At 42.5% G+C, this 255312-nt stretch overlaps 9 protein-coding genes and 1 long non-coding RNA gene across 15 annotated transcripts; 6 read left to right on the top strand and 4 right to left on the bottom strand.

The window, feature by feature from the left end:
- Nucleotides 1-29638: 29638 nt before the first annotated feature.
- On the top strand, nt 29639-135314 carry espn (espin). The gene is given in 16 exon segments (XM_042299917.1): nt 29639-30584; nt 41884-42077; nt 52586-52772; nt 55826-56008; nt 59935-60066; nt 62636-62885; nt 65459-65650; nt 65653-65738; nt 88160-88321; nt 90587-90818; nt 91797-91856; nt 101899-102044; nt 116164-116526; nt 131640-131719; nt 132089-132100; nt 132876-135314. Coding segments are annotated over 16 exon segments (2721 nt in total). The 5' UTR covers nt 29639-30290; the 3' UTR covers nt 133024-135314.
- Nucleotides 104409-106345, top strand: LOC112233045. The gene is made up of 3 exons (XR_002950720.2): nt 104409-104665; nt 104943-104990; nt 105311-106345. It is a non-coding gene; the product is annotated as an uncharacterized LOC112233045 (long non-coding RNA).
- On the top strand, nt 120394-124640 carry LOC121839620 (espin-like protein). Its single transcript, XM_042299351.1, has one exon. The coding sequence runs from the start codon at nt 121764-121766 to the stop codon at nt 123822-123824; it is 2061 nt and encodes a 686-aa protein (XP_042155285.1). The 5' UTR covers nt 120394-121763; the 3' UTR covers nt 123825-124640.
- An 893-nt stretch (nt 135315-136207) lies between the features above and the next one.
- On the top strand, nt 136208-172561 carry arhgef16 (Rho guanine nucleotide exchange factor (GEF) 16). The gene is made up of 15 exons (XM_024400413.2): nt 136208-136435; nt 142528-143195; nt 144056-144107; nt 145249-145406; nt 147609-147665; nt 151564-151724; nt 156065-156217; nt 156651-156780; nt 157453-157527; nt 160492-160584; nt 160748-160902; nt 163387-163572; nt 169713-169777; nt 171680-171781; nt 172186-172561. The coding sequence occupies exons 2-15, from the start codon at nt 142623-142625 to the stop codon at nt 172323-172325; spliced, it is 2100 nt and encodes a 699-aa protein (XP_024256181.1). The 5' UTR covers nt 136208-136435; nt 142528-142622; the 3' UTR covers nt 172326-172561.
- A 231-nt stretch (nt 172562-172792) lies between these two features.
- Nucleotides 172793-178970, bottom strand: ybx1 (Y box binding protein 1). 2 transcript variants are annotated; one of them, XM_024400414.2, is made up of 8 exons: nt 178676-178970; nt 176901-176964; nt 176604-176637; nt 176380-176469; nt 175654-175992; nt 174932-175017; nt 173625-173905; nt 172793-172989 (listed from the first exon to the last, which is right to left on the bottom strand). In XM_024400414.2, exons 1-7 carry the CDS (start codon nt 178953-178955, stop codon nt 173659-173661), a joined length of 1140 nt encoding a protein of 379 aa, XP_024256182.1. In that variant the 5' UTR covers nt 178956-178970; the 3' UTR covers nt 172793-172989; nt 173625-173658. The 2 variants fall into 2 exon arrangements, with proteins under 2 accessions (XP_024256182.1, XP_024256183.1); XM_024400415.2 differs by having other exon boundaries at nt 175717-175992.
- A 6758-nt stretch (nt 178971-185728) lies between these two features.
- Nucleotides 185729-221866, bottom strand: ppih (peptidylprolyl isomerase H (cyclophilin H)). Of its 2 annotated transcripts, none has more exons than XM_024375378.2 (9): nt 221688-221866; nt 197382-197446; nt 197104-197127; nt 191273-191317; nt 190884-190926; nt 190433-190525; nt 190168-190255; nt 190035-190075; nt 185729-186499 (listed from the first exon to the last, which is right to left on the bottom strand). In XM_024375378.2, exons 1-9 carry the CDS (start codon nt 221751-221753, stop codon nt 186431-186433), a joined length of 534 nt encoding a protein of 177 aa, XP_024231146.1. In that variant the 5' UTR covers nt 221754-221866; the 3' UTR covers nt 185729-186430. The 2 variants fall into 2 exon arrangements, with proteins under 2 accessions (XP_024231146.1, XP_024231147.1); XM_024375379.2 differs by lacking the exon at nt 221688-221866 and adding an exon at nt 198925-199070.
- si:dkeyp-100a1.6 (probable G-protein coupled receptor 160) lies at nt 199053-203440 on the top strand. Its single transcript, XM_024400418.2, has 2 exons — nt 199053-199190; nt 201934-203440. Exon 2 carries the CDS (start codon nt 202026-202028, stop codon nt 203097-203099), a length of 1074 nt encoding a protein of 357 aa, XP_024256186.1. The 5' UTR covers nt 199053-199190; nt 201934-202025; the 3' UTR covers nt 203100-203440.
- Nucleotides 221867-222028: 162 nt separating the features above from the next.
- Nucleotides 222029-223659, bottom strand: taf10 (TAF10 RNA polymerase II, TATA box binding protein (TBP)-associated factor). 2 transcript variants are annotated; one of them, XM_024400423.2, is made up of 5 exons: nt 223526-223659; nt 223039-223196; nt 222729-222793; nt 222490-222604; nt 222029-222327 (listed from the first exon to the last, which is right to left on the bottom strand). In XM_024400423.2, the coding sequence occupies exons 1-5, from the start codon at nt 223656-223658 to the stop codon at nt 222235-222237; spliced, it is 564 nt and encodes a 187-aa protein (XP_024256191.1). In that variant the 5' UTR covers nt 223659; the 3' UTR covers nt 222029-222234. The 2 variants fall into 2 exon arrangements, with proteins under 2 accessions (XP_024256191.1, XP_024256192.1); XM_024400424.2 differs by having other exon boundaries at nt 222029-222324.
- Nucleotides 223660-223871: 212 nt separating this feature from the next.
- Nucleotides 223872-235759, top strand: zgc:154075 (uncharacterized protein LOC556929 homolog). 3 transcript variants are annotated; one of them, XM_024375372.2, is made up of 14 exons: nt 223872-223999; nt 225663-225774; nt 226026-226110; nt 226375-226448; nt 226643-226702; nt 226923-227030; nt 227269-227325; nt 227715-227845; nt 227951-228005; nt 230343-230435; nt 230582-230716; nt 231151-231252; nt 231653-231814; nt 234976-235759. In XM_024375372.2, the coding sequence occupies exons 1-14, from the start codon at nt 223893-223895 to the stop codon at nt 235099-235101; spliced, it is 1407 nt and encodes a 468-aa protein (XP_024231140.1). In that variant the 5' UTR covers nt 223872-223892; the 3' UTR covers nt 235102-235759. The 3 variants fall into 3 exon arrangements, with proteins under 3 accessions (XP_024231140.1, XP_042155284.1, XP_024231141.1); XM_042299350.1 differs by lacking the exon at nt 223872-223999 and adding an exon at nt 224014-224711; XM_024375373.2 differs by lacking the exon at nt 223872-223999 and adding an exon at nt 224015-224543.
- LOC112233014 (coiled-coil domain-containing protein 63-like) lies at nt 235754-253737 on the bottom strand. The gene is made up of 18 exons (XM_042299916.1): nt 253356-253737; nt 249416-249495; nt 248927-249069; nt 248653-248790; nt 243728-243807; nt 243480-243579; nt 242293-242482; nt 241470-241592; nt 241259-241372; nt 241090-241157; nt 240756-240943; nt 240290-240439; nt 238776-238858; nt 237853-238021; nt 237352-237515; nt 236988-237091; nt 236447-236534; nt 235754-236223 (listed from the first exon to the last, which is right to left on the bottom strand). The coding sequence occupies exons 1-18, from the start codon at nt 253735-253737 to the stop codon at nt 236134-236136; spliced, it is 2454 nt and encodes an 817-aa protein (XP_042155850.1). The 3' UTR covers nt 235754-236133.
- Nucleotides 253738-255312: the final 1575 nt, after the last annotated feature.

Here is a 255312-nt window from a genome sequence, read left to right as displayed (position 1 = left end):
AGTGCACCAGTCCCTCCTGCAGCAAAGCACCCCCACAACATGATGCTGCCACTTTTTCCTCCAAACATAATGATGGTCATTATGGCCAAACCGTTCTATTTTTGTTTCATCAGACCAGAGGACATTTCTCCAAAAAGTACAATCTTTGTCCCCATGTGCAGTTGCAAACCGTAATCTGGCATTTCTATGGTGGTTTTGGAGCAGTGGCTTCTTCCTTGCTGAGCGGCCTTTCAGGTTATGTCGATATAGGACTCGTTTCACTGATAAATACTTTTGTACCTGTTTCCTCCAGCATCTTCACAAAGTCCTTTGCTGTTGTTCTGGGATTGATTTGCACTTTTTGCACCAAAGTACGTTCATCTCTAGGAGACAGAACGCGTCTCCTTCCTGAGCAGTATGACTGCTGCGTGGTGTTTATACTTGCGTACTATTGTTTGTACAGATGAACGTGGTACCTTCAGGGGTTTGGAAATTGCTCCCAAGGATGAACCAGACTTGTGGAGGTCTACATTTTTTTGGCTGATTTCTTTTGATTTTCCCATGATGTCAAGCAAAAAGATACTGAGTTTGAAGGTAGGCCTTGAAATACATCCACAGGTACACCTCCAATTGACTCAAATTATGTCAATTAGCCTATCAGAAGCTTCTAAAGCCATGACATAATTTTCTGGATTTCTTCAAGCTGTTTAAAGGCACAGTCAACTTAGTGTATGTAAACTTCTGAGCCACTGGAATTGGGATACAGTGAATTATAAGTGATATAATATGTCTGCAAACAATTGTTGGAAAAATAACTTGTGTCATGCACAAAGTAGATGTCCTAACCGACTCGCCAAAACTATAGTTTCTTAACAATAAATTTTAACTTCCGACTTCAACTGTATATGCAAATGCAAGTGCATGTTACAGAGCTGTAATGTAACAAAATGGGGAAAGTGTCTGAATATTTTCCGAAAGTACATGAGAGTTATCCCGACATGTACATATCATGCATTAGGTGATCACACCAGATACCGACTGGTTTACTGATCCACGCCCTAATCTTGTTTTTAAAGTGTCAGTGACCAACAGATGCATATCTGTATTTCCTGTTTTGTGAAATCCGTAGAATAGGGCCTAAAGAATTTATTTAAATTAACTGATTTGCTTATATGAACTGTAACTCAGTCAAATCTTAGAAATTGTTGCATGTTGCGTTTTAGATTTTTTTTCAGCCACCCTTTGGTGATGAAACGTATTGCAATTTATAAGTCGAATATGAACGGAGAGCCATATGCAGGATGCTGTGGAGATAGAGAACTCCACCCTACTCCCAATAATTATGATTGCGGTGTCCTTTTGCATGATGCAGGCCAAACTATTTGTTTCTGGTCGATGTCAACAATTAAAGGAAAAATCCACCCTAAACCACTAATTCCTATAATTTACAGTGTTAAATAACACTAATATTTGAGAACATTCTTTTTTGTGAACAAATGGTTAATTTAGTCATTATAGTAAGGTTGGTAGCAACATGTGAAAATTGGTGTGGAAATCTGTTGCAGCTCAAGTCGAATACAAAACCCACAACGCAACACTAGGTAGCATAGCTAGCATATGGTTAAGTGTGCCTTGAATTCTAAATAAATCACTGATTGTCACCAGCAAAGCACCACCACACGATCACACCTCCTCCATTCATGGTGGGAACCACACATGCAGAGATCATCCGTTCACCTACTCTGCGTCTCACAAAGACAGGATGGTTGGAACCAAAAATCTCATCTTGGACTCATCAGACCAAAGGACAGATTTCCACCGGTCTAATGTCCATTGCTCATGTTTTTTGGACCAAGCAAGTCTCTTCTTATTATTGGTGCCCTTTAGTAGTGGTTTCTTTGCAGCAATTCAACCATGAAGGCCTGATTCACGCTGTCTCCCCTGAACACTCGATGTTGAGATGTGTCTGTTACTTGAACTATGTGAAGCATTTATTTGGGCTGCAATTTCTGAGGCTGGTAACTCTAATGAACTGGGAGCCAGTTTCATCATAGCGCTTGATGGTTTTTGCGACTTGAAGCGCTTGAAGAAACTTTCAAAGTTCTGGAAATTATTGACTGACCTTCATGTCTTAAAGTAATAATGGACTGTCATTTATCTTTGCTTATTTGAGCTATTCTTGCCATAATATGGACTTGGTCTTTTACCAAATAGGGTTATCTTCTGTATACCACCCCTACCTTTTCACATCACAACTGATTGGCTCAAACTCATTAAGAAGGAAGGAAATTCCACAAATTAACTTTTAACAGGGCACACCTGTTAATTGAAATGCATTCCAGGTGACTATCTCATGAAGCTGGTTGAGAGAATGCCAAGAGTGTGCAAAGCTGTCATTGAGGCAAATGGTTTTGATTTCTTTAACACGTTTTTGGTTACTACATGATTCAATATGTGTTATTTCATAGTTTTGATGTCTTCACTATTATTGTACAATGTGGAAAATAGTTCAAATAAAGAAAGAAAATAAGAAAAACCCTTGAATGAGTAGGTGTGTCCAAATCCTTTGACTGGTACTGTATGTATAAAAAACAGATATGTATCTATAAAAAATGGTTGGCATTATCATTTTCTATTTAAAAAAGAAAAAATTCAAAAGCTAAAATTGTTGGACATAAAAGATGTAAAAAAACACCAGGAAATCAGCTCCCAAGTGATTTAGATTTTTGAAATCTGATGATATAGCTCTTTTCTACCAACTGACGTACTCAAAGCGCTTTACATAGTAGGGGGAAACTCACCTCATCCACCATCAATGTGTAGTACTGACCATTTATGTGCCAGAACGCTCACCACACATCAGCTATCAGGTGGAGAGGTGAGGAGTGATATATGTCAATTGGGAATGATGGGACGATTAGGTGGCCATGATTGAATGTGGCCAGTTTGGGAATTTAGCCATGACACTGGGGTGAACACCCCTGCTCTTACAATAAGCGCCATGGGATTTAGAATGACCACAGAGTCAGGACACCCATTTTAACGTCCCATCCGAAAGACGGAACCCTACGCAATGTCCCCAAACGTAATCAAGGTTTGAAATGATTAGGTTTTAGTCAAATATTATATATGTTTAGGCATATTGAAGTGAATTTGCAATCTACAAATATTTGTTTTATGTTCGAGCCCCCTGACTATCTGCTCAAGACAAATTTGGCCCGCGGCTGAATCTATTTGATGAACCCTGCCCCAAATATAGCATAATCCTTGTAAAATGATTTGTGAAACATATGGTGAATACCTTTGGAAAGTGGACAGGAATTTCCTGGCTTCTTTGCCTTCCTTGAGTTTGTGATCAACTATATGTATTTTATCTGATTCTTCAGAACGGTCTCTGTTTCAGAATTGTGCAACAATGCCCAAATTTGGGAAAACAAAAATCTTTATCCTGGGAAAGGAAATTCCATTGAGAGGCAAAAAGAAAAAGAGGCACATTGTCCCTCAGTGCTGCACCTCCAGCTCGGAACGTCCTCAGTCCCAAAGGGAGGACCATCATCCATCTACAGGTAATACCCAGTCTACCAATGCTCAGAGGAGAAAATGGGAAACAGTGACTGCACGGAGAGAAATAAGGGAGCAACTGCACGGACCCCCCAGTAAAAATCCATCTGCTCCGTGTGTGGGATCGAGCCAGAGATAATATGGCGGTGCACTGACTGTGGGGCTGAGACAATATTTAGCTCTAACTGCAGGTAATTATCAATGACAATGTTTCATCATGTGCCCAATTGACAAACAAACTAATTTCTCAAACATTGGTTAAGTGAAATGGTCAGTGTCTGAGGCCTTCACAGAGGTCTCAGACACTCTCTGTTTCTCTCGCTCTATCTGATACATATTTCCACCCACAACTTACTTATTTTCACCAGGTCATACTTTTTAGTCATGGCTAAATCATTGAAACCAAGCCCAAGCTCTTAACCAATACTCTTCCTCTTAAGGATGGTCAATTCAAAAGGACCCTTCCGTTTGCTTTTGAATGGCACTGGAGGCAGAGAGGTGGCCATAAGTGCTCACTCAACCACAGTAGACCTGAGGGTATTTGATGACGTTGAGAAGTAATAAATGCATTTGTTAGTAATATCTTACAGTAAATAAAAATCTTTCAACGTCATCTCTATATAACCTTTTTATTACGTAACAAGTTCAAGGCAATTTAGTTTGCATTTTCAAATGAAATACATTGAGTGTACAAAACATTAGGAACACCTGCTCTTTCCATGACACAGACTGACCAGGTGAATTCAGGGGGAAGCTATGATCCCTTATTGATGTCACTTGTTAAATCCACTTCAACCAGTGTAGGTGAAGGGGAGGAGACTGGTTAAAGAAAGATTTTAGAGCCTTGATACCATTGAGACATGGTTTGTGTGTGTGCCATTCAGAGGGTGAATGGGCAAGACAAAAAATGAACGGGGTATGGTAGTAGGTTCCAGGCGCACCGGTTCGTGTCACGAACTGCAATGCTGCTGGGTTTTTACACTCAACAGTTTCCCGTGTGTATCAAGAATGGTCCACCACCCAAGGGACATCCAGTCAACTTGACACAAGTGTGGGAAGCATTGGAGCCAACATGGGCCAGCATCCCTGTGGAACGCTTTCAACACCTTGTAGAGTCCATGCCCCGACGAATTGAGGTTGTTCTGAGGGCAAAAATGGGGGGGCACACAACTCAATATTTGGAAGGTGTTCCTAATGTTTGGTTTACTCAGTCTATTCCCCTTGATTATGACTTATGCCTTAACTGTAGTAGCGTAACTGTGTTACGAGATCATAACTAGAACAATAAGAAACTATTACTGTATATAGTCATGGGAGTCTTTTAAAACTAATGATTTGGCTGGCCACCCCTTTACGACTCAAAATACATGGTTTTGCGGATGTTAAATGTGAACATGACAGTTTCAGTAAAGCAATTGCCCTCAAATCATTGAAGGAGAAAACCTAAAACCTCAGTTGTCAGTTACAGCAGCAGACAATATGCAGGGGATGATGTTTATTTAAAGCAGAATGCACCCACCAACTCAGTGGCCTTGGGGTTAGTGTCGGCCCTGAGATTGGAAGGTCGGGTTTGATCCCCAGTTCAGTCATACCAAAGACTCTAAAAAGCGGGACCTAATGCATCTCTGCGTGGCACTCCGCACTAAGCGGATGGATTCGGGGTAAGGCATTGCGATAGACTAGCACCCTGTCCAAGGGGTATATCCTGTCCAAGGGGTATATCCTGTCCAAGGGGTTTACTTGTATATCAAGTTACCTCACACTACTGAAACAGGAGATAGTCTTCTGCCATATGGGCTGTCATGGCTGGGACAGGGCTAATTATAATGCACCCAGTGGTAACGTTATTTCCCATACATTTTTCACCAAACCTCAACTTTTTCAACTTGTTGGCTATGTTTACTATGCGAAATGCAAAGTTTTCTACATTGTTGACCCCGATAGATGGTGAAACTGAATTCCTGACTGTGGATTGTCCAGTTACGCATCACAGATATGTCAAAGAAAACCTTGAAAGAAATGACGCCGTCCCATTGTATTGCCCTCCTGACGGATGCACCTCTCCACCATGGGAAAAAGATACGCCAGAGGCAATGTTAGTACACTTGGAATTGTTCTTCATCTACTTGATGCTGCTTGACTCTAGTGATGTTCCTAACATGTCCTGTTTTTTGTTTTGTATTAGTGGACTCTCAGCCACAGAGGCTTTACCGAGCAAGAGAAGTTGCAACATAGGCAGGAAGGGAAATGGCAGAAATTTGCATAGTCTCTTCCATGTAATTATTGTATCAATAATGTCACGTCCTGACCTTAGTTCCTTTTTTATGTTTCTATTTTAGTTTGGTCAGGGCATGAGTTGGGGTGGGCATTCTATATTTTTTTGTTTTGTTCTGTGTGTTATATTTCTATGTGTTTGATCTGGTATGATTCCCAATCAGAGGCCAGCTGTCTATCGTTGTCTCTGATTGAGAACCATACTTAGGCAGCCTGTTTTCCTACTATGGGTTGTGGGTAGTTGTTTTCTGTTTTGTGTGTATTGCACCTTGCAGAACTGTTCGTTTGTCGTGTTTTGTTTTTTCAAGTATTCGTATTCATTAAAAGTATTATGAACACTTAACACGCTGCACCTTGGTCCTCTTCTCCTTCTCCCGACGACAATCTTTACAAATAATCTAATCATTGAATTTCAGTATTGATTAGAAATGTTGTCACATCTGTCACTGGTGTTATGTTTTAAGTACAACTCTGGACAACATTTGGGATTGGGGCAGGAATGTCAGTGTCACCATTGAGAGGAAAAACCTGCTCTGTGCTGGGTGGAGCAATATGTTGCAATGCTCCAGCAACATACCATTGTATGTAATTCATTTCAAATGACGAAACAAAGTTGCTATATTTTGTTATGCATTATTGTATGCCCTCTCTAATAAATGTTTGATTTTCACAGCACAGCAGGAAAGTGGAGGTGGAATATCTGTTTATCAGCTCTGTGCAGATCGAGAGGTACTTCCTCAGTGTGTTTTGAAACAGTACAATTGTTAGATCAATGAATATAATTGATCTCCCTGGTAAAAGTATTTAGAACATTTCTGATTACGGAAAACTCAAGACGTTAGAGAGAAAGAACAGTATCCTCTATCGATGGTCCCCCACCAGCAGTCGCTTCCAAACTGCGCTCCACAGACAGCAGAGTAACAGATTGAGCACCAATCTGGAGGGAACCTTCAGTCTGCTGCTAGAACAGAGGTTCCTCTGTGGCCTGATGAGAAAATATACAGGTTATATATATACAGTGCCTTCGGAAAGTATTCAGACCTCTTGACTTTTTCCAAACATTTTTATGTTACAGCCTTGTTCTAAAATGGATTCATTGTTTTTTAATCCCCAGAAATCTACACACAATACCCCATAATGACAAAGCAATAACATTGCTTTAGACATTTTTGCAAATGTATGAACAATTTAAAACATGAATACCTTATTTACATAATTATTCAGACACTTTGCTATGAGACTCCAAATTGAGCTCAGGTGCATCCTGTTTCCATTGATCATCCTTCAGATGTTTCTACAACTTGATTGGAGTCCACATGTGGTAAATTCAATGGGTTGGACATGATTTGGAAAGGCATACGCTTGTCTATATAAGGTCCCACAGTTGACAGTACATGTCAGAGCAAAAACCAAGCCATGAGGTCGAAGGAATTGTCCATAGAGCTCTGAGACAGGATTGTGTCGAGGCACAGATCTGGGGAAGGGAACCAAAATATTCCTGCAGCATTGAAAGTCCGCAAGAACACAGTGGCCTCCATCATTTTTAAATGGAAGAAGTTTAGAACCACCAAGACTCTTCCGAGAGCTGGCCGCCTAGCCAAACTGAGCAATTGGGGGAGAAGTGCCTTGGTCTGGGAGGTGCAAAGATGAACGGAGCAAAGTACAGAGATCCTTGATGAAAACCTGCTCAAGCGCACTCAGGACCTCAGACTGGGGCGAAGGTTCACCTTCCAACAGGACAACAACCCTAAGCACACAGCCAAGACAATGCAGGATTGGCTTCGGGACAATTTCGGTTTAATTGTTAGATGCGATACAGGCAATTTTTGAATGTAATTGACCATTTATGTCAGGGTGAGGGGAACCTGACATGATCCTGGTATACCCCAACCTCAGTCTAATGGAATAGACCGGTTTGCTTCCTCCAAGGTATTGTCTTTTCATTGACCTGTTAGTTGTAGAGTTTGTAAATATACATTTTGATTATTTTGTAAATATTGTCATTTGAACATCTAGATCACCATTACCATCTTTAAATAAAATCATAAATTCTGCATCTGATCCTGCCTGCAACATTTAACTGTCCAAAAATGGTTTTAGCAATTAAACTTTCTAGCTTTAGCCTATAGAGAAACAAATGTAGAGATTAAGCCTTATAGACTCAACATTTCTGATAAATTGACTTAAGGAAGAGGAGACTGGAGGCCATGGTGTGAGGGGAGTTCTGTATAACAATCTGAACTCTGACTCTCCTATCTGCTGCAGATGAAACAGGCTTAAAGGGCTCTATTCCATCCGCGTCACTGAAGTTCAGTTTTACAGCGTGATTTACATTCAGAGGAAATGTTCCCGCTTTCGCGGAGACTGCATTCGCGGTAACTGCTGCACATGTCAGCTCAATCTGTTATTACCTTTACATTTGTATGGCCTATGTCTCAGGTGTGATTCTTTCGAATTTTCTGTTAATCAATTCTTGTTGCTCCATTGTTCTTTCGTTTGAATCACAACTACATATCCATATATAACGTTGTATTATTTAAAATAATGTATGTAACAAATAGGCTAACAACTGGCATTGTTACAGAAACCAGAAGAGGTGTGAACTACAAATATGCCGCCATTTTGTAGTTTTCTTCCTAACCCTAACCCTAGCTCGGTTGATCTTCTTTATCAATATCTTCACCACTATAATTCCAATTCACTTGTAACATGACATGTACCTTCATTAATACCTAAATAAAGCTGTACTACATCAGCTGTTCTACATCATAAGTGGTACACTTTTTTAAATGTGTTTTTCGGTCATTAAAATTCAAGCTTGAAATGTGGGGTTGACATTATTTAATAAGTGTATCTTCACGAACCTTCACGTTATATGTCAATATTTTCATGATTTACAAATCATAAGTAAGTGTGGTTAAAATGTACCTCTGGGTGGCGCCACTGAGCCCCCCCATGTGCACCAGTGTTATGGGGTTGAAAAATGATCTCAGAATCATCCCAAAGATGCATTTGTGCCAAACCTCAAGTCTCAAGTCAAGTCAATTTTTTTGCATACATGACCAGATTTTGCTAGATAAACACATAGGGTTTTAGGGCATCAAAAGCTGAATAATCGGTCAAACAAGTATGTAAATGTGTATATATAAAACCTAAATTATATCGACATTAGAGCCTCAACAAACAAATACACAATTTAGTCTTTATATCATATGTGTGGCCATTAAACTCCCTTTAGCCTATACAGGCACATTATCATAGGTCCTGTGTCTATTCAGGGTATTGCTTGACAATAATGTACTGAATTCATTATCATGCAGATGACAGTGCCATGATTTTGTGGTTTTAACTTTTGATGTTAGCCAAGGAAAATTAGGGCTCAAGCAGATGGATACATTCTCCACCAGCATAAATTGCCTATATGCTACAGCGTCATATGATACATACCACCATACACGTTAGAACATAAACGTATTTGCATGGTTTTAATATAGGCTATGTTGACATATAGACATAGGTCAATGTTGTGCAGCTGCATGTTGCTTACTGTCTGTCTGTCTGTCTGTCTGTCTGTCTGTCTGTGCAAATTCATCAGGAGAAAGTAGGCCCATGGGAGGCTCCCGGCTGTAGCCTAGACCTAAATGGTGCAACATTCAGCCCCTCCAAAACGCCCTAATTCATCTGACACACCCCTCACGCAGGCCCACTGATGTTGTGATCACTATTTCAATTTGCCTACAGATTCAATAGTATTTTTGTATCTCAAAATGCAACATTCTCATACATTTGGATGATTATTTTCTCTCATTACAGTTTTTCTCAGTCTCTTTGGTGCATTTTTCACATCATCCCTAATATGTGCAAAATAATAAGTGCATTTCTCAGAACAATTTGTACAAACTGCAATATTACAATAGATATGTTTCTAAAGCTAGTCAGTCACTAAAAATCCTTAGTACATCTCTCAAAAGTAAATATTCATGCCAATGATCATGTCAGTGTCATCAGAATGATAAGTCATTGAGTCATTGTTCACGAACAAGGTCGTCAAAATGTTTAGGCATGTTGTCAATGTAACTGTGTACTTTGACAGTATTACCTGATGTAAACTTAGGCTACAGTTTGGATGACAGTTACTGTATTGAAAATGCACAAGGCTGCACTTCTATGGCATATATCAATTTCAACAGTACTATTTACATATTACTGTATGCGGGTTATTGATTGAAAGAGACTGGACAACCCAAGGGGCACAAAGGAAAAAAAACAAAATTAGAAAGAAACACAGGAAACCACCCCTAAGGCACAACTTTGCCCGCAACACTGTTGTGCTGTCTCTACACATCCTGACGTTCCTGTCTGTCGGCCCACATATTCTCATCCACATCACACCGGATATTTTCCCTTCCAATGCAACGTGGAAAGAATCTTTTGGAATGCCTTATCCATCCTCTGCAGGCGTCTACTGTGATGTCCTCACATGCTGCATCCATTGCAGCCAGCAGGGTCATCTGTGTGTGTGGCTGACGATCGTACACCTTCCACCTCCATGCTGAAAAGAACTCCTCAATTGGGTTAAGGAATGGTGAATAAGGAGGGAGGAATTCTATGAGCATCCTCGGGTGGGTCACAAACCATTGCCTTATGATGTTTGATCGATGGAAACTCACATTATCACAAATTACCACATACTTTGGCAAATCCTCTCTAAAAAGACCCCTCTCATCATCAAGGATGAGAGCCCTGTAGAGAGTCTCTAAAAGGTTGAGTAGATGCTGGGTGTTGTATGGCCCTATAAGGAGGATATGGGTTAGGTACCATGTTCCGAAATAGCAGCACACATGGTGATATTTCCTCCCCGTTGGCCTGGCAAATCCACAGTAGCTCTGTGACCGATGATATTCCGACCCCACCTTCTGCATTTGGTCAGGCTGAAGCCAGCCTCATCCACGTATACAAAGTTGTGAGAGGGTTCACTTGATTCCAACTCCATTATACACTATATCCCAGAACACACAGTTGAATTTGTTTTGGTAAGGAAGAGTGACATAACATGTACATATATTGCATGTTCCTTCCACAGCAATGGAAATGTGTGCAGTTTATGCTTACTGTACTATGTATCACTATAAAATGTTGCTGTAAAGTAGTTACATAGATATATGTTTTACCTGTGCATACTGGTACCGTAGCTCTTTAACTCTGTCCTCATTCCTTTGGAATGGTACACGGTACAGCTGTTTCATACTCATCTGGTTTCTATGCAGCACCCTGTCGATGGTTGAGATGCTAACCGTATGGATGTTTTCAAAGATATCGTTGTCCTCTATAATGGTCCTTTGTATTTCCCTGAGTCTCGTGGCATTGTTTGCTCGGACCATGGTGCAAATAGCCTCCTCCTGTTGAGGTGTGAAAAGGCATCCTCTGCCACCGGTTTGAGGTAATCTTGCAGTCCTATGTGGAAAAAACATTTGAACTATTGAGGACACGGTTGATCTCCCAATATTCGGCTGCACCCTTCGACCCGCCTCAGCCATTGTAAGGCCATGATGACAACATGGTCTACAATAGTGGCCCTTATGTCATCAGATATGCGCCTATGTCCTCTTCTGCCTCTTCCTCTGTTTTGCCTTCCACCACACATCCTTGCTCCTCTTCTTCCTCCTCTTGGCTGTTGACCCTGTTCATTTCCTGGTCCATCCATTATTGGAAAATTGCAACTCTGTGTTGTGGTCTGTCTATATATACATGCCAATTGATTCTTCATGAGATGCACCTTTGAGCAATTTAGACAACTGGTTGATTGTTGGTTGAACTAACACTTTACATTCCTTCATGAGTGAGGGTCAATTTCACCTGCACGATTAATCAATTCACGTTTTTGTACAAAAGGTCTAATAGAAATGTGTAAAACTATGCTTTACAGTTTATGACAAATAGTTCAACAATTTTGCATTTAATGGCTTATGCAAGGAACTAATGCCTAGATGTTTGAGGGGTAAGACTATTCAACAGAGAACCATCTACTATATTTTGATCAACATGACATGAGCAATTGATAATGTGGAAAAAAGCTGACACTGGTACATTATCAATTGCAATTTGTTCAAAGAAATAAGAAATTGCTTTAATGATGTGCACAAGTGACTAGATGATTTGGAATTAGTAGTATCAAGAATTGCACTTTTGATCTAAGAAATGCACCAAAGCAACTGAGAAAAACCGTAAGAGACATTCACTAAGAGACTCTAAGTTGTTCAGACCAATGTGCTGCTCTAACATATTCACGTCATACCACATGACTATACAGTAGCCTACATTTATAGTTTACTGTAAAATCATATGCTGCTTTAGGCTTAATACTATGGTTTTCTGTGTACTTCAATAGGACAAATGGAAAGAGTACCTACTGTATGTCCCACCATTCGAAATTGTGGTGTAGTGTACATACAATGCACTGCTTAAATGTATATGTTGGGTAACATTCCTCTCAATAGGTGTGAAATGGTTGGATAGGCCTTATTAGTGTTGAATTTGGAAAGTAACGTTTTAGAAATGTGTTATTGTAGTGTTGCAATGGGGCAGAAATTCTTTACACAGCAAAATAATTCCCACACACTTGCTTATGTGGATGATGTCTCTATAGTCGAGGACCGGAAGGAAAGTTGACTGAATGATCTGCTTCTGCTACTTAGTGAGAAGCATTTTTCCTGCTGCTCCCTATGAGCAGCTTTCGCTCGCACAAGCCAAGGCTCCTGCAAGGCTTCTTCTCACTCACCTGCATGGAGGCGTTGGAACCCAGAAGCACACTCCACCACACCCGTTGCTTTATCTGGTGAGATGTGAGATATAGTAGATCATCATTAACATCCTAAAACATCATTTGAGAAACATGCAGTTTAAAGTCATTTGCAATGGATTGGGAAAGGAAGATGCTGCGTCCGTCTGGTTTTTGCATCCCTAAATATATTGTGACATTTTCATTGTTTTCACCACCCTTTAAGTAATGACAATAAGGAAGGTGACCTGAGTAAAAGCAGTATGCATGTGTGCTATGCCTACGGAATTTATAAGATAACGTTTACAGTCAATTCCATTCTATCTGGACCATGGATGACAGGGCTGACAGTTTTAAACATATGGCTCAGTTGGTATGATCAATGTGAATACTTATATGCCAAACAAAAAAAACAAAGAAGGGGCAGATTGTTTAACAATAGTATTATCTTTATGAACAACATTATGAATAGGATGTATACATACCGTACATGCAACCAACTGATTGCAGCATTACTGCAAAAAAAAAAAAGGAGGCAAGTGAAAAGGGGAGAAATTAGAGAACTTGTCTGTATTCCCTTTATTAATGACCAAAATTCCAAAAATACAAATGGGAAGATTTGTTCTATTTGAAATGTTCCTAAAGTAGGGAGATGTCCAATGTCACCAGGGTGTCTGGGGTTATCTGTAACACAAATGTATGTATTAGGACTCATTATAACCAACTCATTATAACCTACTGCATATTTCATGTATAGTTATGAAATGGACTAAAATACTAACACTTACTGCCACGCAGTTAAATACTATCACATGCATTTTTTTATTTAAAAAATAAATAAATAATTTCACCTTTATTTAACCAGGTAGGCAAGTTGAGAACAAGTTCTCATTTACAATTGCGACCTGGCCAAGATAAAGCAAAGCAGTTCGACACATACAACAACACAGAGTTACACATGGAAAAAAACAAAAAAACATACAGTCAATAATACAGTAGAAAAATAAGTCTATATACAATGTGAGCAAGTGAGGTGAGATAAGGGAGGTAAAGGCAAAAAAAAAGGCCATGGTGGCAAAGTAAATACAATATAGCAAGTAAAACACTGGAATTGTTGATTTGCAGTGGAAGAATGTGCAAAGAAGAGAAATAATGCATAACACTTAAATAACACTTAAACAAAACACACCTTTCATCTTTCTGTCTCACATATATGGACACTTAATTTCTACATATTTTTGTGACTCAATCCCCACCATTTTTAGGACTCACATCTGACACCAGCATGGCGTGGGCAAGAGTGTCAGTTATGGGTCCCACTGACCCAGCAACTGCAGGACCTGGGGGCCCGGGCGTCCAGGCAAGACAGGCAGACCCTACCCCACAAAAAAAGACAAGAGAAGACATCCTGATTTGAATACCCTTCATTTTGACCCCTCACCTTCCCATGCATGCAAATGCTCCCCAGTTTGTTGCTGTATTACAGTTTGTGTTTTCAGTCAACTTGCTTGTTAAAATAAGGTCAATAAAGAAATATAAATCGAGGGAGATTATCAGTGGTCTTGTACGTCTTCCATTTCCTAATAATTGCTCCCACAGTTGATTTCTTCAAATCACTAATCCACAGCTCTCCACCCTTGTCAGTAAAGCTCTCCACACTTGTCAGGGGGAGGCTAGCAAGCCGAAGAACACCACCCCAACCATGTGATTGCCTCTCATTTACACAGGACATTCATAAGCCCCTGGCACATATCCAACCTTAATTGACTCCACCGTATACAGTTGAAGTGGGAAGTTTACATACACTTAGGTTGGAGTCATTAAAACTAATTTTTCAACCACTCCACAAATGTCTTGTAAACAAACTATAGTTTTGGCAAGTCGGTTAGGACGTCTACTTTGTGCATGACACAAGTCATTTTTCCAACAATTGTTTACAGACAGATTATTTCACTTATAATTCACTGTATCACAATTCCAGTGGGTCAGAAGTTTACATACACTAAGTTGACTATGCCTTTAAACAGCTTGGAAAATGACTTTAGAAACTTCTGATAGGCTAATTGACATCATTTCAGTCAATTGGAGGTGTACCTGTAGATGTATTTCAAGGCCTACCTTCAAACTCAGTGCCTCTTTGCTTGACATCACATGAAAATCAAAAGAAGTCAGCCAAGACCTCAGAAAAAACTGTAGACCTCCACAAGTCCGCCTGAAGGTACCACGTTCATCTGTACAAGCAATATTACGCAAGTATAAACACCATGGGACCATGCAGCCGTCATACCGCTCAGGAAAGAGACGCGTTCTGTCTCCTAGAGATGAACGTACTTTGGTGCGAAAAGTGCAAATCGATCCCAGAACAACAGCAAAGGACCTTGTGAAGATGCTGGAGGAAACAGGTACAAAAGTATCTATATCCACAGTAAAACGAGTCCTATATCAACATAACCTGAAAGGCCGCTCAGCAAGGAAGATGCCACTGCTCCAAACCGCCATTGAAATGACAGACTACGGTTTGCAACTGCACATGGGGACAAAGATCGTACTTTTTGGAGAAATGTTCTCTGCTCTGATGAAATAAAAATGGAACTGTTTGGCCATAATGACCATCATTATGTTTGGAGGAAAAAGGGGGAGGCTTGCAAGCCGAAGAACACCACCCCAAACATGAAGCACGGGGGTGGCAGCATCATGTTGTGGTGGTGCTTTGCTGCAGGAGGGACAAAATAGATGGCATCATGAGGTAGGAAACTGTGGATATATTGAAGCAACATCAAGATATCAGTCGGGAAGTTAAAGCTTGGTCGCAAATGGGTCTTCCAAATGGACAATGACCCCAAACATACTTCCAAAGTTATGTCAACATGGCTTAAAGACAACAAAGTCAAGGTATTGGAGTGGCCATCACAAAGTCCTAACCTCAATCTATAGAAAATGTGTGGGCAGAACTGAAAAAGCGTGTGCGAGCAAGGAGGCCTACAAGCCTGACTCAGTTACACCAGCTCTGTCAGGAGGAATGGGCCAAAATTCACCCAACTTATTGTGGGAAGCTTGTGGAAGGCTACCCGAAATGTTTGACCAAAGTTAAACAATTTAAAGGCAATGCTACCAAATACTAATTGAGTGTATGTAAACTTCTGACCCACTGGGAATGTGATGAAAGAAATAAAAGCTGAAAGAAATAATTCTCTCTACTATTATTCTGACATTTCACATTCTTAAAATAAAAGTTGTGATCCTAACTGATGTGACGACCCTCCCACTCTGTCTGCCGTATTCTCTCTTTGTTGTTTCCTTATTAGGATGTCAGTGGGCGGAGTTGGGAGGGTCGTCAGCTACATGGGAAACACCTGGGCCTGGTGTCTCCCAGGATAAATACACCACTTCCCCATTCATGGAGGGGACTCTCTCCATGCAGACACCTTTATGGATTTTGTTTTGTTTCTTGGTGGTTTTTGAATTGTTTGCTTTAGCATCTTTTCAACACCCTGCATTATCACGTTCATGCATGCAAAACACTCACTTACACTACTGATTACTGATTACACACACCATTGTATATTTTCCTTAGTTGCTTTAGTTAATAAATATATATATTGTTACGCCTTATCTCCACGTTGTCTCCCTTTTGTTACGGGCTTTGAGCCGGTTCGTGACAAGTGGGGGCTCATCCTGGTTCTTTGAACTATTGGTTTGGGAGACCGTGGAGGTACGTGTCTGGTTTGCATATTTTGTTTGAGTTTGATAGGCCCAGTATTGGTTGCCTTTGTTGTTTGGGTTGTGTGCTGCATTGGAGAGTATAATGTTTAGTTTCCAGGCCCTGCCTAGCCTGGAAACGTTTGTTCTACTTTCTGTTGGGACGTCAGTCTGAGGTGAGTAATCGGCTGTGTACCTCGGCGGGAGATTTGGGTAAGGTAGTGGAACTTGCTACCCGGAGCTATAGCTTTTTTCCCCTGATATGCTTAGCGACATGTTTCATTTTTTGGAATATGTTGGGCATGGTTAATGTTATTTTTGTGTGGTGTCTGTGGACTCAGCAGTTGTCTCGGGGGCACATCCGTGGCTTGGTGGAATTTGCCAGCATGCTGGGGAGTTCTATTTCCTTGCCAGCGGGCTACAGTGCATAAATTCCCACCGCAAATCCGCACGAAGACTAGGGTTGAGTTATTGTAGGTTTTGGGGAAGCTCCGTATCTCATCTCTCTTCTGTGGTGCTCAGGGTGATTGTCAATTCTCGGGTTGTGGTCTGGTGTGCGAGTGAGAATTTTTTTTTGTGACTATGGCGTCTTATGTAGATGAGTTCATTCGCTTTCCATCAGAGGAATTGTTAGATTTAGGTACTAAAGAACAGCTGTTGAAGATCGCTGAACACTACAAGGTTGAAATTAGTGATAAACGTTTAAAGAATTCAATTAGGTTGATATTGAAGGCCAATTTGATGGAGAGTGGTATTCTTGAAGTTACCACTGGGCCAGCCTCTGCTGAGGACTTGTCGTCTCCCCATAACGTTACAATGGCCATTCCATCGGTTAGTCCTAGTAGCCTTCTTTTTGAACAGCAGAAAGAACTGCTTCTGTTACAGCTAGAGCATGATCGGCAGCATGAACGTGAGAAAAGAGAGCATGATCGGCAGCATGAACGTGAGAAAAGAGAGCATGATCGGCAGCATGAACGTGAGAAAAGAGAGCATGATCGGCAGCATGAACGTAAGAAAAGAGAGCATGATCGGCAGCATGAACGTAAGAAAAGAGAGCATGATCGGCAGCATGAACGTAAGAAAAGAGAGCATGATCGGCAGCATGAACGTAAGAAAAGAGAGCATGATCGGCAGCATGAACGTAAGAAAAGAGAGCATGATCGGCAGCATGAACGTAAGAAAAGAGAGCATGATCGGCAGCATGAACGTAAGAAAAGAGAGCATGATCGGCAGCATGATCGTGTAAAGTTTGAAAAGGAATTGGCATTTAAACAAGATATGGAGCGTGCTAAAATCAAGTTGCAACAAGAACGTATAGAGTTGGTTAGGGAAGGAAAGATCTCAGTGGAGAGTTTGTTCTGGGAAGGTGACCCAGATTTACCTAGGGGTAGTTCCTCTTTTGGTCGTGCCCCAGAGACATTTGATATTGTTGGGAACTTACGGTTATTGCCTCAGTTTAATGAAAAGGACCCTGAGACATTCTTTTCGTTGTTTGAGCCTGTTGTTGACGCTAGGAGTTGGCCTGATTCTGACCGCACTTTAATGTTGCAGTGTGTGCTGACTGGTAAAGCGCAGGAAGCATATTCAGCTCTTAGTGTACACGACAGTGCCAGTTATGATAAAGTTAAAACAGCTGTGTTACAGATTTATGAATTGGTCCCTGAGGCTTACCGCCAACGATTTAGAACTTTAAAAAGGGATGATAAGCAGACTCATGTTGAGTTTGCGCGACAATTATCTTTACAGTTTAATCGCTGGTGTTCCGCCTCTGCAGTTGTGACTTTCCAAGGGCTTTGTGATCTGATTATGTTAGAGCAATTTAAGGACACAATTCCTGATCGTATTGCCATGTATATTAACGAACAGAAAGTAAAGAATGTCGCTGAAGCTGCGGTTTTGGCGGACGAGTATGTGTTGACTCACAAAAGTGTCTTTGCAGAGCCCCGTTTTCGGAAAGAGTGGGGGCGTTTGGATAGATTTGGGCTACGCTCACCGAGATACTTTGGTTCACGGGGAGAGTTCTATTCCACTAGGGTTGAGCCTGACTCCCATGGTGAAGCTGACTTTGGGCAGGAGTGTCACTACTGTCAAGGTTCAGGTCATTGGAAAAACGAATGTCCATTTCTCAGGTCAAAGGGTGCTTACGATAAATCTAAGCCTACCGCGTTAGCTGCACCTGTTCCACATCAGTTCACTCATGACTCATTTCCTCAGGCCCAGGAGAATGTGAAAGTCCATATTGATCCAGACTATTTACCTTTCATTACGGAAGGTTTTGTGTCTATGTTAGGAAGTAAAGACCTAGTGCCAGTGAAGATCCTGCGAGACACAGGTGCCTCTGAATCATTTGTGTTGGAGTCTGTGTTACCCTTTTCTGCTGAGACTGATTCGGGGAATAGTGTTCTAATTAGGGGAATAGGTTTGAACACTCTGTCAGTTCCATTGCATAAACTGATGTTGGATTGTGGATTGGTGAAGGGTAAAGTTGTTGTGGGGGTGCGTCCTTCGTTGCCTATTGAGGGTATCGACGTTATCCTTGGAAACACGACTGGCCATACATGCTCACCAGCCAAGTTATTCCCATCTCTAGTGGTTTCCACTAAGTCGTCATTTGTTGGGATTCCTGATGAGTGTACAGAGTTTCCCAGAGGTGTTCTCTGCGTGTGCAGTGACACGTTCTATGGGCCGTGGCGAACTGGTCACTGCGCCGACTAATGATAATAATACAAAGAAGTATGTCACTGTTTTCCCTGTTATCCCGTTATCTGTAACCCGCTCAGATCTAATCAATGCGCAACGGGATGACCCCACGTTGGAAGAGTTGCATGACCAAATTGTGCCTGTAGAACAGTTGGGAGATGTCGCCCATGGCTATTTTCTCCAAGAGGATGTCCTGATGAGAAAGTGGGTGTCTCATGATAGTTGTTTTTTGGGGGAGGCAATTAGTCAGGTTGTTGTACCAGTTAAGCTTCGTGAGTTGGTGTTAACTTCTCACAGCGACGTTGCTGGACATATGGGGGTGAGGAAAACCTACAATCGCATATTAAGACATTTCTTTTGGCCTAGATTAAAGAGGGATGTTTCTGATTTTATCAAAACTTGTCACACCTGTCAATTAACTGGTAAGCCTAATCAAGCTATTAAGCCGGTACCCTTGTTTCCTATTCCTGTACTCAGCCAACCTTTTGAGTATATGATTATTGACTGTGTGGGTCCTCTGCCTCGTTCTAAAAAAGGTAGCAGTTACCAGTTCACTGTGATGTGTCATACCACTAGGTTTCCTGCTGCCTATCCTCTCCGATCTATCACGACTAAGTCTGTGTTAAAAGCTTTGACTCTCTCTTGTTTCTCTCTTGTTTGGAATCCCTAAGGTCATTCAGAGTGATCAAGGATCTAATTTCACCTCTAATCTGTTTAGTCAGGTTCTGCAACAGCTCCATATTAAACACAATTTGTCTAGCGCCTATCACGCGCAAAGTCAAGGAGCACTGGAACGTTTCCATCAAACACTTAAGTCTTTGTGGAGAGCTTATTGTACTGAGATGGATAAGGATTGGGAGGAGGGATTGCCTTGGTTACTGTTAGCCGCTAGGGAGGTTTCACAGGAGAGCATGGGTTTCAGTCCAAATGACCTTGTGTTTGGACATAGGGTGCGTGGACTTTTATCTGTTCTCCAGGATGACTGGAAGTCTCCCGAGCCTCCTCAGTCCCTGTTATCGTATGTGTGTGATTTCCGGCGGGTGAAATGGCTAAGGAGAAGTTATCATCTTCACAGGAGAGGATGAAGGACATATTTGATCGCCGAACTGAGCCTCGTCACTTTAGTCTGGGTGACCAGGTTCTTGCTCTGCTGCCAATTGTTGGTTCTCCTTTTCAAGCCAAGTTTCAAGGTCCATATACAGTGGTGCGCCAGTACACTGAGCAAAATTATCTAGTTGCCACTCCAGAATGGAGGAAAGCACACCAGCTGTGCCATGTAAATCTGTTAAAACCTTATTATGCACATTCCTCTGAGACTGAACAGTGGAAGTCCACAGAGGACGGTAAACCTGTTCTTTTGACTGATACCGTTGTTTCCTTGGGTTCTTGTCGTGCTAGATCTGTGCATGAGGAGGAAGATGTTCCTGGTCCTGACGATTGTATATTGCAGGGTAGATTGAAAAATTCAGAAACACTGGATATTTTAGACAGTCTTCTCACTTACCTACCACCTATACATACTGTATATATCAAACATTAAATGTTACATAGTACATTACAGGTAACACTAAACAACAAAATTGATGTGACTAAATGTATCTGCAATCTATTGATGTGACTAAATGTATCTGCAATCTATTGATGTGACTAAATGTACCTGTCATCTATTGATGTGACTAAATGTACCTGTCATCTATTGATGTGACTAAATGTACCTGTCATCTATTGATGTGACTAAATGTATCTGCTGTTTGCTATTGTGAGAAAGTAAATCACTTTAAACATACTAAATTTAGTTTTGAAGATATCTTTAACTGCCTGAACTAGATCTGCTGGGCTCCTCTCACCCTCCTGTGATCCAGTTGTGTTTACACCTATTAACAATTAAAATAACATGGTGCAGAATGACACTTGACATAATATAGGTCTAGTATAAACAGCCACATAATTATTATAGGCATTTATGGAAAATATGTTTAGGAAAGCAAGAAACACAGCAACCACATTGTCTGGCTTTTAATCTGTTTTACAATAGTACTTTGCTTGCAAAGTAAAGGCCAAATTCTCTGACAACTCAAGTTGGCATGAAAACATGTGCTCCATTAGTGGCCAGGTTCTGCACCTCCTTTTGTTCCCCATGTTTCTTCAAGATGAGGACAGATTCCAGCCCTTCCAACATAATAAGAATAACATTTATTAAACTACATAAGGAGTAACCAAACATTACATTTATTTTATAAGAACTAGTAAATTGCCGTTGAATGAAGAGGACCAAGGTGCAGCGTGGTGAGCGTACATATTCTTTATTTATATGACGCCGACAAAAACAATAAATAATCCAAAAACAACCGTGAAGCTAAAGGCTATAGTGCCAACAAACAAAGACAACTACCCACTAAGATAGGTGGGGAAAAAGAGCTCCTTAAGTATGGTTCCCAATCAGAGACAACGATAGACATCTGTCCCTGATTGAGAACCATACCCGGCCAAAACAAAGAAATGCAAAACATAGAAAAATGAACATAGGATGCCCACCTAAATCACACCCTGGCCAAACCAAAATAAAGACATAAAAAGCTCTCTAAGGTCAGGGCGTGATAGTCTAAGTAATCTCTGAACCTATATTAACCTCTTCTCTTCTTTCATACTTCTTATCTTACCCTATGTGAGGTTCTGAAACAGTAACTCTTTATTTAAGCCCACACTTATCAGGGACTAATTAGCAGCTTTTAAGTAAGAGCCAATAGCTGCAAGGTCACTGGTCCAAACGACTGGAGGGTTGCTGAAATCTAATTTAAGTAATACCTCTTAAGGCTCCAATAAACTACCTATGAAACATTTATAAACTACAAATTAGTGGCTAAAAAGTGTGGGCTAAAATGTAGTGTTAGGCTGCCATCCTAATGACTGTTACTCTGACCTGGGCATTAAATGACTTTGTGGTCAACAATTCTGGACAGTTTTATCTCAATCTCTTCATTCAAAAACTCAATCATGACTCAATCATTCATACTGACAGTTGTGGCTGCTTGTGGCTGCTTTGCGTGATGTATTGTTGTCTCAACATTCTTGCCCTTTGTGCTGTTGTCTGTGTCCAATGATGTTTGTACCATGTTTGTGCTGTTACCATGTTGTGATGCTACCATGTTGTTGTCATGTTACCATGTTGTGTTGCTACCATGTTGTTGTCATGTTGTGTTGCTACCCTGCTGTGTTGTCATGTGTTGCTGCCTTGCCATGTTGTTGTCATAGGACTCTCTTTATGTAGTGTTGTGTTTTCTCTCTTGTCGTGATGTCTGTTTTGTCCTATATTTATATACATTTTTATTTTTAATCCTAGCCCCCGTAGGAGGCCTTTTTGCCTTTTGGTAGGCCGTCATTGTAAATAATAATTTGTTCTTAACTGACTTGCCTAGTTAAATAAAGGTTAAATAAAACAATTTAAAAAAAAAACACTCTTCTTGCCCTAAAGTCTTCAGTCATCTGTCCTTTGTCTCTTGACTCCCTGAGTTCCTCAGCCATCTTCTAGAATTTCCTCCTTTCCATCTCACCTAAACTCCTCCACATGCCACTGAGGGTTGTCAGGTCACCTGAGATGAACATATTGTATATTGATGTCAACTATAACAGAGGTGTTACGTCCGTCGTTAGAAGGAGACCAAGGTGCAGCGTTGTAGGTGTACATTTTACTTTATTTTCAAATGACACCAAAAAACAACAAAATACGTACAAACGAACGCAAAGTTCTGCAGGCTCCACAGCAACTATACAAAAACAAGATCCCACAAACTAAGGTGGAAAACAGGCTGCCTAAGTACGATTCCCAATCAGAGACAACGATAGACAGCTGCCTCTGATTTGGAACCATACCCGGCCAACAAAGAAATAGAAAACTAGAATACCCACCCAAATCACACCCTGACCTAACCAAATAGAGAAATAAAAAGGCTCTCTAAGCTCAGGGCATCTAGCCTCGGTGGCGGCTCCGGTTTGGGGCGTAGGCTTCGTGCCATGGATCATCACTGGAGGCTTTGTGCCATAGATCATCACTGGAGGCTTCGTGCCATGGATCATCACTGCAGGCTTCGTACCATGGATCATCACTGGAGGCTGCGGGTCATGGATCATCACTGGAGGCTTCGGGCCATGGATCATCACTGGAGGCTTCGTGCCATGGATCATCACTGGAGACTTCGGGCCATGGATCATCACTGAAGGCTTCATGCCATGGATTATCACTGGAGGCTTCAGGCCATGGATCTCCACTGGAGGCTTCAGGCCATGGATCATCACTGGAGGCTTCAGACCATGGATCACCACTGGAGGCTTCGGGCCATGGATCATCACTGCAGGCTTCGTGCCATGGATCATCACTGGAGGCTTCGGGGCCTGGATCATCACTGGAGGCCGGGTGCGTAGAGCTGGCACAGGACGCACCGGGCTGGAGAGATGCACTGGAGGCCAGGTGCGTGGAGATGCACAGGAGGTCTGGAGCGCAGAGCTGGCACAACCCGTCCTGGCTGGATGCCCACTCTAGCACGGCAAATGCGGGGAGCTGGCATAGAGCGCACCGGGCTGTGGATGTGTGCCGGCGACACAGTACGTGTAACCGCAAAGCATGGTGCCTGAAGGGTCACACGCTCCTTAAAGCGAGTGCGGGGATTTGGCTCTGGTCTGCAACCTGGCTCCGCCAACCACCCCGTGTGCCCCCGCCAACCACCCCATGTGCCCCCCCAAACAAAGTGTCGTGAGCTATTGGCTTACTTGAACAATATAGGATCACCTTCAAACTGCTCATGCTCACCAAAAAAGCACTCAATGGACTGGCGCCCTCATACCTTATTGACCTTCTGCACCACTACATTCCCATCTGCTCACAGCACCCCTCTAACAATTGTCAAAGACTCCAGTCACCCAAGTCATAAATTGTTCTCCATGTTCGCTTACGGCAAGCGGTACCGGAGCCCCAAGTCTATGTTCAAAAAGCTCCTTAACAACTTCTACCCCCAAGCCATAAGACTGCTGAACAATTAATCAAATGGCCACCCGGACTACTTACATTGACACCCCCCCCCCTCATTTGTTTTAACAGCTACTCGCTGTTTATTATCTATACATAGTCACTTTACACCTACCGACATGTAGAAATGACCTTGACTAACCTGTACCCCCAAACACTGGCTCGGTACCACTGGCTCGGTACCACTGACTCGGTACCACTGACTCGGTACCACTGGCTCGTTACCACTGGCTCGGTACCCCCTGTATAGCCTCATTATTGTTATTTTATTGTGTTACTTTTACATTTATTTTACTGTAGTTTATTTAGTAAATATTTTCTTAACTCTATTTCTTGAACTGCATTGTTGGTTAAGGGCTTGTAAGTAAGCATTTCACGGTAAGGTCTACACCTGTTGTATTCGGGGCGTTTGACAAATACATTTGGATTTGATTTGATCGTTCCTTGCACCAGGAGACGATGCTTATAGCAGTGGAGCCCTTCAAAATAGCATAACCTTATAAAAACTGGCCCGAATCTCCAGGTTTATTGTACAGATGCGGTGGTACAAGACAATGGGTGCCCTTGCTCCAGCGCCAAGAGACACAGTTCTACTGTGTCAGAGTTAAGGCAAGCACACCATGTTGTTTCACTATTTAACCAGATATTCAACTAACAGGCCAGATACAGTAGGTTATTAACACACAATAACACACGTGACCCATGACTGTATCAATAATATAAAGATATTATGGTCCACATATAATATTATCTAATAATATATGATAATATAAGCCATTAAGGAGACATTTTTAAGCGACTTAGTCATGCAACTTAGTCATGCGCAGCTTAACCTCTTTCTAATTATGTTGGCAAACAAATTGCTTTATGTAATGAAGAGTACATGTGTAATAAAACAATGAACTTTTGAAATAGTTCTCTAATTAAACATTACGGAATACCCAAGTCGACTGTTTTATTGGTGTGACATGCGTCACCTAACTGTTATTGCGCCCAGGTGCATCTCGTTATTGGTGGGTGGGGTTTTCTCTATACATTTCCAGTGTTTCCCGGTGCCCAGAAGATTTCCATTATTTGTAAAGGTTGGAGTGCATTGAGAGGACAAGAGAAGTAAAGGTGACTTAGACCAAATTTCCAGGAATGGCAGCCTGGAAAAGTATGACCTCCAGCCAGGTTCAGTTCTCCTTCTCCCTGGGCACGTTTCCCTAAACCTATGACCTTTGAATGTATTGCTATTTCAATTGAAAGTGAAAGCTAATAAGTATATATTGGTGATAGGATCACCATATGAGCGTTAGCGCTGAAGATTGTGTGATATTATTGCGGAGTGCTCCAATGGTGATTATAGAGATGCTGAAAGATATTGGTGCTTCAGAAAATAAATCTGCTGTCTATTTGAAATCTATCTCAGGCACATCAGATACAACTCATTGCATTAGGCTGTATGAAGGGCTTTGTGATTCGTTGGCCAGTCAATTCAGGTGTGATAGTGCCGGGGTGGATAAAAATACTTTCTTACTATTCACTTGGAAACAAATTAGGAAACAGGTTTATTCCTGCTACCCCTGGGCGAGATCATGCAACATCACAAAGTTCACTTCCACTGCTATGCTGATGACACCCAGCTCTACCTCTCCACTAAACCCACCACTCCCCTCCCTCATCAGCCGTATTCACGACATCCAGAGCTGGATGAGCATGAAGCTCCTCAAACTCAACAGCAACGAGACAGAGGTCATGCTCATCGGCTCCAAATCCACTCTCTCCAAGCATCACCACAGATGGTTTCCCCGTCCCTCTGAAAACACTAGTCAAAAGCCTTGGTGTCTCACTGAATGGTTCCCTCTCTTTTGAACCCCACATAAAAACCTGCACCCCGACAGCATTCTTCCACCTCCGCAATATCTCCAGGCTCCGCCTCTCACTGTCACACTCCAGCACAGAAAACCCTCATCCATGCCGTGGTTACTTCCTGACTAGACTGCTGTAACACTCTCCTCACCAGTGTATGTACGTAAGTGCTTCCTTGTCTTGGAATAAGAGCCTTCAGGCCTCTAACTGACAGGGGATTAGCCTTTGCCAGCTGGCGCAAAAGCCGTTGGTCAGGGTAGTAGGAGCCAACCTTTGCATTATACTTCACTCACAAAGACAGCCTACTCAGGTTACAATATGAAGCAAATGAAAAGCACTTAAAGCGGCAATCTGCAGGAGAAAAAATGAAGCGTCTTCCATGTCCCTGTTTCAGTAAAAAGCTACGGGACGGGGCTGGAGAAACGTTACCACTCTCAAATTCTTAGACAGAGCTATGGATGCAAGGACTGACCATCCATGATATAGCTTGAGGCTACACAGTGTTTGTTGGCATTTACTTTGTTTACAAACATTGGAGTAAAACAATCTTATATTTGGGGTCATGGTGGGGTAGGACAGTTGAACTAAGCTGATAAGGCATTTATAAGTTATTTTATTAAAGAATCAATGGGAAGGAACATATAATTAATTTACAAGTCCAAAGATGTACGTAGATAAACATTGAAGGGAATTGTTGAACACACCTTGAGTGATGGGAGAAGTCATCCTTGAGTGGGAACAGACTTGACTGGGAACAGAAAAATGTAATGTAGCTACAACGTGATTAGGATAGCTGGATAATGTTTTCATAGCTAGCTACTGTAACTAACATTCTTTAGGCAATTGTTACTAGCTAATTTAGCTACTAGCTCATTTAGAAAATCAGGGTCTAAACAGCTCACCAAGTTACAATTCAAGCAGGCTTTTATAAGAAGCATGCTAAATTTAAATATGATAGCCTATACTTGCCAATGGCATAATTCAGTTGTAGAGGAACTTTCCTTACCTGTAAATATTACACGGTCCACTCCCGATCAAAAGCTCAAAGACAATTTCCTGTGAAACCCAGGAATTTGACAGGAAAAACTCCAGGGAAAAGTTTGGGGTTTGGTTTCTTTGGTGAACTTGTATAGCACACATATGGCGTGTGGTGTACCACATTCACCATATGAATGGTGTGATTGGTATGATGGAGCCTCAGTTATGGTGGTGGAGAGGACACTGCTTGCCGCAAGGCAGGGGGATGTACAAACTCTGAAAGTGCAATTAGCGGAGAAAGTACTGAACAGCGATGTAAAGGACCTTCTCGGAGCCTCACCTGTCCACCATGCCGCCCGTGCTGGAAAACTGACTTGCCTACGTTTCCTCGTAGAAGAAACGGGTTTACCGGGCAACAGTTTGGCGAATAATGGCGCCAGCCCCGCACACGACGCTGCTGCCACTGGAAACCTGCGCCTGCTTAAAGTGGCTATTAACTCAAGGTGGATGTCGTACGGTGGTGAGTGGCGTTATTTTCTTGCTACATAGCCTACAGTAGGCCTACATTGCTTTTTAAAAAGGCTAATAGTTCCATAACACAGCCAACATCATTCATCACACAGACCTCTTGTTATCATTTTAAGACCGGTCAGCGCTCAGAGGTCTAGAGGACAACTTCTAGAGCAGCAAGGTCGAGGCCTGCAGTTACTTGAATTTCCAATCCATTAGTCCTGTAGCCTAGACCTGAAAAACACAAATTAGGTCTATTGTCCAAAAAAAATAATGACTTTTTAAAACTATTTGAATACAGATCTCAGAAAGTAATTACTTTCTAAAGCTATTTTAATACCGATTTGAGAGAGCAACTACTCTTTTTTATACATAACTCAGGAAGTGACTACTTTTCTGAAACTACTGGGTTGGCTGCCTTCAACTAATGGCAGGGCTGTATCTGGAACTGCATGTTGGAGATTGTATGTACTCTATTCATTCTATCTCCTATACCATTCCACTCTATCTGACAGTCATATTTGATCTACACAATACATTTCTATCTGAACATTCTGTATATGTCCATTCTCCTGAATGTCCATTTCCCCAGGTGTACATAATCAAGTCAAACCAATAAACCAATTATATTTTGTACAGATAAGTGTAAATAAGTTGTAACATTCAACTACTGTATGACTCTTTCAACATGCCGCTGAAAAGCTTGAAACATGCAATTCATTTTGTGATACCTGAAAATACTGCATACTAATTCAAAGCCATTTGAAAACATTGCAAACAGCAATTTGGATGCTTAGAAAAAACTTTTTTGTACTTCTTTGTCCATCTGAGGGTAAGTGTTCTTGTTTCAAACACATACTACACTATATTTAAAGGGATAGTTTACTCAGAATACAACCTAACATGAATTTCCACCTATCTTGGCTGTAGTTGATTCAAGAAGGCAGTTTTGGAATATTTTGTTTCCTTTCGATACTTAATAGCCATATTTTGTTACCGTTAGCATTCTCAGTAACACTTAACATTAAACTGTTCTTGTGCCTGTGTAATAAAACTGCAATTAATAATTAGAGGATAATTTTATTAGCATGTTGTTACATAATAATTAATTGCATTTTAATTTCATAGCAATGAGCTGAGTGTTTTTGTAACTGCTGTACACAATAGGAATGGTGACTGTTCTTTATTCCACTTATGTAGGGTGTGTTCGTCAATTCAATCTGGAGTGCCAGAGTGCGCTCAGAGTGCCCCCTGGGTCTTCGTAAATTCAGAGCTTGTTAGATTGTCCAGTCATATATTCAGAGCGTTTTTCTCTCAGAGCGGTCAGAGCGCACACGGGACGCTCTGGCTGAGGAGTAGGGTTGATCGAGCGTTCTGGCCTCACAACTGCAGTCAAGCATCCAAGCTAACTGGCTACCGTTGGCTCGCTTGCTAGCTACTTCCAGACACAAATTAGAGAACACCTCACTCTGACCATTTTACTCGCCCTAGCAGAGCTGATAGGCTCTTTTTATGTTATCTAGAGCGTAGGTGACTGTAACTGCAGCTGGCAATAATTTAATTACGTTGTTTTGCCAACGTTTGCTGACACCGGCCATATTCAACGGGTGTTGAGCGTTCGTAAATCCCTCAGTTATTCTGCGCTCTGGCAGTCAAGACGGGTGCTCTGAAAATGGAGTAGATAGTCAGAGGGAATTTACGGACGCACGCGTAATAACTAAATCATTATGCAATTCTAAAGCAATTTCCAAAGTACTATCTAACAACAATGTTGTTATTGTAATAATTGCAAAGTTACTACACATATATAAGAACTTCATGTCAAGTGCTCCTATATTACCTTATGTCTCACTCATGAATATATGTTTTTTTTTTGTCATGTTGAAGATGTAAAAGTGGTGTACTCTAATGTTGAAATGATTCCATTTCCCTCGTGTATTTAATTGGGCTATAGGACATATTAAGATTTATGTTTTCTGAGATCTGAATTTGAATATCAAAGAAAATAGTTGCATTTTAGTTGAAACTCTATATAAACTATATTCGGCTACCTCAAGTATTTGAAATGTTGGTATGGTCAGCTCTCCTCCTGGAGAGCAGCTGCAAGTTTTTGCTCCAAACCTTCTCTAACACACCTGATTCTGCTCATCAAGGTGCTGATCTCATTAGTAGCAAAAGCCTGCACCACCATCAGTAGGGTTGTGGAGGGTTGGCCACCACTGACGTAGGCTACTGTCCCTTTAACTACTGAGACGATTTCAAGCGACCAACATACTACTGGAGAGATCCTCCCCCCGATGGATTATTTATCAAGCGGTGAGTCCCATGTCGCGATTTGCGGCAATTGTGGATACGGGATCCAAGACAGCCGCCCGGAATTATATTCTTAATGTCCTACAACTCCGATAACGTTATCATAACAGAGAAATTATGAAGAAAGAAGTCAATATGAAGACCAAAGAATATCTCTGTAACAGGTGTTTGAGCTATGCGTGTTGAGGCAGAGGAGAACAAGCCATCAGGTGAACTTTATCGTCGTGCGCAATTATAGGTTACCAGTATGCATTAATTATGTTTATGTTTACTTTATTAATTCAATTACTAAAATGACTCAGAATTTGATAATTCTGTTGATATTATGTAAAACAACATTTGTTTTTAAAAAGTAAAATGACCAAATACATGCTCATTGAAAGACATCGCCTACCTGTCCAAAGAAATAGGCTTTTTTTCTCTCACTTAGATGATGTATGCAGATCTCTGTCAATTCAACGAGATATGCTTCTAAATAGTGGACATACATTTGTTATCTTACTGTAATGATCACAGGACTGGAATTATATTGTTATCTACGAAGAAAATTGTTCAGGAGTTAAATAGAGGTTAAACCTCATCTAGATGCTGCGTTTATAAATACGGAGGAGTTGTCTAGCAGCAGTTATGGTGGTGGAGAGGACACTGCTTGCCGCAAGGCAGGGGGATGTACAAACTCTGAAAGTGCAATTAGCGGAGAAAGTACTGAACAGCGACGTAAAGGACCTTCTCGGAGCCTCACCTGTCCACCATGCCGCCCGTGCTGGAAAACTGACTTGCCTACGTTTCCTCGTGGAAGAAGCGGGTTTACCGGGCAACAGTTTGGCGAATAATGGCGCCAGCCCCGCACACGACGCTGCTGCCACTGGTAACCTGGCCTGCTTACAGTGGCTATTAACTCAAGGTGGATGTCGTACGGTGGTGAGTGGCGTTATTTTCTTGCTACATAGCCTACAGCAGGCCTACATTGCTTTTTAAAAAGGCTTAGTTCCATAATACAGCCAACATCATTCATCACACAGACCTCTTGTTATCATTCTAAGACCAGTCAGAGCTCAGAGGTCTATAGGACAACTTCTAGAGCAGCAAGGTCGAGGCCTGCAGTTGCTTTAATTTCCAATCCATCAGTCCTGTAGCCTAGACCTGAAAAACACAAATTAGTTCTATTGTTTCCCAAGATTAGTCATGTTGGACTAGGCCCGAGCCTACCCATCTCTCTTAGGTCAGTATTTTTCTTGACTGTCAAATTGAGCATTTTGCCACATTTCCAGCCTGGAAATTACATTCATCACTTCTTCACACCACTTCAGCATAACACAATTAGTCACTCAGCCAGTTCTTTGACCTCTATTGTAAGGCCTAAGAGGATAACCCTTGTCCCTAGTACCCCCAATGATTTATGTATAGGCCTACACTAGATGACTGATAGGAGGCGCTGTGTTGAAGCCATCTGCCTAAGAGGATAACCCTTGTCTCTAGTACCCCCAATGATTTATGTAAAGGCCTACACTAGATGACTGATAGGAGGCGCTGTGTTGAAGCCATCTGCCTAAGAGGATAACCCTCATCTCTAGTACCCCCAATGATTTATGTATAGGCCTACACTAGATGACTGATAGGAGGCGCTGTGTTGAAGCCATCTGCCTAAGAGGATAACCCTCGTCTCTAGTACCCCCAATGATTTATGTATAGGCCTACACTAGATGACTGATAGGGGGCGCTGTGTTGAAGCCATCTGCCTAAGAGGATAACCCTTGTCTCTAGTACCCCCCAATGATTTATGTATAGTCCTACACTAGATGACTGATAGGAGGCGCTGTGTTGAAGCCATCTGCCTAAGAGGATGTCCCTTGTCTCTAGTACCCCCCAATGATTTATGTATAGGCCTACACTGGATGACTGATAGGGGGCGCTGTGTTGAAGCCATCGTGCATCATCTTGGCACTCCCCCACCATTGTAAAACATATTTAGCATTTTATTCATATCTACATTCGTTTTTTTGCCACATGTATTCTATCACAGACAACTTAATGCATATTTTTACATTATATTATGCAAGCTAAACATACAAATAAAACATACCAAAAATATAAAACATTTTCATTAAAGTATCATTTTTTAGAGATTACTAATAAAATAATTATATACATGCAAATTTGTCCTTGAATCATTTAATGGAAATAGTGTAGAATTCCATTCATTCCATTGGAGGAATGCTTCTACTGGGGAGTGCCAATATGACCGACAAGTGGCTTCGAAGCCTCTCGATGGTCAATACATAGCATCAGCAATCCAGGGTTTAAATACTGTACATCAGTGACTGCACCACCCACTTTTCTTTAGGCTTGTGCAGGTTTTTGTCTCAATGAACAACACATGATCAGGATAATTGTGCTACTGTATATAACCTGTTGCCATTGAGAATACCTGAGACTTCTATTAGTTATTACTCTGTAATTATCATCAATACCCATTCTAAGGGAAGTGTCACCACAGCAGGCAGTCCGTCCAGTGTACTAAGGTCTATACAACAATGTCACCTATGCTGGACTAATTTGATATGATTTTTACAACAGCTTGAGAAAAAAATGCACCTAGATCCCAGATCCTCATGCTGAATGTGTAGCGACTGGACCATTTGACAAAACGCGGGGGAAAAGTCATTTTGGTAAAAGCGCATTGATTTGTGCTTTTACACCTGCATTGCTTGCTGTTTGGGGTTTTAGGCTGGGTTTCTGTACAGCACTTTGAGATATCAGCTGATGTACGAAGGGCTATATAAATACATTTGATTTGATTTGATTTCCATACATAAACTTAACTCTGTCTACCTAATGGCACAGGTTACATAAATGTTTGGATTCACTTTCAGCATCCTGGGAAATATGAATGTAATATTATTGTGTAAAACTGATTGTTATAGGGTGAAAAAGACATTCACTTTCCACCCTCTATATTAATAAGAAGAAGTCTGACTTGTCCACATAAAACAGCGTTTCCACCCTCTATGTTAATAACAAGAAGTCTGACTCCACATAAAGCAGCATTTGAGCCCAATGATACATATTCGTCATTTCACACTTGAGTCGGTAGAGACATTGGTTACATGATTTGACAAAATCCTTTTCGGTCAAAGAGTCACAAGGAATTATTCAGCTGTAATCTTCATATCTATTCGCCATAGAGTAGTGGTGCGCACCAATATCGATAATTCGATACTAATCATACCTCACTTTCCCTGAATATTCATTTACAACACATACTATAATGTCACACACCCACACTATGGATCAAACTTCAGGATTCATTGAAATATTTGAGGACATGACATTTGACTTATGAATTACTGAATGGTATTGAGTACACCATTAGTCCAATGTCATCTAAACACATGTCTGAAAGTAAACTATATAATGTACCTAATCAGAGGAGGTTGGTGGCACCTTAATTGGGGAGGATGGGCTCGTGGTAATTGCTGGAGCGTTAAATAGTGGAATGGTATCAAATACATCAAACACGTGGTTTCCATTTATTTGATGCCATTCCATCTGCTCCGTTCCAGACATTATTATGAGCCGTCCTCCCGTAAGCAGCCTCCACTGCTTCTTGTTTTGAAACTCAAGTAATAGTTTGTTTTGGCTCTGTCTAGAAACATCTGGTAGCTGTGTTATTTCATTTGGGTACTTGAAGAGTGTTAAATCTGTACAAGGGATGAAACCCTATATAGAGCACATTCAAATGGGATTAGAAGTTTGGAAAGCGGTATGCCCTGATGACATTGTCCGCACAATTAATTAGGTTAATGACTTATCTTTCGATAACTCTATTCGCCATGTGCCAATCACTTAGTCTGGGCTAGGACTGAAAGATACTGGCATTCACACTGCTTTGTTCACTGACCAATTCAGCAAAAATGAGGTCGTAACAATGGGGAATCGATCGGTAGATAAAGGTGCTCTAAATTTACCCTTTTGCATACCCCACCATACCAGGAGACATCCATTTCTTCATCATTGGAAAAGATAAATGGTTGAGTTTGATATAATTTAAAAGCTTACAAACAGTGTCGTCAAACTATTTTATTACTTGGATTTAAAAAAAATAAAAATGGTCCTTTTGAAACCTTTAACGTGCAAACTAAATTGTTTATTCATAAGCATATGTTGTAGCTTAGACTCTATTAAACATCATCTGAGGTTTTTGTGTTGTGCATTCCATGGCTTGAGACACCACATTATCTTGACTATAAGGTGGGTGTCATTTCAATCATAGAAATCGAATTCATAGAATGGACCTATCCCTTCAGAACCCTGCAATGTGTTGGTACACGATTGAAATGTAAATTAAAATGAAATTGAAACTTCTAAATACTACCACAAAAATGACCGCTGATACACTCACGTCGAATGTCAACTTAAATCGTCATGTCTATTCTAATAAACACAGCAAAAAAAAGAAACGTCCCTTTTTCAGGACCCTGTCTTTCAAAGATAATTCGTAAAAATCCAAATAACTTCACAGATCTTCATTGTAAAGGGTTTAAACACTGTTTCCCATGCTTGTTCAATGAACCATAAACAATTCATGAACATGCACCTGTGAAACGGTCGTTAAGACACTAACAGCTTACCGACGGTAGGTAATTAAGGTCACAGTTATGAAAACTTAGGACACTAAAGAGGCCTTTCTACTGACTGAAAAACACCAAAAGAAAGATGCCCAGGGTCCCTGCTCATCTGCGTGAATGTGTCTTAGGCATGCTGCAAGGAGGCATGAGGACTGCAGATGTGGCCAGGGCAATAAATTGCAATGTCCGTACTGTGAGACGCCTAAGACAGCACTACAGGGAGACAGGATGGACAGCTGATCGTCCTCGCAGTGGCAGACCATGTGCAACAACACCAGCACAGGATCGGTACATCTGAACAGCACACCTGCGGGACAGGTACAGTATTGCAACAACAACTGCCCGAGGTACACCAACAACGCACAATCCCTCCATCAGTGCTCAGACTGTCTGCAGTAGGCTGAGAGAGGCTGGACTGAGGGCTTGTAGGCCTGTTGTAAGGCAGGTCCTCACCAGACATCACCGATAACAACGTCACCTATGGGCACAAACCCACCGTCGCTGGACCAGACAGGACTGGCAAAAGTGCTCTTCACTGACGAGTCGTGGTGTTGTCTCACCAGGGGTGATGGTTGGATTTGCGTTTATCGTCGAAGGAATGAGCGTTACACTGAGGCCTGTACTCTCGAGCGGTGTTTGACAGCATCATCGTACTGAGCTTGTTGTCATTGCAGGCAATCTCAATGCTTTGCGTTACAGGGAAGACATCCTCCTCCCTCATGTGGTACCCTTCCTGCAGGCTCATCCTGACATGACCCTCCAGCATGACAATGCCACCAGCCATACTGCTCGTTCTGTGTGTGATTTCCTGCAAGACAAGAATGTCAGTGTTCTGCCATGGCCAGCGCAGAGCCCGGATCTCAATCCCATTGAGCACATCCGGGACCTGTTGGATCGGAGGGTGAGGGTTAGGGCCATTCCCCCCAGAAATGTCCGGGAACTTGCAGGTGCCTTGGTGGAAGAGTGGGGTAACATCTCACAGCAAGAACTGGCAAATCTGGTGCAGTCCATGAGGAGGAGATGCACTGCAGTACTTAATGCAGCTGGTGGCCACACCAGATATTGACTGTTACTTTTGATTTTGACCCCCCGCCCTTCGTTCAGGGACACATTATTCAATATCTGTTAGTCACATGTCTGTGGAACTTGTGCAGTTTATGTTTCAGTTGTGGAATCTTATGTTCATACAAATATTTACTCATGTTAAGTTTGCTGAAAATCAACACAGTTGACAGTGAGAGGACGTTTCTTTTTTTGCTGAGTTGATCTATCTTTCTATGATTTCAATAGGTTTCCTATGGAGGATTGACAGTATACTTTAAAACAATGGATATCCCCATTCTGGTCAACATTCTCTAATGTGTGGACCTCCAACCATTTCAATTGTATTCCCATTTTAGTACATTTATCAGCCAAAACGTGACACCCACCTTTTATTCAAGAGCTGAAAGTCACTTTCTAAGTACTTCTGAAATGGGCAAATATGTATGGAAGGTTTCGCTCAAATCAAAAGGAGTCCTGTCAAAAAGTGATTGAATTCAAATGGATTTACCCAGGAGTGAATTTATATCCCTCTTTCCTCTGGCTGTTCTCCATACATGTCCCAGGCTTTAGAGAGAGGGTACATGGAAGGGAGGGATGACAGACTTGTTATAGGGCAATTCCATGGTAGTGCGGAGATGCCGATTTTTCACTTTACATGTAAGCCAAACAAAAACCATTGATTTCAAAGTTTAACACACCACACAATTCAATGCACAAATACTACTTTTAACAATTTTCACTGAACATTTTACAGAAACACTCACTGGAAGGACTGTGCAGATGCAAAACACCCTTGGGGGGATGGAGTGAGAGTCAGGAGTTGGAAGAGACAGGGGCTGAGAGAGAGGGGATGAAAGAGGCTGGGAGAGAAAAAGAGAGGGAAAGAGAATGGGTGAGAGCACGAGAGAAAGAGGCTGGGAGAGAGTGAGAGGGAAAGCGAGAGTGGCTGGGAGAGCACGAGAGGGAAAGCGAGAGTGGCTGGGAGAGCACGAGAGAAAGAGGCTGGGAGAGCACGAGAGAAAGAGGCTGGGAGACGCACGAGAGAAAGAGAGGCTGGGAGAGCACTGGGAGACACGAGAGAAAGAGGCTGGGAGAGCACGAGACACGAGAGAAAGAGGCTGGGAGAGCACGAGAGAAAGAGGCTGGGAGAGCACGAGACATGAGAGAAAGAGGCTGGGAGAGCACGAGAGAAAGAGGCTGGGAGAGCACGAGAGAAAGAGGCTGGGAGAGCACGAGAGAAAGAGGCTGAGAGAGCACAAGAGAAAGAGGCTGGGAGGGCACGAGAGAAAGAGGCTGAGAGTGCACGAGAGAAAGAGACTGAGAGTGCACGAGAGAAAGAGGCTGAGAGTGCACGAGAGAAAGAGGCTGAGAGAGCACGAGAGAAAGAGGCTGGGAGGGCACGAGAGAAAGAGGCTGAGAGTGCACGAGAGAAAGAGGCTGGGAGAGCACGAGAGAAAGAGGCTGAGAGAGAACAAGAGAAAGAGGCTGGGAGAGCACGAGAGAAAGAGGCTGGGAGAGCACGAGAGAAAGAGGCTGGGAGAGAGTGAGAGGGAAAGCGAGAGTGGCTGGGAGAGCACGAGAGAAAGAGGCTGGGAGAGCACGAGAGAAAGAGGCTGGGAGAGCACGAGACACGAGAGAAAGAGGCTGGGAGAGCACGAGACACGAGAGAAAGAGGCTGGGAGAGCACGAGAGAAAGAGGCTGGGAGAGCACGAGACACGAGAGAAAGAGGCTGGGAGAGCACGAGAGAAAGAGGCTGGGAGAGCACGAGAGAAAGAGGCTGGGAGAGCACGAGAGAAAGAGGCTGAGAGAGCAAGTGAGAAAGAGGCTGGGAGAGCACGAGAAAAGAGGCTGGGAGAGCACGAGAAAAGAGGCTGAGAGAGCACAAGAGAAAGAGGCTGGGAGGGCACGAGAGAAAGAGGCTGAGAGTGCACGAGAGAAAGAGGCTGAGAGTGCACGAGAGAAAGAGGCTGAGAGTGCACGAGAGAAAGAGGCTGAGAGAGCACGAGAGAAAGAGGCTGGGAGGGCACGAGAGAAAGAGGCTGAGAGTGCACGAGAGAAAGAGGCTGGGAGAGCACGAGAGAAAGAGGCTGAGAGAGAACAAGAGAAAGAGGCTGGGAGAGCACGAGAGAAAGAGGCTGGGAGAGCACGAGAGAAAGAGGCTGAGAGAGCATGAGAGAAAGAGGCTGGGAGAGCGCGAGAGGCTGGGAGTAGGGGAGAAGGAGGGAAAGAGAGATGCTGAGTGAGAGGGAAAGAGAGAGAGGCTGGGAGAGGCTGAGGGAGGGGGAGAGAGAGAGAGAGGTGGGGGGGCTTCATAGTTGGCATGCAATGATTTAAAACATGTGACACCTTTTTATTACAACACATACTGGCCACTGGCATTTCCTCCGAATTAAGATTCAATAATGTCTGCAGAAAGAATGGGGTGTCAGCTATGACATGACACATTGACTTTGAAAAAATCTGTTTTGGTTATTGAACTATACTAAGTGAAGTGGATTTATAGCCAGTAACGGAATTTCATTATGCGTCCCTGATCTGTACTACACAGAAATTCATATCCATAATTATGCATACCATTCTCTTCATGGTGATGTATCCTAAAAAGGTACACAAAGGTATAAATAGGCAATATCCTCCTTTGCATATTTGGGTATTATTCTTCACACTGGCTATTATTTTAATGAGCTCTGCCTCCAAACAAGTTGGTTGGTCCAGACCAGACCAAATCTGAACCAATCATAGATGTCAATGTTTCACAAGTTTGGACATGAAAGTACAGCTCAGTAGAGTAGAGTTTAGTATAGTACATTAGTGTACTGTACTATACTGAACTCTACTTTCCTTTGCTGTACTGTACAGTACTCTACTTTTCTTTACTCTACTCTACTCTACTGTGCTGTGCTGCCCAAACTTGTGAACCCACTTGTGGTGTGTGACTGCTATAATTTCCCATTGTAGCAAATTCCATTACAGATTTTTTTCTGGAAATTGGATTCAACTAATATCAACATGTGAAAATATCTTAAAAGTTATGTGGGTTTTTGCTAACGGAATTAAGTCACAAACAATGTTTCTTCAATTTACAGAAGGCAGTAACATTTCTCAAACTAAATAGAAGTGTTGATATTAGTTGGCAGGGGTCTTGACTTCAACATTACTGTATTTTGATGTATTTCTAAAACCCTTTAAGACTTTTTGTGGTAGATATAGATTCCTTTTCCATCTGTTTGACCAGAAAACCTTTGCTTATTCCTAATTTGTAGGATGTTAAATGGTAAAAAAAAAAAAAAGTTTTTTATATGCCTTAATAAAAAATCTAAATACTCTTAGCTTTCATTTGACACCCAATTTGACACGCTCCTATTAAACTTCACATGTTGGTGCTCATGGGTCCTTTAACATTGAAATGACCTTTATGCCATCAGTCTTACTAATGCTATGCAAATCACCTCTTGAATAAGCTCAGCTAAACCCTCATGACTAGAGGTCGACCGATTATGATTTTTTTCAACGCATATACCGATTATTGGAGGACCAAAAAAAGCCGATACTGATTAATCGGCTTTTAATTTATTTATTTGTAATAATGACAATTACAACAATACTGAATGAACACTTATTTTAACTTAATATAATGCATCAATAAAAATCCATTTAGACTCAAATAAATAATGAAACGTGTTCAATTTGGATTAAATAATGCAAAAACAAAGTGTTGGAGAAGTAAAAGTGCAATATGTGCCATGAAAAGAAGCTAATGTTTGAGTTTCTTGCACATACAAGCCTTTGGTCATTAATATGGTCGAATCCGGAAACTATCATTTCGAAAACAAAACGTTTATCATTTCAGTGAAATACGGAACCGTTCGGTATTTTATCTAACGGGTGGCATCCCTAAGTCTAAATATTCTTGTTACATTGTACAACCTTCAATGTTCTGTCATAATTACGTAAAATTCTGGCAAATTAGTTCGCAATGAGCCAGGCTGCCCAAACTGTTGCTTATACCCTGACTCTGCGTGCAATGAACGCAAGAGAAGTGACACAATTTCACCTGGTTAAGATTGCTTGCTGACCTGAATTTCTTTAAGCTAAATATTCAGATTTAAAAATATATACTTCTGTGTATTGATTTTAAGAAAGGCATTGGTGTTTATGGTTAGGTACAGTCGTGCAACGATTGTGCTTTTTTCACAAATGCGCTTTTGTTAAATCATCCCCCAACGTTGCATCAATTATATGCAACGCAGGACACGCTAGATAAACTAGTAATATCATCAACCATGTGTAGTTAACTAGTGATTATGATTGATTGATTGTTTTTTATAAGATAAGTTTAATGCTAGCTAGCAGCTTACCTTGGCTTCTTACTGCATTCGCGTAACAGGCAGGCTCCTCGTGGAGTGCAATGGGAGGCAGGTGGTTAGAGCGTTGGACTAGTTAACCGTAAGGTTGCAAGATTGAATCCCAGAGCTGACAAGGTGAAAATCTGTCGTTCTGCCCCTGAACAAGGCAGTTAACCCACCGTTCCTAGGCCGTCGTTGAAAATAAGAATGTGTTCTTAACTGACTTGCCTAGTTAAATAAAGGTGTACTTAAAAAAAAAATTAGATCGGCGTCCAAAAATACCGATTTCCGATTGTTATGAAAACATGAAATCGGCCCTAATTAATCGGCCATTCCGATTAATCGGTCGACCTCTACTCATGACAGACAGTTCAACAACATATTAGGGGGTTAAATGAGCGGTTACTCCCCCCAAACCAATGGAATGTCTACTACTACTAGTACTAGTACTACTTTGTCCTTTCAATATTTTTCTGTTCAATAAATTAGTGCTAGTCAAAGAAGTAGACTAATAAGTGTTCCCTTCATTACCGCCACATACACTGAGTGTACAAAGCATTAGGAACACCTGCTCTTTCCATGACATACACTGACCAGGTGAAAGCTATGATCCCTTATTGATGTCACTTGTTAAATGAGCTCCCGAGTGGGGCAGCGGTCTAAGGCACCTCATCTCAGTGCTAAAGGCATGGTTTGATTCCAAGCTGTATCACAACCGGCCGTGATTGGGAGTCCCATAGGGCAGCGCACAATTGGCCCAGCGTCGTCCGGGCTAGGGTTTTGGCCGTGGTAGGCCGTCATCGTAAATAAGAATTTGTTCTTAACTGACTTGCCTAGTTACAGTGGGGCAAAAAAGTATTTAGTCAGCCACCAATTGTGCAAGTTCTCCCACTTAAAAAGATGAGAGAGGCCTGTCTGTCATAGTTGAAGTGTACCTATGATGAAAATTACAGACCTCTCATCTTTTTAAGCGGGAGAACTTGCACAATTGGTGGCTGACTAAATACTTTTTTGCCCCACTGTAAATAAAGGTAAAATATTTTTTTTTCATTAAATCCACTTCAATCAGTGTAGATGCAGGGGAGGAGACAGGTCAAAGAAGGCTTCTTTTTTTCTGTTCTGAAGGAAAAGGGGGGTGCAACTCAATATTAGGAACGTGTTCCTAATGTTTTGTACACTCAGTGTATGTTCACCATTCACTGCTAGGCTTGAGTGGCTGTCTGACCATACAACCACCACAAAGAGTGTCAGTGATTGGCTGACATTTGTATATGGTCTCTCTTCCCGTTAGTAATGTAATCTAGATGAAGTTTGACACAGTGGGTACTCCTTGTTGGTTTCCACACAATGTCAATGGGTCACTGACATCGCTTCAGAGCATCCTTGACACACACCGCTTGTTTTGTGAAAGTGGTTTCTAGTGCAAACACTTGATACCTGAATCAGATAATAGCTTAACGTCTATTAAAGTATTCATCAGGGTTACCCTACACTGAGTGTACAAAACAATAGGGACACCTTCCTAATATTGTGTTGCACCCCCTTTTGCCCTCAGAACAGCCTCAATTCGTCAGGGCATGGACTCTACAAGGTGTCGAAAGCGTTCCACAGGTATACTGGCCCACATTGACTCCAATGCTTCCCACAGTTGTGTCAAGTTGGATGGATGTCTTTTTTGTGTTGGACCATTCTTGATACACACAGAAAATTGTTGAGTGTGAAAAACCCAGCAACGTTGCAGTTCTTGACACACTCAAACTGGTGCGCCTGGCACCTACGACCATACCGTGCAAAGGCACTTAAATCACCCTCTGAATGGCACACATACATAATCCACGTCTCAGTTGTCTCAAGGCTTAAACATCCTTCATCCTTCTTTAACCAGTCTCCCCTTCATCTACACTGATTTGAAGTGGAGTTAAAAAGTGACAATAAGGGATCATAGTTTTAACCTGGATTCACCTGGTCAGTTGGTCATGGAAAGAGCAGGTACACTCAGTGTATATGTCTTCAACGAAAGTTTCATATTCATTTTTCAATCACTTGAGTCAACTCCTTAAAGATATCTTGAATCTAGAGCATACTGATGATCAATGTCATCTTTGTGATTCAAGACCACGCAGGATGTTACCATTTAAATGAATCAGCATTAAGTCTTGAAACCTGACTTTGATATTTCCTGTGTCTTTCCTCTTTCGTAGGACCGGGATAGTTCTGGAGCCACCGTTCTCCACCTCGCCTCCCGGTTCAGCCATCACGAGATCACAGATTGGCTGCTGAAGAGCGGGGAAGCAGACACCGGGGCGTCCACAGACACTGGGGCCCTGCCTGTCCACTATGCTGCTGCCAAGGGAGACCTGCCCTCCCTCCGTCTCCTGTTGGGACACAGCCCAAAGTAAGAGCGCCAATGCTAACGCTAAGCTAACCCACTTACTAGCCATTATCCATATACTATCCACACTAGGTCTGTGACAAGTTGACAGTTTTGCTTAATGTTTAAACTGCCAATTTTTAAAAATCGTTTTGCCGTTAAAACGATAAGAAAAAAATCATACAATTCCAGACAGTAGAATTCCAGACAGTATAATTACAGTAGAATTCCAGACAGTAGAATTCCAGACAGTAGAATTCCAGACAGTAGAATTACAGTAGAATTCCAGACAGTAGAATTCCAGACAGTAGAATTACAGTAGAATGACAGTAGACAAACAAACATGCAGTAGTGGAGGATGCTTTCAAAGGGCCACATTCCATTATGTCTTAAAAACGTAATCAATACAGGCTACGGGTGGCCATTTGTAATTTCATATGAGGCAAAAATGAAGACTAGGCTACACGCAAGACTGGCCTGATGACATCGGTGCTATGAATAGCCTAGGGTTTTCTACATGCAACAGACCAAAGACTGAACACACGCTTGCATCATTAGCAAAGACACAGAGCAGGCAGGCCAGCATGAGGGAGTGAGCGGCATGTTTTGGTCATTTGCATCTCGCAATGTCTTGTCTTGCATGCCTTGCAAATTCACCAAGTAGCCTAAAGTTCACCTCTTCCTCTGGTTTTATTTGAATTACACAACTTCCCCAGGCCTTTATAGCCTGTCGGCTGTAACACGGAAAATCATTTGTTTTGTGATAACTGAACTGTGATTTTAATTAAGGTGGGGGGGGGACAAAAAACATTGTTTTTCGGGTTTGGTATTTTTCTTAACGTAAAGGATCCCAACTTCATTTAAATGTTTTAACGTTTAAACGTTCACACCACTAATCCACACACAGGGTTTATGTAGCTAACCCTGACAGGATTTTGGGATGTTTGAGTGTTATTTTTATTTTTTTTACTGTGATTTGATCTTTACTAACATTTAAAGTGAACCCAAATAGGAGTCCCAACCTCAATGACCCTAACCACTGTACCGAGCATTACTTCACAACCCAATATTTGTCCTTGTGTTAACACTTTCCCTGCTCCTAACTCTCACCTCTACTATGAACTTTTCCCTAAGGCTCAACTTAACACTAACAACTAACACTACCTAGACAATAAGGGCCCGTTCAGATTCACTAGACTTGTTACCAGCGGCAGTCTCATAATTGTAATTTTTTTTGTGTGTTGACATTAGCTACAGCCAACGCTACTAAAGACACTGATAACTGCAAGCTACGTAGTACACAATATTTTCAAGTCATTTTGGGCCGTGCTATATGATGGCGGTAGTTTTCAGCACGTATACAGGTGCACATAGCGTCAAACGCGCCGAGCACTTGCGTTCCATAGAAATCCTGGTTGAGAATGAAATGACTGAACAAATGAACAATGAAACAGCACAGCAACTAAGTGAAAGAAATTGTTTTTGATTATGTTTTACTGGTAATGGGGACATACGTAAATGCCAACAAAATTACTTTTTGGTCAGTGTGGTGTGTGTGTATCTGTGTAAACTTTATTTAACTAGGCAAGTCAGTTAAGAACAAATTCTTATTTACAATTTCGGCCCGGTCGGCGCTGGGCCAATTGTGCACCTCACTATGGGACTCCCAATCACGGCCGGATGTGATACAGCCTGGATTCGAACCAGGGACTGTGGTGAAGCCTCTAGCACTGAGATGCAGTGCCTTACACCGCTACGTCCATGTGTGTGTGTTAACTATTTAACTGTACTAGAATGCTTAAAAGGCAGCTAAAATTGTAAATGTCGATATCAGAGTTTTTTTTGCAAGGAAAATATTGGATATCGGAATCGGCCAAAAATGTAATATAGGTGCATCACTAGTTCCCACCAAGTCTAGTTACAGTATATAAAAAACATTTCTACAGCTCTCAAATACAGAAGAGCATAAACATTATCATACAGTATCATATGTATTATACAGAGCTCGGTAGCAAGCTAAACAAATAATGTAGGCTATTCATCACATAATTGATTAATGTTGCTAGCTAGCTAAACCAGCCATCTCAATTATATTACAATTTAAGATAATTACCTTCAAAACACACCAGGCTTCGTTTTATCCTATAGTTCAAATCATTCGTGTTAGAATCAGTAAATAGGATATAGCTAAGCAACTTGCGCCTGAAAACATCACCTATTAGCTAATTCAAAGTCTAAGGAGTTGTCTCACTCATTGGGCTATAATGTTGTCACTCGGATGCCAGGGTTTTTTTGGATCAAAAGGGGGCTGGTGGGCGTGGCAGGGGGCGTGGCAATGGGCGCTATCGGTAGGGCAGAATTTTGAATTTCAGGGCCAATTTTCCTGCATTTCTAAGAATTGTTCATTGGATCTGAGATAACTGCAAAAATTTAAGTTCATTTTCTGCAATTCTACACATTTTTCCATGGAGTTGAGAGAACATCTAGCAGTTTTAAAAAACATTTCCTGCACTTCTATGCATTTTGCAATGCCCAATGCTGTTTTTTTGCTCAAACAAAAATCAATACTGTTAAATTAATTGTTTTTGGAATTTGCAATACCCCTGACTGTTTAGCTTTTATTTAGGTGATTGTTAGTTCCCAAAGATTATATAATGAAAAATATATAGGTCCATTATCTTTTCTAGACATTTAGGTTTACACTGAAAACATTTTTCCATCCCAAAAAGTAATAATAATAAATAAATAAAAGAGTATATAATATTGAAATGTTAAATTGTTTTTACAGTTTAGACAGACTTAGGTGTCCTGAAAAAGTGCTTACCCAAGGGTTTCTATGACAGAAAACTCCCTGGATGCACTTTTGCCAGCTGTTTTGTTAAGGTCCACACAAACAGGGAATTACTGCATTTGAAGGTAAAAGCCAAATAAAACACAAAAAATATAAATAAAATGTCTAGACATTTCAGCCGTTAAAAACAACATTGCTCCGCTATTAAGATTTTTACTGGAAGAGCATTTGGCTACACGAGACAATTCTGTTTACATTCGACGGCTCGGAGGGAGCTAACTCTCAAAAAAGGCTTGCCAGCGACCTCCGGAGTTTTTGCAAGATTACTGTAAAAGGTAGAGCCGAGTGTATTTTCTCAAACTTGTTAGAATCTCTTGCCGTGAGAATATACTTTAAGTGCACACTAAGACATGGCAGCCATCTTTTTCTCTTAATTGGTAGCCTACTGTGGGCCTTCGATATTTCCTAAGTCAACAGGACTGCCACAGAATACTACGTTTTCACAGTTATGGGACATGTTGAGCATTTTTGTGGCATTGCATGCAGATAATCATCTGTCTTAACTCATAGTTTTCCGTAATAATAACATGGTTAACGCTTAAGATGAATTAAGGCAAATAAGCCAATAACCCTAACCCATTTATAAGCATTTTTAATGACTTATTAATGAAAGCTACTGTAAAGTGGTATTTAAAAAAATGACAGAGACTCAGGCTCTGATGCATGTTTTGATTCAGTGATTTGTCTTTTGTCAACACTGCGGGCTAACAAGGGATTTTCAAGAGATCACAGATGTTGCCAGGGAATCTGACACTTGCTTTTTTTGGCAACTGTTGAGTAAACTAGTCACCTTCAGTTCAAATCACATGATGGAATACTTCCTAAAGGAATGCACTCAACCATGGCCAAATATGACATTTGCTGCCTTTTTTGCAGAATTGTCCTCAGGGGCAAATGATTGATTGTCCTGGATTAATAATAATGTTGTCACATATAGGACGTCCCCTGGTCATCGCTTGATTTGTCATGATAATCGTGCATTGGTTTTGTCGTGTAGAATCTAATTTGTGTGTGTGTGGACATGTGTGTGGTGTTTGTTGTTAGAGAAATGTGCGTGTGTGTGTGTAATGTTATTGAATGTCGGTGCTAATCACTGTTGCACTACAGGAGCCGTGCCGCAGAGAGAACATGGAGCCATATGGCCTTACGATTGTCATGGACACATGCCAAGGCATTAGCAACACTGAGTGCCCATGCAGGGTGGATATTAAATCAAAGAACTGCTGTCTGTCAACATCAGTTCAATTGTGGTTAGGGTTGAGGAGAGGGTGGGAGATAGGGTTGAGGCAATAGGGGGGGAGATGGCATAAACATCATTTTGTCAAAGTGGAAACAGGTTTTTAGAAATTGTTGCAAATTTATTTTAAAAAATATATATAAACAGAAATACCTTATTTACATAAGTATTCAGACCTTTTGCTATGAGACTCGAAATTGAGCTCCGGTGCATCCTATTTCCATTGATAATCCTTCAGACGTTTCTAAAACGTCTTGATTGGAGTCCACCTGTGGTCAATTCAATTTATTGGGCAGGATTTGTAAAGGCACACACCTGTCTATATAAGGTCCCACAGTTGACAGTGCATGTCAGAGCATAAGCCAAGCCATAGAAGGAATTGTCTGTAGAGCTCTGAGACAGGATTGTGTCGAGTCACAGATCTGGGGAAGGGTACCAAAAAATGTCTGCAGCATTGAAGGTCCCCAAGAACACAGTGGCCTCCATTATTCTTAAATGGAAGAGGTTTGGAACCACCAAGACTCTTCATAGAGCTGGCCACCCGTCAAAAACAGAGAAATTGGGGGAGAAGGGCCTTAGTCAGGGATGTGAACCCAATTGAACATCTCTGGAGAGACCTGAAAATAGCTGTGCAGCAACGCTCCGCATCCAACCTGACAGAGCTTGAGAGGATCTGTATAGAAGAATGGGAGAAACTACCGAAATACAGGTGTGCCAAGCTTATAACGTCATACCCAAGAAGACTCGAAGCTGTAATTGCTGCCAAAGGTGCTTCAACAAAGTACTGAGTTAAGGGTCTGAATACTTATGTAAACGTGATATTGCAGTTTTCATAGTTAGTACATGTGCAGAAATTTCGGAAAAACTATTTTTGCTTTGTCATTATGGGGTATCGTGTGTAGATTGATGAGGGGGAAAAACGATTTAATGCATTTTAGAATAAGGCTGTAACGTAACAAAATGTAGACGAGGTCAAGGGGCCTGAATACCTTCCGGATGCACTGTATATGAAGAGCATGCTTGCAGAACATAGAGAGACAACAGTGTAATGTTTAAGCCTATAGCCTAACCAATAGATAAGCAATGGGAACCTCCTGTTGGTTGTAAAGGAATAAAATATGATAGGGACCAGATAGCCAGCTGCCACCTAAGGCCTCATCAAGGCTGTCCAATGGGACTGTTCTGTTCACTTCAACATGCGGCACAGATCACTCACCTCTGCCATAAACCTATAGGAATAAGCTGAAGAGGTGGAGTCTGAGACCTATAGGCTAGTGTTCTGGCCTTGGTGTTGGAGTTTGGGGCCTACCTACCAGGGACTCCAGTGTTGTCTAGGTGCAACCCAGACAGGTGCGTAGCTCTTGAATCTTTAATTGGCCCCAGAGACGTGGCTGTGCCTGATAGCATTGCTCCATTCACTCCTGCCTCTTCCCTTCCCCCAACCCTCATGCTATTTACCACTGCAGCCATGGTGACACACAGTAGCGAACCGGCGATAAGCTAATGAGGGAAAACAATACAGGCATGAAGAAGGGGACCGCTTTCTAGTCGTCTCTGGCATTGTTTAGCCGAGGCCTTTTGCTGTGGGGAGATAGCATTGTGATGTCACGGTTTATTATACGGCGTAGAACAGAATGTTATCTTATGGGTTTCAAAGGGTAATTGGCCTGTTTGACAGCTGTTACCTTAGCTCTCAGAAATCACAAGGGAGGCAACCGCTCACAAGGGAAGCATTTCTCCTTTATCATACGACACTGTTCCTTCATTTATTTTTATTGAGCACTAGTTAGCGGAATGTAAAAAGCTACATTCATCATCATTGTTTAGCCCCCCATATAGTTTCCCTTTCCTGTTGGTAGTAATCCGACTTAGCTAGCTGCACAGAATGTGGTAAGGATTGGATTTGTCTGGAGCACGTTATTACAGATGGATGGTTTCAAGGCCTTGGAAACCCATATGCTAAACATTTGTTCAATTTACAGTGCATAAAAAAAAACATCAAAGGCCCTAGAATCCATTCCACAGATCACCTCTAAAGTCCTCCGATAATTAACTCCAAGGCAGGCCATTCATGTGCAATAGTTCTCACATTTGTACTTTTTGTTTTTAATTTTTACAAAGTTGAGTTAGGCTGACCATTCTAAAACTGTACGGTGAAATCGTCAATCTACATCACAGTTCTGACATCACAACATACCGTGGGAAGTGTTCCATTGTTTAGCCTAATATTGTACTGTATTTGCACAAAACGGATGACTAAAGTTATACAACTGTTTAGTTACGGTAACTTAGTTAGCTGAGAACTGTTTGTCTGGACAAGAGGTCAGTTCAGTTCAGTTCATTCTGCTGCAGCTATGAAATGAAGCCAATTTTATTTGACCTTTATTTAACTAGGCAAGTCAGTTAAGAACAAAGGGGGCAGAACTACAGACATTTACCTTGTCGCTCGGGGATTTGATCTAGCGAGCTTTTGGTTACTGGCCCAATGCTCTAAACACTAGGCTACCTGCCGCCCCAGCAGGTAGCCTAGTGTGAGGTGTGTGAGCCTAGTGTAATGTGAGGTGTGATCCATAGTCAACATGCCAAGTACTCAGCTGTCAGCAGTGTGCTGCTCATTAGGCTATGTCTGTCTGTCTTTTGTGGTAGAAAATGGGGATAGGGATGCAGGACTGATGCAGATTAAGTTCCTAGACAATGGCCACCAAATGTATGGGCCTGGGCTCAAAGGTTTGAATCTGTGAATTGTACTTCCCTGTCATCCTGTGTCTCCACAAAGCTAACAGGATGACATGCTGTGTCTCCACAAAGCTAACATGATGACGTGCTGTGTCTCCACAAAGCTAACAGGATGACGTGCTGTGTCTCCACAACGCTAACAGGATGACGTGCTGTGTCTCCGCTGATAGTGCTGCTGGAACATAAAAGACAGGCGACGAACTGGCAATAAACCTCAGCGAGATGGTTGCACAGACTCACAGAGAAAGCGAGAGAGAAGGAACATGTTATGCAATCAATTAGAGCAGATTAAGAGCTTTGCCAGGGCTTAATTGCAGCATGGGGTCAAAAGGGGTGGGGCGACTGCTGCCGACTGAGGGCCATAAAATCTACTTTTGAGACATTCTAGATGCCCAAGTGTCATGGTGGGTGAACTTTCAGCAGCATCTCTCTCTCTGGCTCTAAAGTAGGGGTAGGCAACCCTGTTCCTGGAGTGCTGCAGGTACTGCAGGATTTTGTTCCAACTAGGCACCACATCAGACCAATTTAGCTAATTGTTCAGTTCAATGATTGCCTAAATTCAACACACCTGGTTTTCCAGGTCGGTTAATTGAAAAACATGAAATGCCCGCGGCACTCCAGGACCAGGGTTGCCTACCCCTGCTTTAGACCCAGAGAGCGAGATGCTGCTGAAAGTTCACCCACCGTGGCACTCGGGCATCTAGAACGTCTCAAGTATATTTAGAGTGTAGGATTTGGATTAGCCTAATGCACTCCCACTTTTCCCACGTCCCTTTTCCATGCTATATTTTCTGCCTAGCCAAGTATAGTAGATGGATATTTAGCACAACTATGTTAGGGTCAGTGTTAGGGTCAAAGGATGCATAAGTTGAAGGTTAAAAGCTATTTTGGGGGGGGATTAGAATCTTTAACTTTCTAAGAATATATCTTGTTGAGTCTAGCAATGTGTTGTTGTGTCTGGATTCATCCAAGTCTGTGAACCGCTATTGGTGTTGTTTATCAAAAAACTAATATATACAGTCCCATTCAAAATTATTGCCGTCCTTCATAAGGATTAGCAAAAAAGACTATATAATAAATAATACAAATACTGAGCTATATTGTATGCTCAACAAATGGAAAATTATTTTATGCTTTTACAATTACTCAGAAAAAGAGATTATGTTTAACAAGTAATAAAATAAAATCTCAAAGATAGGTGTCAAAATTATTGCCACCCCTGTTTTCAATACTCTGGCACCCTCCCCGTTCGAGGATAACTGCACTGAGCCTTCAAAAAAACGAGATTGGTGAACACATTGGGATGGATATAGACCATTACTCCATACAGAATTTTTCCATATCCTTTATCCTTTGGTCTGCGCTTATGGATGGCCCTCTTCAATTCAAACTAGAGGTTTTTGATGGGGTTCAAGTCCGAACACTGAGATGGCCATAGCAAAATTGTGATTTTTTTTATGGCCAATTAACATTTCCTTGTGGATTTTGATTTGTGCTTGGGGTTATTGTCTTGCTGTAAGATCCACTTGCGCCCAAGTTTCAGTCTCCTGGCAGAGGCAACCAAGTTTTTGTCTAAAATGTCCTGGGAATTATTTTGTTACTAGCAACCTCATGCTAATCACATTAGCCTATGTTAGCTCAACCGTCCCGCGTGGGGACACTGATCCTGTAGACGTTTTAAACTGAGATGAATTTTAAAAAGTAGAATGTTAATGCGGATGTAATTTTGTTTGATTTTATTTCTAAGAATCTTCAGGTGTGCCAATACTATTGACACATCTTTTTGAGAAAAAAAGTAATAATATAGTTTTCCAATTTTTTTGGAGCATTCGATATAGCTCAGTATACATTTTTTCGTCAGCTTTATCAAGGGTGCCAATAATTTTCTATGTGATTTTATCTGTTGAGACTGTATGAGGGTGCAGGTAATAATTGTTGAGAATGTAAGTCATTTTAAAAATTTTGGTGGGGGGGGTGTATGCTGGTTAAAGTATGTAATTTCTTCAGTCCTCTGTAACAGTATGGAGGAAAACTTTTCTCGTCATGGGTCACTTAATTATTTAAACAAGAAAAGCCACTGAGAACACAATAAGCTTTTATCAGGCAAGAAGCCTATTAGTGTGACAACATCTATTACTTTGCTAATAATGAAGATAAGATTGCCCTTTGTTACATACACTGAACGTGGAGGAAGGGAGAATGGTGTGTATTGTATCCAGTAATAGTGGAGGCAATTTCAAGTTGACAAGTTACAGACGAACAAAATGGCTTGTGTGCATGTTTTTGTTGAGGGTGTGTGGGACGGGGTATCATCTATTGTCACACTTTGTATTTCTACCCTCACACAAAGACAAGCCTCTTTGTTAAGCCCTTTTGAAATCTACACCTGTACTCCTAAAGCAATTCCTTTAGTGGAGTACCTGAGTCTGTGTAGGCTAAAACTCAGTAGTCACCCTTGTCATGAGGCATCTCATAAGAGCACATAGACACCTTGATGCAGTGTCTATCCAGTGTTAAGGTGTATTTGAGGGGGTTTGTGTGTTGCGTCAATATTCACACGTCAGTGTCAGCCCCTTTCCATAAACATACCGTACGTTGCGCACCCTCTCCAGACCCCGGGATGCAGGAGAGCTCCGGCCCACTTCAGTTACACTCATGAATAATGCAGCCATCTGCCTACTTCCTGATGATAGAACTGCAGATTAGGTCCCCTTCCTGTGGCATTTAAATATTTAAAGGGCACTTGATTTTACCTGAAACCTCGCCCCAAATGCACCCCAAGGATGCCCCGTTGGTCACGCCTAAGATTTGGGGCTTTGTCATATTTTCAAGGAACAAAGGAAAGGAAAGGAGGTGTTACTTAAGGTGTTACGTTTTGGATCCAGGAAACGTATACATCGCCCAAATATAGCTTCAGTAACAACCTTGACTTAGTCGAGTAAGTTGTTGGCTTGGGTTCTAACTGCTGTCTCTATTCTGTGAGGGGAAACTGGGTGCAATTGTGTTTGGTTTGAGGGGAGACACCCCTCCTTCTTTACCCCTCCCCCTCTTTACATCTCTTTTCCTCCCTCCCTCTGGCCTGTCACCACTTACTGCCACCTGGTTAACCCTGAGGTAGTGAGGAACAGAACCAGCAGGGTAGTAAAGCCTCTTACTGGACTCATTGCCCGCTTGTCAGTCAGTGTCCAAATAAAGCAAGGCTGTATGGGATTTAGAAGGGAAGCACTTCACTTCACTCCTTCAACTCCCTCTGTGACTAGGAGATCTGGGGCAAGCAGAGGCATTGTCATTGGATAGGGCAAATAATTCTCCACTGCCAAGTTGGCCTTTGGGGAACGGGGAGAACAGGGAGGGCGGAGTTTGGCTCCAGGGGGTGGAGTTGGCTCGATGTGCTAATCAGAATACCTCCCCCAGTCATGGCTACTTGGACTGGAGCCTCATGGAAAGGATCCTTAGGGTGGCAACTCGGACCGAGCTTATTCCAAGGGCTGTTATGAAGTTATGTTGACCTGTCAGTGATTAGATTAGTTTGGGTACAAAGAAAACCTCATAGAATAACATTACTGCCCAATGTTAGCAACCGTATACATGTTTATACACTCTTCTTGGTTAACCCAAAGTAGGTATGTTGTTCAAGAATCACAATGTAATAATATGGTAATTCATTAAATAAAGCTGAATACAGGTCTATTTTTTATGCTCCTTTAGTGTTGTCAATTCCCAAACAAAGAATGGTGCCACACCCCTATACCTGGCCTGCCAGGAAGGTCACCTGGAGGTTGTCCAATACCTGGTGAAAGACTGTGTGGCGGAGCCAGGCATCAGAGCCAATGACGGGATGACACCTCTGCACGCCGCTGCCCAAATGGGCCATAACACTGTCATCGTCTGGCTGGTAGGTCAATGGTCCCCACTTCATGCTGTCTTTGGATATTTCTTCTACTGTATTTGTTGTACTATTTTATAGTATATTTTATAGTATATTTTGGTCCTAGACAAGCTCCAAATAAATCCAATGTGGGTGTACATTAATATCCAGAGACCACAAAGAGCCTAATTCATGGCAATAAAATGCTATTGATATGAAATGTTATGAGCAACATCAGACAACTGCAAAATGCAAATGAAATACTAATATGCTTAAAGCAAAGCAATGCATTATGGTGGAAAACAAGCTACAGCTAAAGGTTAAAACTAATGTTCTAGAAGGCTAGAAGGAATGTCCTACTGGAATACACCAGCGTCACCAATAGGGGCTCACTTGCAGGCTAACATGTGGTAGCGTAGCACACAAACAGTGGGGCAAAAAAGTATTTAGTCAGCCACCAATTGTGCAAGTTATCCCACTTAAAAAGATGAGAGAGGCCTGTAATTTTCATCATAGATACACTTCAACTATGACAGACAAAATTAGAAAAAAAAATCCAGGAAAATACCAGAAAATCACAGGATTTTTAATGAATTTATTTGCAAATTATGGTGGAAAATAAGTATTTGGTCAATAACAAAAGTTTATCTCAATACTTTGTTATATACCCTTTATTGGCAATGACAGAGGTCAAATGTTTCTCTTGGAAAAGCCAAACCTTGACCCTGGAAGCCTACGTTTCAGACATAAGGAAGTGGATGGCGGCTTTTATGTTTACTTTTAAGCTCATACAAAACAGAGATGCTAGTTCTAGGTCCCAAGAAACAAAGAGATCTGCTGTCAGATCTGAAAATGAATCTCGATGGCTGTACAAGTCGTCTCAAATAAAACTATGAAGGACCTTGGCGTTACTCTGGACCCTGCTCTCCTTTAACAAACATATGCAAAATATTTAAAGAGCAGCCTATTTATCATCATCTTAATTTATTTGCAAATTATGGTGGAAAATAAGTATTTGGTCACCTACAAACAAGCAAGATTTCTGGCTCTCACAGACCTGTAACTTCTTCTTTAAGAGGCTCCTCTGTCCTCCACTCGTTACCTGTATTAATAGCACCTGTTTGAACTTGTTATCAGTATAAAAGACACCTGTCCACAACCTCAAACAGTCACACTACAAACTCCACTATGGCCAAGACCAAAGAGCTGTCAAAGGACACCAGAAACAAAATTGTAGACCTGCACCAGGCTGGGAAGACTGAATCTGCAATAGGTAAGCAGCTTGGTTTGAAGAAATCAACTGTGGGAGCAATTATTAGGAAATGGAAGACATACAAGACCACTGATAATCTCCCTCGATCTGGGGCTCCACGCAAGATCTCACCCTGTGGGGTCAAAATGATCACAAGAACCCAGTGAATGACCTGCAGGGAGCTGGGACCAAAGTAACAAAGCCTACCATCAGTAACACACAATGCCGACAGGGACTCAAATCCTGCAGTGCCAGACGTGTCCCCCTGCAGTGCCAGTACATGTCCAGGCCCGTCTGAAATTTGCTAGAGAGCATTTGGATGATCCAGAAGAAGATTAGGAGAATGTCATATGGTCAGATGAAACCAAAATAGAACTTTTTGGGAAAAACTCAACTCGTCGTGTTTGGAGGACAAAGAATGCTGAGTTGCATCCTGAGAACACCATACCTACTGTGAAGCATGGGGGTGGAAACATCATGCTTTGGGGCTGTTTTTCTGCAAAGGGACCAGGATGACTGATCCGTGTAAAGGAAAGAATGAATGGGGCCATGTATCGTGAGATTTTGAGTGAAAACCTCCTTCCGTCAGCAAGGGCATTGAAGATGAAACGTGACTGGGTCTTTCAGCATGACAATGATCCCAAACACACCGCCCGGGCAACGAAGGAGTGGCTTCGTAAGAAGCATTTCAAGGTCCTGGAGTGGCCTAGCCAGTCTCCAGATCTCAACCCCATAGAAAATCTTTGGAGGGAGTTGAAAGTCCATGTTGCCCAGCCACAGCCCCAAAACATCACTGATCTAGAGGAGATCTGCATGGAGGAATGGGCCAAAATACCAGCAACAGTGTGTGAAAACCTTGTGAAGACTTACAGAAAACATTTGACCAGTGTCAGTGCCAACAAAGGGTATACAACAAAGTATTGAAATAAACTTTTGTTATTGACCAAATACTTATTTTCCACCATAATTTGCAAATAAATTCATTAAAAATCCTACAATGTGATTTTCTGGATTTTTTTCCTCATTTTGTCTGTCATAGTTGAAGTGTAGCTATGATGAAAATTACAGGCCTCTCTCATCTTTTTAAGTGGGAGAACTTGCACAATTGGTGGCTGACTAAATACTTTTTTGCCCCACTGTATGTGGCAAGCAACAAAAAGATAATAATGCTGGCAAGCAAGATTTATTGTATATTTATTGTATAACAGAAATTGAAACTGCTTAGTCCAATGATTGTGCTTGAAATGTGCTCTTCAGTACATAGGCATAAATAACCAATATAGTTTTATAGTTCTTGCATTTGTAATACAACTAGAGTATGGGTAATGAATATTACAAAGGGGAAAAAGCAGCTCCAGCTAGGAAACTTAGCTAACGCCAATTAGCAAACTTAGGTAACGGCAGCATGCTAACAAAATGTTGCCATTCAAACTCATATTTCCTGGAACAATAGTTCAAAAGTTATTAACTTACTTCTTTTCATGAACACGTTGGACTGGTTTCTTTGGTTGAGTTTGAGAACATTTAGGTGAGCTGTCTGAAGGTGTTTCCAGGAAAGACACGGAAGAATGACTCAGGGAATTAAGAACAGTGGGCCTATTACTGCATAATTTCAAAAACGGATCGTTTTTTCCCCCCTGCAATAGCGGACATCGGAGGTTACTGACGTAACAGCTGTTCTAATGAACTAAGCTCCGAATTCAGTTGACACATTTTTTGTTTAATTTTCTAAATCCGCTTCTACACTAATTGGCTGGTGGGCTGGATCTGGCCCGCGGGCCGTAGATTTCCCCTGTCTGGTTTAACCTCTACTGTTGTCCCATTGCAGGTGAGTTTCACAGAGATCAGCCTGTCCGACCGGGATGGTGATGGTGCCACAGCTATGCACTTTGCCGCCAGCCGTGGCCACGCCAAGGTGCTCAGTTGGCTGCTGCTGCACGGCGGCGAGATCATCACCGACAGCTGGGGCGGAACGCCGCTACACGACGCCGCTGAGAACGGGGAGCTGGAGGTGTGTGTGTTTGTGTGTTGGTTGCCAGTTTTTAATGCGCTACCATATAGATGGCGCCGGGGGGGTGGCTGTTTTATTGGCTCTTAACCAACTGTTTTTTCGCATGGTTTTTAACTGATTTTGTACATCTCATGACCGAAAAGAGCTTCTGGGAAGGATATACTCCAAACACCCGAACAGGCACTCATCCCCATCATTCGCTGGAGAAATAAACTGTGGAAAGAGTGGCTAATCTGCCTTTGCCATCTGTACTGTTAGCTAACGTTCAATCACTGGGAAATAAATGGGATGAACTGAAAGGAAACGCTCATCCAGAGGTGGCGCTCCTATTGGCCGGGAACTTTGATGCAGGGAAACTTAAAACAGTTTTACCTAATTTCTATCAGCATGTTAAATGTGCAACCAGAGGGAAAAAAACTCTAGACCACCTTTACTCCACACACAGAGACGCATACAAAGCTCTCCCTCGCCCTCCATTTGGAAAATCTGACCATAATTATATTCTCCTGATTCCTGTTTACAAGAACAAATTAAAGCAGGAAGCACCAGTGAATCGGCCTTTTAAAAAAGTGGTCAGATGAGTACAGGACTGTTTTGCTAGCACAGACTGGAATATGTTCCAGGATTCTGCCGATGGCATTGAGGAGTACACCACATCAGTCACTGGCTTCATCAATAAGTGCATCGATGACATCATCACAAAAGTGACTGTATGTACATACGCCAACCAGAAGCCATGGATTACAGGCAACATTCGCACTGAGCTAAAGGGTAGAGCTGCCGCTTTCAAGGAGCGGGCCTCAGAAGCTTATAAGAAATCCCGCTATGCCCTCCAACGAACCCTCAAACAGGCAAAGTGTAAATACAGGACTAAGATCGAATCGTACTACACTGGCTCTGACACTCGTCGGATGTGGCAGGGCTTGCAAACTATTACAGACTACAAAGCGAAGCACAGCCGAGAGCTGCCCAGTCACACGAGCCTACCAGACGAGCTAAATAACTTCTAAGCTCGCTTTGAGGCAAGTAACACTGAAACATGCATGAGAACATCAGCTGTTCCGGACGACTGCGTGATCACGCTCTCCGGCAGCCGATGTGAGTAAGACCTTTAAACATATCAACATTCACAGGGCCGCAGGGCCAGACGGATTACGTAGACTTGTACCCCGAGCATGCGCTGACCAACTGGCAAGTGTCTTCACTGACATTGTCAACCTGAGTCTGTAATACCAACATGTTTCAAGCAGACCACCATAGTCCCTGTGCCCAAGAACACTAAGGTAACCTGCTTAATGACTACTGACCCGTAGCACTCACGTCTGTAGCCATGAAATGCTTTGAAAGGCTGGTCATGGCTCACATCAACACCATTATACCAGAAACCCTCGACCCACTCCAATTTGCATACCGCCCCAACAGATCCACAGATGATGCAAGCTCTAATGCACTCCACACTGCCCTTTCCCACCTGGACAAAAGGAACACATATGTGAGAATGCATTGACTACAGCTCAGCGTTCAACACCATAGTGCCCTCAAAGCTCATCACTAAGCTAAGGACCCTTGGACTAAACACCTCCCTCTGCAACTAGGTCCTGGACTTTCTGACGGGCCGCCCCCAGGTGGTAAGGGTAGGTAACAACACATCCGCCACTCTGATCCTCAACACTGGGGCCCTTCAGGGGTGTGCACTCAGTCCCCTCCTGTACTCCCTGTTCACTCATGACTGCATGGCCAGGCACGACTCCAACACCATCATTAAGTTTGCCGATGACACAACAGTGGTAGGCCTGATCATCGACAACAATGAGACAGCCTATAGGGAGGAGGTCAGAGACCTGACCGTGTGGTGCAAGGACAACAACCTGTCCCTCAACGTGATCAAGACAAAGGAGATGATTGTGAACTACAGGAAAAGGAGGATCGAGCACCTCCCCATTCTCATCGACAGGGCTGTAGTGGAGCAGGTTGAGAGCTTCAAGTTCCTTGGTGTCCACATCACCAACAAACTAACATGGTCCAAGCACACCAAGACAGTCGCGAAGACGGCACGATATAACCTATTTCCCCTCAGGAGACTGAAAAGATTTGGCATGGGTCCTCAGATCCTCAAAAGGTTTTACAGCTGCACCATCAAGAGCATTCTGGTTGCGTCACTGCCTGGTATGGCAGCTACTCGGCCTCCAAACACAAGGCACGACAGAGGGTAGTGTGTACGGCATAGTCACTTTAATAACTCTACCTAAATGTACATATTACCTCATTTACCTCGCACATTGACTCTGTACCGGTACTTCCCGTATATAGCCCCGCTATTGTTATTTACTGCTGCTCTTTAATTATTTGTTATTCTTATCTCATATATGTTTATTATTTTTAACTGCATTGTTGGTTAAGGGCTTGTAAAGTAAGCATTTTCCTGTAAGGTCTACACCTGTTGTATTCTGCGCAAGTGACAAATAAAATGTTATATGTATATAGGGAGTTGGTAGGTAGTGGATGACATTTGCCCACAGAACAGTCTGGGATACTGGGGCCGGTTGCACCAATTGGTCGTAAAAAAAAGTTGGTCTTAAATGCGTAGCTACGTCCGACTTTGTGATCCGAATTTACACCTGTTGCACTAACCAAAAATAAGGACTATTCGTAGCTGTCCAGCATAAACAATGCACATTCATGAGATTTGATATCTTCATTATGATGGTTTCTAGGCAGCGTCCATTACTAGGCTGTTACCAGCCTAGCCTAGTTAAGTTGAGGTGGGTGCTTATGATCATCTTGTGTAGTTTGCACATCTCAACAAGTAGATTTTTTTTCATCTTTTCTTGCATGGTAGCCTACTCAACCAAAAGCCCATAACTTGCCGAATCAATTAATTGATCTCTGACTGGGCAAATAAGTGGAGGTGATAGCTCATCTATTGGTTGGCGCATCTATCACTGATCAGAAACAAATATTTAGCATGCTAATGTAGCCTAAATCAAGTGTAGGCTATTATTTACAATCGGCTCACATATATGCAACTCCAACAGCCCGCAGAGTTTGTGAAATATGAACCCGAGACTCGCATGCTTTTGAAAATATAGATTGCTATAGATTTTTATGCATTTCATGATGATCGGCCCAATTTCACACCCTACGCCTGGTTCCTACTAGGCGTTGAATATACGCTTAGGTGGTGCAACAGGTATATTAACGGAAGTATCGTTACGACCCGCTTACTGGTGCAACCGGCACCTAAAGTCTATGAGGCTGCTGATGTCACACTTGTAGCAGAGGTCAGTGACTGGCAGGATCTGTCGGATGGGACAAGACAATGGGTCAAGAGACACCATATAGGGCTGTGAAGCATGCGTGCGCTTACACAGTACACTCCCATTAGAGATCGCAATCTGCAGCGGTTGACATTAGCTGGTTGACTTGTACGTGTTGTGGTGTTTGTTTGGCCGATGAGAGTAATGCCCATATCAGCTTACAGCCATTAGCAGGCCCAGGAAGATCTGCTGTATGTCTTTTTTTAAAGGTATTTTTGAAGAGTTCAAGTATTTGAAAGATGGTGAAGATAGGGGGAGGGTGAGTCAAAGGGCACTGGGCCATACTGTATGTGACGAGAGGGGGTAGGAAGGGAGAGAGGCTAGTCAAGACACCAAGGGGGATGGGAATAACGAACAGGTAACTTCATACAAGTCCAGAAACTAGCCAAGTGTGAGCGGCAAGTTGAGATTGTCTCCCTTCCTTAGGTTAGACGCCTCACAGCTGTTGTGTGAACTCTCTCTTTACAAAATCCCAGACAGTTATTTTTTTGACGAGCTGACCTCTCTGTCTTTGTCTCTCTTATTGTCTCTTTCTTCCTCTGTTTCTTTTTTCGTCTTTCTATCTCACTTTCCTTCTCCCTACTCTCGCTCTCTCTTTCTCTCTCTCAGTGTTGTCAGATCCTGGTGGTGAACGGCGTGGACCTGGGCATACGGGATCAGGACGGCTTCTCCGCGGCCGACCTGGCAGAGTACAACGGGCACGCCCAGTGTGCCAAGTACCTGCGCAATGTGGAGAACATGGTGAGAGACACGGGATGTATTCATTAGGACACACAGTGGCAAAAGGAGAAGGAGCGGGAGAGAGATGGAAATGGGGGCGGGGGAGGGGTGAGATGTGTTTCCCACAAACCTTGGGGAGTCTCAGTAGTGTTTATTTTTTCTCATGCCACCCACAAGGGCCATGCCAGGCAGAGAAGGTAAATTGCAGTAATTGTCATTAGCGGAGACACCGGTGTCAGTCGGGGGACATGCTGGCTCCTGTGGCTACAGTGCCCACATTCACAATGTGTTGTGTCATCACAGGCTCCATGTGAAAGGAGTTCACATGGTTTGTTATGGGAAAGCAATAAGAGGGTATGAGCCCTAGTTTAGAAGAGGGGAGAGTACGATCACCACTACAAGGCTAGTTGGGTTCTCGCCACTGTCCGTGGGATGTTGACATTTGTAGGCCGTTTTCATTTGTTCCAAGATTTTATTATGAACACCGGCTCTTTCCATGGCATAGACCGTACAGGTGACGCCAGCTGAATGCTACGATCCCTTATTAACATCATATGTTTGATCCACTTCAGTCAGTGTACACTGCATTCGGAATGTATTCAGACCCCTTCACTTTGTTACGGTACAGCCTTATTCTAAAATGTATTTAAATTGTGTGTGTGTCCCCCACCATCATTCTACAGATTTGTTTGCAAATTTATTTAAAAAATACATTCACATAAGTATTCAGACCCTTTATTCAGTACTTTGTTGAAGCACCATTGGCAGTGATTACAGCCTCGACTCCTCTTGGGTATGATGCTACAAGCCTGGCACACCTGTATTTGGGGAGTTCCTCCCATTCTTCTCTGCAGATCCTCTCAAGCTCTGTCAGGTTGAATGGGGAGCGTCTCTACACCGCTATTTTCCGGTCTCTCCAGCGATGTTTGATCGGTGGAGTCTGGGCCACTCAAGGACATTCAGAGACTTGTCCCGAAGCCTCTGCTGTGTTGTTTTTGCTGTGTGGTTAGGGTCATTGTCCTGTTGGAAGTTGAACCTTCGCCCCAGTCTGAGGTCCTGAGCAGGTTTTTATCAAGGATCTCTGTACTTTGCTCCGTCATATTTCCCTCGATCCTGACTAGTCTCCCAGTCCCTGCCGCTGAAAAACATCTCCACTGCATTATGCTGCCACAGCCATGCTTCACTGTAGGGATGGTATTGGCCAGGTGATGAGCAGGCCCTGGTTTCCTCCAGACATGACGCTTGGCATTCAGGTCAGAGAGTTCAATCTTGGTTTCATCAGACCAGAGAATCTTGTTTCTCATTGTCTGAGAGTCCTTTAGGTGCCTTTTGGCAAACTCCAAGCGGGCATCATGTGCCTTTTTACTGAGGAATGGCTTCCATCTGGCAACTCTACCATAAAGGCCTGATTGGTGGAGTGCTGCAGAGATGGTTGTCCTTCTGGAAGTTTCTCCCATCTCCACAGAGGAAGAGATTGAGCTCGATCATAGTTACCATCAGATTCTTAGTCACCTCCCTCATCAAGGCCCTTCTCCCACGATTGCTCAGTTTGCGGACAGCTTTAGGAAGAGTCTTGATGGTTCCAAACGCCTTACATTTAAGAATGATGGAGGCCATTGGGTTCTTGGAGATCTTCAATGCTGCAGACATTTTTTGGTACCCTTCCCCAGATCTGTGCCTTGACACAATCTTGTCTCGGCACTCTACAGACAATTCCTTCGACCTCATGGTTTGGTTTTTGCTCTGACATGCACTGTCAACTGTGGGACCCTATACAGACAGGTGTGTGCCTTTCCAATCATGTCCAATCAATTGAATTTACCACAGATGGACTCCAATCAAGTTGTAGAAACATCTCAAGTGTGATCAAACAGGATGCACCTGAGCTCAATTTTGAGACACATGGAATCATGTAAAAAAAAGTGTTAAACAAATCTAAATATGTTTTATATTTGAGATTCTTCAAAGTAGCCACCCTTTGCCTTGATGACAGCTTTGCACACTCTTGGCATTCTCTCAACCAGCTTCATGAGGTAGTCATCTGGAATGCATTTGAATTAACAGTTGTGCCTTGTTAAAAGTTCATTTGTGGAATTTCTTTCCTCGTTAATTCATTTGAGCCAATCATTTGTAGGGTTGGTGTACAGAATATTGTCCTATTTGGTAAAAGACCAAGTCCATTTTATGGCACGAACAGCTCAAATAAGCAAAGAGAAACGACAGTCCATCATTGCTTTAAGACATGAAGGTCAGTGAATGCGGAACATTTCAAGAACTTTGAAAATTTCCCCAAGTGCAGTCGCAAAAACCATCAAGCACTAAGATGAAACTGGCTCTCAAGAGGACCACTACAGGAAAGGAAGACCCAGAGTTACCTCTGCTGCAGTGGATAAGTTCATTAGAGTTAACTGTACCTCAGGTTGCAGCCCAAATAAATGCTCCATAGAGTTCAAGTAACAGACACATCTCAACATCAACTGTTCAGAGGAGAATGCGTGAAATTATTATTATTATTATTATTGTCACCTTTATTTAACCAGGTAAGAAATGTAGTAAGTGTTAACCCCTCATTGTGGTTGTCTTTTTACAGAGTGTGGAGCACCGCGTGCTTTCCAGAGACCCATCGGCTGACCTGGAGTACAACAAGCAGCCTGACTCAGGTTTGTCGTCCCCCAACAACACCATGCCCCCGGCAGGGTCGGGGCAGGCACAGCAACCCGCCCACTTCGACATGGGCTCGCCCTCCAGCACTCTGTCCAATTACGACTCGGCCAACTCCAGTCAGTCCAGCACAGGAGGGAAAAGGAGCGGCTCGCCCCCATCGTCGCGAGCCCCGGCTGGTCAGTCACAAACACACGCTTTGTCACACATGGAGGCACTTAAACATGCCAAAACACATGCGTGCACACACACACACACGCATGCACGTGCACACACAAACACTTACACTATTTAAATGAGCTTCCTGAAGTTGAACCCTGATGAAGATAATAGTTCAGATTTCACAGGAAGAAAAAGCCTGTCATGCTATGGCAAGGCAGTTGTGCCGAATACACTATTGAATACAATCTTTGTATGATTTTATGTGCTTTAGCCAACTTTAGAGTGCGTGTCCCCCCCCAAACATGACATGACATATTTGCTTGGGTAATGCACCCTGCACGCTATTATCATAACAATGGTGGGAACTTCAACCGCTCATCTGACTGGAACAAATTCCATGTAACAGTTTGCATTCTTTTGTGTGGTGCCACGGCAGCACTTTATACAAGTAGTACCCTCTAGTGGCAGATAGGATAAATAATCTGTCTGTGAATCAACCAAATTCCAAAACCCTGCACACTCTCCAGAACAAGGGTCTGCAAATGCAATCCCGGAGAGCTATTGGGTGTGCAGGCTTTTGTTCTACCCCTGCACACCAGTTGTTAAATAATGACGGTTCAGACTGAAGACTGATTAGTTGAGTGTTTTAAAAACGGGTGTCATAACATAATAATAGAATGGATTATTTAGCGCTTTTCCAGGTGCTTAAAGCACTTGACATATTATGTAGATGAAATTTGCATCATCCACTAGCTATATTGTGTAATACCCCGCCTGGGTTTTGCTACAGTGCCTTGAAAAAGTATTCATCCCCATTGGCATTTTTCCTATTTTGTTGCATTACAACCTGTAATTTAAATGGATTTTCATTTGGATTTCATGTAATGGACATACACAAAATAGTCCAAATTGGTGCAGTGAAATGAAAAAAATTACTTGTTTCAAAATATTCTAAAAAATAAAAAACGGAAAAGTGGTGCGTGCATATGTATTCACCCCCTTTGCTATGAAGCCCCTAAATCAAATCTGGTGCAACCAATTACCTTCAGAAGTCACATAATTAGTTAGATTGAACACAGGTGGACTTTATTTAAGTGTCACATGATCTGTCACATGATCTCAGTATATATACACTTGTTCTGAAAGGCCCTAGAGTCTGCAACACCATAATGCAAGAGGCACCACCAAGCAAGTGGCACCATGAAGACCAAGGAGCTCTCCAAACAGGTCAGGAACAAAGTTGTGGAGAAGTACAGATCAGGGTTGGGTTATAAAAAAATATCTGAGACTTTGAAAATCCCACGGAGCACCATTTAAATCCATTATTAAAAAATAGGAAGAGTATGGCACCACAACAGACCTGCCAAGAGAGGGCCGCCCACCAAAACTCACGGACCAGGCAAGGAGGGAATTAATCAGAGAGGCAACAAGAGACCAAAGATAACCGTGAAGGAGCAGCAAAGCTCCACAGCAGAGATTGGAGTATCTGTCCATAGGACCACTTTAAGCCGTGCACTCCACAGAGCTGGGCTTTACGGAAGAGTGGCAAGAAAAAAGCCATTGCTTAAAGAAAAAACTAAGCAAACACGTTTGGTGTTCACCAAAAGGCATGTGGGAGACTCCCCAAACATATGGAAGTAGGTACTCTGGTCATATGAGACTAAAATTGAACATTTTGGACGTCAAGGAAAACGCTATGTCTGGCGCAAACTCAACACCTCTCATCACCCCGAGAACACCATCCAACCATCCAACCATGGGGGTGGCAGCATCATGCTGTGGGGATATTTTTCATCAGCAGGGACGGGGAAACTGGTCAGAATTGAAGGAAGGATGACGCTAAATACAGGGAAATTCTTGAGGGAAACCTGTTTCAGTCTTCCAGAGATTTGAGACTGGGACAGAGGTTCACCTTCCAGCAGGACAATGACCCTAAGCATACTGCTAAAGCAACACTTGAGTGGTTTAAGGGGAAACATTTAAATGTCTTGGAATGGCCTAGTCAAAGCCCAGACCTCAATCCAATTGAGAATCTGTGGTATGACTTAAAGATTGCTGTACACCAGCGAAACCCATTCAACTTGAAGGAGCTAGAGCAGTTTTGCCTTGAAGAATGGACAAAAATCACAGTGGCTAGATGTGCCAAGCTTATAGAGACATACCCCAAGAGACTTGCAGCTGTAATTATTCTAAAAGGTGGCTCTACAAAGTATTGAGATATGCACGCTCAAGTTTTCTGTTTTTTTTGGTCTCATTTCTTAATATTAAAAAAATATTAAAATATTTTGCATCTTCAAAGTGGTAGGCATGTTCTGTAAATCAAATGATACAACCCCCAAAAAAAAAAAAAAATATTTTAATTCCAGGTTGTAAGGCAGCAAAATAGGAAAAATGCCAAGGGGGTGAATACTTTCGCAAGCCACTGTATGTCCATTGAAATATAATTCCTAGATCGGGCTGTCGGTCATCCCATCGTCCACCCATCGACTTGAATGGGGGATGTCCGTACAATGAATTCTATTTTTCCATGGCCACATCAGCCATTTTGTGGCAGAAATCTCACCACTGACCCACGGTGTCCTTGTCACAGGTGGAGGCCCAATGGAGTCGACCATCAATGACATGCAGACCTACATGGACATGCTGAACCCAGACGTAGGGGGTGGAGTTCCCAACAGCAAGGACCCCGCCACCAACGCTGCCACTCAGCAGCCTCCCCCACCCCCGCCAGCCTTTCCACCACCCCCTCCCCCTGACTGCCCCTCCCAACTACCCCCACCCCCGGCTACCCGCCACCCCAGCCCCCCGAGGACTCAGACGCCGAGATCTACTTGAAGGTGAAGAGCAACCTGAGGCATGTGGAGAATGAGGTGAGCTTCTCTCTTCTTTTACTGAAAAGCAGAAGGTCACGACTCTGGTTTCTCAAGGGCCACAGTCCTGTTGTTTCTTTGTTAACGAATCCCTGGAGTAGAGATATATATGCGCGCGCGCACACACACACTATCAAGTCACTTGTACATGCAGTCCTTCACATTAATTAATGAGCCTTTTTGAAGACTACGTCTTCTGTGTCCATTGAGAGAATGCAGTATCCAGGAATTAAGGAGATCGATTTCCTCTCAACCTAACCATTTGATGCCATTGAGCCCCCAGTCTAAAAATGGTTGCCCCATTTGTTCTCTCTGGATGCTGGTGACAGATGGCCAAGTCCTCACAGAGGGTGGCCTATCAATGCCAGGCTTTCCAGCTTGTCATTATCCTGATGACCAGTCCAGTGATCAGTGAAATCCTCTAAAAGCCTTGTGGCTAATATTCTAGCGTGAAATAGCATAGGACAGCAATATCCAAGACTCATTATGCCACAAGATGGCTGGACAGGGAGCCAATGGAGAGCCCTAGCCTAGTGGACTCAGTTAGTGTGATTGCATGATTGAGCCCTCCTCAGCAGTCTTATCTCAATTAACGAGCAGCAAGCTTATCAAACAGACCCCACTATTAGCCCCCCATAAGAGCAAACTCAGATACAGTTCAGATAAAATATAGGACCAGCTTACCCTCCCCTATATCATAACCTTAATCATTAGGAGAGGGAACGCACAGAGACTTCTATTGACAAAGGCAATTGTGTATGCAGGATTTAATGGCTGTACAGATCTGTTTATTACTGTCCATCTCCTGTATCTGCTTGTTTACAGGTCTTAAACTGGTGGCCTGTGGGCCAGATCCAGCCAACAAGCTGATTTTATAATGGAGCCCGCAGTCTTAGCTTGAAGTTGCTCTCTAGAATAGGGGTGGACAGGCCCTTAAAAAGCAGCAGGTTGTGAGTGTTAGTGGTTGCATTCTCAGTTTATGAAATCAGTAGCTACAACATAGAAACAATGTCCCCCTGGGGATACTGCTTGCTCCACTGAGACGTTTCAAAATGGGGACTGAAAAGACGTTTCTGGATAGTGAAACGGCTAGCAGAGTGAGGTGTTTAGGTGCAGGGAGTCGAGGCGCCATTTTCCCTGTCGCGCCGACCACTAATCACTTGGCCAGTCAGTGTAACAACGTCCCCTGTTCCCAGCGCGAAGGCAGACAAGAAGAGGGATTCTCCAGTCCACACTATTGTTATTGTACTAACGAGCATCCTCATTACGAGCCGGCCCTCCCCATTGGCACCTCTTGATGAGCAGAGTGATGGGCCCAACGTTAATTCCACTAATTACTCTGGCCACATTGTGAGTGGGCTCCATAGATCAAAACAACTTCCCTCCTACTACTAAGCTTTTTTCATGGCCGATTTAAATAAAACAACAACAATTTAAATCTATTCTTTTCCTTTTTTATGGGAATGTAGAGGAGAGACCGATACAGAGGGAAACCAAGAGGAAGGGCTGAGATGGGATTCGTACCCACGTTGCCAGGAGTATAGGTCCAGAGTCTTGGGGGATAACCACAATGCCAGACTCTGACACATGGGAGTTTTTTTGGTCCACAGATGTCAGTGGAGGCTCCTCAGAGGAGGAAGGGGAGGACCGTCTACCTCAGTAATTTCATAAAAATAGTGAAACATTAAAGTTACGCTAAATACAGTACCAGTCAAATTTTTGGACACACCTACTCATTCCAGGGTTTTTCTTTATTTTTACTATTTTCATTGTAGAATAATAGTGAAGACCTCAAAACTATGAAATAACACATATGGAATACATGTAGTAACCAAAAGTGTTAAACAAGCCACCCTTTGCTTTGATGACAGCTTTGCAGACTCTTGGCATTCTCTCAACCAGCTTCATGAGGTAGTCACCTGGAATGCATTTCAATTAACAGGTGTGCCTTGTTAAAAGTTTATTTGTGGAATTTCTTTCCTTCTTAACCTTTCTAGCGCAGGGGTTTCGCTAGTGTAACACCTCGACAACATTCCGCTGAAAAGGCAGCGCAAGTCCAATACAGCAAATGAAAGATAAACATCTTGTTAATCTACCCATTGTGTCTGATTTCAAAAATGCTTTACAGCTAAAGCACAACATATGATTATGTTAGATCACCGCCAAGTCGGAAAAACACAGCCATTTTTCCAGCCGAAGATAGGAGTCACAAAAAGCAGAAATATAGATAAAATTAATCACTAACCTTTGATGATATTCATCAGATGACACTCATAGGACATCATGTTACACAATACATGTATGTTTTGTTCGTGCATATTTATATCCAAAAATCTCAGTTTACATTGGTGCTTTACATGCAGTAATGTTTTGATTCCAAAACATCCAGTGATTTTGCAGAAATACTAATAATAAACATTGATAAAAGATACCAGTGTTATTCACAGAATTAAAGATAGACTTCTTGTTAATGCAACCGCTGTGTCAGATTTCAAAAAAACTTTACGGAAAAAGCATAATCTGAGAACAGCGTTCAGAACCCAAAACAGCCAGAGGAATAACCGCCATTTTGGAATCAGCAAAGTTAGAAACAACACCATAAATATTCAGTTACCTTTGATGATCTTCATCAGAAGGCACTCCCAGGAATCCCAGTTTGTCAATAAATGACTGATTTGTTCCATAAAGTTCCATAATTTACATTCAAATAGCCACTTGTTGTTAGCGTGTTCAGCCCAGTAATCCATCTTCATGAGGCGCGAGCATTTCATCCAGACTAAAACTTGAAAAGATCCGTTACAGTCCTTTAGAAACATGTCAAACGATGTATGGTATCAATCGTTTGGATGTTTTTAACATAAAACATCAATAATGTTCCAACCGTCTTCAGAAAGGCACTGGAACGAGAGGTAACACTGTCGGGAGCGCACATCATGTGACTGAGGCACTATGCCAGACCACTGACTCAAACAGGTCTCTGGGAGCCCCTCCTTTATAGTAGAATCCTCATTCAAGTTTCAAAAGACGGTTGACATCTAGTGGAAGCCCTAGGAAGTGCAACCTCATCCATATCTCAATGTATCTCAATGTGTTCAAAGCCAAGCTTTGAAAAACTACAAACCTCAGATGTCCCACTTCCTGGCTGGATTTTTCTCAGGTTTTCGCCTGCCATACGAGTTATGTTATACTCACAGACATCATTCAAGCAGTTTTAGAAACTTCAGAGTGTTTTATATCCAATACTACTAATAATATGCATATGTTAGCATCTGGGACAGAGTAGGAGGCAGTTCATTCTGGGCACGTCATTCATCCAAAAGTGAAAATGCTGCCCCCTATCCCAAAAAGGTTAATGCGTTTGAGCCAATCAGTTGTGTCGTGACAAGGTAGGGGTAGGCAAGTCAGTTAAGAACAAATTCGTATTTACAAAAGGCAAAAGGCCTCCTGTGGGAGGAGGAAAATATAGGACAAAACACACATCACGACAAGAGAGACAACACTACATAAAGAGACCTGACATTCTGACCAAACCGGACGCACGCGTGCACCTGTGTGTGCCATCGCGCGCATGTTGATTTTGTACCCCCACACCAGACACGATCAGGACACGCAGGTTAAACTATCAAAAGAAACTCTGAACCAATTATATTAATTTGGCGATAGGTCGAAAAGCATTAAACATTTATGACAATTTAGCTAGCTAGCTTGCTGTTGGGATATAAACATTGGGTTGTTATTTTACCTGAAATGCACAAGGTCCTCTACTCTGACAATTAATCCACAGATAAAACGGTAAACCGAAAACACATGTTTTTTTCTTTGTATTATATTTTACCAGATCTAATGTGTTATATTCTCCTACATTCATTTCACATTTCCACAGACTTCAAAGTGTTTCCTTTCAAATGGTATCAAGAATATGCATATCCTTGCTTCAGGTCCTGGGCTACAGGCATTTAGATTTGGGTATGTCATTTTAAGTGAAAATTGTTTTTTGGGGGTCAAGTTTAAGGAGTTCCTTTGGCACCTAGGACTCAGTGACCGCCTGCACGGAGAAACTGTGTAGCGGGGTGGGGGGAAAAGAGGGAGGAGCATCGTGGCTAGTCACCTTAGAAGGGGTGGTAGATGACGAAATGTTGGATGGGTAAGGAGGCATGGCTGAGTTAAAAAGGAATCCTGTCTTAATGAAGTGGTAATTAAAGAGCTCAGCCATGTGCGTCTTGTCAGTAACAACCACATCATCAACATTAAGGGACATGGGCAGCTGTGAGGAGGAGGGTTTAATCTCCTGGTCTTTAACCGTTTTCCAGAACTTCTTGGTTAGACGCACAGAGAGAGAACTGCTCCTTAAAGGAACTAACTGGCCTTTCGGATAGCCTGAGTGTGCTTATTTCTCATATGCCTGAACGAGAGCCAGTCAACCTGAGTATGCGTGTGCCGAGCCTTTCGCCAAATGCCATTTTTGAGGTGGAGTAACTGCAAGATCACGGTTGAACCAGGGGGTGTACCTGTTTTTAATTCTCTTTTTCTTTATGGGGGAGTGTTTGTTAACAATACCACTGAAAATATAAAAAAAGAAGGTCCAAGCGTCATCAGAGGGGATCAAGCTGATTCTATACCATTTTACAGAGGCCAGTTCATGAAGGAATGCCTGCTCATTCAATTTTTTAGCAAGTTTCTATGACAAATCAGGACAGGTCGTTTCACTGAGCAGCCATTACAAACACAGGCTGTAAAAGCAGTGATCACTAAGGTCATTACAGAAAACACCAGACTGATTATTGATTATTTGTGAGGATAACATCGAGGAGAGTAGCCTTGTTTGTGTGTTTGGAGTCATACCTTGTGGGATTGGTAATAATCTGAGAAAGATTTAGGGAGTCCATTTCTTTAGGACTTGGTCAGGTGCTTTAAGCATGTTCCAGTTTAGGTCACCTAGCTGGACAAATTCAGACTTAGTGTAAGGGGCCAGGAGTAAGCTTAGGGCAGGTAGGGTACAGGTCGGTGCTGATGGAGGACGATAGCACCGAGCAACAGTCAACAAAGAACATTTAACGCTTAAAACCAGCAAATAAAATTGTTTGGGGACAGACCTGGTGGAGACAACCGAGCACTGAAGTTGATCGTTGGTAAACGATTGCCACTCCCCCACCTTTGGAATATCTGTCTTGCCGAAAAATGTTATAACCAGAAAGGTTAACATCAGTAGTCAAAACACTCTTCCTTAACCACATCTCAGTAATGACCAACACATCTGGATTGGAGCTGTGAACCCACACTTTCAATTGATCCATTTTAGGTAATAAGCTTCTAGTGTTAACGTGTAGAAAACCCAGGCTTTTACGAGAGCAGAAATCAGTGAAGCAGATATCAGAGACATGCACATTTCCAGATAACATCAGCAGTAATACAATCAAGGCACGGCAGAGGACATGGAGAGGTCTGCAGTGTTGATTAATGATAATTGAATGTGCATTAGATGGCAACAAGATCATATTGTACAGCAATTTCATCAGGTAACATGAATACAAAGCCGGCGAGAGGTGGTTAGAATAGGATGGGAGGCCAAAAGTCTGTGTAGCCAGTAGAGTCAGAGTCCCGAGTGTGGGACAAAACGGTCTGTCCCACGGTTGGGTAAACAAGAAATTTCATATAGGAAATAGCAAAATGCATGAAAAAAAACTAAATATATATAACGACTTGGGGCTAGCCATTGTAAGTTCAGAGTCACTCACCCCAACAGTATGTGTGTGCTGGAGGCGAGCCAAAGCTTGGGAGAGAGGGGGGAGTGTGGTGGGGGTACCTGTACCAGACAGGGGGAGACAGGCCAGGGCAGATGGGAAACAGATTGCCAGGTAGAGTCCAAGCAGCAGTGCAGTAGGCAACGGGAGTAGATATCACACCCACTTGGGAGAAGCTTTTATTTCTGGAGTTAGATTTCTTGTAGAAAATGCCAATGGATGGTCTCTGAACAGCGGGATGGGGCTTCAAATGCCTCTGGGTTTTGGTTGGGTAGGCTGTGAGAGACTCCTGCCACTTGTTGGGCTCAAAGGCTTTGACACCTCTCACTTCAACCCTCAGTTGTAATTGAAGTTGTATCTGGTCTGTCCTAGCAAGCTTGGTAGCCCTAACTTAGCATTCAGTCCCCATAAACTAAAATATATCATTGTAATGTACTTTATTTTTTATTACCTCTGATGCAGATTATGAATTCATTAGTGTTAACTGCACCTCAGATTGCAGCCCAAGTAAAGGCTTCACAGAGTTCAAGTAACAGACACATCTCAACATCAACTGTTCAGAGGAGACTGCGTGAATCAGGCCTTCATGGTCGAATTGCTGCAAAGAAACCACTACCAAAGGACACCAATAAGAAGAAGAGACTTGCTTGGGCCAAGAAACACGGGCAATGGACATTAGACTGGTGTAAATCTGTCCAATGTTCTGATGAGTCCAAATTTGTGATTTTTGGTTCCAACCGCCGTGTCTTTATGAGACACAGATTAGGTGAACGGATGATCTCCGTATGTGTGGTTCCCACCATGAAGCATGAAGGAGGAGGTGTGGTGGTGCTTTGCTGGTGACACGGTCTGTGATTTATTTAGAATTCAAGGCACACTTAACCAGCATGGCTACCACAGCATTTTGCAGCGATATGCCATCCCATCCCATCTGGTTTGCGCTTAGTGGGACTATCATTTGTTTTTCAACAGGACAATGACCCAACACACCTTCAGGCTGTGAATGGCTATTTGACCAAGAAGGAGAGTGATGGAGTGCTGCATCAGATGACCTGGCCTCCACAATCACCCGACCTCAACCCAATTGAGATGGTCTGGGATGAGTTGGACCGCAGAGTGAAGAAAAAGCAGCCAACAAGTGCTCAGCATATGTGGGAACTCCATCAAGACAGTTGGAAAATCATTCCTCATGAAGCTGGTTGAGAGAATGCCAAGAGTGTGCAAGCTGTCATCAAGGCAAAGGGTGGCTACTTTGAAGAATCTAAAATGTATAATATATTTGGATTTTTACAACACTTTTTTTGGTTACTGCATGATTCCATATGTGTTATTTCATAGTTTTGAACTATTATTCTACAGTGTAGAAAATAGTACAAATAAAAGAAAACCCTTGAATGAGTAGGTGTCCAAAAGTTTGACTCGTACTGTATATTCACGTGTCACCAAAGGTCTACAGTAGCCTCAACAGCACACTTTATAGTGGTACCATGGTGTAGGATCAGATAATTAATCTAGTACTGAAAGCATAAGATATAGCTAGCTAGCACTGCAGTGCATAAAATGTGGTGTAGTTGACACAACGAGAGTGAAAGACAATAGTTGAACAGTTTGAACCAATAGATTTCTATAAAAATTAAGGAGAAGCAGGAGAGAGAGAGGGGGAGAGAGCTAGCTATATGTTATATTTATTTTATTTAGCTACTGAATAAAATTAGCTAGTTTAGCCTACACAAACACTCGGTTCAAACAGAGGGGGATGCAATGTTAGCTAGCTGGCTATGTCTATCCAACACTGAAACTCTTCCAAGTCAAGGTAATATTTATTTTGGTTTTATTAATTTATTGCCATCAGGGCCCGCCAGTTGAACTGCTAAACTGCTTGCTGTCTAGCTAATAGAATTATGTTGACTATGACGTTAGCTAATATGGTGACAACGATGTAGGCTGTGTGTAGTGGTTAGCGGTAATGATATGAAGATTGGGCTTGGAAAGGTTTTTTTCTTGGTCATAGACATCAGATGTGAGAAGGAATTATCCAATGACCAAAGGGCTCATGCTGTTTGTATGTGGCTGCTATGAAAGTGAACTGTGTTTGCGTGTGATTCATTCCGCCGATTCTGTTGGAAAACGTTTCTTGAACGAAACAGGGATAAACATATCTGAATTTGTCCGGTAGAAACTCTCGTTTGCAACTGTTGGACTATTACACCCTAGATCAGCTAGATGCAGGCAAGAGTGTGCAAGGTGGTAGGTATTGAATATGTCACTGTCTGTCACCTTGATTACTCAAATTTGTCTCAACCTGTGCACCTTTTTGCAAGCTTTCATTCATAGGCTTGGTTGTAGCAACCTAATGTTGTTATAGGGAAATGTTGAGTATCATGTAGTAGCCTAAACCTGTTGATGTTACATTGAGCTGGATGGATGGAATATGAATGACGGTTATCCAATATGCAGTAATGGAAATAAGACCATGCTCATAATATGTATTACTCTCCCTCATCTTAAACTGCACCGACTGGCACTGACAGATGTTCAATTTTCCATAAAACACAAACTATTTTAAAGGTGACCGTTATAGGTTACCAAGTCACATCTCTGTAATAAGTGTCCCCTGAATGATAAAGAATGAAACATGGTTTAGGCTTACAGGTGTTTGATGACTGAGTTACTGGTAAATAACCCAGTCCAATTTACATACTGTAACAACATAACAATCCTGTTGCCATGGCACGTCTCCATGGTGTGGTCAGTTGCCATGGTCTGAGTGTGTGCTGTTCGGCCCAGGAGGGAGGGTCTTCTTAATGAGCTCCCCTCCCCCTTTCACGGTACCCAGGTGACGAGCCCTGTGCGCGCGCGCCTTCATTAACAATTAAACACACACACACACACACAGGAGAGAGGAGAGAGAGAGACCATAGACACAGTGAAAACAATCTGCTCGGCATGCCATAGAAACGGCAAAGCAGGGTAACACTATCCTGGTCAATTGTTTATCTACCTATCAGCACCCATGGACTTATCTTCACTTCACAGAAGTTACGTTAAAGCAGCAGTCTTTTGTTGAAACACCCGCTTCTTGGTTAAAAGCTGAGGGATTGGGCTGGAGAAATGTAACCACTCTCAAATTCATATACATAGCTACGGATGCAAGAACTTACTATCCAGTATATAAAAATGATAGATTCAAGCATGTTTTGAGGCTTTACATTGTTTGTTTATGTTTACAAACAATGGAGTTAAAACAAGCTAATATTTTGTGTTCTGATGGGGTTTGACACTTTAAGCTCATGAGGCATTTATCAAAAACTACAGTTGAAGTCGGAAGTTTACATACACCTTAGCCAAATACATTTAAACTCAGTTTTTCACAATTCCTGACATTTAATCCAGGTAAAAATTCCCTGTCTTAGGTCAAATAGGATCACCACTTTTATTTTAAGAATGTGAAATGTTTGAAAAATAGAGACAATTATTTATTTCAGCTTTTATTTCTTTCATCACATTCCCAGTGGGTCAGAAGTTTACATACACTCAATTAGGATTTGGTAACATTGCCTTTAAATTGTTTAATTTGGGTCAAAGGTTTCAGGTAGCCTTCCACCAGATTCCCACAATAAGTTGGGTGAATTTTGGCCCATTCCTCCTGACAGATCTGGTGTAACGGAGTCAGTTTTGTAGGCCTCCTTGCTCGCACACGCTTTTTAATTTCTGCCCACGCATTTTCTATAGGATTGAGGTCAGGGCTTTGTGATGGCCACTCCAATACCTTGACTTTGTTGTCCTTAAGCCATTTTGCCACAACTTTGGAAGTATGCTTGGTGTCATTTTCTATTTGCAACCAAACTTTGACTTCCTGACTGATGTCTTGAGATGTTGCTTCAGTATATCCACGTAATTTTCCTCCTCATCATGCCATCTATTTTGTGAAGTGCACCAGTCCCTCCTGCAGCAAAGCACCCCCACAACATGATGCTGCCACCCCCGTGCTTCACGTTTGGGATGGTGTTCTTCGGCTTGCAAGCCTCCCCCTTTTTCCTCCAAACATAAAGATGGTCATTATGGCCAAACAGTTCTATTTTTGTTTCATCAGAGCAGAGGACATTTCTCCAAAAAGTATGATTTTTTTGTCCCCATGTGCAGTTGCAAACCGTAGTCTGGCTTTTTTAATTGCGGTTTTGGAGCATCTTCCTTGCTGAGCGGCTTTTCAGGTTATGTTGACATATGTCGTTTTACTGTGGAAATAGATAATTTTGTACCTGTTTTCTCCAACATCTTCACAAGGTCCTTTGCTGTTGTTCTGCGTTCATCTCTAGGAGACAGAATGTGTCTCCTTCCTGGGCGGTATGACGGCTGAGTGGTCCCATGGTGTTTATACTTGCGTACTATTGTTTGTACAGATGAACGTGGTATCTTCAGGCGTTTGGAAATTGCTCCCAAGGATGAATCAGACTTGTGGAGGTCTCCAATTCTTTTTTCTGAGGTCTTGGCTGATTTCTTTTGATTTTCCCATGATGTCAAGCAAAGAGGCACTGAGTTTGAAGGTAGGCCTTGAAATACATCCACAGGTACATCTCCAATTGACTCAAATGATGTCAATTAGCCTATCAGAAGCTTCTAAAGCCATGACATAATTTTCTGGAATTTTCCAAGCTGTTTAAAGGCACAGTCAACGTAGTGTATGTAAACGTCTGACCCACTGGATATGTGATACAGTGAATTATGAGTGAAATAATCTGTCTGTAAACAATTGTTGGAAACATTACTTGTGTCATGCACAAAGTAGATGTCCTAACCAACTTGCCAAAACTATAGTTTGTTAACAATACATTTTAATCACTCCAACCTAAGTGTATGTAAACTTCCGACTTCAACTGTACATTCTATAAGAATCAATTGGTATACAGTACCAGTCAAAAGTTTGGAAAGACCTAGTCATTCAAGGTTTTTTCTTTGTTTTGTCTGTTTTCCACATTGTAGAACAATTGTGAAGACATCAAAATGATGAAATAACACATATGGAATCATGTAGTAACCAAGAAAGTGTTAAACAAATCAACATTCAATTTATTTTCGATTCTTCAAAGTAGCCACCCTTTGACTTGATGACAGCTTTGCACACTCTTGACATTCTTTCAACTAGCTTAACCTGAAATGCTTTTCCAGCAGTCTTGAAGGAGTTCCCACATATGTTGAGCACTTGTTGGCTGCTTTTTCCTTCACTCTGCGATCCAACTCATCCCAAACCATCTCAATGGGTTGAGGTTGGGTGATTGTGGCCAGGTCATCTGATGCAGCACTCCATCCCTCTCCTTCACGGTCAAATAGCCCTTACACAGCCTGAAAGTGTGTTGGGTCATTGTCCTGTTGAAAAACAAATGATAGTCCCACTAAGCGCAAACCATATGGGATGGTGTATTGCTGCAGAATGCTGTGGTAGCAATGCTGGTTAAGTGTGCCTTGAATTTTAAATAAATCACAGACCGTGTCACCAGCAAAGCACCCCCAAACATCACACCTCCTCCTCCATGCTTCACGGTGGGATCCACAAATGCGGAGATCATCCAATCACCTACTCCTCATCTCACAAAGACACATCTCACAAAGACGCTGCAAATCTCAAATTTGTACTCATCAGACCAAAGGACAGATTTCCAATGGTCTAATATCCATTGCTCGTGTGTTTAGCCCAAGCCAGTCTCTTCTTCTTATTGATGTCCTGTAGTAGTGGCTTCTTTGCAGCAATTTGACCATAAAGTTCTGATTCACGCAGTCTCCTCTGAACAGTTGATGTTGAGATGTGTCTGTTACTTGAACTCTGAAGCATTTATTTCGACTGCATACTGAGGTGCAGTTAACACTTCACGTATTCTCTGCAGCAGAGGTAACTCTGGGTCTTCCTTTCCTGTGGTGGTCCTCATGAGAGCCAGTTTCATCATAGCGCTTGAATGTTTTTGTGATTGCACTTGAAGAAACTTTCAAAGTTCTTGAAATGTTTCTGATTGACTGACCTTCATGTCTTAAAGTAATGATGGACTGTCGTTTCGCTTTGCTTATTTGAGCTATTCTTGCCATAATATGGACTTAGTCTTTTACCAAATAGGGCTATCTTCTATATACCACCCCTACCTTGTCACAACACAACTGATTGGTTCAAACGCATTAAGAAGGAAAGTAATTCCACAAATTAACTTTTAAAAAGGCACACCTGTTAATTTAAATGCATTCCAGGTGACTACCTCATGAAGCTGGTTGAGAGAATGCCAAGTGTGCAAAGCTGTCATCAAGGCAAAGGGTGGCTACTTTGAAGAATCTCAAATATAACATATGTTTTGATTTGTTTAACACTTTCTTGGTTACTACATGATTCCATATGTGTTATTTCATAGTTTTGATGTCTTCACTATTATTCTACAATGTAGAAAATAGTAAAAATAAAGAAAAACCCTTAAAAAGAGTTGGTGTGTCCAAACTTCTGACTCGTAGCCTCCCGGGTGGTGCAGTGGTTAAGGGCGTTGTACTGCAGCGCCAGCTGTGCCACCAGAGACTCTGAGTTCGCGCCCAGGCTCTGTTGTAACCGGCTGTGACCGGGAGGTCTGTGGGGCGACGCACAATCGGCCCAGCGTCGTCTGGGTTAGGGAGGGTTTGGCCGGTAGGGATGTCCTTGTCTCATCGTGCATCGTGCGACTCCTGTGGTGGACCATGTGCAGTGCACACTAACCAAGGTTGCCAGGTGCACGGTGTTTCCTCTGACACATTGGTGCGGCTGGCTTCCGGGTTGGATGCGTGCTGTGTTAAGAAGCAGTGCAGCGTGGTTGGGTTGTGACTTTCAACCTTTGTCTCTCCCGAGCTCGTACGGGACTTGTAGCGATGAGACAAGATAGTAGCTACTAAACAATTGGATACCATGAAATTGGGGAGAAAAAAGGGGTAAAATAAAAAAAAATGACAAACTTTTGACTCGTACTGTATATCATTAATTTATCCAAAAAAGTCCAAAAAATGTATGTAGCAACTGCAGTTTCCCACTCTAAGTACAATCAAATAAAACTCAGAGGGGCCATTTTGTGCTTTGCAGGTGCTATGTAGTTTTTTCTTCTTCTACAGTACAGGTTTTCACAGTGTAGGTTTGCTTGAATTCAACCCCCATTCAGTATTTTTGTTTTGTGACAGGTGAAGTTTTTGTACATTGGCCACTTAGACTGAGACTTATTACGACTGACGGTCTTTATAGGATCTGCTCGCTCTACAATTATAGCAGTAGCAAAGATAGTGTTTGTCTGGCCTTTCATAGCTAATCAAAATGGAGCCGGCAGGAATTCTTCTAATCCATAAACCCTGGGAGATTTGAGTGTGGGCAGCCGAGAGGGTTGTACCCGCCCTGCCTCAGCCCTTTACTGCTCTGTACTTTGCATAAGAGCTCAACCGGGCGTTGTGCCGCGCTGTGGTTGGTTGGTCGGCGGCCTGAAGCGCTGATGTCACGGGTCGCTGTAGGTGTGCCTTATTGATGAGGGCCTGTGGGTAAAGTGAGAGGGCCAGGTAGAGTGACACAGTAGAGCGCAGGGGGACGAGGAGATCTGGAAATGTGGTGACTGCTGCTCTCAGTGCACCTCTGAGCTTCTGGGTCGGATCTGTCAAGACCAAGAGTACTACTGAGGGGAAAGATCTTAAACTACGGTAAGCCTAGAAGTGACCACAGCTTTTTATGTGAGTGACTTGGCTGTCATTAAGGGGAACTGTTGCATTTGAAGTGTTAATGCGAGCAATCTCTTGGTTTATACCGACCTGCGCGGGTATTAGGGGTTGCTTTGTTAGGGAGGGAGGATGTGTTCTTTGTATGAATGGTTGTGTTGTATGGCATCTTTGCATATGGGGAACATACAGTACTAGTGTTCCCCCAGGGCCACTGCTGGTAAATCGTTGCCGCTACTCCCATCATTTTCAGGATGGTAAAACGTTTTCAATGGAAAGAAATCACAAGCGAAACACTGATTACTCTGCATAGGTTCTGAGGGGAAAAGGAAGCTAACAAGCCAGACATATGACTTTGCAAAAACATGTCACTTTATCCAATCAAGTTAGAGGTTGTTTTAAGGACCAGTCTTATGTTGCACAATGTCTCTTTTTTTTCATTTGTGAAGGCTTTTTCCTGCAATGATCCCCTCACTGAAACATACTTCATATGTATGATGTACTTGCTCATATCTTTCATATGAGCTACTGAATTATTGACAAAGTATGAACGGACACTTGAACGCTCATTGCTTCTCCATTTTAGTAGTGGTCCATGCAAATGAGATGTATGTTTCTGATGTTAGTAGTGGTCCATGCAAATGAGATGTATGTTTCTGATGTTAGTAGTGGTCCATGCAAATGAGATGTATGTTTCTGATGTTAGTAGTGGTCCATGCAAATGAGATGTATGTTTCTGATGTTAGTAGTGGTCCATGCAAATGATATGTATGTTTCTGATGTTAGTAAAATCAAATCAAATCAAATCAAATCAAATTTTATTTGTCACATACACATGGTTAGCAGATGTTAATGCGAGTGTAGCGAAATGCTTGTGCTTCTAGTTCCGACAATGCAGTAATAACGAACAAGTAATCTAACTAACAATTCCAAAAAAACTACTGTCTTATACACAGTGTAAGGGGATAAGGAATATGTACATAAGGATATATGAATGAGCGATGGTACAGAGCAGCATAGGCAAGATACAGTAGATGATATCGAGTACAGTATATACATATGAGATGAGTATGTAAACCAAGTGGCATAGTTAAAGGGGCTAGTGATACATGTATTACATAAGGATGCAGTCGATGATATAGAGTACAGTATCTACGTATGCATATGAGATGAATAATGTAGGGTAAGTAACATTATATAAGGTAGCATTGTTTAAAGTGGCTAGTGATATATTTACATCATTTCCCATCAATTCCCATTATTAAAGTGGCTGGAGTAGAGTCAGTGTCATTGACAGTGTGTTGGCAGTAGCCACTCAATGTTAGTGGTGGCTGTTTAACAGTCTGATGGCCTTGAGATAGAAGCTGTTTTTCAGTCTCTCGGTCCCAGCTTTGATGCACCTGTACTGACCTCGCCTTCTGGATGACAGCGGGGTGAACAGGCAGTGGCTCGGGTGGTTGATGTCCTTGATGATCTTTATGGCCTTCCTGTAGCATCGGGTGGTGTAGGTGTCCTGGAGGGCAGGTAGTTTGCCCCCAGTGATGCGTTGTGCAGACCTCACTACCCTCTGGAGAGCCTTACGGTTGAGGGCGGTGCAGTTGCCATACCAGGCGGTGATACAGCCCGCCAGGATGCTCTCGATTGTGCATCTGTAGAAGTTTGTGAGTGCTTTTGGTGACAAGCCGAATTTCTTCAGCCTCCTGAGGTTGAAGAGGCGCTGCTGCGCCTTCCTCACGATGCTGTCTGTGTGAGTGGACCAATTCAGTTTGTCTGTGATGTGTATGCCGAGGAACTTAAAACTTGCTACCCTCTCCACTACTGTTCCATCGATGTGGATGGGGGTGTTCCCTCTGCTGTTTCCTGAAGTCCACAATCATCTCCTTAGTTTTGTTGACGTTGAGTGTGAGGTTATTTTCCTGACACCACACTCCGAGGGCCCTCACCTCCTCCCTGTAGGCCGTCTCGTCGTTGTTGGTAATCAAGCCTACCACTGTTGTGTCGTCCGCAAACTTGATGATTGAGTTGGAGCGTGCATGGCCACGCAGTCGTGGGTGAACAGGGAGTACAGGAGAGGGCTCAGAACGCACCCTTGTGGGGCCCCAGTGTTGAGGATCAGCGGGGAGGAGATGTTGTTGCCTACCCTCACCACCTGGGGGCGGCCCGTCAGGAAGTCCAGAACCCAGTTGCACAGGGCGGGGTCGAGACCCAGGGTCTCGAGCTTGATGACGAGCTTGGAGGGTACTATGGTGTTGAATGCCGAGCTGTAGTCGATGAACAGCATTCTCACATAGGTATTCCTCTTGTCCAGATGGGTTAGGGCAGTGTGCAGTGTGGTTGAGATTGCATCGTCTGTGGACCTATTTGGGCGGTAAGCAAATTGGAGTGGGTCAAGGGTGTCAGGTAGGGTGGAGGTGATATGGTCCTTGACTAGTCTCTCAAAGCACTTCATGATGACGGATGTGAGTGCTACGGGGCGGTAGTCGTTTAGCTCAGTTACCTTAGCTTTCTTGGGAACAGGAACAATGGTGGCCCTCTTGAAGCATGTGGGAACAGCAGACTGGTATAGGGATTGATTGAATATGTCCGTAAACACACCGGCCAGCTGGTCTGCGCATGCTCTGAGGGCGCGGCTGGGGATGCCGTCTGGGCCTGCAGCCTTGCGAGGGTTAACACGTTTAAATGTCTTACTCACTTCGGCTGCAGTGAAGGAGAGACCGCATGTTTTCGTTGCAGGCCGTGTCAGTGGCACTGTATTGTCCTCAAAGCGGGCAAAAAAGTTATTTAGTCTGCCTGGGAGCAAGACATCCTGGTCCGTGACTGGGCTGGGTTTCTTCCTGTAGTCCGTGATTGACTGTAGACCCTGCCACATGCCTCTTGTGTCTGAGCCGTTGAATTGAGATTCTACTTTGTCTCTGTACTGGCGCTTAGCTTGTTTGATAGCCTTGCGGAGGGAATAGCTGCACTGTTTGTATTCAGTCATGTTACCAGACACCTTGCCCTGATTAAAAGCAGTGGTTTGTGCCTTCAGTTTCACACGAATGCTGCCATCAATCCAAGGTTTCTGGTTAGGGAATGTTTTAATCATTGCTATGGGAACGACATCTTCAACGCACGTTCTAATGAACTCGCACACCGAATCAGCGTATTCGTCAATGTTGTTGTCTGACGCAATACGAAACATCTCCCAGTCCACGTGATGGAAGCAGTCTTGGAGTGTGGAGTCAGCTTGGTCGGACCAGCGTTGGACAGACCTCAGCGTGGGAGCTTCTTGTTTTAGTTTCTGTCTGTAGGCAGGGATCAACAAAATGGAGTCGTGGTCAGCCTTTCCGAAAGGGGGGCGGGGCAGGGCCTTATATGCGTCGCGGAAGTTAGAGTAACAATGATCCAGGGTCTTTCCACCCCTGGTTGCGAAATCGATATGCTGATAAAATTTAGGGAGTCTTGTTTTCAGATTAGCCGTGTTAAAATCCCCAGCTACAATGAATGCAGCCTCCGGATAAATCGTTTCCAGTTTGCAGAGAGTTAAATAAAGTTTGTTCAGAGCCATCGATGTGTCTGCTTGGGGGGGGATATATACGGCTGTGATTATAATCGAAGAGAATTCTCTTGGTAGATAATGCGGTCTACATTTGATTGTGAGGAATTCTAAATCAGGTGAACAGAAGGATTTGAGTTCCTGTATGTTTCTGTCATCACACCATGTCACGTTAGTCATAAGGCATACGCCCCCCCCCTCTTCTTACCAGAAAGATGTTAGTTTCTGTCCGCGCGATGCGTGGAGAAACCCGCTGGCTGCACCGCTTCGGATAGCGTCTCTCCGGTTAGCCATGTTTCCGTGAAGCAGAGAACGTTGCAGTCTCTGATGTCCCTCTGGAATGCTACCCTTGCTCGGATTTCATCAACCTTGTTGTCAAGAGACTGGACATTGGCGAGAAGAATGCTAGGGAGTGGTGCACGATGTGCCCGTCTCCGGAGTCTGACCAGAAGACCGCTTCGTTTCCCTCTTTTTCTGAGTCGTTTTTTTGGGTCGCTGCATATAATCCACTCCGTTACACTGGTTGTAAGGCAGAACACAGGATCCGCATCGCGAAAATGCATGGAAATAGTAGTGGTCCATGCAAATGAGATGTATGTTTCTGATGTTAGTAGTGGTCCATGCAAATGAGATGTATGTTTCTGATGTTAGTAGTGGTCCATGCAAATGAGATGTATGTTTCTGATGTTAGTAGTGGTCCATGCAAATGAGATGTATGTTTCTGATGTTAGTAGTGGTCCATGCAAATGATGTTTCTGATGTTAGTAGTGGTCCATGAAATGAGATGTATGTTTCTGATGTTAGTAGTGGTCCATGCAAATGAGGTGTAATGTTAGTAGTGGTCCATGCAAATGAGATGTATGTTTCTGATGTTAGTAGTGGTCCATGCAAATGAGATGTATGTTTCTGATGTTAGTAGTGGTCCATGCAAATGAGATGTATGTTTCTGATGTTAGTAGTGGTCCATGCAAATGAGATGTATGTTTCTGATGTTAGTAGTGGTCCATGCAAATGATATGTATGCCACAGCGCGACCACATTGACCCGTTCAACAGTAAAGTAAGAAGAAAATACAGAAACCCGCTAAATGAACATAGATCGCGGCGTCTATCCAGCAGCCAGACATCAGTGTGATGGGAGGTGATGGGGTTAAGGGTGGTTACGGTGGAGTAGGGGTGGTGGTCTTGAGACTTTGTACACGGGTCTGCTACCTATTATGATGTCCCTCAATCCCTCAGAGGATGACCATTAAACCACCTGTGGATTTCCCTACTCACATTACACACACGTACACACTTCGCTAAGTGCTGCTCTGGGACCTTGTCTCTGACAGCAGATGTAAGTCAACAATGTAAATGCACCCATAAAGCCACATAGGACAAGAAAATATAAAATAAACAACAGGACAATATAAAGGGAAAAGAGGGACGTCACAGCCTTTGGGGATCACTGCCAATTATTTCTGCCTGTGTGTACATTGTCTAGGATTTTAGACATCTGTTGGATGTCTCTAGGTTGTCTCTAGGAGGTACCTCTCGAAAACGAAATGAATGCGATTTAAAATGTAAATGTCGACATTTGCCGGTTGTGATGCTCTTGTTTTTGTGCGATTTGACAGGCAAAATGAGTGTCTGAAATGAGGACGTTGACCCGATAGCTTCGAATGTAATCAACCGCATTCTCACTTTATTCACATACTATGAATAATAGTATAATCCTGTATCTGATTGATTCGTTATACTCTGTGGCCTATAAACAATGTACTTGTCTATCTATAGTGATAAGTACAGAGCCCAAAATAAGAAATCGTTTACCCCTCGATCTACTGCTTGGTTGCTGGGTGGTATTTCGTAGAGTACAACTATTTCATGTGTTTTTGTGAGCAGGACTTCTTTAAAAAAGCACACACTCGGGCTGTTCTATCTCACAGAGTAAGCCTGGCCATACTTAACTGAGGTGAGGAGATAGAAAGGAAAGAAAAGGCCCACACATCCCAGCTTTTCTTAGTCAAGCAATGCTTTCAATGCAAATATTCGTACTGCAATACTTTGCATTAGGTAAATACGTAAGACGTAGGTGGAAAAGCACTCCATTGGTGTTTAGTACACAAGATTAAAACATATTGAAGAAGAGGTTTGGGATCAACTCATATTTACTTACTGAATTGAAATAAAATCCCACTGGGTACAGACGTCAGTTCAATGTCTGGTTTTGATTCTCATTTGGTTGATTTATCAACTAACCGTGAAATCAACAACAAATGTCACCGTGTCATATGATTTTGGTTAAAGGTTGGGTGAAAAAAAGACTAAATGTCTTTAGGTTGATGACTTTTTGCAAATCCATTCAGTTTTCCATGTTGATTCAATGTTGTCACGTTGTTGTTTTTTAAAAAGTTGAAATGACGTGGAAACAAAGTTGATTCAACCAGTTTTTGCCCACTGGGATTGTCCCCAACCTTGGACTACAGCAGTATCTTCAATGGTCCTAGCTATCTTTGAAACATGGGTCTATTGTGTCAGGTGTCCAATGAACTTTCTCCTCAACAAGTGGCCTAGAGAGCTCGGAATGGGAAAGTGAGAAACCCGGAGATGAAGGAGCCATCCCACTGGGCACACCATGTCATTTCAACTGTGAAATTTGGGTAATATTTGGTTGATGTTGATCAGTGAAATTTCAACCTTTATTTACCCACTCAAAAAGACAGCTATAAGTTTGTTGAATTCCCAATGTGTGATAAGTATGCTTTCAACCATTTAAAAGAACAGCCAAATTCCAATAGAAAACTGTATTTTTGGTTTAGTTGTCATCTAAATGTGTTATCTGCGCTTTCAACTAGGGCCGGGACGTTACCAGTATCGTGATACTCGTTAGTATCGTGGCAAGGCAACAAAACAAGAAGCGGATTTAAGTTCTTTAGGAATACAGCCCTAATGTTGAAAACAAACATCATTATGTTGTCATTCAGAGTCACATGTATTTATCTTCCAAGCTATAGCACACCCTATTTTACATACTGCATATTTTTAAAGGACCAAAGAGTTTGGTCTGCTTTGTGTTTTCATTTTTGCCATGTAAAAAATATTTAGATACTGGTATTGTCCTGGCCCTACTTTCAACCATTTAAAAGCACAACGAAGGTCAAATGGGAATACAATGTCAGATATTTTGTATCTAATAGCACAACCAAATGACCTGGATGCCAGTTGAGATTACACTAAACGTACATGGTGCAAGTGATCAATGCTGTTCAAGATTCAGCACAGATTACAGCAATTGTGAAGATCTCCAAGGACCTGCGACCTTTGCGTGCTATCGTGAACATGCATGCTTTCTATGATTACATAAGAAGACATTTATAGTTACAGTAGGCTTACCTCAGTGGCCATGGATGTGTTACTCATTTTAAGGTTGAACAAATATAGTTACATTAGTTTGCAAGATAGCCTTAACGTTAGGATACTGTATTAGAAAAAGATGATTGAATTGTTTGGTTGACAACACATCATAGTTTCATCTGAGCCGTGGCTCAATCAAATCAAACTTTAAATGCACTTTAAATAAGTTTGATTTATTCCTATTCTTTAACTTGCATTTTTTGGTTTAGTTGGAGACATGAATCCAACATATAATTTGTTAACTTGTCGATAGGCTATTTACTGTATTACAAAATTGATATTGAATTGTGTGTGGTTGTCAACAAATTCCAGTTTGTCTACAAGTTAATAATGAATATGTTGGATTTACGTCTCTATCTCAACCAAGAATCAAAGTTGAAGAGTTGGACTATCTCAACTAAAAATGCAAGTTTAAGAATAAGAGTTCATCTAACCTAACTTTAAATACATTTAATTTAACTTAAGTTTGATTTGATTTAGTCGTTTTCTTTAAGTTAGATTTTTGGTTGAGATAGACGTGGATCCAACATATTAATGATTAACTTGGAAGTTACATTTCAAATCGACAAAAGCTTGAATTCCTAGGCCTATATGTATTGTATATTTTTAGTTGAACCCTGGGTTAAATGTAAACAATAACAGTTGATGACTTTGCAAATGCTATAAAGGCCTAAATAGCATCATTGATGATATACTGTGTGACTTATAAAGTATGGTTACATTTCATTTGCTCTGTTAAAACTATCCTTTGGATGACTTTGAAAGCAACAGTGAATATATTTGGTAAGAGGTCTATCAATAATCATTATCATGTAACAATTTCAAAGATTTGACTGAGTTTCATTAGGCCCTGTTCTATGGATTTCACATGACTGGTAATACAGATATGCATCTGTTGGTCAAGTAGAGTAGAGGCGTAGATCAGAAAACCAGTCAGTATCCGGTGTGAACTCCATTTGCCTCATGCATTGCAACACATCTCCTTCGCACAGAGTTGATCGGGCTGTTGATTGTGGCCTGTGGAATGTTGTCCCACTCCTCTTCAATGGCTGTGGGAAGTTGCTGGATATTGGCGGAAACTGGAACACACTGTCGTACACGTCAATCCAGAGCATCCCAAACGTGCTCAATGGTGCCATGTCTGAGTATGCAGGCCATGGAAGAACTGGGACAGTTTCAGCTTCCAGGAATTGTGTACAGATCCTTGCGACATGGGGCTGTGCATTATCATGCTGAAACCTGAGGTGATGGCGGCAAATTAATGGCACGACAATGGGCCTCAGGATCTCGTCACGGTATCTGTGTGCATTCAAATGGCCATCTATAAAACGCACTTTTGTTTGTTATCCGTAGCTTATTCCTGCCCATTCCATAACCCTACCACCACCTGGGGGCACTCTGTTCACAACATTGACATCAGCAAACCACTCGCCCACACAACGCAATAAAAGGCCACTCTAAAATGGGCAGTTTTGTCACACAACACAATGCCACAGATGTCTCCAGTTTTGAGGGAGCGTTCATGTAGCATGCTGACTCCAGAGCTGTTGCCAGAGAATTGAATGTTAATTTCTCTACCAAAAGCCGCCTCCAGCATCGTTTTAGAGATTTTGACAGTACGTCCAACCGGCCTCACAACTGCAGACCACATGCAACCACGCAAGCCCAGGACCTCCATATCTGGCTTCTTCACCTGTGAGATCGTCTGAAACCAGCCACCCGGACAGCTGATGAAACTGTGGGTTTGCACAACCAAAGAATTTATGTACAAACATTCAGAAACCATCTCAGGGAGACTCATCTGCATGCTCGTCGTCCTCACCAGAGTCTAGACCTGACTGCAGTTCATCATCGTAACCGACTTCAGTAGGCAAATGCTCACCTTCGATGGCCACTGGCACGCTGGAGAAGTGAGCTCTTCATGAATAAATCCCGGTTTCAACTGAACCGGGCAGCAGACATAGGACCAACACTTTACATGTTGCATTTATATTTTTGTTCAGTATGTTATATATTTACTCACTGCTCATTGGCTCCTTTCTTGTTTCTATCCAGCAACTGACTCCAGGAGATCACCACGATAGGCTGCGTCGGGTGGACTCCAACAGAAAGTCTCGAAACTTCAACAAGCAGCCCAGCACCGGGGAGTACTACAAAGCCCTGGGTAGCGACACGGTCGACAACCGTGGGACCAGAGCCATGGCACCTAACGAGGAGGTAAGCAGGACCAGACAACAGGGGTTGTTCTCCAACTCCATTCCTGGAGAGCAAACTGGGTGTGCAAGCTTGGGTTCCAGCCCAGCACTATATACCTGATTCAACTTATCATGGTCCAGTTGATTGCCTGCAACTGGTGTGATAGTACTGGGTTGGAACACAAGCTTGCTCACCCAGTATCTCACCCAGTATCTCTCCGTAGTATATTCACTGTAGAAGAGGGAGACGTTTGTTTGGGGGGATTTGACAAACACAAGATCAGTTCTGTAATAGTCAAGTCAGCCGCATAGCGTTTTCAAGCTGTTGATAATCAAAATGGCTGCCATACCATGCCCCGTTAGAGTCAACTAGCTGGCACCAACAGGATCGGCTCCTGTAGCGGTCGGTCAGACCAGTGCATCCCCCAGTGACTGCCCTCTAATCTAGCAGAACTCTGTTCCTCCCAGGCCCCAATCCTTACCTCAACCCAGGTCTTGCTGCCTCACCTGACAAGCCAGCATAGTGCAGCACAACTCTGTTGCGGGACAGAGAAAGAAACTGCTGTCCTAAACGGCCACAGACGGCAGTGTGTCTCTGTGTTACATAACATAACATCCGATACCAACCGATACCAAAGGATACCAGCCTGATCTCCGCCCTGTTGTGAAAACTCACTTGCAAAACACAGGCACAAACAAACCGATTACTGTTACATTATCCTCAAAGTGAAGCTAACCAGGACTGCACTGTACTACCAGGGAAATTACATTTGAATGAAAACTTGGCTTTATAATAAATCTGTGCTTAACCTTTCAAAGGTTGTGCTAAGGTATGCGATTTGGCTTCTCTTTGCTTCTTAATATTGCTGCTGCTGTAACATTGCTGCCACCCACTATGCGCTTTCTGTTTGTTTTCTGCTAGTCCACCACCACCCCAACTGTTTGGTTCTTCTTCTTGTTCCCGTTAGGGGGATTGGTATATCTCGCTCACTGCCTGTAGTTGATTAATAATGATAATAATTGAACCATTGCTCTGGCAGTAAGCTCCCCTGAACGAGCAGAGCCGAATGCCAAAACCACATGTATTGCAATCTATTGTCAAATAAATGGTTTAATGAATACGTGGGTTTCCTGTCTGAACAAAAAAATAGTCTATATAAACTAAAATGGTGTTTTAGATGTTGTGTGCTGAAAAAAGCGTGCAGATACATATTTCCACAGACACGCATCATGAGGTCCTGCACGCACAGTCAACGGCCCCATAATGTCATAGGTATCGACAGTTTGGTGTCGAAGGCCACTATTGGGTGTAATCTACATTGAGCCAATTCGGACCTTGTGAGTCTACATGTAAAATTGGTGTGCACTCGGTGCACAAATTATGTTCAGAGGTGCTAAGTACTCTCGGCCAGCAAACACTATTCTGAGCCCTTAGTATCACTCAGTGGTGTAAAATGAAGTATATTTTAGCAATTACATTTACTTTTGATACTCCTCAGTATTTTTAAAACCAAATAATTTAAAACTTTTACTCAAGTAGTATTTTACTGGGTGACTTTTACCTTAATAGAAAATGACTCAAGTATCTTTACTTTTACTCAAGTATGACAATTGGGTACTTTTTCCACCACTGGTGTCCCTGTCCCAGAAAGACCCTAGATTATGCCATATTCACTGCATTATTATGGGCGCGCATTATTATTCCCACGGGGTGTTATAGACAGCAAGTGTCTAATTAGGCCATCATTATAGAGTCAACTACTGTACATCTGTCACAGTATCATTCTCCCTCTCCTCCCACATACAATAATGTTATGGGCCGAGCCAAGCACTGCTAGACTGTCTATTGGCATGTCTTTCTGTGCAGTCAGGGGTGATACGGTTCATTGGTTCCTACCATTATTTCAACTTCCTTTCCAACTGTCAAGGAATGAGATGATAGAAAGATCACCATGGGGGCTTTTTTTTTTTGACGGTGCAAAAATTGGGAGATGTTTACCAAAAATAATAAATAATTAGCTCCATTTCTTCTTTTCCGATGTCCATGGCAAAGGGAGCGATTTTATGGATGGGTTATAAGCTAACAGTAGTGCGTGTGCGATTCAATGACAAAAATTGCTTTTGACCAACTGTCCGAGTATTTAAAATGATCTTTTTGTAACATCTCTACATTTTAGCTCTGTCAAAATGAGACCCTTCATATTTAAGATGGACAGGTATCGGTTATGTTTTGACTGGTGGAATACGAACTAACCATTTTCTATTTTATTTTTTATGATCCAATCAGGGATCTGTGCTATTGGAGGAGCCAGCCGACAGCCCCGCCCCCAGCCCGGAGAACGGCACCACGGAGGAGTTGTCCCTCCCTCCTCCTCTTCCTCCTCTCCCGCCTCCCCTCCCCATCAGCAACCCCACCCCGGCACCCCCTCCTCCCCCACCACTGCCCTCGGAAATGCCCACCTACCAGTACAGCCCTTCCTCAAACACCAACCAGCGACGCCCGTCCTCCTCTTCAGGAAGTGAGTGCCCACTGCCGCTACCTGTAGCTTTCGCGCTTTGTCTTTATTTTGCTTTCCCCGCTTTCCCTTTCTCTCTGTTTTCACTCGCCCTTTCTTTCTGACATTGTACTACAGTTTCATTCTGAATAAAAAAATGTCATGTTATATTTGCTACTGTATTTTAAATGGTTTATTATGTCTTTTTTTGCCTGGCCATTGCATTTCACAGATGGCAAAACCTGTGCGAAGTGTCAATAGACTCCTCCGCTCCCCCTGATAGTGCAGTTATTCCTGGAAACTGAGTTGGGGCAGGCGCAAAAACAATGTTATCTCACTCTGTAGAGACAGAGAGATGAGTCTGGCCTTACCGTCCCAGATAACTGATTACAAATGTATGCCCTTGCTCAGGGCTACCGTTACCTTGAGAACCGGTTTAGTGTTCAGCCATTTCCTTAATTGCCCCCATCTCTCTCTGCCTGGACTGACTGACACTACCTGACATGGCTGCTCTTCGCCACGGTTGCTCGTCGCCCCTGTCTGTTCCCTCTGTTCTAGTTACAAAGATGCTGGTTATTTTCTATGCTTCGTGGGGAATTTGAATTTGGGGAAATGTTCAATTGAGTAGTTATGCTCTGCCCCAAAGCTTGCTTCATCAGGTAGATGTCAAAGAACGTTTTGACCACAGAATGCAGATGTTGCTTGTTTAGAACTGTCCTCAGGTAAGAGGCTGGCAAATTGTTCCATTCCAGAGCTTTGGGGATCGATGACATCAGCCTCGAAAGTTTTTATCTCTATGGTTTTGACTTTCTCATATATGATTTGTCCTCTTGAACGTGAAACTCATCTGTCTTCTACTAATGAGCTCTCTTATTCCTCCTCCTTCAATTGTGTTCATGGTCCCATCCCTCTCCTCCCCTCTGGAACACCTTCTATCTGACTGCATGTGCCTGCCCCTTCTCGCTCTCCTCTTATCTCTCTCTCCACTGCCGCCTCTCCAAGGCGGGGCGTTTCTGTCCCCCTCTCCTCAGTCAGAAGGCGGCCCACTCAAGGTGATGAAGAGTAAGTACTGGGAGCTCCAATTCAATATGACTTTATTTATCCCCTCATGGGCAATTAAGGCGAGTCTCAAATCAACATCCTCGTCCTCCCTCTGGACAGATGTCCTGTCTTTTAACAGTTCACACCGTTTCCTTCCTCCCCCCTCCTTTCTTTTACATCCACCTGCCATGACGCTTGTCTCACTGTCTGCCCGCTTGAGACTGTTTGTCATTGTCGACGCAGTCTCTTGGGCAGAAAACGACAACACAAAAGGGGTCAGCGGCTGTATCCTGGTTAGTTGGCTGGTTATAAAGGGTTAATAAGAGTCACATCAAAGTAATAATAGGTGGGTGGATGTGGAACAAAGGGCTTATTTAAATGAGGTGTATGGACATACACAGTATAGAGCGGACATGATTCCCCTGTTCAATAACATGGCTAAGAAGCATCGAGCATACCCGTTCTACGGTATTTAGATATATGTATCTGAAACCTCCCGAAATAAGTAGCCCCAATAGGACCAGCAACACGTGTTTCCTCCTGATGAGAGAGGGTTAATGGTGGGGTTAAAGAGGGGTAAAGGGACTTCAGATGCTTCCATGGCCCTTAGATGTGGCCTGCAGCAGTATAACCATTAGAAATTAACCATAAACCTGGTGCCATTGCATTCCCATTGCTGTGCTATTGCGGTCCCATTGCTGTGCTATTGCGGTCCCATTGCTGTGCTATTGCGCTTTGGGTTGGGTTCCGTTGTGTTCCCATTAGCATCACACACAAACACACTCACACTCTCTCTCACACACCAGTCCACACCCGTCATCCTTGCCTCTAGAGAAAATATCACACCACACAAAACTGAGCTTTCTGCATTTGTAGACTCTGAATCGCTAAAGTTGAGCTTGTGCTCCGCAATGAAGAGTTGCCAGGACCAAAAAGACGAAGGTAGCCCCATCGGCGGGTAATACCATCAGTTGTCAGGGGCCGCTATTTTATGGATATTTTTGTGTATGGTCTGTGTGGATTTATATCTACATATATATATATATATGAAACATACATGGCTAATCTGTCAAATGAATGAGGTGAATGTGGCCTGTAGCTTTTTGTTTTAGAATAGATGATGGGCCGTAATGGTGTTTTGGAGCTGAAAGGGTCTGCTTCCTGATCTCGCTTTATGTCAATGGTCAGGCTGGCTGGCTGTGTGTGATCAGGCTTCTCATTGGACTAGGCTGCTCATTAGCTTGCCTGACTGAGATCTCTCCCTCCTTCTAATCTACCGGCAGTGCTAATGCGAGCAGGGGTGTGGAAGGGGTGGGGCTGGAGGAGGCAGGGTGAGGCAAACGGGGGAAGTGGGGTAAGGCTGGATCTCAAATCCAGGCCCAGTTTGGCAAGCCGCTCGCTGTCGGCGCCAATTACCACTGATTCCTTTGGATTTCTCCCCAACTACGACGGGTCCTTTATAGACAGCTGCTCTCTTTTCTCTGGGCCGGAGAGGGAGATGGGGAGAGCGCAGGAGGGAGAGGGGGGGAGGAGGGGGAGTAAGAAGGGGTGGGTGACTGCATGAAGCTTTGCCCCGGTTTCTCGGTCAGCTTGTTGCCGTTGCTTCGCAGCAAGTCGGGTTTTTGCCTCCCCGGCAGGCAGGAATTAATGAATGATCCATAGTGTACTGGATCGTCAAGTTGAGAGGAGTTTTATAACTTAAACTCAGGTGATGTATCTATCCTACTGTTTTATTTGTTTTGGGTGAGCTTTATGCCTTGTCTGTCATTGGGATGTTAAAGATATGACCTTAGGTGTCTTAGAAAAGGTATGATTGTTATTTGTTATTCAGTTGTGTTAATTCTATTATTGTATAGTGTAGTGTTGGACCTGTTGATTGAGTTGTCAGTCTGATTTGGTTTCAAGGTTTCAGGTAGCCCTAGTTGATTTTACCTTTAATTGTTAATGTTATTTGAATACGTTTGTGTTATCTACACTGAGTTAGTTGGTTTGCTCGTATTTGTCAGTAAAAAATATTGAGTTGCACCCCATTTTGCCATCAGAACAGCCTCAATTCGTCAGGGCATGAACCCTACAAGGTGTCGAAAGCGTTCCACAGGGATGCTGGCCATGTTGACTCCAATGCTTCCCACAGTTGCCAAGTTGGCTGGATGTCCTTTGGGTGGTGGAGCATTCTTAATACACACGGGAGACTGTTGTGTGTGAAAAACTCAGCAGCGTTGCAGTTCTTGACACACTCAAACCGGTGCGCCTGGCACCTACTAATATACCCTGTTTAAAGGCACTTAAATATTTTGTCTTGCCCATTCGCCCTCTGAATGGTACACGTACACAATCCATGTCTCAATTGTAAAAAAAAAAATATAAACTTCTTTAACTTGTCTCCTCGCTTTCATCTATACTGATTGAAGTGGATTTAACAAGTGACATCAATAATGGATCATAGCTTTCACCTGGATTCACTTGATCAGTCTGTCATGGAAAGAGGAGGTGTTCCTAAGGTTTTGAACACTCAGTGTATATACACAGTACACCCATTAGTCACTTAACTAAGTGCCTTTGCCATATTAAAAAAAACACTTTACTTGTTCAATATGACAGGCATTGCATAAATACATTTCTCAGGTAACTCAACCATTGTTCAATAACTGTTGTGTTAATAGACAGTCACCATTGTCACTCGATGCATTCTTCAGACAAATCACCTGTTGGCATTACAGGATGTGTTCATTTCTTTACCAGATAGAAAACCTCTGTTTCTCCAATGTCCTTTACACGAGTACAATGTCCAAACAAAGTGCTTTTGTTTTCTAGATTTAACAATTAATAGCAGACCCAATTTTTAGGGCACTATTCTGTCGTAAAGAGATTGGGGCTTGTGGCAGCGAAACAGGATTTTTTTGTTTTACACAATGAGCTGTTACGGTCGCTGTGCTGGGGCATTCCTAATCTGTGCATCTTGATTGTCTGTTTCGGTTTGGTCGCGTGAAATAATTTGCTGCAGCATTTTCTCAGTTGCAGCATATTGGCAGACTGTGTCAATCTATCTCTACATTAGCTCTAGAGTGGTGCAAAGTCTTGTTCTTTCCCTTGGAGTTGCACTCTGAGATTATTTGCAGATTTGCCTAAATATATCATCCGGTGCATGTGACCCTTCTGGCCAAAATAGTTTTTCGCTTAGTTTCCAAACCATATGATCATTGGAGATGTATTGAGTAGAACCCGAAAGCGGAGGCTCCATTATGGTCCTGCCACAAGGGGTGTCATTTTACTCCAAGTGGAGCCAAGCAGGCACTCAAAAAAATGATACAATAAAAACAGCATCAAGGCTCCTCTGCACTCATCTCCTCTTTTGCGTTTCATACAAGCCATAGGTCAGTATTGTGTCTGCCACTGACCGATGGGCAGATGAAATATTCAACAGCCAGCTGTCTACCAGTGCCCAGTGTCAATCGCCACCAAGTCTCACTCTCTCCCATCTCTCTCTCCTCTTTCTCTTTCTTTCCTCTTCTCTCTCCCTCTCCCTGACCGATTGGCAGATGAAATATTCAACATCCAGGTGTCTGTCAGTGTTACTCGCCACTAGGGCTGTGGCAGCCACAAAATTTTGTCAGCTGGTGATTGTCAAGCAAATAATTGCCGGTCTCACGGTAATTGACACCGTTAATTAACATAAACACATTTAGCATCTCCTGGCTTCTACACATAGCCTACAAGCCACTGATGTAGACCTTTGGAACATATACATTTTTAAAAGTCTGATAAATTCATGTAATATAGCCTACACCTTCACAATAAATCTATTCTTTATTTTAGACAGGTCTAAAGAAACATGATATGAAGAAAATGTAGTCTGTTTCAGAAGAACAAAATAGCATACTCTGAGTTGTCATGATCTGGCAATGCCATATGGCTGTGGGCTACACTCATGTAGCAGACAAGATTTGCTTAGAACTACGTGGCATTATTTTGTAGTATTGTATAGTATGAAGAGTACAATTGAACAAAGCTGAATAAAATAGGATATTTTCTCCAAATGATTTGAGGGAGTGCGGACATGCGGCTATTCTGTGTTGAGCGGTTAAGAAACAGCTTTGTCTATATGCTTAATTTAGAGTTATTTATGTAACTTTAGTTGTAATGCAAAACAGTGTAAAAACAAAATGTATGTAAAAACAAAAATGATACATTCTAAGGCTGCAAAATGCTACTAATGATGATTTGAAAAAAGTTGCATGAAGGACATGAGCTCTGCTTTGTTTTTTTTGTGTAGGCTGTACACATTTCATCAGTCTCTCATTCACAATTTGACAAGCATGTGATAATGCCTCAAATTTCCCAGGAGGAATCCCCTTTGTGTGGCTGTAATGCCCTCTAAAAGAATCCATGCCTTTTGCGACCAGTGGCCGTTTTTTCCTTGGGCTGAATATAATCATTTGCATTCCCTTCTCCATGCGTGCTGTGTGCTCACGCACATGGCTCTCCGTCACGTGATCGGTCTTTCTCACAGGCTACAGGTGAAGAGGGACACATCGGGGACGTACTTATCCATTTCCGAGGCGCATATTGAAGATATTGGAAGAACTGTCCACATTTCCTTTTCGGCCAAGAAGTAGGCCTAATGAACGGCAAAAGTACTAGCCTATGTCAATCTACTATCCCCCATAGTACAAAAGTTTACCTATTATTTCCTGTGTGAGAAATAAATATTCCAAACATAGTCTGGGACAGGTGTGGGATGTGATAGATCCCAAATTAATACAACCTCTAGCATCCCCCCAAAAATGTACCCAATGTGGCTGGCGCAACAGATCAGAATGTTTATCTTAAAATGTTGATCAACTATTGGGCTATTTCTTCGCATTATAAGCGCAGCAATGCGCACACGGCAGTAGGCTATAAGCTCGAATGTTCCATTAGCGGGAAAACGCCCTTATCAAAAGTGACCGCAAATGCCATCATGCATGTAATGCTTTTATTATGAAGGTGCATTTCTATGGTGAAAATGATCCCCACAAACTTGAAACCCACGCGCTGCGTATGTATGCCAGTTAGGGTCTACACCCTTTGTAAAGCGGATTAATGTGCTTCATTTTAAGAAGTTATTTGGTCACTTTTAGTTGTGATACAAACCTTTTCAAAACATATAGGCCTATGGACTAGGCTACATGAGGTGTGCGACTATGATTCTAAAAAGTCGCATAATAAAGGTATGCATCGTTTCTTGCTTTACGCTGGGCATCATTCACAAGTGATAATATACAATTGATGGGCTAATATTGTCACCCATCCCACTATTCTTGATTTAATCTTGTCTTTACATATAGTAAATAATATGTGTGAAATTAGTTTTGATTTAGAAGGGACCATTATCACGCACCTGTCTCGAAGCAGAGGCATGGGAAAAAAATCCATGTAATCCATGAATTTAAATAGCAAATGGAGGACGCTTTTCCCATGGTTATACTCCTATACTCCTGTTGTAAAGACAATCAATGTGCGCAACAACGTGCGCAACATGAAGTGTTTGATTAGATTTTTGGTTACAATTGCATTCTTGTCAGAGTTATTAGAGGGACAATAGAGTGCTGAGTTCCAGGCAGTTAAGTTAGCAAGTATGGTAGGTTACTAAGGACCATTAGCAGCATTACAGCTTGGCGGTCACGTGGAATTTGACTGCCTTCATGACTCGTGACTGCCGGTGTGGCGGTAATACGGTCACTGTTACAGCCCTACTCGCCACCAAGTCTCTCTCTCTCCCCTCTCTCCTAGCTCTCTCTCCTCAATCAATCAATCAGTCAAATGTATTTATACAGCCATTTTTTACAACAGCAGTTGTCACAAAGTGCTTATACAGAAACCGAGACTAAAACCCCAGAGAGCAAGCAATGCAGATGTAGAGGAACAGTGGCTAGGAAAAACTCCCTAGAAAGGCAGGAACCTAGGAAGAAACCTAGAGATGAACCAGGCTCTAAAGGGTGGCCAGTCCACTTCTGACTGTGCCGAGTTGAGATTATACTGTAAGAGTACAAGGTCGGGTATAGCCCGCGATGATCTCCCCACCGCATGAGCCCAAGGACAAGAAGGATGGAGATGTGCACGCAAGATAGTGATTCAGCCCCCGTAATAGGGTCGGAGGCAGAGAATCCTAGTGGAGATAGGGGAGCCGGCCAGGCAGAGACAGTAAGGGAGGTTCGTCACTCCAGTGCCTTGACGTTTGCCTTCACACCCCTGGGCCAGACTACACTCAATTATAGGATCTACTGAAGAGATGAGTCTTCAGTTAAGACTTAATGTTTGAGACCGAGTCTGCGTCTCTAACATGGACTGTCAGACCATTCCATGAAAATTGAGCTCTATAGGAGAAAGCCCAGCATCCAGCTGTTTGCTTAGAAATTCTAGGAACAATAAGGAGGACTGTGTCTTGTGACCATTGCCTACATGTAGGTACAGTGGGGCAAAAAAGTATTTAGTCAGCAACCAATTGTGCATTTCTCCCACTTAAAAAGATGAGAGAGGCCTGTAATTTTCATCATAGGTACACTTCAACTATGACAGACAAAATGAGGGGGAAAAAATCCAGAAAATCACATTGTAGGATTTTGAATGAATTTATTTGCAAATTATGGTGGAAAATAAGTATTTGGTCAATAACAAAAGTTTATTTCAATACTTTGTTATATACCCTTTGTTGGCACTGACACTGGTCAAATGTTTTCTGTAAGTCTTCACAAGGTTTTCACACACTGTTGCTGGTATTTTGGCCCATTCCTCCATGCAGATCTCCTCTAGATCAGTGATGTTTTGGGGCTGTGGCTGGGCAACATGGACTTTCAACTCCCTCCAAAGATTTTCTATGGGGTTGAGATCTGGAGACTGGCTAGGCCACTCCAGGACCTTGAAATGCTTCTTACGAAGCCACTCCTTCGTTGCCCGGGCGGTGTGTTTGGGATCATTGTCATGCTGAAAGACCCAGTCACGTTTCATCTTCAATGCCCTTGCTGACGGAAGGAGGTTTTCACTCAAAATCTCACGATACATGGCCCCATTCATTCTTTCCTTTACACGGATCAGTCATCCTGGTCCCTTTGCAGAAAAACAGCCCCAAAGCATGATGTTTCCACCCCCATGCTTCACAGTAGGTATGGTGTTCTCAGGATGCAACTCAGCATTCTTTGTCCTCCAAACACGATGAGTTGAGTTTTTACCAAAAAGTTCTATTTTGGTTTCATCTGACCATATGACATTCTCCTAATCTTCTTCTGGATCATCCAAATGCTCTCTAGCAAATTTCAGACGGGCCTGGACATGTACTGGCACTGCAGGGGGACACGTCTGGCACTGCAGGATTTGAGTCCCTGTCGGCATTGTGTGTTACTGATGGTAGGCTTTGTTACTTTGGTCCCAGCTCCCTGCAGGTCATTCACTGGGTTCTTGTGATCATTTTGACCCCACGGGGTGAGATCTTGCGTGGAGCCCCAGATCGAGGGAGATTATCAGTGGTCTTGTATATCTTCCATTTCCTAATAATTGCTCCCACAGTTGATTTCTTCAAACCAAGCTGCTTACCTATTGCAGATTCAGTCTTCCCAGCCTGGTGCAGGTCTACAATTTTGTTTCTGGTGTCCTTTGACAGCTCTTTGGTCTTGGCCATAGTGGAGTTTGTAGTGTGACTGTTTGAGGTTGTGGACAGGTGTCTTTTATACTGATAACAAGTTCAAACAGGTGCTATTAATACAGGTAACGAGTGGAGGACAGAGGAGCCTCTTAAAGAAGAAGTTACAGGTCTGTGAGAGCCAGATATCTTGCTTGTTTGTAGGTGACCAAATACTTATTTTCCACCATAATTTGCAAATAAATTAAGATGATGATAAAAAGGCTGCTCTTTAAATATTTTGCATATGTTTGTTAAAGGAGAGCAGGGTCCAGAGTAACGCCAAGGTCCTTCATAGTTTTATTTGAGACGACTTGTACAGCCATCGAGATTCATTTTCAGATCTGACAGCAGATCTCTTTGTTTCTTGGGACCTAGAACTAGCATCTCTGTTTTGTATGAGCTTAAAAGTAAACATTTGCCGCCATCCACTTCCTTATGTCTGAAACGTAGGCTTCCAGGGTCAAGGTTTGGCTTTTCCAAGAGAGGGACACCATGCAAATAGTCCAAGTAGCCTTTGATTACCTGTTCAGGAGTCTTATGGCTTGGGGATAAAAGCTGTTGAGAAGCCTTTTGGTCCTAGACTTGGCGCTCCGGGTAACGCTTGCCATGCGGTAGCAGAGAGAACATTATGTGATTGGGGTGGCTGGGGTCTTTGACCATTTTTAGGTTCTTCCTCTGACACAGTCTGGTGTACAGGTCCTGGATGGCAGGCATCTTTGTCCCAGTGATGTATTGGACGTACTCACTACCCTCTGTAGTGCCTTGCGGTCGGAGGCCAAGCAGTTGCCATACCAGGCAGTGATACAATCAGTCAGGATGCTCTCAATGGTGCAGCTGTATAAATCCTTTTGAGGATCTGAGGACCCATGACAAATCTTTTCAGTCTCCTGAGGGGGGGATGGGTTTTGTTGTGTCCTCTTCACGACTGTCTTGGTGTGTTTGGACCATGTTAGTTTGTTGGTGATGTGCACACCAAGGAACTTGAAGCTCTCAACCTGCTCCACTACAGCCCGTCGATGAGAATGAGGCGGGCTCGGTCCTCCTTTTCCTGTAGTCCACAATCATCTCCTTTGTCTTGATTACGTTGAGGGATAGGTTGTTAAGCTGGCACCACCCAGCCAAGTCTCTTATAGGCTGTCTCATTGTTGTCGGTGATCAGACCTACCACTGTTGTGTCGTCTGCAAACTTAATGATGGTGTTGGAGTCGTGCCTGGCCATGCAGTTGTGGGTGAACAGGGAGTACAGGAGGGGACTGAGCACGCACCCCTGAGGGGCTCCAGTGTTGAGGATCAGCGTGGCAGAGATGTTGCTACCTACCCTCACCACCTGGGGGTGTCCTGTCAGGAAGTCCAAGATCCAGTTGCAGAGGGAGGTGTTTAGTCCCAGGATCCTTAGCTTAGTGATGAGCTTTGAGGGCACTATGGTGTTGAACGCTGACATATAGTCATTGAATAGCATTCTCAAGTAGGTGTTCCTTTTGTCTAGGTGGTGAGGTGCTGCCAGTTCTGTGCAGACTCAGGAGAACTGTTTTTGAGAAATATCCATATTCAAGGAAGCGTCCGTAATTTGTTTTCAAATGATCATGATCTTTTCATCTAAGAAGTTCATGAATTCATCACTGCTGAAGTGAAGGCCAACCTCACTCGGGAAATACTGCTTTTTTGTTAACTTTGCGACAATTTTTGATTGTTTGTTTTTATTCTCCTCAATCAAGTTAGAGAAATAGGGCAGCAGTGAGGGCTTTTTGTTATTGCATGGTACCGTCTTTCCAAGCTAGTCAGAAGACTTACAATTTGCGCCATTTCCGTTCCAGTTTTCTGGAAGCTTGCTTCAGGGCTCTGTATTTTCTGTATACCAGGGAGCTAGTTTCTTGTGACACATTTCTTTTAGCGGTGCGACTGCATATAGGGTATTATGCAAGGTTAAGTTTACATTCTCGGTTAGGTGGTTAACTGATTTTTGTACCACAACGTCCTTTGGTAGGTGGAGGGAGTCTGGAAGGGCCTCAAGGAATCTTTGGGTCGATAATCCTTGGTTGGGGTCTAAGCAAATTTTTTGTTACCATTAAACGTAATAAGATGTGGACTTCTCCATGAGAATATTGAAGTAGCCAAAAATGTGCATGTTATCTGCCATGACTACAAGTTCCGATAGGAATTCAGGGATCTCAGCGAGGAACACTGTATACGGCCCAGGAGGCCTGTCAACAGTACCTATAAAAAGGGATTGGGTAGGCTGCCTAGATTTCTCCCCCCTCTCTCTTTCCTCTCTCCCCTCACTCTTTCTTCTCTCTTTCTTCCCCCCTTGCTCTCCTCTCTTGTTTGCTCCCCTCTCTCTCTTCCTCTCTCTCTTGCTCTCTCTCTCCCCCTGCCTCACTTTTCCATTCATTTTTTTGTCCTCCCCAGGCAACAAATCTTTCAACATGATGTCCCCCACCGGAGACAACTCTGAGCTGCTGGCCGAAATAAAAGCGGGGAAGAACCTGAAGCCCACTCCACACAGTAAAGGCTACACCACTGTCTTCTCCAACAGCGGCCCGCCGGGCAACGACGTAGGTGGCATAATATCTACAGGAAAGGGAAAGGGGGATACCTAGTCAACTGAAATGTGTCTTCCGCATTTAACCCAACTCCTCTGAATCAGAGAGGTGCGGGGGGGCTGCCTTAATCGACATCCACGTCATCGGCGCCTGGGGAACAGTGGATTAACTGCCTTGCTAGGGGGCAGAACGACAGATTTTTGCCATGTCATATGATATGTTCATTATAGCAGACACTTTATCCACACTCAACAAAGACTAATGATTCACATATTCTGTATGGGTCAAATCCAAACTTCAATTTAAGTCAAATTTTCACTTGCTTAAGTGTTAAGTGTCAATGTGAGACTAGTGAAAGACTAGTGAAAATTTGACTTAAGTAGAAGTTAGGATTCGCCCCAAGTACGTATTCAAGGGAAAATATGGTGCTGTTACAAACTCCAACATGCTCCAACGAACTGAGCCATCAGATTGGATAGTGTAGTATTAGCAAAGCAGTTTGACTCATTCTGGAAAATTAGGTTCAGTAATCTGTGTTGGAGGTAATATGGGATCGCTAGTCACTTAGTCCTTCTTTAAAAGCGACATTCAAACAGCATTCTATCATGTGGTCTGTTGTCGTTGACAATAAGAAATGTTCAAACAAACTGTGCCATCATATCTACTTGCCAACGCAGGAGTTAACGGTTATAGCCAGAGTAGGACAGCGAGACTCATCCCCTTTGATGTTGTCCAAAAGTGCTCGTCTTACTACTGACCGTTGGAAGAGCAAAGCCAAAACACAGAAATATTAATACCAAAGATATACTTGTGAGGGAATCGTGACTTTTTAGCTCAGACAGTAGTAGAAGTAGTCAGAACTGAGTATTAGGAGAGACTGTAACTTTGTGTACTGCCAACATAGAATCATTGTTTGCAGTAAGCCAAGGGAAACGGTTATGTCATTATAACCAGGTTGTACAGCTAAGACTGGAAGTCATTCTAGGCAATATCCACAATGCTACCGCATCTGAAACTGTGTTCAATTGTAAAGGTTTCTGCTGCATAGGCAAATATTTGGATTTGCCCAAAATACTAATTTACTATATAATACTACAGTACTTACTATAGAATTCTGTAGTATACTGTAGAATACCACATTGTAGTATCCCTCGCGTGTTTAGTACTTACCAGGAATGTTGTAGTATACTGTAGACTAGTATAGTAAATACTACAGTATTATCTGCAAAAGGACATTGTAGTAAATACTACAGTAATGTCTGCAAAAACACTACAGTAAATACTAAAGTATATTACAATCTGCAAAAACACTACATTAATTACTATAGTATATACTACCGTTTCCTTTTACTATAGTATTTATACTATAGTCAACTCTAAATACTACAGCATACTACAGTAAATACTGTAGTATAGGATCCCAGATTGAGTGCACACTGTCATGAAACCTCATTGAAGTGACTAGACACACTCTGCAACATGAGACCCGCTCGCATTTCACATGATCAACATACACTGTGTGTGTACTGTACAGTGTAACCATTGTCCCTTTGAGACTAACCAGACAGTGACCTCAGCCATTTGCACATATCACAATATGATAATTTAACACATGGTCAAATGATGACTCACTGATGGCTGAACAAACATGTCACTGAATGGTGGCTTTTAATGCTGCTGACTGCACTCTGCTACTGTGGAGAAGAATTGAGGAAGTCTAAAACTCTGTGACCTGACTCGAGCCATTGTTCTCCTCCTGGTAGCAGAGCTGGCCTGGCCTCCACCCCCATGCTTGGTTGCATAACACGGAGTCAGCCCAAAGCGTCCACTCAGCGAACACAATAAGCAATCCAATACTAGTGGCACTCTGTGTGGGCATTGTCTTGTCTTCTTAATTGCCGTGTGACACATCAAAACAATGTGTTAGGTTCTCCAGTTATTCTATAAGCACTCTGGCTCATTTCAAATGCACTCCCCTACGTATTTATTTGGACAGTGAAGCTAAAATGTTTTATTTGGCTCTATATTCCAGCATTTTGGATTTGAGATCAAATATTTTTTTGAGTAGACAGTACAGAATGTCACCTTTTTATTTGAGGGTATTTTCATACATACAGTACCAGCCAAATATATTGGCACCCTTTCACTTTTCTTAAATAATTATCTGTTTCTTCTCAAATAAATCTAAAATGTAAAAACACTTTAGTTCTCCACACCTTGTTATTCGATTTTCAACAATATTTTTTTAAACTTAAAGGGAAATGTCACTGCTGCTCTATTTCACCATATGTCCATTTCATATGTTATTAACATACCATGTGTGTCATAAAAATTGCAACACGCAAATTGGAGCGTTTCAGCATCTCACTGGTTTTTAACAGGCCGTCGACATGTTCTGGTTGTTAGCAAACCACAATATCCAGAATTCATAGCGATTTCAGGAAGTGCAGAAATATCAAAATGTCTGTGTTTGTAGCCAGTACTTCCCGCCAGAGGATTTCGAAACTGATGGGGTTTCCAGGTGGTCGGACGTTAAAGTGATGCTATTCCATTGATTTGCCCTTTCACTTCAAAGAGGAAGGCTTGCGATCAGCCAACATCAATCAGTGCAGCAGAAAAGAAGTCAAGCTGAGGTAAAGGGAGCTAACGTTACCTAGCTAACTAGCTAGCGAACTACATGTGTTTATCTAAACCAAAATCTAGCTAGCTAGCTTTCATAATACACTGGCTAAACATTCCAAAGGAAATCAATGTAAATAGCCAGCTGTTATCTGGCGACGTGATTTGAAACGTTGCATTGTGAGCTTCATTAGGTTAATTTAGCTAGCTACAGCCTACTGGACTGTATCTAACCATTAACTAGCTAGCGATCTAACTACCACAGAGGCTAACGTGATTATGTGTTTATAGAGTCCGAGCCCATCTGCAGCAGCATCAAGCTCAGCACCAGGAACTATTGTAAGTCACCTTTGCTAAATCTTTCCATGACTCCATGATGAGCAAATACATATACTGGAGCTAGGCATAAACATGTTCTGTGTCTTGTTGTTATATAAGCTACAACTTCTACTGTAGTTTTCTCTATATTATGGCGGCTTAGCTGATTGTTCATGTTTGAAAATGGAAAAAGGAGATATTAGGTGTTTGTGACTGACTGGTGTCTGTTGGGGGGGGTGTGAAGGTTAATATGCATGATCTATTGACATAAGGGGTGTGGGTATTGATGGGGACAAAGTAGTAAAATGTTGACTAATCACGGACTACTATGTGTCCTACAGACTAATAACCCTGCTACTGATGACGATGAACTTAACACCAGCTTTAGTAGTACAGAGCCCGTAGACCCATTGGATGAAAGCTTTCAGCCGGGAACAAGCTCAACATCATCTGACTCGGAAACAAGCCAGGACGGCCAAAGGCATTTATGAAAGCACAAATACCCTCTTGAGAAAACAACATCACCAATACACTAAACTGTCTACAAGCCAAGTGCTCCTCAAACTTGTCACACCCTTGTAGTCAGTTCTTTGTGAGGCGTTGTTAGTCTATACTCTTCTAGCCTATTCACTCCATTGTTGGCAGTGATTGTCTACTCAACAGCACAACTGTGGGTGCTCATACACAACAATACACAACTAGACTGTCTACATGTCAAGCCCCCCTCAAACATTTCACATCTGTTAGCATCCCATCTCAAAGCCCCATTATTGACTCTTGAGTGTAACAAAACACATACCAGTCTACTGTTCCATGTTTGGTTTACAGATTAACATGGTTAATTTTATGATTATACATCCTAATGATCAGACGTCATGTCTTTCCAGGATACTTACAGTACAAACAATTATTCTGCAAGAGGTCAAAGAAGTGGGTGGTGAAGAAAGTGCAGAAGCCCAGAACCCACCACTTCAGGGAGACGCTTATCCACCTAGTTGTAGAGTGCAGAAAATAACAGACTGTTGTCTACAAGAAGCCAGACTCACAGCTCTCCAAACCCTGCCAACATTGCCACAGCGCCAAAGCCTGCTAAAACCAGCTGACATTACCCAACAGTAGAAGAGGTGCACCAGCTGAAGAACATTCTGGAACCTGCCTGGAACATTCAACCAGCACCCATATTCAGTTAGATGGATGTTTTAGTATAATATAGAATACCTAGTATGTTCAACTGCCTTGTGGTATAGATATTGCTGCCTCTCAAAAGTTTGTACACACCTACACATTTTCGACATTGTAGAATAATTGTGAAGACATAAAATATGTAATAACACATGGAATTATGTAGTAACCAAAAAAGCGTTAAAAAAAAAATCCAAATATATTTTATATTTGAGATTCTTCAAAGTAGCCACCCTTTGCCTTGATGACAGCTTTGCACACTCTTGGCATTCTCTCAACCAGCATCATGAGGAATGCTTTTCCAACTGTCTTGATGGAGTTCCCACATATGCTGAGCACTTGTTGGCTGCATTTTCTTCACTCTGCGGTCCAACTCATCCCAGTTTGAGGTCGGGTGATTGTGGAGGCCAGGTCATCTGATGCAGCACTCCATCACTCTCCTTGGTCAAATAGCCCTACACAGCCTGACGGTGTGTTGGGTCATTGTCCTGTTGAAAAACAAATGATAGTCCCACTAAGCGAAAATCAGATGGGATGGCATATCGCTGCAAAATGCTGTGGTAGCCATGCTGGTTAAGTGTGCCTTGAATTCTAAATCAATCACAGATCGTGTCACCAGCAAAGCACCCCCACACCTCCTCCTTCATGCTTCACGGTGGGAACCACACATACTACTACATGAGGTAGTCACCTGGAATGCATTTCAATTAACAGGTGTGCCTTGTTAAAAGTTAATTTATGGAATTTCTTAATGTGTTTGATACAATCAGTTGTGTTGTGACAAGGTAGGGGTGGTATACAGAAGATAGCCCTATTTGGTAAAAGACCAAGTCCATATGGCAACGAACAGCTGAAATAAGCAAAGAGAAACAACAGTCCATCATTACTTTAAGACATGAAGGTCAGTCAATCTGGAAAACTGCAAGAACTTTGAATGTTTCTTCAAGTGTAGTTGCAAAAACCTTCAAGCACTGTGATGAAATTGGCTCTCGTGAGGAAAGGAATGGAAGACCCAGAGTTACCTCTGCTGCAGTGGATAAGTTCATTAGAGTTACCAGCCTCAGAAATTGCAGCCCAAATAAATCCTTCCCAGAGTTCCTGTAACAGACACATCTCAACATCAACTGTTCAGAGGAGACTGTGTGAATCAGGACTTCATGGTCAAATTGCTGCAAAGAAACCAGTACTAAAGGACACCAATAAGTAGAAGATGAAAGATAAGCTAAGAAACACAAGCAATGGACATTAGACCAATGGAGATCTGTCCTTTTGGTCTGATGAGTCCAGATTTGAGATTGTTCCAACCTCTGTGTCTTTGTGAGATGAAGAGTAGGTGAATGGATCATCTCTGCATGTGTGGTTCCCTTAACTTGAAGCATGGAGGAGGTGTGGTGGTGCTTTCTGGTGACACGGTATGTAATTTATTTAGAATTCAAGGCACACTTAACCAGCATAGCTACCACAGCATTTTGCAACAATATGTCATTCCATCTGGTTTGCTCTTAGTGGGACTATCATTTGTTTTTCAACAGGACAATGACCCAACACACCTTCAGGCTGTGTAAGGGCTATTTGACCAAGAAGGAGAGCTGCATCAGATGACCTGGCCTCCACAATCACCCGACCTCAACCCAATTGAGATGGTTTGGGATGAGTTGGACCGCAGAGTGAAAGAAAAGCAGCCAACAAGTGCTCAGCATATGTGGGAACTCCTTCAAGACTGTTGGAAAAGCATTCCTCATGAAGCTGGTTGAGAGAAGGCTAAAGAGTGTGCAAAGCTGTCGTCAAGGCAAAGGGTGGCTAATTTGAAGACTCTAAAATATATTTTGATTTGTCAAACACTTTTTTGGTTACATGATTCCATATGTTTCTTTTTTCATTCAAGAAAAACTTGAGTGAGTAGGTGTGTCCAAACTTTTGACTGGTACTGTGTATAATGATGTTTTATATAATATTCTTTACAAGTGTACTGACAAGTGACTAAATGATTCCCGCTGCATCAGAAACCAATAGTGTTGACTTCAACTTCTGGATCAATGCATTGTGATGTTCATGAAATGTATTTGGAGAAACTAGTGTTGTGATGTCGCTATCATTTGTCACGCTGGTATAAAGGATTTGGAGACAGGCACAGGAATACACAATAGCAGTTTTTAATACACCCAAAACAAACACGTATACAAAAACACTGGGCTGTACGTAATACACACTATATATAGCACGCAGCATAACAGCTGCACCAACGCATAGGTACTCACACAACCAATTGACATGGGAACAATAACCAACAAAAGACAGAGGGAACAGAGGGCACATATATAACATACTAATCGGGGGAAATGGGAAGCAGGTGTGTGTAATCAGACAAGACAGTCCTGTGTTGATGATAGTGAAGCCTAGAAAGCCGGTGAGGTAGACCTCCGGAACTGGTGAACAGAATGAGGAGCAGTGCCGGAGGGATCCGTGACATCATTAATGTGTTTGACAGTTATTTTATCAAATCAATTAACTACGTTTAATTATTAAGATGATTCAATTCATCATGTAACAATTTGTGATCTTTGGGCACCATGGGAAAAGTTATTTAACGAGTTCCTATCTCCCGACTAAACTCTAAAGATATAAATATCTCTTACATCAGTCACATTCATTCATTCTTATTTACCTCATCAGTCTCATTCTGAACGTCGAATAATCCGTTAAATCTGCACAAACCCTATTCTCCATGATGAATCAGCTTACACAAATTGGCTTAATTATTTATTTACTAACTAATGAAATAATCACACAGAAATACATAAACATGGCCTCCCGAGTGGCGCGGTGGTCTAAGGCACTGCATTGCAATGCTAGCTGTTCCATTAGAGATTCTGGGTTCGAGTCCAGGCTCTGTTGCAGCCGATCGCGACCGGGAGACCCATGGAGCGGCACACAATTGGTCCAGCATCGTCCGGGTTAGGGGAGGGTTTGGCCGGCAGGGATGTCCTTGTCCCACTGCGCACTAGCGACTCCTGTGGCGGTCCAGGGGCAGTGCATGCTGACATGGTCGCCAGGTGCACGGTGTTTCCTCGGACACATTGGTGTGGCTGGCTTCTGGGTTAAGTGGGCATTGTGTCAAGAAGCAGTGCGGCTTGGTTGGGTTGTGTTTCAGAGGACGCATGGCTCTCGCCCTTCGCCTCTCCCGAGTCCATATGGGAGTTGCAGCGATGAGACAAGACTGCAACTACCAATTGGGGAGAAAATGGGGGGGAAAACAATAAATAAATAAACAATAGAAGGATAGATTATACAGTGATTATTAACATGACGCATTGAAAAATCCCTATTGGTCTAACCCGATATGACGGTTTGTTACACAAAGAAAGTGCGGGAGGAGGAGAGACGCTCATCGTAAAGTATGGATATTTAGCACCCCAACAACTGCTCATTCGGATTTAAAAATGCAAGGTACATATTTACGCTTGTATGTCTTTGTCGTCTCGCCCTGTGTCACGGTTTTCTAGTGGTGATGAAGAGTCGGACCAAAATGCGGCGTGGTAAGTGTCCATGGTAAATCTTTAATAAAGAAAATACTGACACTGTATACAAAACAATAAACAAATGACAACCGTGAAGCTACAACATAGACAATCACCCACAAACAAACAGTGCAACCCAGGCTACCTAAGTATGATTCTCAATCAGAGACAACTAATGACACCTGCCTCTGATTGAGAACCATACTAGGCCGAAACATAGAAATGCCCCAAAACATAGAAAAACAAACATAGACTGCCCACCCAACTCACGCCCTGACCAACTAAATAAATACAAAAACAAAGGAAATAAAGGTCAGAACGTGACAGTACCCCCCAAAGGTGCGGACTCCGGCCGCAAAACCTTGACCTATAGGGGAGGGTCTGGGTGGGCGTCTGTCCGCGGTGGCGGCTCTGGCGCAGGACGCGGACCCCACTTCACCATTGTCTTAGTCCGCCTTATTGTCCGCCTCCGTGGCTTTCTCACCATGGCCACCCCTCTCAATGACCCCACTGGACAGAGGGGCAGCTCTGGACAGAGGGGCAGAAGCTCTGGACAGAGGGGCAGAAGCTCTGGACAGAGGGGCAGAAGCTCTGGACAGAGGGGCAGAAGCTCTGGACAGAGGGGCAGAAGCTCTGGACAGAGGGGCAGAAGCTCTGGACAGAGGGGCAGAAGCTCTGGCGCCTCTGGGCTGACGGGCTCTGGCGCCTCAGACTCCGGCAGCGGCGCCGGACAGGCGGGAGGCTCCGGCAGCAGCGCCGGACAGGCGGGAGGCTCCGGACAGGCGGGAGGCTCCGGCAGCGGCGCCGGACAGGCGGGAGGCTCCGGCAGCGGCGCCGGACAGGCGGGAGGCTCCGGCAGCGGCGCCGGACAGGCGGGAGGCTCCGGCAGCGGCGCCGGACAGGCGGGAGGCTCCGGACAGGCGGGAGGCTCCGGACAGGCGGGAGGCTCCGGCAGCGGCGCCGGACAGGCGGGAGACTCCGGCAGCGCCGGACAGGCGGGAGACTCCGGCAGCGGCGCCGGACAGGCGGGAGACTCCGGCAGCGGCGCCGGACAGGCGGGAGACTCCGGCAGCGGCGCCGGACAGGCGGGAGGCTCCGGCAGCGGCGCCGGACAGGCGGGGGAGGCTCCGGCAGCGGCGCCGGACAGGCGGGAGGCCCGGACAGGCGGGAGGCTCCGGCAGCGGCGCCGGACAGGCGGGAGGCTCCGGCAGCGGCGCCGGACAGGCGGGAGGCTCCGGCAGCGGCGCCGGACAGGCGGGAGACTCCGGCAGCAGCGCCGGACAGGCGGGAGACTCCGGCAGCTGCGCCGGACAGGCGGGAGACTCCGGCAGCGGCGCCGGACAGACAGGACCACCTGCAGGGAGGAGACGGAGAGACAGCCTGGTGCGTGGGGCTGCCACAGGAACCACCAGGCTGGGGAGACCTTCAGGAGGCTTGGTGTTAAAAGGAGGCAACTGAAGGACCGGGCTGTGGGGAGCACTGGAGCTCTGGTGCGCAACCTTGGCACCACTTCCCCAGGCTGGACAACTACTCTAGCCCGGACCCTCCAGAGTGCAGGCACAGGTTGAACCGGGCTGTGGGTAAGCACGGGAGATCTAGTGCTTACTACACGCACCTCTCCCTTAGGCTCCACTCCCACATTCGCCCGGCACGAGCGGAGCGCAGGCAGAGGACGCACTGCACCCTCCCAGCGCCCGGAGACACAGCACGCAGAGCCGGCGCAGGATAACCTGGACCCAACCTGCGTACCGGCGACCAGACCCGCTGAGCAGGCACCATACGCCCTGGCTCGATGCCCACACTCTCACGGCACTTTCGGGGCTGCCCTATAGCGCACCGGGCTATGGGCGCGCACTGGCGACACCGTGCGCTTAACCGCATAACACGGTGCCTGACCAGTAATGCGCTGCTTATAATAAGCACGAGGAGTGAGCTCAGGTCTGCTACCTGGCTCACTACCACACCTCGTCTGCCCCCAAAAATTTTTGGGGCTGCCTCTCGTACCTGTCGCACTGCCGTGCTGCCTCCTCATATCGCCGGCTCCTCTCTCCGGCTGCCTCTGTTCTCCTAGCTGCCTCCACCTGTTCCCATGGAAGGTGATCCTTTCCCGCCAGGATCTCCTCCCAGGTGTAGCAACCCTTGCCGTCCAATACATCCTCCCATGTCCAGGAGTCCTGTGATGCTGGCCGCTGTTGTTGCCGCTGCTGCTGCTGTCGTCGCTGCTGTTTACCACGCCGCTTGGTCCGTTGGTGGTGGGTGATTCTGTCACGGTTTTCTAGTGGTGATGAAGAGTCGGACCAAAATGCGGCGTGGTAAGTGTCCATGGTAAATCTTTAATAAAGAAAATACTGACACTGTATACAAAACAATAAACAAATGACAACCGTGAAGCTACAACATAGACAATCACCCACAAACAAACAGTGCAACCCAGGCTACCTAAGTATGATTCTCAATCAGAGACAACTAATGACACCTGCCTCTGATTGAGAACCATACTAGGCCGAAACATAGAAATGCCCCAAAACATAGAAAAACAAACATAGACTGCCCACCCAACTCACGCCCTGACCAACTAAATAAATACAAAAACAAAGGAAATAAAGGTCAGAACGTGACACCCTGTTGAAAGCGCCCGATCAGTCTGTGGAGTCAGTCGATAGAAAGTCTCTGTGTAAGTCTCTGGTTGTCCACCAGAGATCACCATGTCTTTTGTAGTTGTAGCCTCTTGGAATCGGAGTGTCTGTTATAACGGATCTTTCAGAGGTGTACCACGTGGTGTTCAGCAGTCCTTGTCCTTCGCTCTGTTTGCTTAGAATAGATAACCACCTATAGTGGTGAGAGGAAATTGTTCTTTGTCTCTCGTCTTTGGTCGAGTTTCCTAGGCTAACCGTGCATAAACAGCTGCAGACTATATGTCCCTGTGTAGTCTTCTTCTTCGAGAGAGAGAGTTTCAGAGGGTCTTGCCATTTTCTGGTGTTGTAGTCTTTAAACCATTTCGTAACGTGTTCAGCTCGCGCTGCACATATACAAGTCTTTAGCTTTAAACCATTTGTGACGTCCGGCTTACCATCCGTATACTGGTCTAATTGGTTGATTATTCAGGGTACAGCTAAGGCCACTGTCCACACCGGCAGCGAACCAGCATGTTTTGGTCTTGAGATTCCAATTCCCACCATTTCAAACGAGTGCATGATCCTCACGTTCTCTGGTCTAATGTAAATTTCGTTAGGAGTCCTTTTGTAAACACTTGGAGAAAAAAGGCGTTCCCTCCTTTTGTCATAATGTCTGTGCTCACATGGGCGTGTTTACTGACTGGGTAAAACTTTACATGAAAGACAAGTCTCATTTAGAAGGCTAAAATCACATTTCATCGTCTCACAAATAGTTTCATATTTAATCATATAAGTTCCACAGCATTTAGATGTAAATCTGATAACTGGGACAAATACATTTGTAGAGTTACCATTATTTGGTTATACAGTTCTTAATTATATCACAAAACAACTGATTTGACATGATTATTGTTTAGAGCCCCACCAACCATTTCCCACATTATTTACATTAGAAATATTGTTTCAATTACCAACCTTTTGATGTTTACAGACAGACATGAAAAACTACAGGTAATCTAGTAAAAGAAACATAGAATTCACATGAGTATAACAAAAACAGCAAAATAAAAACATTGACAGGTCAGGGAATCAGCCTCAAAATCCTTCATCAATGATTTAAAATCACCAATCAGGACAAGTTCTTGAAGTTTAAAAGTATTTTGTAAGGCGTCCCAAGCCGATGGCGCATAGGACGTAAAAGACCTTTTACCAAATTCAGTTCAGACATTTGTAACAGTTAGCAGGATAAAGTCCTGCGAACGAAGAGAGTACCCACATTTCTGAACAATAAAAATGGCCAAATAAAATGGTAGAGTCCCCAAAATGTCTTTCTAAATAAAAGTATACCAGTGACTGAGCCTACGATTGACAAGAGAAGGCCAGTCAACCCTGGTATATAAAGTGTGGTGATGTGTGAGGGTAAATTTCTAACACAACCAAAACAAAATGCAAATGCATCCAACAAGTTTGTAGAGTTACAAGCAAGCTTGATGTGGTCATTGCGTACTAGGAATATGAAACTTTTGAATACTTTAATACACTAAGTTAATTTTCCCAAATATTTATGATACCTTCAAATGGGGGGACTAGATACATAAAAGTGCTTTCATTTCTAAATGGTAAAACATATGTATGAAAATACCCTCAAATAAAAAGTGACATTCTGTACGGTCACCTCATATAAAACATTTAATCTCAAATCCAAAATACTGGCGTATAGAGACAAATTTAATGTTTTAGCTTCACTGTCCAAATAAATACAGTGCCTTTGGAAAGTATTCAGACCCCTTGATTTTCCCCCAAATTTTGTTACGTTACAGCCTTATTCCAAAATGTAATTTAATTTTTTTTTTTTACCTCATCAGTCTACACACAATACCGCATAATGACAAAGCAAAAACAGGTTTTTAGAAATGTTTGGTAATATATATATATATATATATCACATTTACATAAGTATTCAGACCCTTTACTCAGTACTTTGTTGAAGCACCTTTGGCAACAATTACAGCATTGAGTCTTCTTGGGTATGACGCTACAAGCTTGGCACACCTGTATTTGGGGAGTTTCTCCCATTCTTCTCTGCAGATCCTCTCAAGCTCTGTCAGGTTGGATGGGGAGCATTGCTGCACAGCTATTTTCAGGTCTCTCCAGAGTTATTCGATTGGGTTCAATTCCGTGCTTTGGCTGGGACACTCAAGGACATTCAGAGACTTGTCCCGAAGCCACTCCTGCGTTGTCTTGGCTGTGTGCTTAGGGTTGTTGTCCTGTTGGAAGGTGAACCTTCAGCCCAGTCTGAGGTCCTGAACACTCTGGAGCAGGTTTTCATCAAGGATCTCTCTGTACTTTGCTCAGTTCATCTTTGCCTCAATCCTGACTAGTCTCCCAGTCCCTGCCACTGAAAAACATCCCCACAGCATGATGCTGCCACCACCATGCTTCACCGTAGGGATGGTCCCAGGTTCTCCAGATGTGACGCTTGGCATTCAGGCCAAAGATTTAAATCATGTTTTCATCAGACCAGAGAATCTTGTTCCTCGTGGTCTGGGAGTGCTTAGGTTGTCTTTTGGCAAACTCCAAGCGGGCTGTCATGTGCCTTTACTGAGGAGTGGCTTCCGTCTGGCCACTCTACCATAAAGGCCTGATTGGTGGAGTGCTGCAGAGATGTTTGTCCTTCTGGAAGATTCTCCCATCTCCACAGAGGAACTCTAGAGCTCTGTCAGTGACCATCGGGTTCTTGGTCACCTCCCTGACCAAGGCCCTTCTCCCCCGATTGCTCAGTTTGGTCGGGCGGCCAGCTCTAGGAAGAGTATTGGTGGTTCCAAACTTCTTCCATTTAAGAATGATAGAAGCCACTGTGTTTTTGGGGAACTTCAATGCTGCAGAATTTTTTTGGTACCCTTCGCCAGATCTGTGCATTTGACATAATCCTGTCTCTGAGCTCTACGGACAATTCCTTCAACCTCATGGCTTGGTTTTTGCTCTGACATGCACTGTCAGCTGTGGGACCTTATATAGGCAGGTGTGTGCCTTTTCAAATCATGTCCAATCAATTGAATTTACCAGATGGACCCCAATCAATTTGTATAAACATCTGAAGGATGATCAATGGAAACCTGAGCTCAATTTCAAGTCTCATAGCAAAGGGTCTGATTATTTTTTTAATGTATTTTTGTAGATTGTTGAGGAAAAAGTTATATTTTTTACATTTTTTAATTTGACCCCTTTTCTCCCCAATTTCGTGGTATCCAATTGTTTAGTAGCTACTATCTTGTCTCATCGCTACAACTCCCGTACGGGCTCGGGAGAGACGAAGGTTCAAAGTCATGCGTCCTCCGATACCCAACCCAACCAAGCCGCACTGCTTCTTAACACAGCGCGCATCCAACCCGGAAGCCAGCCGCACCAATGTGTCGGAGGAAACACTGTGCAACCTTGGTTAGCGTGCACTGTGCCCGGCCCACCACAAGAGTCGCTGGTGTAAGATGAGACAAGGATTTCCCTACCGGCCAGACCCTGCCTAACCCGGAAGACGCTAGGCCAATTGTGCGTCGCCCCATGGACCTCCCGGTCGCGGCCGGTTAAGACAGAGCCTGGGCGCGAACCCAGACTCTCTGGTGGCACAGCAGTACAGCGCCCTTAACCACTGCGCCACCCGGGAGGCCTGGAATTTTTTTTAAAAATCCATTTTAGAATTAGGCTGTAACCTAACAAAATGTGGAAAACGTCAAGGGGTCTGAATACGTTCCAAAGGCGATGTACATAGGGGAGTGTCAATGTTGTAGATTCTATGAAGTGTATGGATATTGCAATTGAGCCCATGTAGTTTAAGCCATGGACAAATTCCAGTTTGACTTTTATACCCCTTCCATCCTCCAGGGAGAGAGCCCTACGTCCCCGCCCCCGACCCGCACGGTCAGCCCGCCATCAGCCAAGCCCATGTCCCCGCCCCCTGCTGCCAGCGCCACTTCGCCACCCACCACCCCCAGCCCGGTTGGCACTGGCACGCCCCGGACCCTCTCCACCTCTCAGAGCAGCGAGCAGCTACTCAATGGGAATGGCAGCGGAGCAGCGTCGGCATCTAGCCTGATGGGTCAGACCAGGAAGGGTAGCCTGGCGGACGTGGAGGCCCTCGTGCCCACACACGATGAGCAGGGCCGGGCCATCCCCGAGTGGAAGAGGCAGGTCATGGTACGCAAGCTCCAGGTCAAGATGCAGGAGGAGGAAGAACACAAACGCAAGGTAGGCATGAATGGGAGGGGGTGTGAGAGAAAGATAGAAGTCCAAGTGTGATGAGAAAGATTCACAGTTTCAGCTCTCCTTTTTGTGCTGCTGTCACATAACTGGTGCTCGGGGGAATAACACGGTCAAACGTGGTTAAAAGGGATTGAAAGCACAAGGAGGATGGCTGAAATGTGGGTTCGTGTGCGATTTTGGTGGGTTGGTTTTGTTTGAACGCATGCTCAAGCCTTTGCTGTGTCTTTTGAAAGAGCTTGATATGGCCACCACTGCATGTCAGAATATGGTATATGGATTATATTCCTTAAAGGGAGCCAAGTTTGGTTTGAGTAAGAACATTATAGTTGTAGTGCTTCTGATGTTTTATAGGTGTTGCAGTATTTGATGGCTGTGTTTATAATCTGAATTGATTGTTCATTTTGTAATCTGTTTAGAAGTAGGCAGGTTGTAGTCAGATGGTTTGAGGACTTCTACACGAGCAGTCTACTTTCAGTCATTACTTTTACGTTTTAATATACAGTGCCTTCGGAAAGTATTCAAACTCCTTGACATTTTTCATATTTTGTTCTCTTAAAGCCTTATTCTATTTTTTTATTACCTCTCATCAATCTACACACAATACCCCATAATGACAAAGCAAAAACAGGTGTTTAAAAATGTTTGCAAATGTGTTACAAATAAAAAACGGAACTATTACATATACATAAGTATTCAGACCCTTTACTCAGTTCTTTGTTGAAGTGATTACAGCCTCGAGTCTTCTTGGGTATGACGCTACAAGCTTGACACACCTGTATTTGGGGATTTTCTCCCATTCTTCTCTGCAGATCCTCTCAAGCTCTGTCAGGTTGGATGCGGAGCGTTGCTGCACAGCTATTTTCAGGTCTCTCCAGAGATGTTCGATCGGGTTCAAGTCAGGGCTCTGGCTGGGCCACTCAAGTACATTCAGAGAGTTGTCCCCAAGCCACTCCTGCGTTGTTTTGGCTGTGTGCTTAGGGTTGTTGTCCTGTTGAAAGGTGAACCTTTGCCCCAGTCTGAGGTCCTGAGTGCTCTGGGGCAGGTTTTCATCAAGGATATCGCTGTACTTTGCTCCGTTCATATTTTCCTCAATCCTGACTAGTCTCCCTGTCCCTTCTGCTGAAAAACATCGCCATAGCATGATGCTGCCACCACCATGCTTCACTGTTGTGACGTTCCCAGGTTTTCTCCAGATGTGAAGCTTGGCATTCAGACCAAAGAGTTAAATCTTGGTTTCATCATACTAATATTGACTCTCATGGTCGGTGAGTCTTTAGGTGCCTTTTGGCAAACTCCAAGCGGGCTGTCATGTGCCTTTACTGAGGAGTGGCTTCCGTCTGGCCACTCTACCATAAAGGCCTGATTTGGTGGAGTGCTGCAGAGATGGTTGTCCTTCTGCAAGGTTCTCCCATCTCCACAGAGGAACTCTAGAGCTCTGTCAGAGTGACCATCGGGTTCTTGGTCACCTCACTGACCAAGGCCCTTCTCCCCCAATTGCTCAGTTTGGCCGGGCGGCCAGCTCTAGGAGAAGTCTTGGTGATTATAAACTTCTTCCATTTAAGAATTATGGGGGCCACTGTGTTCTTGGGGACCTTCAATGCTGCAGACATTTTTGGTACCCTTCGCCAGATCTGTGCTGCGACACAATCCTGTCTCTGAGCTCTACGGACAATTCCTTCAACCTCATGGCTTGGTTTTTGCTCTAACATGCACTGGCAACTATGGGACCTTATATAGACAGGTGTGTGCCTTTCCACATCATGTCCAATCAATTGAATTGACCAAAGATGGACTTCAGTCAAGTTGTAGAAACATCTCAAGGATGATCAATGGAAACAGGATACACATGAGCTCAATTTCGAGTCTCATGCTTATGTAAATAAGTATTTCTGTTTATTTTTTTTAAAGTCTAAAAACTTGTTTTCGCTTTGTCAATATGGGGTATTGTGTGTAGATTGCTGAGGATTTCTTGTTATTTAATCCATGTTAGAATAAGGCTGTAACTTTAAAAAATCAAGGGGTCTGAATTCTTTCCGAAGGCACTGTACATGTTATGTTATTAGATGAACAATAATCCTTTTCAGAGGTTATGTTTTAAGTCTTGTTATGTGTCAATAAGTTAGTATGTGTTGTCGAAGTCTCTGGTCTGCCTGGCTGCTTGGTACTAGTACCTGTGCCCTTAGTATCGGCTACTATTACCTGTGGGAGTTTGAACATAAATGATTCTTCACAATGGCAGCAGTTTTATCATAATACAATTAAAAACATGAATAATTGATTGACATGTTAGAACTGTGCATGTATTCCCCATGGCGAATGTCTTTAAAGCAGTTTGAGAAATTGAACTACTATTAAACTGAACTACTAAACTATTGATAATAGGAAACTTGCAACAGACAATACCAGTCAAAAGTTTGGGCACACCTACTCATTCTAGTTTTTCTTTATTTTTACTATTTTCTACATTGTAGAATAATAGTGAAAACATCACTATGAAATAACACATGGAATCATGTAGTAACCAAAAAATCCAAATATATTTAAAAAATGTGCGATTCTTCAAAGAAGCCACCCTTTGCCTTGATGACAGCTTTGCACACTCTTGGAATTTTCTTCAACCATCTTCATGAGGTAGTCACCTGGAATTAACAGGTGTGCCTTGTTAAAAGATAATTTGTGGAATTTCTTTCCTTCTTAATGCGTTTGAGCCAGAAGATAGCCCAATTTGGTAAAAGAGCAAGTCCATATTATGGCAAGAATAGCTCAAATAAGCAAAGAAAAACAACAGCCCATCAAGACATGAAGGTCAGTCAATCTGGGAAATTTCAAGAACTTTTAACGTTTCTTCAAGTGCAGTTGCAAAAACCTTCAAGTGCTGTGATGAAACTGTCTCTCATGAGGACTGCTACAGGAAAGGAAGACACAGAGTTACATTTGCTGCAGAGGATAAGTTAATTAGAGTTACCAGCCTCAGAAATTGCAGCCCATATAAATGCTTCCCAGAGTTCAAGTAACAGACACATCTCAACATCAACTGTTCAGACGAGACAGCGTGAATCAGGCCTTCATGGTCGAATTGCTGCAAAGAAACCAGTACTAAAGGACACCAATAAGAAGAAAAGACTTGATTGGACCAAAAAAAACACTAGAAATGGACATTAAACCGGTGGAAATCTGTCCTTTTGGTCTGTCGTGTCTTGTGAGATGCAGAGTAGGTGAACGGATGATCTCTGCATGTGTGGTTCCCACCATGAATGGAGGAGGTGTGATGGTGCTTTACTGGTGACACTGTCTGTGATTTATTTAGAATTCAAGCCACACTTAACCAGCAAGGCTACCACATCATTCTGCAGTGATACGCCATCCCATCTGGTTTGCTCTTAGTGGGACTAGCATTTGTTTTTCAACAGGACTATGACCCAAAAACACCTCAAGGCTATGTAAGGGCTATTTGGCCAAGAAGGAGAGTGATGGAGTGCTGCATCAGATGACCTGGCCTCCACAATCACCCGACCTCAACCCAATTGAGATGGTTTGGGATGAGTTGGACCACAGAGTGAAGTCAAGACTGTTGGAAAAGCATTCCTTATGAAGCTGGTTGAGAGAATGCCAAGAGTGTGCAAAGCTGTCATCAAGGCAAAGGGTGGCTACTTTGAAGAATCTAAAAATATATTTTGATTTGTTGAACACTTTTTTGGTTGCTACATGATTCCATATGTGTTATTTCATAGTCTTGATGTCTTCACTATTATTCTACAATGTAGAACATAGTCAAAATAAAGAAACACATTGTAATGAGTAGGTGTCTCCAAACTTTTGACTGGTACTGTAGGTGTTTGTTAATTTATATAATCTATATTTTATTTAAACATATCACTATCAGATTGCTTTGTTTTGACTGGAACGTTAAATATGATTTCATATACTTAAGTCAGTACCTGTTCCATCCAAGATGGTGGGCATTGACTACTGTACTAATATAGTGACAGATGCCTTCATTATTTTTAAGTCGATGAAGAACCTATACATTGTATGCTGATGTAACCATTTCCTGAATTTGCAAGTACAATCTAAATGATGCTGAATCGGATTGTTTGTCGCCCTTCCATCAGGCCATGCAGATACTGTATATCCTGCTTTGATATATTGAGTTCAGGGGTCACAACAAATGCATGCATCTTTTTTTATTTTACTTGACTTTTGTGCTGAACCCAGGCCCTGCAGAGTGTGGTGAAATGGATACTTACAGGCTACGGTGCCCATTCCAGTTCTAGCCCGTTTAAAAGCCTGATATGCAGTAGGATCTGGCTGATGGCTTCACAGTGTGGCTAGTAATTGGAGATGGAGCAGTGCAGCTCTAAGTCATTACATGCTGATTCAGTGGTGTGATGCAAGGCCTATTCACACGAGCTCCATGTCCATCTATACACTCCACGTTATCTACTTCTTTGAGGATGCTTCTCTGGGTTTCTTTTTTTGCTATGGATAAGCCTGTTAAAACTCCCTATCAAACCAATAGGGATTTATAAAACAAACCTGTTCACACACAATTATAATGAAATACTAACTAGGAAGAGTATAATTAATTTGCCCCAATAATCAAAACAGAAAGGGAACTTTTTTCATCATGACATAAAACTTGAACATTCTATTTCAAGGTCTGCTTGTAAACTGCTTATCACCATTAATGACATATTTTGTTAACCATATACATGCATAAGCCTGATCCTCTCCATCATAATTTATTTATACATATACAAATGACATTGAATGATTTACAAACCGTTATAATAGTTAAACTATTAAATAATGAATTCTAAGCAGTTTAAATGCAGACCTCCAAATAAAGTGAACCCATACACCCAACCATATTCAGCCAGCAGTTGTGCGCTGAAGATTTTTCCACCCTGATTTCATAAAGGAGTAGCCTGTGCCCTGACTCTCAGCTAATCTAGGAGTTATGAAGCTTGTACTGAGGCAGTGCCATTGCACCACTAAATCCATGTAAATCCTGTGTGACGAGGAAGTATGAACATGCGCCGTGTGTTAATAGTACACCAGGAAGTGCAAGCTGAAGGAACTTCCCCCTTCCCCCCTCTTTTCTGTTGTTCTTTGCTGTCCCTTGAACTCTAATCTAGTTTGCGGCCAGTGGACACTACCAGCCTCAAGAGTGGCACTACTCTCATGTCCACAATGCCATCCTGGGCCCCTTTGGAGAGCTGATGATGGAGGACGACCTCATCCGCATTGAGAAGCAAATCGAGAACCTGCAGGTCATGCACAAGGTGACGGAGGTGGAAAAGGAACTGGAAGAGTTGGAGCGAGAGCTTCAACAACTTCTTCCCGTGTCTGCCGCCCTCAACCAGGAGCACTTCTACATCAACCCCAAGCAAGTTCATGGGCAAGCGGAAGATCTGCCAGCCTGGTGCAGCAAAATCTCAACGCTGCTCAAGAGCATGGCTATTCTCCTGGCCACCCTGGGAGGCAAGACGATAGACATCTTGGATTTGATATCTCCCGGATATGCTCAGGAGGAAGGGAGTAACAATAGGATGGGCCAGATGACCCCAGCAGGATCCATTGCCACTGGGGTCATCGGACGATCCCAGTCGTTCTCCACTAGGGAGGAGGTGGAGAAGGAGATCAAGCAGTGTGGCGTCTCTGTGAAGAACCTGAAGGCCAACTATGAGATTCAGAACCAGTTCCAGTTTGCTGATGACAAAACGAACCGGGTGTACAAGCGCAAGAGGTCCCTCCCTGCGGTGAGCGAGTCCAGTTATCTCCCCGAGCCGATTCAGGAAGATGAGGTCCCGTGTTCCCCTGCAGAGGTCCTCCAGTCCCCTAACAATGGAGACTTTTCTCCAGTCCAGGAATCTCTGCCTCTGGTGGAGGAACCTGTAATCATGCCATCTCATGCTCCTCTTACATACCAGTCTTCTGATGTGATCCCTCAGTCTGATCAGTTCAACCAGGTTCTGTCTACAGACCCTATACTGAACCACGAGCAGCTGACTCGGAGCCTGGAGGTGCAGACGGACATGAGCTACGTCCAAGAGTGCATTGAGATGAGGAAGGAGCGGATCGTCTTCTTGTTCCTGGAACACTGGCGAAAGTACACCCTCTCAGAGTCCTACAGGCCAAAGTACACAGCCAAACGGGGAAGTCTAAGGGTGGGTCTGGACGACTATAACCGGTTCACTGCTGATCTGGAAGGAGACACACCGAGTGAGGATGACAAAACACTCCTATTCATGAAGTCCAGGCAAGTGGTAGGGAACCTGATTGGCCACTGGAGGACCATCATGAGCCAGGTGCCCACTCGCCAGATCCGCCGGCTCAGTCGGGCCCAGATGATCTACTGGCCGGAGCATTTCCTGCCACACGTTAATGGAGCACCGGTCAGCTACGAGACCCTAACCCTAGACCTCTTTATGCTGGGCTACTTCCAACTCCTAGAGATGAGCATGTCACGCAGCGAGCGCAAGTTCCGCCACCTACTGTGCTACGAGATGTTCGACCGCCTCGGAAGCTACAGCTGGGAGCTGATTCGCCAGTTCCACCGTGAGGTCATGGAGGAGATTGAGCAAGGGAAGCGGGACTGGGCGGACAGCTTTGAAGACATAAAGCAAAAGTACTTTGGTGATTCTGCGGATGGGGGAGGAATGATGACCGCCTCGCTACTTTCAATTGCTCCTGAGGCGTCGGTTGTGCCATTCCAGGTGCCGTTGCCTGCCCCAGAACCAAACATGTATTTGCCTTCGATTGCTGTACAGGATAGTGTCCAGCTTACTGCTCAGGACTGCATTAACCATGCAGAGCAGAGTGCAGTGAAGGACACTGTGGAGGACACTGTTCAGGCAGATGTGAACACTTCTGAGCCGAGTCCAACGAAGGGGCCTATTCAGGATGCTGTGAAGACTGAAAGTGTAGCACAAGAGAGTGTTCCAAAAGACAGAGTTCAGACTTCTGTGCAGGATTCAGCGCAGAAAACTGGGCAGGATACTGTTCTGGAGGCTTTGCAAGACTCAGTAGGCCAGGTTGTGACAACTGAGACCACAGTACAGAGTGTAGGGAAGTGTGTGACGCAGGACATTGCACCTGCTCCACTTCAAGTCACCATAGTCACACCCGTATATGAACCTCCGCACAGAGAAGAGCCCAATGAAGACTCAATCAAACTGATCTACGAACTGAAAGAGTTCAGCAATGAGGAGATCAGCAGGTACATTGAGCGCAGCTTTGCCTTCTGGAAGGAAAAGGAAGCTGAACTGTTTGATATCTGACCATCAGCGATAAGCAGAAGATATGTGGAATACTCTTTACACAAAAGTGTTAGGCTAAACATGCTTGGACAAAGCAGGCAACAAAGCCACGAGGGAAAGTGTCAAGGAAACTATCCTCCTATGTGGAACATGCTAGGGAGAGAGCTAATCTGTGTTTTAGCCTTGAGGCCTCAGATAACACAAGGAACTGTTACATGGTTTCAGTAAGGAAAGGAGCATCCAGCCTGTGATTGGATGTCCGGCAGTCAAATCACTTTGTCTTGTCAACCACTGATATGCAAAAAATGATCAGATGTAATGATACAGTGGAAGAGGGAGTGCTCTAAATGCACTACCAGCAATGACTCCCTGAATTCTAATTAGTCTTTGGAACAAATATTTTTTATTCCAAGTTTCTTATCTATTATTGGTTTGCTACAGTAGTTTTTTGATATCCAAAGACAGGCCCTAATGTAGTGTGTGAGGTGGTTTTTCATCCAAATGTAATATTTATTTTTACCTTTATTTAACTAGGCAAGTCAGTTAAGAACAAATTCTTATTTACAATGACGGCCTAGGACATGTTATACATAAGGACATGTTATACATAAGCAAGTCCGTTTGGACATAATGCAACCTACTGTATGTAACATAATTTGATCAAACAGGAATAATGCAGATTTTTTTTAATGTGATAATGAAGAGTTGGGCGAGGTGCCCCCTGACACCCCCCCAAGAAACTGCACCCGTGGCATGCTCGAGTGTCATTCTAATGATATTTATTAGAGGTCGACTGATTAATCGGAATGGCCGATTAATTAGGGCCGATTTCAAGTTTTCATAACAATCGGAAATTGGTATTTTTGGGTGCCGATTTGACGATTTAAAAAAATATATAAAAAAAAAAATCCTTTATTTAACTAGGCAAGTCAGTTAATAAGAACACATTCTTATTTTCAATGACGGCCCAGGAACGGTGGGTTAACTGTCTCGTTAAGGGGCAGAACAACAGATTTTCCCCTTTGTCAGCTCAGGGGATCCAATCTTGCAACCTTACAGTTAACTAGTCCAATGCAATAATGACCTGCCTCTCTCTCGTTGCACTCCACAAGGAGACTGCCTGTTACGCGAATGCAGTAAGCCAAGGTAAGTTGCTAGCTTGCATTAAACTTATCTTATAAAAAACAATCAATCATAATCACTAGTTAACTACACATGGTTGATGATATTACTAGATATTATCTAGCGGGTCCTGCGTTGCATATAATGTGACTGAGCAGACAAGCATACAAGTATCTAAGTATCTGACTGAGCTGTGGTAGGTAGAAGCGGGTGCGTAAACATTAATTCAAACAGCACTTTCGTGCGTTTTGCCAGCAGCTCTTCGTTGTGCGTCAAGCATTGTGCTGTTTATGACTTCAAGCCTATCAACTCCTGAGATGAGGCTGGTGTAACCGAAGTGAAATGGCTAGCTAGTTAGCACGTGCTAATAGCATTTCAAACATCATTTGCTCTGAGCCTTCTAGTAGTTGTTCCCCTTGCTCTGCATGGGTAACGCTGCTTCAATGGTGTCTGTTGTCGTTGTGTTGCTGGTTCAAGCCCAGGGTGGAGCGAGGAGAAGGACGGAAGCTATACTGTTACACTGGCAATACTAAAGTGCCTATAAGAACATCCAATAGTCAAAGGTTAATGAAATACAAATGGTATAGAGGGAAATAGTCCTATAATTCCTATAATAACTACAACCTAAAAATATATTAGGTTAAAACTTCTTACCTGGGAATATTGAAGACTCATGTTAAAAGGAACCACCAGCTTTCATATGTTCTCATGTTCTGAGCAAGGAACTGAAATGTTAGCTTTCTTACATAGCACATATTGCACTTTTACTTTCTTCTCCAACACTATTATGCATTATTTAAACCAAATTGAACATGTTTCATTATTTACTTGAGGCTAAATTGATTTTATTGATGTATTATACACTGCTCAAAAAAATAAAGGGAACACTAAAATAACACATCCTAGATCTGAATGAATTAAATATTCTCATTAAATACTTTTTTCTTTACATAGTTGAATGTGCTGACAACAAAATCACACAAAAATGATCAATGGAAATCAAATTTATCACCCCATGGAGGTCTGGATTTGGAGTCACACTCAAAATTAAAGTGGAAAACCACACTACAGGCTGATCCAACTTTGATGTAATGTCCTTAAAACAAGTCAAAATGAGGCTCAGTAGTGTGTGTGGCCTCCACGTGCCTGATGAGGTGGCGGATGGTCTCCTGAGGGATCTCCTCCCAGACCTGGACTAAAGCATCCGCCAACTCCTGGACAGTCTGTGTGGCAACGTGGCGTTGGTGGATGGAGCGAGACATGATGTCCCAGATGTGCTCAATTGGAATCAGGTCTGGGGAACGGGCGGGGTAGTCCATAGCATCAATGCCTTCCTCTTGCAGGAACTGCTGACACACTGCAGCCACATGAGGTCTAGCATTGTCTTGCATTAGGAGGAACCCAGGGCCAACCGCACCAGCATATGGTCTAACAAGGGGTCTGAGGATCTCATCTCGGTACCTAATGGCATTCAGGCTACCTCTGGCGAGCACATGGAGGGCTTGTTCGGCCCCCCAAAGACATGCCACCCCACACCATGACTGACCCACCGCCAAACCGGTCATGCTGGAGGATGTTGCAGGCAGCAGAACGTTCTCCACGGCATCTCCAGACTGTCACGTCTGTCACATGTGCTCAGTGTGAACCTGCTTTTATCTGTGAAGAGCACAGGGCGCCAGTGGCGAATTTGCCAATCTTGGTGTTCTCTGGCAAATGCCAAACGTCCTGCACGGTGTTGGGCTGTAAGCGCAACCCCCACCTGTGGACGTCGGGCCCTCATACCACCCTCATGGAGTCTGTTTCTGACCGTTTGAGCAGACACATGCACATTTGTGGCCTGCTGGAGGTCATTTTGCAGGGCTCTGGCAGTGCTCCTCCTGCTCCTCCTTGCACAAAGGCGGAGGTAGTGGTCCTGCTGCTGGGTTGTTGCCCTCCTACGGCCTCCTCCACGTCTCCTGATGTACTGGCCTGTCTCCTGGTAGCGCCTCCATGCTCTGGACACTACGCTGACAGACACAGCAAATCTTCTTGCCACAGCTCGCATTGATGTTCCATCCTGGATGAGCTTCACTACCTGAGCCACTTGTGTGGGTTGTAGACTCCGTCTCATGCTACCACTAGAGTGAAAGCACCGCCAGCATTCAAAAGTGACCAAAACATCAGCCAGGAAGCATAGGAACTGAGAAGTGGTCTGTGGTCACCACCTGCAGAACCACTCATTTATTGGGGTTGTCTTGCTAATTGCCTATAATTTCCACCTGTTGTCTATTTCATTTGCACAACAGCATGCGAAATTTATTGTCAATCAGTGCTGCTTCCTAAGTGGACAGTTTGATTTCACAGAAGTGTGATTGACTTGGAGTTACATTGTGTTGTTTAAGTGTTCCCTTTATTTTTTTGAGCAGTGTATTAAGTTAAAATAAGTGTTCATTCAGTATTGTTGTAATTGTCATTATTACAAATATATATATTTTTTTAAATCGGCCAATTAATCGGTATCTGATTTTTGGGGCCCACAATAATCGGTATCGGCGTTGAAAAATCATAATCGGTCGACCTCTAATATTTATCCTAGTGCATTTTTAGGGTGTATGCTGTTTAGCCTTTATTAGTTAAACCTCTACACGAGATACACTATGCTATCATTAAGCAGACACACATACAGTAGGTTGTCCTCATTATATAGATTTGACAAATATTCCCTTAAAACTCTACAGTTACAATTGACTATCACTCTTTACTCTTGCATATACAGTTATTGATTATGAATAATAGCTTCATATTCAAGAATTATGATCACTTTTACTTCTACAAATTGATAACCAGATCAGGGCCATGTATTCCTTGTCCTCAGTTTCACACATAATGCTTGATGCACTAGTTGTTGCATGAGCTCAAAGGCAAGGAAAGTACAGGTTCAAGTGTTACTCAATGGCTCACATGCTGTCTTTTTACCCCAGCCTGTGACCTTATCGGGATGTACACATTGCACACATTTTCAGTGAGGAGCCTGTTGATGATAGCAGGGTTTGTATTCAATGGGAATGAATTATGCTTTTGTTACAGTATTGTTTTGCATCAACACTTTCACATGCTGATATACCAGCAAACGATTTGGTCAGCCGATTTAATTTTCATTCTTAAATCCTTCAGATTGCTGAAGACGCATGGGGTAGAGTACGAATATATCCAGTATATCGTCACACTTATGTAGATATTGCAGTTTATACTTTTTGAGGATTTATTATTCAAACTGTTTTGCATTTAGATGTGTGTTTTCTGCATTTTTTTTCTCCATTTGTTACATAATTTGTTCCTATCAATAAAGTTTGAGTAAGTAACGTTTTGTTTGATTTGTTTGACATTTGTATGCTTTGTTTAGGAGCAGGTCAAAGTCAAATTCATGAGGTGACAAGAAGCTGACCACTTCAGGGTATTAATCAGTGGGGTGCAATATTCCAAACGTTCCAAATAAAAATGTAATGTGCAGAGCGGCTATAATTCCGTTTTTTTTTTTTTACATGACAGAGGACCTTGTATTTTCTACACAAAACATATCTATCTGATCGATGTGTAGCACCTACATGTAGCACCCTCCTTAATTACCCACAGACATTTACGTTCTTTTGTCATTAACGATCAACGGTCTAATCTTTCTGCCTGAAACATAAAACGTACTTTTCAAGAATCCCCTGTAGAGCCTGTTCATGATTGGTTCTCTACTGCCTTTTCAAAGGTCATGCAAAGCTCCCCGTTCCCAATTAGCCTAGTATAATTTGATCTGTGCAATGAGCCTAAACTGAGTAAGAGTATAGTGCGCTTAAAAAAACAAATTGTGCTTCCTTTCGCCCTACTGGAGTACTACACCGGTATGCACAACAAGGGGAGCCAGTCGATGTGGGTATTTCTACATTTGTCAACCAACGTTTATTCCTCTACTGCGACAGACAGCCAAGGCAGCAAAGACACATTTTGTCATAGTGTTTTCTCGTCGTCCAGATTAAATTCCGCCCCCCTGGGCTAGTAACCCTCTTACTGTCACCTGCTGTCATGCTAGTGAGAGGTGGTTTATACTGAAGCCACAAGGAGGTTACTCCTTACAGTGGACAACTTCTGATCTACTTTAAGCCAATCAATCCGAGGTGGGAGGCATCCTCGTCTCGTGGTAACCATAGCGATAGGTCTATACATAGATTTGAGTACAGGATGGAGTCAAGATTGTAGACTGGGGACATGGTTGAGATTGAGGGTACTGTCTAGATGTCCGGAAACCCAACAGACTATTATCTAAGGCAATTTATAAACGCAAACACCGGCCCCCCAGCCAAATATTGATTATTAATTTGGACAGAATGATTGTCAATTTACACAGAACAAAAATCTAAACGCAACATGAGGTGATGGCAGCGGATTAATGGCATGACAATGGGCCTTAGGATCTTGTAACGGTATCTCTGTGCATTCAAATTGCCATCGATAAAATGCAATTGTATTCGTAGTCCGTAGCTTATGCCTGCCCATACCATAACCCCACCATGGGGCACTCTGTTCACAACGTTGACATCCGCAAACTTATCACCCACGCGACGCTTTACATGCTGTCTGCCATCTGCCCGGGAGAGTTGAAACCGGGATTCATCCATGAAGAGCACACTTCTCCAGCATGCCAGTGGCTATCGAAGGTAAGCATTGGCCCACTGAAGTCTGTTACGACGCCGAACTGCAGTCAGGCCAAGACCCTGGTGAGGAAGACGAGCACGCAGATGAGCGTCCCTGAGACTGTTTCTGATCGTTTGTGCAGAAATTCTTTGGTTGTGCAAACTCAGTTTCATCAGCTGTCCGGGTCGCTGGTCTCAGACGATCCCGCGGGTGAATAATCCGGATGTGGAGGTCCTGGGCTGGCATGGTTACACGTTGTCTGCGGTTGTGAGGCCGTTTGGACGTACTGCCAAATTCTATAAAATAACAATGGAGTTTATAGTCGAGAAATTAACATACAATTCTCTGGCAACAGCTCTGGTGGACATTTCTACAGTCACCATGCCAATTACACACTCCCTCAAAACTTGAGACATCTGTGGCATTGTGTTGTGTGACAAAACTACACATTTTATAGTGTTCTTTTATTGTCCCCAGCACTGTGTAATGAGCATGTTGTTTAATCAGCTTCATGATATGCCACACCTGTCAGGTGGATGGATTATCTTGGCAAAGGAGAAATGCTCACTAACAGGGATGTAAACAAATTTGTGCACAAACTTGGAGCGAAATAAGCTATTTGTGCGTATGGAACGTTTCTGGGATCTTTTACTTCAGCTCATGAAGCAGGGGACCAACACGTTACATGTTGAGTTTATATTGTGCCTGTCGTTTTTCCCTGCTAACGTTACGAGTAACTTCATCCATTTGCCAACTGTTGCATTTATTATAATTATTTTAAAAACAGTTTAACAATGTTGATGACCGTTGCAGGTTAAATATGACAATATTTTTGTTTAACGTAATTAGAGGAATTTCCTTGCATCCACTAAACAGCAATAGTTATTGTTACTCCTCCAGGTATGCATGTTTGAATGGATGCAAGCCGATATTGCGCGCTGAACGCCTATTCTGATGTGAGGCCATTTGTATCCAACCATGTCAATCTTGAATGGATGCTCTCCTGTTGTATTGGTAACATGAAACTGGCTTTGTCTCACTTTCCTTGCCTGTCTATCAAATGACCCCCCCCCCCTCCACAAATGTTATAATTCCCTGGGGAATCATTAAACATGCAATGTGTAGAGATAAGCTTACCAGGATACTGTTGGATGGGGCCAGTGACATGCTATGTGGGGGTGTGGTGTAATAGATCTGTAGCTATGTGAATATTAGAAATCCAAGATGGCTCCTCTCAGCCCCGCCTCCAATTACGACCTGAAAGAGGGGAGTCGGTCAAGTTTCAGGTGGTGTGTGCACACGCCTCTGTGTGCGTGCACGGTCCACAACCTGTCTGCAATGAGCTGGGTTTAAGTCAATTAAAAATGTGTCTCTCTATGCCGCAGTCTGGCTGATAGTCTTTATACTAGACCTGGGATCAAATACTATTTGAAAATGCTTTATCCTGTCTGGAGTGCCAGATGGGCAGGGTTTGCAGTTTTGCAATTACTCTATTGGTTACCTTGCACCAGGCAAGCTCAATCAAGCCCAGATAATACATTTGAAATGATTTCAAATAGTATTCGAAGCCTGGTCTGCTCTATACAATATTAATTTCCAGCACCACCTCAACATCAATGTATGTGAAAATGGCACGTTTCTATGTTTTGTAGTAAAAAAGATAGGGGAAAATAAGTGTTTCCAATGACATCATCAACCAATTAATTAGTAGGCAATGCCTATTCATAATTGGTTAAAATACCGACATCATTGGAAATACTAATCTTCCTGTATCTTGTTTTACTACAAGACATAGAAAGGTGCTGTTTTCCCATATGTTGATGTTGGGGTGGTGCTGGAGATGAAGTTGATGCTGAATCTAATTTATGCTTAATCCCATCAGGTGTGTCACCTTTGTGAGCTCCATCATAGAAACAAGAAAGGATGGGAAAGTCTCAGTTCCTGGGAGGCTAAAGGGATGACTATAGTAGTGGAGTTGGAGACGGGCAGGGACAGTGTTACCGGTGGGGCCCCATTATGACAGATGTTGGCTCCTGTGTGTTTGGTCCTCTGCAGGTGGACGAGGAGGCGGCGCGCCTGGCATCCATGCCAGCGTGGCGGAGGGACATCATGAAGAAAAAGCTTGATGAAGAGAAGTGAGTGAGAGACGGCGCCACTCCGTCCCATTCCTCCAATCAGGAGCCCTCGGGGTCTCTCTACTGTCACTCTGCTCTCTGATTTGTCCTCACTTCTGTCAATTTCTCTGGTTGTTTATGTCTGTCTGGTTAATGCTTTATTTCTTTTTTTCTGTCTTTTCCCCACCTCAAGTTCAGTTGGGTGGGTTGATTCTAAAATTTGCAAGTCATGTAGATCCTGAAATGTTTAGAGTATATAGCTAGCTACCTACTGTAACCGCTATGCATTCTTTCCTGTAGTCATTAAGTAATGTAACATTTTGAATGCCATGGATTAATACTGTAATTACTTAAATTCCCCATTGTGCTTATCTTCTCCGGGACGGGCAGGGAGCAAAAAAGGTAAGAAATAAATATTTGTTATTATCATTGATGCCATATGGCATTTTTGGTTTCACATCATTGCGGATTGTTGATCAGAGTTAGTTCACTAACTCATCAATCCTGCTCCATGAAATACCATACATGCATTAAAGATATGGTTAAAACAGCCATAAGTCTATTTACCTGGTATGTATTTATACATTACACCGTAACGTTGGTTTACCAGGTAGTTACCAGAAGTACCAAAAGTATCCATTGTTACCAGACCTCAAATACTTGAGCTGTGCTTGATTTGGTACAATGGAATAGTCCCAAAATCCCAGCTAATTCAAGAACACCTCAAATACTTCAATGTAACTTCTTGTTTTTGACCTAGGTCTGATTGTGATCTGGCCTGAAATTCAGAACCTGTTTTGTGCTTACATGTTACTCCTTGTACTCTGTGTCATTCCAAACATGGCAAGGAGTGTATTGATAGCTAAACAGACTGCTAAATGTGACCTTGTTATTCATACAACAGGGCCAAACCGAGCGAGCTGTACTGGGCTGGCCTGGTTACACATCTACCATAGTCTCTGGAACTGAGCTGGGAAGGACAATGTAAAAAATAAAATATCAGAGCAATCACAGTACGGTTCGTTTTGGTTCTATAGTGTGACTCAGGCAATTGTTTCTTAATACCAGCTGAAACAGGACTGTGAAAGGAAGTGTTACCAGTGACAGTCACTTGTTATGGTACACAAGCATTGAATCATACTGACACCTTGTATTCTCCTCTCATTGGTGCACTCAGAAAAGAAGAGGAGCGAGCAAAGAAGGAGAAGGAGAGCGAGGAGAAGACGGAGCAGGAGCGACTACGGACCCTGGGTTACGACGAGAGCAAACTGGCGCCATGGCAACGGCAGATCATCCTAAAGAAAGGAGACATAGCGAAACCGTAGACAGCCCTTCTCCATGGCACCCCCAGGTCCTTGCCCACATCAACCTCCCTGTCTAACCCTCTGCACCTTCATTGTAAACCCCCCCAACCCAACTACCATGAAGACCCTAAGTCTTGAATCATATACACTAGCTTACTTTACGTCAAGTTGTTTAACATGACACTTTGTAGAAAGTTCCCACACATTACCGTACACTACCACAACCTTGCTCAATGTTGGGCTCTCTTGTGGGGCATTGTGGGAAAAGTAGTTTTTTACTGTGGTGATTACATCTGTCATGGCTAAATGTCCAGCCATTTTTCCTAAATGTCATCTGTTTTCCTTGCATCTGCCACACCCACTACTTACATTGATAACTGAGCTCTTAAACTCAACTGTTGTAGGCTACTGTATGTTTGCTTTTAGTATGGAAAGTGTCATGGTCAACGTAATAAGCAACAGCTTGTTAAACATAACCTCCACTAAAGTGTAATTCAGAGTGCAATGACGCAGCGATGCAATAGTCCGGCATCCCATTGTGACATAGCTACGAGGCTCTGAGGCCACCGTCCGCGGGGGACGTACAGCCCAAATGCACACCTCCCCCATAATTCCCAACCAACGTGGCTCGTCGTACACGTCCTCTATTCATTTGAATGTGTTGATAGTTGGAGAAATTGCTTGAGCTGTGCTGAGAATTTGAAACGGAGGAAAGCCAACGGTCCAATATTCTAGAACGCTGCTGTGCGTACACATACACGTTTTGGACTCCGATAGATGCTTAAGACTTAAATATTTGTTTTCCTATGACAGCAGGCATTTCTATACTGCGTATATCCTAATCTGCATTTAATGCACAAAGACATGGAATCAGGCCATTCTACGTAAGGATGCTATTTCTCACCGAGCCCATCTGAACTGCAGAGATATTATTGAAACAGATGGGAAATTGATAGAGTTCCCTCCTTTACATGTTGTAATTTTTTTCAGTGGACATGAATATCATGGTTTTTAACTGCAACCATAAACATTTTAAAAATGGGTTTAATTTAGCTAGTTCTGGAAAGCGTAATTTAAATAACGTATCATCTTAAATTAATAATTAATACATTGAGCATATAACGCTTTTTTATTTTTTTCAATGAATGTCGCTAAATGTTAAGTTATTGTGATCATGGTGAATTGTTTGTGTCTTGCATATTGTGTCTTATGGATGTCATCATTGTCTGAACACCCCAGACCACATTTCACAACCACGCCAAGAAATATCCATGCAACTTTGAAAAAAGACTATTTAGCAAATCTCATGAGTTCAACAAGCAAACGTGTTTTTTTTAAGTGATCTGGAAAATATTAGGGGCACAATCGTAACAGAAGTCTGACCAGCAAACTGAATGTTGCAAAAGTCCCCAAAATACATCAGTGACTCCTGTCCTGTGACCTATATCTGGTTTGCCCAGTAAACCTTGGAAGTTAATATTTTATGAGCAGATCCCTTTACTAGAGGAGAATGTTCTCTCCCCCCTCTCTCTCCTCTGTCTGTGTGTCTGAGAAACACAAGTCCTCGTGGATGCCCTTATTCTTTGTGTGTTCTCCGGCTAAAATTAAACACTCCTTCAATTATGTTGCTGTGTATAATACCATTATGTGGATCACAGGAAAATGTTGGCTTTCTATTCTTTCTCATTGTTTTCCTATTCACCTACATTATTATTTTCAATCCACCTACAGGTTTTAATTTAGGCAAATTGTTTTTTCTTTTTGTTGCCAGGGGACCAAACTAAAGGTAACTCGGGCATCATCTTTCTCAGAAATGACCATAGACGCATTGTAGGTTTTATAGGTTGGTAGACTGTGCACTGTAGTTGTTGTGGCTAGAGTTGTTGGACCTCAGAAATGTGCCAGATGTGTCTTTCTGAATGTGTATATAACAAATATATGGGAACCCCTCAATGTCAGAAAATGTGCTGTAGGTTTACTTTGTATATTTTGGGTGTATCAAACATATACATTACATACATAATATATTAGGAAGTGCATGGTCCTTTGTTGAGAAATCATTTGGAAATATTCAATTCATTGGATGCCATATTGATGTTGAAATTTAAAACTATGTAAACGTCATTGCCATTAGAAGATTTTCTATACATAAATACTGTATATAGTAACCCTCAATACTTGTTTCGTTGTTCCAAAATTGCATGATATTACAATTCTCAGCCTTGCTTACATAGATTATTGCTTCATTAATGTAAAACTATATTTTCAGACTGTCAAATGGAATTAAATAAATAAATGACAATTTACTGCAATCTTTGATCTTTTTCAGTTGATTCTCTACCACTGCCGTGCACATGTAATATAGCTATAAACACACTAGATGGCACCCCAGTCATATAGCAAACTCTTCACCAGAACAGGGGAGACCTTTATCCTGGAGTTGGCCCCTAGAGTGGGAGGACCATAGGGGTTATATAAGGGTCTGTAGGCTTACTAGTCAGTCAAAACATACATCTGTGCGATTTTCAGTCGTTCATTGGCCATTTCATCTAATGAAAATATTAATTTACGTTATAAGAATGTGATTTACAGTATTATAATACTTCCCCATCATAATACCAAAAATGAGAATCTACTCCATTGTTTTGGTTGCCATAAGAGATTTGTAAACACATTATGGATAGCTTCAAAACAGGTGGTAAATAATGTTGTCATGCAATATAACTTTTAGCACAGAGACTGCTATTTCAAGTGGAATTTGAGTTTGAAAATGTAATGAAATGCACCTTGTAGGGCAGGCTAAACCCTATTGCTCTTTTGTTTATGTAGGTTTATTGGTGGGTCATATTTTATGGGTAGACTAAACAAGCTAATTTGTACCTTCAAATTATGTTGTAATTGTTTTTCTCTCAATTTAATCCACTGACAAATGAAATTCAATTTCAAAGGGATAATCTATCAATTCAGTTACATTGCAATGGCTTCATATTTAACAAATGCTTCTCTGGAAAATATTCTCGCTGTTTTGACAGCAGATTTAAGGTCGCGTTCACCTGCTCAGACGTTGCAAGCGTCAACCAACGTTTGCGTGTTACGTTATAGACTGTGTCATCCATTGACCGATTGCTCTAACATATATGGTTTGCTGACACTTAAAATACCTATCCAGGCATTGTAAGATCTGCTATGCTTCAGCAACGTCTGGGTAGAGGAACGCGCCCTCACACACCTGTAGTGACGTTGCATGCACAGATTGATGGGCTCTGTTATATATGCAAACTGAGGAGGAAGAGAAGGAAAAGCAGTCTACACGAAAGGGAGTCAATTTAGCCTACTTTTTTTTTTTTTTAATTCCGCGACTGTTTCGCTGAACACATGCAAGATATATAACACGTAGTTGTTTGGAAGATGACCATTTTTTGTAGTTGGACAGGTACAGTAGTACTACATTTTATAAATCGTTTTTAATTGCTTTTAGTTTAGAGCTGTCGTGGACCGTGTGAGTGCGCGACGCTCACATTCCTTTCTAATCAATTTATAAACGGAGAAGTTTTCAGGAGGTGCACCCACCATGCGTAGGCTATTTTATTGAAATTATGAACATAAAACACGAATATGTGATAAATGGGTTTGTTACAAATACTGCATCTTATTCGTATTTTTGTCCCTACAACGTTGTCTTTGCAAATTATAGGCTAGCTACCATATTGAGATCCCATAGCCTACAGCAAACTACGCGTATTTACCATACTTTCATTCTAACTTTAAAAAAAAAAGTGTACAGTCATTGTGTAACTGTAGGTTTATAAATCATAATCTACCTGTGTGATAGGTTTGGGTGATGCTTGGCTGCAGTGAAAGTCGTTTTTCCCTCAAGGCTATATATGCGTCTGTAAAGTAGCCTACTCGGTTTATTACAAACGGTTATAAATGCAGTTCAGTCAGTTCACAGATTTGTGTTGGGGGTATGTAGAGGGTATGCGTGAGCGGTGAGTCATGTGTTGATTGCTATGTTATTCCGTTGGGAACGGGCACAGTTAAAGTTGCAATATGTAACTTTTTGGGCGACACGACCAAATTCACAGAATTGTTAGTTATAGATCTACCATTCTACTTGAAAGCAAGTCTAAGAAGCGGTAGATCTATTCTGTCCTATTTCTATGCTTACCATTCTTACGTTTTTGTTTTTGCATCTTTTTTACTTTCGGTTTCAAACAGCTGAAAATATAATTCACAGCGGTTTAGATGGTACAATAATTCCCTACACTAGTTTATTTTGTCACAAACTGAAATTAGGCGAACTATTGGCGTTTTAGCAACCAGGAAATGGCGGAGCGATAGAACAATAACACAGATATTTCACCTGATATATAAATGTGAAGCATCTGCTTGGCGTTTCCACTCACTACCAAATATGGTAGTGTGAGAAACCCAGTCGCCGGTAGTGGGAGAAGATGGAAGGAGATTCATTTTGGCCGACATTCTGCGAAAAATGAAACATTTGATCTCTGTACAAATCTGCTTTGAACAGAGTGGACTACTTTTTGTAGACTTTACCCGTTGCCAAAGTTCTACAAAATCGCAATGTTTAGAAGGAATCCAAAGGCGAATTGAGTTATTACACACATGCACTTTACACAGTTGGCGTTCCCGAACGGAAATATGCAGATGCATGTTAGGACGGGCCAATAGGATCTCAAATTCAATATTTTTCTTGATCAAATAACATAGTTTTTCTATTTTTGCGCACTATTAATTTACCATCCTCACAAACCACTTAATGTAAATTACTATACTGTATAGGTTTGTACCTGTAAATCAAATCAAATTTGATTTGTCACATACACATGGTTAGCAGATGTTAATGCGAGTGTAGCGAAATGCTTGTGCTTCTAGTTCCGACAATGCAGTAATAACCAACAAGTAATCTAGCTAACAATTCCAAAACTACTACCTTATAGACACAAGTGTAAGGGGATAAAGAATATGTACATAAAGATATATGAATGAGTGATGGTACAGAGCGGCATAGGCAAGATACAGTAGGTGGTATTGAGTGCAGTATATACATATGAGATGAGTATGTAAACAAAGTGGCTAGTGAAACATGTATTACATAAAGATGCAGTAGATGATATAGAGTACAGTATATACCCTACATTATTCATCTCATATGTATGTAAACATTATATTAGGTAGCATTGTTTAAAGTGGCTAGTGATATATTTTACATTTCGCATCAATTCCCATTATTAAAGTGGCTGGAGTTGAGTCGGTGTGTTGGCAGCAGCCACTCAATGTTAGTGGTGGCTGTTTAACAGTCTGATGGCTGTTAAACAGAGATAGAAGCTGTTTTTCAGTCTCTCGGTCCCAGCTTTGATGCACCTGTACTGACCTCGCCTTCTGGATGATAGCGGGGTGAACAGGCAGTGGCTCGGGTGGTTGTTGTCCTTGATGATCTTAATGGCCTTCCTGTGACATCGGGTGGTGTAGGTGTCCTGGAGGGCAGGTAGTTTGCCCCCGGTGATGTGTTGTGCAGACCTCACTACCCTCTGGAGAGCCTTGCGGTTCTGGGCGGAGCAGTTGCCGTACCAGGCGGTGATACAGCCCGACAGGATGCTCTCGATTGTGCATCTGTAGAAGTTTGTGAGTGCTTTTGGTGACAAGCCGAATTTCTTCAGCCTCCTGAGGTTGAAGAGGCGCTGCTGCGCCTTCTTCACGATGCTGTCTGTGTGGGTGGACCAATTCAGTTTGTCTGTGATGTGTACGCCGGAACTGTAGATTCTGCCATGAAGAAAAACAATGCACAATACAGTAATTGAGATCATTTAAACATCAAATGGTATGTAATGGATGATGCAGCTCAGTTGGTAGAGCATGGTGCTTGCAGTGCTAGGGTTGTGGGTTCGATTCCCATGGGGGACCAGTATGAAAATGTATGCACTCACTACTGTAAATTACTCAGGATAAGAGTGCCTACTAACATGGAAAAGGAATGAATAGGCCATTTCAGTTTTCACGTAAGTTGGATTTGCGAACTGGAAAATGTATAGTATTTTTATATTCCACAAGTATTATCAGATTAACTGTTTTGTAGAGATAGACTCAAGTTAAAAATGCTGGAAACACTCATACATTTATTTATTTTTTTGCACAAAAGTACTGCACTGGGCCTTTTACTAGTCCTGTATTAATGGACCGATATAGACGTCTTCAATGCAGGCAATTTTCAGCATCCCCTCGCCCCAAATCACTGCACCCCCATTCCCAAACTGGAATGGGGGTGCCATCATTGGTCGTTCCAAAAAAACGGGTGTTGTAGAAAACTAATGAATCTACATCCAATCAGAGTATCAAGCCAATGACACATTTTCCAAACGCTGCTGTAACCACGTGTGTTCTTGCTCTGACCCAACCTATTGGTTTCTGGGACCAAACAGAACTGTTAGAATGTGTTTGTTCTAGAACTTGTTGGGGTGGTACTCAGATGGGTAGTGCTATCTGGGATCCTTGGGACATGCCTACCCTAAACCCTACCCAAACTTTAACCCTTACCTAACCCCAACGTTATCCCTTAGGTAACCATTTTACACTGAACAAAAAAAATATATATATATATTGGGGCATTTTCATTTTTTATATATATATTCTATACCTTCAAAAGCTTATTTCTCTCAAATTTTGTGCACAAATTTGTTTACATCTGTTAGTGAGCGTTTGTCCTTTCCCAAGATAATCCATCCACCTGATAGGTGTGGCATATCAAGAAGCTGATTAAACAGCATGATCATTACACAGGTGCAGCTTGTGCTGGGGACAATAAAAGGCCAATAAAATGTGCAGTTTTGTCACAACACAATACCACAGATGTCTCAAGTCCAACCGCAAACCACATGTAACTACACCAGCCCAGGACCTTCACATCCGGCTTCTTCACCTGCGGGATCATCTGAGGGTTTGTACAACTGAGCATTTTCTGCTCAAACTGTCTAAGGGAAGCTCATCTGCGTGCTTTTCGTCCTCATCAGTCTTGACCTGACTGCAGTTCGGTGTCTTAACTGACTTCAGTGGGCAAATGCTCACCATCGATTGCCACTGGCACACTGGAGAAGTGTGCTCTTCATGGATGAACCCCGGATTCAACTGTACCGGGCAAATGGCATGTATGGGTGAGCGGTTTGCTGATGTCAACAGAATGCCCCATGGTAGAATTATGGTATGGGCAGCCAAAAGCTACAGACAACGAACACAATTGCATTTTATATATGGAAATTTGAAAGCGCAGAGATACCGCTACGAGATCCTGAGTCCCATTGTCGTGCCATTCATCCGCCACCATCACCTCATGCACGGCCCCATGACGCAAGGATCTGTAGGCAATTCCTGAAAGCTGAAAATGTCCCAATTCCTCCATGGCCTGCATACTCACCAGACATGTTACCCATTTGAGCATGTTTGTGATGCTCTGGATTGATGTGTAAGATAACATGCTCTAGTTCCCGCCAATATCCAGAAACTTCACACAGCCATTGAAGAGTGGGACAACATTCCCACAGGCCACAATCAACAGCCTGATCAACTCTATGTGAAGGAGATGTTTCGCACTGCATGAGTAAAATGGAGGTCACACCAGATACTGACTTATTTTCTGATCCACGGCCCTACCTTAAGGTACAGTGCATTCGGAAGTATTCAGACCCCTTCATCTTTTCCACATTTAGTTAAGTTATAGCCTTATTCTGAAATTGATTAAATTATTATTTTCCCCTTCCTCAATACACCATAATGACAAAGTGAAAACAGGTTTTAGATTTTTTGCACATTTAAACGAACACCTTATTTATGTAACCATTCAGATTTTTTTTTGCTATGAGACTTGAAAATGAGCTCGGGTCTATCCTGTTTCCACAACTTGATTGGAGTCCACCTGTGGTAAATTCAATTGATTGGACAGGATTTTTAAAGGCACACACCTGTCTTTATAAAGATCCCACAGTTGACAGTGCATGTCAGAGAAAAACCAAGACATGAGGTCGAAGGAATTGTCTGTAGAGCTCAGAGACAGGATTGTGCCAAGGCCCAGATCTGGGCAAGGTACCAAAACATTTCTGCAGCATTGAAGAATAGTGGCCTCCATCATTCTTAAATGGAAGAGGTGGTTCCAAACTGACTCTTCCTAGAGCTGAGCAATCAGGGGATAAATGCCTTGGTCAGGGAGGTGACCAAGAACCTGATGGTCACAGAGGAACTCTGTCATAGTGGAGATGGGAGAACCTTCCAGAAGGACAACCATCTCTGTAGCACTCTACTGATCAGCCTTTTATGGTAGAGTGGCCAGACGGAAGCCACTCCTCAGTAAAAGGTACATGACAGCCCACTTGGAGTTTGCCAAAAGGCACCTAAAGAACTGACCATGAGAAGCACGATTCTCTGGTCTGATAAAACTAAGATTGAAGTCTTTGGCCTGAATGCCAAATGTCACGTCTGGAGGAAACCTGGCACCATCCCTACGGTGAAGCATGGTGGTGGCAGCATCATGCTGTGGGGATGTTTTTCAGTTGCAGGGACTAGGAGGCTATTTGGGATCAAGGCAAAGCTGAACAGAGCAAAAGTACAGAGAGATCCTTGATGAAAACTTGCTCCAGAGCGCTCAGGACCTCAGACTGGGGTGAAGGTTCACCTTCCGACAGGACAATGGCCCTAAGCACACAGCCAAGACGGCAAGGAAGTGGCTTTGGTACAAGTTTCTGAATGTCATTGAGTGGCCCAGCCAGAGCCCAGACTTGAACCCGATCGAACATCTCTGGAGAGACCTGAAAATGGCCGTGCAGCGACGCTCCCCATCTAACCTGACCGAGCTTGAGTGTATCTGCAAAAAATAATGGGAGAAACTCCCCAAATACAGGTGTGCCAAGCTTGTAGCGTCATACCCAAGAAGTCTCGAGGCTGTAATTGCTGCCGAAGATGCTTCTACAAAGTACTGAGTAAAGGGTCTGAATTTGTAAACATTTCTAAACCTGTTTTTGCTTTGTCATTATGGGGTATTGTGTGTAAATTGAGGGGAATTCAAAATATATTTTTTTTAGAATAAGGCTAATGTAAAAATGTGGAAGAAGTCACTGTCTGAATACTTGCCGAATGCACTGTACAAACTCAGTAAATCTTTGCAATTGTTTTTATATTGCTTTTTATATTTTTGTTCAGTGTACACTTTTAAACTTTCTTCTCCTCATTGCGGAGAAGGAACTAATGTCCATGGTAGTGGCGTAGCGTTTGGCCGGTGCAAAGAGTTTGGGTAGCCAGGGAACATCGGTTGGCTAGTTGTCTGGCATTTGTGCTGGAAATTCAAAGCAGGACATTCACATTCAAAGCAGTATATATTTCCACCCATAATTACCACATTCCACAGAGTTTGTAATCTTTGAGACATAGTGAAACAAATTTTTATTTTTATAGTTTCATTCAATTGCAAAACGTAAATCCCCTACCTGGCTCCAGTTGACATTCCTGTATTTGTCCCAACAGTCTCTATGTTGCTATGGTAGCCTTTTGCTGATGCTGCAGAGAGAACCAAGCTCTCAGGCAGGCAGACGTTGAACCACCGGGACCACGGACGAGGAATGTCCAACAGACAATCAGACGGGTCCATGGGCGACCAGACCTCCCTCCTGCTGGAGCAACGCTTCTCTTCCGACCTGCAGCTGGACTGTAACTCATTGGACAACCACCATGGCCAACCGCAGGGCTCGCCCACGTCCCAGGCCGAGCCCCCATTGGCCGAAGGCTCTATGGGGCGGAAGCCGGTGGTCCTGAGCACTCAGAGTGCGGCGGCGCGGAAGCTGGGCACCCAGCAGCTAATCCCCAAGAGTCTGGCGGTGACCAGTCGGTCCAGTAAGCCCCGCCACCACACCACCGTGGTCACCTTCCCCTTGGGTCTGGAGGCCGACTCCACCACCTCCTCCAGGAGCCGACACTCTGCCATGGAGCCTGATGCATCCTGGGAGGACTACGACAGTGACGGGAATGGCTTCGCATCGAGGAGGAACCGCAGGAACCAGTCGTACCGGGTGGCGGTGACCAGCCCTGACATGGAAGCCATTGCTGTGAACAACGGGGGCGCGAACACGCTCATGCCTGTAAAGGAGGACAGCAGAGCCTCCAGCCCAGGGCCGGCACACCTTCCCGGACGCAAGGCAAGTGTGAGCATGTCGCTGGCTGAATTTCACCTCTAGCCCCCTGCTATCCCCTAGCGGTAGGCAACCCTGGTCCTGGTGCTCCTCAGGCACTTTGTTTAAGATTGCATATGTTTGAATTAGACCTGGGAGACCAGGTCTGTTGGCTATTGTCAATCACTGAAACTGTGGTAGGAAACTTCTGTGGTTCTGTAAGGGATAGTTTTATTGGACACCTCACTCCTCAGTGTGTCTATTCAACAACCTAGCTGTCTTTAGTCATCAGTGCCAAAGTGCTGGTGATAATTCCCTAAGTTAGAAGCCATCTTTTTAGCTAGCGAGGTCAAATTTCCAGGACCGCTTCCCGTTCATAAACTGTTAGTGCAGGACTTCCTCGACTGACAACCCTATGATTTTAACATGGAGCAAAACATACTGACCAAATTGAGAGGGCTCCATGTCCTTCTGTGATGGCCCCCTCCCGCATTCATTCCTCTGTGACAATGTTCCCCAACTGGTGGCGCGTGGGCCAAATTGTTCCCGGGGCGGGTTATTTAAAAAAAAAAAAAATTGGGGGGGGGCAAGACTGTAAGAACACCAGCAAATCAGCTCCAAATGATTATCTTTTGAAATATGTTTCAAAGTATTCCCACACATAATCGTGAGATATACTGTATGTGATTGTATACCAACGTAAGCGAGGTTTGAAATGATGTCTTAGCCAAGTATTATATGTTTGGGCTTTATGCAGTCTGCAAATGATTTGTAATTATGTTCCCGGCCCCCTGATCATCCGCTCAAGAAGAAATCATCCTGTGGCTGAATCGAGTTGATGATGCCTGTTCTATGATTAACTCATGTTTCCACCATCTCCTTTCTAGAGAACCTTGGGGAGAAAGAGGAACCAGAGGCACGGGGGCTCATTCAAAGACGGTACTTATGTGTCACTCCTCCCGGCTGACGGGGCTTTGACCCTAGAGATACAGATGACTAGTCATGCCAGTGTATTTCTGCATAAGTGTTTCTGCTCTTTTGCGAAGACTGGCACCTAGGCTAGCAGATGACCGGAAAATATCAAATGACAAATGTTAGCCTCTTGGTTATTCAATACATTTTTTAAATATGGGAAAGTCGGGATTAATCAAAATCCAGTTCATGAATCTATAATTGCACAATATTTCTTTTGAGTGAATTTTCCACATGTAGAAGTGGGAGATACTCGTGTGCCTGTGTTCTAGAATGGACAATGGCATCCCACAGGCAGAAAATGGGGAAACCCTGGATGAAAACATTTTTTTTTTAAACGCTTATTTTATAGCTAAGAAAATATTCAACCCGACAAATCGTAACTATTGCTCCTAGAGATACTGGATATTTCTCATTAAGTACGTTAACATGCACACTAATAATTCAATATTAAACTGATTATGGCAGAAGGCGGAGTATGGTATTAGTCATGTAAGCGCCTTGATCTGCTTATCTTAATCATGTTAAGGTCATAAAGTAAACATGCCGATTTTTAAAGCACCTAGTTTTCTGAGCAATCTTTTGAATTATTAGGACATGGTACTGGACCGCTTAATCAGCTGTATATTTGATCTATGCACATGCCAGCACCGGTAGCGCAATCCTCGCTCTTGTGCGCAATTTAAAGTGAGTGCGGGAAAAACGTATATGCATCTTAAAATTTGTATGTGAGAACTATGTCCCAACTCCAAATCAAATAGTCTTCGCAAAAATAACATGGTCATTGTGGTAGAAAGCTAATGTTTTGCATGTATCAGAAGGCACATCAGTAGCCTGATTTCAGATGTGCTATATACAGGCTTGTTAGGGAAATCGTTCTTGCAAAGCATGTAACGTATATTAATCAGACTCCACAATAATCGTATTATTGTGTGCATGTAACCATGCTGAATGTGTCAAATGAAGTGTTCTTAATGACAGTGAAGTGAGGACTTGAAGTTCTAGAAACATTTCAACATTTTCCATGTCAGTATTACAAGACTACAAAAGCCATTTCAACATTGCATGGAACAATAAAGTTATTCCAATTCGTTTCTCTTGCCCGTAGATCCTCGGCTGTACCAGGAGATCACGGAGCGGGGGCTGCAGCCCACCACTATTGCGGATGATGATGACTTTGTCCACGTGGAGCCACCTGGGGAGGACCAGGCCATCGTGGTAAAGAGCTACAGGCCAGCGCAGGTCACCTGGAGCTCGCTTCAGCAGGTAAGCAGGGAGGAGCAGAGGGGTCTTCAAGGGCCAGCGGGGACTGGTAGGGGCACAGATGTGGGGTCCGAACCATGACAGCAGATATCTGTGACTGTGCATCAACACTGAACTTCGGCGTGGATCATACGCTTTAAAGAAGGCAGTAAAAGGGATGGGTTTCTGAAATTTGAACCCAATCTTAATTGTTTTGTGGCTGTCTTAGAATTTGAATTCAAGCGCTACAGAAAGCCTTGTGAAGTAAACATGCATTGATTGCGTTTATGAAAATGTGGCCTAAACATCCTAAAATAACTTGCACTCTTCGATTCAACTTAGTCACAATATATCACTCAGACTTAAAATTAAAGATTTTAGGAACAGAACTATTATCATTTTCCATTTAACTTTGTATGCTTGCCTAGTTCCATAAAGAGAAATATACCGTTTTAGAATTGAACACCACCTTTTAATTTATTTGAACCATTATTTATGAATGAATTCAAAACAAACTCGTCTGACAGTATTGGCCATTTCATTAATAGAGCCTCAATACCATCATAAGTCTGCATTTTACAAAATTTTCAGTGCAATTACATTCCCATATGGATACAATTATCTGACTACGTGCTCTGTCATACTGCTTAAGCAACCTATTACAGTTAGGTCCATAAGTATTAGGACAGTGACAATTTGCATGATTTTGGCTCTGTACATGAACGCAATGGATTTGAAGGGAAACAATCAAGATGTGCTTTAAGTGTAGACTTTCATCTTTGTCAATTATTGTCTGAACCGTGTAGGAATTACAACCATTTTTGTACATAGCCCCCCAATTTCAGGGGCTCAAAAGTAATTGGACTAACTAACATCTCAGAAGTCTGGAACCCATAGCATCACCAGTTGCTGGGTTTCTTCCCTGGTGATCCTCTGCCAGGCCTTTTAGTGCAGCTGTCTTCAATTCATGCTTGTTCTTGGGGCATTTTGCCTTCAAGTGAAATGCATGCTCAATTGGATTCAGGTCAGGTGATTGACTTAACCATTGCAGAACATTCCACTTCTTTGCCTTAAAGTATTGGGTTGTTTTCGCAGTACGCTTCGGGTCATTGTCCATCTGCACTGTAAAGTGCCGTCCAATGAGTTTTGTAGCATTAGCAGAATCTGAGCAGTTAAAATGGCCCTAAACACTTCACAATTCATCCTGCTGCTTTTGTTAGCATTATCTATAAATAAATAAATACAAGGGAACCAGTTCCATTAGCAGCCACACAATTCCACGCCATAACACCCCCTCCACCATGCTTCACAGATGAGGTGGTATGCTTTGGATTATGAGCAGTTCCTTTCCTTCATACTCTTCCCATCATTCTGGTACAAGTTAATCTTTGTCTCGTCTGTTCATGGGATGTTGTTCCGGAACTGTACAGGCTTTAAAAAAAAGTTTTTTTGGCAAACTAATCTGATCTTCCTGTTTTTGAGGCTTCCCAATGGTTTGCATCTTGTGGTAAACCCTATTTATTTACTCTGGTGAAGTCTTCTCTTGAATGTTGACTTCGACACAGATAGTCCTGCCTCCTGGAGGATGTTCCTGATCTGGCCAACTGTTGTGAAAGGAGTTTTCACCAGGGAAAGAATTATTCTGTCATCCACCACAGTTGCTTTCCGTGGTCTTTTTGGTGTTCCTGAGTTCACCAGTGCGTTTGTTCTTTTAAGAATGTACCAAATAGTTGATTTGGCCACATCTAATGTTTTTGCTATCTCGTTGACGTGTGTTAGATTTTTCAGTCTAATGAGGGCTTGCTTCACTGGCAGTGACAGCTCTTTTGGATTTCGTAGTGAGGGTTAACAGCAACAGATTCCAAATGCCACACTTGACTCTTAACCTTTTTGTCTGCTTACTTGTAAGTGAATAAATGAGGGAATAAAACACACTCAGTAACAACTGAGTAGCCAATTATCCAATTACTTTTGGTCCCTTAAAAGAGGGGGGGGGGACCACATATAAAGAGTGCTCTAATTCCTATACCATTCACCCGATTTGGATGTAAAAGTCTGCACCTTCAGCTCATATTCATTATTTAATTTCATCTCTAATATGCTGTGGTGGACAGTTAAAACAATAACTTGGTCAATGTTCAAATATATATGGACCTGACTGTATGATGTAATGACAGCCAGTTTATGTACTAATCATTTTGCTGTAAACATCTTCCTCTGTCTCAGGTGAAGGATAATGACATTCTTCAGATGATCTCTGCTGAGGAGCGGAAGCGACAGGAGGTAAGGGACTCTTTGAGTTTACAGCAGGGTCTTTGAGAGTGCCTGCTTTGGGACTCTTCTATTGGTAGTCAGAACACACTATTGTCTAAATATCAAAGTCCACCCGGCCTGCTCTCTGTGTGCTAAATGCAGCCACTCCCTCCATTTGTTGGCTGCCTTAGTCCCTCCACTCCTGCTGGCTAACCCTGTAATGTCAATAGTACGATCACCTTTCTCAAAAGTCTTAGAAGCAGCTAGCTGAGCTCCAAACTAGATTTATCAGTGATACATCTTCTGTAAGGCAAATGCGTATATTTTAGTGCATTAGTGTCCTTTGGAAGCAACAACCATTGTAATGTACAGGCATGGCTCTCTATTGTGTATGAATTGGACATGGTCCATTCAAAATGGTAAAAGATGTGTAACATTTTGTTCCAATACAAGTTGGGAACACATAGTAGACGTCATTAAAATAAAGTTTTCTTAAAATAGTTTCACCTTTCAGTGACCTTTTTGGTTTCCAAACAAGTGGCCTTTGCATCCCATTCACAATATTATTATCCCATTTAATCCTTTACACATCTTGTAAGGTTATTTCACTATAATAGTTAACTCTAGGGACGTGTCTGTGAATGAAAAAAACGAAATGGCGATGCTACGTTCTCTACCATTGCTGCTGTTTGCTAATTATTGTCGTTAGCAGTATGTGTCCAGTTGTATCTTTGAATGCTGAGCTGCTCAGACCTTTGTATATGTATACCACTATATTTGTAAAGACACTAAACAAAAATATAAATGCAACATGTAAAGTGTTGGTTTCATGAGCTGAAATATAAAAATCCCAGAAATTTTCCATATACACAAATGCTTATTTCTCTCATTTTGTGCACAGATTTGTTTACATCCCTGTTAGTGAGCATTTTCTCCTTTGTCAAGATAATCCATGTGGCAAATCAAGCTGATTAAACGGCATGATCATTACACAGGTGCACCTTGTGCTGGGGACAAAAGGCCACACTAAAATGTGCAGTTTTGTCACACAACACAATGCCACAGATGCCTCAAGTTGAGGGAGCATGCAATTGGCATGCTGACTGCAGGAATGTCCACCAGAGCTGTTGCCAGAGAATTTAATTTCTCTACCATAAGCTGCCTCCAACGTCCTTTTGGAGACTTTGGCAGTACATCCAACCGGCCTCACAACCGCAGACCATGTGTAATCACGCCAGCCCAGGACTTCTACATCCAGCTTCTTCACCTGCGAGATTGTCTGAGACCAGCTACCCAGACAGCTAATGAAACTGGGGGTTTGCACAACCGAAGAAGTTCTGCACAAACTCAGAAACCGTCTCAGGGAAGCTCATCTGTGTGCTCGTCGTCCTCGCCAAGGTCTTGACCTGCCTGCAGTTTGGAGTCGTAACTGACTTCAGTGGGCAAATGCTCACCTTCGATGGCCACTGACACGCTGGAGAAGTGTGCTCTTCTCGGATGAATCCCGGTTTCAACTGTACTGGTCAGATTGCAGACGGCATATATGGCGTCGTGTTGGAGAGCGGTTTGTCAATGTTGTGAACAGAGTACCCCATGGTGGGGTTATGATATCGGCAGGTGTAAGCTGTAGACGACTAGACAACACTTGCATTTTACCGATGGCAATTTGAATGCATAGACATTCCATGACGAGATCCTAAGGCCCATTTTCATGCCATTCATCTGCCGCGGTCACCTAATGTTTCAGCATGATAATGGACGGCCCCATGTCCCAAGGCTCTTTACACAATTCCAATCCCAGTTCTTCCATGGCCTGTATACTCCCCAGACATGTCACTCATTGAGCATGTTTGGGATGCTCTGGGTCGACGTGTATGACTGCGTGTTCCAGTTACACCCCCCCCCCCAATATCCAGCAACTTCGCACAGCCATTGTGGCATGTTGTCTCACTCTTCAATCAACCGCCTGATCAACTCTATGCAAAGGAGATGTTGAGCTGCATGAGGCCATGGTGGTCATGCCAGATACTGACTGGTTTTTTGATCCACACCGCTACCTTTTTAAAAAAAAATTTATATATATATATTTTTTTATATCTGTGACCCAACAGATGAATATCTGTATCCAGTCATATGAGATCCATATATTGGGGCTTAATTAATTTATTTCAATTGACTTATTTTCCGTTTATATGAACTGTAACCAGAGCTGTAGCGGTGACCATATTACCGCCACACTGGCAGTAATGAGTCATGACCGCAGTAAAATTCCATGTGACTGTTGAATCATGCAATCTCATTTTATGCACTTTGGACATGCTTTGGTTGTACCCAACTTGTCATTAGGACCTGGTGGTCATTAGCCTGGTACTCAGGGCTCTATTGTCCCTCTAAACTCTCTGACATCAATGTAAATGCATTTGAAAATCACATTAAACACTAATCAAAACAGCAGGCCTATAGTACTTTTTCAACTCCCTCACTGTGATGATCAATTTGAAGAAAAATCTTCAACAGCAGGTTGAAACCATGTAAAACATGTTTTTTGTTTTTGTGGATGTTTCAAAGCCTAACACAATGAAATAGACAGCGCTTTCTAAGGTGATTAATTCAAAACCTCCAAATGATAGGCTTATGAGCCCAAGCCCCAAAATATACTCCTCCAAAAACTAACATTCAAGTAATCACATTGAGTGTGGACTGTAGTAGTATTATTATTATGCATACTGGATTGACTGGTTACCTTATGCTACACTCAAATGTCTACACGGGTCTGGGAAAGAACGTATAGCCCTAGGTTTGTTTTTGCAGGGTTTGCCTACAATTAGTGAATTTGATTTTGAATAGTCTAGTAATAGGGATTGTAAAAAAATATATTTTCATAATGAATTGGGACATTACCATAAGCTATACAGAATATCTCACCACCATCCATCTCCTCTCCTTTATTCCTTGAGTGCACAGACGGGCTGTCAAACAGTTTAGTGAAATGTTTCATTGCGAAAACATGTAACTGCACGACAGGAATATCAGTGGTTGATGCATGTTATTATTTCTCAGCTGCTCATATTAAGCACATGCTCCGCTATAAAACAGACTTGCGGAAAAGCCATTCTAAATTACTAATATGTAAAATGATTTTGAAAGAAAAGATTACGTTGAAAATAGACGGTCAAAATATGATTTTTTTTTTTTTTTTTTTTGCTTTTTTTTTTGCTCAAATCAATGGCTCATAATCGCATCATGCAGCCCAAAGAATATCTTAGATCAAAACAACATAAAAGGTTTATCATTTGCAACGGAGTTATTCGGCAACTTTAATTTAGCATATAGGACCTGTTTCAAATTATCACTTTTATGCTCAACATGGCCACTTCGTACGTGCACTCGCTCTGTAATGGGAAAAATACCCTTTCAATTTCATTCAGTTAGGTTGAATTCCATTCTTCTTACAATAAAATTGTCATGGGACTTATAAGTATATCTTGTCATCTTATGGCACATAGCCAGATAATGTAGGCCAACTCCTATTCTGTTCTTCTTAAATACATAATGTTTCTTTAGACCTGACTAAAATGATGGATTTATTGTGATGTGTATATTAAATTGATTTGTTTTACTTTTTAAAATGTAGATGGCATGTAGCAGCTGCTTGTATGTGTGGAGGCTTGTAGATGCTAAACCTGTTTTTGTTAATTAACGGTCAATTTACAGAAACTGGCAGTCTCTTGCATGACAATAACCAGCTCGCCACAGCCCTAACTCAGTAAAGACAGCCCTAACTCAGTAAAGTCTTTGAAATTGTTGGGTTTTTGAAATATTTTTGTTCACTAGTGTTCATTGCACAATACAGGTCTTCTTTTTGGGATTCACCCTGCTATATAAGGGCCCCCCCCCCCACTGACATTCTCTCATGTGGTTTTGGCAGGCCATATTTGAGATCATCACCTCAGAGTTCTCGTACCTTCACAGCCTTGGCATCCTGGTGAGGCACTTCAAAGGGAGCGAGGCACTGCGGAAGACCATAACTGCCACCGAGCACCACCATCTCTTCTCCAACATCGCTGTCATCGAAGGTGTCAGCAAAAGGTACTACATTTCTCCGGACTCCAGTTGGAGACTGCTGGGTTAGGATGGTCTCAGTATGAAGGTCACAACATTTCTATCTGGCCTGCAATTGGAATAGTGAGGTCATTTAATGGCAAACGGAGCCGTAGCCTATATACAGTACCAGTCAAAAGTTTGGACCCACTGACTCATTCAAAGGTTTTTCTTTATTTTTTACTATTTTCTACATTGTAAGAAAATGGTGAAGATACAGCAGGTACAGCCAACTAGCACAATTTTATATTGTCAAAGTGATAAATAATGTCCCGATATGTAACTATCGATTTATTTGTATCACTAATGCATAATAGTCAGAGCTGCGCAGTCGGCTGAAGCACAACCATATCTGGACTAGGCTAGCACTAGGAGATCTCACCATAAGCATCAAATTCCACAAACCGAGCAGCTGGAGGCATTCAGAAGTGCAGGCTGAGGCTGAAACAACATATTCCTTGACCCTCAGCTTTAGGTTGTTGTTAGTCAGTCAAGTCCTTCATTACTTATGTGACTTTGATGGTGGAAATAATTATTTCATTTATCTTGCTCGATCTCCGAGAAACTACAGGCCATCTAAAGAGTGAATTTGCATCTTATCTGAGGTTCAATGAAGTCTAGCAGACCTGGCTCTTCTAGCTAGGACTAGTAACACAGACATACCTAGAGCAAAATGATTGTTATCAATGTTTTGGAAATGCTTGTATGGACAAACATCGACACATTGCAACATCTGTGAATAAAAATTAAAAATCTGTCAGTAATTAAATACTGTACTGTTATTCCCATTTTAGATTTGGTTGTTTGCCCAGCTTAAAGGTTCACAATGGGTTCATTTAGGCTGCCTTTACACAGCTGGACCAATTCTGATATTTCTTTCACTAATTGGTCTTTTGTCCAATCGGATCAGCTCTGAACAAGATCTGATGTGATTGGTCAAAAGACCGATTGGTGGGATATAAGATCAGAATGGGCTGCCTGTGTAAACGCAGCCTCCGATGGAATTTGAACAGGAGCAAGTCTCCTGGAAGGACTCACGGAGCGTGTTTAGACACGCTGGCTCAACCGGTTCTACTGCCTAGTAGGTCAGGTGGTATTCAGCAGAGCTTAATAATGATGTTGCGTTCAAGACTACAATGTTATTGTTTGTTACTGCTGCTTTTTGAATGAAAATGGATCTAGTCTCTGTCAATGGCAATTGCACAAATCGTTATGCGGCTGCCCACAGTTAAAATTGAATGGAAAGTGCGCAGTTCGAATGAAACTGATGGATGGAACTTGTCTTGACAGGGTTTGCTCGACTATTGTGTGGTAGTGTGTGTGTGACATTGCTGCTTCAGTTGAGCTGTTGTTTTGGGTGTCAGTTTACTCAAGGTTTGTCAGCAAAAAATGAGTCCCTGTAATGGGTGGGGCTGGAAGTAACAACTGTAGCTTTATTATCTACTGGCACATTGGAAATTGTACTATTAGAAGCTAGGGCTGGGTGATATGGCCAAAATATATCACGGTATTTAAAAAGTTTAGTTTTTGAATAATAAGTTCTACATTTGCTTTGAGTAGTGAGTGATCCTAGGGTGGCAGAACACTCATTCAAAGTGATTTCAATGAGTCTTTCTGCATTCTGTTTTATACTGTTTAATTCAACCAAAACAAATTTCAGCACTTAATTGCAGTGGTGGAAAAAGTACCCAATTGTCCTACTTGAGTAAAAGTAAAGATGCCTTAATAGAAAATGACTCAAGTGAAAGTCACCAAGTAAAATACTACTTGAGTAGAAGTATGGGTTTTAAATATACTCAAGTATCAAAAGTAAGTGTAAATAATTTCAAATTCCTTATATTAAGCAAACTAGATGGCACCATTTTATTTGTTTTAATTTTCAGATAGCCAGGTGCACATTCAGACATAATTTACAAACAAAGCATTTGTGTTTAGTGAGTCCTCCAGATCAGAGGCAGTAGATAACCAGAGATTTTCTCTTAACAAGTGTGTGTGAGTGAATTGGACCATTTTCCTGGTCTGCTAAGCATTCAAAATGTAAATACTTTTAGGTGTCAGGGAAAATGTATGGAGTTAAAAGTACAGTATTTTCTTTGGGAATGTTGTGACGTAAAAGTGGTCATAGTCAAGTACAGATACCAAAAAACCTGACTTAAATAGTACTTGAAAGTATTTTTACATTTGTACTTTACGCCACTGCTCAATTGATAATTTCCACAGTGCCACGTAGGACTGCACGATATGGGCAAATAATCTAGGACTTATTTTTAACCAAATGTTGCGATTTGACTTGTGAATTAGAGCAAAACTGTTGGAATTATAGAACTAGAATCACTATTCTATAATATAGCCAGCAGCATATACCACCCTGCATACCACTGCTGGCTTGCTTCTGAAGCTAAGCATCCTGGTCAGTTCCTAGATGGGAGACCAGATGCTGCTGGAAGTGGTGTTGGAGGGCCAGTAGGAGGCACTCTTTCCTCTGGTCTAAAAAAAAAATATCCCAATGCCCCAGGGCGGTGATCGGGGACACTGCCCTGTGTAGGGTGCTGTCTTTCGGATGGGAAGTTAAACGGGTGTCCTGACTCTGAGGTCATTAAAGATCCCATGGCACTTATCGTAAGAGTAGGGGTGTTAACCCCGGTGTCCTAGCTAAATTCCCAGTCTGGCCCTCAAACCATCATGGTCACCTAATAATCCCCAGTTTACAATTGGCTCATTCATCCCCCCCCTCTCCCCTGTTCTCATTTGCAGCAATGACCTGGGGAATAGTTACGTGTTCTCAGTCAATTTACCTGGTAAAATAACGGATAAATACATTTTTTTTTTTTAAATACAGTTTGCGATGACAACGAATTAAAATGCCAGGGAGGAGTTATTGCGACAGGGTAGGATCTAGTGTTGATATTTGGAGCCTATAAGCTTTGGCTACATTGCATGTTTTCTCTTAGCTACTTCATGTAGCTAACATGTTCTTGCTTTGCATATTCCTCTTTGTTTTAGAAGATACTGTTGCACAAACGACATGCTGATTTAGGTCTACACCATCAGACTGTATTAGCTTGCTATGTTTGCTCTTACTCAGTACATTTATTAGCTAGCTATTAGCATTAGCGGCTCACAAGATTTAGGGCAACTTGGAAAAGACAAACTAGCAGTGTCATTATAGAACGCTAGTGGATTTATATTAAGAAGTAAAGTGAAAACCGCATTGTGCTGCATTGACCATGCAGACTGAACGCAAGTGTCGTGGTTGAGGAACATCAAATGCATTCCTTGAGTGACAGGGGACGTAGCTAGATCTGTGTGCAAAGCGGCGCGGCGAGAGATGACTCAAGTTTATTTAACTAGGCAAGTCAGTTAAACATTCTTATTTACAATGATGGCCTAGGAACAGTGGGTTAACTGCCTTGTTCAGAAGCAGAACGACTTATTTTTTTACCTAGTCAAGGATTCGATCTAGAAACCTTTCGGTTACTGGCCCAACTCTCTAACCGCTAGGCTACCTGCCGCCCCAAGTAGCGAAGTAAAGTACACATGGCGTATCACATTTTAACAAACCAAACATTCAAATACCGGTATAGAAGGTAAAGTAAAAATCCAAACCATCAATTTCTGGTGTATCATAAAATACAGTATACCGCCCAGCCCTGAAGTAATACATCATTGGCCTTACTAGCTTAGCTAATTTTGTTTTGATTTATTTGAATGCTTTCCTGGCTCACATTTAGTGTAGTCAACTGTGGTATTTTCATTAATGTGCACTCTGAGATAGTGGAACACACACGTTATTACCACCTTATGCCTTTTTTTGAAAGTGAGAAAATGATGTAAAAACAGTTTGTCATCTCCAATATCGGTTCACGACCAAATAAAATCAATGCCCTCCACCCACCCAAGTCTTTTAGATCTGTTCATTATGACATGGTTTTTCGAACTGGGTCCTGGTCCCCCCCCACTTATTATTTTTCTCTAGCACTGATTTTCAAATAACCAACCCATCAACAAGCTTTGATTATTTGAATCCGCTGTGTTGTGCTAGGTCAAAACCCAAAATGTGCACCTTGGGAGGCCCAAGGATGGAGTTTGGGGAAACCCTGTATTATGACATGTTTATCAGTCTCAGCAATCAAAAGATCACAAGCTCCATTTTCAGGGCAGCACTAAGAGGTCAATTACAACCTTTGCACAATGCTGCTGCTGGCTGCGCTTGGAATATTCTCCATGTAACTGCTTTTGCGGTTCTTATTAAACAGCTGCTCCGGTACAGTAGCTCTTATGGTTAGAGAGGGAAGGGAACAGTTATTCATGTGTTCTGTTCTCGACAGGTTTTTCGACGACCTTGAAAGGCGTCACCATGACAACGTGGTGATCCGGGACATCAGCGACATAGTGCAGAACCACGCCGCCCACCACTTTGAGCCCTACATCGTGTACTGCTCCAACGAGACCTTCCAGCAGAGGACGCTGCAGAAGCTGCTGTGAGTAGGGGACAAATTAAGGGCCTTTTCGAATACTTCAGAAATGCATCCTTCATGTACAGATCTATAAGAGATTGAGAGTACACCCATCCATTCAAACTAATTCAGCTCTGTGATTACATCAAGTAAGGTTGAAAATAAGTATGCATTTCTGATGTAATCGAACTGGGCCAATAACAGAAACCCTGATTTTTAAAATAATTTTAACATGCATCCCTTTGTCCTCCTTTCCGTAATCAAATCACCAAATCTAAATGGAAATCAAGTTTTCCACTACGTAGGTTATACCAATCCAGTCATGTCCGATTAGTGATTGGGCTAAATATTAAAGGATAATGCAATGTTGATATGATTCAAACATTGCTTATATTGGCTTCCTTCATCTTCTCTCCGTGTGTGTGTGTGTGTGTGTGTGTGTGTGTGTCTCTCTCAGAACGAGCAACACTGCTTTTAAGGAGGTGCTGAAACGGATTGAGGGGAGTGGCGAGTCCCAAGGCCTGCCCATGATCTCCTTCCTCATCCTTCCAATGCAGAGAGTCACCCGGCTGCCGCTGCTATTAGATGTAAGTCCCTCACGATTCCTCTGATGGGAGTCAACAGGTGAATCCCAAAAGTCTGTCTTGATTCCTCACATCCTCCTTTTCAAAACGTCAAGGGTAAGCGAGGAGAAAATTAGGTATTTTCCTCTGATCTTGTAATGTCCCTTAAGGAGAGTGCTCCGTGAGATTCAAACATTGCTGAATTGCTATGACACACTGCAGAGAGGCCTTGGGCGCACCCTAATGGAGAGATTTGACCCCAGACCAATAATAGTCGAAGCCCTGCCACTGGTATAGGAAAGGGTTCTCCAACTCCAGACCTGGAGAGTGCTGCTGGGTCTGCAGGCTTTTGCGCAACACCAACACTCATTATTCAACTAGTTGATTATTTGAAACCGATGCGTTAGTGTTGGGCTGGAATGAATTCCTGTACATCCACAGGGCCAGCATTAGAAACCCCTGTTGTAGATGGATTGGGGATCCGTACGGAGAGGAGTCTCTCGTCGACGTGACCCGACTAGGCTATTACTATAGGTCCTAGAGGTATTCATTGTTCTATAAGCAGATTCCCAGGGTAAACCAGTTGCGATGTCTGGTATCCAGGGATTGAAATCCAGACGGGCAATTGTAGGTGGTTCTGTAGTATTTGGGAGCACCTCCCTTCCCCAACATCATCCATCTCTCTCTCCCACCCAGACGATCTGTCAGAAAACTCCAGACACAACGGCGGAGCACTTTGCTGCAGTGTGGGCCCTGAAGGCCATCAGTAAGGTAGGCTGCTCCACAAACCCTGCATATTCATGCGTCCGTCCTCCAACATTTCTAAATGTCGACCTTTTTGAACACTTCACAGGGCCGGAAACGGGCATCCATTTTGATTTATACATCGAACTTAATCGCGCATGGTGTATTGTTGGTATGTTGCAGTACTGCTACAGCTGTACCCTGGTGCTGTAGCAACTTACAATGCATTCGGAAAGTATTCAGACCCCTTGACTTTTTCCACATTTTGTTACGTTACAGCCTTATTCTAAAATTGATTGAATTGTTTTTGTTCTCCTCAATGTACACAAATGGGTATTTAGACATTTTTGCAATTCATTACAAATAAACTGAAATTACATTTACATAAGTATTCAGACTCTTTACTCAGTAATTTGTTGAAGCACCTTTGGCAGCGACTTCAACCTCAAGTATTCTTGGGTATGACTCTACAAGCTTGGCACACCTGTATTTGGGGAATTTCTTCCATTCTTCTCTGCAGATCCTCTCAAGCTCTCAGGTTGGATGGGGAGCATCGCTGCACAGCTATTTGCAGGTCTCTCCAGAGATGTTGAAGTCCGGGCTCTGGCTGGGCCGCTCAATGATTTTCAGAAACTTGTCCTGAAGCCACTGTGTGCTTAGTGTTGTTGTCCTGTTGGAAGGTGAACCTTTGCCCCAGTGAGGTCCTGAGCACTCTGGAGCAAGTTCTCTGTACTTTGCTCTGTTCCTCTTTCCCTCGTTCCTGACTAGTCTCCCAGTCCCTGCCGCTGAAAAACATCCCCACAGCATGATGCTGCCACCACCATGCTTCACCGTAGGGATGGTGCCAGGTTTCCTCCAGATGTGACGCTTGACATTCAGGCCAAAGAGTTCAATCTTAGTTTCGTCAGACCAGAGAATCTTGTTTTCATGATAAGTTCTTTAGGTGCCTTTTTGGCAATCTCTAAGCGGGCTGTCATTTACTGAGTGGCTTCCATCTGGCTACTCTACCATAAAGGCCTGATTGGTGGAGTGCTGCAGAGATGGGAGAACCTTCCAGAAGGACTACCATCTCCACAGAGGAGCTCTGTCAGTGACCATCAGGTTCTTGGTCACCTCCCTGACCAAGGCTCTTCTCCTCCGATTGCTCAGTTTGGTCGGGCGGCCAGCTCTAGGAAGAGTCTTGGTGGTTCCAAACTTCTTCCATTTAAGAATGATGGAGGCCGTTATTTTCTTGGACCTTCAATGCTGCATACATTTTTTTGGTACCTTTCTCCAGATCTGTGCCTTGACACAATCCTTTCTCTGAGCTCTATAGACAATTCCTTCAACCTCATGACCTGATTTTTGCTCTGACATTGCACTGTGGGACCTTTTTATATAGACAGGTGTGTTTGTGTGCCTTTCCAAATCATGTCTAATCAATTGAATTTACCACAGATGGACTCAAAGTTCTGGAAACATCTCAAAGATGATCAATGGAAACCGGATGCACATTAGCTCCATTTTAAGTCTCATAGTAAAGGGTCTGAATACTTATGTAAATCTATTTCTGTTAATAAAGTGGCAAAAAAAATCTAAACCTGTTTTTGTGTTGTCATTATGAGATATTGTGTGTAGATTGAGCTTTTATTTAATCAACTCAGCAAATAAAGAAACGACCCTGCCTTTCAAAGATAATTTGTAAAAATCCCAAACTTCAGATCTTCATTGTAAAGGGTTTAAACACTGTTCCCCATGCTTGTTCAATTAACCATAAACAATTAATGAACATGCACCTATGGAATGGTCGTTAGTGTCTTAACGACTTACAGACGGTAGGCAATTAGGTCACAGTTATGAAAACTTAGGACACTAAATAGGCCTTTCTGCTGACTCTGAAAATCACAAAAAAAGATGCCCAGGCTGCAAGGAGGCATGAGGACGACAGATGTAGCCAGGGCAATAAATTGCAATGTCTGTACTGTGAGACGCCTAAGACAGCGCTACAAGATGGCCAGCCGATCATCCTCGCAGTGGCAGACCACGTGTAACAGATGCACAGGATGGGTACGTCCGAACATCACACCTGCGGGACAGATACAGGATGGCAACAACTGCCCGAGTTACACCAGGAACGCACAATCCCTCCATCAGTGCTCAGACTGTCCGCAATAGGCTGGACTGAGGGCTTGTAGGCCTGTTCTAAGGCAGGTCCTCACCGGCAACGACGTTGCCAATGGCCTCAAGCCCGCCATCGCTGTACCAGGCAGGACTGGCAAAAAGTGCTTTCCACTGACAAGTTGCGGTTTTGCCTCACCGGAGGTGATGGTCGGATTCACGTTTATTGTCGACGGAATGAGCGTTACACTGAGGCCTGTACTCTGGAGCAGGATCGATGTAGAGGGTCCGTCATGGTCCGGACATTTAAAAAATATATTTTTTTTTTAACCTTTTTTTTTTATTTAACTAGGCAAGTCAGTTAAGAACAAATGCTTTTCAATAACGGCCTAGGAACAGCCTTGTTCAGGGGCAGAACAATGTCCAGGAACTTGCAGGTGCCTTGTTACCCCGCTCTTCCACCATCTCACAGCAAGAACTGGCTAATATGGTGCAGTCCATGAGATGCACTGCAGTACTTAATGCAGCTGGTGGCCACACCAGATACTGTTACTTTTGATTTTGACCCCACCCCCTTTGTTCAGGGACACATTATTCCATTTGTTAGTCACATCTGTGGAACTTGTTCAGTTTGTCTCAGTTGTTGAGTCTTGTTATGGTCATAAATATTTACACAGTAAGTTTGCTGAAAATTAACACCGTTGACATTGAAGACATGACTTTTATTTGCTGAGTTTACATTTCAGAATAAGGCTGTAATGTAACAGTGGAAAAAGTCAAGGTCTGAATTCGCATTACATTTCCTTTGCTGTGTGTTGGATTACTGAGCATTGTGCAACCAAAATAGATCTGTAAATAAAATAACTTTTGTTATATGTGTTCTCATCCCATCAGTTGGTGAATAGCTGCAACAACGGAGCAAGGCGAATGGAGAGGACGGAACAGATGTACACTATTCAGAAGCAGATGGAGTTTGGCAAGATCAAGGTACAGCCAAGCAGACCTTCACTCACAGCACTACATTTCAAGATAATTTTTTGTTGTCTTTTTTACAAATTTATTTCTACTTATTATTTGATCCATTTTATTTTAAATGTTTTATGACCGAGTGTACTTTTTATTTAAAAAATAATCCTGAATCTGTCCTCAGCCTTTCCCACTGGTGTCGTCATCACGGTGGCTGCAGAAGCGCGGGGAGCTCGCCGTCTGCACTGAGGAGCTCAGTATCTTCTGGAAGGCCTTCAGCCACAGGAGCTACTACCTGTTCCTCTTCAACGACGTGCTCATCGTCACCAAAAAGAAGAGGTGAGAGAGCGAGCCTCAGCCTCTGACAATACCATTCTTTATGGGCTGAGATCAAACTGCACTCAACTTTTAATGTCAGCGCAATGTGGTTCGATTTTAATTCTGGCCTCCGTCCATAACACATTTGTCCCAAGGCGTATTTTAGCAACATGGTTACGTACAACAGACAAATTACATTTTGATGTAGCAGAATAAGCTCTTATGCTTGTTTCGCACTCACATCCAACTCATTCATTTGAAGAGGAGTCATTAATCTGCTGTCCTTCAATTTAAGCCAGTGGAGACTGAGGTCATGATCTCTGGGGGGGTTGAGTAGGGCCAGCTGCGACCTGTCATGGAAGGTAAGAGAGTATGGACGAAGGGAAAATGTTGCTGCGCATTCCTGGGATTCCTAGAACCCCAATACACCATGTCTGTTCAGCAGACTCCAGTCAGCGTGTGTGTCCATGTGCCTGAGTTAGGAGGCTATATCCATGTCAATGGTGAGAGGAAGCGATATGCCAGTGTGTTGGTGTCATGTTCAAAACTGTAAGATGGCCTCAAGACACAATCTTCTTCAGGTCACAATGACTGTCTAGAGAAGCCTGGTCCCAGATCTGTTTGTGCTTTTGCCTACTTTGTAGTCATGCCAACTGTTGGATCTTACAGCAAGACAATAACCCCAAGCACAAATCAAAATCCACAAATTGTTATTTGACCACAAAATCAAAATTTTGTAATGGCAATCTGTCTCTGGACTTGTACCCCAATTGAAAACCTAAGGTTTTAATTGAAGAGGGCAGTTTCATAAGAGCAGAGGAAGGATGTCAAGGATCTGGAAATATTCTGTATGGCGGAATGTTCTAATTTCAACAATATCTTCTCTAATCTCTCAACCTTTTAGCAAAAGTCTGTTTTTATCCTCGTGAGGGGAGGGTGCTAGAGTATTGAAAAGGGGTGGCCCCCCTTTTTTTGTTTGACTTATGAAATTGTATTAGTATAAGAAAATAAATTGCATACAATATAGCTCAGTATTTTTATTTTTTTTGCCCCATCTTTATCAAGGGTGCCAATAATTATAGACCTGACTGTATACAGTACCAGTCAAGTTTGGACACCTACTCATTCAAGATGTTTTAAAAAAAAAAAAAAAAAAACGTTTTGTAGAATAATAGTGAAGACAAACTATGAAATAACACATGGACTCATGTCGTAACCAAAAAATTGTTTAACAAATCAAAATATATTTTATATTTGAGTAGCCACCCTTTCCCTTTGACAGCTTTGCACACTGTTGGCCTTCTCTCAACCAGCTTCATTAGGTAGTCCTTAATGAATTTGAGCCAATCAGTTGTAGGTTTGGAATACAGAAGATAGCCCTATTTGGTAAAATACCAAGTCCATATTATGGCAAGAACAGCGCAAATAAGCAAAGAAACGACAGTCCATTACTTTAAGACATGAAGATCAGTCAATATTTCAAAACTTTGAAAGTTTCTTCAAGTGCAGTCGCAAAAACCATCAAGCACTATGATGAAACTGGCTCTCATGAGGCCAGCCACAAGAAATGAGGACCCAGTGTTACCTCTGCTGCAGAGGATGTTCATTAGTTAACTGCACCTCAGATTGCAGCCCAAATAAATGCTTCAGAGTTCAAGTAACAGACACATCTCAACATCAACTGTTGATAGGAGACTATGTGAATCACAGCCTACACAGCCTTCATGGTGGAATTGCTGCAAAGAAACCAGTACTAAAGGACACCAATAAGAAGAGACTTGCTTGGGCCAAGAAACACGAGCAATGGACATTAGACCAATGGAGATCTGTGCTTTGGTTTTGAGTCCTAATTTGAGATTTTTGGTTCCAACCGTCATCTTTGTGAGACGCAGAGTAGGTGAACGGATGATCTACACATGTGGTGCGATGGTGTCGGGGTGCTTTGCTGGTGACACTCAGTGATTTATTTAGAATTCAAGGCACACTCAACCAGCATGGCTACCACATCATTCTGCAGCGATACACCATCCCATCTGGGCTTTGCACTGTGGACAATGACCCAAAAAGGTTTATTTGACCAAGCAGAGTGATGGGGTGCTGCAACCTGGCCTCCACAATCACCTGACCTCAACCCAATTGGGATGAGTTTGACCGCAGAGTAAAGGAAAAGCAGCCAACAAGTGCTCAGCATCTGTGGGAACTCCTTCAAGAATGTTGGAAAAGCATTCCAGGTGACTACCTCATGAAGCTGGTTGAGAGAATGCCAATAGGGTGGAGACTTTGAAGAATCAAATATATATTGATTCACCACTTTTTTGACCATGATTCCATGTGATATTTCAGAGTTTTGTCTCAGCCTGTTAGTCTACAATGCAGAAAATTGTTAAAAATTATGAAACCCTTGAATGAGTTGGTGTCCCAACTTTTGACTGGTACTGTATGTGGTGATATTATACATGTACAGGAAATGTTTCAAACGCGAACATGTAATTGGTGTGTGTCCAGTGAAGAGAGCTATGTGGTGATGGACTATGCCACGCTGGTGAATGTGGAGGTGGAATCGGCGGAGGAGCTGGAGGGACGGACATCACCACCTGCCAAGGGAGGCGCCGCCCACCTGTCTCTGCGGCTGCTGATGTCAAGAAACAGCGAGGGGAGACCAGAGGAGATTGCTCTGGTCGCTGAGTCCAGGTATCACTAGCTCTTTGACTCTCATTCAGTCCAATACGTGTCAACAACTTTACAATTTACAGGCATGTATGGGTCATTTAAAAAAAAAAAGCCTTAAGGCTTATGTTATCAAAATTGTATTTAGTCAGGATCATCATAAGGCGGTTGCTCATAAGTCTTAAAGCATATACAGTGTATTCGGAAAGTACTCAGACCCCTTTTTCCACATTTTGTTACATTTACAGCCTTATTCTAAGATGGATTTAATAAATAATTTCCTCATCAATCTACACACACACTACCCCATAATGACAAAGCAAAAACAGTTTTTTAGGAAAGGGGGGTACCTAGTCAGTTGTCCAACTGAAATGGTTCTTCCGCATTTAACCCAACCCCCCTCTGAATCAGAGGTGTGGGGGGCTTTTTTAGAAATGTTTGCAAATGTATTCCAACAAAACAAACACCTTACTTACATAAGTATTCAGATCCTTTGCTATGAGACTTGCAATTGAGCTCCGGTGCATCCTGTTTCCATTGATCATCCTTGATGTTTCTACAACTTGATTGGAGTCCACCTGTTGTAAATGGAACTGACTGGACATGATTTGGAAAGGCACACCCCTGTCTACATAAAGTCCAACAGCTGACAGTGCATGTCAGAGCAAAAACCAAGCCATGAGGTTGAAGGAATTGTCTGTTGGGCTCAGTGACAGGATTGTGTCAAGGCACAGATCTGGAGAAAGGTACCAAAAAATGTATGCAGCATTGAAGGTCCCCAAGAACACAATGGCCTCCATTCTTAAATGAAAAAGTTTGGAACCACCAAGACTCTTCATAGAGCTGGCCGCCCAGCCAAACTGAGCAATTGGGGGAGAAGGGCCTTGGACAGGGAGGTGGCCAAGAACCTGATGGTCACTCTGACAGCGCTCCAGAGTTCCTCTGTGGAGATGGTTGGTCTCCTGGAAGGTTCTCCCATCTCTGCAGCATTCCACCAATCTGACTTTTATGGTAGTGGCCAGACGGAAGCCACTCTTCAGTAAAAAGCACATGACAGCCCGCTTGAAGTTTGCCAAAAGGCATCTTAAGGACTCTGACCATGAGAAACAAGATTCTCTGTTTTGATGAAACCAAGATTGAACTCTTTGGCCTGAATACCAAGCGTCACATCTGGAAACCTGGCACCATCCCTACAGTGAAGCATGGTGGCAGCATGCTGTGGGGATGTTTTTCAGCAGCAGGGACTGGGAGACTAGTCAGGATTGAGGGATAGCTTAACGGAGCAAAGTACAGAAGGATCCTTGAGGAAAACTTGCTCCGGACCGCTGACTGGGGTGAAGGTTCACATTCCAACATGACAACGACCCTAAGCACACAGCCAAGACAACACAGGAGAGGCTTGGGGACAAGTCTCTGAATGTCCTTGAGTGGCCCAGCCAGAGCACGGACTTGAAACCGATCGAACATCTCTGGAGACACCTGAAAATGGCTGCGCAGCGATGCTCCCCATCCAGCTATGTAGACTTGAATTTCATCACTTCCCGTTGTGCGTGGAAGCGCTCTGTTTTGTTTGTTTAAAAGTATATTGGAAAGTTCTTGGTAGCTACCTAGCTTCTATTGGTTCTCTTGATGCAGTTGGCATCAGTTTTCCAGTGATCCTGCTGACTAAGGACGGGTCTGAGGAGCTATTTGGCATCGCTGCTAGCTAGCTGGACGTCAAGCTAGTGTGGTGGTCTTGAACATAGCCCACGACGCGGTTAGCCATTGTGGCTGGGACCACAGATTGTCCTGGTTTTTGTGACTGTAGATCCCTGATGTTTTCAATTTTCCCTGTGACCTGCCCTGTCTGGAACTGCGAGGAGTAACAGCCTAACATACGTTGCTAGCTACCATGACACAGAACAAAGCTGGCGGGAGTACCGTTGAGGACAGTGCCAGTGGTGTCTCTCCGACACGTGAAGGATCTTTTTAAATGAACAAAGAGACCTATAAGCAGTTGTTACAAGAAAATAGTTTCAAGTGTTTTGTTCAAATACTCGTGGATTCTACTAATAAAAGAATGGACGACCTGACTAGAGGTCCAGGACCTGAAGAGCAGTTTGCAGTTCTCCCAAGGTCAGCACCACGAGTTGAAATAGGAGAACGGCAAGATGACAGCAATCTGTAAGTCATTTTAGAGAGGACAAGATAATATAAATCATAAGACGGTTATGTATATTCTTCTGTATATCAAATTATATATACATGAACTTAAAGACTCAGACATTAGTTAGAATCTAAATCTCGAGGGACAATGAAGGCGAAACAACATGGTTGTGGACGGAATTGCAGAATCTTCACATGAGACCTGGATGGAGTCTGAGGACAAAGTGAGGGAAATGATCTCTGAGAAATTGAAGATGGACCACAGGAAGATTGAGGTGGAGCATGCCCACAGGATTGGAAAACCCACCACCGGCCCAGGTGATAGACCCAGGGCGATAGTGGTCAAATTCCTGAGGTTCAAGAACAAGGTAGCTGTTCTGGAAAGAGCCAAGAACTTGAGAGGAATGTATATCTTCCTCAACAAGGACTGTCCTGAAGCTGTGCGCCAGAGGAAAGCACTGATCCCAGCCATGAAAGCTGCCAGAGCGTGTGGGGACATTGCTTACATCTGCGACAACCGGCTCATTGTCCATCCCTCCCTCCCAGAAGCCTGGAAGAGTTGAGAGCCAAGCCTATGGGTTCGTAACCTCAACCCCGCAGCCCACACACAAATTGATTGCTAAATGTGTGGGTTTTCTTTTTATCTTGCTTTGTCTCTGTTAAGCTATTCAGGAAAGGGCTGAAATAGCCCATATCAATATATGTAGCCTTAGCAAGTTATTGATTTCATGAACCTTGTTTCTAACATCAGAACATTCACATTAGCCATTTCTGAGACTCACTTAGATAATTAATTTGATACATCAGTAGCAATACAAGGATATAATATTTATAGAAGAGACAGAAATGCTAATGGGGGAGGAGTTGCTGTATATTTTCAGAGCCATATCCCTGTAATGCTTAGATTTTATGTTTATTGAAGTATTGTGGTTGCAGGTTCACTTGGCACATCTAAACCCTTTTTCTTTTGGGGTGTTGCTATAGGCCACCAAGTGCCAACAGTCAGTATCTAAATAATGTGTCAAATGCTTGATAGTGTATGATGTAAACAGGTCTACTTTCATGGACCTGAATAGTGACTGGTTTTCATCTAGCTGTCTGCTCAAGAGGAAGTTTCTTACTGTAACCAGTGCCTGTAATCTGGCTCAGGTTATTAATCAACCTACCAGGGTGTTTACAAACAATACAGGAACAAGATCATCCACATGTATCGATCACATCTTTACTAATGCTGCAGAACTTTGTTCTAAATCTATATCTGTACCCATTGGATGTGGTGATCACAATATAGTGACTATATCCAGGAAAGCCAAAGTTCCAACAGCTGGGCCTAAAATAGTATATAAGAGAGCATACAAAATATTTTACTGTGACTCTTATGTGGATATTAAAAATATTTGTGGGTCTGATGTGATTGAGGGGCATCCAGACACTGCACTTGATGAATTTATGAAATTGCTTCTTCCAATTATTGATTGTTAGAACTGTTAATGCATTGAGGAATTGAAAAACTATGGTTAACATCTGACTGGCTTACTTACTGCAAATTGAGATTGTGACTTAACTCAACAAAAAGAAAAGAACTGTATTATGAAGCCAAGATCAATGATATAAAGAATGATGGGAAAAAAACTTGTACTTGAAATTATGGGCAGAAAGACATTCAACTCCATATTTCATTGATGGCTTATTCATCACACAACCATTTGTTGCCAATTATTTTAATGATTATTTCCTTGGCAAACTTGGGCAGGAAATGCCCACGACAAACAGTGAGCAATTATATTCATGCATAAAAATTGTACAAAATAATGAAAGAAAAGTAGTGCAAGTTTGAATTTTGTAAAGTTAGTATAGGAGAGGTGGAAGAATCATTGACAACTTAGGCTTGGCTATAGTCGGCCACCATCCTCCGTAGCGTTCTGTCATATTTTGAATCGGAGCCTAGAGGAAAATCTTTGTCCTCAGGCCTGGAGGGAAGCCAAAGTAATTCCGCTACCCAAGAGTGGTAAAGCGGCCTTTACTGGTTCTAACAGCAGACCTATAAGCTTGCTGCCAGCTCTTAGCAAACTGCTGGAAAAATGTTTGACCAAATACAATGTTATTTCTCTGTAAACAAATTAACAGACTTTCAGCATGCTTATAGAGAAGGGCACTCGGCATGTACTGCACTGACACAAATGACTGATGATTGGTTGAAAGAAATTGATATTATTGACCATAACCTGTTGTTGAGAACTCAAGTACTATGGGTTTTCAACCTCCGGAATATAGTTGATTCAGAGCTATCTATCAAAAATAACTCAAAGGGTTTTCTTTTAATGGAAGTGTCTCTAACGTCAAACATGTGAAGTGTGGTGTACTGCAGGGTAGCTCTCTAGGCCCTCTACTCGTTTCTATTTTTACCAATGACCTGCCACTGGCACATGTCCATGTATGCTGATGATTCAACCATATACGTATCAGCAACCACAGCTAATGAAGTCACTGAAACCCTTAACAAATAGTTGCAGTCTGTTTTGGAATGGGTGGCCAGTAATAAACTAGTCCTGAACACCTCTAAAACTAAGAGCATTGTATTTGATACAAATCAGTCCTTAAGTGCTAGACCTCAGCTGAATCTGGTAATGAATGGTGTGGCGATTGAACAAGTTGGAGACTAAATTACTTGGCATTGCCTTAGATTGTAAACAGTCATGGTCAAAACATATAGATTCATGGTTGCAAAGATGGGAAGCTCTTTTTTTTGACATCACACTTCAAAAGCAAGTTCTGCAGGCTCTAGTTTAGTCTTATCTTGATTGTGTGGTCCAGTGCTGTAAGGAAAGACCTAGTTAAGCTGCAGCTGGTCCAGAACAGTGGCACATTTTGCTCTTAATTGTAATCAGAGGGCTGATATAAATACTATGCATGCCAGTCTCTCTTGGCTAAGAGTTGAGGACTGATTGCATCACTACTTTTTATAAGAAACAATGTGTTAAATCCTAAATTGTTTGCATGGTCAACTTACACACATACACACACTTATGCCACCAGGGGTCTTTTCATAGTCTCCAGAACAAATTCAAGAAAATGTACAGTATTATATAGAGCCCTTGTTGCATGGAACTTCCCCATCTCGTATTGCTCAAATAAACAGCAAACCTGGTTTTAAAAAACTGATAAAGCAACACCTCGTGGCACAGCGCCTCTGCCCTATTTGACCTACAGTTTGTATGCATTGATATGTAGGCTACGTGTGCTATAAAAAAAAATTTTTTTTAAATGTATGTAGTTTTTTGTCCTTGAGCGGTTTTTGTCTAATGATGATCTGTATTGTTTTGTGTGGACCCCAGGAAGAGTAGCTGCTACTTATATAACAGCTAATGGGGATCTTAATAAAATACCAACCTGACGGAGCTTGAGGATCTGCAGAAAAGAATGGGAGAAACTCCCCAAATACAGTTGTGCCAAGCTTGTAGCATTCCCAAGAAGACTCGAGGCTGTAATCGTCAAAGGTGCTTCAACGAAGTACTGAGTCAAGGTTCCGAATATTTATGTAAATGTGATATTTCAGTTGGTTTTTAATATATTTGCAAACATTTCTAAAAACCTGTTTAGGAGTGGAAGGGGTCTGAATACTTTCCGAATGCACTGTACCACATGTTTATAGGGATAGTTTTAGCTTAAAATTCATTAACTAGTAGTTCAGCAACATCCAGAATATTATGGCTAGCATTTTTGGAAACAAAGTGAGGTCTCACCTTATTTGGATTGTCCATCTGTAGATGTTCTACAGATGGTCATATCTGTTAAGCAACTGCTTGCTAGGGTTACGGTTAGGTTTCAAATGAGGGTCAGAGTTAAGTTCAGGGTTAGGATAGTCTGTAAAGCATCTTCACTGAAAGTGAAACTGATTATCATTCTCCTCACCCACTTTCCCCATGCTTTGGAATGCACCACTGATTCAATCAGTTTCTACGAACAATGGCGTGTTCTTTTAAATAATTTGAGTGTCTGATCTTTGTCTTAATTTCAAGGGACGACCGCGCTCGTTGGGTAAGTGCTCTCCGGGAGCACAAGCAGAACAGGACCAGTGCAGACGGTAGGATTATTAGATACAATTTACCTTGATTGATGCTGAATGGTGATGTCAGTGTTGGGGGAAACTACTCTGAAAATATAATTGACCAACTACTTCACACTGGAAGACGTTAAGCTACACTAAACCTGCCCTTAATAAAAATATAGTTCTAACTGATGTTACTTTTGGATCTAGTGATCTACTTTGTGAAAAATCAAATGTAAATCTGAAATCTCTTGATTAAATGGCAAGAGATTAATCTGGGGTCATATCTTATGTGTAATTTGGCCTTTTCAACACAAACATGTTTCAAATTTGAATTAGGCAGGTCTGATGCTGAGACATGGGTGAAGGGCAATAATACCCTATTTTATTTTTGTCAAAAAAGTAGTGGTTTATCTTGACCTCCTACATGGGAAATCAGTAAATATCTACTGAAAACACTACCAATATTTGGAATTTAATGAAACTACCACCAAGCTACTGCAAAATGTAGTTAAACTAGTAATTGAACTACATGTAGTTCACTAGTCCACCACTGGATATTGGCCATCTTTTGGCTATTTACCGTAGATAACATAAGCAGTATATCGGTTTCCAACCGTTTCTGAACTGCAGCACAACTTGATGGAATAAACTTTCCTGAGGCACACCAGTTTTCCCTTATCAAATTACTTGCAACTTTTGGCTCAAATTGAAGACCCTGATGGCATATACAATCACCCTTGATAAAGATGAGCAAAAAAGACCATGCTATAAAAATTATTGCACACTATATACAGTAGGCTCCCAGTAATTTGTGTAAACCAATGTTTTGGGATCAGTGCCTTCTGCAGGGTAATATCATGAATGCTTGACTATTTACATTAAATGGTTTTACCACGTTCTTGGTAGTTAGTCTTCTCCCATCGCTGAAACTCGTGTACGGACTTGGTAGGTGACGGTCGAGAGCCATGAGTCCTCCGAAACACGACCCTGCCAAGTCGCATTGCTTTGACACTTAACCCGGAAGCTAGCCGCACCAATGTGTCGGAGGAAACACCGTACGCGCTCTGCCCGCCACAAGGAGTCGCTAGAGCGTGATGGGTGAAGAACAGCCCGGATGGCCAAACCCTTCCCGGACGACGCTGGTCCAATTGCGCTTCGTCTCATGGGTCTCCCTGTCACGGCCAGCTGCACATAGCCTGGGATTGAACCTGGGTCTGTGGTGATGCCTTAGACCACTGCGCCACTCGGGAGGTCCTATTTTTAAATCTGACAGTTTACTCGCCATTAGTCAGGGGTGTGCGCCAGCTCATGGATTTCCACACAAAACGCTTTCAATTATTCAAATACTGAGCTACATTGTATTGGGAAGTGTTATTTTATACTAATACAATTAAAATTCAAACATGGATGTAAATTGCAACCTGTTTTTCAATACCCTCCTCTTGAAAAGGATAACATCACTTAGTACATATTGGGATCTTAGACCACAATCTTTCCAGGGCCGTACTTCGGTCTGAGCCTGTGGCCATTGTCTCCCAAAGAAAAGGCCAAAGTATTTTAGTCATCTACCAAACTTAATTGTTCCCCTAGTGGTAAATTTGTTTGCAATTTTCGTACCCATTGCCTGTTTATTTTATGAAGGTCAACCATCACCATGGAAAACAGCAGAAGGGATTTTACATGCATGGTATCCATTTCTATACCTCAGTGAAACAGGAAGCCACAATAGTTCCTTAAAGAATGTTAATGCAGATTAAATGTTTGAATTTATCTATGAATCATTACTTGTTAAACAATTTTGAGCATACAATAACATGTTTCTCTCGGGTGCCAACAATTTCAGATGTGACTAACTACATGTATCTGCTTTCCTACATTCTTTCCACTGCAATGACATTGGTTAACTTAGTGGGCCTTTTTATGGTGGTGTTTCAGGCCTGCCGCAGTACGAGGCCACCAAAGCCTACATGCCCAAGGAGCCAGATGAGCTAGGCCTGCAGCAAGCAGAGGTAGTCATCCTCCTGCAGAAAGAAGAGGGTAAGTCCTGGATAGAAACAAGTGGTCCTGGTCAAAACAAGTAACCTAGTGCTAACACTTAAGGGGCAACCTGCATCAATTTTTGGACTTGTAAATTAGTATGTACCCATTGATTTTAAAGAAATGCCTCCTGAGCTCAGCTGTCGTACCCCAAATAAGCTCGTTTTACTCAATGTTCACACTTAAATTGGTTTGAATTGAAAGTATAGCTTCACCCATGTCAGTCCTTGCATCCATAGCTCTGGCTGAATTTGTGGTTACTTCTCAAACCCCATCCCTTAGCTTTTTAGTGAAACCATGAAGTGCAGTTTGCTGCTTTAAGGCAAATAATGCATTGACTTGTCATAAGTGTCAGGATCATCTTAAATCATATTGCTAGCAAAATATCTTCCTTCCTGTTGTAGACTGGTGCCAGGGGGAGAGGATGAGGGATGGAGAGAGAGGCTGGTTTCCTGCCAGTTGTGCCACGGAGATCACCAACCGCATTGCCATGGAGAACAATGTACAGCGTATGAAGCGTCTGCGCAAGGAGACCAACGTTTAGCCAACCAACATCCCTGCCTCCATATCAGCAACAGACCTCACTTGCTTGGGCAGGAAGTAGCTGCCATGGTAGTGTTGTATGAATTTAATGTCAGTTATTCTGTAAATGTATTTCTATTTTACATTTGAAACATGCCATGGTGGTGGGACAGTGTCAGTAATGCCTTCCATCAATGTTAATTGTGATGCCTGCAAGTGCCAAATAAATATTAAAACTTGTATACATTCTTAACTACAGTATATACCCAACCAAGTCTTTGATTAATTGAAAGTGGTTGTCATGTATTTGGACAGCGCAGACCATTGGTGCAAAACAAACAGTTGAGTCCACAGTTCTCCTTTGACTTTTTATTTGAGCTTGCGTTGTTAAAATTCATGTTTGAATACATAAAAAGTTATTTAAAAATGTCAACTGACCAGATATCAAATTACTTTTAAAAACCATTTGGTGTAAAAACTTAGGACCGATTTTTAGAAAAACATCTGCCGTTTCCCAAACTTTTTTTTTTTTATAGCTGTCACAAAAATAATGGAACAAAACAGGTCTGCATAGATTCTGCAGGCAATCGGTGGTAATCTGGTCAAATTCATGGTGCAAGCTTAAGACGATCGTCAAGTCAAATCTGTTTCTTATTGCTCAGATCTTTGTTTCTTCTTGATGACAACTGTAGAGAAAAGAGGGATTGTTAAAGAAAATACATTACTGGTCCCTTTACTGCACCAGTCAACTTAAATGAATGTGCAACAGGGGCAGAGGTTGACGCCAGCATCAGACATGGCACAATGGCAGGACTAATCAGGCAGCCAGTTTGCTTTATCAAACCCATGGCATTACCTCATTCTGCCCCTGCATTGGGCGATGGAGCAGTGTCAATAGAAAGTGCAGACTGAGGCTGGCTTTAGAACGAGTGAACTGGCCCAATGGCCATCTGATGGACTTTTCCACTGAATCAGGGGTCAGACTGCCCGCAAGCAGATTTAATGCAGCCTGTGGTCCTAAAATGTGGGTTATTTATTTGATGCAACAAGAATGCATGTACTTACTCAAACATCCCTAAATTGAAATGGATCTTTAAGGAATAAGGACCCGTTTCTCCAACCTATACAATATCAATGCCAGCGTGCTTGTGGAAAAAAGTTGTGCATTTATTTGTACGTTTTACCATGAATAATCTTGCAGTCCCATATTGAATAAACTAAGCTTGACTGCATTGAAAGCTAATCCAGCATGCTTGCTGCATATTTTTAAATTCCCCCAGAAATCCGGTATGCCGAGTAGCAATGTGTGTTGGGGACTCACCCGGACGATGGTAGAGATGGTATGCCGGCAGTTTCTACTCAGCCCCGCCCTGCTCGGCCGCGGGAGCGGGCGTTTTCTCTGTAGATGGTTCGCCGTCAGTCTTGGCCTCCTTGCCATCCTGGGGCTTGCCGCCAGTCTGTGGGCGTCTGCGGCGATAGTTGAAGTTTCGGCGGTAGCGGCGTTGGCGGGGCTCCTGGTTCTCACCATCACCATCCTGGTTCTCCTTGTTTTCCCCATCGCCGTCCCGCACCGGTCTGGGACGGGGTGGACCGCCACCCCTGCTGTAGGAGTCGAGGGACACACTTTAACATCTGCCTCAAGATGGCCCGGGAATTTGAAATGTAATCACCACTAATTACATTTTTACCAGATGGAACCATTTCCTCAAGTGTGGTTACATTTCAAAGCAGAATTATATTCCAATTGTTCCTCAACTGCAATGTATGATCTTTTGCTAAATAAGACTGAACTGAGACAGGTATGCGGACACTTGAAATTAAATTCAGTCATCTTTTTTTTTACAAACATTGGCAGTAGAATGGCCTTATTGAAAAGCTCAGTGACTTTGAACATGGCACTGTCATAGCATGCAACCACCAAGTCAGCTGGTCAAATTTTTGCCCTGCTAGAGCGGCCACGGGCAACTAAGTGCTGTTATTGTGAAGTGGAAATATCTATGACCAACATCTCAGCTAGTGGTAGGCCACAAGCTTATAGAACGGGACCACAGAGTGCTGGAGTGTGTAAAAATCATCTGTCCTTGGTTGAAACGAGTAAAGAATTGTCCACAGGCTAGCAGTGCAGCATGCATTTGAGCTTAAAACAAGTGTTGGCATTCAATCATTTCTGATTAAGTTCAAATTAAATACCATGCCCACATACAGGTTCATCATTGAGGCATACTGGCAGAGCAAAAGGCCTCATTACATGGACCACAGGTGTGACAAAATAATGACACTCAAAATGGAAACAAATATTTCTCAAATTAAACAGGGTTGTTGAGGGGCACGTAAATGTGAACATGCTGAGATCAGAGGTGTTTATGCTCTCTCCATTAATTATGTCAGAGAAGAGACATGAGAAAATCATCATTTCAACAGCATTGATATTTACAAAGACTGTTTGGTTCTGGAATCATTTAACATAGTTTGGTCAATTCACCAGGGTCATGCCTTTCATAATACTTATAGGAATCATCTTGGTAAACTGTTGTAATAGGTCAGCTGCTCAATTAAGTTCTGGGTCCATTCGTGTTGAGGTTATAACCCCTTCTTGCAGCCTTGTGTCAATAAACACAACATGCGAACCTTGGTCGGAAGCCTCTGTAGTAGTTCTGTCTCATTGGTTTGTTTCCCTGGTCTGGACCTCCCTGGTTCTCGTCACCTTCGCCACCCTAAAAACAAACAAGAGTTAGTCACAGTCATGAATCACTCAAGGCTCACAAAGTCCTGACTCAACCTAGATCCGGGTCTGAAACTCACTATTGTATAGAAAGAATGTGAAAAAACAGGAAAAGATATGCTCTGATTACAGTTGACTGACAATGCTTAGCTACCATTAAATTAATTTGCCTCTGTGGGGAGACACTTCCCTGTTTTTCCAGTTTTGCACTTTTCCTGTTTTTCCAGTTTTGCCTTAGTGTGGTAGATTCTACCTATTATCTGGATAGAAAGAATCACCAGCCACTATATTAGATTTTAGTCTCTGCGCGTGTGCGATCAACAGCAGGTGTAACGCTTTGGGGTTTTTGTGACGGATTGACAGACCTATTTTAGTCAACTTGTATTGGTCTGTTGACCAATACCCTCACGGTTTAATTGTAGTCTGTTGACCAGTTGTTTGGAGACAACTTTAGGTCCTGTCAGTATATAGACCTATTTTGGTGAACCTGTATTTGTCTGTTGACTAATACACTTGAGGTTTGGTTTTGTCCGGCCAAAACCAAGTGTAGCGCGCGTGTTCGATGAGAGTGTGTATGACATCACTGGAACGGGGCCGGACTGCTTCAGGAGTGCCTGTGACAGCGTACCTCAGTCATCTCTCCGCGAGGTGCGTTGGTGTACGGGGGCCGACGGCCGTAGCGTCTACGTACAAAGTATGGGGGGTAGCGCCGTCTCCCGGGGAAGGGGGGCCTGCGCTGCTGCGGCTGCATCTCTCCTTCTGGGGCACTCTCAGCACTCTCGCGGCTCTTGCGGGGGGGGCGCTCTCCTTCACCCTCGCCGTCACTCTGGTAGTTGTCCGGGTATTCGCCGTCACGGGCTGGGCCCCTCCTGCGGGGGTACCGCCTGTATCGGTTCCGGTCAGCTGCATACTTGCTCCCCTGAACTGGGACACCCGCTGGGCCGGTCACATTGGCTGCCTCTGCTCCCTGGGAAGAGAATCAAACACACAGTTCGGACCACTGGGGGGCACACTACATAACTGAGGTACGTGATGTTAAGAGTAAATTTGCACTAAGCCGAAATCACGCAGGTATTTCCTGATCGCCAAAAATATAGTTTGCACCAAAACAAGCAAATATTGTGTAGAGAATGATTGTTCCACCAAAACCACTGAAATATATTTTCCATAACCAGAACTATTTTTTTTTCAGCTGGTGTAAGTAAAACTACACCTAAATGGGAAGCACACAGAGCAGCTCTACCACTTAGACTTGCTTTCAAAGAGAATGACAGATATATAACTCACATATTTCAAACTTTAAACATTCCCAAAATACATTAAGGCATATTAATGTATATGAGCCTGCAACTACCTTCTCCCCCTCAACCACATCAAACTCCACAGTTTCGCCATCTCCAACACTGCGAAGGTATTTCTTTGGGTTGTTTTTCTTTATGGCAGTCTAAAAGAAAAACATAGCATTTAGTTATAAACTTTTGCCATTGGGACACCAACTGCAATCTGTTTTTGACTCCTGGAAAGGGGTAAAGTTACACTATACATTACTCGATCCATGGAGAATTTTGAGCTTGTTACCTGGTGGACAAAGACGTCTTCCTTTGTGTCATTCCTTGTGATAGAAGGGGGGAAGAGATTGGTTACATTTAAGCCAATAAAAACCACTGGAATATATGTCTACTTTATAATTGAGGCTAACAGCTTTAAAACAGAACCACCTGGCTTAATTGTGACACGACAACAAGAGCATGCTATGGACAGCCAAATCTGCTTCCCAGCTTTGTAAGCAAACCAAAGCCATAATAGGATTGAGAATGTTCTTACACACACTACATATTTGCGGCTTTTGGACACGCCCAGGAGGGTGCAACATACCTGTTGATGAACCCGTAGCCATTTCTGACGTTGAACCATTTGACTGTACCCAAAACCTTAGTTGCTGAAAAAGACAAAATGTAGCAGCGTTACCAACTATAATAAATAGCCCTGCAAAGATGTACCGTGCACACTAGCTGCTTTCGTTCTCAATCAAATTACTTAAAAGGGGGAATGGGTCAAGAGCACTTCATGTGGGCAATCAAATGGCAAGACTGATAATGAAGACTACAGACAGCAACCAGGTTAGGAAAATATACTGGAAGCAAGTTATAATTAACTGTTGAGCTTTTTATAGATTCCGCCGCTAAACCCTTGGTGTTTGTCTGCCAGTTGCTATGGCATGGTCCAACGCATATTATTAGCTTGCAATAATGACCGTCCTACGTGACGAGGGTCTTATGAGGCCAGAGCTTACCAGTACTAACCTAGAAGTTCAATGTGTTCTACGCCATGTACACAACTGATCAGAGTGTGTCTGGTATAATGTGTGGCCTGGGCGGATAATCATCTGCTGCCCGGAACTAGAGATGCAAAACCATTACCCCCGTTTCAATGCGCACAAGGAAGTGCTCGAATCTTTACACGTGGTGTCGCGCCCTAAGATGCTAGCTAGCGATTTAGCAAGCAAGCTTAGCTAACTACATGGCTACTGTAGCTAACTTAGCTAGCAGATTGCCTTTGGTCTCAACCATGTGGTTGGATACGGGCCAGGATGCTTAAACCTGTTATTCAACAACTCAAATAAATACCCACATGGGCACCGAGTGAGTATTTCTTACGCGGGTGATGGGTAAGGTTTTAGGCGCGATAACAGTGAAATTGTCAGCCAAAGCTGGACAAAAGAAATGATTAGAATCCCGAACATCGAGGCGGACATTTTGGTCGCCACTATCCACTCGACATAATGGGAAGCTAGTTGGTTGGCTAGCTACTCCATCTGCAACTTAAGTTATTAACATAAAATACAAATTTGGGGAGGTGAACATTAGCTAGTTATCGAAATTTAGCAATGTAACGTTAGTAGCTAGCTGCCTTAGCACGATGGCTATCAAGAAAGCCAACCACCTAGCTAGTATGTGCACCTCCGCAAACAAAGGGATATCATACGTTTGCAATCCTGGCTCTGTGGTGCAGTCGTTGGCCTCAAATTCATTGTTCCAGCTCCCTAGAAAAGGGCTACAACTACTTTAGAAATGGAAACTGCGTAAAATACACGTTGTATAGTACCTATCCTGGGCATTGGATCTGTGTTATTTTATGTGCAACCAGTATGCTTTTTGGGGGTCCGGTAATCGGTCACGAACAAGGCCAATATAAACTATTTCACGCCATTTAGCAGAAAGGCTATCTGCGGTTGGCTAAATCACTATTAGGACAGATGCCTGAGACAGCGGATATGGAGGAAAGGCTAACTTCCAGTATTCATTACCTCGGAACTTGACTCACAGATATGGTCAGCCTACTGACTAGTAATAGTATATAAGCACCATAGTTAGTCAATTCTGACAATTTGTGTAACGTCAGCTAAGTAAAAAAACGTTACACCAACTGACATTTTGAATTGGCACTTTAGTTAACCTACATCTGATGTGAACATAACGTTCGTTTTAGTTAACGATTTCAAGCTAGCCATCCTAGTTAAGTTAGTTAACTACATTTATTTATACATAACTAGTATGCTTCATGTTGAAATCAACGTTACCGTGCCAATAAAATCTAATTTGGCATTCAATAATGTTCCACTTGGCTAACGCTATGTAGCTTAACGTTACCGATGACCTTCTTATCCCCCGCGGAAGCTGTAGCTGGCGGGCTGGGTGGGCTCTCCGAATCCACAGCAGGCTCCGGCGGTTGTTGTGTCTCGGCCTCGCTGCTCATGGTTTCTGGTTGGTAATGCCGGCGGTGGCTCTCTAGTGTATTTCCCGGTGCTAGATGGTAACCTGGGCCGGCGGTGGTGGGGGCTGCTGCCTTCGGGCTCTCAACTTTCCTCTCTCCCGTTGCCGATCGAACTGGGAGGAACGAAAAACTATGCAGTGGACTATCCCCAGCCATAGTCCCGCCCACTCTAATATAATTGGTCAATTATTTCCTCTCGATAAACGTAACAATGGGCGGATTCGATTATACTGAACCGCAGGGCACCGGTCTATGGCTCGTGACGTGAACGGGAAAGTAACGTACATATTTTTGAATTTGCCAACGACTTTTAATTGGAAAGTCACATCAAGCGTTATCATCAAAAACAATCACTTTGAAAAAAAACACAGTCCTACTCATTACTCCACGTGCTTAATTGTGCTACTTTTGTTTTGAGCAGACTTCGCTGTGGGTTTTGAGCAGGTCACCTGGCTCACGCCCGGGAGTCAGCCGATTCCAAAACGAATGCTATCAAATTTCACCCGGAGCAAAAAACGTCTACCGGGCGCTCGGGACAGATTCATAGAATCCCCTCATTGGTTGCCAGTTTTTCAGAAATATGGCTGCCCTGAAAATGAATTGGTACAAGAGAAATGATGTCGAAAACCAACACCGCCTACAAGACAGAGCCAGACCTATGAGCTAGAGCCAGACAGACGACCAAGACAGGGGATTCGATTAATCTGGCCCGGCAAAGCGAGTTTTGCACCGGGTGAAAGTTGATTTGCATACGTTTTGGAACCGGGCTGACTCAAATGGTTAAAAAAAATAAAAAAAGTTGCCCTGTTCAAAGCCCACGGCGAAATCGGCTCAAAACCAAAGTGACGTGGGAGCATGTGGAGTAATGAGTAGGATTCTGTGTTTTCACATGCAAAAGAGATAGTGTTTTTATCAAGTTATCTGCCTTCCAAATGAAAACTAGTTTGAAACATATTTTATGGAAGAGAGATGTTTCTGGAAGCTGCACCTTGATGACAACATGGCTGAGATTACTGTTCGATTTGAGAAGGCGTTCTTCCCTCACCACTTTTGTGCGTTCACGTCCCAGGCCATATACCTGTGGCACACGACTGATCATAATCGATTCCGCCCATTGTAGCTAAACAATTTTGTAAAGATACAAGTCATCATCAAACTTTGATTATTAGAAAATCAAGTGTGGCGGATGTGAAATGGCTAGCTAGTTAGCGGTGGTGCCCACTAATAGTGTTTCAGTCGGTGACGTCACTTGCTCTGAGACCTAGAAGTAGGAGTTCCCCTTGCTCTGCAAGGGCCGTGGCTTTTGTGGAGCGATGGGTAAGTGACTTCGTGAGTGACTGATGTGTGCAGAGGGTCCCTGGTTCGAGCCCAGGTTGGGGCGAGGAGAGGGACAGAAGTTATACTGTTACACTAGGGCAAAAAACTAAATGTGCACCCAAGGGGAGCCCATGGACAGAGTATGTTATTTTTAGTATTACATTGTTATTGATTACTGCACTGATTCAACTCATACAGAGGCTGGAACCCAGGACCTCTGCCTCACAAACGCACTTGACCACCCTCCAGAAGTCTCTAAGTCACACCCCCTGAAAAGCTAGCGATTCAGCGGTGCAAGACACTTCAGGTTGCGGAGTGAGTTTCACACATTCCCATGTGATACATTCACCCCCCAATTTACTCCACATTGTGGGGGCCAGGTCATCTGATGCAGCACTCCATCACTCTCCTTCTTGGTCAAATAGCCCTTACACAGCCTGGAGGTATGTTGGGTCATTATCCTGTTGGAAAACAAATGACAGTCCCACTGAGAGCAAACCAGATAGGATGGCGTATCACTGCAGAATGCTGTGGTAGCCACGCTGGTTAAGTGTGCCTTGAATTCTAAATAAAATCACTGGCAGTGTCACCAACAAAGCACCCCCCATACCACCTCCTCCATGCTTCACTGTGGTAACCACACATGCAGAGATCATCTGTTCACCTACTCTGCGTCTCACAAAGACACGACAGTTGGAAACAAAAATATCATCATGGACTCATCAGACCAAAGGACATATTTCCACTGGTCAATGCCCATTTCTTGTGTTTCTTGGCCCAAGCAAGTCTCTTCTTATTGGTGTCCTTTAGTACGGGTTTCTTTGCAGCAATTCAATCATGAAGGCCTGATTCACACAGTAGTCACTGAACAGTTGATGTTGAGATGTCTGTTACTTGAAATCTGTGAAGCATTTATTTGGGCTGCAATTTCTGAGGCTGGTAACTCTAATGAACTTATCCTCTGCAGCAGAGTTAACTCAGGGTCTTCCTTTGCTGTGGCGGTCCTCATGAGAGCCAGTTTCATCATAGCGCTTGATGGTTTTCTCGACTGCACTTGAAGAAACTTTCAAAGTTCTTGAAATTTTCTGGATCGACTGACCATCATTACTTTAAGACATGAAGGACTGTTGTTTCTCGTTGCCTATTTCAGCTGTTCTTTCCATAATATGGACATGGTCTTTTACCAAATAGGCCTATATTCTGTATACCACCGTTACATTGTGACAACACAACTGATTGGTTCAGAAGCATTAAGGAAAGAAATTCCACAAATTAACTTTTAATAAAAGGTACACCTGTTAATTGAAATGCATTCCAGGTGACTACCTTGAAACTGGTTGTGAGAATGCCTTTGACAGCTTTGCACACTCTTGCGAAAGGGTGGCTACTTTGAAGAATCTCAAATCTAAAATATATTTTGATTTGTTTAACACGTTTTTGGTTACATCATGATTTCATGTGTTATTTCATAGTTTGATGTCTTTACTATTATTATACAATGTAGATTATAGTAAAAATAAAGAAAAATCCTGGAATGAGTAGGTGTGGCCAAATTTGACCGCTACTGTAGGTCTGTATAAAATGTTGGTCCTCATCATTTTAAACTAACAACGACTTGAAGCACTACATACATCTTTCACAAATCACAAAGGCCTAAGCAAAGTCATATGAGGGATTTAAAAGGTCCTTCTAGTGATTTGCCAAATATGACAGCGGCACAAGCCTTTTGTCACCCTTTTATAACTATAAACAATTGCTTATGAATGTTTTCTGAAGCATCTATATAGGCCTGATGAACGGTGAAGGTTTCATTATGCCTTAGTCATTTTAAGTGGGATCAATCATTATTATACATGAATGAATGAAAATAACAAATTAATAATAATGAAATAATGAATTCATATTTTTCATTTTTATTCTCTGTGAATCATATATTACATGAGCTTGTTGGAGTTAGTATCAGTCTTTAAACTTTTAAAAGGGCTGCTCTGATTTTAACTGTACCCTTCACGTTGTTATTTCACAATTACCAGTCTCCACTAGCTATGTACCACTCTGCCTGGTAGCTACCTCGCCTATCCTTTAGTTGTTATAAAAGTTGGACATGTTTCAGTTTGGTTATCATGGCCGGAGTGGCGCCAAAATCCCCACTGGAATGGCTGTGGGTTGGGAAAAGAGAATAGGAAGGAGGTAGGTTCCAGGGTGCTCTCATGAATGTCAAGTGTCCTGTTGTGTCCCAGCATCATTTAAAAAAAACAGAGTGCCCTTAAACAATGCAGGCTATTAGTCAGTTGCTGTAACCATATAGTAATGTCTATAGTTGCTGACATCAAAAGTAAAGAGCAGATTATTCTAGGAGCTATTATTAGAGCGCTCAAAAGGCAATTTCTAAGTATTTTCCAGATTTTTCTGGAATTCCGTACACATATTACTGTCAAGTGGGGAAGCGGCTTTTAGCTTTTACAACCCACAACTGGAATGCTGTACCACGTCATCTAAAAAGGAAGGAGGCAAAAAAGAGTAACCATTTTTTTTTTACAAGCAAGGTTAAGATTCAACCTCTTTAGTTTGGCTTGTAATTAGGTCTTGCTAACTTTTGTCTTCCTTTTTAACATCTTATTCCTATGTGTTTGTATTAATTTGTATTATTCTATGTTGCTTTTACCATTTATTATGTTTCATTGTTTTTATATGCATTCTTTATTTTGAAAAAAAAAGCTTGTCACTGTATGAAATTGCACTTTACAAATAAAGGATATTATTCAATAGCCATAGTTCTAGGCACATCTCTATCATATTACAGCTTTTGTGTATCATTTTTTGGCTGATATGTATACAGTCGGAAGTTTACATACACTTCGGTTGGCGTCATTAAAACTAGTTTTTCAACCATTCCACACATTTCTTGTTAACAGACTATAGTTTTGGCAAGTCGGTTAGGACATCTACTTTGTGCATGACAAGTAATTTTTCCAACAATTGTTTACAGACAGATTATTTCACTTATAATGCACTGTATCACAATTACAGCAAGTCAGAAGTTTACATACACTAAGTTGACTGTGCCTTTAAACAGCTTGGAAATTTCCAGAAAATGATGTCATGGCTTTAGAAGCTTCTGATAGGCTATTTGACATAATTTGAGTCAATTGGAGGTGTGTCTGGATGTATTTCAAGGCCTACCTTCAAACTCAGTACCTCTTTGCTTGACATCATGGGAAATCAAAATAAATCAGCCAAGTCCTCAGAAAAAAATGTGTAGACCTCCACAAGTCTGGTTCATCCTTGGGAGCAATTTCCAAACGCCTGAAGGTACCATGTTCATCTGTACAAACAATAGTACGCAAGTATAAACATCATGGGACCACGCAGCCGTCATACCGCTCAGGAAGGAGACGCGTTCTGTCTCCTAGAGATAATCCCAGAACAGCAGCAAAGGACCTTGTGAAGATGCTGGAGGAAACAGGGACAAAATTATCTATATCCACAGTAAAATGACTCCTATTTCGACATAACCTGAAAGGCCACTCGGCAAGGAAAAAGCCACTGCTCCAAAACCGCCATAAAAAGCCAGACTACAGTTTGCAACTGCACATGGGGACAAAGATCGTACTTTTTGGAGAAATATCCTCTTGTCTGATGAAACAAAAATAGAACTGTTTGACAATTATGACCATTGTTATGTTTGGAGGAAAAAGGGGGAGGCTTGCAAGCCGAAGAACACCATTCCAACCGTAAAGCACGGGGGTGGCAGCATCATGTTGTGGGGTTGTTTTGCTGCAGGAGGGACTGGTGCACTTCCAAAATAGATGGCATCATGAGGTAGGAACATTATGTGGATATATTGAAGCAACATCTCAAGACATCAGTCAGGAAGTTAAAGCTTGGTTGCAAATGGGTCTTCCAAATGGACAATGACCCCAAGCATACTTCCAAAGTTGTGGCAAAATGGCTTAAGGACAACAAAGTCAAGGTATTGGAGTGGCCATCAAAAAGCCCTGACCTCAACCTATAGAACATTTGTGGGCAGAACTGAAAAAGCATGTGCAAGCAAGGAGGCCTACAAACCTGACTCAATTACACCAGCTCTATCAGCAGGAATGGGCCAAAATTCACCCAACTTATTGTGGGAAGCTTGTGGAAGGCTCCCAAAACATTTGACCCAAGTTAAACAATTTAAAGGCAATGCTACCAAATACTAATTGAGTGTATGCACACATCTGACCCACTGGGAATGTGATGAAAGAAATAAAAGTTGAAATATATTCTCTTTACTTATTATTCTGATATTTCACATTCTTAAAATAAAGTGGTGATACTAACTGACCTAAGACAGGGAATTTTTACTCGGATTAAATGTCAGGAATTGTGAAAAAAATATTTTAAATCTATTTGGCTACGGGTGTATGTAAACTTCTGACTTCAACTGTACGTGAAGTGTTTATCTTTAGTCTGTAGCAGCACCAAGAGGCGTTTCTATCCAAAAAGATTTGGCTCATTTTCAAAAGGAAGGGACTTGGGTTTCCTATCAACAATATATCTCAAATCAAACAAACCCAACAGTCATACTTGAGTAAAAGTAAAGATAGAAAATAACTCGAGTAAAATTCACACAGTAGAATTCTACTTGAGTAAAAGTCTAAAAGTATTTGGTTTAAAAATGTATAAAAAGTAAAAGTATAAATAATTTTAAAAATCCTTAAATTGAGCAAACCAGATTGCACCATTTTCTTGTTTTATTCATTTACAGATAGCAACAGGCACCCTCCAACATTCAGGCATAATTTACAAACAAATAATGTGTGTTTAGTGAGTCCGCTAGATCAAGAGGCAGTAGGGATGACCAAGGATGTTTGGTTGATAAGTGCGTGAATTGGACAAATGTCCTGTCCTGCTAAGCATTCAAAATGTAACGAGTACTTTTGGGTGTCAAGGAAAATGTATGGAGTAAAAAGTACAATATTTTCTTCGGAAATGTAGTGAAGTAAAAGTAGTCAAAAATATAAATAGTAAAGTACAGATACCCCAAAGTAGTACATTAAAGTATTTTTACTTAAGTACTTTACACCACTGCTAAATTGTCATCATTGTCCTCGATTAAAATCCAACATGTAAAAGGATCCACTTGCCAGTGTGGTAGACTAGACAGCCAGCCAGCCCAAGCCTGAGTGCGAAACAGCCCCAAACCACCCCACATCTTTTGTCATGTTAATGCCCCGCTGGCATGGTTTATGAGTACTGGTTGATGTGTGAAGAGCCTGTTGTTAATGGTCGAACCCTGTTGTCACACACAAAGACGGCCTTTAACATTGACCCCAGAAGCCTCCCACCAAGCCCCCCAAAAACTCTTCCTGCTCCATAAGAGAGCCGAGCTCCATCTGAAAGGATTCTTTTGTACTGGGAGGGAAAGGGTCCAAGGCGAGTTCAGGCGTGGGGGTTGGGAAGCGTATTTTCTTTAAGTCCCGTTTTAAAAAAGGTTCGATTTTGTCCAACTTATAGTCCCATCCATTACCTGAGAAACTTTGTGAATGCCTTTGAGATTGCTTCTCAACCCTAATATATAATACGGTTCATCAGTTTAAATGTCTTAATAAATTAGAATACCAGCGTAGTTGACAAAGAAGTTAATTTATTATACCTGACAAATTGATAAACCTCAATATTGTCCATATGTGGAATCTATTCTGTTTAGGCTATAAGAAAACTCAATGTCTTGTTACTCACATACATTGTTGGTGGGGGATACCAAATAATTGTTGAAAACCTGACATTTTGAAAAACAACTAGTGAACAAAACCACTGCACCAAAAAGCACATTTATATTATCCATTTATAAAAAGGCAACAGATTCCATACAAAACATTGAATTTCCAATAATTGTTATTCATAGCTAGGCATTGAGAAAACATTTGAGTAAGCTACAGTAGTCTATACAATTACTAGTGAGTTATCGAATTACACATAGGAAATGTATCGATTGGTGATACTTTGAACTGAAACATTTTTTTTGTAAGGAGTAATGAGGCTCAAGTCTAGTTGATGTCCAAGATGTCTTACATCCTAGATTTACAGTCTCTGAATTTTAACGACTCAAGCAATGCAAAAGTGTTGGCAATTTGTATAACTTTACTTTTCATAGGAGACGTGATGATTGTGTGGCAAACTGACAGACTGACTTCCACTCAACTTACAGAAGTAAACAGAATTTGGTTGATGTCTATTGAGCGCAAACATGGGAGAAGAACACACTTATTCAAGTACAAAAAAGAGGTTGTGTGTCTGTCCTAAAAAAGAAACTTGCCCTGTAAGTTGAGTCACATTTCCCCACACTGAGCTATGAGGATGGGAAGCTTGGGCTTGTTGTTTGGGCCGGTAGGAACGTTCTGTGGGAAAGAGGAGTCCAGATAACATTCAATATAACATTCTAAAATGGTACAATCATTTCTACACTACGACATTTGTTGGAGACCAAATTAGGGTTGTGATTCTACTACCAGCAATAGATGTACTGTATACAAATAATTCTGACATATATTAATCAGATGGTTGTTGCAAACAGCCTGGGACCGGCGACAGATATTCTCATATCTAAACAGTGTGTACTCTGACGTGTAGAAGGCTTGAGGTTCAACTAAGATTCCCCCCCCCCCAGCCAGATATGTATAGTCAAATCTGACCGACTATACAACAACATATGTCTGCTTTCAAGAAACACAATGGGGAAGTTTCCGGGACACAGATTAAAGAGCGGATTAATGATTCCACATGTTTTTCTGCTGCTCATTATGAAAAACAAGATTTTGGTCTTGGGGATGTGGTACGGTTTGGATGTGTTTAGTTCGCTTTATTGTACCCTGGCAGTTGTTTTTTGTCATTGAGGCACAGTAGCAACAACATAATCACTACCACTTCCTCAAAAACAGTCAGAATTAATCTAAGCTAAATCATGAAATCTGTAATTTTGACATTTTTGCAGAGGTCTTAGTCACACAATTTCATATCTAGCTAAGGTGTTTGGTGCAGTATTTATCAAGTTAAAAACATTTGTATAAAAAAAAAAGTGCACTGCAGACAGTATGGAGTCAGCTGCTGCTAGCTGCGCTCAGGACTGATTTCTGAGAACGTCTACAACTTCATCAGCAGCAAGCTGTTAAACTATCGTAGATAAAGCACAAGCTGCTACCCACTGTGTATCAGTGCCCAAAATCCCTAGCTAGCAAGCAAAGTTCCATCTCTGTTTGTCAATGAAGCTAGCTAGTAGCTGCCCAAGTTAGCTAAATTAGCTGTGTGTTTTGGTGCCGTTGAGTTTTTATACAACTTTCTCACTATCTATTACTAGAGTATATGTCTGTCTGGCAGTGTTTCATTGCAGATCATGTTACAAAACAGGTCGCGGCAGGACACAAAATGCTTGCAAATGATTTGAGACTTTTTTTTTTTTATATTGACAAGTGGCAGTTGATATAAGTGCACATCGTCTCAATTCTCATTTAGCCCAAAATAGTGGCAGACTGAAGTGCTCACTATGAAACACACCAGGAAGTGGCCACTCCATAAAGGGCTAAGGGCCAAGTGTTCTTTCAACATAGGCGACGTGTTGTCTTATGTAAACAGGTCCAAGTCCAAGGCGCTGTGTAATGGGCAGGTCTGTCTCAGTGTCTGTGGAGGTTCACTGCTATGATTGAATAAAGCGCAATAAATGCAGCTGTTTCTCTGTGCATGAAAATTCTCCCTAGGCATTAAAATCCTATGCTAGTAGGCATGATTGTAATCCAAACCAAAACCTCATGTATCGTGATGACCTCGATTACACAAATCTCACAAAACAATGTTTTGGAGTATACGGACTCAATAACCAAAATGAACCTACTTACACTTTTTAGTCCATTTTGGTTCTGGAATAACTTTTTCTAACTAATATCAATGCCACATAAGCCATTTTCAGATAAATTAGTGTTTGCGTTCAGTTGCCCTTTAAGCCTAGTCCTGAACTAAAAAGCAAACTCAATGGAGAATTCTCTGTAGTCCAGGGCTAGGCTTAATCTGTGTCGAGAAAACAGCCCCAATGTTATTTAGATCTACTAAGCGACTAATTCAGATGATAAATTAGCCTTGTTATTCTCTAGCACAGTCAAGGACTCAATAATCCAATACTATGTAATCCAAGGTTAAAACATGGCTCTGAAATCACGTTTCTAAATCTGGATTATCTAAGAACAGTATTCCCTGCTTCTACTTCCATGGAACCCACCGGCCCTTAAAGTTTGATCTTTGTTGAGGATCATCATTATACAGTGAAGGAAAAAAAGTATTTGATCCCCTGCTGATTTTGTATGTTTGCCCTCTGACAAAGAAATGATCAGTCTATAATTGTAATGGTAGGTTTATTTGAACAGTGAGAGACAGAATAACAACAAAAAAATCCAGAAAACCGCATTTCAAAAATTTGACCCCCTCTCAATCAGAAAGATTTCTGGCTCCCAGGTGTCTTTTATACAGGTAACGAGCTGAGATTAGGAGCACAATCTCAGTTTGTTAACTGTATAAAAGACGCCTGTCCACAGAAGCAATCAATCAGATTCCAAACTCTCCACCATGGCCAAGACCAAAGAGCACTCCAAGGATGTCAGGGACAAGATTGTAGACCTATACAAGGCTGGAATGGTCTACAAGACCATCGCCAAGCAGCTTGGTGAGAAGGTGACAACAGTTGGTGCAATTATTCGCAAATGGAAGAAATACAAAAGAACTGTCAATCTCCCTCGGCCTGGGGCTCCATGCAAGATCTCAACTAGTGGAGTTGCAATGATCATGAGAATGGTGAGGAATCAGCCCAGAACTACACCGGAGTATCTGGTCAATGATCAAGGCCGCTGCGACTATAGTCACCAAAAAAAACAATTGGTAACACACTACGCCGTGAAGGACTGAAATCCTGCAGCGCCCGCAAAAGTTCCCCCTGCTCAAGAAAACACATATACATGCCCGTCTGAAGTTTGCCAATGAACATCTGAATGATTCAGAGGACAACTGGGTGAAAGTGTTGTGGTCAGATGAGACCAAAATGGAGCTCTTTGGCATCAACTCAACTCTCCGTGTTTGGAGGAGGAGGAATGCTACCTATGACCCCAAGAACACCATCCCCACCCTCAAACATGGAGGTGGAAACATTATGCTTTGGGGGTGTTTTTCTGCTAAAGGGACAGGACAATTTCACCGCATCAAAAGGACGATGGACGGGGCCATGTACCATCAAATCTTGGGTGAGAACCTCCTTCCCTCAGCCAGGGCATTGGAAATGGGTCGTGGATGGGTATTTCAGCATGACAATGACCCAAAACACACGGCCAAGGATACAAAGGAGTGGCTCAAGAAGAAGCCCATTAAGGTCCTGGAGTGGCCTAGCCAGTCTCCAGACCTTAATCCCATAGAAAATCTGTGGAGGGAGCTGAAGGTTCGAGTTGCAAAACGTCAGCCTCGAAACCTTAATGACTTGGAGAAGATCTGCAAAGAGGAGTGGGACAAAATCTCTCCTGAGATGTGTGCAAACCTGGTGACCAACTACAACAAACGTCTGACCTCTGTGATTGCCAACAAGGGTTTTGCCTCCAAGTACTAAATCATGTTTTGCAGAGGGGTCAAATACTTATTTCCATCATTAAAATTCAAATCAATTTAGAACATTTTTTTAGAACATTTTTGACATGCGTTTTCTAGATTTTTCTGTTGTTATTCTGTCTCTCACTGTTCAAATAAACCTACCATTAAAATTATAGACTGATCATTAATTACTTCAGTGGGCAACCGGGGGGGCAACAGTGGGCAACTGTACAAAATCAGCAGGGGATCAAATACTTTTCCCCGCTCACTGTATATCTTGCCCTGGGCACAAACCCTTATCAAATTAAGAGCTTTTACCTCAATTTTTCTCATGACGAGCAAGCCGTCGACCACTTTCCCTGAAATGTTGAAATACAATATTTTATGAGCCAAATACACATACAACATGTTAAATCTTATCCATTGTAATCCACAATAAAGTAATACTAACCGAAGACCACATGCTTTCCATCTAGCCAGTCACATTTCGTACAGGTAATGAAAAACTGACAGCCATTGGTTCCGGGGCCACTGTTTGCCTGCAGAGGACAGATTGGAGGGTTATTACTGGATGCTTCACCTACATCAACCAATAACATCAGTTATAATCTATGTCTATTCATATCAATGTTTAAATGTCTCCAATGGAACATGTGTGTATGAACAGCAGTGTGTGCGCATACGTGTGAGTTGTTGTCTGAAATAAAAAAAGGTACCATGGATAGGAGGCCAGGGGCAGAGTGCTTCATTCTAAAGTTTTCATCTGCAAATGGTCCTCTGTAGATGCTGCAGATACCTGTCCCGTCGCCCTACAGGTGCACCACAGGGTCAAGGGAAACAAAGGAGGACAAATTAGAATAGAAGTAGATTGTATTAAATTACCAATACATTAGCATTACAGAGTCCAGAGTCGCAGAGAGCGATAGTCCGCCGAGCCCGCTACATATTTCGCACCGTATTTAATTGACTTATCGAATAGCAGATATGTGCCGGCTTCCAACTCCGTAGCACACTGTTACAGTTGGGTACATGAGAAAGTTAACCTGCACCGCAGTGCAGATAAAGGACATGCTGCAAAAAAAGTAGTTATAACGGCATAAACTAACAGTTTGGCTGGAATTCTAAAAAAACAAATCAGAAACAACAAAGAGCAGTGAATTGACTTACATTTACAAAGTCCCCGCCTTGGATCATGAAGTCCTTTATCACCCTATTAGAGGAGACAATAAAATAAACTTTAAAACTGGCAACAGACTGAGGAGCTTTTAATCTAACAATCAAAGTCAATTATACAAAAATATTCATATTGTATCTTACCAAATCATAACACGTAAGAATGTGCTTGCGAACAAAAGCATTACCAACACAAAAACACTAAACACCCCATCAAGATATAGGTTTTATGGATTCAATAATTACTTAATATGCATGTTGTTGCTTCTTAGAGACCATGCCTAGCCTATCACAATATCCATTATTGTGATTTGATGCCAGATCAAAAATATATGTAAAGTAACACTTGTCACATCTTCTTCCATCATCCCACTCAAGCATACCTGTGGAAGGTGCAGCCTTTAAATCCGATAGGGACACCATCTTTTCTGTAGAAGAGAGTTTGTACAGATAAATTAACATGGTACTTACTGCCTCCTTTGCTGTATTGATATAAAAGTCAGCAGAGTATACAGAAAGCCTCTAAAGTTTAAGGAAGACTTTTTTAGATTTAGCTCATTTTACACCTCCAAGTCAGTGCTAGGTAGTTAAAGATAGCGCATTCACATGAAAAGTAATTATCATTAAGTTTCACAAACCAGACATATTACTGTTAACTTGGAAATATACAGTCGCTAGTGAATGTCTACGCAGCCCTTGCTGCCTTAAAATGAAAATAAATTCAATTTTTTTCTTACTGCACATTTTCAAATTGAAAGAAAAATTATAGAAAATGTTGGGAAATTATATAAAACTCGAATATCTTAACTGGGTACGTCTTCACACAGAGTTAATACTAGGTGGAATCTAACTTATTTTATTAAAACATTTATTTAACTAGGCAAGTCAGTTAAAGAACAAATTCTTATTTACAATGACGGCCTACCAGTCATTGTAATAGCTGCCAAAGGTGCTTCCACCAACTTTGCATAACGGAGGACAACATTTTACCATTTTATTTGTTAAAATTGGTCAAACAGCACCGCAATATTCTCAGATTTCAAGCTAATTTAAATAAGAACAGACTCGACCACTTAGGAACACTCAACACCTCTTGGAAAGCCATTCTGGTGTCTTTGGCATTAAAATGTGTTAATTGTCCTGCTGAAAAACAAAACTCTCAGGAACCAGGTTTCAACCCAACCATTTCATGTGGATGAATTACCTGTAGCATAAAGAGAGTCACGGCTGGGCTGATGGAAACAGGAAATGTCGGTACATATTCATAAATATTGACCGACAATTTGTTCATTCGACATGGAGGGAATGGAATTCATTACGCAAGAAATGTCAGTGGAAACGCCTTTCTGCTGAAATATTAATATAATAACCACGTAATAAGTCACGTGATGATATGTTGTGTGGTGCATGCAGTTTATTAGGCTACAGATTAAATAAATTATCACAGGGTGGTGAGTGTCTTGGTGACATGATGATCGATGCTTGGCTGCTGTTTGACAAATAAAAAAAATCTAATTCATAATATTCTCATGTAGGCTAGCCCACCCGCATTGCATCTGCGAGCTGTTGGCTAGAGCGCATGTGCCAAGACCAGAGTGGGCACATTTGCTATTGAACAGTTTTTGTGACAAAACTAGAGAGTAGAGTTGAAAATGCCCTGGAAAAATATTGAACTTTACATTTTCATTCAGTACATAAAAACCTAAGCAAAAAAAGTACCTTTTATGTGCACTACGTCATCACACACGTTTTTTTAATCCACAACAAGTCACTTTGTTGTAAACACCTCTGGTGGGAAAACGTGCATATTTTCCTTTATGCAGATGTTTTAATATTTGCAGGAAAATCTGTCACCAATTGGATGGAAACCAAGCTAGGGTTAGATTTTCTGAAGAATGAGGGGGATTTTCTCTAACATTTTGATCATCAAACTCCCCCGTCCCTGCCAGTGACAAGCATACCCATGACATGATGCTGCCTCCACAATACTTGAAAATAGAGGGTTTCACCCTGTAGTGTGTAGTATTTGACCCAAGCCTGAAGTTTTTAATTCAGGCCAAAACATTAATTTCTTTGCCGTGTTGTCTTGCAGTATCACTTAACAGCCTTGTTGCAAAAACAATGGATGATTTGGAGTGGATCTTTTTTAACACAGGAGTGGATTTTTTTATTTTCACTTTGCCATACTGGCCAGTAATGTGGCGTAAATGCAATGTTGTTGATCATCTGTATTTTCAAGTATTGTGGTGGCAGCATCACGTTGTGGGTATTCTCGTCACCAGCAGGGACTGGGGAGTTTGTCAGGATCAAAAGAAATATGAAAGGAGCAAAGTCCTGTTAAAAAGTAAGAGAAAACTCTGTCTCAGTCTTCTGAATACATAAACTTAGCAAAAAAAGAAACATCCCTTTTTCAGGACCGCCTTTCAAAGATAATTCATAATAATCTAAATAACTTCACAGATCTTCATTGTAAAGGGTTCAAACACTATTTCCCATGCTTGCTTAATGACCAGTAAACAATTAATGAACATGCACCTGTGGAACGGTCGTTAAGACACTAACCGCTTACAGACGGTAGGCAACTGACTCTGAAAAACACCAAAAGAAAGATGCCCAGTGTCCCAGCTCATCTGCGTGAATGTGCCTTAGGCATGCTGCAAGGAGGCATGAGGGCTGCAGATGTGGCCAGGGCAATAAATTGCAATGTCAGCACTGTGAGACGCCTAAGACAGCGCTACAGGGAGATAGGACGGACAGCTGATCGTCCTCGCAGTGGCAGACCACGTATAACACCTGCACAGGATCGGTACATCCAAACATCACAATTGCGGGACAGGTACAGGACGGCAACAACAACTGCCCGAGTTACACCAGGAACGCACAATCTCTCCATCAGTGCTCAGACTGTCCGCAATAGGCTGAGAGAGGCTGGACCGTGGGATTGTAGGCCTGTTGTAAGGCAGGTCCCCACCAGACATCACCGGCAACGTCGCCTATGGGCACATATCCACTTTCACTGGACCAGAGGACTGGCAAAAAGTGTTCTTCACTGACGAGTCACGGTTTTGTCTCAGCAGGGGTGAAAGTCGGATTTGTGTTTATCGTCGAAGGAATGAGCATTACACCGAGGCCTGTACTCTGGAGCGGGATCGATTTGAATGTGGAGGGTCCGTCATGGTCTGGGGCAGTGTGTCACAGCATCATCGGACTGAGCTCGTTGTCATTGCAGGAAAACTCAACACTGTGCGTTACAGGGAAGACATCCTCCTCCCTCATGTGGTACCCTTCCTGCAGGCTCATCCTGACATGACCCTCCAGCATGACAATGCCACCAGCCATACTGCTTGTTCTGTGTGTGATTTCCTGCAAGACAGGAATGTCAGTGTTCTGCCATGGCCAGCGAAGAGCCCGGATCTCAATCCCATTGAGCACGTCTGGGACCTGTTGGATCAGAGGGTGAGGGCTAGGGCCATTCCCCTCAGAAAGACTTGCAGGTGCCTTGGTGGAAGAGTGGAGTAACATCTCACAGCAAGAACTGGCAAATCTTGTGCAATCCATGAGGAAACAGACTGTTACTTTGATTTTGACCCCCCCTCTTGTTCAGGGACACATTATTCCATTTCTGTTAGTCACATGTCTGTGGAACTTCTTCAGTTTATGTCTCAGTTGCTGAATCTTATGTTCATACAAATATTTACAAATGTTAAGTTTGCTGAAAATAAATGCAGTTGACAGTGAGAGGACGTTTCTTTTTTTACTGAGTTTATATTGTTATTTTTCAGTGGGACAATTACACACATTTTTATGCCAAAGACACACCAAAATAGCTTTCCAATAGGTGTTGAGTGTTACTAAATGGTCCATTTAAATCTGCATGAAAATCAGAGACTTCCTCCCAACCAAATTTACTGAGCTTTTGCAAAGGGTTGGTAGAATCGTATTCAAAATTATTCACAGCTGTAAAGGCTGACAAATTAGATTATACCAAGTATTGACTCTGGGGTGTGAAGACCTAATTAATAATAAATAACAAAGATGTCTTGATTATGAAACATTTCTATTATTTGTCTTTCACTTTGAAAATGTGTAGTACTTTTTGATATAATTTTAAGGCAGCAAAATGTGAAGACTGTGAAAGGGGTGTGCAGACTCACTAGGTACTGTACATGCAAATCCTGGTCAAAGGATTCCCTTTTACCCTATAGCAGGGGTGCTCAACTACTATGTACTATTTGAGAACACACTAATTTCCTAGGTGGAAAAACTGTGAATGGATATTCTCATTTAACAGCGTAGTAACAAACCCCACCTTGCAGCCCCATACTGTTCAAATTTCTCTTGTTGGCATAGAATTTTAGCCGTTTTAAATCTTATTTCTAAACATTTTGCCATGTCTTATGTGTGTTCATATGATGCCCGAGTGACTCAACAAAATAGAATTGAGTGCCCCCTGGGGGTCGAGGGCCCAAAGCACATAATCTGGCCATGCTAACTAGTGTACACGATTTAGATAGATAAATTAGGCTAACCTACCTAGCTAACATGGGCTACTTGATCAATTTTTCCCCCCCCTTCAAAATATTGTCGGGACCCGTGGTGGTCCCTATTGACCCCATTCTGGGTCCAGATCCGGACAGCGGTCCATCCGCCTGTTGAGAATGGCTGCCCTAGAGTAATATCACCATGTAGGTTTTTCTTTAGGCTCACTTGTCAGATAGGGGTATGTGTGTGACAGTGTCAATACAGATTACAAGATACATTTTCAACCATGTTTGAGTTTCAAAATAGATTGATTTTGCAAAACATTAAGAACACCTTCCTAATATTGAATTGCACCCCCTCTTTTGCCATCAGAACAGCCTCAATTTGTCGGGCATGGACTCTACAAGGTGTCGAAAGTGTTCCACAGGGATGCTGGTCTATGATAACTCCAATGCTTCCCACAATTGTGTCAAGTTTGCTGGATCTCCTTTGGGTGGTGGACCATTCTTGATACAAAACGGGAAACTGTTAGCATAAAAAAAAAACAGCAGCGTTGCAGTTCTTGGCACACTCAAACCGGTGTGTCTGGCACCTACTACCATACCCCGTTCAAAGGCACTGAAATCTTTTGTCTTGCCCATTCACCCTCTGAATGGCACACATACACAATCCGTGTCTCAAATTGTCTCCAGGCTTAAAAATCCTTCTTTAGCCAGTCTCCTCCCCTTCATCTACACACTGATTGAAGAGGATTTAACAGGTGACATCAATAACGGATCATAGCTGTCACCTGGAATTACGTGGCCAGTCTGTGTCATGGAAAGCTGTACTGTACACTCAGTGTTTATTTAGAATAAAGTCCTCGTCCTTTCCATTTTTATTATTTCAAATCACAGTAATATTTACTGATGTAAAATAGACAAGGGGTTTACCTTTTAGCTAATAGAGTTTGACTAATGACAATTTATTTTTGCAGTTTTTCCCCAAGAATGCCTGAATATATCTTGTACAGTCATCATAAAGACTGTTTGTCTCCATAGTTGGAATGTTAGAGTTGCTGTCTGTGGGATTGTTTCTCTTCCCTCAGAAAATCACTATGCAAACTGCAATTAAAAACAACAATTAACACAAATGGTTGAATGCCTAAAGAACAAGTCGAAAGGAAAAGAGATAGAGGTTGTGGTCTGATTCCCTACCATTCTCCTATTAGGGTGCACAGATTTCGTATTTTGCAGAGTTGACACATCTCAAAGGAACTGGCCCGACTACTGTCTTTTAATTTGTGCTCAACAGCCTAAACAATAAGTGAAAAGGGACATTTACCACATTTAAAACACCTGTACCGAGGAAAAAAATAACACTCTATACACCTATTCCACTAAGTGGACACCATGGCCAGTGAACAGGCAACAGGTACATTTTTAAAAAAAAAATCAAATACCGCACTTTCTTCAAGGGTGAACTATGCTAGTTATAGCTAGTTAGATGTCAGGAAGATAATGGGAAGGGTTCTACAGCTCCAGTAGATGGCGTTATAAAGCCAAGACCTTAACCTGATAGATACTTGTGTCAAGTGAGCAATAAAATCTCTCCTGACTACAGCCTTTCATAGTGACTGTGCTTGTAACTGTGGTAGCAAATGGGTACAGTTGGGTGGTCAGAGCGAGTAGATCAGCAAGTGTACCAGGGATCAATATATAGCCTACTCTAGTGTCCATAGAGATGCCCTTACCTGAATTCCCCTGTGCAGAACTGCCTGTAAAAGACAAAAGAAATAATGTATTCATTGGAAGGGCAAAAATCATCTGTACTAATCATCTCTAACAAATCTTTAATAATTCAGGATGGTGCAATTTACTAAACATTGCAGATATGTCAGAGGCATGTCTCTTCTACAGAATAATTTTCGATCCGACATTCTACAACATTATGCCATACTGAATGTGGCCTTGATGTGACAGGGCATGATTTTGCACTAGGAAGTCATGAAATTTGTTTAGGTAAAATTACCGAAAGTTCTCAGCCGTCTTTGGAACCACATCGGCAAAGAGTTCTACCTTCATTCTCCCAACTTCCTGGAAAACAGTAAGTAAAAAGGGCTGACTTCTGTAAACACTCCACATGCAAATATTGACAGGAGACCACAATAGTCATCACCTTGCTCGACCGGGTTTTGAAAGCCGCTTTTGCCCACATTCACATTTCCTGGTATGCTTAACAATTAGTATTTCTAAACTACATTCATTGTTCTGCGTGAGAAATGGTTTTCTTGAAGCAATGTAAAATGTATATGACAAAACATAGTATCTATATCGTTTGACCAAAGAACTTCTGGTTTCTTGTATTCAACAATATTTTGTCATCATCATATCATACTCACATGGCAAGACACTTTATTAAACACAAATTAAATGACTAATAGGCTACTTAATGAATACCTGTTCCCACTGGATTAATTAAGCAGTACCAACTGTAGGGTTGTCATGATACTAGTTGTTATTGAGGTGGGCAACTCCAGTACTCAAATTTTATATGGCAAAAAGGAAAATAAGAAGCAAACTAAACTCTTTGAAAACCTGCTTTATGTCAAATATTGTGCTACAGCCTTGAAATTCAGCCCCTCTGAAAAGAGCCATTTGTCCCCAAGGCATCCCCGGAGAGCTTCTGTGTTGTTAAACAAATATTGGCGGTGTAGGAGCAGCCTCCACTTAGTCAACACCCAGCATACTTCGATTTTCTCGGTAATTGCCTCAAATCGGCCAGCGGATCCTTTGCGCCATGTATACCGGAGAAACCATAAACAGGCTTTTTACACCCTATTATAGGTGTTCCTTTCATCCCTGTTAATTAACCATTTGTTCAGGTTGAGAAAGAAATCTAGACCTGGCCTTTGTTCCCCTTGGAGACAGAACATTTCACTTAACCTGGACCGAAACAAACCACGTGACTCCATAATATCCTGAACATTTACAGGGATCAGCAAGCAAACACTGGCTGGCCTCTAGCTGCTCTAATGCAGGGGTTGGGTCACTGAGGTGGTAGGGAGTTCTTTATTGCATTGAACAGACAAGAGTAGATGTGTCTTCCCCCTCTCCTACACACCTTACATAGCCCTCAGCCTGCTATGCAAAATAGGCCATTACATAAATGCCCAACCAACATATGCCAACCTATTAGCAGCACGTATCATGAACGTCAAACTACTTTGCCATAATAAAAAAAAAACTGTTACCCCGCTCAGGCCATACGTTTACAGTACACATGCATTTACAAAACAACAGTTCACAACATGAGGGGTGAGGGGGGGGCACCAAATAAAATGGAACTCTAGACCATAACCTTATACTCGATTTTACAGGAATCATTCCTGATGGACGCCTCGGGTTTGAACAGTGTTGTCCCCATATCGGCATCACAGCAGAAGAAGACGTTTGTAAGACACACCGACTCTTCAACAAAACAAACGTTTCTGCATGATCTTAGTGGTGAATCTTCATCTTCACCCCACCCAAAACCCAACAACAGCCTATTCAAAACTGAGAGAAGGTTGTACCTGAGGAGGGAAGGGCATAGAGGGTGGTTGAAGCCGCCAGGTAGAATTACAGGTGTGTCAGGTTGGTTGCAAGGCTAGTTTCACCCAGAAAAGCCTGAGCAGGTAATAGACCCACCCACAACGAGGCAGTAAAATGACCATATAATAAGGAAGTGCTTGTCAAACACTACGAGCCTGTTGCTAAGAGTAAAGCACACACCTGTTGATGCTGCCACTGGATCTCAAACTACACATAAATGACCAGGATTACCCACAACGATTAAGAGGTAAGGCCTACTTGCAGTGTTCAAAAGATCACAGTATTATGTGGATTGATATTGTTTTACGATGACACTGAAAAAGCTAAGTATAAAGCAGCCCTATCCCTGGGTTTGCAATAAAGCTGAGGGGTGGGGCTGGCTGAATGTAGCCTAATCATGCTCAAATTCATTGATGGAGCTATGGATGCAAGGACTAACATTCCCTGAGATCAGCATGATAGTTGATAAGCTTTAAAAAAAAAAAATGGTGTAATCTTTGAAGATTCCTGAATCTGGAAATATCTGAGTTAAGCAATAGCATTGTATCAAAAGAAGGCACGCATTTCCTCCTACGCGTAAACAAACCTGTTTTTTATAGGAATGAATAGTAAACGGATTGGATTGCGATACCTGAAATATTAGCTTTTGTCTAGCCTCAGGCTGTCACCAGTTAGGAAATACAGTAGCCTATTAGGTATATATTTAACACTTGAGGTTGTTGGATTCCAAACAATGAGTGTTGAGGCATGCTACATGGGCGATTCCACGCCAGTGGGAGTGGAAACTATTTTTTGCATCTTAAGATTGTTCTGAGAATTCTCACATAGGAACTTCATTGGGAGGACTGACGTTTAACATACTTTTGTATCACAAACCATTTTTGAGAAAAGCATAATCAAATTGGCAATTTTAGGCCCTTTTTAGACATACATGCCTCCTGTAAGACCCTATGATCTACGAATCGTACATGATACAGGAAACATATTGGTGTCATTATAACATTCTCATAAATATGGAGTAAGCCTATGTATAGATTTTGAAATACACATTTTCAAATTAATTTATTCAACATAAAATAATATCTTCAAACTACTCTTTTTGATTTTTCTTATTTTAAAGACATTGTTTGTAGCAATATACTCTTCAAACTAGGGCTGGGAAATATGGCCTAGAAATCATATTTATATTTTACAAACTTATGGGCGATTCACAACATAGTGTCTTCTGAAAGTATTCAGACCTCTACTTTTTCCACATTGTTACATTACAGCCTTATTCTAAAAAGGGATTACATTGATGGGGGGGGGATCAATCTACACACAATATCCCATAATGAGAAAGCAAAAACAGGTTTTTAGAAAAGTTGGCCAATTTTAAAATAAACTGAAATATCACATTTACATAAGTATTCAGACCCTTTACTCTGTAATTTGTTGAAGCACATTTGGCAGCGATTACAGCCTTGAGACTTGGGCATGAAGCTACAAGCTTGGCACACATGTATTTTGGGAGGTTCTCCCATTCGTCTTCTCTGCAGATCCTCTCAAGCTCTGTCAGGTTGGATAGGGAGCGTCGCTGCACAGCTATTTTCAGGTCTCCAGAGACGTTCGATTGGGTTCTGGCTGGCCCACTCAAGGATATTCAGAAACTTGTCCCGAAGCCACTCCTGCGTTTTCTGGCTGTATGCTTAGGGTCGTTGTCCTGTTAGACTGGGGGCGAAGGTTCACCTTCCAAGCTCCCGGGCGCTCTGGAGCAGGTTTTCATTAAGGATCTCTGTACTTTGCTCCATTCATCCTACCTTCAATCCTGACTCGTCTCCCAGTCCCTGCTGCTGAAAAACATCCCCACAGCATGATGCTGCTACTACCATACTTCCGCTTAGGGATGGTGCCAGGTTTCCTCCAGACGTGACGCTTGTCAAAAAGGGCCAAATAGTTATTTTTTCCTTTAAATCAGACCAGGGAATCTTGTTTCTCATGGTCTGAGAGTCTTTAGATGCCTTTTGGCAAATTCCAAGCGGGCTGTCATGTGCCTTTTACTGAAGAGTGGCTTCTGTTTGGTCACTCTAACATAAAGGCTGGATTTGTAGAGTGCTGCAGAGATGGTTATCCTTCTGGAAGGTTCTCCCATCTCCACAGAGGAACTATACAGCTCTGTCAGAGTGACCATCGAGTTATTGGTCACCTCCCTGGCCAAGGCCCTTCTTCCCCGATTGCTCAGTTTGGCCAGGCGGCCAGCTCTAGGAAGAGTCTTGGTGGTTTCAAACTTCTTTCATTTAAGAATGGAGGCCACTGTGTTCTTGGGGACCTTCGATGATGCAGACATTTTTTCGCACCCTTCCCCAGATCTGTGCCTCGACACAATCCTGTCTCGGAGCTCTACGGACAATTCCTTCAACCTCATGGCTTGGTTTTTGCTCTGACATGCACTGTCAACTGTGGGACCTTAGAAAGGCGCACACCAGTCTATATCATGTCCAATGAATTGAATTTACCACAGGTGGACTCCAAATCAACTTATAGAAACATCAAGGATGATCAATGGAAACAAAGGGTATGAATACTTACATAAATAAAAGGTCTCTTTATCTTGTTATACATTTGCAAAAATTTCTAACAACTTGTTTTTGCTTTGTCATTATGGGGTAGTGTGTGTAGATGGCTGAGGAAAAAATGTATTTAATCAATTTTGGAATAAGGCTGTAACGTAACAAAATGTGGAAAAATGGAAGGGGTCTGAATACTTTGAGTCTTTGTGAGAAATGTGAGAATTTCCAGAACAATCGGAGATACCAAAAATATCCGCTCACACTGGTGCCAACATACATTAGGGAGAGTTTAAGTTTCTTATTTTTGACTTCCATAAGGTGTTGTTGTTTCTGTAGATGAGTCATGAAAAGCCAGGTAGTACTGATAACACTAGAAACAGTCTAATTTCTTGGTAAAAGCTGTTTGTAGATTACTGCTAACTGCTCCACTCTCTTCGACAGCTTTTTCCTGAGCATGGTGACGTCGACCGGAACATCACAGACCCAATAGGTTACTTCTGGGGCTGGGCAGTCTCAACAGCAAAAGCTTCAACATGCTGGCCATCATTGAGTCGTGGGAAGAGGAAGGGAGCTGCATCAAGGACAACACCAGCCAGTTTCTGTTCATCTTGCTGTTAAAGGTGGGCATGGACTGTCTGGTCCTGTTCATCAGCCTGCGCCGGCTTAACACCTCCTTCATGGGCGTCTGTGGTCTCTCCGTCTTCCTGGTTGACGTGGCGTTGGCATGCGCGGTGGTGGCCGTTTGGTTACTAGGACCTGACCGCTCCCCAGTGTCCGTGTGCTTCCTCTTGGCGCAGGCCTCGGCCGTGTTCAACGCGCTCCCTCTGCCCGTGCTGGGCCTGGGGCTGCTGGACTACGCCACAGAGTCACGCTACACCTCCTGCCATGCTGCCCCCTGCAGGACCTTGTGGAACTGCACCCTGACACTTCTGGTGTGGGTGCTGGCCGGCGTGCGCTCCGGCTGCTCAGCCTTCACCATACTCATAGAGGTGGAGTACGAGGGAGGGAGGCATGCTTTAGGGTGTGTGGTGCAGGAGTCTGTGTTTGTAGTACATTTCTCAGTGGGGATCTCTGTAGCCGTCTGCTGTGTGCTGATGCTGCACTACAAACGTCTTTCCTCGTGGCTGAAGGAGGCCAACAGGCTCTCAGAGTATAGGGACGACGTCAACCCAACGCTGCACAGCGACTTGAGCTTCAGGTATGCCAAGTTCGGCAAGCCAGGGGCTGACAAGGACGAGGAGAAAGCACTGACGGTGGAAACCGAATGGCAGAGGCACCCCCTTTACCTCGGACTGACTTTGGGCTTCAGCACAACGTGGGCATCATACCTGGTCATGTGCGTTGCCTGTGAGCTCTTGGGCCTTGCGGTTCCCGCCTACATTGCCATCAACCTCCTGTGGTTGGAGTGTGCCAATAGCTTATTGGTAGGGCTGGTGTTCTGGCTCAAGAGCGACTGGCTGGGGCCGTACAGCGATCTCCCGGACGACATCTGCCAGTGGCAGGTTTACTGGCACTTAAGTAGAGGACCTGTTAGAGACTCGGAGATACTTCCCAAGACTGTGTTCAGCCTGTCAGGCAAGGGCAGAAACCCACTCCTGCATGTCTGAATTAGGCCAATCGAAAGTGGGCTTGGCTCATGATGCGCGATAAGCCTACTGTATTACCTTTACATTCCTTTGATAATGTTCCTTTCAGATATGACAAAAGAAAGCAATTATGCTGTTACATACTTCTACTGATAGCCTTGTTACTAGCCTATATGATTCTCAATAGTTCCTGCCCTTGATATGTTAACTGTATGAAGGGTGGTGCTGTTAGTTTAGGCTAGCTCATTGTTACAACAAACACTTTCACACACATCCAACAACATGGGCATAATAAAAGGACCTGCAACACTTTATGTAGTGGTGTACTTTGTATGTTTGTTCAATAAACTCTCTGTACCGACTCAAAGTTTCATGTTTCTCTGTTACAGGTTTTTCAATATGCTTTAGAGAAACCGGGCGATGCTCATTAAACTAGTTTTAACTGTCTGCAAACTGAGTTACAAAACCATGACGCATCTGCAAAAAACAACCATCATTCTGAAGACTAAGATGCCTAGTTTTTGGTAAAGTGTCTTATTTTAAATACATTTTAGATTGCTGACTGAATTTTGTAAATTTACACCCCTAATTCTCATTACTGAAATTTGTCCGGATTAAATTCTCTGGTCCTTTTCAACAATTCTAACTTGTTTGAATAAAAACAGTATGCTGTCGTTTGTCCATAAATAATAATAAAAATTCTATACTCGTTGAAGTTTCCATTAATCTATAGGTATTATGGAAAAACAGTGTTTGTGGACACGTCTCTCATTAAAGTAAGACTTTTTCAAGTTCCTGTAAAAACAGTTAAATACATATTTATTCTCCCATGATGCATCATCTAGAGGAGAAGTCCTAACTTTTGTATTGATTATATTCCTGAGGTCCAGCAAAATTAAGGCAGTTCACACAATTTTTAAAACATAACAATACATTCACAACACACTGTGTGTCCTCAGGCTCCTACTCCACCACATATCTACAGTACAAAATCCATGTGTACGTGTGTGTACAGTTTGCATGTTATCGTGTATGTGTGTGTATGCATGTGTCTGTGCCTATGTTTGTGTTGCTTCACAGTCCCTGCTGTTCCATAAGGTGTATTTTTATCTTCTTTATTTTTTTTTTTTAATCTACATTTTACTGCTTGCATCAGTTACTTGACATGAAATAGAATTCCATGTAGCCATGGCTCTATGTAGTACTGTGCGCATCCCATAGTCTGTTTTGGACTCGGGACTGTGAAGAGACCTCTGTGACATGTCTTGTGGGGTATGAATGGGTGTCCGAGCTGTTCGCCAGCAGTTCAAACAGACAGCTCGGTGCATTCAACATGTCAATACCTCTCATCAAAACAAGTAGTGATTAAGTCAATCTCTCCTCCACTTTGAGCCAGGAGTGATTGACATGCATATTATTAATATTAGCTCTCTGTGCACATCCAAGGACCAGCTGTGCTGCCCTGTTCTGAGCCAATTGCAACTTTCCTAAGTATTTTTTGTGGCACCTGACCACGCGACTGAACAGTAGTCCAGGTGCAACAAAACTAGGGCCTATAGGACCTGCCATGTTGATAGTGTTGTTAACTTCTTTGGGACTGGGGGGGCAGTATTGAGTAGCTTGGATAAAAAGGTGCCCAGAGTAAACTGCCTGCTACTCAGGCCCAAAAGCTAGAATATGCATATAATTAGTAGATTTTGATAGAAAACACTCTGAAGATTCTAAAACTGTTTGAATGATGTCTGTGAGTATAACAGGCAAAAACCTGAAATAAAATCCAACCAGGAAGTGGGAAATCTAAGGTTTGTAGTTTTTCAAGATAGGAAGTGCAATATGACCCCATAGACACTAAGGCTTCCACTAGATGTCAGCAGTCTTTAGAACCTTGTTTGAGGCTTCTACTGTGAAGGGGGAGAGAAAGATAGCTGTTTGAGCCAGAGGTCTGGCAGAGTGCCATGAGCTGATCACGCGTGCGCCTGTGAGAGTTAGCTGTGTTCCATTGCATTTCTAAAGACAAAGGAATTCTCCAGTTGGAACATTATTGAAGATTTATGATAAAAACATCCTAAAGATGGATTCTATACATCGTTTGACATGTTTCTACGAACTGTAATAGACATTTTTGACATTTCGTCTGAACAAGTGATCGCGCATTATGCATTTGGATTACTAGGCTAAACGCGTGAACAAAAAGGATGTATTTGGACATAAATGATGGACTTTATCGAACAAAACAAACATTTATTGTGGAACTGGGATTCCTGGGAGTGCATTCCGATCAAGATCAAAGGTAAGTGAATATTTATAAAGCTATTTCTGACACCTCTCCTTCTTTGGAAAATGTCTGGATGTTTTTCTGTGACTAGTGCTGACCTAACATAATCGCACGGTGTGCTTTCGCCGGAAAGCCTTTTTGAAATCTGACACAGCAGTTGCATTAAGATACATGTGTTAACGTGGGCTATTTTGAGCACTTTTCTTCCGGGATGCTTAATTGTTTTTATTGCTTTACTCGAGAAGCTTAACAGCAGTAGATGTGTTCCTTATGCTAATGCAGGGTGAGCTGCACACAGTGGGACTTCCTACTAGGGCACACCGGCTCAGTGCTAACAGTATAAATCGGGTTCGTAGGCACATGATTACTGCATACAATTGCTGTAGGATCAGCAGAGGCTTTCAGAGCAGAGGGACATGTATTAAGTTACTTATATTGCATCTACCGACACCCCTGGTGTGATGTATATTTGCTGAAGCATTATGACAACTCTGCATCAAGATGGCGTAGCAGTGCAGACGTGTTTTGTTCGTCCTCTCGTGTACTTTTGTATTTTTTTGTATATATATTTCGATTTTATTTTCAATCTCTTCTCCATGTTGGTTCAGTTACACCTTCCGGTAACCTGTCTCGCCCAATGTGATACAGAACCGCTATTATTTGTCATTTTTAGACCTTATAGCAAGAACCACAGCCATTAGGAGCTAACCAGCTATTTAGCTACAAGCTATTTAGTCATTATTAGCCACTGCTAGCAGCCTTTACCTTCTGCATAGGGACCAGCCCTTTAAAAAAATATATATATATATTTTTTTGCCTGGATAATACTCGCCAGCCTACCAGTAGCAGACTGTCTCTCAACTACAATGCCGGAATCCTGCCGGAATCCCTGGACCATTCTCCTGATCTTCACAACTAGATTACCGAAGCTATCACTGAGGCCCACCTCCTGGCCTACTCAGTTGTTCACCTGGACTCCACCTAAACACGGCTAGAACACACTACTCCATCAGATCCTTGCCGTAAGCTCTGAACCTTGGCACCGGATCACCGTTGCTACCGAGTGGCTATAGTGGCTAACGCCTCTGCCCCGAAACTAGCACCAGTTAGCCGTGAGCCAGGCGCATCTCCCGGACAGAAAACTAAATTACTACAACTACAATACCTCTTTCGCCACCTGGCATGGATCCTTAGTCGACGACAGGTCTGCTGACAAATACTCCATCCGCTGTGTCTTCAACTGGCCTCCGTCGGAGCAGACGCTTCTACTAGCCCCGGGCTACTAACTTTAAATGCCGCGTCGCCCGCGTGCTAGCATAGTAACGACTAATCCGCGGCCCCCGAGTTCCATCTATAGCTGATGCCCGTTGGACTGTCCACTAATCACGGTACTCCATTCTGCTTATATATTTATTTTAGTTGTTTATCTGCCGGCTCCAGCCGCAAACTCAGGCTCTGTGTGTAGTTAACCGACCCTCTGCCCTTTCATCGCCATTTTAGCTGTTGTTATTTTAGCTGATTAGCTGTTGTCTTAGCGATCTGTCCAAATCAACACCTGTGATTACTTTATGCCTCGCTGTATGTCTCTCTCATATGTCAATATGCCTTGTATACTGTTGTTTAGGTTAGTTATCATTGTTTTAGTTTACAATGGAGCCCCTAGTTCCACTCATTATACCTCTGATACCTCCTTTGTCCCACCTCCCACACATGCAGTGACCTCACCCATTATAACCAGCTTATCCAGAGATACAACCTCTCTTATGATCACTCAGTGCCTGGGCTTACCCCCGCTGTACCAACACCCCACCATACCAGTCTGCACATTATGCCCTGAATCTATTCTACCACGCCCAGAAATCTGCTCCTTTTATTCTTTGTCCCCAACGCTCTAGGCGACCAGTTTTGATAGCCTTTAGCCATAACCTCATCCTACTCCTCCTCTGTTCCTCGGGTGATGTGGAGGTAAACCCAGGCCCCGCGTGTCCCCAGGCACCCTCATTTGTTGACTTCTGTGATCGAAAAAACCTTGGTTTCATGCATGTCAACATCAGAAGCCTCCTCCCTAAGTTTGTTTTACTCACTGCTTTAACACACTCCGCCAACCCTGATGTCCTTGCCGTGTCTGAATCCTGGCTTTGGAAGGCCAGCAACAATTCTGAGATTTCCATACCCAGCTACAACATCTTCCGTCAAGATAGAACTGCCAAAGGGGGAGGAGTTGCAATCTACTGCAGAAAGAGCCTGCAAAGTTCTGTCATACCTTCCAGGTCTATACCCAAACAGTTTGAACTTCTAATTTTAAAAATTAACCTCTCCAGAAATAAGTCTCACTGTTTCCGCCTGCTATCGATCCCCTTCCGCTCCCAGCTGTGCCCTGGACACCATTTGTGAATTGATCGCCCCCCCATCTAGCTTCAGAGTTCGTTCTGTTAGGTGAACTAAACTGGGATATGCTTAACCTCTCTAGGGTACGTGCTAGCGTCCCATCTGGCCAACATCCAGTGAGGTTGCAGAGCGCCAAATTCAATTACAGAAATACTCATTATAAAAATTCTGAAAACAAAACATATTTTACATAGATTTAAAGATGAACTTCTTGTTAAACCAACCAGTGTCATATTTATAAAAATGCTTTTCGTTGAAAGCATACCTAGCCCAGAACATAGCCCAGTTGACAAATTATTAAAAACAGTAACCAGCCAAGCAGAAGCATTACAAAACTCAGAAATAGAGAAAATTAATCCCTTACATTTGATGATCTTCATATGGTGGCAATCAGAAGACATTAATTTAATCAATAAATGTTCCTTTTGTTCGAAGTCTCTTTATATCCAAAAACCTCTGTTTGTTAGCGCGTTTTCTTCAGTAATCCAAAGGCTCAAACTTAGTCAAAACAATCAGACAAATAATCCAAATTGTATCCGTAAAGTTCATAGAAACATGTCAAACGATGTTTATATTCAATCCTCAGGTTGTTTTTTTAGCCTAAATGATCTATAACATTTCAACCGGACAATAACGTCGTCAATATAAAAAGGTAAACAAGAAATGCACTTGCTCATGAAAAAGCTCTGCGACGCGGTGGGGTCCACTCGTTCAGACTGGTCTTATTCCCTCATTTATAAGAATACGAGCCTGAAACAATCAGTCTTCCGAGCCTGTAATGGGTGCACCTCAGCCACGCTCAAGGTACTGAACGATATCATAACCGGCATCGATAAAAGACAGTACTGTGCAGCCGTCTTCATTGACCTGGCCAAGGCTTTCGACTCTGTCAATCACCGTATTCTTATCGGCAGACTCAATAGCCTTGGTTTTTCTAATGACTGCCTCGCCTGGTTCACCAACTACTTTGCAGACAGAGTTGAGCGTGTCAAATCGGAGGGCATGTTGTCTGGACCTCTGGCAGTCTATGGGGGTGCCACAGGGTTCAATTCTCGTGCCGACTCTTTTCTCTGTATATATCAATGATGTCGCTCTTGCTGTGGGCGATTCCCTGATCCACCTCTACGCAGACGACACCATTATGTATACTTCTGGCCCTTCCTTGGACACTGTGCTAACTAACCTCCAAATGAGCTTCAATGCTATACAACACTCCTTCCGTGGCCTCCAACTGCTTGTAAACGCTAGTAAAACCAAATGCATGCTTTTCAACCGTTCGCTGCCCGCACCCGCCCGACGAGCATGACCACCCTGGACGGTTCCTACCTAAGAATATGTGGACAACTATAAATACCTAAGTGTCTGGCTAGACTGTAAACTCTCCTTCCAGACTCATATTAAACATCTCCAATCCAAAATCAAATCTAGAATAGGCTTTCTATTTCGCAACAAAGCCTCCTTCACTCACGCTGCCAAACTTACCCTAGTAAAACTGACTATCCTACCGATCCTCGACTTCGGCGATGTAATCTACAAAATAGCTTCCAACACTCTACTCAGCAAACTGGATGCAGTCCATCACAGTGCCATCCGCTTTGTTACCAAATCACCTTATACCACCCACCACTGCAACCTGTATGCTCTAGTCGGCTGGCCCTCGCTACATATTATTCGCCAGACCCACTGGCTCCAGGTCACCTATAAGTCTATGCTAGGTAGAAAGAATAGTAGACACTCCCCAAATACATGTGTGCCAAGCTTATAACGTCATACCCAAGACTTCAGGCTGTAATCACTGCCAAGGGTGCTTCAACAAAGTACTGAGTAAAGGGTTTGAATACTTGGGTAAATGTGAGATTTCCAGTTTTTACAAAACGTTTTTATTTTTTCTGGTTTCTGCTTTGTCATTATGAGGTATTGTGTGTTGATTGATTTAATCCATTTTAGAATAAATCTGTAACAAAATGTGGAAAAAGTCAAGGGGTCTGAATACTGTAAATACATTAGTTTATTATAAAAGCTCAAATGTTGATATGAATACCGGTCATTGAAATTTTGTACTATAAGCCATATGTAGAATATTAGGTTTCTACATTTTTACACCGTCTCTTTAAAAACATTAAGTTTGTCATGGAAAATCTGTCATTTAAATCATTGATCTCCTGAAGAAACTTTATTTCTGTGACCCCAAATGTTCAGATATACTGGTGAAGTTAGTCAATTAGGTGACATGACTGAACAAAATGTAAATAAGAATGTTGCGCGTGTAATATAGGTCAAATCTGTTAACCTGGTTGGGCTAGAGGCAAGCAGTTCTCTGAAGTAATTGTGCAACCACGATGCTAACGATTCTCTCGGGCACTCGGAAACAACATCATTACCGCAATTATCTGGGAGATCTTTTTCAAAGTCGCAGTGCTCCCAAACAAAACTCCTGGTCGCACAGTCAAATATTTTGCAACTAAATTGGTCGCACTTTAGAGCCCTGGGTAGGGGTTTAGAGGGAAAGCAGCGTTGCCCACCATTGTGTATGGTATATTTCCCAACTCTTCACTCCCAGGCAGAAAAGCATCTTGGGGCACCTGCAGGGTTTTTGACCCTATTCCCCTTCCAATTGGAGAGTTGGCATAGACTCCGGAGTTTCTCCAAAATCCCCCAACTTGAATAGCTGTGAAGCGATAGTTGGCATCCACAACAGCAAGTAGCACCACAGAAAGGGTTCCTTTATAATTAAAGAAACATCTCTGAGTTTGGTGATCATAATACGTTTTCCGTCAACCAATCCCAAACAATTGGGAAAGTCCCATTTTTTTCTTAAACTCTTGAGCAGTTTGTATCTAGGTTTCCTCGGTGGGTCACAGCAGATTGAGAGGATGGATGCTGGCGACATATGGCCTCAAAAATCTCCATAATCGATTTAAAGACGATAGGTGAAGGCCAGGCTGAAAATAAAGCCTCCAGATGCCAAGTACCTGGTAATGACAAAATAAATATTTGGTTATTGGTTAACAATCATGTCCATTTTACTCTTCACAGATGTTGAATTGTGCAAAACCAGATGGAAATCCCTCTATGACACTTTTGTAAGGCATCTACGTAAGACCCAACCCAACGGTTCTAGGGTAAACAATCAGAAAAAATGGAAATATGATCATTCTTGATAGCTTTTTTATTGGGCACTGAATACTGAACACATCAAGGTCTGCTGTATTGCTAGCATTATTTCCTACCTGCTAAGTCACTACCTGATCAATTAATGTCAACTGGCATCAGATTTCTGAATTAGTGATTATATCTCAGTCACTTGTACTTACCCATGTTATCGCTCCTCAATCATGGTGAAATCAGAAGAATCAGAAAATATTTTCCACTCAAAAATGTAACCAGGAAAAGGCACTAACCACATCATCCTGTCCCCAAAGTAATATAATTGGTTCAGAGTTTGTTTTAATATTTCAACTTGCTTGTCCCGATCGCTTCTGGTGCAGCAAGACAAAAGCAAAACGTGCAAGCCTGCGTACGAGCGTGGCCGGTTTAGCCAAGGTTTAAGGGCCTCATTACCAAAACACAAATTTGATTCCGTCATTTTGAGGTCCGTTTTGGCAATGAGAACCTTTATAATTTAGGTATTAAGCTAATTCTAATGTATATTCAATGGGTGTGCTGTGTTGGTAACTTTATTTACTAGGACCACTATTGTATAGATTTTTGGTTAAAACAACAATGAATAAGTATGGTTTGTCCCCCACCAAAAAAATGGGGTGTACAAAACCCATGTAACATACTGCAAGAGAAAATCTGCAGTTTGTGTTTCAGCAAAGAGCAATCCGTCACTTAAAGGAGCATATCCCCCATTGACTTAAAATCTGTTTTCACACTTACATATAATGCTGTTTGATAACCCATGACAGTTTTTGGTCCATATCTCACATATTTAGATAATACAGTATGCCTATAAATTATCCAATTTGCCCATAGGATCCCATTCAATCCAGAAATGCATCTAAAAAACCTTACAACCACACCTATCCACGTCCTAATACACCAATATCACCTGTAAAAGAAGGCCAGCATCCCGGCGTCACCTCTTCACTGTTGACGTTGAGACTGGTGTTTTGCGGGTACTATTTAATAAAGCTGCCATTTGAGGACTTGTGAGACTGTTTCTCAAACTAGACGCTCTAACCCACAAATGCTCCAGATACTCAATTAGTCGAAAGACCAGTTTTATTGCTTCTTTAATCAGAACAACAGTTTTCAGCTGTGCTAACATAATCACAAAAGTGTGTTCTAATGATCAATTAGCCTTTTTAAAATTATAAACTTGGATTAGCTAACACAACTTGCCATTGGAACACAGAAGTGATGGTTGCTGATCATGGGCCTCTGTACACCAATGTATATATTCCATTTTATTTTTAAATGCTTTTCTTTTTAGGACAATGGTAGACACTTTCTTGTAGGTCTGGTTTGTCCACAAATATGTGGTGTTTAAAACAAACTCTCGTATGTCTGTTTCTTGTTTTACAACTAACTTCCTCACACTGACTACACTGTTTGCAAATTCAATGATGCATTACAACTAAGGATACATCAACCTGAGTCTTTCAATAACAGCCAGGCCTATTGTGCGGGAATAAGATGGAGTATCCTATATCCACAATGTGCCAAATGACTCATGCTTACTTTGTTCACTCATAAAGCGTCAACCTAGTATAATGAAACAAAGGTAGTGTGTATAATGTACGGTTTACAGACCATTATGTCTTACAGGGGGCATTGTATAGGCCTAAAAAGGGCCTCAAATTGCCACTTTATCACAATTTTCTTAAATATGGTTTATTTTATAAATGTAAAAGCATATCAAGCATCCTTCCCCCCAGATATACTGAACAAAAATATAAAACGCAACATGCAACAATTTCACTGAGTTACAGTTCTTATAAGGACATAATTCTTTAGGCCTTAATCTATGGATTTCACAAGACTGGGGAGCCAGGCCCAGCCAATCAGAATTCGTTTTTCCTGTACAAAACAGCTTTATTACAGACAGAAATACTCCAGTTTTATCAGCTGTCCGGGTGGCTGGTCTCAGACTATCCCGCAGGTGAAGAAGGACTGCGGTTGTGAGGCCGGTTGGACATACTGCCAAATTCTATAAAACGACGCTTATGATAGAGAAATTATTATTCAATTCTCTGGCAACAACTCTGGTGGACATTCCTGCAGTCCGCATGCCAACTGCACACTCCCTCAAAACTTGAGACATCTCTGGCATTGTGTTGTGTGACACAATGCCAGTTTAATCAGCTTCTTGATATGTCACACCTGTCAGGTGGATGAATTATCTGGGCAAAGGAGAAATGCTCACTATCAGGGATGTAAACAAATTTGTGCACAACATTTGAGAGGAATAAGATGTGTGTGTGGAAAATGTCTGCCATTTTTCTTTTCAGCTCATGAAACATGGGACCAACACTTTACATGTTGCATTTATATTTTTGTTCAGTATAAGTTTCTGTGAGAATTACCAGAACAATCTGAGACACCAAAACATATTTGGGGCTATGCAACCATGGAATGGCCTATATTTACCATGATAAAAGACTGCTACTGTACAACAATGATTGAATTGAGCCCCTAGTGTAGGCCTACAGTGTCATACACACAATTAAAAAATGGCTTAAATCATCAAATGTGATGACACAGTCCCGCCCTTTCCTGCCAAATACACTGTGTTTTTCATAAAGTGACAAATGACCAACTGCCCTAACAAAATCCACAATATTGGTAACAGACTCCATCTGCTGGTCATGTCAAATGGGCAATGTCCTCATGAGTCATGACCAAACTTTCTTGTGTCAGATTACATTCAAATATGAACGGCTGTCTATTATTTAGTGTATCTGGTGGAGAGGAAAGAGTCAAATTCCAAATGAATTGGGTCCTCTTACCAAAGGAAAACTCTAATCTGGACCTCGAAACCAGCCCAGTTCCACTGCTGATATTCATTCTTCCCCTCTAAACAAGGACTGATTTAGGAGTGGACACCACACAACTCTGTGCAGAGGGTGCAATCAATTATCAGCTAGAACAGAAAAGCAGCACTATTAGTCTGGACCTCCAGGCTGGGATTCGAACATCCCTGACCTATAGTCCTGGAGACCCATAGCCATGCTGACTAGGCTAGGAGAGCCACAATGCTAGCTAATAAATCTTTGGCTAGTCTGATCATTACTATCTGCGTTCCAGCTGAGCGATTAGTCGTTGATAAGTAGCTAGTGTAAAGCATTCAAGGCAAATGTTCTACTAACCTGTGCTTGGCGATAGCCTACTTACAATTTTCTTCCGAATTGAGAACAAAGTATCTTGTAAATGTGTGTCCAGTTGCAAATGGTTCTAAATGTGTCATCTTTCATCCTCCCATACTGCTCAGTCCAGCAACTTTAAACCTGTCCAGCAGGTGGTGCTGTTGACCAAACAATAAAACCAGCAGATATCTTGACTTGCCACTCAATATATCAGTAATGTTCAGAATAGTACTTTAATATCATTATCACTGTGTTTGACAGTGATTACGGCAGTGTTCTAAACCAGACAAAATTCGGAAAAATATTAAATCCACCTTTTGCACTGAGTGAGTAGTTCCCTCACCATTTCACCTGCCAGACATGTTGCATTCACAACATCTTTGCCGGAACTTGTCGTTTCTATGTGACGTGGCCACGTTTAAAAGTAGATAACAGCGCCTCAGACAGTGCAACCAAAACAGAAACACATTTATTTTTTTTCACCTTTATTTAACCAGTTAGGCAAGTTGAGAACAAGTTCTCATTTACAAATGGGACCTGGCCAAGATAAAGCAAAGCAGTTCGACACATACAATGACACAGAGTTACACATCGAGTAAAACAAACAGTCAATAATACAGTAGAAACAAGTCTATATACGATGTGAGCAAATGAGGGGAGATAAGGGAGGTAAAGACAAAAAAGGCCATGGTGGCAAAGTAAATACAATATAGCAAGTAAAACACTGGAATGGTAGATTTGCAGTGAAAGAATGTGCAAAGTAGAAATAAAAATAATGGGGTGCAAAGGAGCAAAATAAATAAATACAGTAGGGAAAGAGGTGGTTGTTTGGGCCAAATTATAGGTGGGCTATGTACAGGTGCAGTAATCTGTGAGCTGCTCTGACAGCTGGTGCTTAAAGCTAGTGAGGGAGATAAGTGTTTCCAGTTTCAGAGATTTTTGTAGTTCGTTCCAGTCATTGGCAGCAGAGAACTGGAAGGAGAGGCGGTCAAAGAAATAAATGGTTTTTGGGGTGACCAGAGAGATATACCTGCTGGAGCGTGTGCTACAGGTGGGTGATGCTATATGGTGACCAGCGAGCTGAGATAAGGCAGGGCTTTACCTAGCAGGGTCTTGTAGATGACATGGAGCCAGTGTGTTTGGCGACGAGTATGAAGCGAGGGCCAGCCAACGAGAGAGTACAGATTGGAGATGTTTGGGTGGGTCTGGAAGGAGAGTTTACAGTCTAACCAGACACCTAGGTATTTGTAGTTGTCCACGTATTCTAAGTCAGAGCCGTACAGAGTAGTGATGTTGGACAGGCAGGTAGCGATTGGTTGAAGAGCATGCATTTAGTTTTACTTGTATTTAAGAGCAATTGGAGGCCACGGAAGGAGAGTTTTGAAGCATTGAAGCTTGCCTGGAGGGTTGTTAACACAGTGTCAAAAGATGGGCCAGAAGTATACAGAATGGTGTCGTCTGCGTAGAGGTGGATCAGAGACTCACCAGCAGCAAGAGCGACATCATTGATGTATACAGAGAAGAGAGTCGGTCCAAGAATTGAACCCTGTGGCACCCCGATAGAGACTGCCAGAGGTCCGGACAGCAGACCCTCCGATTTGACACACTGAACTCTCAGAGAAGTAGTTGGTGAACCAGTCGAGGCAATCATTTGAGAAACCAAGGCTGTTGAGTCTGCCGATGAGGATGTGATGATTGACAGAGTTGAAAGCCTTGGCCAGATCAATGAACACGGCTGCACAGTAATGTTTCTAATCAATGGCGGCTAAGATATCGTTTAGAACCTTGAGGCTGTCTGAGGTGCACCCATGACCAGCTCTGAAACCAGACTGCATAGCAGAGAGGGTATGGTGAGATTCGAAATGGTCAGTAATCTGCTTTTTGACTTGGCTTTCGAAGACCTTAGAAAGGCAGGGTAGGATAGATATAGCTCTGTAGCAGTTTGGGTCAAGAGTGTCCCCCCCTTTGAAGAGGGGAATGACCGCAGCTGCTTTCCAATCTTCGGGAATCTCAGACGACACGAGAGGTTGAACAGGCTAGTAATAGGGGTGGCAACAATTTCGGCAGATCATTTTAGAAAGGGTCCAGATTGTCTAGCCCGGCTGATTTGTAGGGGTGCAGATTTTGCAGCTCTTTCAGAACATCAGCTGACTGGATTTGGGAGAAGGAGAAATGGGGAAGGCTTGGGCAAGTTGCTGTGGGGGGTGCAGCCGTAGAAAATGCTTATTGAAATTCTCAATTACAGTGTATTTATCAGTGGTGACAGTGTTTCCTATCTTCGGTGCAGTGGGCAGCTGGGAGGAGGTGTTCTTATTCTCCATGGACTTTACAGTGTCCCAGAACTTTTTTGATTTAGTGTTGCAGGAAGCACATTTCTGCTTGAAAAAGCTAGCCTTGGCTTTTCTAACTGCCTGTGTATAATGGTTTCTAGCTTCCCTGAAAAGCTGCATATCACGGAGGCTGTTCAATGCTAATGCAGAACGCCATAGGATGTTTTTGTGTTGGTTAAGGGCAGTCATGTCTGGGGAGAACCAAGGGCAATATCTGTTCCTGGTTCTAAATTTCTTGAATGGGGCATGCTTATTTAAGATGGTTAGGAAGGCATTTAAAAAGAATAACCAGGCATCCTCTATTGACAGGATGAGATCAATATCCTTCCAGGATACCCCGGCCAGGTCGATTAGAAAGGCATGCTCGCTGAAGTGTTTGATGAGTGATGGTCATTTGACCGCTGACCCATTACGGATGCAGGCAATGAGGCAGTGATCGCTGAGATCTTGGTTGAAGACAGCAGAGTTGTATTTAGAGGGCAAGTTGGTTAGGATGATATCTATGAGGGTGCCCGTGTTTACGGCTTTGGGGAGGTACCTGGTAGGTTCATTGATAATTTGTGTGAGATTGAGGGCATCAAGCTTAGATTGTAGGATGGCTGGGGTGTTAAGCATGTTCCAGTTTTGGTCGCCTAGCAGCACGAGCTCTGAAGATAGATGGGTGGCAATCAGTTCACATACGGTGTCCAGAGCACAGCTGGGGCAGAGGGTGGTCTATAGCAGGCGGCAACAGTGAGAGACTTGTTTTTAGAGAGTTGGATTTTTAAAAGTAGAAGTTCAAATTGTTTTGAGTACAGACCTGGATAGCAGGACAGAACTCTGCAGGCTATCTTTGCAGTAGATTGCAACACCGCCCCCTTTGGCAGTTCTATCTTGTCTGAAAATGTTGTAGTTAGGGATGAAAATTTCAGAATTTTTGATGGTCTTCCTAAGCCAGGATTCAGACACAGCTAGAACATCAGGTTTGGTAGAGTGTGCTAAAGCAGGGAATAAAACAAACTTAGGGAGGAGGCTTCTAATGTTAACATGCATGAAACCAAGGCTATTACGGTTACAGAAGTCATCAAAAGAGCGCCTGGGGAATAGGAGTGGAGCTAGGCACTGCAGGGCCTGGATTCACCTCTACATCACCAGAGGAAAAGAGGAGTAGGATAAGGGTACGGCTAAAAGCAATGAGAATTGGTCGTCTAGAACATCTGGAACAGAGAGTAAAAGGAGGTTTCTGGGGGCGATAAAATAGCTTCAAGGTATAATGTACAGGCAAAGGTATGGTAGGATGTGAATACAGTGGAGGTAAACCAGGGTATTGAGTGATGATGAGAGAGATATTGTCTCTAGAAACATAATTGAAACCAGGAGATGTCATCGAATGTGTGGGTGTTGGAACTAATAGGTTGGATAAGGTATAGTGAGCAGGTCTAGAGGCTCTACAGTGAAATAAGCCAATAAACACTAACCAGAACAGCAATGGACAAGACATATTGACATTAAGGAGAGGCATGCTTAGTCGAGTGATCAAAAGGGTCCAGTGAGTAGTGAGGTTGGTTGGGGTCACGGTGATCTCAACAGCTAGCCAGGTCATCGGTAGCAAGCTAGCATAGGATGGAAGTCTGTTTTTAGCCACCTCGTGCGTTTCCGTCGGTAGGATTAGTGGGGTTCCGTGTGGTAGAGGGGATCAATCCAATTTGCCAAAAAATTAGTTTTTGAGGCCCAAGAAAAAAAGAAAAATTGTCCGATAGATCTATTAAGATAGCTGTCTTATCGGCTGCTAACGATTAGCGGACCGCAGATGGGCGTTCAGGTAACGTCGCGACGGAGGAGCCAGCTGGATAACTCCCTTGGGCAAATAACGTCGGTAGTCCAGTTGTGAAGGCCCGGTGGGGCTCCGCGTTGGCAGTAAAACGGGTCCGGATAGATGATTGTAGCCCAGGAGTGGCTGATGGAACTCTTCAGCTGGCTAGCTCCGGAATAATTGATGTTTGCTCCGGGATCGACTTAAGCCGATAGTCACACGGATAGCAGCTAGCTAGCTGTGAGATCCAGGTATAAATGTCCAGAGCTTGCAGATGAAATCCGGGGACACGGAGAGAAAAATAGGCCCGGTATGTTCCGGTCCAAGCCGCGCCATACAAAACTGGCGATAGGTTTTCGAGCTAAAGGATAGCTAATGACCACAAACCGTGGTTAGCTGAATACTAACGATTAGCCAGTAAAGAAGCTACCTAGCTGGCTAGCTTCTGATTAGCTTCTGGCTAGCTTCTATGGAGGATTACAGATTTGAGGTAAATAAAAACAATTTTTTTATATAAATTGGTGAGGCGGGTTGCAGGAGAGTGTTTTGAAGTTGGGTTTATGGAAAATAAAATATATATAAAAGGTATGCGAAGAAAGTTATATATATATACACACACACACACATACACATATATATATATATATATATATATACACACATATATATACGGGACACGACAAGACGAGGACAAAAGACGCCATCTTGGTGGTGTATGCAAGCAACATTTTTTTATTTGATACAAAATGTGAATTTAATATCTTTCTGAATATTCTCTGGTTATTGGAGAACCACTAGCCCTTATTCATTAACTTCAATTCCATTGCATTACATTGAGCCATTGGACATCCCCTTTAGCCTTGTGAGGGAAATGCTCTGTCTAAACGCAAATACGCTTGGCATGCGATACAACTTTAAAAACGCTTGGAACTTAACTTTCATATAAGCAAGAATAATAAAAAAGATTTTATTCTATGAATAGAATTAACACTTGTAAAAAGATACACTTAACTTTACGCAGTTTAGGAAAGTTGCACCCTGCTGTATTTTGAGAAACGCGATCTAGACGGAAATGTGAAATTGAACGGTCCATTGGAAATGCGACCGCTAAGTGAGAGGATGTGTCATAGCGAGGCGGTGTGTAAAAACAGCTGGGTGCTACTTTGCTAAACCGCACACAGTTAGCCTATCTTTTATATTTGAAAGATTCTTTCTTGCTTAAATGAAAGTTAAGTTCCAAAGGTTTCCCATAACCTTAATCCTCACTAGCGTTAATAGCTTTTCTCAACTTTAAAACAGAGAGTTGGGATTGTAGTTCATTAATTTCTACATTAACTTTGTACAACGAACCATGGCGGAGTTAGTGCATACAAAAAGACGCCATTACCCTTTTCTTTCCTATGTCATTGCCTACAAGTGTGATAGGGGATTTCTATTGGAGCAGCACTTTCTGGCTATCTACATTACTGTACTGTCACAGATATTTCACCAGATGTATAAATGTGAAGCATCCAGTTGGCGTTTCCATTCACTATATGGTAATGAGGAAGCCCAGTGGCCAGAATGCTGCTAACTTACTCATCGATGAAACATTTGATCTCAATACAGTTTTGTTTCCAAAACTATCTGTTACAAACAGAGTGGACTACGTTTTGTAGACTTTACTCTTTGCCAAAGTTTCAAAATGTTGTGTTTTTTTGTTCAAGGGTGAATTGAGTTATTGCAAACACCCACTTCACGAAGTAGCCGTTCCCTAACGGAAATATGCGAATACTTGCTAGAATGTGCCAATAGGATATTGCTAGCTCATGCTTTGCCCATCTCCTCACTTGTTTTTATTTTTACTAGGCAAGTCAGTTAAGAAATTCTTATTTACAAAAATTCTTATTGCGCACTGCCCTATGGGTCTCCCAATCACGGCCAGTTGTGATACAGCCCAGGATCGAACCACGGTCTGTAGTGACACCTCTAGTACTGGGTTGCAGTGCCTTAGACCGCTGCGCCACGGATTAATTTTCTCCCATTGGAAACGACAGGCTGTGATCCATCTTGGGTTATAAATAAAAATCTTCGGTACTGTTTTTGCCTTTGTCAAAGACAGAACAGTATGAAGATAGGCTAAAAACGTATTCGCCAATAGAAAGCTCTAATCACACTTGTAAGCAATGTAATGACGACGTTGACTAGCTAAGTTCATGAAGAGAAACGTCATCCGGTATAGATACAACATCCTGCTGAAACTATACCTTATGTCATGCCTTATTGGAATGGATTTATTGATATCTGTTGGGAAAAATTTGGGATGTTGCCACACACATACCTACTTGTTAACAAAATGAAGGAAGTTTCCTTTAAAATGATTAATAAATATTATCCTGCCAACCACTATATGAAGAAGTTTAAGGAAAACATCAACTCCAATTGCTCCTTTTGTAATGACCACCCAGAAACAGTTTTGCATATTTTTTGGCATTGTATGCATGTAAGAAAACTGTGGCAAGACATCAGTAGGTTTATAACTGAACACATTTATGAAGATTTTACACTATTGTGGAGAGATGTACTGTTTGGATTCTTTACATACAATAGAAATAAGCAGAAACATTTTAATGTAATTCATTTCATTATTCTTTTGGCCAAATTTCATATACACAAATGTAAATTTACAAACAGAAAACCACATTTTCGTACACTACAAAAAGAAATTGAACTGTATATTAAGACGGTTAAATGCTCTACTAACAAAAAAGCTGTTAGAATTGTAAGTATATGCATGTCCCTTAAGGTCCTTGTGTAATTGTAATGTGATATTGTACCCACTAGCTCGATTGTCCATTGTTTGTAATCTATGTATGCTTGTGTTCCCTCATGTGCTTTATGTATTGATTTGTTGTTAATAAAAACATATATATATTTTTTTTTAAGAAACGTCATCCGGTCTAAAGACCGTATCACGACGAGCTGCGTATGTGGTCAAGTCAAAGGCGCTCCGAAATACGTGTTCTCCGCATGAATTTAACTAGCCAACGTTGCAATGACATCGCCCACGAGTGTGACGGGGAATTTCTGTTGGAGAAGCAGATTGACGAAAATGAAAACGTGTCAGTTTGTCTTAATAACATGTTAAAATAATGAAGACATAGGCTCAAAACTACGTTGCATCTTCAGAGTAGTTAATTCTCTCAAAGGGAGAATGTTTCACTTCTCTCATTCCTCCATCGCGTTCCCGGAAGTCTCGCGATGTTGCGCCTTTGGATTTATTAACTGCATTCGTAGCTAGTACAAATCAACTATTATCACGTAACGTTAGCTAACTTACAAAGTGCTATCTATTGCTTGAGACCACATGTCTACATATTATATGGGATGTGTTTGAGCCTCAACGTGATGGCTAGCTAGATTTGTCATAATTACATTTTGGGGGAAAGTTAGCTAACGTTAGCTGGCAGGCTAGCCAACAACGTGCTAGCTGGTCATTTCATAGCTATGAAAGCAATAAAACTAGTTACTCACTTGTCCTCCAATGGTGACATCAAAGAACACAATCGGGTTGTTGGGGTTAGAAGGCTGAACATTCATTGTTATTTATTTTCACGCACAAGTAAAACAATACGTGAAACTATTCAGTGGTTAGCCGAAAGCATGTCATTAGCGAACTAATTCAAAAAGAACTGCAGTTCCTAAATCTACGGTAGCCGCGGGTGGACAATTACTACGGCTCACTTTCACACTCAAGAAAACATTTTTTGGGAGTACTAATGTTATCGCATCCAAATCAATAGAGTATATAAACGACCCATAACTCTTCTCCTTGTACACCAGAGTACATAAATGAAAAAGCACAAAGTCAGAAATAAGTAATTGCTGAACGTTTTATTTGTCTCAATAAAATATTACAAGCTCAAATTCAAACAAAGTAAAGCATGCTCTACTTGGAAGGAAAAAAACAGAACAAAAGAGTGACTGCAATTAATATTCCATGGCCATCGTAAATGACCATCATAAGGGGTTTATGAGGCGCAAAAACAGCAGAAGCTGCCAGACTGCATATGCCATTATCCTATGTGAAGTAATGAGGTTTCTTTACGTTGATGCCATACTCAGACAGGGCAGGGGAGAGGTCCTCCATGGTCAATGTGTACTTCTTGTCCTGCTTTGGGAGAGAAAAGGTGGGATGACATAGTGAGAAACCAATCAACAATACAGTCATACTTGTGCATGAATAATTCTGTGCAACTCATGTAAACAGTTTAGTGTTCATTCACTGAGATGTTTAGCCTATGTTATGTTTCAATACCATCAGAAATGCACCAACCTTTGTCTTGTTCCTGGAGCTCCCAGAGGCCGTTCCCTTCATTTTACAATGCTGCAGGGCATCGTTAGCAATGTCTGAGATGAATTTCTGAGCTGCTAGGGAGACCAAACGGATTCTGAAAACAACGGGCATATTTAATGTTTACATTTGGCGGTGAAATTAGTTGATATAACTGGTGTAAAAGCTGAAAGATGGAGAGGACACTTTGCAGGTAAAGAGGTAAACAAGATGAGGCTTACATTCGCGGATCAGACGCCTCAAAACCGGCCCGGTTGAGATAGTAGCCTGTCACTGCATCAGGGATCTGGCAAACAAATGGTTGGACTGAAGTCATTGTGATGTGTTTTAGTATGGTATTTTGAACCCTAGCATCACCACAATTGATACCGGAAGGACATTTATATGCTAAATATAAACTACTTAACACAAATATGCAATATGTATACAAGTAAATTGACTGTCGTCATCAGCCTAGGTATGCGAAAAACGTAATCTACATTTGTCTTCTCGTGAACTAATGTTACGACTTTAAAAAGGGGTATGACTCACTGTAGGAGTGTAGTCCTCCAATTGCATGAGAAAGTCAGCCAGTGGTGTGGTGGAGATTACAGGCTTCACATCGCCGTTGGCAATGCCACTGGGAACATAGACACCGTTGGACACGGATGTGTCAGATGATGGTGTGGCCATGGTAGCCGAGGTTGGGGCTGAAACAAAAAAAAACATAATGACATGGTTTAATATCTTCCTAAATGTAGCTGAGATGTTGATAGCCAAGGTCCAGCTTTTGGCTAAGCTATGGACTGTTTTACAAAGCAGCAAGCAATGAACGTGCAAGATCTAAGATGGGTTTCAAGTTCTGTATAGTGCTATATGATGTGTGGGAGACTGTACTTGAAGAATTTCAACAGTTCTGAGTCACTTTTGATCTAGTTTGCTTAGCTAGTAAATAGCAGACCATTCATGTGTTGTGTAACCGTGTCTAAAGCCAGCTCATAAAGCTGTTTATAACCTCAAAATGAGCGGAAATACTTACCATTACTTATGGCAACCGAGGGGATACTGCTGACATTAGTTGCTGCATTGTTGTTAGTGATGCAATTACTGGATGTCGAGGAAATTGAAGAAGAGCCCCCTGGTATGACTGGCTGTGGAGTATCAACGTTCATATTGGTTGCTGGCTGCACCGCAGTTCGCTTGGTAAAATAGACCAAATCAAAAAATTAAGTTAGCTAGCTAGCTATAGTGAAAGGGTTAAATTAACTACCAAAAATACCCTTTTACAACAGTGTATGGGCAAATAGCGAAAAATCAAGATAATTCGTACACTATAATCGTGCTAGCAAACAGTGGCATTAGCTTATGAAATTGTATTTTCACGCCTTCCGTGTGCATCGATTTCAATGTCTGGCATAACCATGTCTTATCCTACTATTGGTTCCCCCCCAGAAGAATGTGCGCAGATGCATCCACCGAATCTTGGATTCACTGAAGACCACCGCTGGTTAAGGTAAGTAGCCTACTGTAGCCAATATTGTATGCAAACGTTTGTAGAAAAAAACTATAGATCTGAATTTCGCGGTTTTTGTACACGATCAAAGATAAACTCTGGCGTGAATAATGGTCGTTGTGTTTTTGTTGTTGAAATATTTGCATCCCCGTTTAACCTTCAGCATACTATTGCTGATTTTTATATGATCATGTGACAGTCACTTTATCTTGTCAGTAAAGGGAAACAACGTACATGCTTTGTTTAAAAGATCGTCACTAGTTAACACAGTCATAATTATGGCTAAACCCCGCCTATTTCTACAATTTATTTTCTTACATTCTTACACATAAATTTACACATACATGTTATTCAATCATTTCATCCAAACTGCTCGCGCGCGTCAACGAGCTCCTACGAAATAGGTCTGAAATAGGTCTTGGTTCTATTTTTGACGATTGAAGCACTGCAAGTTCAGCCTCTCCCATCTCATTGATTTTTAGGAGCATATACCCACGCAGGTGATTGGAAGCTGGCGGTCCACACTCCAGTCCAGTTGTTGGTGGTAATGCACCTTAAAGTTGGTTGCTAACTGCCATATAAAGTCGATTACTAGAAACTATCTAAATTTCCCCATTTATCTGTGGATTAATTGTCGGATTAGATAACACGATGTTGTGTGACTCAAAATGGGTCACATTTCCAGGAAAAAAAAGGACCCTGCCCATTTCAGGTAAAATAACAACCCAATGTTTATATCCCATGACAAATTAGCTAGCAACAGCAAGTTAGCTAGCTAAATGTCCATGAATGTTTCATGTGTTTCGACCTGTCTCCAAATGAATATAGTTGGTTGCATGTCCTGATGTCTTCTGCTGTGGATGGACACAATCAACATGCGTGCCCGGTGTAGTCAGCATGTTAAAATCAGATTTGAAACCTTACCTTAACAACACTGCTAACCTTGAATGAAGACCAAAAACCTCATATTTGTTTGCATGAATTTTTACAACATGGCCAATTTTGACTTTGTGGCTGTGTTAACTAGTGACAACCTTGTTTACCTGGCCATGCTGCTGCTCCAGTTTCAACTTCCACCTGACTGTGCTGCTGCTCCAGTTTCAACTGTTCTGCCTTATTATTATTCGACCATGCTGGTCATTTATGAACATTTGAACATCTTGGCCATGTTCTGTTATAATCTCCACCCGGCACAGCCAGAAGAGGACTGGCCACCCCACATAGCCTGGTTCCTCTCTAGGTTTCTTCCTAGGTTTTGGCCTTTCTAGGGAGTTTTTCCTAGCCACCGTGCTTCTACACCTGCATTGCTTGCTGTTTGGGGTTTTAGGCTGGGTTTCTGTACAGCACTTTGAGATATCAGCTGATGTACGAAGGGCTATATAAATAAATTTGATTTGATTTGTTTAAACGAATACATTATTAATGTAAAGGTAAATCAAGTAAGTTCAACTAGGAAAACAAGAAATTAGTCATTCTTCAAATATAACATGGCACAATAATATTTGTTTTATAATATTTTTTTCACCATGAAAATGATCTATTACATAAAGCTCAGTCAGTCTTAAGAGGATGTTCAGTCAACGAAAACAATAGCATTAAAACATCATATACATCAATAAATGAAACATGGCTGGTTTGAACTGATGTCTTTGTCATTTTGAAGCATGGCCCAGAAAGACAGGATGGCATCACCTGTGGATGTCATTGTGGTGGGAGCTGGGAACCGTGGGGAGACATACTCACACTTTGCCTCCCTCCAGCCTCAACGCATGCGAGTAAGGCTCCCCAATATCTCTCTACATCTGATCTTGTCAATATTGACTGAAATAACTTAAATGAGTAGACCATCTGATCTTAGTGAGATATAGGCTTTCATCCCTGCTAGGCTAAATCATTCATCACTTCTTTCCATCAGAATTTAAATGTCCTACCGATTAGTAGCCATTCGGTCTTGACTAAGGTTTTACATAAAAGTCGTGATGATGATGATAATAATGGAAACAATGAAAACTCAAATGAACTGTAGGTCATTGGAGTGGCTGACCCCAGGAAATTTGCACGGGAGAAACTTCAGAAGCAACACAGAATAGCAGATGTCAACGTGTTTGCTGGTATGAGTGAAAAATATTTAATTGTCGGTCCACACCCATTTTCTCCCTCTCCTTTTTGATATACGCTGGATTGATTATTTGGTAGCACTTAATTTGAACTATACGGCATAACAGCGTCATATTATCACAAGCATGTCGTAACAATAAGCTCTCGAGGCATCTTATGTCTCTGAATGTCAAGTACAAACCAGTATAATTTTGCATGCATTGTAATCAGTTATGAAAAGTGTTATGACATATGTTACATATATTCCTCTTTCCCAGATTGGCGTGGTATAGTACAAAGGGAGAAGTTTGCTGATGCTGTGTTCATTTGTACTCCAGACCGCCAACATAAGGTAATAGTAGTAGAGCATACTTGTTACTCAATTAATCAAATTTGGTATATCACAGAATCTGAGCAACCATTTCAACATAACTATTTTAGGATGCTCAGTGTCTAGTATTTTGCCCATTGATGCTACATCAGGCTAAGATTGAGAATCCATGATGGCTGTTCTGAGTGAGTGTGTGTTCTTGTCTTCTTGCCAAGAACCCCGCTGTGGCACTGGCAAAGAAAGGCTACCATATTCTTCTGGAGAAGCCCATGGCTGTGAGTGTTCCACCAACCCCTGTAAATACTATGTATGTTGTTGTGATGTCTGATCAAGACAAGATTATTTCAGCTACCCTATACCAGCCCGGTACACATAGTTTATACAATCAATCATATCTAGAGATATAGAAAGAGTGTGTCTGTGTGTCCGTGTTTGTTTTTGTGGGCGTGCAGGCGTGTGTACTCGCAGTGTCAAATTAATATTTTTTCGTATTAGGTAACAGCTGAGGACTGCACAGAGATTGTAAGAACTTGCATTCAAAATGGTGTGATGCTAACAGTGTGCCATGTCCTCCGATATGACCCTGTCATTCACAAGATAAAAGTAAGTGTATATTCATTTATTTGAAATATTACAGTATGTTTTGCACAGATCTATGCTTTTTGCATAGCCCAGCATCATTAGGACAATGGCTACTGTGATTGGATTTAATGCCCAATCAGAGCTCGAGCGAAAATATGCCTAGTAACAAGGTACTCCTCGCGGGATAGAAGCAGTCAAATCAATCTTGAAAAGGGCTGCCATATAGTGTGTTGCCAATGCTTTGGAATTGACCCCACAGGTGCTGATGGACAGTGGAGCGATTGGAGACCCGGTCCATATTCAACACCTAGAACCGGTAGGGATGTATTTACAATATTCTGTAAATTTTACATAATTTACATAGAGTATAGCCAGACCTGGGTTCAAGTGCTATTACTATAAAGTACTAATAGTATTTCATGTATCTGTGTTTGAGTGATCTTGCCGTGCACAGTGGAACCAACAGAATAAATCAATAAACTTCACTTACTATAATAGTTGCAAAACTGCAAAGCCCGCTCACCTAGGCTCTCCAGACAGGCTATAGCAAACGCTTATATTTATGGACGATTTCAAATAGTATATGAACCCAGGTCTTCGTACAGTATTGTACATTTGGATAGTGACCTCCACTCCGCTCTCAGTGCAGCCTGCATGGGTTAAAGTATCTGCAAAGATTTCCATGGTTACTTTCTCCTGTTCTAGGTGGGTTTCTTTCACTTTGCCCACTCCTTTGTTCGAGGGAACTGGAGGAATGAGGCTGAGAGCTCTTTTGCACTTCTGGCCAAATCCTGCCATGACATTGACTTGATACATCACTGGGCTGGAGGACGAAGGTAAAGAGGCAATGTTTAAAAAAATATATAAATAAAATAACAAGTTAATCAACTCATTTATTTGAACGACTGACAGCCCTATTAAAAAAAGCTTGTTCTTCACAGGTGTTTGAAAGTGTCATCATTTGGATCTCTCAGTCACTTCCGCAAAGAGAAAAGGGTGTGTTGTCTTCTCATATACATTTGGAAAGTTTTGAACTCCTTCACTTTTTTTCACATTTTGTTACATTACAGCCTTATTCTAAAAATGGAATAAATCGTTTTTTTCCCTCATCAATCTACACATAATAGCCCATAATGACAAAGCAAAAACAGGTTTTTAGACCTTTGGCAGCAATTACAGCCTCAAGTCTTCACGGGTATGACGTGACAATCTTGGCACACCAGTATTTGGGGAGTTTCTCCCATTCTTCTCTGCAGATCCTCTCAAGCTCTGTCAGGTTGGATGGGGAGCGTTGCTGCACAGCTATTTTCAGGTGTCTCCAGAGATATTCGATCAGGTTCAAGTCCGGGCTCTGGCTAGGCCACTCAAGGACATTCAGAGATTTGTCCCGAAGCCACTCCTGCATTATCTTAGCTGTGTGCTTAGAGTCGTTATCCTGTTGGAAGGTGAAGCATCGCCCGTCTGAGAACCTGCTCCAAAGCGATCAGGACTTCATCAAGGATCTCTCTGTACTTTGCTCCGTTCATCTTTCCCTCGGTCCTGACTAGTCTCCCAGTCCCTGACACTGAAAAACATCCCCACATCATGATGCTGCCACCACCATGCTTCACCATAGGGATGGTATTGGCCAGGTGATGAGCGGTGCCTGGTTTCCTCCAAACGTGATGCTTGGCCTTCTGGCCAAAGAGTTCAATCTTGGTTTCATCAGACCAGAAAATCTTATTTCTCATGGTCTGAGAGTCCTTTAGGTGCCTTTTGGTGAATTCTAAGTGGGCTGTCATGTGCCTTTTACTGAGGAGGGGCTTCCGTCTGGCTACTCTACCATAAATGCTTGATTGGTGGACTGCTGCAGAGATGGTTGTCCTTCCGGAGGTTCTCCCATCTCCACAGAGGAACTCTGTCAGAGTAACCATCGGTTTCTTGGTCATCTCTCTGAACAAGGTCCTTCTCCCCCAATTGCTCAGTTTGGCCAGGTGGCCAGGTCTTGGAAGAGTTGGTTCCAAACGACATAATCTTGTCTCTGGGCTCTACGGACAATTCTGTCGACCTTATGGCTTGGTTTGTGGGACCTTATATAAACAGGTGTGAGCCTTTCCAAATCATGTCCAATCAATTGAATTTACCACAGGTGGACTCCAAACAAATTGTAGAAACATCTCAAGGATGATCAATGGAAACAGGATGCACCTGAGCTCAATTTCAAGTCTCACAGCAAAGGGACTAAATACTTATGTAAATAAGGTATTTTTTAAATTGTTTTTATTTGCAAAAAGATCTAAAAACCTGTTCGCTTTGTCATTACGGGGTATTGTGTGTAGATTGATGAGGGAAAAATAATAATTTAATCAATTTTAGAATGAGGCTGTAACGTAACAAAATGTGGAAAAAGTAAAGGGGTCTGAATATTTCCGAATGCACTGTAATCAGAAAGGAAGTGGTACAACTATGTGTGTCTGTTTTGGACACTGATTGAACTCTAAATAGTTTTAAACAATGGGTTTGTCATGCCACTGAACAATAATACAGGCCCTGGAGTGATGACAACCATAGTTACATAGACATGAATGAATGTGTTACTTTAACATATTAGCATCCACATTCCCACACCATCTCAAATACTATATAATACCATACCATCTCAAATACTTCCCATACCATCTCAAATATATTGTTTAGTTTTTAATATACTGGAACCACTGATTTCACAACTATTTGGACCCAAACTAGGGAAAATATGGATCGTTAAGGAAAACATTACAGCAACAGCCGATACAACCTTTACACAGCGTAACTGTGTCAGAATAACAGCACACCACAGGCGATACGGTGAGAGATGCTGCCCCATAAGCCTGAGAACTGACTGTAACTAACTCCTGGTGATTCTTTGTCTGGGAAAACATAGCTGACAAAGCATTGCATCACACTCCCACAACCACAACCCCAGTTTCCTGCCTTACAACCACCTCTCCCGAAGCAGCTGATGTCCATGCTTTTACATTTGATTTCCACTTTTGAGTTACCTTCTAATCATACTGTACTCATTGTGTGATATTATCACTCGTTGTATTAATGTTTGTTTTTAGATCGTTTTTGATTCTGTCAAAGGTACTCAACCCTCTTTGGCCCCTTTGGGACATAAGTCCACAATGAGCTTCCATTTAGTCCTACATAGTATAATGGTGGGTTTCCGAAAAGCTTTGTAGCACTAAGATCATCTTTCGATCCATTGCCTACAATGGATTAGCTGTAGATAATGTGAGTGCTACGACGCTTTCGGTAAACCCACCCGAGAATAGTCCAATGTGATTCAGTACTAAAGAGTTTTTCCTCCAGCCACCAGGTGCTGCAGACCGCTGCCTAGACTGCCCTGTAGAGGAATCTTGTCCATATTCTGCACGCAAGATCTACCTGGACAGAGTCAAACAGGTTTTTCCATTCATGTCAATTACATTTGATTTGGCCCACGAGGGGCAATTATTATTCAGGGCAAGCAGTGTAAATCAGAAGGCTCATAGAAAATGACCAAAATCACAAAGCACTTTACAGTAACCCGGCCTGTGTGTGTCTCTCAGGGCTGTGTGGGCTGGCCCGTGTCTGTGATATGTTCCAGCTCTCTCCCAGACATTGAGTCTGTGACCGAGGCTCTGAAATCAGGGCCGTACGGCCGCTGTGTCTACCAGTGTGACAACGACGTCTGCACCAACCAGGTAAGACTGACCACCATCTGGCTAGCCGCTATAGCGCAGAGAAACAATGCTTAGAAAAAAAGGGTTATCCTACATTTATACAGCTACACTTATTATGAATTATTTATTTATTATTTATTACTCAGTATTTCACCTTTATTTTAACAGGATATCTCCTTTAGAATGAGTGTCTCTTTCGTAACAGAGACCATTCCAAGTGTCAGAAGAGAGGTTACAGAATTGTAAATTAAGTCCTGCACACTTTTGTTGTATTTAAATTAAGTTTATGCTTCGGTCAGAAATAATAATACAAGCATTTCACTACACCCGCAATAACATCTGCTAAACACATGTATGTGACAAATACAATTTGACTTGGATTTGATATTCGCTCAAGTCGACACAACTCCTCTCTTCATCTCTCTTCTCTCACCTTGTTGTACCTGTGTGTACAGGTGGTGAACATGGAGTTTGAAGGGGGTCTTACAGCTGCTTTTTCCATGGTGGCATTTACAGAGGAGATATGTAAGCGGAGGACCACCATCTATGGCAGCAAGGTACTGTAGCACTCCAGTCCAGACACAATCTTGAATAATCCAACATCAGGTTAAATCATTATGAATAATTCATTGTTGATCATTAATATGCCACTTGTGTGATTGAAATTAATGTGATATGATAATAAGATACGGATATGGATTGAATAGAAAGAGATAGATTATGAATATTGATGGAACACACACAAACTGAAATAGTTTATTGACCTGAATTTCTGTGTCATAGTTTATGAACTTTGGTATCTCTCTGTCCGGGAATATTTATCCTTATAAATAATAATCTGTATTTGTAGTAGCAGTAAAGCTAGAGCTGGATGTATCTGGCTACTGTCTGATTTTAGTACATAAAGATAACCTGCAAACATTTTCTTATCATGTAATGATTGCTTTGTTCCTATAGGGGGAGCTGTCGTGTGACGGACATGAGATTCGAGTGTTTGACTTCCTCACAGGGAGGGCCACCAAGCACACAGCAGAGACTTACGCCCCAGGGGCCTTTGGCATGGGCGGGCACGGCGGGGCGGACTACCAACTGGTGGAAGCCTTCATCTCTGCTGTGGCGGTGAGTGCTGGGAGCCTGTGTGAATGTCAACATTGAGGGACATTTTTTTTTCAACTTTAGATCTGTGCTTTGATTTAGGCTTGTGTTAATCATACATTGATGTCGTGGAATGTCGTGGAACAAAATGTTATTTGAGTTATCTAGATCGTTGTTTGGATTCAATCAAACCCCATTGCGAAATTTACACTGTTGCAGTACCTGGTTCAATAAAATCACAGAATGGTATTGGGTACTGTAAGAACTCTTAGCCTAACTCTACCTGAAGGGGGTATACAAAAGGCATTCATAACACCTTTAAAAAACAGTCATGACACCTTTTGCAGTATCACTCATAGGATATGCTTAACACCCCGGCAGTCCTACAATCTAAGCTAGATGCCCTCAATCTCACACAAATCATCAAGGAACCCACCAGGTACAACCCTAAATCCGTAAACATGGGCACCCTCATAGACATTATCCTGACCAACTTGCCCTCCAAATACACCTCTGCAGTTTTCAATCAGGATCTCAGCAATCACTGCCTCATTGCCTGTATCCGCTATGGGTCCGCGGTCAAACGACCACCCCTCATCACTGTCAAATGCTTTCTAATCGACATGGCCCGGGTATCCTGGAAGGATATTGACCTCATCCCGTCAGTCAGGATGCCTGGCCATTCTTTAAAAGTAATTTACTCACCATCTTAGATAAGCATGCCCCGTTCAAAAAATGCAGAACTAAGAACAGTTATAGCCCTTGGTTCACTCCAGACTTTACTGCCCTTGACCAGCACAAAAACATCCGGTGGTGGACTGCAATAGCATCGAATAGTCCCCGCGATATGCAACTGTTCAGGGAAGTCAGGAACCAAAACACGCAATCAGTCAGGAAAGCAAAGGTTAGCTTTTTCAAGCAGAAGTTTGCATCCTGCAGCTCTAACTCCAAAAAGTTTTGGGACACTGTAAAGTCCATGGAGAACAAGAGCACCTCCTCCCAGCTGCCCACTGAACTGATGCTAGGTAACACAGTCACCACCGATAAATCCATGAGCATTTCTCAACGGCTGGCCATGCCTAACTCCTGGCTACTCCAACCCCGGCCAACAGCCCCCCCCCCGCAGCTCCTCTCCCAAGCCTCCCCAGCTTCTCCTTCACCCAAATCCAGATAGCAGATGTTCTGAAATAGCTGCAAAACCTGGAACCGTACAAATCAGCTGGGCTAGAAAATCTGGACCCTCTCTTTCTAAAACTATCTGCCGCCATTGTTGCAACCCCTATTACCAGCCTGTTCAACCTCTCTTTCGTATCGTCTGAGATCCCTAAAGATGGAAAGCTGCCGCGGTCATCCCCCTCTTGAAAGGGGGTGACACCCTAGACCCAAACTATTACAGACCTAAGACCTATATCCATCCTGCCCTGCCTATCTAAAGTCTTTGAAAGCCAAGTTAATAAACAGATCACTGACCATTTCGAATCCCACCGTACCTTCTCCGCTGTGCAATCCAGTTTCCGAGCCTGTCACGGGTGCACCTCAGCCACGCTCAAGGTACTGAACGATATCATAACCGCCATCGATAAAAGACAGTACTGTGCAGCCGTCTTCATTGACCTGGCCAAGGCTTTCGACTCTGTCAATCACCGTATTCTTATCGGCAGACTCAATAGCCTTGGTTTTTCTAATGACTGCCTCACCTGGTTCACCAACTACTTTGCAGACAGAGTTCAGTGTGTCAAATCGGAGGGCATGTCCGGACCTCTGTCAGTCTCTATGGGGGTACCACAGGGTTAAAATCTCAGGCTGACTATTTTTCTCTGTATATATCAATGATGTAGCTCTTGCTGTGGGCGATTCCCTGATCCACCTCGACGCAAACGACACCATTCTGTATACTTCTGGCCCTTCCTTGGACACTGTGCTAACTAACTCCAAACGAGCTTCAATGCCATACAACACTCCTTCCGTGGCCTCCAACTGCTCATAAACGCTAGTAAAACCAAATGCATGCTTTTCAACCGTTCGCTGCCCGCACCCGCCCACCCGACTAGCATCACCACCCTGGATGGTTCCGACCTAGAATATGTGGACAACTATAAATACCTAGGTGTCTGGTTAGACTGTAAACTCTCCTTCTAGACTCATATTAAACATCTCCAATCCAAAATCAAATCTAGAATCGGCTTTCTATTTCGCAACAAAGCCTCCTTCACTCACGCCGCCAAACTTACCCTAGTAAAACTAACTATCCTACCGATCCTCGACTTCGGCGATGTCATCTACAAAATAGCTTCCAATACTCTGCATCCAGTTTGCTGAGTAGTCTATCACAGTGCCATCCGTTTTGTTACCAAATCACCTTATACCACCCACCACTGCGACCTGTATGCTCTAGTCGGCTGGCCCTCGCTACATATTCATCGCCAGACCCACTGGCTCCAGGTCATCTATAAGTCTATGCTAGGTAAAGCTCCGCCTTATCTCAGTTCACTGGTCATGATAACAACACCCACCCATAGCACACGTTCCATATACGTTCCAGGTATATCTCAGTGATTATCCTCAAAGCCAACACCTCATTTGGCCACCTTTGCTTCCAGTTCTCTGCTGCCAGTGACTGGAACGAATTGCAAAAAATCGCTGAAGTTGGAGACTTTTATTTCCCTCACCAACTTTAAACATCAGCTATCTGAGCAGCTAACCAATTGTTGCAGCTGTACATAGTCCATCTGTAAATAGCCCAACCAAATCTACCTCATCCCCATACTGTTTTTATTTACTTTTCTGCTCTTTTGCACACCAGTATCTCTACTTGCACATCATCATCTGCTCATTTGTCACTCTAGTGTTAATCTGCTAAATTGTAATTATTCGCTCCAATGGCCTATTTATTGCCTACCTCCTCATGCCTTTTGCACACACTGTATATAGACTTTCTTTTTTTCCTACTGTGTCATTGACTTGTTTATTGTGTTATTGGCTTGTTTATTGTTTATTCCATGTGTAACTCTGTGTTGTTGACTGTGTCACACTGCTTTGCTTTATCTTGGCCAGGTCGCATTTGTAAATGAGAATTTGTTCTCAACTAGCCTACCTGGTTAAATAAAGGTGAAATAAATAAACCTTACATTACACTCATGTCGATGGAAAAAAATGTGACTCGTGTGTGTGTTTGTGTCGCGTAGAGTGGAGATGCATCTTTTATCCGTTCCGGACCAGAGGAGACTCTACTGAGCCACAAGCTGGTGTTTGAGGCTGAGCGGTCTCGACTGGAGAGCAAGGTGGTGTTCTGTGGAACTGACCAGGACTAGACGTCTACATGAACGGTGACGTGAAGGGACATAATCATCATTTTGATCATCAACATTAATGATTCAACTCTAATAATTATGACAGAGCTCACTCAGGCAGCACATGAAAATGATTAACTGGATATTTAATGGATATTTGATTTTACTGTATGTAATTTGTAGCTAGGCCTGGTGTTGAGGTTGTTTAATTCTCAAGGATTGTTTCATGTGCACATTCCATGAAAATGATTTTCTTAACAAAATGTGATGTATGTACTGTTTGTCATGTCAGCAACTGTTTTTATGTGAGAAACTGATTTTCAAAGAATCATATATTTTGCCAGTTTTCTAAAATGTTGTGTGTTCTAATATCTTGTATGAAACTGGAATCAAGGCCCCCTCGAAGGTGCTTTTGAAATGACACACATGTAGCCTATCTAAGCAAACATCTATATAAATACACCCCGTGCACTTACCAAAAATGCCTCTTTTTCCGTATTGTACATTGCTCTACATTACTCTTCTTTTGTATTGTCATTAGCACAGTATAGATGATACCAATTCTTGCTCCAAGACGCTGCCAATTTGGATAACCGAAAAAGACGATTGTGCTGATTTATTGGCACGTTGAACCATGTTGCACGCCATAGTAAAAATAAAATGTCTTATCTGAGGCTGACATTTATTCTGATTTAGATGATTTATTATACATCTTTAAAAGCTTACACCACTGAATATTTTATTTGATGAACAAATAATGAATACTTCAATTCTTTTAAATTCAATTTTGCAACTAATGAGGCATTATAAACGTAACAGATTATGAATGGCTCATGAAAGCAGGGCTGTGATGCTGCTTTCCACAGGAGTGGGCCTCCTGCGGTCCCCCAGTCTGCAGCTACCAGGGACAAGGTCAGACTACCAGGGATGAGGTCAGATTACATGGGACTAGGTCAAGGTACCAAGGATGAGGTCTGTCTATCTACCAGGGATGAGGTCAATAAACTATTTCCTTGTGTGTGTCCAATCAATATTCATAAAGCGATGATGAGTTCAGAGTCCTAGGGAGCCATGGTGGATTCTGCTGGCCACAACGCTGAGTTTGGAGGCTGATTTTCGGACGATCCTTGCCTTCCTCTGCATCTGGCAGAAAACAACCCAATGAGACCGTATTTTGTTATGTGTGCGGTAGGAAATTCAGAATGCTATCAACCCATAGTATTACAATAACAATGATCAGGTATGGATGATATTTCTGAATTGTGGACACTATTTTGCTACCAATTGAGGGTTAAACTAGAGTCAGGTAGGCAATCTCCGGCTATATGGTTGTGGTGCTCCATGTTGATTGAAGGGAAAGCCTCACCCTCGTCATTACCAGCGGGAGCAGCTCGTCCTTGGAGAGGGGCTTCACCTGGTCTGTTAGCAGGGACTCCTCTGGGTCATTGTCATCCCTAAAATAATAGTAGTCTTACATTACCACCATAAAGTTCAATTATAAGTTATATTTCTATGGTTAACACACTTCCAAGTATTGCATTCACTTACTATTTCCTTATGAACGTGAGAAAAACTGAAAATGTAGGTCCTACTCCTAAAATAGGCTCTTAAAATAGCACACTATGCTCTGGAATAGCACACTAGTTTGTCCTCCGGCAAGGTTGTGAATACAGTTGGGCTGGTTAAAAAGTTTCTCTAAGCTGCAGCACAGGTAAAACAAAAAAAACATGAGCTGCAAAGTGGATATAACTGCATCGTCAGGGATATATTTCAGAAACAGAACCACATGTATTTTATAGGTTATTGTTACAGGATTGGAAACAAACTTGCCTCTGTTCATTGGCATCCCTTTCCGGCATTAGATGTAGCAGCTTCTATATTGAACACACACACACACATAGACATACCCAGAAGTGGGAGGCTCAACCGTTTTGTTTTGCCTAGGCAGTGGTGGACTTTGTCCTAGGAGGTGCCTGGCAACCATTCTAGGATTGTAATCTTTATCAAGGTCCTGGAGCGGAGACAGAGAACAACATAAAATGTTTCAAGGGCAACACTTCACTGAGGCTCTGTTCACTTCTAAAATCCATACTTCCACCCTCCCTCCACTGATGTAGCCTATCCCTGATCTGACACAATTTGATAGTAGTAGGTTTCCACTACATTACAATAGCTTTCATCAATCCAGTCCTATCGGATCCATTTTTAATCCAGAGAAGTAATGAAGGAGGGATGGATGCATTTTAAATAATCTTGTGACATTGAAATGACCTTGGAGCTGAGGAAAGACTGCAAAGTCAGCAGCTCGTTGGTCCTGCGCTCCACCAATCCCAGGTAAGTCATAATGGTGCTGTCCCGGATCCCGGTCGAGGAGCCTAACTTGTCTTCGATCACTGACCGGTCACAGTCTATGTTGTGGCACACACGGTCTATTCCTGGTGCACGGAAACACACAAGAAGAATTTATGGTTCTTCTCAATCTGGTTGTCTAAAGAAGCAGAAAGAAATTGGCACTCGGTGAGTCTCTTCACTGCAATGAGAGACAAGACCACCAGGAGGTGCACATTTTGTTACAGCCCAGCACTAACTTGATTTAGTTGAATTTGAAGAAAATAGTAAGTTAGTAGTAATAGTTATATTAGTTATAGTAGTATAAGTACCAACAGTCATAGTAAGTAGCTTATTAAGGCCTCCACAGGAAGGAAAGTCATAGCCGTAAGATGTAGATAGTACTGGGCTGAAACACTACAAACCATTCTTTCCCATCCATACCTGTCTTCAGCTGGTTGAGGATCTTGCCCACTGAGGTGATGCGTTGCTGGTAGCCCCCCATCTGCTGCTCTGTGGCCTGCTGCTGCACACTGACCCCCCGAAGCACGACCCTGCGCTCCTCATGCTGTCTGCGCTCCTCTCTGGAAACCACCTCCATCTCACAGCGGATCTGTGACACACACACACCAAAACACAACTGCCTGGTCTCATAGACTAGATGTAACATAGTAAATGTAAATCTGGAACACTCAAATTAGTATGATATGTTACGTTTGGTATGGTTACCTAAGACAGGTAGTTAAGGCAAAAACTAAACTAGGGTGGTTGGTCGGGGTGGATGGGTAGGCACATAACGGACAATCTCATCACGGACAACTTTAGCATTTTAGCTATTTAGCAACTTTTCAACTATTTAGCTAACCCTTCCCCTAACCCTTTTAGCTAACTCCTAAACTTAACCCCTAGCCAGCTAGCTAACGTTACCCACTTCGCTAGAATTTGTAACATATCATACGTTTTGCAAATTTGTAAGATATTGTAAGTTTTGCTAATTCGTAAACATATTGTACAAATTGTAATTCATAACGTATCATACAAAATGGGTGACGGACATTCACAAATTAATACATACCATACGAAATGTAACATATACTAAAATAGATGTCCGAATAATATGAAATGCTCTGAGATCAGGTTGAACACAAAAGTAGAAGAGGCACCTAATGGACACATGAATGCACAATAATACACACACGTAGAACTCACACATGCACACACTCCTCCAATTAGTTGGCTACATTTAACAAAGTATCCAAATAGAAAGGAAGGTGCACTATAGTTTAATGTGTGCATTAAAGCACAACATCCAAAGAAATTACTTATTTCAAAGGTAAACATGCATGTAGTTTCAATTTCATACAGACCTGGTTGATTTCGTCCTTCAAGGTCTCGGCTTTGTTGTTCTGTTCGTTAACAAAGTTTAGCAAAGCAAAGTTCTTGTCTTCAACTGTAGGATGCAGAAACACAAAAGGTATTTTTCACAGTTACAAATATAACAGAATAGATCTTAGATGGCCTCTTGTGTCAACACAGACCTTGTTCAACCCTCAAACTACCAACTGGGGTATATTTTTTTTTATCATAGCCTAAAGGTGGTTCATTAAATTTTTCAACTTGTTCATAATATCAAGTCATACATATCCTCAGAGGGTGGAGAGATCTTGACCGGATAAACAGATCACATGCACCTTATGTACTCGCCTATGGTTATAACTACTAGGTATGACCGTGTACAAAATCTAAATTAGTTATATGCTTAGTTGCAGTCAAAACAGCTCATAAAAGTCTGTCAGTGCTATGAATACTTGGTAGAACTGTAATTACAGAAACCAGCAACCTTCTGAATTTGCACAGTGCTGTATTACATTTATTACACTTAACCCCATAGCAATTGGGGTTAAGTGCCTTGCTCAAGGGCACATCGACAGATTTTCCACCTAGTTGGCTGCAGGGATTCGAGCCAGAGAACTTTCAGTTACTAGCCCAACGCTCTTAACCGCTAGGCTACCTGCCGCGTATTGGTGTGTATTCTATGAAAAATAGATTTTATGGAAAATGTTATAGAAATACCAGAATTCATACAATGCCCTCCTGGAAAATGTTATATAAATACCAGCATTCATATAATACCGTCCAATATTCTATATTTGCAACTTGTTATGGTATTTTGGTTGCTATAACATTTGGTTGGAAGTGAATTTGAGGGTTTGGCTTGCTTTTTGAGGCATTCTGCCATAGGCCCTACCACTCCCATTGTTACACAAGCAGCAATTCTAATGTTGGCTGGGGGGTAAGTAAATAAATAAAACTAAACCATCTCTCCGGATCATTCACTTTTTGTCAATAACATTAAGTATAGGCTCTTTCAAATGTTGGTTTTTACAAACATAAATATGGCAATGTTAATATGTACTTCAAAATTTTAAAAAACGAAATGATACTACAATCAAATGGTTGTAAATTAGCTTTTTATTACTAATGTGGATTATACTTTTGAAAAATTCTGCACATTATATAAGGGAAAAATTTATATCTTAATTTGACAGATTATGCTAATTAACTATACCTTTACTGGTTATTTTTATTGTTTTTATTTCAGATAACATTATTTACATATCTAATGATGTTTTAAAATAATTAAGTTGATATTTTGTTAAGATTGTTGCTTTTTCCAATAGTTTCTTCTTAAATGTTCTAGGTAATAATCCATGTATGTAAAATATGTTGGTAGTTTGAGAGTTAAGGAGCATACTCTAGAGGGCCTAAAATATAAGGACGGCATATTTCCTTATCATATTTCCATAATAAAGTAGTAAATGCGCTTATTTTGAAGTTAAGAGGTGCCCCTTTGCTGAGGAGACATGGCTTTGTGACTCACTCTGAATGAAGGTCCCCACCAGCTTGTGCAGGTCCTCCTCCCCTGTGACACAGTGGATCTTGTGGAAGGTCTCCTGCAAGGAATCGAGAGTCCCAAAAGTCCCTCCCTGAGTGTCCAGTCCCAGTCTCCTGCGCTGCCTCTCCTCAACTAAAGACAGAGGTTAGAGGTCAGAATCAGACAGATATAAGTCAGACTTACATAAAGCAGTACACCATCAACTCAGTGCCCCAAATCAGAACTACTCAACTATTGCTTATTCTGCGTTGCATTCGGCTATTAAATAAAATAATCGGTCTGCTGAAAAGCCATGGCCCTGTGTATTTGATTTAGTAATTTGTCATTTTGTAATTGTTGTCATTGTGTGAATTAAAGCATACAAGTATAATGCTCTGTCACTTCTCATAAGCATGTATAAGCCTTTATAATGTCTTATAACAAGGCTTATAATAAGTATCTCATCTATGACCCTGTCTGCGGCTCAGGTCCTGGCCCTCCTCCTGGCTGCTGCACTCGTTGCCCTTGATGCTCATGAAGGTCTTTAGGCGGTGGTCGTGGGAGATGACCCGCTGCAGCTCGCTCACCTCCGTGCCATACTGGGTCAGGTCCTTCACCTTTTTCTCCTTCAGCAGCATCCGTTTGCACTGAGCCTCCACTCTGAAGGATCATATTCATGATGGCACACCATCGTAAAAAACAATTTCAGGTAGTCCCTCCCTGTTTTAGTCTGTTTTCTACAATGCAGACCAAATAACCTTTTTCTACTCAAAAACACATCAACACAAAAAAGCTGTATGTATTACCTGGCCTCAAAAGCAGCAGTGGACTGAGCCATCATGTCTCGGATGTCCTTGCGAATCTCCTGCAGCTCCTGAATGACAAACAGGAACACAACATTGCTCAGTGAGTTGGGTGCATCTCAATTCATTACCCATTCTAGTCATTTGATTTCTATGGTGCTGTGAGCCATACCCTCTCCATCCTGCAGTAGAGGTGGAGGAACTGCTTCCTCTCCACGTGCAAGATCTTCAGCTCCTCTCTCAGCTGCCCGTTCTTGACCAAAAGCTTGTTGAAGCGAACACGACCCTGGTGCAAAGACATGGGTGACATGTCAACACCATGACAATTCCATAAGGAGTTGACAAGAGTGCAGAAACAGACTGGCACTCAGGCTACTGCTAACCCTGTCCAGTTTGTTCTCCAGGATGAGGCTGTTCTTCTGTGTCTGGTTTGCCTCCAACTTCTGACTGTGGCATGTGGTGCTCCCTCTCCTCTGGCCAGCCAGCTTACTCTCCCAAGTCAAAATCTACCACAGAAGAAGCCGATAAAAGCAGATAAGCGAATAAATCTGGTTACCTAAGGAATATCACTAGGTATTTGAGCAAGAATAAAACATTGTCAATTGGAGCTGACTAAAATAAAATAAATTAGAAAAAGATATAGGCCTGTGTAAAGGACTTCATGCTGTTTGGTTAGCGCTTCTACCTGATTCAGCTGATATCAAGACTCAAATTTAGGAACTCTGCGCTTTTGAAAAAAGCCCTTATTCAACAAAGCTATGGGCGACACTGCAGGCTGAGGAATGAGTTTCACAGGTCCTCATATGCTACATTCACCCTCCAAACTCACTCCACAGCAATCCCAGCGGTTGAGCTGAGTGCAGCTGCAGATCTGGGTCACAGCACCATTGTAAAGGATGTCACGCTTCTTGCTTAGTGAGTACTGCTTCTCCTCTGATTCAGCTCTCAAACTCACAACCTCCCAAACACGTGACCACCCTCCTAAAACCATTGCACTATTGAAAAAAGCATTCTTAAACAGGGCAAGGGGTGACACTTCAGGCTGATGAAAGAGTTTCCCAGATCCCCATCTGCTACACCTGCAGGTTTGGGGGTAAAGTCTGTTTCTAGCATGGGTAGAATGAGGTTAAACTATCACAAATTCCTGATTATCTGGGCAATTCACATCTATGATGTTTGTAACAAAGCAATCGTCAATACAAACACCTCCTGTCTCAGATAAGCCATTTTCCCTTGTTCAGAGTCGAGCTGCTCCACCACCCTGTCGCGGTACTCCAGCATGCTGCTCAGATTTTGCGTGGCGTCTGCGTCATCCGAGCATCGAAATGGACTCTCTGAGACACGCAGGCTACGGAGAAGTTCCTCGCGTTCACCATGGAGCCTTTGGATCTCCCTCCTGGTTGGGTAACAGACATGCATCATTTGAGTGTCAAAGGAAGAAGCCATGTGCTTGTGTCATACTGGACTTAGTGCTCTTACTAGAGACAGCGTTAGCCCTGATATGGAGGAACACTGTACTACACTTAATCATACGGTTTTAAAAACCTTTTGTTAGCAATTAGGCCAGTTCAATTGACAGTGGCTGGGCTGGCTACATTTCTCCAACTAAACTCCTTTTTATTACATTTTGCATTTACATTTTAGTCATTTAGCAGACGCTCTTATCCAGAGTGACTTACAGTTAGTGTGTTAATCTTAAGAAAGCTCGGTGAGAAAACCACATATCTCAGTCATAGTAAATACATCTTTCCTCAAAGTAGCCTTCAGAAAAGTCAGTGCTAGTAGGAAAAAATAGTGTTACTTCACAAAAAGCAAGGGTGTCATTTACTTAAAACAAATTGGAGGAGGGTATTCCAGCTCTTTTTGAACTTTTCCTTTTGAAAAATAAATACAGTAATGAACACACACGTAAGGATAAAATAGTATTATTTTGAGCAAATAATGTTTTTTCAGACACAACTGCAAACTTCAAGGAGTAGGCCATTCAAGGAGTTGGTCTTATGGCGCTCCCTGATGTCATCGGCCTCCCCCTCTAGCAATAGAGAACAAAACAAAAATCCTAATTTCATGATGCTACCTGGACCCCCTATTAAGATGTGCCTTTTGCTAAGAAAATCAGGTGATAACTGAGGTGAAAAGGAGACTGGAGTAGGACTTTAAGATACTCTTTGAAGAAGTAGGTTCTCAGATGTTTTCGGAAGATGGGCATGGACTCGGGGGCGGGGGGCAATTGACCAGAGGTGGCAGAACGGAGTTCACATGTTCCACAATAAGTTGTCATGGGCGTACAGTATAGTTTCAATGTCCAGGTAAACATAGCAAAAGACCACTTTAGAGGTACACTGAATCTTAAGTAATTATGTTTTCAGTCTTTAAGACGAAAATACCCTCACAGCTGTCTGCGAATGAGATCCTGTGATTCTACGGTGTACGCCTGCCTGTCTCCTTCCATGATGCGAAACTGTCTCTGAAGTTTGCTCAACTCTGTCTCAGCTGCAACACACAACTTTGAAAACTGGTAAGTGTATCCTAATGTTTTATGGGATAAAAATAGGTAGGATATCAGATAAAAGGACATTTCTTAGTCATGCAACAGATGCTATTGAGTGCTTGTAGGTAGGGGAACTGTGAAAACGCATACCTAAGAGATCAATATCGATCTCACTGCTGTCAGAGTTGACACTACAAGCTGACCTTCTGCGACGCATGGTGGGGATTGTTCTGGAGGAGAGAAATTCAGATTACATCATGTGATATGATAAAGGGGACCATGTCTATGTTCACTCAGCACTTTGTTCCCTGGGCCCTATGGCTGGGGGAACATAGGTTGAGGGAACATTGGGCCCAGGGAACATAGAGCTGAGGGAACATAGGACCATAAGGCTGAAGGAACATAGGGTGGACCCCTGATAAAGTTAGCTATCCTAACATCACTAATTGCTATATGCTTACCTGATATGCATTTAGTTACAACACACACATATATATATATATTTAGCTAGATCAGAAGAAATATGAAGGAACAGCCTTTGGCCAATGACCACTAATATAAGGCATATTGTCCAACGGCCATAATTACACCTAACGTTATTTGCAAACTGCCTCATTTGGCTGGCTGGCTGCAGCGAACACTGGTTAACTTACATTAACGTTGGCTAACAAAAATGTGTGACTTTCTTACTGTTATCAGGATCTTGAAGCTTCCTTTTTGACAACCTCTACTTGGTCCTAGCCTTGTAGTTTGTAGATATTTGCTAAAATAATATGCAACACATTTGCCTATGACTGACTGGCTGGCTGGCTGGCTTTCTCTCCAATGTCAATGACCGATTGTAACCGTTGACGACGCTTGGCTACTTGAGCACGCGACACACATGTAGCAAAATATCTACTGACAAAATATGTAGCTAGTTGGCTAGTTACAATGTTGCAATACCGATAAATTACGTTACATTTCTATATTTGTATCGTTCGTTTTAGGTGGTTTAGATGTGAGTTTGCAAATCATGTATGCAGCCATGATATTGACAAACAAACATTGGGTCATAGACCAATGACAGTATGTGTACACTGAGTGTACGAAACACGAAGAACACCTTCCAAATATTAAGTTGCACCCTATTTTGCCCTCGGAACAGCCTCAAGTCATTGGGCGCATGGCATCTACAAGGTGTCGAAAGTGTTCAACAGTGATGTTGGCCCATGTTGACTCGAATGCTTCCCACAGTTGGCTGGATCGAGTTGGGTGGATGTCCTTTGGTTGGTGGAGCATTCTTGATACACACGGGAAACTGATAAGCGTGAAAACCCCAGCAGCGTTGCAGTTCTTGACACAACCTGTTGCGCCTGGCAAGTACTACCGTTCAAAGGCACTTAAATATTTTGTCTTGCCCATTCATCACCCTCTGAATGGCACACATACAACCTATGTCTCAAGGCTTCAAAATCATTATTTAACCTGTGTTCTCCCCTTCATCCATATTGAATGAAGTGGATGTAACAAGTGACATCAGGGATCATAGCTTTCACCAGGATTGACCTGGTCAGTCTGTCGTGGAAAGAGCACGTGTTCTTAGTGTTTTGTACACTCAGTGCATATGAAGGATCTTGAAGCAAGGATATTTTATAGAAGGCACTGAGACCCACTTATATATTTTTTGCAATTTCAGTGACTGCCACTGGGTGTCAGAGTTGTTCAACCTCTACGCATGTCTGTCAAGCACCTTTGATGTTTGTGTAGGCCAAAACAGATATTAGGCCTGGCCTATGGATAGTTATGCTACAGCTGTATTGTATTAGACAACCTCTGTAGTGTGTGTGTGTGTGTGTGTGTGTGTGTGTGTGTGTGTGTGTACTGGTGGAAAAAGTACCCAATTGTCATACTTGAGTAAAAGTAAAGATAACTTAATAGAAAATGACTCAAGTAAAAGTGAAAGTCACCCAGTAAAATACTAATTGAGTAAAATTCTAAAAGTATTTGGTTTTAAATATACTTTAGTATCAAAAGTAAATGTAATTACTAAAACATACTTAAGTATCAAAAGTAAAAGTATAAGTCATTTCACATTCTTAATAAAAAAGCAAGCCATGATGGCATAGTTTTCTTGTTTTGTTTTAAATTTACAGATGGCCAGGGGCATCCTCCAACACTCAGGCATAATTTACAAATGAAGCATGTGTTTAGTGAGTCTGCCAGATCAGGGGCAGTAGGGATGTTCTCTTGATAAGTGTATGAATTAGGCTATTTTCTTGTCCTGCTAAGCATTCAAAAGTGTACTTTTGGGTGTTAGGGAAAATTGAGTAAAAAGTACATACTTTTCTTTAGGAATGTAGTGAAGTAAAAGTTGTCAAAAATATAAATAGTAAAGTAAAGTACAGATACCCAAAAATGCTACTTAAGTAGTACTTTCAACTATGTTTACTAAAGTACTTTACACCACAGTGTGTGTGTGCGTGTGCGTGTGTGTGTGTGCACGCTCCAGCACACCCCAACTGACAACCAGTGAATTAATATGCAAAGAGAGTGACAGTACATATTCCCCCAATGTCAGAGCATACATGGCTAACAATGTATGATGCTTGATATGGATTTATTAGATATATATTTATGGTCAATGACCGACTAAACTTTAATGAAGCTAGGCTACTTGAGCAGTGAGCATGTGACACCAGCCTGGTCTCATATATTAGACGTAACATAGTAAATGTACATCTGGGACACTCAAATTAGTATGATATGTTACATTTGGTATGGTTACAGATGACAGAAGGTTACTTAAGGCAAAAACGAAAGATGGATGGGAGTATAACACGAATGTCTAGCAACCCGAAGGTTGCGTGTTTGAATCTCATCATGGACAACCTTAGCATTTTAGCTAATTAGCAACTTTGCAACTACTTACTACTTTTGTAGATACTTTGCACCTACTTAGCATGTTAGCTAACCAGTCCCCTACTTCTTCTTCAAGGTTTTATGGCAGACACCTATTGTTAAGGGGTATTGGGGGAAAAAAACAATTCCATTGCTGGAAGATTTGCTCATCCACACTCACAATGATGCATTTTTTCTCAAATTTCCTCTCTGTTTGCGCTGTGCCCGTGGACAACCAGTGCAATAAATGCTACAAAGTCCATCTACTTGACATGCAACATGTCAGGATCCCTCTGTTGACAAGGAATATTATCCGGCATCTCTAATCCTACTATCATTATTTATTTAACTTCAGTCCTTTCTTCTACTCTTTTCACTGCCCCCTGATTCCATCCACCATGCTGGTTAGTTTGTGTGCACCAACCACTTCATCCAATTCTTCATATATATATAATTTGCTTTTACTTCTAGCGCCACCCCAGAGATACCGTTGATAGGCGCCCTGCTTCGAAGATCCACACACCACACAACACATTACAATCTGATATCTTCTTGAGGTGCAAAGCACGCTCCTTCTGTTTCATTGATACACAAAAACAAAACTAGATTGGCACACTTCTCGTTGCTCTTATAGACGCCACCTCATCCAACGCCTACACAATTTTTATAGAGACTTCAATCAGATCTCCCAGATAACATTGATCTAAAAACCCTTACTTTAATTTACTAGATTCCACTACCACATTACTTCTCTTATTTCCTTTTGCAATTCCTCTCACGCGCATCTCCACTCGGCATGCCATCTGATTCAAACATAACGTTAGTGGTCACCAACCCTTCCCCTAACCCTTTAATTTAACTCCTTACCCTAACCTTAATCCCTAGCTAGCTTTAGCCACCCAGCTAACGTTACTAGGTGGCTAACACAAACTTCTCTACCCAATGTCAATCTAGCACTGAAAGTAAAATTAATTGGAGTGTTGAGATTACAAAACCTGTGTTTTTTATATGGGATTCCAACCTTGCTCGCATTCCTAGTTTCACTGACAATAGCATACAGATAGTTTCCCTAGAGCAACTTTCAGACATATTTCAGGAGTGATAGGCAAGATGGAGCCACAGCTGAACACACAGGTTATTCCATCAGTGGTTCTTGTTAATGGTCTGAATCAGGAGTACACTACTGCAGTCAAACAGTTACAACAGCTACTGAATAGAGCAGCTAAAGTTTCTCATGCACACTCATACACTTTTCGGATGGGCTTCCGTGGGAATTGCAGGAGGGACTGAACCAACTGAATAAGCATATCCAAACATTTTTACGGAACTGAGCTCAGATTCTACACAGCGCATTACGATTCAGTGCATTGGAGACCAGATGCAGCTGTAAAGATTTTGAACTACTGGCTAGACCAATTAAACTACTAAGAGGGGAAGACAGTACTAGTGTCACTCCCCAACACACCAATGTCCTTAACCTATCAGTTACTTTTAGGCTTACAGCAGCAGAACAGTAGCTTCTGGAAAAGGGCCTCATGTTTATCCCTACACCCGCTAAGATCGCATGGAGCTCAGGAGGGATCTTCATACTTAGCACAGGAAATTAATATGTGATCATTTGAACTATAATAGTGATGATCAAAGATGACCATTTATTAGTCCATCCCACCGGGAACCCAATCTGCAGTCAGTGTCTCATACGATACAGACCTTATGATTGATGGCTAAATAAAAGGAATCAAATCAAATCAGAGTTTATTTGTCACGTGCGCGGAATACAACAGGTGTAGACCTTACAGTGTATTGCTTAGTTACAGGCCCTAACCAATAGTGCAAAAAATATGTATCTGGTGAACAATGGGTAGGTAAAGAAATAAAACAGTAAAAAGACAGGCTATAAAAGTAGCGAGGCTACATACAGACACCGGTTAATCAGGCTGATTGAGGTAGTATGTACATGTAGATATGGTTTACGTGACTATGCATATATGATGAACCGAGAGTAGCAGTAGCGTAAAAGAGGGGTTGGCGGGTGGGACACAATGCAGATAGCCCCGTTAGCCACTGTGCGGAAGCACTAGTTGGTCGGGCCAATTGAGGTACTATGTACATGAATGTATAGTTAAAGTGACTATGCATATATGATAAACAATGGTGTGTGTAATGAAGCTTGCTAGGGCTGGTGGTTAGTAGACCCGCGACTTTGGGTGCCTGAGCGGGGTAGCGGGAGTATGCGTGACAGCCGAAACCACTCATCCACCGCAGGGGCCTCGATCTGGCTCAGGGTCCTCGTGGCCAGCTGATACCCCTGGTTGCACTGGAAAGGAGTCAGCCTGGTGGAGAAGTGACGAAGTGAGTTGTGGGCATACTCTTCCCAGGGAAGGAACCCAGGCCCACTCCCCCTGCCGGTCCTTCTAAGGAATCTTCCAGCTCCTGGTTAGTCCTCGCCACCTGCCCGTTGGACGGTACCTGGAAGCGAGGCTGGCTGTGGCCCTCAGCTGCTCCATGAAGGCTTTCCATACACACAATGTGAATTGGGGGCCACGGTTGGAGACGATGTCCTCTGGAAGGTCATCGTGCCAGAAGACCTGCTGGAACAGTGCCTTAGCGACCTGGAGAGCGGTAAGGAGACCAGAGGGATAAAACAGCAGGATTTAGATAATCTGTCCACAACAACCATAATAGCTCTGAAACCATCAGACAGAGGGAGATCCGTAACGAAGTTTATGGACAGATGGGACCAAGGTTGCTGAGGCATGGGAAGGGGAAGGAGTTTCCCTGGTGGAGCGTGCCGGGGAGATTGTTTGGGCACATACAGAACATGAGTTGACGTAGCGGGCGACATCCTGTGTCAAGTTGGGCCACCAGTACTTCACAGAGATGGATTGATTGGTGGGGGTGATACCTGGGTGTCAAGCGGCAAGGGATGTGTGCCCAGGTCAACAGCCAATCCCTCACCACCGTGGGGATGTAGATGTGCTTAGGAGGGCAGGTAGCAGGCGCCGGGTCTCTCTCCAGAGCCTGGCAGATGTCCACATCTACATCCCAAATCACGGGGCCAACGATACGGGAGGGTGGAAAGATGGGCTGGTGGGCGCTCACAGGACTCAACTAGAGGTCGACCGATTAATCGGAATGGCCGATTAATTAGGGCCGATTTCAAGTTTTCATAACAATCAGTAATTTTGGACACCAATTGGACATTTTTTTTTTGTTACACTTTTATTTAACTAGGCAAGTCAGTTAACACATTCTTATTTTCAATGACGGCCTAGGAATGGTGGGTTAACTGCCTTGTTCAGGGGCAGAACGACAGATTTTCACTTTGTCCACTCTGGGATTCGTTTTTGCAGCCTTCCGGTTACTAGTCCAACGCTCTAAACACCTGTCTTACATTGTACTCCACGAGGAGCCTGCGTGGCAGGCTGACTACCTGTTACACGAAGGCAGCAAGAAGCCAAGGTAAGTTGCTAGCTAGCATTAAACGTATCTTATTAAAAAAAACAATCAATCTTAACATAATCACTAGTTAACTACACATTGTTGATGATATTACTAGTTTATCTATGCGGTGCCTGTTTGTCATCGAATCACAGCCTAACAAGCGGAAAAAAACACTGTTGTTGCACCAATGTACCTAACCATAAACATCAATGCCTTTCTTAAAAATCAATACACACGTATATATTTTTAAACCTGCATATTTAGTTAATTTTCCCTGCTAACATGAATTTCTTATAACTAGGAAAATGGTGTTACTTCTTGCGTTCTGTGCAAGCAGTCAGGGTATATGCAGGAGTTTGGGCCGTCTGGCTCATTGCAAACTGTGTGAAGTACATTTATTCCTAACAAAGACAGTAATTAATTTGCCAGAATTGTACATAATGACATAACATTGAAGGTTGTACAATGGAAGAGCAATATTTAGACTTAGGGATGCCATCCGTTAGATACAGAACCGTTCCGTATTTTATTTCACTGAAATAATAAACGTTTTGTTTTTGAAAGGATAGTTTCCGAATTCGATCATATTAATGACCAAAGTCTCGTATTTGTGTGTTATGTTATAATTAAGTCTATGATTTGATAGAGCAGTCTGACTGGGCGATGGTAGGCAGCAGCAGGCTCCTAAGCATTCATTCAAACAACACTTTTGTGCGTTTGTCAGCAGCTCTTCGCAATGCTTCAAGCATTGCGCTGTTTGTGACTTTAAGCCTATCAACTCCCAAGATTAGGCTGGTGTAACCGATGTGAAATGGCTAACTAGTTAGAGGGGTGCGCACTAATAGTGTTTCAAACGTCACTCGAGACTGGGAGTAGTTGTTCCCCTTGCTCTGCAAGGGCCGCTGCTTTTGTGGAGCGATGGGTAACGATGCTTCGACGGTGGTTGTTGTGTTCCTGGTTCGAGCCCAGGTAGGGGCGAGGAGCGGGACGGAAGCTATACTGTTACACTGGCAATACTAAAGTGCCTATAAGAACATCCAATAGTCAAAGGTATATGAAATACAAATGGTATAGAGAGAAATAGTCCTATAATTCCTACAACTTCTTACCTGGGAATATTGAAGATTCATGTTAAAAGGAACCACCAGCTTTCATATGTTCTGAGCAAGGAACTTAAACATTAGCTTTTTTTACATGCAACATATTGCACTTTTACTTTCTCCTCCAACACTTTGTTTTTGCATGATTTAAACCAAATTGAACATGTTTCATTATTTATTTGAGGCTAAATTGATTTTATTGATGCATGTTAAAAGTGTTCATTCAGTATTGTTGTTATTGTCATTACAAAAAAGTACATTTAAAAAAATTAAGGCAAGGTAAGGGAAAGCAGGTCTTCAGGCATCCTGGTGCCCAGGTGGTGATTTTCATCCTCAACCAGGCTACTCTTCTTACTGGGGAACGATGGTTAATTACCTCAGTGAGCAAATCAATGAAACATTATGTAGCGTGATTTAAATCATCCTCTAGATAAATCAGCTCCCAGGGCACAGCAGCCAAATCATTTTGAAATAGCCCCTGATTAAGTGTTTTAACATTTCTCTTGACCGCAGTCCTTGGATGTTTCTTTGGAACCTTGGTGTTCATGGTTATGGTCACAATATTATGGTCTGTCCAGCCCACTGGCATTGATCTGGATTTTAAGCATTGCAATGGTATATTACAGAAGAGCAGATCAATGCACGTGTCCGAACAGTGACCTAACTTAGTTGATGAGCTAGTTGTATCATTAACCAGTTTCAAACCACAGCTCTCTGCATATCGCAACCCTTTCCTTGTCAAGAGGAGTGTTACATTCCCCAGTTGCTGTGTTGTAGTTTGTGTATTTGTGTGTGTGTATTTCAGGAAATGGCTTCCCGAAATCCCTCAAGCAGCTGATTGGTCGACTCCATGGCTAATTGGAGAGCTGACCCCACCCCCTCGTCAAGACACAGCTGTCTCCAATTACGCATTTTTTCTGAAGCTATATAAAAGCCAGTGTTCTGTTCAGAAGAGAGATCATTGCTGAGAGATCATTGCTGAGAGATCATTGCTGATGGTGATATACTGTGTTGGTTGTTCTCAGAGGGAGATGATTAGTGTGTCCTGTATTGGTTGAGTGAGAGAGCTGATTGGTTATGTCTGTGTCAATAGGACGCAGTGTTTTGGTTATTGAAATTGTTTGTGTTACTCTGTTTCATTTGATCCCAGGGGGGAAGGGGGAGGCACCTAGGGAGTGCTTACGCAAGAGGCCCGCGGGCATACATATACCTGTAGTATATTCATTGTCTAGGCACACTAGGTAAGTCCTGGGCAGACCACCCCCTGTATTTTGGTTAGGGCACCAGGTGGTGCTAAATTAGGTAAGTATTGGTTAGGCAGGTACGATAGGAGATGGGGCTTTGATATTTACTTTCTTTGCTCTGGTTCCGTCCAGCCCCTTTTCCCCATATTACCGTGTGAAGGAATAAATTCCTATTAAACGGTAAATTCTCTGCCTTTTGTCATCCTTACTCGGAACTACAGTCCATACCTCTTTCACTTCACGGAGAGTTGAGTTGTAGCAGGGTGTTGCGTTCCCTCTACATAGAGACGTGCGTAACAAGGAGATCAATAGCGCATGCATTTGTTATAGCTGAAGTCATGATACACTACAACAAACTCAGATTTGAACATTGAATTAAAATAGCCAGGGAGTTACTCGAGTCCCTATATAGTTGCCCATTGATGTAAAGTTTATCCATCACCATGGAGACTTTGAATGGGTGCAGTGATGAGGAAGGGAAGGCTTTCTTGGTGCAAGGGTCCCACGGTAAGGATGAGTGGTGCTGTGATGTGCGTGATAGGAGACGGGGGTCTGGTCGATGAAATTCCCCACGGCACCGGAGTACACTAGGGCTGTATAGGCAACACCTAAGGGACAGCCAGCAAAATGGAAACCAGGAAGGGTTTGATGGAAAACCATGAAGGAATACTCACACCTCCCCTGGGAGACGGATGATCACGGGGCCGTCCCTCTGGCCTAGTGGACCTCGGTTTGGGATGCACCAGACACCGCTGGAGTTGATGCCCCTCCTGGCCAGAATAGGGACACAGCCCCAGGTGTCTCTAGTGATACTGCTCTGCCGCGACGAGGTGTGACCCCTAACTCCATGGGTTCAGGCTCTGCCTCAGAATGGCCAAAGGAGGAGGACAAGGAAAGCGCTGGCACTCCTGAACGAGGTCGTCCAGATGGATGGCCATCGTGACGAGCATGTCCAATGAAAGGTTGTCATCCAGGCACGCCAACTCCATCTTGACCACCCCTGCAGTCAGAGTACCGGTTCGTTCCATCCGATGGAGGCTGCCACTGGCCGGAAGGTGAGGTACTCCTGAGCTGTCTGTGCACCCTACCGGAGTTGGAATTGTCACTCACCTCCCTCTGCTGGATGGTTGAAGACCGCTGTGAACAGAGCCATGAATCTCTCGTAGGAACTCTTACTCTCCCCTAGACGGCTATAGCCAACGCCCGCCTGGTCAGTAGGGAAGTGACCGTGGCAACCTTGGACCTCTCGGTGGTGGGGCTCCAGTCTGATGGGCGAAATAGAGGGAGCACTGGAGTAGGAAGCCAAGGCATTTGGATGGAGTCCCATTCTACTTGTCCGGGAGGGACAGTCGGGCATCACCACCCTAGGCAGACTGCTGGGTAGGCTGAGGGACTGGTTCACCGGGACGACTCGAGGTAAAAGGCCCTCCGCTAGTTGTAGGCGAATCCTCTCGGGTGGTGTCGAGGCAGTGGAGGACGCAGAGGACCTCATCCATAGCCGCACCCAGGTGAGCCAGCTGTTTACTGAGTAGCTGTCCCTGTTCACCAACCATCTGGGAGATGTATTTATCTTCTGCTCCTTCCAAAATTTATGAGGTAGTGTTCTGTCACATATAGGCCGGGAGTCCAGGAAGCAGGTGCAGAAGGTGAGTTTAATAATTAAGAATGCAGCTAAATAAACCATGCGCCACATACAGACCGTGAATGAAAACAAACCAATATTTCCTGGTTACTGAGGGCTAAATAAAGGGAAGGTAATCAAGGTGATGAAGTCCAGGTGTGCGTAATGACAGGGAGCAGGTGTGCATAATGAAGGTTACCATAATGAAGGTTGCCACGTCTAGAGCGTGACAGCGTGTGTGTGCACAGGACACGCTCCCGCCCACCCAGCTGCCAACCAGTGAATTAATATGCAAAGCGTGACAGTACACATTCCCCTATGGCAGAGCCTTCATGACTAACAATGTGTATGATGCTTGATATAGATTTATTGTAGGATCACAATATGACTCGTCAACCATATGTTACAACCATGAATTCGCATAACTATTGTTTCTCTACTAACATCATTAATCATTTAACAGGGCATTAAGTGAGCATGTTTATGAGAACTATATTCTTAAGAACCTATGAGTACATTGATAGTGGCATCAATAACAAACTGCTGTCACGCCCTGACCTTAGAGAGCCTTTTTATTTCTCTATTTGGTTAGGTCAGGGTGTGATTTGGGGTGGGCATTCTATGTTGTCTATTTCTTTGTTTTGGCTGAATGTGGTTCCCAATAAGAGGCAGCTGTCTATCGTTGTCTCTGATTGGGAATCATACTTAGGCAGCCCTTTTCCCACCTGCGTTTGTGGGTAGTTATTTTCTGTTTAGTCTCTGTTACATGACAGAACTGTTCGCATTCATTTGGTCAAGTGTTTTTGTGATAATAAAATAACTCATGAACACTTCTCTCACTGCGCTTTGGTCCACTCCTTCCGACGACAGGCGTTACAACTGCAAATACATCCAAAAATGTTGTAGTCATAAGCTTGATGGAGTCATTCTTGCTAGGAATATGGGACCAAATACCAAACTTTTGACCACTGTAATACACTATAGGTGAATTTGTCCAAATACTTATGACTTCCTCAAATGGAGGGACTATATACAGTACCAGTTAAAAGTTTGGACACAGCTACTCATTCAAGGGTTGTTCTTCATTTGTACTGTTTTCTACATTGTAGATTAATAGTGAATACATCAAAACTATGAAATAACACATATGGAATCATGTAGTAACCAAAAAAGTATTAAACAAATCAAAATATATGTTATATTTGAGATTCTTCAAAGTAGCCACCCTTTGCCTTGATGACAGCTTTGCACACTCTTGGCATTCTCTCAACCAGCTTCATGAGGTAGTCACCTGGAATGCATTTAAATGAACAGTTGTAGGGTTGGTATACAGAAGAGAGTCCATATTATGGCAAGAACAGCTGAAATAAGCAAAGAGAAATGACAGTCCATCATTACTTTAAGACATGAAGGTCAGTCAATGCAGATTTTCTTTTTACTTTTCCA

The sequence above is a fragment of the Oncorhynchus tshawytscha genome, linkage group LG16 (assembly GCF_018296145.1).
Source record: "Oncorhynchus tshawytscha isolate Ot180627B linkage group LG16, Otsh_v2.0, whole genome shotgun sequence".
Lineage (NCBI taxonomy): Eukaryota > Metazoa > Chordata > Actinopteri > Salmoniformes > Salmonidae > Oncorhynchus > Oncorhynchus tshawytscha.
Note: the sequence above shows the minus strand (reverse complement) of the source record. Positions and strands in the feature narration are given on the sequence as shown.

Bases quoted from the DNA above. Each gene is read 5' to 3' on its own strand.
- LOC121839620 (XM_042299351.1), top strand. From the start codon at position 121,764: ATGATGGAGGACGACCTCATCCGCATTGAGAAGCAAATCGAGAACCTG.
- arhgef16 (XM_024400413.2), top strand. From the start codon at position 142,623: ATGTCCAACAGACAATCAGACGGGTCCATGGGCGACCAGACCTCCCTC. The intron at 156,218-156,650 runs GTGAGTAGGGGA...TGTCTCTCTCAG, and splicing joins AGGACGCTGCAGAAGCTGCT to AACGAGCAACACTGCTTTTA. The intron at 156,781-157,452 runs GTAAGTCCCTCA...TCTCCCACCCAG, and splicing joins GGCTGCCGCTGCTATTAGAT to ACGATCTGTCAGAAAACTCC.
- ybx1 (XM_024400414.2), bottom strand. From the start codon at position 178,955: ATGGCTGGGGATAGTCCACTGCATAGTTTTTCGTTCCTCCCAGTTCGA. The intron at 176,470-176,603 runs GTAACAAGCTCA...TTTTTCTTTTAG, and splicing joins AAGACGTCTTTGTCCACCAG to ACTGCCATAAAGAAAAACAA. The intron at 173,906-174,931 runs GTTCGCATGTTG...CGACTCCTACAG, and splicing joins TACAGAGGCTTCCGACCAAG to CAGGGGTGGCGGTCCACCCC.
- zgc:154075 (XM_024375372.2), top strand. From the start codon at position 223,893: ATGTCTGGCATAACCATGTCTTATCCTACTATTGGTTCCCCCCCAGAA. The intron at 227,031-227,268 runs GTAAGTGTATAT...TTGACCCCACAG, and splicing joins CTGTCATTCACAAGATAAAA to GTGCTGATGGACAGTGGAGC. The intron at 228,006-230,342 runs GTGTGTTGTCTT...TTTTTCCTCCAG, and splicing joins ACTTCCGCAAAGAGAAAAGG to CCACCAGGTGCTGCAGACCG.
- ppih (XM_024375378.2), bottom strand. From the start codon at position 221,753: ATGAATGTTCAGCCTTCTAACCCCAACAACCCGATTGTGTTCTTTGAT. The intron at 197,128-197,381 runs GTAATTTTACCT...TGTCTTTTACAG, and splicing joins AAGACGGCTGAGAACTTTCG to GCAGTTCTGCACAGGGGAAT. The intron at 191,318-197,103 runs GTAAGGGCATCT...TCTCTTCTACAG, and splicing joins TTCTGCACAGGGGAATTCAG to AAAAGATGGTGTCCCTATCG.
- taf10 (XM_024400423.2), bottom strand. From the start codon at position 223,658: ATGAACGTTGATACTCCACAGCCAGTCATACCAGGGGGCTCTTCTTCA. The intron at 223,197-223,525 runs GTAAGTATTTCC...TTTTTGTTTCAG, and splicing joins CTCGGTTGCCATAAGTAATG to CCCCAACCTCGGCTACCATG. The intron at 222,794-223,038 runs GTGAGTCATACC...TTTGTTTGCCAG, and splicing joins TGGAGGACTACACTCCTACA to ATCCCTGATGCAGTGACAGG.
- LOC112233014 (XM_042299916.1), bottom strand. From the start codon at position 253,737: ATGAGGTCCTCTGCGTCCTCCACTGCCTCGACACCACCCGAGAGGATT. The intron at 241,158-241,258 runs GTATGGCTCACA...TTTGTCATTCAG, and splicing joins TCTACTGCAGGATGGAGAGG to GAGCTGCAGGAGATTCGCAA. The intron at 238,859-240,289 runs GTGAGTCACAAA...TGCATCCTACAG, and splicing joins GGTGGGGACCTTCATTCAGA to TTGAAGACAAGAACTTTGCT.
- si:dkeyp-100a1.6 (XM_024400418.2), top strand. From the start codon at position 202,026: ATGCTGGCCATCATTGAGTCGTGGGAAGAGGAAGGGAGCTGCATCAAG.